General features: G+C 43.7%; 4 protein-coding genes and 1 non-coding gene across 5 annotated transcripts; 1 reads left to right on the top strand and 4 right to left on the bottom strand.

Moving 5' to 3' along the window:
* Window positions 1-1761: 1761 nt before the first annotated feature.
* On the bottom strand, window positions 1762-8648 carry Opalin (oligodendrocytic myelin paranodal and inner loop protein). Its single transcript, XM_090346919.1, has 5 exons — window positions 8592-8648; window positions 6303-6338; window positions 5061-5177; window positions 3615-3671; window positions 1762-2031 (listed from the first exon to the last, which is right to left on the bottom strand). The coding sequence occupies exons 1-5, from the start codon at window positions 8646-8648 to the stop codon at window positions 1855-1857; spliced, it is 444 nt and encodes a 147-aa protein (XP_090203045.1). The 3' UTR covers window positions 1762-1854.
* A 6755-nt stretch (window positions 8649-15403) lies between these two features.
* Window positions 15404-114632, bottom strand: Tll2 (tolloid like 2). The gene is made up of 21 exons (XM_090346918.1): window positions 114443-114632; window positions 95609-95719; window positions 68269-68352; window positions 59916-60071; window positions 58313-58430; window positions 54502-54680; window positions 52474-52579; window positions 45727-45851; window positions 42816-42931; window positions 38624-38726; window positions 32402-32518; window positions 31413-31558; window positions 30783-30978; window positions 29384-29509; window positions 28282-28442; window positions 26940-27120; window positions 25789-25914; window positions 24157-24284; window positions 21396-21609; window positions 19329-19579; window positions 15404-18530 (listed from the first exon to the last, which is right to left on the bottom strand). Exons 1-21 carry the CDS (start codon window positions 114630-114632, stop codon window positions 18399-18401), a joined length of 3066 nt encoding a protein of 1021 aa, XP_090203044.1. The 3' UTR covers window positions 15404-18398.
* Window positions 114633-122810: 8178 nt separating this feature from the next.
* Window positions 122811-171209, bottom strand: Tm9sf3 (transmembrane 9 superfamily member 3). The gene is made up of 15 exons (XM_090346160.1): window positions 170943-171209; window positions 162140-162335; window positions 155702-155824; window positions 150222-150382; window positions 148745-148822; window positions 146206-146337; window positions 145007-145173; window positions 142495-142589; window positions 139956-140086; window positions 135501-135640; window positions 133349-133417; window positions 129149-129295; window positions 128382-128465; window positions 128207-128283; window positions 122811-124190 (listed from the first exon to the last, which is right to left on the bottom strand). Exons 1-15 carry the CDS (start codon window positions 171036-171038, stop codon window positions 124123-124125), a joined length of 1764 nt encoding a protein of 587 aa, XP_090202286.1. The 5' UTR covers window positions 171039-171209; the 3' UTR covers window positions 122811-124122.
* LOC150054010 (U6 spliceosomal RNA) lies at window positions 154545-154646 on the top strand. The gene has a single exon (XR_016537972.1). It is a non-coding gene; the product is annotated as a U6 spliceosomal RNA (small nuclear RNA).
* Window positions 171210-175237: 4028 nt separating the features above from the next.
* Pik3ap1 (phosphoinositide-3-kinase adaptor protein 1) lies at window positions 175238-280442 on the bottom strand. The gene is made up of 16 exons (XM_090346159.1): window positions 280025-280442; window positions 231112-231248; window positions 226284-226428; window positions 225254-225396; window positions 224989-225121; window positions 221080-221276; window positions 218355-218544; window positions 206379-206474; window positions 201017-201214; window positions 199161-199226; window positions 196949-197154; window positions 195081-195153; window positions 186575-186730; window positions 184179-184249; window positions 182986-183104; window positions 175238-177519 (listed from the first exon to the last, which is right to left on the bottom strand). The coding sequence occupies exons 1-16, from the start codon at window positions 280440-280442 to the stop codon at window positions 177462-177464; spliced, it is 2406 nt and encodes an 801-aa protein (XP_090202285.1). The 3' UTR covers window positions 175238-177461.
* Window positions 280443-280703: the final 261 nt, after the last annotated feature.

Raw genomic sequence — 280703 nt, 5'->3', positions numbered from 1 at the left:
CTGCTGGGGTTGGCTTCAAACCACACCCTCAGATCTCAGCCTTCTGAATAGCTAGGATTATAGGTGTGAGCCACCAGTGTCCTGCATATTTATTTATTTATTTATTTTTGAGACAGGGCTTTCCTGTGGAGCACAACCTGGCCTGCAGCTCCCTACATAGCCTAGGCTGGCATCGAACTTGTGACTTTCCCACCGTGCCGGGATCACAGGCATGCACATTTCCCTCGAGTCTCACAGACAGCAGAGTGGGGTGACCAGGACAAGGATAGTATCTGGGGCGGAGGGGCGGGGATCTGAGTGGACTTCCCGGGTGAGGATGCCACGTTTCCCGGGATGTGGAGCTGGCTCGGGGTGGACGTCCCCTCGGACGCCCCTGGACACAGGCTTTGCATGGGAAGAGGAGAGGGAGAGGCGGGCAGGGACCCCATGTGCATGCAGGGAGGGTGGAGGCCAAGGCCACGACCCCTGGCCCTGCACCGTCCCCGGGCTCCACTCAAAAACAGAGGCAGAGGTTGATCTTCTAAAAGGCCTTCTGGGGGGAGGTCTGCTCTGCAGTCCGGGGGCTCCGGGCATGGGCTCGGGGGTCACGGGCGCTCGTGGTCCTGGGCTCTCGACGTCCTGGGCTCCCGGGGTCTGGGCTCTGGTGGTCCTGGGCTCTCGGGGCCCTAGGCTCTCGTGGTCCTGGGATCTGGGGGTCCTGGGCTCCCGGGGTCCTGGGCTCAAGTGGTCGTGGGCCCTCGGGTTCCTGGGATCTCAGGGACCTGGGGCTCTCCGGGCCATGAGCTCTCGGGATCCTGGGATCTTGGGTCCTGGGCTGTTTGGTCCTGGGCTCTCAGGGTCCTGGGCCCTCGGGGTCCTGGGCTCTCGGGGTTCTGGGCTCTCGGGGTTCTGGGCTCTCGGGCAGCATATCCCCGCGTGGGTATCACCCGTTCCCCGCACACCTCTTTCACGCCCTACCCGGCCTGGTGCCGGGCGCACCTGAACCAACTCTTCCACCCAAGGCAGGCCCGACAGATGGTTTTGTTTTTATTTTTTATTTAGGGGGGAGACGGACATTCAAAATAAATATAAACAGCACCCCACAGTTGGGAAGGCAAGTCACTCCGAGGCAGACCCACATCCCTAGCCCTCGGGGGCGAGCCCACCGAGGATGGGATGGGGCCCGGGCGGCGTGCAGCAGTCACCTGCTCGGCTGGGCTCGGCTGGGCTCGGCTCGGCTGGGCTGTACTCGGCTCGGCTCGGCTCGGTTCGGCTCGACTCGGCTCGGCTCCGCTCGGCTCCGCCCGGCTGGGCACGGCTCCGCCCGGCTCGGCTCGGCTCCGCTCGGCTCCGCTCGGCTCGGCGCGGCTCGTCTCGGCTCGGCTCCGCCCGGCTCGGCTCCGCCCTGCTCGGCTCGGCTCGGCTCCGCCCGGCTCGGCTCGGCTCCGCCCGGCTCGGCTCCGCTCGGCTCCGCCCGGCTCGGCTAGGCTCGGCTCCGCTCGGCTCCGCTCGGCTCCGCTCGGCTCGGCTCCGCTCGGCTCCGCCCGGCTCGGCTAGGCTCGGCTCCGCTCGGCTCCGCTCGGCTCCGCTCGGCTCCGCTCGGCTCCGCTCGGCTCGGCTCGGCTCGGCTCCGCTCGGCTCCGCTCGGCTCCGCTCGGCTCGGCTCCGCTCGGCTCCGCCCGGCTCCGCTCGGCTCGGCTCCGCTCGGCTCCGCTCGGCTCGGCTCGGCTCGGCTCCGCTAGGCTCGGCTCGGCTCGGCTCCGCTCGGCTCCGCTCGGCTCCGCTCGGCTCGGCTCCGCTAGGCACGTCTCCTCCCAGACACCGGCCCACAGGTTCCGCCCTCGCCGCCCCGGGCCAGCCCCTTGACCGAGCCCGTCACTCGAAGCTCAGCCTGGGCACGAGCCACCACAGCCTGCCCCTGCGCTCGGGCTCTTCGGGAGGGCGGAAGGGGTCCGGCAGGGGCTCCTGGCTTCCCGGCCCGGTGCTCAGGAGGAAGTGGGCGGCGGGCGCCCCGGCGGGGCCCCCCTCGAGCGGGGGAGCCCTCCCAGCACTCTGCGGAGAGAGGCGCTCCCTTGAGAAGGGAGCCCAGGCCCGGACATCATCTCGCCCATACCCCAGCCCCAACCGGACCAGTCGGAGGAAACCCGGGCACCGCGCTCTCCGGACGCCGGGCGTGGGGCGGGGGGCGCGGCGGGGCGGGCCGGGCGGCGGAGCCCCGCGGGCCTGCGCCTGGGCGCCGGGCGCCGTCGAGGCGTCGGACGCCCCGTCCTCTTTGGCTTACTGTCGGCATACTCTCTCTTTTTTCCATCCTTTCAAGTTTGGGGTGTTTAAACTGGGGCTTTGCAGGCATCAGATAGTTGGATTTTCTTTTGTAGCGCATCTGCGCGTCTCCTGCCTTTTAATTGGAGATGTGCAGATCATTCCCGTATAGTGAGCTACTGATTCGGTTGCGCTTCAGTATGGTGCCTTGCTCGGTTTGCTATTCTTTTTATTATTATTATTATTATTATTATTATTATTATTATTATTATTATTATTGTTATTGGTTTGGCCAGTCCTGGTGCTTGAACGCAGTTCTTGGCTTTCTCAAGGCTAGTGCTCTACCCCTTGAGCCACAGCGCCATCTCTGACTTTTTCTGTGTATGTGGTACGGGGGAATCGAACCCAGGGCAAACACTCTAGCACTCCGTCGTGTGTCCCAGCCCTGTTTTCGTTTAAAATCCTTTCTGCCTCATTCCAGGGAGATTTTAGAAGAGCTTGGCTTACTATGTTTTACGAGAAACTTTTTTTTTTTTTTTTTGGTCAGTTGTGGGGCTTGAACTCTGGGCCTGAGCGCTGTCCCTGAGCTCTTCAGCGCAAGGCTACCACCCTACCCCTTGAGCCACAGCGCCACTTCTGGTTTTCTAGTGGTTAATTGGAGATAAGAGTCTCATGGACTTGGGGCTGGGAGTCTGGCCTAGTGGTAGAGAGCTTGCCTAACATGCACGAAGACCTGGGTTTGATTCCTCCGTACCACATACATAGAAAAAAAAAAAAAAAACCAGAAATGGTGCTGTGGGGTTCAAGTGGTAGAGTGCTAGCCTTGAAAAAGCTCAAGGATAGTGCTCAGGCCTTGAGTTCTGTCCCCACGACGGGCGAGTCTCATGATCTTTAGTGCCTGGGCTTTTTTTTAAATTTTTATTTATTTATTTTTTGCACACTCCGAGCCCTATTTCTATGTTTTTTGGATTGCTTTCAACTTTTACCCTTAGGTATTATGTTTGACTTATTTTTTAAGTATGTCATCTTTTAAGTCTAGTTTGCAAAAAAGTCCAACTCACATGTGACTACCCATAGTGTCAGACAAGCAGTATAGGAAGAAGTCACCCATGACTGCTTTGAACTTCTCTTAGCTGGTTGATGTGGCCACACAACTTATCTCTTTTGTTTGTTAGTAAAACAAGGAAATTAAATTGATTTTCTAACATATTAACCCTGAATTCCTATCTGCCCAATACGGAGCAGTTTAAACTTTGAACTTAAACTTCACTTGCTCCATACATTTCTACATGAGATCCTAACAGAGGCTTTTACATACAGCCTTAGTTTGGTTACCGTGTGAATCAGCTGTAGATACTAAAATAAAAGGTTCTTACCTCTGCGATCTTGGGATTGTCACCAATTTCAGAAATTTCACATGGTCTGTCACTTTCCTAAAGTAGAAAAAAAATAAAAAAAGAAAGGTATGTGGCCTAACCATGACTAAAATCAGTGGATTTTCAACTTAAATGCATATTAGAATCCCCAAAACTTTAAAAACAAAGCAACACACACACACACACACACACACACACACACACACACACTAACACACATGAATCCCTCCCCAAACAAAACAACCTCAAGAAACATCATTGTGAACTACTTCCAGAACAGAAAACAATTCCAGGTTGCCTCTGTGGAGAGTGAGTGCACTGGAGCAGAGATAAAATGAGAGTGGCTATGCTTTGATAATCAGGTCCACCGTATGATTCTTTCTATTGTTCATTTCTTTCTATTTCTATTCTTTGATCCTTTCTATTGTATTGTATATGTTTCAGTTACAATAGCCTTTACAAAGGTTTTGTTTTCCCTGCTTTCAGTGTTCTTGTGGACATGAAATGATCATGGGAAAATCCCAGAAGCAAACAGTTCTGAAGTCTTAAGCTGTTATGTTGAGCAACGTGAGGAAATTCATCCCACCTGGAATGTGATCTTTCCTCTGTCCAGAGTATCCCCACTGCATGTTACCTACGTTGTATTTCAGAGAAAGGGCGAGTAAGTCTCCTTTTCTTGTAGATGGTGCATGTTTCAGGGAAGGGGAAAGCCAGAGTATGGCATTGCTCTACTATGGATATTCAGGCCTCTTTGCCTTCTTTCTTTCCAGCCCTACTTTGTGAACTTGTGCCCACACAGACATCCCAGGCCACTATAACATCGCATTGTTTTGGGGGGAATGACAGGGTCTCATTACAGTGGCCTCAACTCCGGATCCTCCAGCCTCAGCTGCCTGCACGATGAATTATACATGTGTGTTACCATGCTCTGCACCACTGCCACTTTCGCTACTCCAAATGCCATCACAGAGATTTCCCTGAGTGACAAATCAGTTCCAAGTAGAACACATTGTCAAATCTAAGGTGAAAATCATGGCACAAAAACGTTTTATCAGGGAGCCCAGAGTTTGGCCTAGTGGTAGGGTGCTTGTCTAGAATGCATGAAGACCTGGGTTCAATTCTTCGGTATCACTATACATAGAAAAAAAAGCCAGAAGTGGTGCTGAGGCTCAAGTGGTACAGCCCTAGCCTTGAGAAAAACCCAAGGACAGTGCTCAGACCCTGAGCTCAAACCTAGGACTGGCAAAAAAAAAAGTTTTATCGGGGATGATACTGGTCAAGATGTCTTATACTCACAAACTGGTATGCTGAACTGAAAGCCCTACGTCTAACGACAAGATAATTAAAAAAATACAACGTCCCCCACCTTGTCCTTGTCCCAACCCCCAAACGAATTCACTGAAGCACTAATTCCTGGCACACAGCCACACATAGCCTGGTCCTCACCTCGGCGGGCTCCCTGTGCCTTCGTCGGTGGATCACAGTAAACACCAAGGCCGCTAGCAGGGCGGTGGCCACCAGAGAGGGAATGCCTGCTGCCACTCCCAGAGAAGGCCCACAGTCCTGACACAGAGGAGAAGACGGAAGGGAGAATTCAGTGCCTAAACATGACACACGAAACCTAGAGCCCCAGTGTCACATGGAAAATCCAAAGGGGAATGAAGTAATGGGGAAAAAACGTAGGTAACATGTATGACAAGTAACTTAGGACTTTGCTTTTGTTTACAGAGCGTAGCACGATTGGAAAGAGTGATCATTCTGAGGAGCAGAAATGCAAAGGCCCACTGGAAAAGCCAGGAATGGTTCAGAGTGGCAGACACATCCATATTCCTCTACGGGTATGGCAGCAAATAAAAATGTTATCATCACATGTTACAGCCCACGTCATCTGATGTGTTTGGTTTTTTTTTTTTAAAGTTTACTTGTGCTAAATACATGAAACAATTTTTGAATGTCCATTTCATTTGTATATGAATAGGAAGTAGTCATGGCTAAGTTGTCAGATTTCTAGATTTTGCCAGCATATTTATTTTTTAATTAATTAATTTATTTAGCCAGTCCTGGGGCTTGAACTCAGGTCCTGAGCACTGTCCTTGGGCTTTCTGAAGGCTAGAGCTCTACCGCCTGAGCCTCAGCACCACTTCCGGCTTTTTCTGCATATGTAGAGGAACTGAACCTGGCTCCTCGTGCATGCTGGGAAGCATCTACCATTAGCCAAACCCCTAGTCCTTTCCTAGCATATTTGTGACCATCTGCAGTCACTGTACAATTCTATGGAATGCTGCTTTCTTCTTCACTTTGGGGGGCTGATTTTTATCAAAGTATAATAAAAGCAAAGTCTAATAATCCACGTATGGAAAGTCATCAAGTTGATGAACATGGTGTATAGCCACACTGTGGGGACCCCGGGTGTCCCACGTGCCTCCTCTTGCTGTACGGGGCCAGTACCCCGAGCTCTGCACTGCGTGTTTTTCAAGTGTAATACAGATGGCTTGTCATGGCTGAACACATGACGCCATGTCCTTCCTCACTTTCAAGCTGAATAATTAATGCACCAAGTTCTGGGCTTGGTGATGGTGCTGTACATTAAACCCTAATCGTTCAGACATGCCACAGATTGGTTGAGCATCCCTACCCCCTTCTAACAAACAACCAAAGGGAGACTTGGGCATTTCCAGGGGCACTTACCACTTCTTTCCCACCTGTGACAACCGGAGAGGAAGTCTATGAAAAAATGAGAAAGAATATGTCTTGTAAGGAGACAAAACGCACAGATTCCGCATCTGACTTTCCAAGGACTAGACGCAGGAAGGGGAAACCGAGCGTGACGCTCACTCTGCTTCTGTGCCTTTCTTCACGTGTGCCCCGCATCTCGCCCAGGGGCTTTCTCCTGCTCTCCCTAGCATCTGCTAACTGCATCTGTGAGCACTTATGAACCACTTACTGTGTACAAGACACTTTAGCACTTTCCTACACTGCCTGGTGTATTCTTAGCAGTCAGTGACTCTAATGGCGCCCGTTCTCCAAGCTCAGAGGAGAAGGACACAGAGAAATGGTGGAACTGGTGTGAGGTTACACAGCCATGCATGGCAGACTACAAAAGTCTGACTCTAGGGCTTGGATCATGGCCTAGTGGTAGAGTACTCTCCTAGCATTCACGAAGCCCGAATTTTAATTCCTTGGTATGACATACGCAGAAAAAGCTGGAAGTGGTGCTGTAGCTCAAGTGGTAGAACACTAGCCTTAAGAAAGCCCAAGGCTTGGGCCGGGAGTTTGGCCTAGTGGTTAAAGTGCTTGCCTAGCATGCACGAAGACCTGGGTTCGATTCCTTGGTACCACATACTTAGAAAAAGCCAGAAGTGGTGCTGAGGCTCAAGTGGTAGAGCTCTAGCCTTGAGAAAAGTCCAAGGACAGTGCTCAGGCCCTGAGCTTAAGCCCAGGACTGGCAAAAAAAAAAAAAAAAAGAAAGCCCAAGGCCAGTGTCAGGTCCTGAGTTCAAGCCCCAGGGCTGACAAAGAAGAGTGGGGCTCTGGGATCCATGCACTTATCCCCTGTACCAGACACAGCACCCAGCCTAGGTTTCCACACTTGGGAGTTCAGTATGACCCGACAGGGTCATACTTGCCTGTGTAGCTTTGGTGCAGACTCCCTGCAGAGGCTCTGGCGCAGGGAATGGGACGTGGTGGAAACCTGACTGACTGCCCTGAGAGAGAGGATGCCCAGGATGCAGGCTAGCACAGACCAGCTTAGACAAGCAAATGGTTGACCCTAACTGGGTTCAAAGCAAAGCAGGAAAAGTTCTCAGAGAAATGAGCTATGCAAGGAGATACTCTAGAAGGTGGCAGCTGACCTCCTAACACCCTTCCATGCCACCTCCTTCCATGCCCCAAGCCATTGCTTCTCTGCATTGCCTTAATAGAGTGCGTCAAACCATGAGGACAAAGCCTGTGGTGACCTCTCCACAGCCAAGGAGAAAGTTCCAGCAGTAACCAAAAGAAAAGGTGTTGACAGGTGATGAAAGGACCTAGGAAACTCGTCTGTCATCAACAAGACTGAAGCAGAGTGATAGAGCGAATGGAGAGGTTCAAAAGACAGAACCCCCACAAGAATAGAGTAGATGCCAGGAGAGTGGGCAGGACATGGGTGGACAGTTAGTGGCACCAGAAGTTTAGTAATAAGTTGTAAGGGCCTAACAATCTACTCCTTTCTAGAACACACTCCTGAGTTCTAGCCTAGGAGTCCTCTAATAGCCATAGAACGTACTAGAACAATCTGGACAGTGGAATCCAGTAAGACACTGAACCAGGACAGTTCCTCATTTATTCAAGCACACATGTGATGTGAGCATCACCATGGCTGTTAGTCTGAGCTAGGAGAGCAACTGTGAATGGAGCTGGGAGCCCAGGGATGGGCCTCTCTCTCCAAATGTGGTCACCAAGAACCTTCAGACGTTCATTCCCCAGCAAGAATATATTCCAGCAGGTTGCAAGTGGCTCACATCTGTAAGCCTAGTTACTTAGGAGGCTAAGATCTGAAGAGTGCAGTTGTTCAAAGCCAGCCCAGAAAATCAGTGCTTAGGCCCTGAGTTCAAGCCCCAGGGCTGGCACAAAATGGAGGGGAAAAAGGACTTAAAGACACAACATTTTCAGTAGACTAAGAAAACAATAATGCAAAGACAACAAAAATAATACTGGACGTTAAGAAAAATTGAACAAGAAAGGATTGTATCAGTGATTTCTATTCATGGGAACTTAGGGTTTTTTTTTCCTGTTTTTCTTTTCAAACATGTTCATTCATTAGTTTTAGAATTGTAAACTACCCCTCACGACCCCTCAACCTTCACCAGTTTCTCTGGCGGGCTGTGTTCCTCTCTCACTGAAGGCGAGGCTTGTGGGGTAGAGTTCCAGAACTCCTATTATAACAAATTCCACCTTGACCTTCACTGACCTGGCTGGTGAACTTGCCTGTTGGACTTACCATGTCAGTGGGCAGTGTGAAGTTTAGTGAAAAATTCTGCAAAAGAAGAGGAAGCATTAACACTGTCAGGAATGGTTAGTGAGACCTTGACTCCTCACTCAAACCCAACAGCCCTCATGTATTTCAAAGGGATGTCTGGTCCCACAGGGCGACTCCATCTCCACTTTGGGTGCTGACCCAGGAGAAAAATCCCAGCCACAGCTACATAGGGGGTGCAGTCAGGAAGTTCTGACATGAGGGCTGCTCATGCATAAGGACAGTAGAAACTTCACCAAAAGTTTCAATAAGAGACTAAAAAGTGTTTTGTTTTCTCCAGAAGTACAGTTAGGGGGGAATTGTACAGTTCTGAAATAGTTTGTATTTTCAACTCAGAGCAGAAAGCAAGTCCTCCATCTCCCGAGGTGGTGCACTTCTCCACATGAGTTAGCTTGGCAAGACAGGCCGCCATTTCAGGACTATGGAGCTGAACTGGCCAGTGTAGAGGAGAGAGGCAAGCCCACCCCAATCCTACCTTCCCTCTGCATCTGGACTGCCTTTCCTCAACTTGGGAACCAGAGTTTAAAGACAGCCGACTCCACAGAGATCCCAGCACCCTACCCATGTGTCTACTTTCCTGTTTTAAACCCTAACTAAGAGAGGTGGCTCCTTTCTCCTTCCTGTCCTGACCCTGCCACTCTAGTGTGTACTCATTGAGACATCTGTCCAGGCTGCTCCTTTCCTGCCCGGATAGGACCAGTGGATGGACCCTGCTCTAACTTGGCCAACAATAGTCTCTGACCCCAAAATCCCAGACAGAAGTGGTATTGTTTCCACCTTCCAGGCTCTCAACAAGTGGGACTCAGCCATCTTGATTAATGGCTCCTGGCTCATCCCTCAGTGACACTCAAGCCCCCTGAGAGTGCAGAACTTGCCCTGCCCTCCAGCTCTTGATCTCCTTCCCTTTGCCTGAGACTAGATTCTTTCATTCTAGAAACAATATATTTGCACATTGCTAACATCAAATGTTGACAATAGGAGTCTTGTGAAGAATGCACAACTATCCAAGATTGGCTAGGCAGCAGTGGGCTCACGCCTGTGATCCTTGCTCTTTGGGAAGCTAAAATCAGTGATCATGGTTCAAGGCCAGTGGAGAGAGTAGAAAACTTCAAGAAACCCCTTTTAAACCAGTGGCTGTGTCTTGTGTCAAGCCTGTGATCCCAGGCTGTGCAGGAGGCTGAGATAGAGAGGATCTGAGTGCCAAGCCAGTCGAGGTAGAAAAATCCATGAGACTCCATCTTGGCGGAACAAGTTAGGCATGGTGGCATTTCTGTCAACCCAGCTATAATGCAATGCCTAAAGTAGCTGTGTCGTAATCCAGGCACATGGCTGAGCAGGAAGAAAAAAGGCAGTGCAACAATGGACTGGAGATGTGACTGTAATGGAGTGCCTGCTTAGCAAGCATGACACACTTCAGTTCAAACCCCCTACTGCCATTAAAGAAATGCTGTAGATGGTATGATTTCAAGCCTGAAAGATCTCACAAGTAAATTTAAACCTCAAAACTTTATTTCACCGGATAGGAGACTGAGACCCAAGACTCATCAGAAATGAACTCATGGACAAATGAGAAGAGTTAGTGTCTGTCTCTCAAGTGGGCAAACGAGCTTTGTCCATGGGACCCCATTTCAGGCTGAGAAATGGTTCAGAGCAGGTAGACTCAATTTGTGCAAAGGCCCTGGCACACATCTTTCCGCTGACTGACTGATGGGTTGGAGTCTGGATGCAGTACTGAATGAGAAAACCTGTGTTTTAAGCCTTTCCACCATATACTTCTCTCCAGCTCTGCCCTAAGATTATGTCTTCCAATTAAGATGGCCCCATCCAACTTGCATGCTTCAACGGTGACTTGGCCACACCTCTGCCACTTAGAAACGGGGCGTCTTGCTGGGCGCTGGTGACTCATACCTGTAATCCTAGCTACTCAGGAGGCTGAGATGTAAAGATCGTGGTTTGAAGCCAGCCCCCCAAAAAGAATAAAACCAGAAGCGGTGCTGTAGCTAAAGTGGTAGGGTGTTAGCGGTGAGCAAAAGGAGCTCAGAGACAGCATTCAGGGCCAGAGTTCAAGCCCCAGGACTGGCAAAAAAGAAAGCAAGAAAGAGATAGAGCATCTTCACGTCACAAAGAAGGAAACCAAGTCTCCAGAATTTCCGTGGGTGATCAGGTCCCTATAACTGCTCAGCAGCCACCGTGTCCCGGTTCTGGTAACAGCCTCTTTCTACCACTCACCAAGGAGGCTTCAAGGCTTCCATACAACCCCTGCAGTATCTGCATATGCATCAGAGGCCAGATCCACCTCACCATCCTTATTACCCTGTTAGCGTCAGGGCTCATCCTGGCCTCCTAGGTCAGACTCCTGTTGCTCGAGGGCCTCACCACCGCCCTGCACACTGAACCAACCACGCAGAGAGGTGCCACTTGGTGAGGACACTTGGTGAGTGATGCTCTGAATGCAGCTGCCCAGCACTTATGTCATCAGTGAATGCTGGGCACAGATGTCACTAGGCTCCAGACAAAGCTTCCTTTACAGGGAGATGGCAGAAAAGAAGCAGAAGCAACAAGCAGGCTATTGCATGCATTGTTTATCAACATTTGGATGACAAAGATCCTGGCCAATTTCAGCATGTGAAGACATTCATATGTTGTAGAAACACAGTACAGCGTTCTCATGGAGAGAAAAACTGAGCACAGTGCCCTTTACAACTGGGTAGGGTGAAGCAACCCTGGGCATAGAGCCGGCTGAGCTGGGTTTGAGTCCAGACACAGCTCCATCACTTAAGAGCTTAGATAAGTTACTCAACTTCTCTGCTTTCCATTTACAAGTCTATTCTTCTAGACTCCATTTTCCCATCTTCAAAATGGGATGCTATTGCTATTAACTTGTCCTGTCGACCCTCCAGGATAAGCCCAAGTGATGTAATGTCTATGGTAGTTTCTTCCAGATTACCACATTCTCCAGGATGCGAGGAGTTTTGTGTTCTTTAAGGCTCGGATGACCCTGAATCGGCATGCAAAGCCACTTGGGAAATTCTTGTAAGATAATGCTCAAAGAATCAGAATTGGTACAGTACACTTGTTAGTTGTTTCTACTAATCCGAGCAGTGCATTTTAAAGAATGACTACAAAGCCACTGCCGTCTTGGTGGTGAGCATCCTAAAGAGCTTGCTGCTGGGGAGGGAGGGGAAAGAGGGCAGTGACTCAGTTATTGAGTGTCTGCTGGTATCAGGCAGCTCTCTCCATCTCCCCATCTCCCCACGAAGAAACAGTGTTACCCCCATGTACTGGGCCTGGAAATAGGTTTCTAGCTTATCTTCCTAACTCCAAAATTCAATGTCTTCGCCACCTTCCTCCTTGTTTTTATATTTCACATGTAAGTGACATACACAATATTTTTCTTGTTGTGTCTGGCTAGCATAATGTCCTCCAGATCCATCCAGGCAAGTGGCTGTATTGCTTCCCCTTTTTGCCTGGTGGTATTGGGGATTGAACTCAGCTTTGTACTTGATAGGTAAGCATTTTACCACTTGAACTGGGCCCCAGCCCTTTTCTTTTTTTGCCCTTTTGTTTTCAAGACAAGGTCTCACTAATTTTTCCCAGGCTAGAAATAAATTTTTTCACCCTCTTAAATCTGCCTTCAGAATGGCTAAGGTTACAGGTATGAACACCACATCTAATGGATTCCCTCCTTTTAAAATTTTGAGAAATATTCATATAGGAGCTAAATATGTGTGTCCACATGCACACATATATATGTGATATGTAACATATACAGATGTGATATGTATAAGATATATAATATATCTACATGTATATGCATACATGATATATAATACACACGTCTATACATCACAATATACATATAACGTATATATACATATATACATGCACATAATAGGACATATAGACACAATAGAACATGTCATTCGTATGTGTTGTGTATGTATGGGTATGTATACACATAGTTTCTTTACATTACATTCATCCATTAACAAACACCCAAACTGTTTCCAGGATCCTTTAATAAAGAAAACACAGAACTCTCCTGTTTTCCTTCCTCATTTAACAAATTTCACTCGGTTGAGTCACAAATACACACCACAAATCAGTGTGAATGCCAGGGAGTTTATGATCGTTCTGCCGAGAATACAGCAGGAAGCAGACTGCATAAGAAAGAAGACATGATTGACCCAAGTAGGAAACGAATACAGCGGAAGCATCGACTCTCAAGATAAAAGGTGAGATCAGCAAAATAAAGAAGGTAAATAAAGGCCAATCTCCTTGACTGCAATGTACCAGTTATAATTGATTGAACTTGGAGACCTGAGCTTTGAAAGTCTGCAAATTAGGTTCACAGAGAAACGTCTGGCGGGGAGAGGATGGTAGTGCACACTCACCATTTCCCACAGCTTCCCAAGAAGCTCTGCAAGCCCGGCCTTTCGCAAGCTCCTCTCGCTCTGGCGTTACTGGCTTGTGTCTCCCATTGTAGGGACACCCAGCTGGAACCGCTGGGGAGGCAGGGTGAGATGTGGCTCTGGGAGAGCCTTGATCAAGCCATTTATGGTTAGGGGAGTAGCCAGGCTCTCAGCCCGTCCCTCAGGAAAGCCGGGCTCAGTCCCCTGAACACTGCACGTGGCTCAGGTCCTCTGTCCTCTTTGTCTTTGTTTTCTGGTCTTCTTACTTTTCTGGCAGCTTCCTTGGTCTCCTCAAAGAAGCTCCCAGCTGGCTCAAGAGCTTGGAATCTCCCACAATGGCCAGCTCTTTGGAAACAATGGGTCACCCAGGCTGAGGCTGACCACTCTGTCCCCAGCTGGCAGGCATACCATGATCCTGGTTGTGAGGAAAGCAACATGCCACCCTCTCAAGGCACCGATGGCTGTGGGACAGGTGCTGAGCTCACTGCATGTGAGGCAGGGGCAGGGCTGCCACAGTGAGCAACTCTGTGGTCAGTCAGTGGCCAATGCCCAAGTCCTCATATCTCAGTGGGAATCTCCAAAAGCTCAGGCTGCTGCACAGTTTGTTTTGTCATGAACTGCTCCTTTAAGATGGCAAGTTGCCAACAAAACCAGATTATAACCAATAATGTTGGTCATTTAAATAAAACCATCAAGAGAGGACCAGAGAGTTGTAATAAGAAGAGCAACTGAAATTATGAGGGAGGTAGCTGCTTCAGATGGCTCCAGGAGAGGACATGGAAGCTGCATGTGGACGACGTGAAGAGGGCAGATGTGTGAAGGGCTGAGGGAGGAGAGACCCAGTCGCAAGGTCCTGCAGGCTTGGTGTGCTCACAGAACCAGAAGGAGGATGCTACAACTGTAACAAAACCAAGGAGCGACCCAGAAGAACTTAAGGACAGAGTGGACCTGAGGCCTGATGATGCAGGCACAGCAGAGGAGAGTGAGACTTGTTTTTTAACCCTCAGAGCAAGGGAAAGCCCTTCGAGGGTTTTAAGGGATGAGGAAACATGATCAAAACCGACTTCAAATTTTAGAAGGTGAAGCATGTTTTCTACTGGATGTGTGTCACTTTTACACCATTGTAGTGCTTATTCTTTTAAAGGCCATTACGTCCAACCATTGTAAATTGAAGACCATCTATATTGAGCCTCATTTCCTCAGAAAGGGTAGAAGGCATTCTTCTGGGGGGCAAGCAGTTGAGGATACCCATGGTTCTCTGGTCACTTATATCTCCCCCAAATTTAAACTGGTACATGTCCAGTCATACCAATGAGATGCGAGACCCCCAACTCCGCCAGCTTAAAAAACCGGAATGTTCTCAGTGATCACTGCTACAGTGGTCTTTCTGGGCTGCTACAGACCATTGTGTGGATGTCTTAAAACTAGATACCTTCTAAACACAGCTCTGGAGTCCAAGTTCAAGGCTCCAGCAGCCGTGTGAAGACCAGCTTCCTGGCTCACTTGCAAGCATGCTTTTGCTGGGTCCACACAGGGGAGAAAGGTTGGAGGGATCTCTGGAGTCTCTTTTATGAGGGCATAAATATCTCATGACCTAATCACATCTGAAGGCTCATTTCCTAATACTGCGGCATTGGGTTCGAGGACTTGAGTATACAAGTGAACTATGTAACTCAGGTGGGTCTCAAACTCATGATTCTCCTTTCTTTAGCCTTCCAAGGGCTGAAATTACTGGTGTATACCACCTTACTAGGTTGCTTATGTCTTTCTAAGTCCATTAGGAACTCTGTTCTGGAGCCAGCCATTTGGCTTCTCATCAGAAAGCAGAAGGCCCTTTAATATCTGAAGCTACTATGGTTGCAGAGAAAATTATCACCAGGAGAACACAACTGGTCCAAAGTAGTAACAAAGACCCAGGACACATCAATAAATCACATTCTTTAATGAAACCACCCTTTCTAGACAGTCATGTAAGCTCTTCTCAATGTTCTCTTTGAAATTGACATTTTTATGGAATGAATCAAAATAAAGATTATTTTATATTTATAGATAACACTTTAAACAATTTTTTAAAAGAAATCTTTAGGCATTTTGACATTATTATCCAGAAGTTCAGTCTATAAAGTAAACTTTTAAAATATCTGTTGGAGGCCAAAGGAACACTCGTTCCTGAAATAAATACAAATGCTACCATAGCTGAGGTTTCCCAAATCGCCCAGACGGATGGGAAAACTCCCATGTGGATTTGCTACTTAACTGCATTGAACTAATTAATTTAATCAGTCAGCAGAATTTTTGACTATCATGAAACTTTAGAAAAAAAATAATGAAATAGAAAGAAGTAGAAGGAAACTTTCAGAGGAAAAGAGATTATAAATGAATCAATGCACACACAGCCTTGCTTCATCTGTTTTGGATAAATTCTACTGGCTCACGGGAATTCCAGATCCCTCTTTAGCCTGGGATGCTGGCTCTAGCTTGTGCTAGCTCACAGTACACTAGAATTTGACCAGGAAGGAGACCCAGACCCCAGATACTTCATTAGGTCCTATGTGTGAACACAATTGTCTCATCCTCAGGTTCTATCACCCAGTGACACAAAGCAAGTGGAAGGAATGCCTCCGACCCCTTCATCCACTTCTGGGGATGTTGCTATGCAGTCCGTGGAGCAACTGAAGAGCGAAGGTCTGGGTCTTTCTGCTCAATGGATTCTCCCTTGTGAAGCCAGTTCTGGGGCCCTTTGCAGGACTTGTGTGGTGCATGGATCCCCATGGGATTACAGCTCTGAGACTACATCACCCATAGGCCTAGACAAAAGTCTTCCAGGTCCCATTGTCACAGGTCAGCCACGTGGTGATAACTGCTGGAAACTGTGGGTTTCTTAAAATGCCTCCTACCATGTGGAACGCTGAAACTGTCTCTCCCTCCTGCCTGCCTCCGTGTCCATCTTATTTAGACTTCTAGGGTTAAATGTACAGAATTTTCATCTCTTGGGAAAGAGACCCTAGCAGCCACTTAATATATCCTGTTTTCAGTTTCAACTTGAACCAACAAAATGCAATCTTTGAAGACACCATGATCTGAGACACGGAATCCACTGTTAACAGGCAGGTGGATCTGAACCAGGGGATCGGTTGCTCAACTTGCCACATCAAAGTTCACCCTTGAGTAGGGTGGGCCATCTATCAAGACATGAGGATGGAGGGCGAGCCACAGTCCAGGGTGGGAAAGGCTAGAGAGAGCTTAGAGGGAGGGGGCCACAACGTGCGGAGCTGGCGCTGGAGGCTGGAGCCATAAGGCTACGACCAGCGGGTGGCATTTTCCACACTGCTACGATTAAGGCTTTGACAACTGGTCCTTTACATCCATACATATGCACACACATATATTATTGTTATTAATAATAAAACTTTCATTTTTTGTTTTGAGAAAAACATTCCCACATATTTCTTTCTTTCTTTTTTATTATTCCTTGTTTTATTCCCAGTAATCAATTTCAATTTGAAACAGTCTGATCTTTAAAAAAACTATAACCCTTAGCCTTTCACAAACATCTTGTTTAAAATGATCACTTACCCCAAAGGGATTCAGAGGTTCGGGAGCTGGTTGGAAATGCCATCCTGTGTTCAACAACAACTCAACAGGACTTCTGGTTATGTAAACATTATTGTAAAATTATTCCAATATAAATATCCTTTAAAAAAAACTAACATACCACAGAGCTTTTTTGTTTGTTTGTTTTTTTGGCCAGTCCTGGGTTTAAGCTCAGGGCCTGAGCACTGTCCTTGGGCTTTCTCAAGACTAGAGCTCTACCACTTGAGCCACAGCACCATTTCTGGCTTTTTTCTCTATGTAAGTGGTACCGAGGAATTGAACCCAGGTCTTCGTGGATGCCAGGCAAGCACTCTACCACTAGGCCAAACTCCTGGCCCCACCACACAGCTTTGAGCCCATAATGCCCATAGATGCCTTAATGAAATGCTATTCAAAACAACCTCCTTGCTTAAGTTATACCTTGAGGTGCTAAAATGATACAACTATCACCTATATACCACTAGAACAAGTGCCAAGGCTTGTGGACTCAGACTGCCAATTGGTGGCTGAAGCTTCATCAATGGAAGTCATGGAATCACTGCTTAATCTGCTGGATTTCAGGAAGTTAGTCAAGATGGACTTGCCCCACCAGTGAGGATTCTTTTTCTTTTTTTGGCTGGTTGTAGGGCTTCAACTCTGGTCCTGCGCACTGAGCTCTTCAGCTCAAGGTAATGCTCTACTACTTGAGCCACAGTGCCACTTCTGGTTTTCTGGTGGCTAACTAGAGATAAGCCTGGGCTTTAGTGCCCAGGCTGGCTTTGAACTTCCATCTTCAGATCTTAGCCTTCAGGGTAGCTAGGATTACAGGCATGAGCCACCGCGCCCGGCAGTGATGGTTCTCAGATAACAAAATGAACAGTGTTCTCCCTCTAGGGGCTATCCTTATCCCTCCTGAGATATCTCTGCACACCTTGCAGATGCACTTTGACCTGGCAATCTGGGGCTGGAGGATCCCCCAGTTGGAGCTGCCATGGCTGGAGGTGGTGTGGCAGTCAATGGGAGCTCATGCATAGATGGCATCTTCTCACAGTCAGGGAGGGGAGAAATATCAGGAGTCCGGACATTTTCCTTCAAGAAAACGAGGTTATCACCAGCAAATATCCTGCTGGGATTTCTAGTGGAGGCCTCGTCCCTCAGTGCCATTGGGGATAAGGGAACCCAAAGGGCCAGAGAGGCAGAGGGAAGGTGGTCTTCCAAGGTCAGGAAGATGGCCTCATGCTTGCCCCATGTGCAGTGAGGCCTCTGCCACTCCTGGCCTCCATGTTCCTGGCTTGACATGTCCCCAGCAGAGAGAAAGCAAACCTTCCTAGCCAATACTGGGAAAACCAATGAGCCACAGCCACATTTTTATCTTCATTGCCCAGCGTAGATAGAAGACAACAGGTGTCTCCAGGATGCGGTCACACGGCAGGCGTCTATGGACTCATATCCAGAACAGAGGAATGACCAGCCCTTGGCTGGCCCGTTGCCCCACAGAAGCAGGGAATGGAGAATGAATGAACAAGCATAGCTTGCATAGTCAGTGACTTCAAACCTTCACCTTTTGAGGCCCACAAGTGCTAATGCTGCAGCTGGCACCAAGGGAACATCATCTCTTTCCTTTTTGTGGGCCAGATCCTTACGTAACTTTTGTCTAACTACACACCTTCCAGTTTGGATGTTAAGTTTTTGCGTGAGAAAAATACTGTACATTGTTTTGGGCTAGCCTTCAAGGTGCTCTTACAAAGCCCTCCTCAGTTTCTGTTTGTCCAGAACTTGGGCATTCCTATTTCATGTGCAGGGCATCCTGGAACTTGGTACTGGTGTATCGGGCGTGGAAACCTTTCTTGTTGATGGTGTCATCCGTGTGGAATCGAATCATCAAGGAGTCACCTGCAGAGTAGATTTCTTCTAGTGGCTGAGGAGAGAAGAAAGAAAACCAGAGGACATGAGGCCAACTGGCTGTGTTTGGAGTTTAAATGAGGACAGGACAGGGCTCAATCCAAGGCCCAAGATGGACAATGCTATGATGAAGCATCTCTAACAGCAGAGGCTCTGAGGGGCATCTAGACAGTGCAATGCTTTCAAAGAAAAGTATTGCAAGCTCTTGCTCCCTAGGGCTCTTTGGGCCTTTCTTCTTCATAGAAGACCTAAGATACATATCACACATGATTAAGTGCAAGGGCCAGCCAGGCACTTGCCAAGCCCTCCCAGACCTAATAATCTCAAGGAAGCTTGAGGAACTTGAGACTGAGCTTCACAGAGAGAAGTGAGAGCTGGGCTTGGATCTTTCTGACCATAAAGTATGCACCAGGACTCAGTGGCATTTCGTTTTTTACCACTGGGATGTGTCTCCCAGGAGAGCAGGGGCATTGCTTGGGTCTCCATCCTGAGGTCAGGAAGATGGTTGGAGCAGCTCCATTTGTAGGGAAGACTATGCCAGGTGCCACAGGAGTGGGAAGCATGCCCCCATGGCTGTCCGCTGGGACCTGGCAGAGATAAGAATCTTCCCACTCAGGACTCCCAAGGGACCTTGTCCTTGGAGCACACAGCTTCAAAACCTTCATCCAACCCCCCCCCCTCCTTCTGAGGAGTCTCCTGCTCCCCACTCTTCTCTGGTCCCAGTGCCAGCCAGTGGCAGGAGCAGCCAGGGCTCATGCCCATGTGTGAATCTGGCTACTTGGCTGCTGGCCCCACACCCCTGGGTGGGACTCACCCCCGAGCCACAGAAGCGGCCAAGCCTGGGTGCCGAGCTGTCGTAGCCATCGTAGGCCTCCATGTAGTCATAGCCACAGTCGGCCTCCTCCTCAACCTCGAAGGTCCGGAAGATCAACTCCACACCGTAGCCATCCTCTGCCACTATCACCCAGTCACAGTGAGCCTGGCTCGGGTAGTTGTTGTCCCCAAACTGGGCGTGGGAATAGAGCTCTTTAGTCTGCACTTCCGCCTTCAGCCTGCCCCCGCACTCTGGAGCAGAGAGAGGAGGGAGGTGTACCCTCAGTCCTCAGAGTCCTGGGGCCACCCCACCCGCTTCCTGTCAGCTGCTCTGTAGAGCCCCCTTAAAGGAGAGCCCGGGCAGTCCTGTCCCCCCCACTTCACAGAGGAATAAACAGAGGCAGGAAGTCTAGGGCCTGGGCTCCCCGGCCAGGCTGAGAGTCGAACTGTCCATGACAAGTCTCGTATTCCCAATGGGGCCACACAAGGCCTCCCAGAATCCCTGAGCATGCCACTGAAAATGGCTGGCTGCTTTTTTCTCTCCCCACTTAAGGGAGAATGGGGTTGATGAGTGGCTTGCCTGGCCACTTGCTGGATCTGACCACTGCAAGTCAGGCCAATGCAGGAAGCAGAAGGGCTCATTCCTGTGGGCACTGACTTGGTGTAATGTGACATTTCTGTCACCAGAGGGCACCTCTGCACTGCAGGAGTGCCCACAAGAGAAACCTCAGCACCATCTAAACGTCTTACACTTGCATTTGAGAAAAATGATTATAGGGTGAGGTCCCTGTGGGTGTCACGGGGGCCGGGGGTGCACCTCAGAATTCTGGATTGCTTCTGCAGCCACAGCTTCTGGAGTGTGTTATTTTTTGAATTTGTATACATTTATAATGTAAGAGCATCTATGGTGATGTGTCTTCCACACATGTGCACACGGTACTCTGAACAAATCTACTCCACCCTCCATGTTCCTATTCTTGCTCTCCTCCACCTTTTTGCTGTGTGTGTGTGTGTGTGTGTGTGTGTGTGTGTGTGACATCAGGGCCCATGATCATGATCTCAGACTCAGGATTGGAGAAGCTGTGAGCACGCTGTCACTCCAGGATGGAAGAGCCCACGGGGCCTGAACCTCTGCCACTGAAGCTAGTCCAGTAGCCTTGTAAAGCTTAACTAGCCTTGTAAAGCCACGAGAGCAGCTCCTTTCCCTTCTGATTTTCTACTTAGCAAAGTAAAGAATGTAAGTGATAAGCATATACCTCCTCCCCAAGGGGTTACAGAGCTACTGATGTTTTGAATGTAGGAAAAAGCAACAGGGAGCAAAAGGGGTTTTCATTTTCCCAAGCTGGTCCTCAGAGAGTAGAAAGGGCCGCTTGCTTCTGCTGACTCCCAGACTGTGGATGTCACAGGCTAGTGAAATTACAAGGACATTTAGGAGAGGAACTGATGAAGGTTTGTCTACATCAAATTTTGCCATTTAAAGACATCCAAAGGGGCTGGCAGACTGGCTCAAGTGAGAGAACATCTGCCATCAAGTGAGAGCCCCTAGTTCCAACCCTTGTAGCAAAAACTGGAAAAAATGAAACAAAACTAAGGAATGACTTTAGCAATAATAACCAGAAACCCATTAGCTTTTCATCCTATAGTGACTAATCTTTCCTCTCCTTTCCTTCCATGTATGCCAGTATTGGGGCTTGAGCTCAGGGCTTTACATTCTCACTTGGTATTTCTTTCTTCCTTCCTTCCTTCTTTCTTTCTTTGTCTCAAGGCTGGTGTTCTACTATTTGAACCACAGCTCCACTTCTAGCAATTGGTTAGCTAATTGAAGGTAAAAGTCTTGCAACTCTTTGTGTCAAGGCTGGCTTTGAACCTTGATTCTCAGATCTCAGCTTCCTGGATAGCCAGGATTACAGGTGTAAGCCACCAGTGCACAGCCCACTGTTTCATTTAAACAGGAACATTTTATTCCAGTGTGGCCCCATGCCCTTCCCGCAGCAGTGACGGGAGGCTTCATCTCTGCCTTTACCATACCCAACTCCATCTCTCCCAGGGTCTCCCCACCACCCTGTACCTGTGCTGTGCGTTGCCTGAAAGCCTTTTCTCTGCACTGAGGCGTCTGAATAAAACCTGAGGAACAGGCTGCTGCCCGATGCCACCACGGGCTCTGGTTTCTTGCTGCCACAGAACCGCCCGAGGATGGGGGCCAAGCTGTCGGGCCCGTCATACATCTCCAGGTGGTCATAGGCGCATTCCTGGTGCTGCTCCATCTCAAACTCATTGAACGTCTGGGGACAGAAGAGCAGAAAGTAAAGCAGGGACCTGGCATGAAGCAGGGGTGGGGAGAGGAAAGCGAGCTGCCAGTGATGATGGCATCTGTCCAGCCTGCTATGCAAGGGGGTTCCTAACCATGAAGAAGCTCAGAGCACTGGAGAGGGAGGATCCACTCAGCCTCCTTTGGTCTCCAAAAACAACCCTGGAGACACATGAGCTACTGCTACCATGCACTCCCAGGTCTGTCCCCCTTCCTACCTTCCCTGAACCCTAAGAGCCAGCAAGGGCTGAGCGCTTCCCTCAGGCTGGCAGCTTTGTAAATGCTTTACAAGTATTACCTCATTTAACACTCGAAAGTCCACCATACCCCGACTCCACAGGTGACTTTCCCAAGCTCACACTTTTTCTCTTTCCTTTTTTTTTTTTTTTTTTTAAATTACCAGTACTGGGGCTTTAACTCAGGGCCCGGGTACTATGCTTGACTTGATTTGATCATTACATCTCAGCCTTTTCTTTTTCTTTTTCTTTTTTTTTGCCAGTCCTGGGCTTCAGCTCGGGGCCTGAGCACTGTTCCTGAACTCTGTCAAGGCTAGAGCTCTACCACTTGAGCCTCAGCACTACTTCTGGCTTTTTTTTCTATGTATGTGGTACCAAGGAATCAAACTTGGGTCTTAGTGCATGCTAGGCAAGCACTCTACCACTAGGTCAATCTCAGCCTTCTTTTTTTTTTTTTTTTTGCATTTTTTTTATTGTAATTAGTAAAAGGGTTACATGATATTTGCCAGATAGAAGGTGCATTAATTCACGTACATTGATACCCTTTCACATGTCTTGGTCAATCTCAGCCTTCTTATAGCTAGAATATAGGCACACACCACTGGCAGTCTGTGAGACTCTGAGCTCAACTTCTCCATCTGCTGTAGAGACAAAACGGGCTTGACTGTCCCAGGCATGGGGCTCTATGCTGTCTTCCCTCAGGGTCATCCCAGATGAATTCTGTTATTGCAAACACATTCCGGCAGATGGCAGTCTTGGGAAGGCGAGCCTTTCTCAATCCACTCTCACCCAGATTTGAGGCTATTCTCAATGACCCAGGCAGCTCCTGGGAGCAACCAACGAAAGCAGTTCCCACATGTGGTAGCATGTACTGGATGTGTGGGCTGAAAGCCCCATGTCCCTTCTGCATGCCTCCATGCCCCAGGAGCATTCACCTGTCTAACCTTCACTCAAGGAGATTCACCTAGCTACATCTCACTCGGAGCTCCCAGCACTAAGTAACTGCACAGTCCCTGTGCCTCTAGCCACTGCTGGCTAGGCTTACATCTCTAATGTCTTGCATTCACCCTGAGTTATTGTTCTGTCATCCACAGGACAAATCCTGTGAATAACAAATAACAACAACAAACAACTTTGGCAGCCCTTCTGGCTGCCATGTATTCCAGAATCTGGAAGTCCCTGAGAGTTAAGAAATAAGACTCAGAGTGAAGTGTTTCTCCTTTGCAATAACCAAGCTTGTGGTGTAAAACCACACATCAGATACATGGACGAGACTTTAAATAAAGACTTGCAAGGATTTTTCTTTTTAATTCAAGAAAGAATAAACATATTATTCCAATTACTGATTGAATAAATACACTTTTTCTTCCAGTCCTGGGGCTTGAACTCGAGGCCTGGGCACTGTCCTTGGACACTTTCTGTTCAAGGTTAGCAGCCTATCACTTGATCCTCAGCACCACTTCCAGCTTTTTCTGATTATGTGGTACTGAGGAGAGTATGTGGGCTAGGCGAGTAATCTACCACTACACTACGTCCCCAGCCTGAATAATATACTTTGTAAGAGACCATGAATAACTGGATCTCATTTGAATGGCCTAAGTAAGAAAACAAATCAATCTATATTTTTCCATGGCTAGGACATTTCTGGATGGATTCAGAAGAAAATGTGGAGGGCACCCATTTCCCTTCACAACCTTTAGTGCTTACTGAAATGATTTTTCAAACCTTGAGAATGTTTTGTTATTTTAAAAAGTCAACACTGAGGGGCCAGGAGTTTGGCATACTGGTAGAGTGCTTGCCTAACATGCAAAAAGACCCAGGTTCGATTCTTTGGTACCATATACATAGAAAAAAAACAGGAATGCTGTGTCTCAAGCGATAGAGCTCTAGCCTTGAGAAAGTCTAAGGACAGCGTTCAGGCCCAGGACTGGCAAAAAAAAAAATCAACACTGAAACAACTGAATGTCAGCCCTACAGATCTGTGGGGGTATACACATACACACACACACACACACACACACACACACACACACACACACAGCCATCCACGTTGTTACAGCCAAGGTTGTTACAGAGCTGTTGTGTGTGGCCTCTTTTCCTTCTGTACCCCAGCCCCATGAAGCAGGCCTCATTAGCGTCCCCACTTTTTATACAGTGAATCTAAGCTCTGGAAATTCTGGGTAGATCCCCCAGTGACAGAGATGGCAAGTGGCAGAGAAGATACTCAAACCGGGGCCTGCCCAACATGGAAATTCAAGGTCTTAACCAATTACAAAATGACTCACGAGTTTCACCCTGTGGCCTGCTGTGGAAGAGATGTTCCAGGTACACTCCCTCCGGCTGGGGTACTTGTCAGGCCAGTTGGGGGTTGTCAGGGTCCCCTCTGCACTGCTGATCTTGTGTGCACAGCCGGCTGGGGTCACGGGGTAGGAGGTGGTGAGGGGGGGAGAGGGAGGGAGGGAGGGAAGGAGGGAGAGAGAGAGACAGACAGACAGAGACAGAGAGAGAGAGAGAGAGAGAGAGAGAGAGAGAGAGAGAGAGAGAGAGAGAGAGAGAGAGAGAGAGAGAGACAGTTATTCATTTGTAAACAGCACCAAAGGTATTTGTTCTGGAGGTTTCTTCCCTCGTCTTTCTTTGTCTTGGGGTCCTCAAGGGTGAGGAAGGACAGCCTGAATCCGGAGCCCTTTGGTGCAGAGATTTGCTGATATGTTTGAATTGCTTCCTTGCCTTCCCAGTTGCGGCTCAGGGGCCAGGATATTTCTATTAACTGTCCACATGGATGCTGTCATTACAAATAGTTCGTCCTGGCTTAGAAGCACAGGCCTTGGGGTCAGGTAGAGATCTGTTCAGATCCTGAGTCCACTACCTGGAAGGCCTTGAGCACTTACGTCTTTATCAAAGGGGAATCACCCTTGCACCATGAGAGGCTGGCTGAGCTTCAGCCCAGGGAGAGCAGCAGAGATCTTCGGGTCACTAGGCCCTGTGCCTCTTTCAAAAAGGCTTTTCAGCATATGGAGCACACTTCCTGCTTTGTCCTGGTCACTGCTCTGTTCTCAGCGAGCACCCTGAGGACGTGCACACTGGTAGCCTTCTGGGCAGTGGTTAGACTGTGTCTTCCTCTGTGCTGAGCACTCATCCAGTCATTTTAATCCTTCCCATTTCCAGGTAAGAAAGCCGGAGTGGGAGTGGGGGCGGGGGGGGGGGGGGGGGGGGGGGGTAGAGAACCTGTGGTCTTCACAAATTCCCACACCCAGCAAACTCTTTGCTAGGTTTTGTGGCTGGATTAAGGCCTGATGTCTGTGTTTACCACAGGTGTCCAAACTGGCTTCAAGGGGCAGAAGAGGGGAAGAATGGAGGGTAGGCTTCTAGAATGATTGGGTAATCAGGGCATGTGGCCTTGAACTCCCATGAATGAATGGAGCAGGGAGCCAAGTTCTCCCCAAATTCTTGGTCTCTATTAGGCCTGGATTATGGCATATACCGTGATTGATATTTGAGTGTGTGAATATGCATCAGGTTGGAATACTTGCTAGGCATTCTTTTAATGTCTGCAAAACTGTAAGCGGGTGGTACAATGAGCCTCTGGCTCGGGGACTAAGGCGCTCAAGGTCACAGGGCCAATGAGTGGCCAGCGCAGAGGCAGAGGTGTAGACCTAGGCAGCCTGATTCTGGGACTAAGATTTAACCCTTTACCATAACTCTGCATGGGGCACTTGAACCACTCCCAGAAAACCAGAGCAAGGAACCCAAGAGTTTGAGGCCCAATTCTGGCCTCTTCCGAAGCCCCGCCCACTCCACTGCAGACCCACCCACATCCACCAAAGCCCCTCCCATCCCTCCTCCCTCCCCCACCCTCCCTCCCCGCGCATGCGCACTTGGGGGAAGGGCATGCAGCTGGACCCAGAGATTGCCCTCACCCTCTTTGCAGTCGTGCTCGTTCTCATGTAGCCGGAACCCGTTCCGACACCTACACAGGTAGCTCCCAAATGTGTTGACACACTCGTGCTGGCAGCCACCATTGTCCTTGGCACATTCGTCTTTGTCTGGGAAGATCAATGGGACCTCCTAAGAAGTACTGGCTCGGAATGTCCCTCATGTTCCACAGTGGCCTCCTCCAGGGAGCGTCCCTGAATGCTCCCCATTGCCCTCTTAAAGTGTGTGTGTGTGTGTGTGTGTGTGTGTGTGCAATGTGGGGAACAGCTTTGCTTCCCACGTGCTAGAATGGCTTGGCAGTTATATTTTGATTCCCTGTACTCCCAAAACCGTTTTCCACAAGGCATGCATGTGTTCTCTACTCCTGCAGGAACTAGGAACAGAGGAGCCGGGCCTGCCCCAAGCATTTCCTATATATTATCTAAGTTCATTCTCACCCAACCTCAGGAGGGAGGGTCTGTACCCACATTACAGGTAAGCAAACATAGCGAGGATCATGGTTCAAAGCCCACCAGGAAGTTAAGTTGAAAGATTGGTATCTCTAATTAGCCAGCAAAAAGCAAGAAAGTGGAGCTGTGGCTCAAGTGGTAGAGTGCTACCCTTGAGAGAAAAAGCTATAGGACAGCAGGCTCTAAGTCCTAGCAAAAACCAAACAAACAAACAAGCCAAACCCCAAACAAACAAAAAACTACCCCCCAAAAACCTTGTCAATGAGAGGCTGCCACGTCTAACTTTCCCTTCCCGCAGTAGGAACTGCAGGTATGTTCCAGACATAGAAGCCTATGCAGGATTGGCTTGCTGCTCAGGTGTAAGCAATCAGAACATAAAAGAATCTAACTACAGTCCTCACACAGTCCACACTCCAATGTAATTTGACAAGCAGCCCCTGTTATATGGTTTGGGTGAACGGTGATTTCAGATTTCTGGCCACTAGAATCGAAAGAGAATATGATTGTATCTTAAGCTGCTCAGCAAGTTGCAATTTGTGATGGAAGCCTCAGGTCGGGAATAAAACCCTTGGATCCAGGCCTCCATATGGGAAGGATACAGGAGTGAGCTAAGAAAGGGCAGGGACTCAGAGGAAGAGCCTGAAAAGCCACCTGACCCTGTTGGCCTCACCTCCTCATCCACCTACCGGAAAAGAAGTGGGCCCGGAAGCCACGTTTGGAGACTGTGTTGTCGGACTTGAACTCCACACGCATGTTGTTGCCCTGCGACGTGATGACCTCAGGGGTCTCCGACCCACAGAACTTGCCATGCAGCGTGGCATCAGGGGACAGGCCGCTGCGCACTTCCACGAAGTCGTATTTACAGAGCTTACAAAGGAGAAAGCAGCATTACCCCCTCTCCCAGCCCAGAGGCCCTCCCTAGGTCTTCACCCTGCCACGTGGTGGATGGGCTCAAGCTAGCTCCGACATGGTAGCTGGTGGAGGGGAGTGGGCTCCCTCTGTTTTTCTATGCTGATCATTAGACAGTTCCAGAGGCTGCCAGGGACCAATCCTGTCTTTCCTGCCTTCCCCACAGCAGAGCCCCAGCAAGCGCCACCCTACTTGCTTCTATCATTTTATATAGTGGGCTGCCATATGAGATTATCTTGAAGAATCCCCCCGCCATCCCCACTGGAGAAGGGAAGGAGCAGGAGAAAGGTGCAAGGGAAGGAGGCAACATTTTCAAACCACTGCCTCAATCCAAACCCCCCATGTCCTCATGCAGAAAAACTAAAGCTCCAATAGGCACAGACCCTTGTCTGAAGTGCCAGACCTCAGCAGTGGCAGAGCCAGGCTGGCTACCTGCTGCAGTAATGGTTTTCTCCAAAGGAACTTAACTGCCCAATGAGCATTTGGCAAATGTGCATGGGATTTGTCTGGGCAATATTCACTGTAGGTGGGTTACCCGGACCCTCTGTGAACCAGCTTATTGCCAGTGGGATCTTCTCAGGCTACAGGCCTGACTGGCAGGGAGCACCAGGCCAGTGGTGTTCTTAAAGGGAGTAAGGTAAAAGGCCGATGTGACCCCCGGAGCAGAGGGGGCCCTCCTCTAGCTCCAGGTGAGCAAAGCATATACCTGGCAAGCACTCTGGCTATAGCACCCTAACTTGGTCACCCCTAGCTACTCCCAAGAGAGAGCACAGGCTGTCTGTAGCAACAGCTGAACCTCAGTCATTCTGTTCCCCTCTGCTGGACAACCCCATCCCCCTGATTCATAGCCTGGGGCTCAGAGCTGTTGTCCCTGCCTCCTTCACTTGTGTCCGTATTCTGCTTGGACTTAACAGTGACAAAAGGGTGTGGGGTACTCTATGTGCAGCTGAAGAAATTGAGTAACCTCTCCCCCGATTCTGCCAGACTTAGATCCTGTAACTCTTTCAAAATGGCAGCTTCCACAGGAGCCAGCACCCTGCCTGCCTATCCCATTCTTGGTCCTCCTTTCGAGTCACTGGGTTAACGTGGCTCCCCATCGGGGACAGCACAGATACATACGTCATTGCCTTCCAGTTCAAACACATCAAACTGCAGGGAGATGCGGTACTGCGCAGGGGCCACCACCTGCCAGACACAGTGTTTGTTTGTGGGGTATTCCTTGGGCCATCCAGGGCTGGTGATGCTTCCGTTCAGCTTGGTAAGGAAACCGCCACAGGCCACTGTGTGGGGGACACAGACACAGCATTCATTTAGTGGTTGTTCCGAGTAACTGTAATCCCTGCTGGCCCGTCCTGACGACGGGAAACAGTCAGAACCGATTCACTCAGTGTCCTTTTTACTAGCTTCTGCTTCAAACTGGGGGACAAGTCTTTTTTGTTTTGAAAATTGTAATGCTTGGAGGTGGTGCTAGACTGCTAGCCTTTGGAGAGAGGGAAGTCAAATGGGAACACAAGCTCCAGTACAGGTACAAAAATAATAGTAAATAAAGGGAAGTAAGGATGCTGCATTGACTTGTCACCTAGTGGCATAGTTGTAACATCATATGACCTGGACCAAGGAAGAATTAAAAAGGTCTGTACCTCCAGGCACTGGAGGCTCATGCCTGTAAATCCCAACTTCTCAGGAGGTGAAGATCTAAGGATCTCAGATTAAAGCCAGCCTAGGCAGGAAAGTCTGTGAGACTCTTATCTCTGATTAGCCAGCAAAAAACTGAAGTGGAGCTGTGGCTCAAATGGCAGAGTGCTAGCCTTGAGGGAAAAAGCTAAAGGACAGTGCCCAGGCTTTGAGTTTTAAACCCTAGTACTGGCTGCACATATCCAAGGGGGAAAAAATGTCAGCACCAAGCTGTTCACTGTACCTGGCTTGTATGAAAAGTACAGTCCCAAGGTAGAAAGGGGGTGGTACAAAGAGTCACACCAAAGGGCTCATAGATCTTTGCCTTTACTTTCTGCCTTATTATGACGTAAATCTTACAAGGCTACAGAAGAAAATGAGTGGTGGCTTGTCTCACCATTTCACTTAATTTCATGTAGTTTTGGTAATTGCCACTTGTCACGGTGACCAACTTGTTCCTCTCAGGTGAAGGGGAGGAGGGATCTCTCACTATGTCTGTTTCTTGCCAGCTATTCCATCACATTGGTTTGGCAGGCTTAATACCAACCTTCACATGACTTCTTGTCAGTAGCCAGCTCGTAGCCGGGGTCACAGGCACACATGTAGCTGCCAAGTGTGTTCACACATCGTTGCTCACACCCGCCGTGGTCTGGCCAGGAACATTCATCTACCTCTGCAGGGAGGAAAGGTGACCTAGCTAAATCCTCACCAACCTTCCCGGCCCACTGACCACTCTTCCACCTCCCACGGCCTCCAGCTGGGGTGGAGGATAAGAAAAAAGGCAGGGACCAGGTCTCAGCTCTGACTTCTTTCTACCTTCCATCTGAGAGAGTGAAAGGACGAGGCTTCTATGCCTCCTTAATAAGACCCAAGAATTGTTTCAGAGAGCATTAAGGAAAGACTGGGCCTATCCCTAGGTGTATGAAGAAATGCCATGAAGGATGCTAGTTCCCTCCACCACTGAGGCCCAGAGAGCAGGGACGAAGGGGAATTTCACATTCCTTATGAGGAAGCTGTGGACCAAAATGGTCTAGCCAAGCCTTGAATGCTGCCATCATTCCAAATCACCAGAAATGAAAGGTGCTCTACTGACTGCCAGCCAATAGATTCTGAGAGGACTGCTATCTGGCATCAGGAGAGGGCTGCAGAGGCCAACTGGCATCCTGGCCAGTGTCATAGGCCAGCTGGGCCCTGAACAGAGCCTGCTACTCACAGGCGCCAAGGCACGAGCATCTTTGGCTTGTTCCTACTCTGGCAGACCTGTGGTTATGCTTCCAGCTTCTCTTGCTGGCATTTGTGTCTCACTCCAAAGAAGCTGGGCTAAGGAAGCTGGCATTACTGACTCTCACTCTGCTCCCTATTCTTTCCTGAAGCTCCCACATTTCACTGGGCCTTGTCAGCTTAGAAAGTACCATTGTTTCATTGGGCTGATTCCTTTTTCACTATTCTGCAAAGGGGAAACAGGGATCTCTGGCTGCCTATCATGGTGGTATAGCTTGAAGCGGGTTCTTCAGGCCCCTGTTGCTTCATGGAGAATATAGGAGAAGTATCTAAAAAGGAGACAGAAGGGAGGTGAGGCCAGGTGCCAGTCACACCTGGAATCCTAGCTCCTCAGGAGACAAGATGTAAGGATCAGCTGCTGTTACAATCATAGTTATCAATGCTCAGCTTCATTCTACTCTAGTTTGACCTTGTAAGTTTACTACATCTCATTCTCAGTGCAGAACAATCTGCACTGTAGAGGCCAAGTGTGAGCCTGCTCCTGAAAGCTGTAAACTGTGCAACTGCAGGCGGGTGTGTTCAGTACAGCTCTGAAATGGATGACTGCCTCCTCACTGCAAGGAACCATGCCTGGGGTTAAGTCTCCACATGGGTTTTGTGGTTCTTCCACTAGAAGAAATACTTCTTCCTGTGATTGAAAGTGGAAACAAATTTCTAATTCATACCCTTGAAAAAACTAGCCGCAAAGCCTGCTTTGTTAATGGAGCTGTCGGATACAAACTTCATCCATAATCTGTTGGAGCTCGATTTCACATCATCTGGCTTCTCGTAGCCACAGAAGTGGCCAATCAGGGCACTGTCTTGTGTGGGGCCATCTCGGATTTCCAGGTAATCATAGGCACAGCTGTCATGTCTTTCAATCTAAAGAGAGACAGAGGGGGCAAGATGATTCCAGGTGACTTGCCTTCAAGGTTTTGATGCACGAGTAGGGTATGATTTAGGAATGCTGAGTATGCATTGGGCTTCTCCGAGAGGCTAGTGACAGAAGTCATGGGTGAATCAAATTGAGAAGGGGCTAAGAAAAGCGAGGAAAGACAGTTTTACAGAACTTCCTTGGACTGACTCCATCTTACCTGTCCATTTTGGTTATCCTTGTTGGCCTCACTCACAAAGGAGGGGAAGCAAATTTCACAAAGACTTGTGACACAACTCACTCAAAGATTTGTGATCTTGAAATGGCCTCTTAAGTTCCTCTGTCTAACTAAACTTTGGAGGTCATCATCATAGGGTGAAGGGTGTGGAGCAAAAGCTGTCACTTGTTTCAATGCTCATGAAGATATCCAAGCCCCACTCACCTCAAAGGCTTGGAAAGTAAGTCCTACGTGAAACCCATCGGACACCGTGATCCTCCAGACACATTCCTTGGAAGGCCTGTAATCATCGGGGTAGTTGGGAGATTGAATCTGACCCGCGTCTTTGGTAATGTCTCCTCCACACATAGCTTTAGAAAGACAAGCACAAGGAGGAACCGGGTCCCTGGTCACACATTTTAGAAAGAAAGGTACGTGACCATTTGTCACCACTAGGTGGCTCCACTTGCTAACGTTTCCGCTAGTGTCAACAAAGACTGATCTGAAATCCCTCACTTAAGGAAAACAACCTTGTAACACCTGCATTGTCTATGAAACTCACATAGCTTTTCTGCCAGTGTCAGAGTCCTATTCCCAGGTGGGTCAGGAGGACAGTGAACAACAAAGCTCAGTGTCCCCAGTGGTTCAAAGGGCAGAAGTTTGGTGCTTCCAGCAGATAGACACATGCAGCAAGCGCATGCACAGATGTGCACACTGTTAGATCTTTCACAAAAACAAAATTTGGACCTCTCCAAAATTACAATGGCTTGGGCCAAAAAAGACGCTTAGTAATTTTCTAGCAGTGTCCCTTTTATTTAGGGGTCAGAGGCTGGTCAGAAAGGAATTTTCTTTCATTAATGAAACAAACAGCGGCCCAGAGAAATCAAGGCCTCTTAGGCTCACACAGCTCTTCAGAGGTCACTGGCAGTTGCCTGGGCTTTATGCCTGCTCCCCAGCTGAACCAGGAAGGTTCAGCAGGCTGGTGACAGGTAGAGAGCAGTTCCAGGTGGGCACTGCTGGCCTAAACCATCTAAGTGTAATGGAATGACCTGCGATGCCAAGCCCCGCCCACCAGCCTCCTGCAGTGGGGGCCTGACTCTTGAGGCTCTGGCAAGCTGCACTCATGCATGGGGAAGAAGAAAGACAGATGGAGGGCTACACAGCAAGGACAGATTTCAGCTGCCAGTGGCACAAGTGCTTCATCATAAACAAACCTTCATATACCGCAAAGAAGCCTTTGCCCAAGATGCTGCTGCTGCTGCGAAATTCCACCCAGAGCCGGCTGTCTGAGGAGATGAGGGGCTCCGGGACCTTATCACCGCAAAACCTCCCTGGAAAGGGGAAAAACACGGTCAGGATGCCTGTGGACAGAAAGAGGTGCTCGCTGCCACCTGAGCACAAGGCCTGGTTCTTCCCACGTGCTTGGCAGACCCTCCCTGGGGCCGCAGATCCTAAGAAGGGGAGGGAGAGTCACACACTCCTTTAACACATTCAGACAAACTCCACATTCCAGTCCATCAAAACACCTGGGTATAGCCTGGGGGGAGGGGGGAGGGCTCCTCCTCATGGGGAACCCTCCTCTTCAGGGAAGCTCCCAAAGACAGCAGGATGATGCCCTGAGCCAGCAGCTCTTATGGCATATATACCCTTCCTTTCGGAGCACTGAGCACTCTGCTTTCCTTGTCTCGGGGCAGTGGGGAATAAGAGGATGCATCTCCCCATCCTTGTGATCTACAAAAGGGTCCCAGGCCACAGGAGGGAGAGAGGCCTGGAGAAGACACCATGGGCCCCTTTAAGGACTGTACTCTGCCCACTTTGAGTTGAGACCATGGATGGAAAAGGGTGAAGGATAGAAAAGGGACGTTTCAGCCCCTGGGAGAAGCATAAAGCCTTCCCCAGTCCCTAGGTTGATCCTGGAAGGGCAAAGAGATTCTCAATCTCCCAGCCCTTCCTGAGGAAAGGTCTGAACAGATATGTCTACATAATTTGTCAAGACACTCAGCCATGAAACAGACATAAAGAGTCCATGACTCAAGCAATGAGATAGCAGCAACATGACACAGGCTCTGGCATGAAGGCACTTTGTCATAGCCCTGATACTTCACGGATACTTTTATTTTCAGTGTCCTATAAGGTACTGGATAAAAAGTCACTTGCAGCTATAAATCTGGCTTTATCCTTCTGAGAAAAATGGGTAGTGGGAAGATTGAGAGATGTAACTGCCACAATGTGCCTTTCCTAATGGCCTGCTTGGGAGAATATTCCTTGGGGAGAAGGGGAAGAGGGGACTACAGCCTCCTTGGCATCCTCCTGATTTTGGCCACCTGTGGCCATGTGGATTTGGTGATTTAATATTCAGTGAGATCAGATGAAATCGTTGTCAAGACTTGGGCAAGGAAGGACTCCCTAGAGGCCATACATTGTCAGTAATTGTTTCCTGGTGTAGCTAATTAGCGTTCATTAGATTCTGGAGCCTGACTGTGAAGAATCATTGCTTACCAGCATGGAGAAAGAGTGTGCAAGCTCAGGAGAGGAGAAAAAGAGAGGGGAGGGGGGGAGAAGAAGGGAAGGGGAGAGAGAGGATGGATAAGAGGGATTTTCCTTACATCCACTATGGGGACCAGTTTGAGGAAGTAAATCCCTGAGGTATACTGTTGAAGAGTTTCTTGTCCCTGGTCCCTCTCCCTCTGCTTCCTGGCCATCATCGGGTGAGCAGCTTTTCTTTACCACAATGTACCAGAATCTTGCCACGTACCTAAGAGAAAATCAGGCCAAGTGACCATGGACTGAAACCTCAGACACTGAGAGGTTAAAGCAAACCTTTACTTCCTTTAAGCTAATTTCTCTCAAGTATTTTGTCACAATGGCAGGAGTCTAACATACCACTAGATTAGGTACTATTATTAATCACGATTCACAGATGAGAAAAGTGAGGATGAGGGAATTTATCTCAGGGCTGGAGGTGGAAGCAGATGTGAGCCATGGCAATTGAGATCTAGATTTCCACTTTCTTCATCATCATCATCACCACCACCACCACCACCACCACATTGCTGCCACCACCAGGAGGAATTTCAGTGTAGTCCTGAACACCATCCATAATGGGATGCACCTAATTTTTCCCCCTGGTAATATGAGCGTGGTGTCCATTTCCCACTTTGGAAACAGACAAGTAAGAATGAAGATCACAGTTTCAAACCATGAAACCAGTTTGTATAACCCCAAGCTTGGCTGTGTGATGCCAAGTTTAGCTACTGGCCTCTCTCTCTCTCTTATGTATGTATGTATGTATGTATGTATGTATGTATGTATGTATGTATGTATGTCAGTGATGGGGCTTGAACTCTGGGCCTGAGCCCTGTCCCTAAGCAATTCAGCTTCAGGCTAGTGCTCTACCATGTTGAGTCATTGCACCACTTCCAGTTTTCTGATGGTTAATTGGAGATAAGAGTCTCATAGACTTGCTCAGATCTCAGCCTCCTGAGTAGTTAGGATTATATGTGTGAGCCACACTCTCTCACTTTTGTTAGTTTTGCACTGGGGCCATGCAATACAGTGACATGATGGGCTGGCCTGGCCTGAGCTTCTTCCCTCATCTGAAGGGAAGGGGAAAAAGGGCTTTTGTGCACATTGTGGTGCAGAACTCTGAAGACAGTTCTGCATACAAAGAGTAGATTGTTTCGAGTAATTCCTCTAACAGAAATGGAGGGGTGTCAATTTCCAGGAAAGTATTTAAGAGTACTACACAGGTTCTCTATGTACCCACTGACTTCCTGATAAAGGCACAATATCCTAAGTGGTCCCTGACAATAAAAAACTGACTTGAGATCTTTAAACAGCTGTAAAACACTTCTTGATCTACTTAATTTTCCCTGGAAATCACTCTGTGAAAACCTAGTCCTCAGAGGCCTCCTTCCAGGGAAACCAAACAGGTTGGAGAGACACTGCAGCAGAGACAAGACATCCATTCCTAAACTGAATCCTGGTTCTTGGGCTTAGAGGAGGAGGAGGAGGAGGAGGAGGAGGAGGAGGAGGAGGAGGAGGAAGAGTTTAATAAGGATATCAAGAAGAGGAAATGCAGATGAGGGCACTACAAGTGGCTCCATGGGGAATCATAAAGGCTTCATTCATAAAAAGTTATACGCGCATTATGCCTGGATTTTCACACACTGCCCTGGGAAAAAAAAATTTGAAGCATGGTTTTTCAGAGCAAGATGCATGCTTTCACAATCCACTCTAATCCGCTCTGCCTCCTGCCAAAGGGGCATTGACCTGCCTCCTCCCAGCAGATTTCATGGCACTGACCCCTCCCAGGGACCAGCTCAGCTGACACAATGCACTTGTTCCAAACACAAAAGTTCACTAACAACTGCATTTGGAAACATCAGAGCAGGCCAAATAGTTGGCAAAGGAGAGAGAGTGAGCGAGAGCTCTTGTAAATGAAGAATGGCGGTTGTGGGCACTGAGCCATGTCTTGCCTACAACACCAAACACACACACACACACACACACACACACACACACACACACACACACACACACACACACACACACACACACTGCAGCAGTGGATAAAATATGAGCCTGCCAACTCTCCCCAAAACAAACAAACAAAATTCTCAAACTATCATGGCTATAAAGTCCTGTACCATTAATGCACATACCAGGATCTACGATGAGAAAATCCCTGCTTCAAGATCAAGCAGAGAAGACCTAGAAAGCTGCCTCTGCCCACTCTCAGAAATGTGCCTGAGCCCTTTCTAGAGAACTTCTAGAACAGAGGCTTTCACCTGCTGAGGTTTTGAGTCTATCCCCTTCCTGAGGTGCAAGGGACTGGCCCGGTTTAGCAAACAAAAATACAGGAATCCCAGTTAACAACACCGTGTGTCATTTATCTGACAGTCCTAAAAGAAAACCCTGCTCAGAGCCAGCATTACCAGGACATCTGAATTCTGGTCTGATCTCAGCCACTAGTGGGTTGTACAATCTTAGAAGTTTAATGCCCACCTGGGCCCCTTTCTTGTGAAAAGGTATGGGATTCCATGACTGGAAAAGTGGTGGTCAGGCTGAGGGGACTGCGATCCTATGTTCTCATGAAAGCTCCTCCTACACAGCTCTTGTGAACAATGAACTAGTGAAAGATCCCAACGTTGCGTATCCATACAGAGTGAAACATAAAGCTGTTTACCTCCATGCTTCCTTTCTTAAGCAACCACAGCGGCAGCATCCTGGCAGTCCCCTCGGTGTATCATATTGCTTTTGGACATGGGCACATGCACAAACAAATGCACTTGTGGGGGTTGCAGTTCAGTAATCTTCTAGGAATCTTCCCAGGTTATGTTGACACTCATAGTTTGGGAATCTCTGATCCAGTCCTGTCATTTTGCCATACCCCATTCCTGCTATACTCTGGTATTATGCACACCTCTGCACAACAGGCCTACCCTTGTAAGACATGCCTATCTCTGTAACTGTGCCTTCCTCTGATAGCTGCACCCTGATAGCTGCTCACATTAGGCAGGAAATACAGACACCCTCTGTCCTGTGTAAAACCCACAATTCCTTCAGTGCACACATTCCTGTATGTGCCTGGCCCATGGCCTCTTTCTTGGCTTGTCTACCCAGACTGCTAATTATTGGACAGATCCTATGCTGGCAACCTGGCACCCACACTCAGACAGAGCCTGCTCTGACCTCTCCCCATGCACGGGGGCTCCTGTGGATGCAGATTCCGGTTGGTACCTCTTGGCACAGGTGTGTGCTATTCCCTATGGCAGCTGACCCAGTGCAGATCCCTTAGCCATGAAGATGCTTCGTATCCTCCAGTCACTGCTCACCCCAGCCAGACCTTCCGTTCCAGTCTCTTCCTACCAACCTCATGCTTGGTTGCCAGGATCCAATGTGATGCCAGGGCTCTATCTAGCAGTGAACTCTACAAGTTGGCACTCTCTTTTCTTTTTCTTTTTTTTTTGTTCAGTCATGAGGTTTGAACACAGGGCCTGGACACTGTCTCTGAGCTCTTTTGCTCTAGGCTAGCACTCTACCACTTCAAGCCACTTCTGGTTTTCTAGTAGTTATTTGAAGATAAAAGTCTCACAGGCTTTCCTGCCATCTGGCTTGGAACTATGATCCTCAGATCTCAGCCTCCTGAGTAGCTGGAGCTACCAATGCCTGGCTTCCCTCTTTGCTTTGCTGTCGCCATCTTCTGTAAGTGCCCCAGTGACAGCTCACTCAGGCCAGCCATCCACAGCGCACGAAGTGAGGCTTTTCTGCTCATGTGAGGCTACACCCGAGATCAAGAGCCCACCACACCTCAGAATCGTCCAGCTGGGAGCCTACCCTATAGGAGCTTCAACAGTGAGGACAATCTGTCCTCAGCCAAAGAACCATCCATCTGGCTCCTTGTCAGTCTGCTTTTCTCTCCTGTTGCACCATGACTGACATTACTGGATGAATGAGACTCTGTTTTCAAGACATGAAGCCATTGGTCTGGTAGACTGTGCTCCTCCCCTCTGGCCACCAAGAGAGATAGATCTCTCTTGTCATGAACCTTTTCTATTTATGCTATCTTCTCACTCCCCCATACTCAAAGGTCTAAGCTATTTCTTCAGAACTGTGTTCATGCTTTGTTCATCTCAGATCAACCATGCTCATCATAGAAAAACATTAAAAAAAAAACAGAATAAATAAACCAAACACCATCCTAAAATAACTATTGATACTCATAATTTTACTTGAGAGTCATAGATTGCAAAATGGTTTCTCCCATTTGATTCAACCTACACACGCCTTAAGTAATTTTGATTCGAATGATTCTTGATAGGACATTTCATATTCAGTTTGGTATACTCCGTGCCACTTCTTATTTTATCAGCCCAATCCCTTGTCATTCATTTATACCTCCTAGAGCACCTCAGTTTGTAATTTTTGAACTATGTATATATACTTACAAGCATATTCATGTTTTAAATAATGCCACTGCTTATTGTATTGGGCAACATGCTTTACTATGTGTCACAATGCACTATAAACACCTTTCTGAATCAGCATGTAGTCCCCCAAAACTTCCTTGTTAATAGCTGGCAAGTTTTCCATTAGAAAGATGTATCATCATTTATACAGCTAACTCCTACTGTTGAACATTTAAATTGCTTTCAATTTTCCCTGCTTCAGTGCACATCCCTGTAGCTAGAGCTTTGCCCACATCCTTAATTAGTTTCCTAGGACAAATTCCAAGCAGTGGAATTGCTGGGTCAAAGGGTATTCACAGTTTTAAAAGCTTTTAACATGTGTGGCCAAATGGAATGTACAGAGTTTTACAATGACAAGGGCGCTGGGGGGCTTCCTGTGACGGCTGTCAGGATAGGCCCTTCCAGACAGAGCACCCAGAGAACAGACCGCTTATCCTCTCTGAAGTCTGTCTCAAGTCCACTCACCCAACAGGGGAGCTTTTCTCCAGTAACCATCCCGGACTTCCACGTAATCATACCAGCACAGGCGGCTCTTGAACAAATCCATGGATGTGAAGTTTAGGATAATCTGTGAAAAAAATTAAAAGCTGGTCATCAGATGACTTTGGGCAGCAAAGCCTGAGGAGCTGTGAAAACTTCATCTTGCCTATGGCATTCTCACATTACCCCTTAGCCACAGAGCCCTCAGCCACCCAGTAGGAGTGTCTTCTCAAGATACACACACAGGAAACCTCATGACATTGAATAATAAACCTTGGGCAGGAGAAGGAGTAAACAGAAGGAGGGGTCCTCTGGTTCTGTCTAGGGAAATCATTCAAGTTTTTGAAGTCACAAGGCAGTTTACAGAAAGCAAGATGCATTAAAAAAGACAGGCCAAGGCGTGTTGAGACTGGGGATTTGGAAGGAGGGAAAGGGTCAACGAGGTTCAGAGATATGAAAAGATCTTATAACATCATCAATCATTCCAGAGGGTCTGGGGTTAGCCTAAGTGCATCAATGTCCCCTCAGCCATGACCACTCTTCCGAGGTGTATGCCTAACAGCCTTGCTACAGCTATCCAGTTAACTAGTTCCTCCCTCCTCCCTCTCTTCGGTCTCTCTTTGCCTCCCCTCCTTTCTTCCTTCTTTCCTTCTGCATTGCTTGTGAGCACCTACTGTGTGCTGTTCTATTTGGAGCAATCTAGAGAGATCAGAGTCCTTATTTTAAGAAAAGTCAGCAAAGGTTAGGCGCAGTGGCTCACGCCTGCAATCCTAGGTACTCAGGAGGCTGAGATCTGAGGATCTCGGTTCAAAGCCACAGAAGTCTGTGAGACTCTTATCTATAATTAACCACCAGAAAATCTGAAATGGATCTGTGGGTCAAGGGGTAGGGTAGTAATCTTGAGCTGAAGAGCTCAGGGACAATGGCCAGGCCCAGAGTTGAAGTCCCACGACTGACAAAAAAAAAAAAAAAGGTCAGCAAAGAAGGAAAATGCAAATGAGAAAAACCAGAGAGGAAACCAGAGTAAAAGCTAAAAGGAAGAGGGGAGGACACTGGAAGAGCCTCTTGGTAGTCCTGAGAAGGGAGGGAGAAATTCTGCCTGACAATCTTGTGTAAATAAACTTCTAAGAAGAGGTAACATTTAACCTAGGGAATTAGGAATTCCATGGCCTAGAAGTAGGGCTAGAAACTGACATGAGCTGTAGGAGGAGTTAGGCTGTGCACCGTGCAAGCCACTGTGTGTGCCTAAATGAAGGTCAGAAGGACCAAAGAGATGGAGCAAAGGCTGGGAAGACAGGAGTTCCACTGCCTGGGACATCCCCAGCGTGGGTTCCTCTATGGCCAAATAGGTATGCATCAATAGAAGAGGCTTCATGGCATACAAATACCGTCTTCTTCCACAAAACCCTGTGATCTCCTAGGAATGCACAGTGAGTACTGGAGACCAGGGGACGGCTCCCACTACAGCAGTAGGAGTAGTTGTGATATCATGCCCTGTCAAGCTGGACTAACATGTTCAAATGTACTTATAAAAGAATCACCTTAGAAGTTTTAGGACAAAAGCCGTACCAAACAAATGCCTATCCTTCCATTAACTCAGACTCCAGGGGAGTGAAGGAAGTCTCTTTTTGTTGCTTTTGACTTTTGAGATAGGGTCTTGCTATGTAGCTCAGGCTGGCCTCGAACTCATGATCCTCCTAACCTCAGTTTCCCTAGTGCTGAGATCATAGGTGCATAGCTTATAGTAAGCCTCTTAAAGACAGGGCTGTATCTCAGGTTTTTCTACAATCCCCCATGGTGCCTATAATCCAGTGACCAAGCTTAGTGATATTTTTAAGTTGGTTACATGATAATTCTTTTTTTACATATAAGTTTATTGTTATTATTAAGGTGTTGTATAGAGGGGTTACCATTTTTAAAGTCAGATAATGAGTACATTTCTTTATTTTTTGACAATGTCACCCCTTTCTTCGAATCTCCCCAGATGGTAATACTTTAGTCTTTGCTTTTTTAAATTACGGAAAGGAAATGTTAATATAGCTTCCTTAGTAACACATTCATGATCTGAATGAGAGGGATAATTATTTAGGCTAATTAATTTAAGTGTGTTCATGAACCACAAAGACCATAGACGTGTGATGAATGAGAGGTGATACTCAAATCAATCAAGTTTGCTAATTACTAACAGCTTGGGGGAAGGCTGGGTAGCAGAAATTGGAATAACTGATGCAGAAATCTCGATAAATATACATTCTCCCTGCCCCCAGTGAGCACTTACCATTTAAACTTGGTGATGCTTACATGGTTCAAACCTATCACCTAGTCAATCAGACCCTTTGCTCCTCTTTCTCCTCCTCCTTCCCTCCCTCCCTCCCATTAGAACCTTCATCAGGAACAAGGACATCATATCCACCCAAGGCAAAAGGTCTGATCTCTTGAATCCACACAGTCTTAAATGTTTAGAGCCAAAGAAATGGTGTAAGAAAGAAAGTGTGTGTGTGTGTGTGTGTGTGTGTGTGAAAATAATACTCAAACATCTATCGACTAGTGGGTCTCCTCTGTGGAGTACTGTAATATGATCTATTCAGACCATTAGGCTCTCAGTTGCCTGGGTTCAAGCCCCAACTCTGCAATGAACTACTAGTAGCCCCTGGCAAGTCCATTTCCTTGCTATTAAATGAGGATAGCAGTGGTGGAGGTCAGTGTGAGTATTAAATCCAATGATCTGTGCTTCCACACTAAGGATAGAGCCCAGCCCTCAGAAAAAGCTCACTAAGCCATTTTCCTGTAGTTAACCACACTGCTTAATGGCACTTATCAGCTAGGAATACCTGATGGTGACTTCTGCACCTGCTGTGTATCATTTGATCTTCTTACAATCACATCTCCATTGAGCAATGCTCACTGGGTGGCTTTGCTGTGCCACAGGCCATGTGGGGTACTGAGGCTGAGGGATTACAACCTCTGTCCTAGTGAGTTTAAGCATTAAACCCAGTAGACACCGAGATATGCTGCAAAGGTGCGATTGTGAAGAGCTCTGGTTTGCCTAGACCCAAGCAAAGGAGAGTTTCTCAAAGATAGCTGCACCTCGTCTGAAACAGCTGGAGAACACTTGGAGCTGCTGATGCACACAGAAAAAAGACCAGTGTTGGAGTACAAAGCTCAGGTTCCCCATTCTAAGTTCTCTAACCTGCTATACATTTGGGAAATTTTCTCAATGTCAATGCCTAATGCACAGAATGGATAGAAGAGCATACATCCTGAAGTGGGGTTGAGAATGTGCCACTCCTGTACCAGAGCTAAGAAACCTGGCCCAAGCTGTTCTAGAGCATCACTGAACCTTCAAAGCCAAAGGAACATGCTGATACAGAGCTTGCCTGGTCCCCGAACTTTACTCCAGGGGCGAATAACTTGAGCACACTTGAGCACACACAGGTCTCTACCGTGGATCTGATCTCCAAAGGGTAGATGCTTACCTGGCCAGCCTACCTCTGCTGCAGGACAGCCAAGCAAAATCTGCCTGTAAGATAGGAGTGAATGCTCAGGAGTGTAGCCTTCCTTAAGTCTCAGATAGGGGGCTGGGAGTTTGGCCTAGTGGTAGAGTGCTTGCCTAGCATGCACAAAGACCCAGGTTCGATTCCTCGGTACCACATACATGGAAAAAAGCCAGAAGTGGTGCTGAGGCTCAAGTGGTATAGCTCTAGCCTTGAGAAAGTCCAAGGACAGTGCTCAGGGCCTGAGCTCAAGCCCAGGACTGGCAAAAAAAAAGAAAGAAAAAGAAAAAGAAAGTCTCAGATGGGGAGAGAGAGGCTAAGGAAAGAGGGCCATCTTCAAGAGCAGCACTCTCAAGATGTCAAGAAATTCTAAGTCGGACCTGTCCTCCAGGGCCTGGTATGCGTATCAAAGCAGGTGAGTAGTGTCTATCTTACAAATGTTTTGCGTAATTCAAAACTTACATGCTCATTTAGTGCATGCCTGGCCTCCATTTATATGGGTGAGACTTCTGGAGAGACACAGAAATTATGAATTTCCCAGAGGGTTTCCCATTTACCTTTTTTTTTTTAAATCATCATTATTGTTATTTAATTTTGTATCTTCACGGGGCGGGGGAAAGTAGCATCTGTCTGTGCATACCCTAAACAAGGGTCAAGTCTGATTAGTTAATTCATTCACCTACCTTCTCTCCAGGAGTGACTGAGATCCTCCAGACACAGTGAGAGTAAGAAGGGTAGCCATTGGGGAAACCAGGTGCTGAAAAGTTTCCTGTTGTGTCCTGCAGGGTCTCTCCACACGCTGCATAAGCAAAAGAACAACCATGATATCAGCATGTGTACTTGCTCCCTGCTCAGCTGCCCCTGCCCCTGCCCCTGTCCTGGGGATACTGGGTCAACATGGCAACCAAAACCCTCAGAGTGGCTGACAAGAAGTGAGGCAGGTAGGTGGATGCTTTTCTGGCTAGCACATGTAAAAGTAGTATCAACTCTCCCAGGTTCTGCAGAAGCCTGGGATCTCAGAGCCTGGGCTGGGTTTGGAGCTCAGTTCATGGCTGGCTCTGTCTGCCTGATATGTGCTAGGTCTTAGTCCGCTTCTCTGGAAGAGCCAATTCAGGGCCCAGAGGGATAGCAGAGTCACCTGCATTGGACAAAGCACCTGTGCTCAGTGCTCAGGAGCCAATGTGCCTCATTGCAACCTTTATGATTACTAATAACAACAGTGACTGATCATAGTAAGAACACTGAGGGCAGGTCAGTGAGAAAAAGCCAAACCACTTGAAATTCCTTCATTCCTTTCTTCCTCCCTTCTTCCCTCCCCATCCTCTCTCTCCTCCAATCCCCTCCCTTCTCTTACTTCTTTAGGCCAGTATTAGAACTTGAACACAGGGCCTGGCCACTGTCTGGAATCAGGCATTGTCTTTTAACTTTTGTATTCAAAACCAGCTGGCACTCTACAATTTAAACCATATCACCACTTCTGGCTTTTTAGTGGTTAGTTAAAGGTAAGAGTCTCATAGACCTTCTTGCCTGAAGTGGCTTTGAATCATGATCCTCAGATCTCAGCCTACTGTGTAGCTAGGATTACAGGCCTGAGCCACCAGCAACCATTTCAGCTGTTGATTTGAATCTTTATTTGCCCCCACCCTCCACAGGGGAAAAATGCTCTGAAAGAGCTACCAGTCAAGAAAATAAACAAAAAGGCAGAAGCCAGGAAGCAAGAATATTTCATAGTATGATAGTCTTCCTTTGTATGTTTGAAGGTTACCTATGATAGGCCTAGAACATAGATAACAGATGGTAATATCATCTCTTAATTTATCTTAAAAAAAAAACACAACACAATAATGATAACTGGGGGCCCCTTTTTAGACAACCCTCTCCTGATGGAGAGTTTCTGCTACTTTCTTTCTTGGCTTTCCTTTCACTTTCATATCAACTTAACTCTGTTTCCTAAAAAAAAAAATTAAAAAAAAAGATAGCTGAATGTTGGAAGGGTGACAATAATCCAGATACATTGTACTTATAACCAACTTATGAAATTAAATCCCTTTGTACAACCACTTAACTTTGAAAGGGAGAGGTGGGGAATACCTGTGCCTTTGAGATTCACAAGTTTCATGTTTCCTTGAGCCCAAGGAATTCAGATTACAAGACAAAGACAATGAGAGAGTGCTACCCCTGCTCTCATGGGGCCATCCCCAAGTATGGGGAACAAACATCCTAAACATCTCCTCCTATGTGGGCTTTTACCTCTGAGCACTGAGAGCCTGACAGCCTTCAGTTCCTACTTGAGACTACTTGCAACTTGGCAGTTTTTGGAGCTGAATGAGGGGGTATGTGGAGAGCTGCCCATTAGTGGCCTCAGGAAATCCTGGATCTTCAGGCTTTAGTATCACATTACCCAACAACTGCCAGGCTTCACGAGGATTATTCCCGCAGTCGACACCCCCGAGGGCTCCATGGAAATTATTTTAGAATAATCATCAACATTCTACAAGAACAGATACATTACTGTGTGGCTCCCTGGTATTTACCAGCTGCCTAAAACCCTTCTGGGAAATAAGCAGCGTATACATTAAAACTAAATAAATACTATGGCATTTCCTAGGGAATGCTATAAGGTTTCCCTTTAAATTCAGCAAGGTTACGTGATATGTGTGTCCTGTATTTCAGCCCTAATGTCCTCTTGATGACTAATAGCTGGGTGGACATATTTCCTACGTTCATGAGGATGCAAGCTCCACAGAGCTCTTTGTAAGCTCCAGGCTTTCTGCTAGCAGTCTGAGGGTCTTCATTTCAAAATATTCCATCCCATGGTCAAGCTCTGGGTCTGGTTTGTACATTTGGAAAAGGCTAGTCGAGCTATTGTTAATGGAACTTTCTTCTGTCCTTCCCAAACCCTGGAAGTGCTTTCTGACTGTTCAGTGGTAAAAACTCAGTGGCTCTCACCAGCATTTGACAGCAGACTGGGAGCATTCACCCCAGACAGTGGGGCCTCCAAGATGGTGGGGAAGACATAGAAACCAAAGGCAAAGAAGGCCAATTTGAGGGAAAGGGACTGCCAAACTGGCTGAGAGACAGCCCACAATACTGTCCAGCCTGAAATGGCAGACTGCTAGTCACTGACTCTGAAACTATAGAGAACAATTCATTCAAAGTACGAGGACTTCCTTGATCTGTAGCATCTGGGAACCTGAACCCCAAGTATTCCCCCTTTTTCTTTGTCTTCCTGCCAGGTCTCTCTTGGTTCTTCTCTTGCCAAACCCACATCCCTCTAGTCCCACAGAAAGGAGAGGAACTCGTACTGTGATGGATCACGTTGCTCTGAATGCCCAGGTTCGCCCTGCCTCCTCCCCACGTGCCCAGAGCTTTTCCAGACAAGTATGGAGCCTTCCCCATGTCCAGCTACAGGCTCTGAGAACTATTATTCTCCTAATCATTTTAGCTTTTGGGGACACCTCCCAATGGGACACAAAACATCACAGCTTCCAAGGTAGTCCCTTAGGTCCCCCAAGTTATTTTCCCAGCCAAGGGAACTGTTTGCATACAGTTCATGAGATGCTAGTGCATTGAGACTCTCAGGGCCCACGTTACCTGGGCATTTGTACAGCTTCCTTGCTTGCGCTATGTCTCCCTGGCTGAGTCGAACTCTCTGGCCAATGGTTGGCCTGACGCCATTGTCATCTCGACGGGGGAGGATGGTGTCTAAGAAAACTCCCCTATAGGAAAAAGAGAAAGACAGAGAGAGAGAAAGACAGAGAGAGAGAGAGAGAGAGAGAGAGAGAGAGAGAGAGAGAGAGAGAGAGAGAGAGAGAGAGAGGAGGGAGAAAAGTCAAAGTTGCTGTGTGTGCTTGGAATTCGTCTTCCTTTCCTTGCCTCTAACCTATCAGCATTCTTGCCTCAAACGTAATGGGGGGGAGCGGTTCCTTCACCCTATAGCATCCCATTTCCTCAGCTGCCTACTCACTTCCCAATGGAAAATGCCCCAGCCAGTAGCGTGGAACCTGCCTTATTAATACGCACTAAGCTCTTCCATAAAGCCTCTGGCAAGCACCAACCAGCTCCTGCCACCAAGCTGCCCAGTGCAGAGAGTGAGATCACCATGTGAGGGCGCTCCATGGAGTTGTGCTTTGGGCAGTGCCTCAGCAGGCACCTAGGGACTGGGCCAGTACAAGGCCCTAAGAAGCAGGGTCCTTGTGGATGGGTGGTGAATCAGAGTTTGAGGGCTCTTGTTGTCCAGTGGGGGTAAGCAGGTGGATAGTGAAATAAATGTAGAGAAGAGGTTACTGAAAAGGTCTGGAGCTCTAAAGGTCTGTATCAGGCCTAGCCTCTGCCACCTAGGGGAGCTTGGCAAACACTTTCCCTTCATTGAGTCTTTCTGAGCCTCAGTTGACTTCCCTGTACAATAAGAGGTGGTTTTGGATGTTGTGGTGGCTACTCTTAGTCTTAATAACTTTATTTCTAAAACACAAATGGACAGTGGGATACCTGGCTGACTCCTGGTCCTATCCACACCTCCCTGTGTGGTGTGCTTTCTCCTGACCTGCTCTGCCTGCCCACTATCTGGGCCTAACCTAGAAGATAGGCCTTCCCACAAAGGCAGGTTGCTTCTCCATGAGTCACTCAGTTTCTTTCTTTCCCAACCAACTAATTTCTGGAAAGAACTGTGTCTGCCACTGTTGGATGCTCTCCTCTCATTTGCTCCTTATCCCAACTGCAATCTGACCATGTCACTAATGTCACTTCTTGCCTACCAATGAGCACTTCTCAACCTTGGTGTGTCCTCTTACCGCTCTGGACCATTACCCCATCTTCTCCTTACTCTCTGCTCCTAGTTTTTAGGGCACTGCCCTGTTTCTCTGAGCTAAGGGATAAGAACCACTTCTGCTTAGATGATGATTCTTGGGTTTCTGCCCTTCCTTCTGTTTCTCTCCATGCTCCACCCATCGCTATGTTGTTTGTTTGTTTTGTTTTGTTTTGTTTTGTTTGTCAGTCATAGTACTTGAACTCTGGGCCTGGACGCTGTCCCTGAGCTCTTCAGCTCAAGGCTACTGCCCTATCCCTTGAGCCACAGTGCCACTTCCAGTTTTCTGGTGGTTAATTGGAGATAAGAGTGTCATGGACTTTAGTGCCCAGGCTGGCTTTGAACCAAGATCCTTAGATCTCAGCTTCCCGAGTAGCTAGGGTTATAGGTGTGAGCCACCAGGCCTGGCTCACTGTGGGTTTTAATCATCACCCATGGGCCCATAGCAAATTCTGCTTCCAATCCAGAAACCTCTACTATACCTCCTAATGCCCAAAGAATCCTAGAGGTTTGCAACAAAATTTCTTTCATTTTTCTGCTCACCCCTTGTCTCATGTGGCTGAATCTAAACCTTGAAGGGCCTTCTAGCTCCTTTCTCTTCCTCATAGTTCTTCTTGGATCCAGTGGCCGGGTCCTGACTACTGAATCTTCTGGGTGTTCCATATGTACGTGTGTGAGCATGCACGCATGTGTGTGTGTGTGTGTGTGTGTGTGTGTGTGTGTGTGTGTGTGTGTGTACTGGAACATGAACCCAGAGAGCACTCTACCATTTCACCACTTGAGCCACAGTTCTACTTCCACTTTTTGTCTCGGGCTTTCCTACCTGGGCTGGCTTCAAACCACAGTCATCAGGTTTTTGCCTCTTGGGTTGCTAGGATTATAAGCATGAGCCAGCAGAGCCACGTTATGCTAGGCTTGTAATTATTTCCTTGAAAAGGAATTTTATACACTTATGGATCACCATATCTAAGCAACCCAGACTAACAGCAGGCTTAGGGTGAGGCAACCATGCTGCCTGTACCAGCTTCAGGACCTTCCTGTGTGCCAGGCCCATGGCTGGCCACTTTAGGCACACTATTTAACATCCTGGGAGACAGGTCCATTATAGCTGCTGCAAGCATTGTTTTATATAAGTGAGAAAACCAAGCCCGCAGGCCTGAAGTGACTGACTTAGATGACAGAGCAGTAATGCAGCACCAGCCCTGGAATCCAGGTAGGCCTGAAGCCATCTTGCTCCTTCCAACCAGTTTCCCACTGCCTTGATATGCATTAAAGGATATCATCAAGAACACTGAAGACATCGAGGCCAAAGCAGTGGACAGACACAGCACTACTCACACTCAGTCTTCAGATCTAGGGCATCCCAGCTCATTCCTGAGCTGCTAGCAAGGAGTTGGGTTCTAAATGATGCCCTCAAGAACCACTCCCAGGTAAGCACTGATTCTAGCATGGACAGCTCCTGGCACTGGTATTCTGCTAAACTGAGAGGAGGCTAGCAGATGCCTGAGGAAATAAAACAGTCAGCTCTGAGTTCCCCAAACAAAGACATCCCTGTACTAGGGAACTGTCTCCTCACTGCCTGGATCTGTGCCCAACAAAACTTCCAAAGATGCCATTCTCCTCAGCCTGGGTCTGACAGGGGAAAGAGTGAGGAGCTGCAATCCACCAGAGGGAACACAGCTGGACAGAGATAGCTAAGTTGTAAAGGTTTATGGAGACAGGATGCCCAGCCACAGGAAAAGCTTAGTCCACAGATGAACCTATGTTCTGTGGGCTACTGGCTGTGCTTTCAGAGAAGCAAAGACACAGGCAAGCCCAGCCCAGAAGATACGCAACCAGGAGTAAACACCTGGAGTCAGGGGACAGAAAAACTTTTCACAAAGTGTCAGAAAAAAAAAAAAGAAAATGAATAAGAATCTGCTGTTTGAAGGCACCAAGTTTGGCAGGAAGCAATAACAAAAAGACATCTGCCTCTGGGGAAAGTTCTCTGTTCCTTCTGTTTCCCATCACACCCAGGTGCCGGCCCCTGTCCAACCTCTTCCTAGAGATTCTAGGTTCTTGGGACAAGGAATGATTATTTCATGGCTTTGGCCCAAGGACTTCCTCTGCTCTGTGCTGATAAAATAATTCACATTGACAATAGTGTTAGGAATGGTTATCTCCTGGGGGCAAAAGTGATGGGATTATAAGATAGAGATCTTGGAGCAAAATAGACTTTTTTTTTTTAAGAAAGATAAAGACAAGAAAGGAAAATGCTGGCTTCTGGCTCAGAGTTCTAGGGAGTAGTTGGCACACAGTAGACAAGAGGAGGCAGTGCTGTCCCTCTAGCTCCAATCTAGGAGAGACAAAAGAGTCGTCCCAGTGAAGTGACCACCACGTTTGTGGGTGAGCAGAAAGACTAGCAATGTAATGAAAATTTCTTCTCTAGTCAGCACCACAGTGCTCCTAGGCCCCTCTGACCTCACTAATTTACAAATGTAACAAATATGTATTGAATACCTACTACGTGCCAGGCACCCTGATGGGTACTGAGGAATACAGACAATGAGATAGTCACTGTACCCTAGGGTCTCAGTCTGCAGAAGGAAAGAGCAATGCAGGAGATAAAAAAAATTAATAGACTAGCTGAGACACTGGTGGCTCACATCTGTAATCCTAACTACTCAGGAGGCTGGGATCTGAGGATCCTGGCCCAAAGCCAGCCTAGGCAGGAAAATCTGCAAGACTTATCTCCAATTAACCACCAAAAAACCAGCCATGGAGCTGTTCGAGTGGAAGCAAAAAATGCTTAAGGACAGGCCCTGAGTCCAAGCCCCAGGACTTGCACACATGCCCCCCCCCAACAAATTAACAATAATGAATAAATTATAAAGCAATCTGAAGAGTTATGACAGCTACAGATAAGACCCAAGCTACATAAATGGGCCAATCTGACTTTCATTCTCTAACAAAAATAATACTTGGCTTCTATGTACCATCCTGAAGCTACTAAGAAGGGGTAACATTGGCTATTCCCATAGTATATCTTGAACTGGAGTAAGAGTAGGGGGCGGTCAGCCGAGTCCTGACACATTTATTTCTGACATTTGTCGGGGTGGAGGGGGGAATCTCTTATCCTTCTTACTCTATTGCTTTTCTGCGTCTTCCCCTACAACATCTCAGAGTCTGGAAGAGGACACACTGCCAGCTTTGGATTCCCGTGCAGTGATGAATGAGACTATATCTGTCATCCCCCACCCACTGAAACATGAAGGTTAGAGCTGAAAGGAGCGCAGCCTTCAGATGGGGAGACAGAGGCTCGTGAGTGTCAGGGGAGATACTGTAGCCAACCTCACAGCTGTCTGCACTTCCATCTCTAGCCAAGCTCATGGAGAACTAGGGCTGCAGCCCAGTCATTCTACTCTGGCATCAGTGCTCTCCATTATTTCACCAAGATGCCCCTTCACATATTTCAGAAAGATCTAGGAGAAAATGAAAGAATACAGAGTGAGTGTGGCTGGGTTGACAATACCTACTTGGACAAAACTCTTCTTCTTTTTTTTTTTTTTTCTAGTCCCAGGGCCTAAGCCCTGTCCTTGGACTTTTTTCACAAGGCTAGAGCTCTACCACTTGAGCCACTTCTGGCTTTTCTATATATGTGGTACTGAGGAATCGAACCCAGGCCTTCATGCATGCTAGGCAAGCACTCTATCACTAGGTCAAACTCCCAGCCTGGACAAAACTCTTCTGTTAAGAGTCCTGGGAGCTGGGTACCGGTGTCTCACGCCTGTACTCCTACCTACTCAGGAGGCTGAGATCTGAGGATCGTGGTTCAAAGCCAGCCCAGGCACAAAAGTCTGTGAATCTCTCATCTCTAATTAACCACCAGAAAACTGGAAGTGGTGCTGTGGCTCAAATGGTAGAGTGTTAACCTTGAGCTGAAGAACCCAGAGACACCACCCAGGCCTAGATTTCAAGCCTCATGACCAACAAAAAAATAAAAAGAGTCCTGAAAATGGCCACTTGGCACCAACCAAGGCCAGCACTGAACCAACCTGTGGGTAGAGAACCTGGGATGCTGAGATTTAACCATCTTACCACCCCATCAGCAGGAAGCCTCCAGCAGCCCTCTGCTCCAGGAAAGGACCTTTGGAGACTAGCATCCCTTTGGGTTCTGGGAGCTGATGCCTGAGCCAGTGGTTCATTTTAATCATTATGTACACAGAGACTTGAGCAATGGGATATTTCCTTCTTTGCTGGGACTGAAGGAAGCACTGGGCAGGATTTGCTGCCAACCTCAAGAAAGCACATATGTCCAATGGCATGTATCTGAGTACTAATTTATCATAGACTTACACAAAGCTTTCTGTTCTTATTTTTCTCCCTTTCTCCCTAGTGTTTTCACCTGGTTGTTGTTGTTTTGTTTTGTTTTGTTTTCCTCCTTGCTGTACTGGGTATGTTCTGGAACTCACCTTAAACCTCTCTAGGGAAATGATGAAAGAAGCAAACAGCTAGTTTGTTGTTGTTGTTGTTTGATTTGTTTTGGTTGTTGCTGTTGTTGTTTTGATACTGGGGCTTGAGCTCAGGGCATTGTGCTCTTTCTTGGCTTTTTCACTCACAGCTAGTGCTCTACCAAGTTGTGACACACCTCCATTTCCAGCTTTTTTGCTGGTTAGCTGAAAACAAGAGTTTCATAGATTTTACTACCTAGACTGGCTTTGAACTGGGATCCTCAGATCTCAGTGTCCTGAGTAGTTAAGTTTACCAGCATCTGACACAGTTACTTTTAAGAGAAGACTGGAAAGTCAAGAGAGGAAAAATATTTGCACTGTGTGCTTCAAGTAAGGGTGAGAAAACCTGAAAAATAGGCAGTAGTTAGGAAATATTTCTGCACAGAGAACATGCATGTGATCATGCATGGGGCAAAATGGGAAATACTAAATACCCCTTCAGCTCACCAGAGCAGATTCTGTCAGTGCCAGCCATAAACAGCTGGTTCTGACTATCTGGATAGGAAGTATTATCACCTGTAACTTGCAGGTATACCCAGGTCCTCTCTCTCACTCTGATCTCAGCTACCTGTGCTCCCTCAAGCTAGCTGAAATCTCTTTTTCCTTTCCTTTTGAAATGAGTCAGTGATTTATATCCCTCTTATCTCCAACAAAGCTTCTAATAAACCAACCACCTTTGAGGGGAATGGGAGGCCTTCCTGTGATACCAGGATATGCTTTGAAGATGTCCCCACTCACTAGAAATGTTACACAAGCCTCAGGGCTATTGTCCCAGCTGACCTCTCCACAGTCTCCCCTTTCCAGTTTGCTGCTTGTGACATTAGGATATGATGGAATGCCAGCTTCACATTGGGATTCAATCTTATTAGCAGGAACCTGATTAGATTATATTTCACTGCAGCCCAGAGGCCACTGTATTTCAAGGACAGACAGGCCAGTCGCGCTAGGAGCATGCAGAGACCAGCTAGCTCTCGGCACACCTCAGGAATCCAACCTAAGCCTACACAGGCGCGATAAAACACAGATGGCCCAAGGGAAGGTTCCGACCTTGAGAAGGTGTTCCGGGCGTAGTGCATGATGCTGTCGAAGTCATACGTCTCACCCAGAGAGCTCACTTCCCCGGCTTCCATTTTTAAGAAATTATACTCCTGACCTGTGACACAAGACTCGGTTAAGGCCTTTGAAAACCCAAGGCAGAACCTAAAATGAGGCAGAGGAGGGAGAAAGCGGGACCAGAACAAGTTGCCACAGCTCCTGTAGCCAAAATCCTCAGATACCAGGGTTTGAGGGGCTTCTAGTATTTAGGTTTTTTTCAAAACCTAGGGGGTAAGTTCTCTCAGCCCTAGCATATAGCATCTTTTCCCCAAATACCACCCCAAACCCTCACCTCTGTTGGCACTGGTCAGCATTCTGCTTGTCTACATATAAAACAATTCATTAAAAAAAAAAACAGAACTAAAGGCAGCATAGAATTCCATTGTGTATAAATACCACATCTTCTTGATCTTTTCATCTACTGAGGGTCATCTGGGTTGGTTCCATTTCTTAGCTATGGCAAATAATGCAGCAATGAACATCGTTGTGCTAGTGGCTTTAGTATGTCTTTGTTTCTGGACATTTGGGTAAATGCCAAGGAGTGGAATTGCTATGCTGCCATCAGAAAGAATGACAGTGCCCCATTTGTAAGGAAATGGAATGTCTTGGAAAAAAATTATATTAAGGGCCCGGAGTTTGGCCTAGTGGTAGAGTGCTTGCCTAGCATGCATGAAGATCCAGGTCCAATTCCACAGTACATACATAGAAAAAAGTCAGAAGTGGTGCTGAGGCTCAAGTGGTAGAGCTCTAGCCTTGAGAAAGTCCAAGGACAGTGCTCAGGCTCTGAGCTCAAGCCCAGGACTGGCAAAAAATAAAAATCATATTAAGTGAAGTAAGCCAGACCCAAAAGAACATAGGCTCAATGTTTTCCCTTATTTGTAATAATTAGTACACATCTAGGACTCTCCTAGCAGAGAATTACAATAGCTCAAAATCTATGTACATAAAGTCATATAGGATGAGACTAAATGAAAGGATCTTGAGGATATGGAAACAAGAGCTTTATCTTCTGTGATTGCTGTTCTTACTGCACTATGTTATTTCTCTTCTCTTTTTTTTGCCTTTATGGTTAATTTCATGTTGTTACTATATCTGACTTTGTTACCTTGTATATTGGTATATTATTTGTTTATTTGAAATAGGGAAGGGAAGGGGGGAAACGATGATTGGGAGGGGGTGGAGGGAGGGAAAAAGGGACAAAAACTTGAGAAGGGGTATCAATGTGCAAGAAATAATGCACCTACTACCTGACAAATATAACTGTAACCCCTCTGTACATTATCCTGACAATAAAATAAAATAAAAAACCAGGACTAGGGGCCCAAGGGAGCAGTACTAAAAAGATAAAATCTGATTGTGCAATTTAGAGAAAGAAATGAAAATGAATCAGAGCTAAATTCAATGGCAAATATTCCCCAATTTAGATCCTCTAAAAGCAATCATATATCGAGTAGCTATTTTCATGTTCAATGTTTTATACCAAGTGATCTAATATAAGGAGATTTTATTTTACATCTGGACATGCTATCCACCTTGGGGAAGAATACTGCCAGGCAAAAATGCTGCATTTATAAGCATTCATATCTTAACTACACTGCTGTGTTGCCAGAGTCAGCAAAAACACCTCGTGAGAGCTGCCAGGAGAATTCCTTTCTTGGGGGGCACTGATCAGTTCCAATGCTGTCCCTGCCTTCTGGCCAGTTCTTGCTCCATCCAGGGAATGGGATTGGGTTTCCTTATCCTCCTCAACTCAGGAAATCATTATTCTGCTCTGCTCTAACCTACAAGCTTTAGCTGGAACAGAGTCTTCCCAGGAAGGCCATAGGGAGATGGTGACCCTATGGGGACACATGCCTGCAAAGTCAAGTTGCTGCTTCCACTATTTAACAAGCAGACTGGTCAGCTCGGGGCAGGCCTTCTCCTTCACTCGTTTCCGTCCCTGGGGCTGCTGGCTTTCAGACTCCACCCAGTCCTCCTTACCTGGCTGGATGTTTTCTCTCATGATGGTGACGTGTTGGTCTCTGTCGGGCCGAGTATGTTCATGCCAGAACCCAACCACGTGGCCCAGCTCGTGAGCAACAATGCCAAACTTGTCACAGTTTTTCCCAATGGATATGGCCTGTGGACCCCCTCCTCGACGCCCAACATAAGAGCAACAGCTGGAAAATATAGAATACTCAGGTCAGCAGGAGGATATCTAGAGTGGGAGGCAAGCCACTCTGCTCACCTTGCCCTCTGCGTAAACTGTGTCCAAAAAACACAGCTCATACAGTGGTAGACGTGATCTCAGCTTGCAACCTTCCACCCAGTGCAGAAATTCCCTACAAATACGCACTGCCTTCTTTCTGGTGGTCACAGATGCTCTCAAGAATCAGAAGAAAGAAACGGCTGGGCACTGGCGGCTCATACCAGGATTGCAATCATAACTATTCAGGAGGTTGAGACCTAAGCCAGCTCTGGCAGACAAATACAAGAGACTCAGCTCCAACTACCTGTGAAAAGCTGGAATTGGAGTCTTGGCTCAAGTGGTAGAGCACCAGCCTTGAGTGAAAAAGCCAAGTGAGTGTGAGGCTGTGGGTTCATGCCCCAGTACTATTACGAAAGGAAAAGAAAGGAGGAAAAGGAGGAGAAAGAGGAGAAGGAGGAGGAGAGAGGGAGAAAAGGAGGGAAGGAAGGAGGGAGGGAGGGAAGGTAGGGTAGGGGAGGGAAAGAGGGGAGGGAAGGGAGGAAAGGGAGGGTAGGGAGGGAAGGGAGGAAAGGAAGAAAGAAATAGTCTCCCTCTCTAGAATAACACCATACCCAGCCCTTCACCTCAAAGCACTGTCTCTACTGTGCCATCTCTAAGGACAAGAGACATTTGGAATTTCTTTCTTCAGCAATGGAATAAATGCATAAAAAGATATTTGCTTTGAAATTTGGTCAAGATAAAAAACTATCTTTTTCCCATCATAAAAGAAATATATCCACATGCCAGGCACTGGTGGCTCATACTTCTAATCCTACTCAAGAGGATGAGATCTGAGGATCATAGTTAAAAACCAACCTAGAACCAGGTGTGGTGGTTGACGCCTGGAACCCTAGCTACTGAGGAGGCTGATATCTAAGGATCCAGGTTCAAAGCCAGCCTGGGCACTAAAGACCGTGGGACTCATCTCAAATTAACCACTAGAAAAGGGGAAGTGGGGCTGTGGCTCAGGGGTAGGGTGGTATCCTTGAGCTGAAAAGCTCAGAGACAATGCTCAGGCCCAGAGTTCAAACCCCATGATCCACCAAAGAAAAAAAAAAATAAACCTAGGCAGAAAAGCCTGTGAGAACTTCATCTCCAATTAACCGACAAACAAGCCAGAAGTGGAGGTGTTGTTCAACTGGTGGAGTGCCAGACTTGAGCAAAAAAATTCAAGTGAGGGTGTGAGGCCATAAGTTTAAGCCCTGTTACTCGTTCCTTCCCTCCCCCGAAAGTAACCTATATCATGTCTAAAGAACATCAATATTTTTGCTTATCTATTTTGTGATCAGCTATCTTAGTAGAGTCTCTGAGTTTTTAATTATTTTTCAATTGATTTTTGAGGCTTCCTGGGTACACAGTCACATTAATTTTCAATAATGAAAACATTGCCTCATTCCTGCCAATATTAATGTGTTTATTTCATTCTTCTGTCTAATTATTTAGTGTTTCCAAAACATTAAATAACTACGGTGACCATAAACATCTTTAACTTCTTTCTGATTCTAACCAGAATTAGCATCAACAAAGACGACATTGACTTTTGGTTTGAATATATATAGGTATATATATGAAAATACATTTATTTTTAAAAATAATTTACATCTATTCCTGTGCTAACTTAGTGATTTTTTTCATAACAGAAAATACTCGTCGAAGCACCTAGATCCCTCCCCTTTTTGTGTGCCTGTACTTGAACTCAGGTCTTTGAGCTCTCAATGTTTTTTTGCTCAAGGTTAGCACACTACCCTTTGATTCACAGCCCCACTTTCAGATTTTGGGATGTTCTTAATGTTTAATAGATGGACAAAGTCTATCAGCTTTTGTAGGTAATTAAAAACTTATCAATCTGATAGACCTACAAAATTAAACTATAATAATCACAGTCCAAATCCTCTGAAAGTCTCTACTTTTTTTTTCTTAGCCAGCTTGATGCTAACCTTCTTGGACTGACAGAAATGAAACAAATACCTCCTTGCCAATGTTTCTGTCTGCTTCCCCTTGAAATCCTTAGGCTTGTTGTATGATTCTTGATGCCATGCTATTTGGTGCAAAAATACTTATGACAGTTACATTCTCACGACAGCCTGTACCCTTTCTCATTATAAACTGCCCTGCCCTTTTCTGACCTTTAAAACAAAAGTAGGGCCAGCTGTATAGCAGTGATCAAGCACTTGTTTGGAACATTCAAGGCCTTAGGTTCTGTTCCTAGCATTGCAAAATTACTTTTCATTTACAAAATAAGCAAAAAATGGAAACAAAAGTGGGTTTTTTTTGCTGTTTATCTTTTATTTTCTTTTGGTCCTGTTTGTTCATTTATCTGTCTTTGAGAGTGTAGGGGGAGGCACAGAAATGGAGACACAAAGGGTGAACAAATGTTGTAATGATAATGACCTTTACTTCTTGTAGATGGGGACAGGAGGAAAAAACCAAGAGAGGGCAAGAAAAGGGGTGACACTATCCAAAAGGAAATGTACTCTTTAACTGACTTATCTAACTATGACCCCTCTGTACACCACCTCTGTAATAACAAGAAGAAATTAAAAAATAAAAGCCTCATTTATAACTAAAATTATAACTTAGCATTGTTAATACTTGCTTGTTTGCAGGTATGTGTATGTGTGTGTGTGTGTGTGTGTGTGTGTGTGTGTGTGGCCTTTTTGGGAGCAATACTGAGTATGAAAATAAGGTCTTCATGCTTGTTAGACAGGCACTCCGTTGCTTGAGTTATGCCTCCCTCTCTTTTCCACTGGTTGTTTTCAAAGTAGAATCTCATTTTACGGCCCTGGCAGGTGTGGGATGCCATCTTCCTACCATGCCCCCCACCCCTGCCCCTGCCCCACCTTGCTGGGGTTGATAGATGTGTCCTACCACACCTACACACATAGCCATTGTCCTTTCTCTGTAGCTGAGATAACATGCTACCATACCCAGCCATTCCCTGAAATGAAGACTCCAGAACTTTTTTTTTGCTCTGAACTAGCCTTGAACCACAATAACTCATCTCTGTCTAGAACTACAGGCTTGAGCTATTGCATACAGGTTTCTGTACATCGTTCTAGAGGGAGAAATGATCCTATCAGATTCTCAAGATAGTCACTGCCCTTAATCTTTCTCTGTATAAAGCACTGTCTTCTGCTGTCCTGGTGACAGAAATCTCTAGGAACAAATCTTTCTGGAGTCATGCTCTGACCTACCCGGACTCCTACAGATCACTGGAAATACATAGTGTTAAAGAGCCAATTCAGCTGGGGGCGGTAGCTCACACCTATAATCCTAGCTACTCAGGAGGCTGAGATCTGAGGATTAAGGTTCGAAGCCAGCCCAGGCACAAAAGGACCTGAGACTCTTATCTCCAATTAACCTCTAGAAAATGGGAAGTGGGGCTTGGCTCAAGGGTAGGGTGGTAGCCTTGAGCTGAAGATCTCAGGGACAGCATCCAGGCCAAGTCCAAGCCCCACAATATCCCCCCCCCCAAAAAAAGAGAGAGAGACAATTCATGACTCACTTGACCTCTGATCTGTTGCCTGGGACTCTGCTCAGGTGGCCTTACTTATGTGAACTTACCCACAGGTCCTGTAGCTGAACACAATAAAGCTTTCCTCATCTGTCCTCTCGATGAAGGTCACACAGGTATGCTTCTCCCAGTGTCTCATGGCCTGCTTGAAAATGGCCCTTTGGCTGCCTGAAAGACAGAAAAAGTGCTGGGGCCATATTGTCCTTCCGGGCTAGGTTATGGCAACGAAGACAAAGCTTGCTCCAATGGCTTTTGAAAACTTGTTAATAAGAGTGCACTATTTGGGGGGCCAGGAGTTAGGCCTAGTGGTAGAATGCTTGCCTAGCATGCACAAAGGCCTGGGTTCGATTCCTCGGTGCTGAGGCTCAAGTGGTAGAGCACTAGACTTGAGAAAGTCCAAGGACAGTGCTCAGGCCCTGACCTCAAGCCCAGGGCTGCATTTAGAGTATTAAAAGTAGATAGAGCCGGGTGCAGTGGCTCATGCCTGTAATCCTAGCTACTCAGGAGGCTGAGATCTGAGGATCACGGTTCAAAGCCAGCCCGGGCACTAAGGACCCTGAGACTCTTATTTCCAATTAACTACTAGAAAACCATAAGTGGCCCTGAGGCGCAAGGAGGTAGGGCAATAGCCTTGGGGTGAAGAGCTCAGGGACAGTGCCCATGCCCTGATTTCAAGCCCCATGACCTCCCCACACACAAAAAGTAGATAAATTCTTAGAAAACAAAAGGCCACTTGGAGGAAATTCTCACAATGGTGCAGAAGATAGGGGGGTAATGTCACATTGTCCCCCCAAAATGTACACAGAATAACTTAGCTGTCTACTTTATTTTAGATACCTTAACACTTCCAGGCAGATGATGGCAAGAGGGGAGTCAGCCAGGGTGCCATCTTGGCAGAGGATGGCAAGCCACCCCATGCAGCAGTTCCTGCTCACAGTTGTCATGTACTCATTGTGTAAAGATCTAGTTTATAAATATACAACTAAACACATATGAGGTCATATGCAAATGCACACAAATAGTAACCAAAATATGGTATGTGCAGGAGAGAATTCAAAGGATGTAACTCCTTAGAAAAATGAACTCACAATCCAACAAAATGAGTACCAGGAAGCTGGTACCTGAAATGTGAGGGTGGGGGACATGAAGGGGAATAGGGTAGATGAATGAAGAGAGGAAAGGGTGCAATGCAATCATAATATTCAATGTATATCCAATGAAACCAGGAAAACTGAAGGAGGAAGTTAGACTAGGAGGGCAAGGGGTAACTGATCTGTTGAATGGCAACCACCTTGTAAAGCTACTTAAAGATGATATATATTATATATAACATATTTACACATATATTATATATTTACACACATATATTATTTATGTATGTATGTATTTGCCAGTCCTGGGACTTGAATTCTGGGCCTGGGCCTGAGCTTCTTTTGCTCATAGCTAGCACTCTACCACTTGAATCCCAACTCCAGTTTTGGCTTTTTCTGTAGTTAACAAGAGATAAGAGTCTTACAGACTTTCCTTCCCAGGCTGGTTTGGAACCATGATCCTCAGTTCTCAACCTCCTGAGTAACTAGGATTACAGGTATGAGCCACTGGAGCCTGGCTTACACTCAGGAGTCCAAATATGCCTTGTCTTAGGTTACTGACCTGTGAAGTTCCCTCCAATGACATACGGAATGACTCCTCCAGGCCATATCCTTTCTGTCCTAGAGGTTGTGGCTCTGCGGACCCGGGCAGAGAAGGTCCTTGCTGTGGTTTCCGAGGTGTCAGAGCTATGTAGAAGTATGGTTCCTTCCTTGCCATCTGCAAAACATTCAGGCACAGTTACTCTTTTCTCTGAGAGTGCACTTAGCACCTTGTTTATGATTGCATCTACCATGAACGAACAGAAGGGGGTGCTAAAACCTGAATCCTAAAGAGGCATTACCCATCCAGGGCTTTGAGTCACTACTGGATGGTAGTTTCCAGATAGCAATGAGAAAATGTAACAAGTACACCTGCCTCTGATGGGTCTGGCTTGTGTGAGACCTTGAAATATTCCTCTTTGTGTCACAGAATCAAGTGGGTTCAGATAATTTTAAGCTATGGGGTGCAAGTGGATGGGTAAAGGTTGGGGTGAACTTTCTTCTCAGAGCCAAGAGCATCTGGAGGAGCGAGCTGAGCTGAGATTGCCAATTTTGTCAGTTCTGAAATAATGTAGTCAGGAGGACATATTTATGATACTGGAAAAAAATAAAATCTTTGAAAGATAAACCGTGGGGAAAACAGAGACTCATAAAATCTCCCAGCTCTTCACAGGCTCTTGAAACATCTGGTCCTTTAAGAGTGGAATGGAGATGGCTGTGTAGTTCATAACTCTGTAATTGTAATCCCAGCACTTGAGAGGGTGAGGCAGGAGAATCTTGAGTTCAAGACCAGCCTGGGCAATACAGCTACCACTGAGTCACAGTCCTTAACCCTTATTGATACTTTTTACCATCTATATATCACCAGCTTGGAGGTGGTCAGAACTAAAGAGAGTAATCTGGAATCTAGGTGTGGTGAAACCACACAGAGGTTTAAAGATTTGAGTCCAAGCAGTAGGCCTCTGAAAAATAGCACTTCAATTTATTTTCATGCTTTTACTTCATTATCTTTATTTATCTGGTTATGTCTTTCTCTTTTTATTCTTATAATTTCTTTATGACTTCTTTTCCTTTTATTGAAAAAACTAAAGTATGATTCATAATCATGATATTTATCCTTTCATGTTCAACATACTATTTCTCTGATTTCAGTTTCAATGAACCTAGTTATCAGTTATTGAAATTCACTTAGTACTTTTCACACATTGCTTTTTTATGGGGGGAGGGGTCACAGGGTGAACTCTGGGCCTGGGCGCTATCCCTGAGCTCTTCAGCTCAAGGCTACCACCCCATTCCTTGAGCCATGGCCCCACTTTCCATTTTCTAATGGTTAATTGGAGGTAAGTCTCATGTTCTTTAGTGCACTGATCTTTAGTGCCCGGGCTGGATTTGAACAGTGATCTTCAGATCTCAGCCTCCCGAATAGCTAGGATTACAGGCATGAGTCACTGTGCCCAACTTCACATATCATTTCTTTTCCCCCACTATAATTCCAACTTCTTTGTTTGGCTCAAGACTCATTTCAGCCATATTTATTGTAATTGCATGGTCATCCCATTTTTATTATGTCTGCCAGTTTTCCTCTAGGGACTAACTTTTTGGGGTCCTAAGTTCATTTTTAGGCAAGTGCTGTGTGCTTTGGCTCATGGATACAATTGTGTTTTACATGTTTTTAGGGATTGTGGAATTCTATGATGCCAGATCAATTTTTATATTACGTTCTCAATTTGGAGTTTCCACATACAGAAAGTATGATTTCACAATTCACATCTGCATGTGAAACAAGATTAGGGATTGAGTCTATGATTGAGGAGAGCTTGCCCTTAAGCCTGGAACAGATAGCCCCTAACCTCTTAAGTCACAATCCAACTTCAATACCTGTCTGGATGCTCTAATCATCACCTGCCAGTTATTTCTATGAGCTAACATTTCTTGTTCATTCCTAATCCTGGCCCTTTAGCTCTCTTTCCATTGACCTCAACTGTGTTTATAATTTAGAGTAGGGAAAGGCTATTTCTTTATCCCCCCAGTCCCTTCCCAGCATTTGTATGCTTGCAGAAAGGGTTCCTAACAGTTCAGTTGGTTGGTGGATCTAGAACGTTGGAATGTAATACATTTGGTGGGGAGGAGGAGTTGGTTGTGGGCTTGAATCTGGGCCTGGGTGCTGTCTCTGAGCTCTTCAGCTCAAGGCTATTGTCCTACCCCTTGAGCCCAGCACCACTTCCAGTTTACTAGCGGTTAATTGGAGATAAAAGCCTTCTGGACTTTAGTGCTTAGGCTGGCTTTGAACCACAATCCCCACAGATCTCAGCCTCTTGAGTAGCTAGGATGACAGGTTGAGCCACTGCGCCCGGTGGAATATAATACATTTTAAAACCTGAAATTAATTGTTTTACTGCTGGAATTTCTAGAACAGAAGTCATACACTTGCAGTCACAGATGTGTTTTGTTTGGCTTGGATACTTTTGGCTCACAGTATATATTCTTTTTTTTAAATCTCACTTTAGAAGCCAACTTTTAAAAGAGATTTCACATAGTAATTCAAATTTTCTTTATAAATGGAAAGCCTAGGTGAACGTGAGCCCATCTCCCACCCAGGTACAACCCACCAAAGTGACAGGGTACCTACTCCGCACGGTCCCATCACCTGCTCTGCCACTGTCGCTCCCAGTTCTCCATCCAGCTCATCCAGCTCACTCTGCTCATTTACATGTCCTGTGAGGCCCTTATGAATAGTCTAATTTGCGCTCCCAGACCTAGAATCCATTGCATTGGGATTGCAAATGTTCGAGCAGACTGAAACCTCCATGGGGGCAGGAACCACAGCCAGCTTGTCTAGCACTGTGCTCCATACACGGCACAGTGCCTGACTGGTGGTGCCTGTTCAATATTTTTGTTACTTGAATGAATGAATTAGAGAATGGACAAGCTATTCTAAAAATAAACAGCCCAACAGTCCAAACAATTCTGTGGCAGAAACCTCTCTAAAATGTTGGCAGCAAAGAAACCCTTAATGTTTACATCCTGAGAATCATGTCTTAAGTAATCACAGGCAGTGATGTAGCAAGTGGAAGTTTGTTATTCATTTCCCATATGGTTTTCAACAAGTCTCTTAATTTTCCTCTGCTGCCAATTCTCCTTTGGAGAATGGGCAAAAAATACTTCTCTATTGGAGGGAATAACACAAGACATCGTATGTTGCTCCCACTAGCTGTGCTATATATACTTGTGACCTAGCATTGTAAGGGCTGCTTTTATGCAGCCCAGCCAGCATGGGAAAATCTTAAGTGCACCTGGAAAGAGACTGGGGTGTAATTTCCAGAGATGGATTATTGAATGACAGCTTCCCCTTCGGTCCAGTGAGAAATTTAATTTGCCGAGGACTCAACACAGGAAGCATTTGCCGATTAAAAATATGTCTAAACAGATGTTCTGCTTAGCCTGGAAGAAGGATCTTAATGCAACTGTCATTATTGGATTTTCTTGGATTACTACTATCTGGAATGGGAGTCCAAATAGAAGGATGTAATTATTTATTATGGCCAAGAATCTTGCATTTGAAGAGGAGCTCAGGGGCGTCTGAAAGGATTTACCACGCTAGGGGTGGAGGTGGGGGGAGAGAGCACATTTAAATTCCCTGGCTGTAAGGGTGGACCTCGTCTTCCATGAGGGAGCAGAGCAGCCATTGCTATTCAATGTTTCATTTCCAGCTGAAGGCACAGCCGTGTCATAAACAGAACCAGGCCTGACCCATCCCTCTCAAGCGAGGAACTGCAATTTTTAGATTAGGCAACGGTTCATTCCCACACCGGAAGGGAATACTGTGACTGTTCAGCTATCTATAAAAGCCTCACCCCCACGGGTGATGGAAAAGTAGGCACCTAGCCTGCCATGATTCTGCAGGACTGAAGAACAGCCCCTTGGTGAAAGGGCAAACTATAGACTATTTTCCACAATGGCTTGTCATCTGCCTGCATATTAAAATGAAAGTGGGGACTGGGAGCCAGTGGTTCACACCTCTCATCCTAGCTACTAGGAAGCTGAGAGCTAAGGATCACAGTTCAAAGCCAGTCTGGGCAAGAAAGTCCATGAGACTTTATCTCTAAGTAGTCACCAAAAAAGCCATTACTGAAGCTGTGGCCCAAGCAGCAGAGGGCCAGCCTTGAGCAAAAAGCTAAGGAATATTTTTTTTTAATGTCCTTGTCACTGGTGGCTTTTACCTGTAATCCTAGCTACTCAGGAGCCTGAGATCTGAGTATCACAATTAGAAGCCAGCCTAGTTAGGAAAGTCTGTGCTATGGTACCACACCCAGTGGTGGAGCACTAACCTTAAGCACAAAGGCGCTCAGGGGCAGCACCCAATCCCAGAGTTTTAGCCCTAGACCTGGCAAAAAAAGAAAAGGAAAGAAAACAAAGAATCAAGTGCTTACCCCTTGTCCGGAGATTATGACAACTGGGATAGAATGGTTTGGGCAGCTACCATTTGTTGTTGTTGTTGTTTTTGCCAGTCTTGGGGCTTGAACTCAGGGCTAGAGCTCTACCACTTGAGCTAAAGCACCACTTCTGGCTTTTTCTGTTTGTGGTACCCAGGAAATCGAACTCAGGTCTTCATGCATGCTAGGGAAGCACTCTACCACTAGGCCAAACTCCTGGCTCAAGACAACTACAGTTTTTTTTTAATTAAAGAATTTATTAACATTGATTTTTACATCATATTTCAAATGACATGTTTGACAAACAAGTGTTCAAGAAGGGAATCTCAACAACTATAGTTTTTAAAGCTCACCATCAATGACAAGGCTTGGTGATATTGGGGGTCAAATCATACAGCCTAAAGGTTAAAATGAAGGGCTTAGGGACAAAGGGATTTAAGCTTAAGATGAAAGCCACCATTTGCTACCTGAGTAGCTTTGGGAAAATCACAGTGGTCCTCAGAGTCTGACTTCCTGCTGCATAGTTGTGAGATGAATGCTCAGGGTAGGGAAAGGCTGCAGGGAGCAGCGGTCAGCATCATGAAGATCTGCTCTCAAGAAAGATTAAAACAAGGGGCCCAGCTGACTGGTTATGCCCCAGTAGACTGCCATAAGTAACATTGGAGGGTGACAGGCATTTTGTGCTCAGGTTAGTTCTCTGGCATAATCAGATTCCATTATTCTTTGTTTCTGCCCCAAAGCCTTAGGGTATCTAAAAGTGGAAAGCCCATTCTCTTTTGTGAATATGCTTCTGAAATTCAGGCTTGCTACAAACAATCACGGCTTCATCCATGGAGCAGTTACACACACCGTTTCATTAACCCCATTACAACCCCAAATGTGTACTGAAGGCCCAGGTCCAAGGAAGGGGCTTCTCTCACCAAACCCTCTGCCAGGATTACTGAGGAAGCAATTCTGAAGCTCACCCCTCCCCAAAGCTGCAAACACAAATCCCACTGTCAGGGCTGAAGGGAGTCACATAATGCCAGGATATAAATCTCAGCTGAAATGAGCAGGCCTGGAGCTTCCCCCACCCCCCAAACACACATTTAGATCCTTTTTCCTGCTTGGGCGGTCTCTTGTTCTGATGTGGCGGAAGAAGGGCAGGTTGCAATTAAAGAGGAATCTGAGATCCACACAAATTATCTTTAATTCAAATCAAAACAAGAGGCATCCCAACCTGGTGTCCAAGAGTGTCCCAAAGGTACAGGATGGAAAGGACAGAAAGGACGGAGGACCAAGCTTGAAAAGTCTGTGCTCGCCTCACCTCTGGGGTCTCCTTCTTCCCCTTGCTTGCATTGGATGCTCAATGACCTGCTGTTATGCTGCTAAATAATACAGAGTGGAGGGATGGGCATAGAGTTGACATTCACTATCCCATTCAAACAAATAGGCCCATCAGGGGTGATTGCACACACAGATCGTGCCAGCCTCAGAGGTATGTGGGTATATGGGGAGAGTGTTATCATCTGTCTTGAAAAGTCTAAGGCCTTTTGCTGCCAATGCGCATCCTGTACACAACCCAGCCAAGAGGCTGAACTTTAATGGGCTGCAGCCTCATTCCTTCCGGTCCTTCATGATTGTTTCTGTGCAGCTGCTGAACAGCTGTGGAATTCCAGTCCAGAGGTGGATGATGTGCTCTCAGATCTGAGGAGTGTCAGTCTCGGAGGTGGGGGGGGAGGACAGAAAGAACTACGTTCACTAAGCACCTTTAAAATCTCGGTATGGCTTCATGTAAATATTATTTTTAGTAAGAACTTATAATAATAACTTATCCAGTGAGAGCTATCAAAAGACTGAGCTGGGTTCAATTTCAAGTGGGTGTGACTCTCTCTGTTTAGGTGGTTGGATTATCTGATATATATTCTTTTTTTTTTTTCTTTTGAGGATCATGGGGCTTGAACTCAGCTGGGGTGCTGTCCCTGAGCTCTTCAGCTCAAAGCTACCACCTTACCCCTGGGCCTGAGCATTGTCCTTGAGCTCTTCTGCTTAAGGCTACCACCCTACCCTTGAGCCAAGCCCCACTTCCCATTTTTAGAGGTTCATTGGAGTCTCAGGTCCTTTTGTGCCCAGGATGACTTTGAACTTTGATCCTCAGATCTCAGCCTCCTGAGTAACTAGGATGACAGGCGTGAGCCACCGCCTGGACTCTGATATATATTCTTAAACTCAGATAACAGCAATTGCTGGTGAGGAGGTAAGATGGAATACTAGTTTCCAAATACAGCTACCTGTCTATGAGTTCATGTTGAGTCTTCTGATAGTGCATGTACTTCCTTCTCTTTGAGCTTGGGATGGTCATTTGGCTTGTTTTGATGGTGGCAGAAGTAACTGTTTGGGTTTTGGTCTAGGACTAGCACATTCTGCTTCTTCCTTCTGGGGAACAGTCACCACCTGGAGCAAATCTCCAGCTGGACAGTAATGGAGGGATCAGGGCCAGGTGAAGGCAGACTGGTCACCAGGGCTCAGTCATGCTGCTCTGGGACCCTTCAGTCCAATGAAGTGAAATGACCAACCCCTCTGGCTTCGCCCCCACACCCTGGAGACCATTTTTACCACCAAGTACTACCCGTTTGTAGCCATATGTGACCAAAGGATTTGGATATTTAAACCTTATTTAAACATCCTATTGAGTGCCAGTAGCTCACACCTATAATTCTAACTACTCAGGAGCCTGAGATCTGACGATCACAATTGGAAGCCAAACGAGGCAGAAAAGTTCATGAGATTCTTATTCCAATTAACCAGCAAAAACTAAAAGTAGAGGTGTGGTCCATGTAATAGAGTACCAGCCTTGAGTTAAAAAGCTAAGGGAGTGTACCCAGTCCCTGAGTTTAAGCCTCAGAGCTGGCTGGCATACACACACACACACACACACACACACACACACACACACACACACACACACACTATTCTTTTGCTCTCCAGTTAATCTTACATAGAAGGAACATCACTGTCATATGCCAGCCTTCATTCCTGCAGCCAGAAGTGAGACCCTGTGGCCATAAATCACCCTGAAAGGGAAAGACTTCTCCAAAAATGAGACACTTCTGGTGATTGCCAGGGTAGAAGCTCTTTGGGCTAGTGGACAGCACACACTTATGTCTGAGCCTTTATGGCCCAGGGTCTTTCTGGACAGGTTCCAAATAACAGGTAGTCCTTGACTGCAAACAACAGCCACCATCCCTGCCCCCTCCCTTGGCAGCTTACAGGTCTTTAGTTCACATCTAGAGACAGCTCCTGCCCAGCTGTTTTCCTTTCCTGAGCCACCTTGTTCTCTAGTTTTATCATCTCTCCTCTCAGGCCTTCAATGGCTTCAACTCACAAGCGAAACTCCTGGGAGATAACTCAAACCAGAAAAACAGAATTGACCTAGAATTTGTAAAGCTGGTTTTACCAGAGTTTACCTGAATCCCTAAGCAGAAAATGCCACTCCCCACTTCAATCCCTCTGTCTTTTTTTTTGGCAACAAGCTGCTCCATTCCACCAAAGGAAACACTTTTCCTGTGCCCACTTAAATAAGAGGCTCACAAAGAGTTGCTGAAGAATATGAGTAGGGGACAGGAAATAACTAATAGGTATGGAGGTCTCTCTGGAGGGAACAGAAAATTCTGGCAATAGATAGTGAGGATGGCCACACAGCATTATCAATGTACTGAAGGCCACTAACTGACACAGTACACACTTTAAAATGCTTGTGATAGATGCATGAGTATAGTGGTGCACGCCTATAATCCCAGAACTTGAAGGCTGAGGCTGAGTTTGAGACCACTGTGGGCTACAAAGTGAGGTGCTACCTCACAAACAAACAAACAGAAAAGGTTAAAATGGTAAACTTTGGCTTGTCTGTATTTTGCCATGATGAACAAATAAATAAAAAGGTACTCAGAGACTCATACATACCCTTTCCAGCTGCCTGGCTGCTGGTGATCAAAGTTGAAGCTGTTGTGTTTAGCCAGCTCTCAGACAGACGTTCATCCAGTCCACCTAGAAGAAGAGGAGAAAACAGGGGTGAGGACACAACTTCATAGCAGCATCAAAAACAAGGGGGACAAGCCTGCCACAAGCAGAGTCACCATGGACCAGCAGAATTAGTCTAGCGGCTGTTTACTGGCACCTGTGGTGTCTGGGCCCTGGTTTAGATGCCAGGGGGAAAACAACTTGGTTTCTTAATAATCACATACACCATTCACAAATTAACAAAAATATTATTCTGGGGGCTGGGAGTTTGGCCTAGTGGTAGAGTGCTTGCCTAGCATGCACGAAGACCTAGGTTCAATTCCTCAGTACCACATACATAGCAAAAAGCCGGAAGTGGTGCTGAGGCTCAAGTGGTAGAGTGCTAGCCTTGAGAAAATCCAAGGACAGTGCTCAAGCCCTGAGCCCAAGCCCAGGACTGGCAAAAAAAAAAATAAATATATATATATATATTTATATATTATATATTATTCCACAATTGGTCAAGGGCACTCTGAATGAACTTTCCAAGTCAACAAACAGGCCCAAAGCCAGCTTCTTCACACATTCCTACAAGAGGCAACTGCTGGCCTGGGGCCCACGAGGGTGTGAGACTGTGTGGCTGCAGCTGGATCCCTGATGTTCTGGGCACTGGTGAGGCACAGGGTGTCCTCTAGGGGGAGAGTCTCCTTTAGGCAACTGCTGGGCTTCATTCATAAACTGGACTCTGCAGACAGCACGCCCTCTGAGAACAGCAAGGCTCATATGGGTTGGCGGTGGCCTCCATCTCTCTGTGTTCAAGTTCATCTCTACCAGGAGAATGCTAACCAGAAAGCCTTTGTTAGTCCTGCCGTGTATGATGCAGCTGCAGACATTATGGATCCAGCTGTGAGCACGACACTGCTCGTGCTGTGCCTGCCCAGAATGTGTATGTTCTAAACAGGGAGCCAGATTGGAAATAGCAGGTGAGAAAGCAAGTAAACAAGAGGATTACAGGCTCAGAAAATGTTCTGAAGTATCCCCAAATACCCACAACGACCACGGCACTGTGCACAATGACCAGCTGTGGGGCCAGCCCGTTGTCCATCAGAGGCTAGATGGATAAAGAAGTGTGGTAAGATAATGCAATAGAATGCTATGCAGTCTGGGGCCGGGGGTTTGGCCTAGTGGTAGAGTGCTTGCCTAGCACTCGGTACCACATATGTAGCAAAAAGCCAGAAGTGGTGCTGTGGCTCAAGTGGTAGAGCCCTAGCCTTGAGAAAATCCAGGGACAGTGCTCAGGCCCTGAGCTCAAGCCCAGGACTGGCAAAAAAAAAAAAAAAAAGAATACTATGCAGTCATAATGAAGAAAACTATGCCATCTGCAGAAAAAAAAGTCAGTGAAATGAGATGATCACGTCCAGTAATATATGATACACTGAGAAAGTCAAATGTCACATGTTTCCTTTTATAGTGCAATCTAGAGCTATTCAACAAGAAAGACACAAAAGTAAGAGGCTAGTGAGGGGCAGGAAGTGAGAAAGGGAAAAGACAGAGTAACAGGGGAGAATGTGATCAAAGGATGCTGTATGCATACATGAAAATGTCATAATAAAATCCACTTAAGAGCCAGGTGTGGTGGCTCACACCTGCAATCCTAGGTACTCAGGAAGCTGAGATCTGAGGATCAAGGTTCGAAGACAGCTAGGGCATTAAATACTGTGAGATTCTTATTTCCACCTTACCACTAGAAAATCAGAAGTGGCACTGTGGCTCAAGGGGTAACACAGTAGCCTTGAGCTGAAGAGCTCAGGAACAACACCCAGACCCAGAGTTCAAGCCCCACGACTGACCCCCCTACCAAAAACAAAAGATTTTAAAAAAGAAAATGCTCTGATGATCACAGTGTGGGAGGAATGCGACTGGAAGAGCCACGCGGATGGTGGCTGGGGACAGCCCTCTAAGGAGGAAACTCTGGGATTAAAACAAGGCAAGAGGGCTTGCTGGGTGCTGGTGGCTCACCCCTGTAATCTTAGCTACTCAGGAGGCCGAGATCTGAAGGTGGTGGTTCGAATCCATCCCAGGCAGGAAAGTCTGTGAGACTCTTATCTCTAATTAACTAGCAAAAAGTCAGAAATAGATTTGTGGGTCAAGAGGTAAAGCACCAGCCTTGAGAAAAAAACAAAAGAGCTTAGGGACAGCACTCAGGCTGAGTCAAGTCCCATATATGAGTTGGGCAGGCACAGCATGAGTTGAAGTCCCCCCACCCCCCCTGACAAAACCACCATAATTTCTCCAAATCCACAATGACTCTCAGAGCTCCATATGGAAAATGATTTTACAAAATGATTTTATGAATTTTACAAAAGAGAAGGCAAAGGTGATAGATTAGTCCAGGGCTGCTGGGCCCTTAAGGGGAAACTGAGTGCTTAAGACGTGGTCTCCTAGTCAGAACCCCTGCACAGAACCCAATGTGGCTCTAACATGACTGGTGACAGCAAATGGCCCCTGTACCAATTCCTTAGGGTGCCTTCTTCCTTCTGGTGACTCTGCAGAAGCTGCAGCTGCTATGCCTCCTGTAGAGACAGGTCCCCCTCCTAACACCAGGTGGGGATAGGAGGCTCCCCACTGCATCCTGCTCCTTCTATTGCCTTTCTGGCCAACTCGGAATCCACTCACACACTCCCTGCAGCTGCCGGGACCAGGGCTGCCAGCTCCTGGCCCTCGGGTATTCGTCCAGTTGCGATATCATTTCCTCTCAGGCTAAAGGTCGGGGGAAATCCTGATGGTGTGACATGCTTCGGCAGCAGAGGAATGTGCCATCTGTGAGTTTCAGGAGGCTCCTCTCCTCTGCACAGGGATGGCTGAGAACTTGGGCATTAGCATCTTCCATCTGTTAAATGGGCTGCTGTGAGGACCAGATGAGGTAATGGGTTTGTTTAGACATGTGTTCACTTAACAAATATTTATCCAACACCTGCTACAGGCCAGACACTGTTTCTGCTCTCAGGATAGGACACAGAAGAAACTCTACTCTGACCTCATAGAAATTATATTCTGATGGAAGGAAGAGGAAGACATCAAAAACAAAGAGGCAGCAAACTTAAGTCAGTTGTTCCTAAGTGTTATGAGGGAAATAAGTGAGGGTAAAGAGGCCAACGAATGCTAGGGGTGAGGGGCTGCCATTTCATGTAAGGTAGAAGTCTGAAAAGAGCGGGGGAACATTTGCCATTTCTAGAGAGGAACATTCAAACGAACGGCATAGCAAGCGCAAAGGGCCCAGGATGGGAATGGTCCTGACAGAGTATAGGATGGGGTATACAGGAGTGGATTGAACAATGGAGAAAATGGTAAGCACTGAGGTTATGGGCAGGTGGCTACAGAGATAGCTCATCAGGTGTCTTGCTACCACTTTAGGACTCTGGCATTCACTCCAAGTGATCTAGATAGGATCTGAAAAAAGTGTGTATGTGCACAGCTTTGTATGTGACAGGGATTATTAACAGTGAGCCGGAGGGGACAGAGGGGCTAAGATCTGAAATAAGATTCCATAGAAATTGTGGTAAGTTAAGTCTTATTTAATTCCTGCAAAAGTGGAGCGTGGGAGAGTTCTCTGGGCTCTACCCTGGCTCCAGGTGAGCTGGAAGGCACACAGCTGTGCTGGAGGAAGTCAGGCTGCAGCAGGCAAGTGTGAGAGTCGGGGATGGGGAAGGGATTTCTAGTTCTCTTGGCTTTTGAATAGTTGCAAAGTTCTGGAGGTGGGGAAGACCAGACGATCCCGCAAATCATGAATATGACTGAAAGAACCAGCGTTGGCCAAAGGCCAATCAAGAGCCTAGAACACAAGGACCATGAATACCTGAACACCGTCATTTTAGGGAACAAGTGTGCAGTGGGATTAGTTAGAAAACAGCTGGAGGGGACGCTGTACGGAACCTACCATCTTTCTCAGTAGCCTTGGGAGAGAAGTAAACAAGGGCAAGTGAGGAGCAGAGGGACATTTTCCAGGTCTGTGAGAGAACACAAGAACACAGTCTCACCTCTGCCTTCATCATCAAGACAGGGAGACTCGTTTTACCTGGAAGGGCTGCGAAGCTCATAGCTTTAGACCCATTTGACTTGGAGCTGGTGTTCTTCAGCGGCTCCCCTGATGAAAACCCTTCCTGGTCTCCATGGCTCTTGGGGTTGAATTCCAACTCCTAAGGTAACTGATGAGCCCTCGGTAGTATGGCCCAGCTAAGATCCTCTTCTAGGGATCTTGGGGTGGTGGGTCTCTTCTGATCCTTCCAGATCCAGACTCCTCAGGAAGGATCCATTCCACAGTGCTCAGGGTTGTTTTTTTTTTTTTTTTTTTCCCTTTTCCTTTCCTGGATGCAGACTTCCCCAGCCACACCCACTTCTTTACTTGGCCCAATCTGATTGGTCTTGTAATTATCCAATTAGCTACCGCTTCCTCCTAGGAGCCTCTCCACCTCTTTGGTTATAAATCCTTCTCCATTGCATTCCCTCAGTCTATACCTCTTCAGAGCCATGATCACTAGGTATGGGCATCTCCTTTATGTTCAGCAGATTCCCCACAGTCTAGTTTTTATATTTACTCAGTATGAAAGAAGAGAATGTGAATCTCAGCACCCAGGCTCTGTATATGGCAGATGCCCAATAACATATTTGATGGGTAGCAAATGAATGGATGATCCAGATCGACCATGCTTTAAAAAACAAAAAACAAAAACTCAGTCACTTCTAGCCCAGCTTAACTGTTGGAAAAAAATGTCTTCATTGGCTTTTCTGGAGAGAGAGGCAGCTATTCTTGGAAAACTGGCTTTAAACTTTGGCTGCAATTTTGGACTATCTGGGAAGTCTTTTTAAAAGTAGTAAGGCCTGAACTTCAGTACTCAGAAGTTGGATTGACTTGGTCTTGGGCACACCCAGGGGCATAGGGACGTTTTATTCAAAAAGTAATCCAAGTTGAGCTTGGAAGCCTTGAGAAGTGGCACACATCTATAATCTCAGAACTTGGAGGATAAGAGTTCAAAGCCAGCCTGGGTTATGTAGAAAGACCCTGTCACAAGAACAAAACATAAAAGAGAAAGGTTAATCATAGCTTCTCAGAAACCTAGGAGTGGAAGCCTCATCGCCCAAGCTCCCAGGAGCTATAGAGATGTATGTAGAACTGGAGACAGATCTGTCCAACTCTAGGAAAAGCCACACCACACCTATAAATGAGATGCAAAACTATTCCTGTTTCCTTAAAAACCAGTGAGACAGGAGAGGTTCAGGCTGTAACCATAATCATGGGTCCTAGAATAAGGAAGAGGGAGAATAGCCTGATTCAGACAAAGACTGGAGAAGAGGGGATACATTCCGAGTATGGGGTGTCTTTTTCCTGAGTAATGATTGCAATACAAATTATCTATCTATCCATCCATCCATCTAGCTACAGATAGATAGATGAAAGGATAAGCAAAGATCTTGTAGATTTCATTAGTCACATGGGTCCATTCAAACATCTCCTTTGCATAAGAACTCCAGGCTTACAGCTGGTCTCTGAGAAAGAAAGCCCTCCAAGCCTTGAAAGAGCTCCGGCTGTCTAAGCTCTCAGTGATACACAGGGGGCCAGGCCAGGCCAGTGATTCAGGGAGCCTGCTGAAATGTTTCTACCCAGCATTTGCAATTCAATCCCACAGTTTCCTTTATGGAACAATTCACTAAATTCAGAGTTGTTCTTTTTTCTAATTCACCATATAATTCACCTCCCAAGTTCAATTAAGAAGCAATCTGTTAGCAACTTTGAAAGCAAGCTGCTTTTCTTTGGGAAAGCTCAAATTTCTTCCGCTTCCAACAAAAAGTACCTTAATGATATGCATCATAGGAGACACTGGTGTACACACAACGCCCACTCCACCTAATCAATGAAATATTAACAGTCCACATCTGAGATAACTAGGCAGGAAGAGATGGAATTTTCCAAAGCCCCAGGGGACAGGGTCTTATGCCATACATCAATTTGCCATTTGAACAAGTCTTTTGAATACTCATAGATATGGACATAAACTTTATCTTAATTATTCCTTCCTTTTTTTTCCCTTTTGTGCCAATATCGAGGCTTAAACTCAGAGCCACATGCTCATGCTTGGCTTTTTTGGCTCAAGAGTGGAGCTTTATCACTTGAGCTACACTTCCCCTTGTGGATTTTTGCTAGCTAGTTGTAGATAAAGAGTGCCATGAGGGCTGGGAGTTTGGCCTAGTGGTAGAGTGAGTGCTTGCCTAGCATGCATGAAGGCCTGGGTTCAATTCCTCGGTACCACATACATAGAAAAAAACTGGAAGTGGTGCTGAGGCTCAAGTGGTAGAGCTCTGGCCTTGAGAAAGTCCAAGGACAGTGCTCAGGCCCTGAGCTCAAGCCCAGGACTGGCAAAAAAAAAAAAAAAAAAAAAAAGTGTTGTGGACTTTCCAGCTTGGGCTGGCTTTGAACTGTGATTTTTCCATCTCAGCCTCCTGAGTAGCTAGGATTACAGGTGTTAGCCACCAGCATCTGGCTTCCTTCATTCATTCGTGTGTGTGTGTGTGTGTGTGTGTGTGTGTGTGTGTGTGTGTGTGTGTGTGTGTGGTGGTCCTGGGTTTGAACTCAGGTCCTGGGTGTAGTCCCTGAGCTTTTTCACTCAAGGTCACTACTTTGAGACACAGCCCTACTTCTAGTTTTCTGGTGGTTAATTAGAGATATAATATCATAGATTTTCCTGCTGGAGTTGGCTTTAAACCATGATCCTCAGGTCTCAGCTTCCTGAGTAGCTAGGATTACAGGCACTCAGTCTCTTCATTCATTCTTAAAGCCTAACATTATTTGATCTCTGGTTTACTTATATGCAATAGCTATCATTCTTTATCTGCAGATTGTTTGAAAGTATGTCCCATGTCACCTGTTCAATCCTCAAGTTGACCCCTGTAAATGGGATTGGTCCCATTTTACATTCACAGAAACACAGTGAATGGAGAAGTGGGAATTCTCTCCAGATGAGTGAAGCAACCCTGTTTGATCACACAGCAAAGTAACTTCATGAAGTCATGATTGGCTCACATCTGTAATCCTAACTCCTCAGAAGGCTGAGATCTGGAGGATGGCAGTGCACAGCCAGCCCAGACAGAAAATTCTTCTAGATTCCATCGCCAAAATAACCAGCAAGAAAGGCTAGAGGCAAGTCCCAGCCTAGCAAGCACAAAGCTCTGAGTTCAAGCCCTGCCACCTACTCCTCCCCCACAAATCTAGCATAAAATACTTTCTTTTACTCTAAAAAAATAAATAGAATTATTTCCAGCACATGATTCTAAAAACCATTTACATTCATCCACTCACTTGATTTAGCATTTGCCCCAGCAGAACACTGCTGGGGTCCTCAGTGTATATAGCCACTGCCTCCTGATGGCAAACCAATCGAAACTGCAAGTCAGATTTCTTTCCTGAGGAAGAAAAATGGAGGCTGGTGTGCCTCCATTAGGGCCTAATGAAAGCTTGATTGATAGGGGTGGTATTGCTTGAGTCTTACCCTAAGGATTTTATTTTAGTTCGTAGGGTTCCATGTAATACACACAATAACCCTATGAATAACCAAAATTATATTCTCTCTCTGTGTCTCTCTGTCTCTGTCTCTCGTAGCTTTCATTAGATTTACAGAGCAGGATTTCATTAATGTTATTCTTTTTTTATATATATAGAAAAGAAAATTGAGGTCCACAAATAAATGAATAAGCTGTGTAGGTCCCCTGATCGTCAGGGATTGATTCTGCATTCCCAGGTGGACCCATCTGACTCGTGAAGCCAGGCCTTACCCAGTACTCTTTCTCACACCTGGACAGGTACATATGTGCAGCTGTCCAGGAAAGTCCAACAATGAATCACCTGTGCACCACTGTTTGAAAAACTACCTATGAAACAGAACTATGTGACTGAGGTTTTAATTATTCTTTAGGAAAAAGAAATCCAAAAGGAGAGGGCAAAGCCCCTTTAAAAGGTTGACTCAGGACCAAACAAGGCAATTACTGTGGTGATCAATGTGTAATCGTAAGTGGTTCCGTGCCAAGGGACTTTCACATCTATGCCAAATCTCAAAATGCTACAGAAGAGAAAAGGAAAATGAGTTAAATGATCACTGCCAGATTTGTTAATGAAATGATTTAAGATTGGCAAGTGCGCAATAAGATAGGAATTCTTACACACTTGTGGTGGGGGAATATTTTAAGTTGGTAACATTTTATTTAGCAATTTTGCAAGATATAGCAAAATCTTTTAAGCAGGCAATATATGACTTCTAGGCATTTGTACTGAGTTCATCGGCAACAAAGACAAAAATAGTCATCTATCTATCTATCTATCTATCTATCTATCTATCTATCTATCATCTATCTGATAAAAGAAGACTGTTGTGCCAGGCCGTGTGGCACATGTCTGTAAATTCCAGCACTTAGGAAACTAAACTAGGAAGATTGAGACTTCAAGGTCAAGGTGACATATCAAGTTACGACCCATCTCAAAACACCAAAATATATACATATGTGAATACATAGATACATAAATGAATACATAAAACAACTACATCCCTAACAGGGGAATGTGATGTAATAGAATACAATGTGACCTTTTGAGCAGTTTTGGGTATTTCCTAACTGGAAAAATGATACTGTGAGGCAAAAATCAGGCTAGGTGGGCTGGGAGTTTAGCCTAGTGGTAGAGTGCTTGCCTAGCATGCATGAAGACCCAGGTTTGATTTCTCGGTACTACATACATAGAAAAAAGCCAGAAATGGTGCTGTGGCACAAGTGGCAGAGTTCTAGGTTTGAGAAAGCCCAAGGACAGTGCCCAGGCCCTGAGTTCAAGGCTCAGCACTGGCAAAAAAAACAGGCTAGGAAACAGTACCCAATATCATGTCAATAGATATCAGTGTGATTCTGCATTCTCGTGAAATACATGTTGAAAACTCACAGGAAAATATTGATAGAAATACCCAGGCTAATGGCTAGACGTTTTGAGATGTGTTTCTCTTTCTTATATACTTTGGATAGTTCTCAAATTTTGTTCAGTATATTCCTTTTTACTCAAGAAATACAAGGATTTTTTATTTAAGAAGAATGAGAATACAACATACATTTTGCCTGAGAGCATGTGTTTTACACTTGATGGTGTACACATACATGAGTGTATGTGCACACATGCATACATACATCACACACACACACATACACACACACTCACATGCTCACAGAGTTGCCAGGGAAACCTCTTTCTGATGGGAGAGAAACACAGTTGTATTTATGCAGATGGAAAAGCTGCAGTCCAGCCATTTCTTCTGTTTTCCTGCTCTGGCTACAGAGATTAAAAAAAACAACAACAAGAAAAAACAATGAGTCCACACCTTGGCAAGATGGAAGCAATAAGGAGGGTCACTGGTGAGAGCTGGAGGGGGCCTGTCGGCACCTTCTCTCAGCCTGTGACTGGTGGCTCTTCTGAGACCTAACCTTCCTTCTCCTTGAGCCCTAGAATTTTGCTCCTGCTATAGGCAAAGGCTCATGGGAAAGTCAAACTCTCCTTCAAACCTTCAGTTCTTTCTTAATCCTGGACTCTAGAAACCTCTTTTAGCTTTACTGATTTTTCTTCTTGTCAACTTAGGAGGTTTCAACCTCTTACATCCTTTTACTTGTCTGTTTATATTATGGATGTTTTCGTTCAGTGCTGGGAGTTGAACCAAGGGCCTTATGAATGCTAGTCAAGTACTCTATCACTGAGTTACATCCTCAGCTACTGGTTCCTTGAAACGAGGTCTCACTATATAGTTCAAGCTTCCCTTGAACCCGTTGTGTAGCCCAGGCTAGCCTAGGACTCCTACCTCAGCCACTTGAATGCTAGGCTACCACACCTGGCCCCAAGCTCTTGTACCCTCTTCTGTCTCCTCCAATGGAGTTATCCTCAGACCCCAACCTGCTGCACCCTAACCTTTCCCAGCCCAGGGAACTCACAGAATAATAGCTTGTCTCTGTCCTACCCCATAGCCAACATGTTACTGTAGCGTATGAACACATCTTGGTTCCACTGACGAGAGCAAAGGAGAGTGGGGAAGGCCAACAGAGAGCAGTGGCCGCTCTCTTCCCTCATAGAAACAACGGTCGCCTGAGCAACCACACCCCAAAACAAGGGTTTGGTTCTTCTGGGTTCTGGGAAACTGAAGGGAAACAACTAGTCTTTAGACTCCCTCAGGGAATTCTTCTTTACATGGACTTCTAGAAGCTTCTAGAATACTGATTTCTGAAGTGGTCAGGGTGGGAGCCCCTGGGGAGATCAAACCCAAGGTCTTCATGGCTTGGGGAAGGGTTTGGCAGGAGAGAGCAGTGAGGACCACAGCACAATGGAGCACTGGGAAAATACTTCCCTGAAATGCTACAGGCAAAAATGCTGGACCAAAAGTAGCAAGTCTAGGAGGGAGATTCTTTCTTCTCAGCCCCTATTGATTTCCTTTGAGGCTCACTGAGCCTGACCAGCAGTGATCTCATTTCCTTGCTTATGAGGTTATGGCCTGCCTGTCCCACACCATCTAAAATGTAAGCGCCCTTGTCTTCATGGATGTGTCCCTAGACGGGAACAGCTCCCAGCCTTGCAGAGGTATAGGAACGTGTGCCTCATTTCAAGAGGGAGGACGGGAAGGAAGAGGATGGAGGATGTGAAGCTGTAGGACTCTTGATACTGACAAGAAGAGATGACATTCTGAGGGGTGGCAGGGCATTGGGAGGGAGAACATTGTTCAGGTGACAGTGGGCATGAGACAGAGATGGAGAAAGAGCCCCGGTCAGTTCTCAGAGACTTGGTCAGGAAGGCAGCCATTTCATTTGCCCTAATGCCATGCCCCTCCCACTGCCCTTCCAGGACCTATTCCATGAAACCCTTCACTGGGCTTCCTTTATAGCTCTTTCATGGCCTTGTACTTACTCAGATCTCCATTTTTCTCTCTCCCATTCAACAAGCTTCTACAGGTCACCTCTCTGAACCAGGTACTGCATCAGTGGTGCCATGGAGAGAAAAACTGACCAGACCCTCAGGGAGCCTGAGCCACCTTGTGCCTGTGTACAATTCTTTGTAAGCCAGTGCAGATCTATTTGTTCCTCAAGGACCATGACAACATCCTTCGTATATCCAAATAGGTGCTTATAGCAGATGCTTTACAATGATGACCGAATGAGGTGACCTAAGATGCACCAATACTCGCCTATATGATCTCAATTCAAATCCACTGCCTCTGTGTGGGTTACGGCATTCTCCTTGCTGATGTTTTCAACAGATGAGGACAAGTGGGACGTGGGGAGGTAAAGTACTTAGTCTGTGGTCACTATCTGATCCATGGCTATGCTGAGAGAGCTACACTCCCAGCCCTATCCCCTGCCTCACACTGCTCCCTTCTACTGTCCTGAGGAGGGAGAAGTGGGACAAAATGAAACCCTCAGGTGCTGTGTGTCCTATAGAGAGAAGAGCTAGTCGATTCTCATCCTCCACAGACATTATGTTCTAGAAAGTTGCTGTGAACACTAAGTTAACAAATACTGAGTCTTTGCTCCTAGGGAAGAAAAGTACAGCCTTGTGTATGGCAAAGTTCTGTCTTCAGCAGGCTGCACATGGTGTTGGGTATGGTACTACTCCTATGCCCATCAAACAACTGGCAGAGATCTTTGTTTTATGTGTGTGTGTGCTTAAAGATACCTGATTATGTATCTATTAATTCCTTCCCAAGGAAGTCCCAGCAACAGCACTATAAAACCAATGAAAACCACAAAGCCGCCAAAAAAACAAACAAACCACCTCCTTATCACTAAGTAGATCTACGTAATCTGGGAGTTGAAACACAGCCTAGACTGGGAACACATGAATAAGGTGACTATGGGGTTTTGTTTTGGTTTTTTGCTGCTTTCACATGTTCTGACCAAGGACAATACTTCAGAAGTGCTGAGAGTAGTGACTTTCCCATTACAAATAAAAGTTCAGATGTAGGAGAATTCACAGATATGAAGTCTGTAAATTGTGTCATCGACTAAAGGAGAAAGAGGGGAGGAAATTGATTTAGGAAGTCCTAGGACCCTGGGTAGTTCCTCAGTCCCGTTGCTGACCTGTCATCTGAAGCATTTGGCCACAAGTCTCCCACTGTGGCAAAGACAAAGGAGAGAAGCCAATGAGCTAGCTCCCAAGGTCAGATGTGAGTTCTGAAGTAGTAGAGTTCTTGAGAAAGATGGCCATGCCAGCCAGTCAGCAGGAGGCAGACAAAGGGGGCAGGAAGGGCCAGGTTCTCCCAGTATACAGTGGGATGGACTAAGGTGTCTTAGGCAAGCTGTTGGTCCTCAACTGTGAAAGGGCAGGGGGGTCTAGTGATCCATAGAGCTGTAGCAATGTGGAACCGATTGCGATTTCCAATAATGAATGTGAAGGGGTTTTGAGCACCAACCAAATGTCACATGCCTCTGCCATCTGCCTGGGCTGGATGCTGAGTGTGGTTCCAACTGGCTGTGATAAATGCACACCCTGTTACCAGGGTACCAGCTCCCTCAAGACCTTGGTCTGAACTTAAAAGAAGAGTCATCTGGGAAGGCAGAACAGCTCAAGGGTCCATGCAGGAAGGAGCTGAAGGCTCACCAGCTGGGCACTGGTGGCTCACAACTGTAATCTTAGCTACTCAGAAGGCTGGGGATTGAGGTTTGAAGCCAGCCAAGATATGAAAGTCTGTGAGACTGTTATCTCCAATTAAATAGCAAAAGCCAAAAATAAAAGTGTGGCTGAAGTGGTAGAGTGCCAACCTTGTGTGAAAAAAACCAGCAAGAGTATGAGGTCCTGAATTTAAGCCCCGGGAGGGAGGGAGGGAGAGAGGGGGAAGGGAGGGGGAGAGGAAAAGAGAGAGAGAGAGAGAGAGAGAGAGAGAGAGAGAGAGAGAGAGAGAGAGAGAGAGAGAGAGAGAGAAAGAGAGAGGGAGAGAGACAAGAGACAGAAAGAGAAGCATAAACCCTTTCCAGGAGTTAGTGGAAGGAAGCAGGTCACGAACACACGAAGTGTTCTGCATGAGAATGCTATGATTCTGCACATGTGCACCACCACACACACACACACACAATCCCAGTGCCACCCAGAGCTAGAGCATGGCATGCTGTGACACAAGTGGGTGCTGCAGGCTGTGTGTTAAAGTGAAAAGTAATGCATAGAGTGACAGAGGATGCGTGTGAGAGGTGTTTGGGGAATGGTGGGGACTGTGGCAAGCCACAGAGCACCTGCCTCTGCAGAGTTCAGCCATTATGCAACCCCACTGATTGTTGCCATGTGGGATTGCTGGACCAGTGTGGTCAGATCTTCCAACTTTCTAAGAGAAGCCAGAGTTCTGGGTTTTTATGAGAAATCTGATTTTTAAATGTTGGCAGTAAATCGAAAAAAAAAATGTAAGCACTACAAAACAAACAAAACACATCTGCAGACCAGATTTGGCTGGTGGACTGATGCCTTAGGATGTCTGGACTGGAGGATGGATGGGAAAGTCATGCCTATGGGCAACAGGAATGGCAGAGGGGGATGCAATTTTTGGCCAGTGACAGGCAAGGTCTGGGGACAAAGGTGTTGGACAAGCAGAAAGCAAGGGGTAGTAGGAGCTTCCAAAGACCACAGGCTCAGCACTAGGTCAGCCAGAGCTTTTTCTTCAGGGTCTGTGGGCAAGCAAGGGTCATTGGAGAGGACCAAAGAGAAGTGAGATGACCAGACCACAGGATGAGATTCCCTGGCAACTCTATCACATCTTCACTTTCTCTCCCTAGATCTCCATGGAAACCTCCAGGCTTCAGTGTAAATAACCCAAGAAGGAATATAGCTTTGTCCAGGCCCTGTTACCTCCCCATGAATGTCAGCTACGTGCAAACAAGAAAGGAGCCTCACCCCAGGCTCACACCGGCAGGGCCACCTGTAACCCCAAACTGTGTGTCTTCATGTATTGCAGTCCAGCCTGCTTGTCTCTCTGTTCCCACTCCTCTGCTATGAGAGGCAAATCTGGACTTTATGATTGTAGGTTTGCCCATTATTAATCTGTTGCAACTTTCAAATGTAGCTGCATTATCCCTGGGAGCCTAGAGGATCTGTGGAGAGGCCCAGGTGGGGTGAATTTAAGCTGACTCTTCTGAATTTCCATGAAGGAACAGAACCAAAGACATTGCAGTCATCTAACTAGTACCACGAGAGCCAGACTCTAAGACTCCAGTCCCCAAGACTCCAGTCCCTATCACATGCATAGAGCTTCTCAAGAGAACAAACACTCCTTGGCTCTCAGAAAGCCTAGCCCTTCTTTTCATAGCTAAGGAAGACATAGTACCCCAGAGTGAAGTAACAGTTCCTGACATCTATTCAAGCATAGACAATGCTAAGGGTGGGAACTTGTTTTGTCAAAAGCCCATTTCTTTCATGATCATGTTCAAACAGTAAGACGATCCTTGAGTAACTGGTTCTTATTCAGCACGAATCAGTTCTCAGCAGTAACAAAGAATACTCATTGAAGAAAGACGACAAAATACCAGGCCAAAGGGACAAGCCAATAGAAAAAGTAAAATGAGCCAGGCACGGTGACTCACGCTGGTAATCCTAGCTAGTCAGGAGGCTGAGATCTGAGGATCGAGGTTCAAAGCTAGCCTGGGCACTAAAGTCCATGAGACTATTATCTCCAATTAGCCACTAGAAAACCAGAAGTGGTGCTGTGGCTCTGGTGGTAGAGCAGTAGCCTTGAACTGAAGAGCTCAGGGACAGCATTCAGCCCTAGAGTTCAAGCCCCACAACTGACACCACACACAAAAGAAAAAGTAAAATGACAAGTTAAAAGTATTGGGGATGCTAGATCTGGTGATGCATACCTATAATCCTATGCTCAGGAGGCTGTAACAGTAGGATTCTAAGTTCAAGGCCAGCCTAAACTACATGTAAAATTCAGTCTAAACAATAAATAAAGAAAATTAGAGGGTGATCGCAAGAAACATTTTCTTTATTTAGACCACTGGACACATTTACTGGAGGATTACCTTTTAAGGAAAAAACAAGGCTATTAGTCTTTTAGGGTTTATTTTACTTTATTCTATTTTGAATACCAACTACTAATTAAATTTAAATCAGGATGGAAGCCCATTCAATCAATGAAATAAAAGCAGGAGAGGAAAAGCAGAACCCGATTAAGAAAAACCAAAAGAAGGATGCTTAGCTTACATTGATGCTCACATTTGTAATTCTAGCTGTGGAGGCTGAGATCTGAGGATCAAGGTTTGAAGCAACCTGGGCAAAAAAGTTCTCTAGATTCTTATCTCAAGTTAACCAGCAAAAGGCCAGACTAGAGATGTGACTCTTCTGGAACAAGTGAGAACACAGGCCCAAGTCCAAGCCCTCGTACCTGTATAACACATAACAAGAACAATGCTTGAAAGGATGAGGCGCAATCTTTCTGCCGGTCACAACCAAGCCAAGACTGAACCCTTGGTAGACTGAGTCACACTAGCTGTCATGAGGCTAGGATCCTAAATCCCATGCACTAACAGAAACTCAAAAACAGTTCCCCACGAAGTGACATTATAAATGGCAAAGCGGCATAGGATTACCAGGCTTGACCCTAAAAGCCAGGTTAATCCCAAAGTAAGCCAGACCACCTCAGGGGTCAATTCACCACCTTCCCTTCCCCCCAAGTCTTATTTTTACCCTTCTGCTTGACTCACTTTAGAAGTCCCTTCTCTTTCACTCTCAGATCTTCTGTGGCCCCAGTACAGGTATAAGAACCACAGGCAACACTTTACTATCATGACAGAGATTCAGGTGCGGTGCCCACATTAGGGTAGATGCAGGGAGAAAGGACAAAGAAAAAAGAAAGACATCTGTGTCCCTAAGAGGAAAAATCAATCTTATTCTTTCCTGAGTCCTCACCCAATGGCCAAGTGGCCAGCTCTCCTTTATTTTGTCCTCAGATGGCCATGAGCATAGAGTCTTAGGATAAATTCTTCTACATGAGCCATCTAGTGTGGGTTCTACACCTCACCACTGAGATAACCTGAGCTATGTCAAGCACTAATCACTCACTAGTCTCAGCTTCTCAAGCTCAATTTCCAATTGGGATTAAGCCAATTTCCAATTGGCTGCTTGAGAAAAGCTGCTCCCCCTCCATCTGCACCCACCATGGCTGAAGTATTGGTTCTACTCCTCCAAATTTGGTCAGACATGGTCATAATAAAGATAACTCCAAGGTGAATATGTTTTTCCCCACACTTCAAGTTCTCAGTGAACTCTGGCTTCAATCCAAGGTGTAAGTCAGGCCTGAATGGGGCCCCAGAGAATGAGATGATAGAATCCTTATGTTTCCTTCTTCCTTCCTTCCCAAAGAGCAGATGTGTGTTTATCAGATGCCTCTTTATCATCTCAAATCATCTTGCTAAATTAAAAACATTACGGATGGAGTGACTGCCAGGCCTTGCTGGTTCCGGTGCTACAGTCCCTTCCCTGCAGCACCTGCTGACCGCTGTCCACAGGCTCAGCCCCATACTGGCTCAGGGGATTGAAAGACTTTGGACAACACACATACAGAGCTCACCCTTGCCTCTGGTCTGGCTCTGGCCTGGCCCCCGGCTTTCATCTGTGGACTTCTGCTTTATTTCTGAAACTTGTCTCCATATTATCATCCCAGGTCAACTTTCTGCCTGTGTCCCCTCTAATCCCTACTTCCCTCAAGAACAAGGGACCCCTTGCCCTGTCTTCTGCACTACCAGCTTAGAACTGGAAGCCTGCTAAATGTTGCTGGTACTATTTGCCTGTGTCTCTGGACCACCCTTCAGGCCAGTCTCCACTGCCAACTCCCTGCCTGGATGACAGTGGTGGTTCCTGAGGCCTTCCTTCCAGGCCTAAGTTCTGTCTGCTTTGGGGAGGTCCCAGGAAGCTGCCCCATACCATCCAAGGCTTCTGACTCCAGGCCCTGACCTTCCAGCCCATCCCCATTCTTCCAGTGTTCTCCAAGCACAATGATCACTTCTGTCACTGTAAGGCAGTCTTCTATTGGGCACCTTCTATTGGTTACTCCTGTAACCCTAGCTACTCAAGAGGCTGAGATCTGAGGATTGTGATTCCAAGCCAGTCAAGGCAGAAAAGTCCATGAGACTCTTATCTCTAACTAATCACCAAAAAAACAGAAGTAGAGCTGTGGCTCTAGTGGTAGAGCACTGGCCTTGAGCAAAAAAAGCCTAGGTTCCCTGACCTTAAGCCCCAGGACCAAACAAACAACAAATAGGCGGATAAAGCTTTAGCCTTGGTGCTGGACATAGAAGGGTCCCTTGTCAGCATTTGTTACACAAATGAAGAAAGAGGGAGATGCAGTAGAACTATGGAGTACACATGGGTAGACAGTGTAGAAGACAGGCAAGGAGTCCAACACTTGAAGACTGAGTCCTTCACTGGGGGGCCCAGGAGAAGTCTCGTGAGGGGAACAGGATGAGGGTGGACAGTCAGCAGGACTGCCTGGGGTCTAAAGCCCTGAAGGAGTGAGTAGGAACTCAGCCTGTTCTCTCTGGCTCAGAGACATTCTGAGGATCATGATTTCCATGAGGGAATCTGCAGTAAGAACTGAGCAGGAGAAGCTATTTGCCACATGGCTAAATGATGCCCTTTTCGGAAAGCCCTGTGTACTGCAGTGGGCTCAGTCAAGCCCCAGAGCTCCACCCTGAGCCTCAGAGTTTTCTCTGAGCTAGTGCCCATTTCTGGTGGGGGTCTGAGGCATCACACATTCAAGCAAACAGGCCTAATATTGCTTGGAGACACAGGGAGCAAAGGAGGCCACCAAAGAATTCTGAGTCCTACATTAGATTCAGTCAGCACCTGGGATCCGCAGCTCACCAATACTTGGCATTGTCTGTATGCCCAGTCTAAGAAGCAGGGCCAAGACCAAACCGATTCAATCGCCACTGTTAATGGAGAAAGGCAGGTGCTGAACATAAGGTGAGGATGATTAAGAGCAGGACAGGGCATCTCCTATAGGCCTGAGGTCCTCAGCCTTCCTTCACCATCACCCTTGAGGATCAAGTCTTCAGCAGCTCAAGGTAACAAGATTAGTAATGATGCTAGTGACTGCTTCTAGAAGTAATATACACACTTGACATACAATAGAGCAAAGTCTTAATGTTAGCTCCTCCAATAACTTAGCTGTGTGATCACAAACAGGCTTCTTATCCCTCTCACACCTCTAGCTTTTAACGGTTCCTACCTTATGAACAGTTCCTATCTTACTTGTACAGATTAAATAAGATCAAGTCTACAAAATAATTTATAGTTAATACATATATATTGTGATTATGCTTTATATTAAAAGAGGAATCAATTTTCAGATCTCTTTCTGGAAAACTTTATGACCTTAGAATTTGATCTAGACAAGAGGAAAAAAATTTGAGGGGGGGGGACTAATACAGAGATTTCTTCTGTGTTGGCTGGGACTAAATCCAAGGATATGACCAGAGCATGTTGCTACAGGCCTAGCTCAGTGTTCCCCGAAAGTTCTAGTAGGGTAATGGGAGGAATTCCAAGAGACCCAGGCATCTGGAAAATACAGGGTCTAGGACATAGAAGGGGACCAGAAAGAAAAGACAAGGCAGCCATCAAAGGAACTACCATGGCTGACACAGTATTATGGAATTCCACAGCGGACCCTGCAATAATGTGTTACTATCAGACTTTTTGATCCCACCTATAAGGGCAGTATTATATTCATCTTACAGGTAAGGAATGAATTAACCTGAGTTCCACAGCTAATCAATGCAGAGACACAGTAGCAGACCCTGCTACTCTAACATCCCTGTCTCTCCACATGGCCTTTCTCCAGGGTCCCTGCTGCCCAAGTGAACATTTCCAACAACATGGAAACACATAAAAAAGAGAAGCCACAGGTTAGAATTTCATAACATGTGATCTATAAAGTAGCTATGCCTCTTAAATTATGAACAAAAATGTATACGTTATATGCTTATGAACATGCAGACATGTACACAGTCCTTCTCAAATAACACTTGTAATGTTCATTAGTCACTTAAAGAAGTTGAAATGTTAAATGTCACATAATCAAGAGAAAAGAAGCCATCGAGACCTTTATTTTCCAGACCTCTCCTCATTCAAATCTTGGGATGACAGAGCACACGAGAGGGATAAGAAGAGCTCCCTAGCAGACTCTTGTCTCTCTTCAGCTTCCCAAACCAGAGGTCCCAGCAGCAGAGGCCCTCAAATGGCTCAGACATGGCACTTGGCAGTCTGGTATGGAAGAAGACAGACCTGAATCCAATGAATTCCACCTGGGATGCATTCACACACTTGGGACACAGTTCCTTCCATAGTGTGTCCCAGGGAGCCACCCAGTGACCTATATCCTGTGTTAGCAGCACTCTCACCACAACAAAGAAAATTCATGAAATTGTAAAGTCATGTCTATGTAATGTGGGGACTGTCCCTGGGATCAGAGGCTGAGAAATCACAGTCTGGCCAATAGGGTTGCTGGAAACATCTCATCTACAAGTTCTCTCAAAAATTTCAAAGTAAAGCCATGGTGAGGAACGTAATGGGTCTCTGTCTTTAAACCCTCAAGTCTTGGAAAACAGAGCCCTGGAATGAGAGATTCCTGATTTGGAGCATTTGTATGCGTATGTCTTGGACTTGGATGTCTTAATAGACTTTTTGGTCTCTTTTTTTGTAGTCTGAAACATCGGGGTCAAACTGGTTTGAAAATAAGAATTACATTTCTAAGCCGGGCACGGTGCCTCACGCCTGTAATCCTAGCTACTCAGGAGGCTCAGATCTGAGGATCGCTGTTCAAAGCCAGCCCAGGCACTAAAGACCACGAGACTTATCTCCAAATAACCACTAGAAAACTAGAAGTGGTGCTGTGGCTCAAGGGATAGGGCAGTAGCCTTGAGCTGAAGAGCTCAGGGACAGTGCCCAAGCCCAGAGTTCAAGCACCATGACTAACAAAAAAAAAAAGAATAAGATTTCTAAAGCCCTTCTATTTGAACAGGAACATGGAGACCAGGTAATGTTATCCTGTGCAGTTCAAAGCTATCATGAGAACAGGAAAGAGGGAATCTAGTAGCAAACAAGGCTCATGACCCAGGGATAGTGCCCTAAGAGAGGACACAGTAATCCAAAGTTTTGCCGTGGACTCCATCCTGCTCATTTATTATTGTGAACCCATATGCCAAACTATTGGTGTTATGCAGATCTGTGCAGAGGCACAGATGGCGGGAGTTGAAGAAGCAAAGATTTAGAGCAAGGTTGGCTTCTTAAATAGAGATGGACATGGCCCAGTAGCTTAGAATAGAAGAGGTGGGAAGCGTCAGCTTCTACCAGAGCCAATAAGTAATTAAAACTGTTTCCCCTTTCAGAGTCCTCATTATGGAGATCAAGAGATCAGATCCATTATCCAGAGATAACGGCAAGACAAGATTTCCTTTCTTGGTACATTTTCAAAGATGAGAATGTGAAGTATTGGTTCTTTTAGGGAAGAAATAAAACAAAATCCAAAGCATTGGCCCCAGGGGCTCTACACAGCTTGGTTGTTTAAAAGAGGTGTTTAAGGAGCCGGAAACAGGGTGCCAGGCTCTCCCAACCACACGGGAGAGGATCCCAGAGGGCTGGAAAGTGTGTGTGCTCGCCCGCCCGTGTGCGTGTCCCGCTAAGTACTTCCTTCACTACACAGCTAATCCGATTAGCAGCTTTAGGAAACTCTGCAATGTTCATTCAAGGGCCCCATTCACAGAGCAGCTTGGCCCATGCCTGCCCAGAGCCCCCATTCTTCTCTTAGTAAGGCAAGCAAAGTGCATAGAGAAAGATTTTCCCTCTCTTGAAGAGCATGCACTTTGCTGCCTTACCCCACACACATCCAGTGCTGCCCCCTCATCAAGCCCCTGGCAGCTCCAAAAGTAGAGAAATGGACTCACAAGAAAATGGGGGAAGTTGAGCGCAGGCTGCTAATACTAGGAATCTTAGCTACTCTGGAGGCTGAAAGCTGAGGATCACAGTTTGAAGCCAGCCTGGGCAGGAAAGTGAGGTTCTTATCTCCCATTAATCACCAAAAAGCAGGAAGTAGAGCTGTGAGTCAAGTGATAGAACACCAACCTTGAACACAAAAGCTCAGGGACAGCGTTCAGGCTCTGAGTTCAAGCCCCAATACCTGTAGTGGAAGGGGGAAGAGAGGAGGGGAGAGAGGAGAGAAGGAAAGGAGAGGGCAAGAAGAGAGGGAGGAAAGGAGAGAGAGAGAGAGAGAGAGAGAGAGAGAGAGAGACAGAGACAGAGACAGAGACACAGAGAGAGACACAGAGAGAGACACAGAGAGAGACACAGAGAGAGAGACACAGAGAGAGAGACAGAGAGAGAGGAGGAAATAGACTGGGGAAATGAGGGCTATCTCCATCCCAAGTCCCAAATGAGGCTACTTTCCCCAGCCCAGTCAACCACAGCTGGCAGCTGGCTGAGGAAAGAGGTGTCACTAATACACCCTGTTGCAGAGCTGTGGATGAATCATCGGCTTCCTCTGGCCTTCATTACTTTGTCTGTAGAATGGGGACTTTGAGCAGAGGGAGCAGCTGGAACAAAAGGCTGGAAGAAAGGAAACAAAGGGTGTGGACAGACACGACATCATCCACTTTGGCTAGAGAGCAGAAGAGGGAAGGGAGCCTGTGGGCTTTGGACTGAGCAGGCTGGACTTTGGGAGCCAGACTGGGGGATCTTCCTGATAAGCAATGGGAGCTACTGAAGGGGGTTAAAGAGGAGAGTTGCTATTAAGATTCCCAGGACAGCCACACACATTACCACAAACTGGTTGGCTTGAAACAACAAATCCCTTTATTTTGGAGGCTAAAGTCTAAAATAAAGGTGGTGGACAGGCCATGGACTCTGAATGACCTAAGGAAGAATCCTCCTTTGCTTCGTCCTAGCTTTGGTGGCTCCTAACATCCTTGGTGTCCTTGGCTTACAGTTGCATCCCTCCAATCTTCTTCCATCTTTACAGTTATCCCCTTTGGTGTCTCTCTGTCCTCTCTCCACTAGTCACTGGATTTTCCTAAGCCCAGGATAATTTCACTTCTAGATCCTTAAGTATTGAGACTGGTAAAGACCAGGTCTTCAAAGGTTATAGTCTGAGGCTCTAGTCAACATGAATTTGGTAGGAATGCCAATCTACCTATTAAAATGGTTGTAAATTATCAGGAAGATAATCTGGAAGTAGGATTGGAGAGATTAGAGGTAGGACATGTATTGGAACCAACCCAACTGAAGCCCTGACCTCTACGTGAAGAGTGGCAGACAACTCTCCTGGGAGTACAAACTCTCAGAAGCTTCTTTTGTGGCCAGTGCAGAAAGTTAAGTAGACTCTTGAACCGGGCTTTGTCATTACTTATTCCAGCCTGATTTTCAAGCTGTTCTCCATTCCTTCCAGCAGGCAATGTGGCCGGCAGTGTGGTCAGGTGGGGGCACAGCATCAGGTGAGTTGGGAAACTTGGCTCTGGTCCTGATTCTGCAATTGAGTGAATTTGGAAAATGGATAACTCTAGGAAATGAGGGTGGCTGGGCCCCCTCTACATCCAATGACATTTCATTTCATAGCCAGGGAAGTACCTTTTGGTTTATAAATGGACAGGAAAAGAGGCTTTTGGGGAGACTCTACAGCAGATTAGATCCCTCTCTCACATACCCTGTGCAGGAACTTCAACCCTCTCCCCCAGATCTCCCTTTCAGCCTCCAAGAAAAGGATACAGAAGTGCTTACCAAAGCTTGAGAATGAGATGATCCACATCTAAGAATGCCTCGTGCACACATTCAGATATAGAAAGAGAAGGTAAAGTATGCTTCCCTTTATATTTTTAAACAATTAAGAAAATGATCCACCTGTGCACAAAGCTCATTCCAGAAGGATCAGCTCTTTTCATTGTTTGCGTTTTCTGGTGGTACTGAGATTTGAGCTCAGGGCCTCACCCTTGCCAGGCAAGCACTCAACCCCAGCAGCATCATATCTAACAGGATAAATGATCCAGAAGAAACACATTTCATGTCCACATGCAAGGACTTAGTTACGTTACGTGTGGCAGTTGCATATGGATTACTACTGTTATTAAGATAATAAGCGATCATGATATTGTTAAGGGGAGCAAAGACTGGTGCCATCCTGAACACACGAATAGCTCCCCGCCCTATTGTGGAAGGTCAATAATAGTAAAGCAGCCCAGCCATCTTTGCCCTTCTAGGGAGGGGCAACCTTATCCCCACTCCCCATGAGGAGGGATATTCACTTTGGGGGGTTGGGAGGAGGGGCTGCTTTGTGTGGAGACTGGGTAAATTTGCCCAACTAAGGGATAAGTTAATTCAAACACTAGTCTGTAACCCTATTGACTACCTGCGTGTGGCTGGAGCTGAGTACATGGTCCCTCTGTGTACGTAACCATCCCATTGGCCACCTATATCCAGCCAGGCTTGACCGCATGGTTTTTGCCCTTAAGTGAGAGCTGTTCGGGGTCACAGTGTCAGCTCCCGAGTCTGCACTGTGTCCCTGGCCGGTCAATTCACCATCTACTTCCCCAATAAATTCACCTTTTTCTATGAGACTGTCTCTGTGTGGTGGACTCTGGTGGGATGTGGAATCCCCTCCTGCTGACCCTATAATATTTTAATGCATGTAAAAAAAGTCCAGCAAAAGGATTACATGAAATTAAGAAGTTTCTGTGCAGAAAAGGACATATTTACTAAACTAGAAAGGCAGGCAACAGACTGGACTTAATATCCAAAATATACAATGAACACAAGAAACTAATTCCCTTCAAATTAATAAATCATCAATAAATAGGCAAAGGAGCGAAATAGAGACTTCTAAGAAGAGGCAAGGATGGCCAACAAACACATGAGGAAATGTTCACGACCTGACTTAGAGAATTACAATCCTTTTGTACAACTCCTTAATAGTAACAGTAAATTTTATAAAAGAGGTTGTTAAAAGATATCCAGGATGAAATAGGCAAAATATTAAGCAAAATATGCAGATCATACAGGAACATGTCCAGTAAAATCTTTCAAATTGATAGATGACAGGCGGAGATCTGTCTGTCTGTCTGGAATTGCACATACAGCCTAAACACATTAAGACAGGAAGGAATCCAGTATACAGATAATGTTAGGGATCCCTAGGGCTGAGTAATGGGGGATTTTTCTCTTTCCACTTTCTACAATTATGAGCCTTTAGCTTTTTCTGTGTTTTTTTTTAAACAAGCAGCATTAGTTTAATCATCAAAAGCAATAAAAGTTTCCCATTCTGAAAATAAAGTAACAGTCTAGCTGGATGCAAAGTACTACTGACTTTCAGAGAGGAGCAATCAGGATAAAAATCATCTTACTCTAAAAACACATTGGGTAAAAAAAGCATCCGGAATCTGGGAAGGAGGAAACACTGGGTATGTCACAATCTCTTCTTAGGTCTTGGGAGAAGGCTGGTCCAAGGTGTGCAATCTCTGTCTACTTCCATCTTCTCTCTCTACTAATGTTACCAGTGTCTTCTAGGTTCAAGTTACTACCTATGGTGAGACCCAAGCTGAGTGGGATATAGACTTCCCTGCATTGATCCACTGGTAAAGAGGACAGAGAGACAAGTGGCAAGTTCCACAATCATGATGAGCAGAGCTTACTCTTGCTTTCTAAGTGAGTAGGATCCCACTTGAAATATACGTTGGTATAACCACTTTGGAAAGTGGTTGGACAATATCCACTAAAACTAAGCCTGTATTTATCAGAGGGTCCTGCCATTTGGCCTGTGAGCATATGCCCACTGGAAACAAGTATTCACCAAGAATATGATCAAGAATGTCAGAAGCTGCCAGGGGCAGTGGCTCATACCTGTAATCCTAGCTACCCAGGAGGCTGAGATCTGAGGATCAAGGTTCAAAGCAAGCCCAGGCACTAAAAACTTGGAGACTCTTACCCCCAATTAACCACTAGAAAACTGGAAGTGGCACTGTTGCTCAAAAGGAAGGGTGGTAGCCTTGAGCTGAAGAGCTTGGGGATAGTGCCCAGGCCCAGAGTCTGAGCCCCGTGACTAATAAAAAAAAAGTTAGAAGCTATATTTATCACAGCCAAAGATTGTACACATTTTGCTCAAATGCCTTCCAACAGAAGAATGAGTAAGCTGAGGTCCATTCATAGCACAGAATACTGCAAGGAGAGAAGGGAATTCTGCCCCATACAGCACCATGGGTAAATTTTGTAGTCAGGGAGCCAAAGGAACAGACAAACAAACATAGAAGAACATTCCTCAGGATGCTGTTCCCGTGGAGATGGAGGTCAGATTGTGGCTACTCTGAGATAAGCACTGATTGCGAGGGTCAACAGAGATATCTACGGCATAAGGGAATCTGGAATGTTCCATACCTTGGGTCAGGTGATGGTTACAAGGGTATGTATGCATATAAACACCTGTCATGCGGCACCTTTAAGAATGTAAAGTTCACTATGTTTGAGAAATATTGCTTCAAAAATGTCTAAAACTATTGTAAGCAGTTACAGTGAGGTGAACTTATCTAGGCCTCTGGGAAAACCTGAGAAAGATCATGGTAAGCTAGCACAGAGGATTCATGAAGAGATACCTCCTTACATTGGGGTTGAATTAAGGCTGTGGTAACTATTAAAAAAAAAAAAACCTCAAGGCTCCATTTACAACCCAAGTGTACTTTTCAAACCACACATAAGAGGCCTCAAAATTCTATGAAATGCTAGTCATAAGTCTAAATGCCACAGGGGAAAAGATCAGGTGTGCCTAGTGGCTTCTAAACCTTCCCGCTAGGCACCCGACATTGGCAAATGTCCTCCTGACCCATAGTCTTTTATCTACCAACCCCCATAGGGATCTTTGATGCCTGACCTCTCTAACTGCTCCCATTCCTCATAATATGCTATTCTGGGCACCTTTCTGTCTCCCATCTTCACATTCCTGGATGTGGGACAGAGGGTGTCTGAGACACCCTACGCCACCCTGCCTCCCACCTCCCGCCTGCTATCAACAAGCAGAAACCAGGAAGCCAGTATCACATGCCCAATCATGGCCTACCTCAAAGGGCCACCTTCTAGGGCCCACATCATACCTCTGCTTCCTCACGTGTACACTGCCTTTGCACCCATTTCACCTCCTGATGATGCCTTCGCCCCCACTCTGAACTCCTACTCATCCTTCATGACACAGTGTGGGAATGCCCATTCACGCAGTGCCAGCAGGCTTCACCACTTATTACTCTCCTCCCACCCACTCTGGATTCATTACACATTTGCTGTAGGAGCGTCTCATTTCAATAAGTGCCATTTCCTGAGCTGTTACGTGCCAGGCACAGGGCCAGCCTGCTTCTTTTGCAGTAATCCTTGGAACCTCGATGGAGTGAGTGTTGGTTTCATCCCCATTTTGCAAACAGGAAATGGAAACTTGGAGAAGTCCGGGTTTGAACAGATCAAAGCAGGCTGCTGGTGTGAAGTCCTCCTAGGAAACAGGGCCACCCTCTTTCCTCCTTCTCTCAGTTGACCCATGAAGTGTTCAACATGGCTTCAAGAGAAAGGAAGGGAGAGTGCAAAGAGGTTTGTAGGTACATGTGAGCCTTAGTCACCAAAAGAACTGCTTCTGAGGATAACCACGAGGCCAGTGAGCCCAGGGGACAGGGAGGAGGCCTCTTCATCTCAGACATTCCTGGTCATTGCAAGCAAGAGGTAAGGAGTCTCTCTGCGTGTGGACCAAATAAATATACAACAACCCAAGAGACAAATGCCTCGCCATAGGCTAGTCATTATAATTATTACCAGCTCACTCAGAAATTCTCTCCAGTCTGCCATGAGCCTGACCCTCAGTCAAAGACCAAAAATCCCATCACCTGGCTCCAAACAAGACCCTGCAGAGAGATAAGTGGAGACATTTTGTGGTACAGGGGGTCAGTGATGGGGTTTGAACTCAGGGCCTGAGCACGGTTCCTGAGCTAGTGCTCTACCACTTTGAACCACAGAGCCCCTTCTGGTTTTCTGGTGGTTAAATGGAGTCTGGTGTTAATAAGAGTTTTATGGACTTTCCTGCTCAGCCTGGCTTTGAACCAAGATCCTCAGATTTCAGCCTCCTGAATACAATTATAGGTATGTGCCACTAGTGCCTGGCTGGCTGGAGATTTTCTTTGAAGGATGGACTGATGTGGACATCTCTTACTGGAGCCCCTCATGGCTCCATGCAGGTCATGAAAAGGAACCAGTACTTGCCAGTGTTATGTCCCACGTCTTCCTCTGATGGCTTAGTCCAGTCTTGGGCCTTGTCAATGTGAAATAACTTCAGATCATCTTCATCTAAAGCAATGTCTCCCCAAAAGACAGCTAGGAAGAAAAAAACATAAATAGGTCAATTATAGCTGGAGGTCCAGAAAAATGGAAATTGGGGAACAAGCTTTAGAAAAGGTAGTTTCTCTGATCAAATTTCTTCCTGAGTCTATGTGATAGGGCTGACAGAAGGAGAAGAATGATATTCTGGGCATCAAAGCCCGGGGGGTGAGGGATGCAGCACGGTGCACTGGGCCTTGGCTGAGTTAGGCAGGGAGGTGGGGAAGGAGATAAGATTTTCTATGCTTACAATTAACAGTAGATTTCACCTCTGTATCACCTCCTTTTACATACACCAAACACTGAGATCCTTGGCAATGGCCCAAGTGAGCAGTGATATTTGGCAAGACCAAGCATTATGTCCTCACAACTGTGGCCTATAAGAACACTGACTTAATATAATGAATGACTGTTATTCTTAATGTACTATGTTATCTCTCATCTCTTTTGCCATCCCTTGGTTATCTCATATTGTTACAATATTTCACCTTGTTATCTGATATATTTTATATGTGCTTAATTGGTTATTTGAAATTGGATAGGGAAAGGGGGGAAATCAAGATAAGCGGGGGGAGGGTGAGAGGGAAATGGGGACCATGTCATGAGAAAGAGTATCAATGTTTGTGAAGTTATGCACCTTCTATGTGGTGAATATAATGTAACCTTCTATTAATCACAATAAAAAAAATCATTATGACTAAGTACAGGATATGAAAAAAAAAAAGAACACCGACTTATACTACTGCCCATTCAGAGAGGACTTTACCCACAGCAGCCACAAGGGGGTGTAGTCGTGGCTCTGAGGGAGCACACGGGAGGGGGCAGGGAGTAGATCTTGTGAACCACTGGATTCTGTTACAGACAGCCTGGCTTCCCTCCTTATGGGTCCTCTCAAATACCTCTGACTGAGTCTAGGACCCAAATTCTAGAGCTTCTGTCTTAAAGATCCCATGTCAGGAACCCAGAAGGCTCCTGGTTTATATTCTTCCCAAGACAAGACATGGCCCAAGAGGTCAGAGTTGGCACTGTTCAGGCCCTGGAAAATGTGGCTGGCACCCTAGGATAGAGGTCCAGCATCAGAATATCTTCTAGAGGTCCTGCTCCACCTACCTGGACACGGCCCACCAGTCTATTAGAGGGTCGGAGCAATACATTCCAGTTGGCACAGCAGGACCCTGCCTCAGCCAAGACTCAAGTCCAGAGAAATCCCCACTGCATGGAGAGTGACTAATGTCCCTCGTGTCATGCAGTGCCTCATGTGTCTGGGAGCTAGGGAGAAAGTTCCTCCACTGAAGAGGGAGGGGCTGGACCCTTCACATTCTCAGTAAGACCAAGATGGCTGTGGGAAACCAGAATCCCAGATGCCTCTCCCAATGTTCTTCTTCCTATGGCTTCTTCAAAGTATTGGGCCTCTCTCCACAGCTCATTATAGTTGATGCTTGATCTTCCAAGAGAAGAGCAGGATAGTGAAGAGGGGCATTTTAAAGACTGCCAATTCTCAGGAAAGAGCAGAAGTGTGGACCAATTAGTGATGACTAGTCCAGGCAGGGGAAGATGCAGAACTCTCCTGGTATAGATTTTCATCCCTGTTTTCATCTTTAGGAAGAGAACTAGGGTAATAAGGCAGCAGGGGAAAAAATCCGAAGTCTAATATAAAAGCAACTGCTTGGAAATGGAACTGTGGCTCAAAGTGGTTGAGTTACTAGGCTTGAGTGAAAAATATCAGGGCCAGCACTTAGGCTCTGAGTTCAAGCCCCAGTACCGGCTTTATTAAAAAGAAAACAAAAATCTAGTGAAATGTAGTAACTGGTCCCAAATTACTCAGATAAAATAGCACATTTATTGTTACTTTAAAATAATGTGTAACACACTACATTTGTGTGCAACAGAAACTTTCCTCATCTTTCTCAGGGGTTTTCCATCTAGGGTCTTCTATAGGGTCTGCATTATTGGGAATTGGAAATGTGGTTAGTGTGAAGAAGCTAAAGTTTACATTTTTTTTGTCTGTCATGGGGCTTGAACTCTGGGCCTGGGTGTTGTCCCTGAGCTCTTCAGCTCAAGGATAGCACTTTACCACTTGAGCCACAGCATCACTTCTGGCTTTCTGGTGGTTAATTGGAGATAAGAGTCTCAGGGACTTTAGTGCCCAGGCTGGCTTTGAATCGTGATTGAAGATAAGTAATAGAATCCAAACTGTTATGTACAGTATACAAATTGCATTTCATGAAGAAAAATCATATATCTAGAGGTCTTCTCTCAGAAGCAAAGCTCTAAAGGGCCAAGAAGCCACCAGCTCCAGCAGCACACAGGCTCCTATCCTCTTCTAAGCCACTCAGTGCCTCCACGATGCATCACTAGTCCCACTAAGAAAACATCACAATTCTACTCTTTACTTTGCCTCCCTGGGTAAGAAACAGGGACTTAATGAGAAGGAGGGATGCATTCAGCCATGAAGCTGGAACCAGGGATGACTTCAACAGGTGATACACTAGAGTAGGAGAATGACAAATGAGCAGAAGCTTGACAGATGGCTAACAGGAGGAAAGGGCATGTTGGCCGAGGGAAGAGTATATGCAAAGGCCCTGAGGTGAAAAATAGTAGGCAGGAGCAAAAAGGGTCTGGTGTATGTGTGGTAGGGGCAGGTGAAGTGGAGAGGCCCTGCCATGTTGGCTGCCAAAGATGGGCAGCCAGACCTTGAGGCCTCAGGAACGTAGAAGCTGGACAGGAGACATAGCAAGAGGCTCAGACACAAAGAACAGAGTTTCTGGGCTGTTCAAACACCCAGCACGGAGGTCCCAGGAGTCCCTCACAATTGGCCACCCCTTCCATGTGCATATCCCCCATCCCCCATCATTTCCCTGCCCCAACTCTTGGCAGGGGCCTGGGGCTGACCTCCAAAGCAATTTGTAAATGAGGGAGGAGAGAATGGATGCTCCTTGTAGAGGTCCTAGGGTAAGCAAGACACAAAGCAAAGCATGGAGAGGCTAACCACCAGCCCTAGTGGGAAGCCTATAAGAAAAGGGCAGAACTTGAACTCAGGACTTTTTTTTTTTTTTTGCCAGTCCTGGGCTTGAGTTCAGGGCCTGAGCACTGTCCTTGGACTTTCTCAAGGCTAGAGCTGTACCACTTGAGCCTCAGCACCACTTCTGGCTTTTTTTTTTCTACATATGTGATACCGAAGAATCGAACCTGGGTCTTCGTGCATGCTAGCCAAGCACTCTACCACTAGGCCAAACTCCCAGCCTGAACCCAAGACTTTTGGATCCAAACTCCAAACCTGGAGCTCAGCCCAGCTTCTAGAATTGGGATTATGGGTAGGAGCTGCAGAAGTGCTCTTTTTCTAGAACTACTAGCTTGGTAAAGACTGGGCAGCCCAGCAGGCTGAGATGGGATGGACTGCAGGAGTGCTGGTTAGCTGCCACTGTGGTCTGCAAGGCAGGTTCCACCTTTCCAACGTTGTTCTCCAGCTTCTGGGCTCCACGCCTAGGATGGCCCCCAGCCTTCCCAGCACATCCTGGCCACACACCCCACCCTAAGATGCCTTCCAGAACCCACATGGAATTGATAACCTGTGGCAGGCACAGCACCACACCTTACCTCACGTCCACCAACCATTTCCTGATTCTCACGACTGCACTTCCAGCCTGGGGCTTCACTGAGGGCCGGTGGACCCTTTCTTCATTCAACTTCCTACTTAAGCATCCTGCTTCTAAATGTCCCTCAGTGAGGCTGCATCTGGGGATGGTCTACCCTGGGGAAGGGAGAGTCACACTCCATGGTCTACACTGGAGCTGGATGTGGGACTAGTGAAGGGGAAGTTCCCCACTTCACTAGTCCCATGAGGCAGTTGAGCTCATTGTGGCTGGAGGTGTGGCCCACAGACTACTTGCTTTAAAGTGTGGAAATCGGTGATCTCAGTTAGATCTGCAGGTCCTGCCCACCCCCACTCCCACCCCCTTGCTGCCACCCTGCTCCAGTGATGAAGCCAGGATGCCTGGGCTACGCACTTGAATTCACATCCGTGTCACCCCACTTCAGTGTAGTAGCACACTGAAACATTGAAATTTAGAAACCAATGGAGTTGATGGTCTCTTCAGTCCCTAATTTCCTTTAAAGAAGCACTTGCCATCTGCCTGGTCCTGCCATTTGTCCAGCCACAAAACAAGCCACTCTGAAAGCGAGGCAGGACCTCACTAATGTGCCATCAGATAGGCACCTAGGGACAAGCTTAGGTGATGGCAGGAACTAAATATGGAGCATTCAAACAGTTGGAATTCCTCTCAGGAAACGGGCAGAGGTGGTAGGGTGGAGGGGCCAGGGTGGGAAGAATTACAGGGCAATCCTACCCAGAGATGTATCTTAGTTCCTTTCAAGTTCCAGCAGACGGATTTCACAGGTTTAAGGCAGTTTCTGTGAATCTTTGTCAAGGGAGTGTATGTACAAACAAACAGGTTTTTTGTTTTTTTTTGTAGAAAGTTAATCGGCTTAAGTGTGCAACTAAATAAGCAAAGCTTACATTAAAGTGACCCACAGAGAAAGGACCCCATGGAAGGAAAGTTCTAGGAAATACAATATGGCCTCTATGTTCTTTTGTAGTTCTATGCTATAAATATTCATGGGACGGTGTTAATGGGGTCCGCGCTCTATGCAACCACAATAGTTTTTTTGTTTATTCTCAGGACCATGAACTTTGAAACCATGACCCTAAATTTCAGGAGTCTGCATTCAGGAGAGTTTGTGGAGCAGGGAGAGGTTGGCTTTGGGAGGAGAGAGGAGAGGAAACAGGCGAGTGTGAATCACACCTACGGGATCTCTGGGTGGAGATTTTGTATGGGAAGGATCTGTTTAGTATGGGAAATCTCTGGTCTCCAGGGACCCCAGCGGCTCTTGGGGAAGTGGCCATCTTGAGGGACCGATGGCTTAGTTACTCGAGCATATGGCAGAGAGGAGTGGGAAGTTGTAAATATTTTAATTGGATCGAACAGATTTGCTGAGAGTTTTATATTGAAGACTTACAAAAACAAGTTCAAATCAAGGAATTCTTAAGATGATAGAAATTCAAGTCACCAAAGCAATAGCCTTGTTCTCCAGATGAAGAAACTGGGGTCTAGGAAAGTTAAATGATTTGCTCCAAGTGTCAAATAAAGTCAGTCCCTGGAGTGTGCCAGCTCTCCATGTTCTTTCTGACCTGACAGGTGGCAAATGCTAGATCCACGTGTGCCTCCTCTGAACCCTCACCCCAGGATGAACATTTCTAATGAGTCCCAGCCCTCCTGTCCAGTCAGCTCAATCTGAACACTGCCTCTGACAGCACAGTACCTACCAACCAGGGCCAGCACAAGTTGAGACCTATGTGCCATCCATACTCTACATTACACTGACAATGTTCACAGCCCATGACTCAGTTGTTTCTGCTAATGTTGATCTAGTTAAAACCACTTAAAAGTCTGAACTCATGGGTCTGGGAATGCTCATTTAGAAACACCACACACAGGCCCTGACTCTATAGGATTCTGGTGCTAAAGGTCAATCAGGACCAAGGAGAGCACCCTACATAGCCAGGTCCTACAGAGCCTTCAGAAAATACTGCTTTGGTTGTGGATATGCTAGGAGGTTCTGGCTGGTGGCTACCTTGCTCAAGACAGATATGATCTCCTGCCTCTCATCTTCATCTATAGATTACCAATACTTTCAGGGTGATACCATAGCTTGGTTTTCCAAACAGAATATAGTTGGCTTGACAAACTTACCAGAAAAAAGGGGGGAGGGGGCATGATACTGATGTGGTTAGGCCACTGGTGGGGATAGGGCAACTGCTTATGTCCATACACCTGCCATTCACAAATTATTAGAAAGAAAACAAAATACTTTATACTCTATATAAATGAGTAGCTGGAGCCAAGCTTGAGCTATAATCCCAGTTATTCTTTGTATACTTATTCACCACTCTTTGTGCTATGCCCAAGGAGCTGCTCCTAGCTGCTCTGACTTCTGGTTATCTTCAATAGGCAGAGATGCAGGCAGACCTTGGGGAAGAAGAGAGTGAGGTCCTGATGTTGCTTCCCTGCTCTAGGGCTACAGGCCTGGCACTGGGGCCTCCCTCCCAGTGGGCTTCCCTTCTGAAGGCCTTTCTCTAACTCAGTTCTAGCAGTAGTCCTGCTTTGTCCCAACGCTAGTTTGGGGTGGGGTGGGATGGGGAAGAGGTCTTCTCACGCTTGCTTATTTCATTGTACATTTCTAGTTTCATACTTAATGTCTCTTCATCTGAAACATGTGGGGAAAGTTCTGCTGGGCTCTTACATATATAACTGTTCTAAGAAACCCTATCCACTATTTCCACCAACAAATAAAATGGGAAAGGGGATGACTACTTTGGCCTAAAATGGTAATTTTGGCAACTTGGTTTTAGAATATGCTTTTCTTCTCTCTCACACCCACTGTGTCCCCACAGCAAGCTCCTGGGAGCTCTACTCATTCATGGAGATGAGACAGTGCACATCCTGAAAGCCAAAAAGCTTCCTAGATTCTAATTTTACATCTTATATATCTGATTCCAGAACCTGGCACATCTCATAAGCCCTAATATCTCCACTGTGTAATGAGCTTTCACAGAGTCATAAATTACAAGTGCAATTGAGCATGACTCACGCTGAAGACGAGACCACTAGAGACCCGAAATTGTGCACAGAGTGGAAAGACAGACTAGGTGGAGAGCAGGAGAAGGTCTGGGGTGTGCTGTGAGCCAGCTCCACTGCTCTTTATCTGACCTGAGATCAGTTATGGTCCCTCTGGGCTTTGAGGTCTCATCAGAAACTTGAAAAACAGAATGGCTATTCCTTCCAGCTCCAACTTTTCAACCACTTATATTCTGTAGCTGATTAACTTCCAAGAAGATGGTGGCTTGTTTTCATCACCTCAATTTTCTGCTTAAAGGTCAAACAGATAGTAGCCTGATGTGGCAGAGATTGCCAGCTTCCCAGAAGTACCCTCATTCTCTAAGAAGACCACAAGAAATCTCTGTTTAGCTCTAGGTCCTCCAGAAGTAAGATCCTGCCGATCCATGCCCATGTGACTAAGTTCTTCCCAACGAGATTATGTATGTATACGGGACAAATGGAAGCTCCAGGAAAGTCTCCTACATGTTTTTTGTTTCTTCTCCTCACCTTCACTAGATCCTTGAGAAAGGGTCTTATGAAAGCTCATATTGCCTCTAACTCCCCATCCATCAGCCTCAGTCTCGTGGGTGCTGGGATTACAGATATGCTTCACCACACTCAGCTGTCCTCTTCCCATACTGATCATGTGTGTTCTAGATACCATCTTGGACCTAGGGAGAATGAGTGACAAGCCAGAAGGAGTCTGACCCCAGAGGCTACCCTGGGATAGAACCGCCACACTGGCCCTGGATTGCAGACCTCTAGACTGATGTGAGAAAAACAGACCTTTAGCTCACCTAAGCCAACTCCTCAGCGACTGATATAAATGGCCTTTCAGCCTCCGACTCTCTCTGTATTCCCCTTTACAGCTGACATGGTGTTAAGTTTTTGGGTACAGAGCACTGAGGGGCAATGCAAAAGGAAGGACCACCTCTTGCTGCTCCAGTGGCCTCCTCTTTCTTGCTCCAACACGAGTGTCTGCCATCAGCTTTCAGAAGAGCCACGGGTGCCTTGGTCCATTTAGAGCTTTGCCAGTCTCACTGCACATTTTGCTGCTGGCCAGCCTTTCCCCACAATATAGTAGCACTCCTCCTTCTCCTCTCTCTCTCTCTCTCTCTCTCTCTCTCTCTCTCTCTCTCTCTCTCTCTCTCTCTCTCTCTCTCTCTCTCTCTCTCTCTCTCTCTCTCTCCCTCTCTCTCTCTTTCTTTCTTTCTTTCTTTTGTGGGTCATGGGGTTTGATCTTGGCCTGGGCAACTGTCCCTGAGCTTTTCAGCTCAAGGTTCTGCCCTACCCTTGAGCCGAGCCCCACTTCCCATTTTCTAGAGGTTAATTGGAGATAAGAGTCTCAGGTTCTTCTGTACCGGGCCTAGCTTTGAACCTTGATCCTCAGATCTTAGCCTCCTGAGTAGCTAGGATTACAGACATGAGCCACCGCACCTGGTTTCCTCTTTTTCTTTCGACATGGTCTCACTAACCTTTGTTTCAGTTCCCACAGTCAGCTGTAGTCTGAAAATATTTACTGGAAAATTCCAGAAAGAGACAATTCACAAATTTTCACTTGTGTACTGCTCTGAATACCACAATAAATCTTGCATAAGCACACCCTGACTGACCCGGGATGAACTCTTCGCAAATGTCCACGTTATCCACATTACCTGTGTGTTAGTCACTTATCAGCCTTGGTCTACAGATCAGCTGTGGGTCACAGTGTCTGTGTGGCATAACTCCTATTTTACAAAACAATGATGCCAAAGTAGGAGGACTAGAGCATAAAGCAAAGAAGGAATTCTGGGTGCCTGGGGCTTATAATTGAAATTCTAGCTACTCAGGAGACTGGGATCTGAGGACTGCAGTTCAAAGCCAGCCCTGACAGAAAAGTCTGTAAGAGTCTTATCTCCAATTAACCACCTAAAAGCCAGAAACAGAGCTGTGGCTCAAGTGGTAGAATGCCAACCTTGAGTGAAAAAGGAGGTAAGGGACAGCACCCTAACCCTGAGTTCAAGCCCCATTACTGGCAAAGGCACATACACACAACACAACACACACAGAAGAACTTGACTGTGGTGGGGATCAAGTGGTAGAGCACCTGTCTGACAAGCAAAGCTCTAAGTTCAAATACCAGTATTTCCCCAAACAGAAAGCCAACAAAACCTTTAAGACAGGGCCAGGAGTTTGGCCTAGTGGTTGAGTGCTTGCCTAGCATGCACGAAGACCCGGGTTCGATTCCTCAGTACCACATACATAGAAAAAAGCCGGAAGTGGTGCTGAGGCTCAAGTGGTAGAGCTCTAGCCTTGAGAAAGTCCAAGGACAGTGCTCAGGCCCTGAGCTTAAGCCCAGGACTGGCAAAAAAAAAAAGAAGAAATAGCTACACATAGTACATTAAAAACAACAATTACAATTTAAAAAAAAAAAAAAACCTTTAAGACAGATCAGCTGTGCTACTATGTAACCGTGGTGCTGGGTTTAGTACTAACAGGGCTGGGTCCTGTATGATTTCAGCAACCACTAGGGTGTCTTAGAACATCTCTCCTGCAAGTGGAGACCAGTGCACCTCTGTGAACTTCTAGGACCTCCAGCAGCTGCCTCCACTCCACCTCGAGCTGTGCACTGTAGAGCCCCTCCTTTCCTAGCAGCGCTCCTTACCTGCATTCCTGCTTTCTGTACAGTTCTCTTTAGCACTTTTACTAGTCAATCCCCTTTGACTAGCAGACAAAAATTATTCAATTTGGTATATCTAGAAAAAATAATCTGTTACATAGAAAGACTGGGGGTGGAGATCTCGGGATCTCTACGTCTAGCAAAGGACAACTGGTCAAGTAAACGATGGTGCATATATGCAGCAGGGTATAGAACAGCTTGAACCAATGCTTTACAAGCACCTTTATTATATGTGCATCTTTGCCATAACACACAGCTTCATGGTTTTAAGAGAAAATGAACTGGAAGAGGATGCAAAGCAGTTAGGTCTGATATATTCAAGGGGTGGGGAAAAAAACTGTTACAAATGTATACAGAGGGCCGGGAGTTTGGCCTACTGGTAGAGTGCTTGCCTAGCATGCATGAAGACCCAGGTTCAATTCCGCGGTACCACATACATAGAAAAAAGCCAGAAGTGGTGCTGAAGCTCAAGTGGTAGAGCTCTAGCCTTGAGAAAGTCCAAGGACAGTGCTCGGACCCTGAGCTCAAACCCAAAACTGGCAAAAAAATAATAAAATAAAAAAGCAAATGTATACAGAAAAAGTCTGGAAGAATATTAACAGCAGCTACTTTCAGTCCTTTATGCATTTTTATAGATAGACATAGACACAGACAGATTGAGCTTTCATACATATATACATACATAAATATTTTTGGTAGTACTGAGGATTGAACTCAGAGTCTCCCATTTGATGCTAGGCAGACACTCTATCAGATGAGTAATACCCTAGCCCTTCTTTGATCAGGAAAGTATCAGATTAAAATAAACTCTCCCTTCCTGTCTACCTTCTGGGTACCCCAAAGCATGCTGAACATGTCTATCTCCGTCCCAGGCACCCCGATGCTTGCTGACCACGTCAGGATGACCCTGAGGCACAGTGCAGCTCTTCATAGAAAGCCACCACCTCTGCCCCCTTCTCGCCCTTTTTGGTCCTCATGTTCCCAGGGCTGGATGCGTTGTTGGCAACTGCTTCCTGCTTTCAAAGATTCTAAGAATTGGATGCTCTCATAACAGTTCTCTGCTCAAAAGTTAGCAACAACTCCCTGTTTCCTTAGGGATACGTTTCAAATGCATCACTTTGACATCCACTGTTCCATGTTGCTTTCAGATTTGTCTACACCATTGTCCAGACTAAACCAAAGAAAGACCTGGCTCCAAACAAATTCCAAGCACCCCTTCACCTCACCTCACCCACTATTCCTGAAGTGACTTCCCCTGCACCCCAGCTTCTTCAAATCCCATCCTTCTCGGGCCCACCTGGGGCTTACCACTCTTCCACCAGGAAGCCTTTCTTGGGTGTCCTATGGTGGTTTCTATCTCTTCTGAATGCTTATAGTTTCTGAATCTCATTTAGTCAAATTTTTATTTGACAAGTATTAGCTAAGCACCCACCAGGCTCTGGCTCGGTGCTGGTGACAAGAAATCAGAGTCCTGTTCCTAAACCTGGAAGTTCATTATTCCTCTGGAGTAAAGTCTCTGAGCAAGCTGTCCCACCAACTACCCAGTTCTAGGAGTTAAAAAGCTTCATAGAGAAAAATGAAGGTGCTGAGTAATACTAAGAGAAGAGACTGGATTGACATGGTGGCTGGGAAACGATATACAAGATATACAAGTTATTGAAAGTCCCAAGGCTTTCCCAGGCAGGAGAAAGAAGCTAATTAGGTGGTAGGTGAGGAAAGGAGCTATGTAACAGCATGGGGTGACCAGAGCTCACATCAGAGGGAGGGTATGGAGGGATTTATGTGTGGTCCTAATCAGGTCTTCCTGTTTAAATTGTTCACATATGAGTTCAGATCTCTGGTTGCTCATCACATGCAAAACAGATCTGGGAGGCAAAAGCAGCCTGGGGACAGTCAGCTCACGCACCCGTGTACGAGTCTACCTGGAAACCAGCAAGGCCTTAGACCAACCTGCAGTGATAAGGTTGGAGAGAAGTTGATGGATTCAATTATGGAAGCAGAATTGGCAGGATTGGGGTTTGGGCCGCCTGGCAGGAGTGAGGGAGACTCAGAAGCAAGTTGAGGAAGAAAATTCTGGTTTAAGTACTGAGTGAACTGCTATTCATCTGGCACCTGTGACCAAGGACCTAATACTTCAAGGACAGAATGGGCAATGGGAACTAGCTCAACAGGCAGGTCCCCTGCCTCAGTGTGAAGAGGCAGGTAGCTGGAGGTTGTTCCTGTAGGGGACCAGCTCCATGGACTCCAGCTAGTAACCCAGGTGGGTGGAAGGAAAGAACTCATGTAAATTGCAGGATAAGGCTGAAGATAAGTAGCGTGGCTGGTGGAGCAGGCAAAGACTCAGGGCTGAACACTAATAATCAACTGCTCATGCAGGCAAGCCTGAGAATATTTATTGGTAATTGGATTGGCAGGAACAGTTAGAAGGTGGTGTGATCACAGATAGGTCTGTAACCAATCAGCAGAAAAGCTGGGTTCCTGTTGCTATGTTTGCATCCAGGCAGAACTGGATTATGAGCAGGCTGAGTGGATACCAGAGAAACCTCTAATACTAAGCCTGCGTTTATCTAACATCCTCTCCCTGTTTCTCAAGTGAGAGCCAGCAAGAAGTGGAACCAAAAATTATCACTTGCTATGGATTATGGATCCCCAGAGAACGCTCTGCACCCCTAAGAGGCAAAGATAAATATACAATATGAGGCCACTGAGATTGTCACTTAAAGGGGAACATAACAGGAACCATCGTAATAGCAAGAAGAAGAGCTAATAATTACAGTATGTAAAATATTTCATACTACCTGCCATATTTAATCTTCAAGCAAACCTATATAATGTGGATTTTATTGTTGTTGTGCCTGTCCTGAGCTTGAACTCAGGGCCTGGGCACGGTCCCTGTGCTTTTGTGCTTTAGGTTAATGCACTACTGCTCCATTTCTGGTTTTTGGGTGCTTGAATAGAGATAAGAGTCTCACAGACTTTCTGGCCTAGGCTAGCTTTGAACCTCGATCTGCAGATCTCAGCCTCCTAAGTCACTAGGATATCAGGCATAAGCCATCATAGCCAGCTTGGATGATAGTTTTTAATATCATCCTCATTCTCCAAGTAAGCCAAGTGAGTCTTAAGAGAGGTAAGAAAACTTCATTGAAGCCACACAGGTTATACAAGAAGAGATGGGCTTACTTTATGCTATGGGCTTGAACAGGATATTTCACTGTTGCTGCTCTTTTTGAACAAGATCCTCTTTAGGAAACTAGACCTTGTAGGCTCTCTCCCACTGGGTGCCCTGCACTGACCTCACGCCCATGAGCTTCCTTGGCCTTCTGGAGGAAGAGGGATGCATTTCAACACCCTGTGGTATTCGTTGGGCTCTGGGATGGAGAGCACTGTGAAGGTCAGGATTCTCTCATCCTTGTCAGGTTCTTAGATACAGTACAGAGAAAGTAGGTGGGGAATACAGATACATATAAGACCTTTAGTCTAAGCACAATAGAAATGCTTGCTGCCTGTGGGTGGAGAGAGCTGAGAAAAGCTGCAGGCTCTTCCTGTGCAAGCATCCAGATCATGACCTGTAAAGCTATGAGATCACACAAGCCCAAGGCTTGTCCTGAGAGCATCCACATACTCTGCTGGCCTATCTTGGAGACCAACAGATAAACAGAAGGAAAGGAGCTTTGTAAAGCATTAGGCAGGGTCAGAAGCTTGATGGGAGTGCTGTTGGAGAGATCGTATCTTGGTGAAAGCTGAGAAGGCAGAGGATTGGGGACCCGTGGCTTGACTGACAGTCTCCATGGGAGGGGATGAGGGCACCATCAATGTGATGTAATGGATCCCAGTCTCACTGGTATCTCTGTTCTCTGGAAGCCTGATGAACACCACTTAGCAAAGAGGAGTGGTGGGGAAGAGCCAGCAGCCCAGCAATCCTCCCACATCTCTTCAAGGTCTCCTCACATAGAGAAGTTATCTGTAATGTTAGAAAACCCAGAACTCTTGCCAAGTATGGGTGGCTCATGCCTTGAATCCTAACTATTCAGCAGGATGAGATCTGGGTTGGGGGGGGAGGTAGATAGCCAGAATCATGATCCATCTATTTACACTTCCCATGGATCTGGGATGGCAAACATATGCCCAAGTGTCCAGATATTGGTTGAGCTGAAGTCTTTATTAAATTTTTTTCTAAGGTGGCTTCCAAACCTCCCAATCTTCTTCTCTTGAATAGCTGGGATTACGGACATGAGCCATTATGCCCAGCCTTCTTTTATTGTTTAAATATCTCTATTGAGACATATCTCAGAATCTATAAAATTCCATCTTTACTTTTTTTTAGTTCAAAGGATTAAACTCAGGGCCTCAGATTTGTAGAGCAGGTACTCTACCACTTGAGCCATGCCTCCAGCTCCTTTTCTTGTTGTTTATTTTTTATATAGGGTCTGGCTTTATGACCAAGCCAAGCCTTAGCTATGATCCTACGATGCTTTCCAAGTCGCTGGGGATTACAGGTGCAGGCCACTGTACCCAGCCATGCCATTTCCCAGCAGCTAGGATGACAGGCTTGTGCAACCACACCCAAGCACTGCTTGAGATAGAGTCTTGCAAACATTTTCTTTTTCAGTACTGAGGACTGAACTCATCACTTGTCCACCGAGTGAAATTCCCAACCCTAGGTGAGAGACCAGTTTGCAAACCAAACTTTTATAGCCTCAAACCATGATCTGTGCCCTTCACCTCTACCTCTCAAGTTGTTAGGATGACAGGCGGGAGGCACCATATCTGGCTTTTCACTTACTTTGAGACCCTGTTCAACCATAATGATCAGGCTTGAACATAAAAATTCCTAAGTCAAATTATGCTAGATGAAACCATTTATTGCAAAAATTCAAAATTCTCTTTGCATTTCAAAAGATGAGTTGAGGAAGTGTTAGGGACCACCTGCTGTCTTGACTCTCATGGCGCAAATGTCAATCACTTAGGACTAGCCCACTGCTCAGAAGTGGGTAAGCGTGTACCCTTTGGAAAACTGGATTTGAGTAATTCTTTTTCATGTGAGGAAACCAAGGCTCACAGAGATTAATTAACTTGCCCAAGATCACAAAACCTTGCAAAGAAATAGTTTGAACCCAGGTCTGGCACTGTGCTCTTAGCCAGCTCACACCCATGCCCAGTGCACTCCAGGTAGTGAACTATGGGAGAGCAGAGGTGGATTAATGGCTGCTCCTTCCTAGAGACTGCGAAGGACATCTCATTGCGTGATGAGATATATTGTAACTCCATTAAATCAGCACCTGAGTATCAGCAAGGGCACCTGGGGATGAAAACAAAGATGTAAAAATGCCACCTACCCTGCCTGACCAGGTGTGGAAGCCCCATGGGGGTCAGGTGAGGGACAGCAGGGAAACAAGCTCCCAGGAGATACCATATGAGCCTCCACTCTGCTTAGGACACTGAGGTTCCTGGTCCTGTTGTAAAAGCTGGAAATACTGGAAGAGCTCCGTTTGGAAAGTCCTCCTCCCCCAAAGTCTCCCTAACTCTGCTCAGGGCATTCCCAAGGTCTGCAGGCTTCTGGCCAGGGCTTGGAGCAGGCAGACAGCTCTGTGGACCCAATCCCTGTAAGGCCAACATCACTTACAACACCTCATTCAACACACACTGACAAGGACCTGTCATGTTCTAGGGGCTAATTTAGGCCCTGGACACAAATGACAAAAGTCATTTGTTCATGAAGTTGGATATTTTCTTCACGACATTAAGATGAGGGCCCTGGCAAGAGCTGCCCCAGAAGGGGTAACTCAAAAAAAAAATCTTGGATGAGGCTGGGAATGTAGCTTAGTGCTAGAGTGCTTGCCTAGCATGCATGAAGTCCTGGGTTCAAGTCCTTAGTACCACATAAATAGAAAAAGCAGGAAGTGGTGCTATGGTTCAAGAGTGCTAGCCTAAAAAAAATTAAAAAAGAGTGCTAACCTTGAGCAAAAGATGCTCAGGGACAGTGCCCAAGCCCTGAGTTCAAGCCCCAGGACTGAAAAAACAAATCCTGATTGGTAAGATATAATATAGAGAATGGCCAGGTGGAGTGAGGCCCTGAATTCCAGACAGAAGTAAGAGCCACAAGTGTAGAGGGGAACTGAGCTTCCACACAAGGAAAGGGCAGTTTCCCACACGCTCTACTTACCATATCAGAACCAGGGGGAAGCCCCTGTTACCGTAAAGTAAGCTGGGTGGCTCACAACTAAAATCCCTAGCTACATAGGAGGATGACATATGAGGATTGCAGCTCAGTCAGTCTCAAGCAGACATATCCTCTTGATCATCAGCCTTGAGCAACAACAACAACAACAATAACAAAAAGACAAGCAAGAGTGTGAGGACCCAAGCTCAAGCCCAAGAACCAGCACCAAAAAAGAAAGCTACATAGCAGTATTAAAACCCAATATGTGCTATGCAGACAAGCACTTTCGTGTCATCTGAGCCTTATGTGGCAAATTTTGTTGATCTGACTCACATACCCTCAACTCAACTCTAAACAGCTCTGCTGCACTACTCCTAGTAAGAGATGGTGTGTGTGTGTGTGTGTGTGTGTGTGTGTGTGTGTGTGTGTGTGCGTGTTTAGAACAATGAGGGGGAGGAGAGAAAAAAAGTGACAGGGTGAAGGTTTTACAAATATGTAATAAGTACGTCATATATCTGTATGGAAAATTGTTAAGAAAGAGGGGCAGGAATGAGAGGTTTAGAAAAATTAATAAAGATGGAAGGAACTTATAGTGAATATCACAATGAAACCCCTTTGTACAACTAAGGCATGCTAACAAGGTTTTAGAATGATGTAGGCAGGCAGGTCCTTCTGCACTGAAGTGGTGAGATGGTGATGATGGGAGCAACAAGATTAACAGGATAATGTGTCTGTGCTAGTTTGCTTAGACTCAACAAGGTGGCTGGCAGGTGACTCCCAGAACCAGAGAACATTTCCAGGAAAGAGGACCAGTGCTCAAATACAAATGGCCACAGGCATAAAGTAGATCCAAGGCTCGAAAGCCAATGTGGATCAAGATCCATATTTGCAACCTAACAAATCCTTTTCAGGAAAGAAAGAAATCCAAGGTATCCACAGTAAGCTAGGATGGATGCCCACATCTGAGAAGGGATAGAAGCCAATGTGGATCAAGATCCATATTTGCAACCTAACAAATCCTTTTCAGGAAAGAAAGAAATCCAAGGTATCCACAGTAAGCAGAATGGATGCCCACATCTGAGAAGGGATAGATTATTAGAAGTTTGGGATTTGAAGCCCAGAGTCTAGGATCATACAGTGTGTGTGTGTGTGTGTGTGTGTGTGTGTGTGTGTGTGTGTGTGTGTGTGTGTGTGTGTAAAGATGTGATTTAAATATGCAACCAGGAAGGACAATGCCCAGCTGAGAGCTGTTTTTCATTGAGACTTTAGTGTAGTATAAACAGCTTGTGGGCCTTCCAGATGGATGGATGCATAGTTGTTTCCTTGGTCAGAGAAGTACCAGGAGGATAGGAGGGTTGTGACACTTTCTTCCCAGGGGTTCCATGGCCATTACCCTTTTTGGAAATGCACCCTCCCTCCCCACAAGCTTTTATTTTAGCTCAAGGAGAGCCTGGTGGGTTGGGAGGATCCAAAGATGGCTGTGAAGGATACACAGAGGTGGCTGAAACCACATTTCCAGAATCCTCTACCGTACAAGGTTGTCCCAGACTACAAAGAGTAACAGAACTGACAAGACTAAGTATCCAAAGCCTCAACCAAACTTGCCTCAGGTTTTAGCCCCAGAGACTGGGATCAGCCTGCGATTCCAATCTTTTATCTTTGAGTTTGCAGCCACCAGGTCAGCACCCAACAACCTATTAAGAGTTTTCATTCTGGAGCAAACTGCTCCAGCTCCTGGCCCCAACTCCCACCTGGCGGGGTCCCCTTCCATCTCATTTTCCCAGCTTCAGTGCCCTCTGGTCAAGACCATCCTAACAATGTCTTAGAGACCTTCTCCCTAGCCATATCCCAGTCAGGATGTGCTATCTGCTGATAGGATCTCGAATTACCCTGAAACCAATTCTTCTGCCCTCTCTCCCAGCTCAGAGGCTCCACAGGTACAGAAATAGGTGGATACTCTGCAGGAGTCTTCCTTGTGGTAAATGAGGCCACTCACACTTGGTTTGATCTTTAACCTTCATAAAATCCTCACAGATTCCCTAAGTCCACCAGCCTCACATCCCCCCTAAACTCTCCCCCAGTTCTGATATATCCGATCCCGACCTGCACCAAAGCCACCACCCTAACAATAACAATAAATAAATAAATAACAACTACAACGCCCACATCACTCCACTGGCAGAGATTTTCCCCATAAATCTGGGTCCTCACCCTGTAGAGTTGAGGGAACTGAGGGTGGTAGAGGTCTCTTGGCAGTGAGAAAATGAGGTACTGGCCCAGACCTGGTAGATGTTGCGCCTGGAAGAAGTTCCGCGAATGTGCGAGCGTGAAGCCAAGCTCATTCCCTGCCAGAGGCCAAATGAAAGCGACCGGACAGAGCTCAGAGGTAAACACCACTGCCTGCCGAGCCCAGACCACCAGCCTGGAGCAGTTCGTGGTCTGAGCCCGGTGTCATTCGGGGAGCCCCAGTGGGAAACGGCCCCGTCGCTTCTCTTCGGAGCCTGTCATTGGGCCCACCTGGGCCTGACACCTCAAGGATTCCTGCTCCGAAGCCCACCCCGCTAGGGATCCCGGAGCGGCAGTGCCCCGGCCCGCCGCGCGTCCTGGGGCGCCGCTTCCTGGTGGGATTAGAGCACCTGCTGGCTTCCATCTCCGCCCACCCTGGGCGACCTCCGAGCCCGGGCCGCGCGGAGGGGACTGCGGGGAAGTGAGCGGCAATCCGAGCCCGGCGCGTTCTCCAGGGGCAACCCTTTCATCCTGCTCGCTCTGATACTTTTCTGTCTTTCTTCTTAAAAGCTCTTCCCAAGCGTCAACTACGGAGCTTGGGAAACTTTGCGCAAAACTTCCAAATGCTATGAAATCGGAGCCAGCCACTCCATCGGAGCCCCGAGAGCGCTGCGCCCAGCCGGCAGTCTCCGCTCCAGCCCTGGGAGCTCCGTGGTGGGGACCCCACCGGCTGACAGGCGGCCCGGGAGCCCGCCGCCTCCACGAGCGCTCCCGGGTCCTGGGACGCCCGCCCCGACTGGCCTAGGAGCCGTTCCCGGCCGCTGCCCGGTGCGCGCCCGCGAGCCTGGGACCCGCGGGTATTTAGGCAGTTTCTGTGGGGGCATTGTTTTCCCGGGGAGCTGGGGCATCTCCAGGGAGGGGAGACCCGCCCCACAGACGGCGGCGCAGGCTCGCCCACCGCTCATTTGCATTTCAAAGGCAAACTTCAGCCGGACTTCCCCCAAGGCGGCGGCACCTACCGGCTTTGCACGGGTCGTGGTAGCGCTCCAGCTGCGGCTCCGCGCCCGCCTCGCCTTCCGGAGCCCAGTAGTCCAGGGCGGCCTCCGAGTGCCCCCCGAACCCCACGGCGCCGCGGGGCAGCGGCAGCAGCAGCAGCAGGGGCGGCAGCAGCAGCGGCACCAGATCCCGGAGCGCAGTTGCAGGGGACATGGTGGCGCGGGGCTGGCGGGGGCCGAGGGACTCGCGTGCGCGGAAAGCTCGGCTTAGGGGAGGTGGTGCACTGGGTCGGACGTCGGCGGCCGGCGCTCGGCGGCTACGAGCGGATGCGGGGCATGGCGTCCTCGCGGAGAGCCGAGCGCGGCGCCCACTGTCCGCGATGGGGCACCCGGGAAGCAACCGTTCGGAACGACTTGCCTGGCGGCCGAGGCTGCGGAGATTGCGACTGTGGCGGTGGTGGCGGTGGTGGAGCAGTGGCCGCTCCGCCCCCTCTCCAGCAGGGCTGGACCACACAGCCCTCGCCAAGGCCTCCGGACAGCCAATCACTCGGGTGCCCGAGGCGAGGCCCCTCCTCTTCCCGGCACCTCCGCAACTTCGGAGGAAGGGGAGCGAAGTGAGGATGCTGAGGGCAGGGGCTGAGGGCCGGTCGCGCGCGCTCCCCGCCGAAGGCGCCCTCCTTCGGGCGTCACCCGGCCCGGCCCCGGGCTCCCCGGAACGACGCGCCTTCCCACCGCGGCCGGGCTTCCCGCAGCGTTCCGTTTCAGTGACTCACTTTACAACTCCCCGGAGCACACGTGGACGCCGGCAGGCGCCGGGCCGGCCGCGCGCGAGAGCGCTCGGGCCGCTAACAGCTCGCGGTGCGCTGTAAGGTGCTGGCGATCTAGTGAATGTTTCTCAGGCGGGGGAGAAAAACGGAAGAAGAAGAAAAAAAAAAACTTACAGCCTTACCGTGCGTCCTAAAATCAGATGTTTCATTAAAGCCCCTCCATTGCTAACCTGACAATAAAAGGACCTACTGCTGACATCTGATTACTCTTTACCAACGACAAATATATGCCCAACTGATCTGGAGGAACAATAAAAAGCTACTTGAAACTCACTTCTAGGATGATGTGTAAAAATCGTCAGAATTGAGCCATTTTGATTTAAACACGTATTATGACTATAAGGCTTTCAAAGACTTATTTTTTGTGTGTGAAAGCAAATTCCCCTAATCATAGAAGCCTAATGCCAATGGCGTGTCCCTAAAAGGAACACTTAAAATAAGTCTAAAATAAATTAAGTTTAAAATAAATCCTCGTAGGCTTATGTCCATATGGTTTTATAACTATTAAAAAGAAAAGAGTGAACAGGATCCCCACAGCTGGTCTTTGTGTTGGCCATGACATTATGGTCACCTGTCGTTATTAACTAGGAAAAGAATGCCTTCAAACCAGGAAAGGGTGCTACTGAGTACTTAGTCCTGGTTCTTACAAAGAAATGCAGTGCTGACCCTGCCTCCTGCTATCCAAGTTATCTCCTAATGGACATATATAGGACAAAACCAAGATTGGGCAAGACCTGGCTGGGCGCTGGCAGGCAGGAGGAGGGGACTAGGGTGAGTGGATCCCACCAAATGGCAGGGAAGGCCAAGTGGCCACTAAACAGGCAATAGGTATGGAAGGAGGTTAAATGGCATTTCTGCCTGAAAGCTAGAAGGAGTCAAACCCAACGCCATAGTTCCCTGTGTTTACCCCTGTGAAGGTCACAACCTGTCAGTAGACAAGTCCACAAAGTCAACATCTAAACAGCCTAACAAACTACTGTGACACTTTTGGGTGTCCAGATGGTGGTACGCAAACAGCCAACTGGCTTCACTATCGAGGAATTCCTCTGAAAAACAGCCATTAGAAGCCACTTTGTGCATGCACTGAGGTTGTGAGCTTTATTACCTTCCAATCCCCACCTGGTGGGTAGCTGCCAGGCTATTTCATCTATACTGTTTGTCCAAAATTTGAAGATTGGTGCCTCTGGGTGAGCAAGCAGCTTTGTCAAGGGGCTGTTTAGATGCTGCTTTGGCAATCAATAGGCAGCAACAAAGCATTTGGATTGTTATGATGATTAGGAATACTAACAGAGATGTTCAGTATTTTTCTCATCAGCTACAGCTCCTAATTTAACTCCTCATTTTTAGATTCTAACCTGGAATCAAATAGTTTTGTTGAAAAAAAAAACAAAACAGTACAAGAGCGAGGACTCAATATTTGCGTACCCAATGATATGGACATGGTATTGGAAATATAAACACAACTACATACGCATAAAAATCTATGACTCTCTAGGCATAATGCGTTATTACATAGATTAATATATATCTGCATACAAATCCTCAGCCTAATTTTAATTATGTTCTAAAATCTAAGTGCCAGTGATTGTATCGATTCCCTTCTTGAATACTTGTTAAATACATCCAAATGTAAATCAATGTTAATAAATTAATAAAAATTAAAAAACGAAAAAAAAAAGATTTTAAATCCCATGGGGGGGAAAACTGGAGGTACATTTAGAATAACAGGCTAAAGACCAAAGCTGTTCAACAATTACACCTTCTTAATTCGGATGGTTTTTTTTCCCCAAGAACTCTAGTCCTCTGGAAATCTTGCAAGTCAATTCTCAGTCTTGAGTCAGTGCTTGTACCCTGTCTCGGGTGCTTCTCCACTCAAGTCAACAGGTTTTTCTGCAGCAGCTTTTAGACCCCTTCAGGGCTAGCAAGTTTTTATTCTCCTTTACCCTATCCTGGCCACTTTCTCTTCCCACCAACTACCATAAAAATCTCCAGGAGTGGGAACATAACCTTCAGAAGACAGTGCATTCTCTACCAACTCATTCTTTTCTTCCATTGTTGACTAGTGAAACTATACTTCAAGATGTTACAATTTTCAGCAGCTGCCTCACACCTTTTGAATCTGCAACACACTTCTCTTAGCTCTTCTAGGTGGAGTACCAGGACCCCACTACCATCAAGTCTGCCTTTTTCCTATACCACTCTTGCTTTAAGCACTGGCACCTATCCTTTAGCTCTGCTGCCTCACACCTCCATGTCTCTGCCTGGCACACTAACAGGTACAGACCTACATCCTCATACAGCATCTAGTTGTAAGAACTGCTATACTACCAGTTCAGGTCTGCCCTGACTCAGCTACTTCAGTAGCCCTACAATCCCTCAACTTGGAATCACTTGTTTCTAGTCAGACCTACCCTTTCCCTTTCTTGGTCACTTAACACTAAGCTGACAAGGCACCAGTGGCTCATGACTGTAATCCTAGCTACTCAGAAGTCTGAGATAAGAGGATCACAGTTTGACAACAGACCAGGCAGGAAAGTCCAAGAAATATGTATCTTCAATTATCCATTGAAAACCTGGAACTGGAACTGTAGCTTAAGTGGTAGAGTACTAGCCTTGAGCATAAAAGCTCAAGGACAGCACTCAGGCTCTGAATTCAAGCCCCAGGATTGGCACAAAAATAAGACTGAGCTACTATGACAAATTGACACTAGCCACTTATCTCCCTACAACTGTCTCCATTTTTTAAAATTTGAGATTCATAACACTAAATTTTGCAAATGAAAACGAAACTGATTCTAAATACTCACGTACACTTAAGATTGACTTCATATGTACAAGCGTAGCCTATTTCATTATTTAAAAAAATAATTTTGTGTGTGGATCATGGGACTTGAACTTAGCCTCGGCACTGTCCCTGAGCTCTTCAGCTCAAGGCCTACCCTAGAGCCAAGCCCCACTTCCCGTGTTCTAGAAGTTAATTGGAGATGAGTCTGAGGTTCTTTTGTGCCCCGGCTGGCTCGGAACCTTGATCCTCAGATCTCAGCCTCCTGAGTAGCTAGGATTATAGGCATGAGCCACCGTACCCAGCCCTATTTCATTCTTTACTGTCATATTGCAGATTTAGTTTAATAATTCTCACTTCAAAATGAATAAGCTGCTGCGTGGACTTCCTTCTATCCTTACTTTTCTAATCAAAGTGTTCATCAGAGATCAGAAGTAATCCTAATTCACACTAATTTAAAACCAGCAGGCAAATACTAATTGCCAAATATAGACGCTGGGTAACTAGCTAAAATGTCAGGGGGAGAAAAGAACCAAGGAAGCTGGTAAAGGTCTTAAAAAACCATTAAGAATGAACATGAAAATCAAAGTGAAACTAACCACTGCTTCAAGTGGAGTATTCTAAGTCCATCCATCTGTATACTGATCTTTACATCGACAGTGTGACTTCCCATATAACACCTGCTCTCTGGGCTAGAGGTGATACCTCCAAGTTCCAGTTATACCCAACAAGAGAACTGGCCCTAAATCATGATTACTTCTGGGATAAAAACATAAGCCTACTAGTTGGGCACGGTGGCTCACGCCTCTAATTCTAGCTACTCCGGAGGCTGAGCTCTGAGGATAAAGGTTCAAAGCCAACCTAGCTACAAAAGGACTTGAGACTCATCCCCAATTAACCCCTAGAAAATGGGAAGTGGGGCTTGGCTCAAGGGTAGGGCAGAAGTTTTGAGCTGAAGAGCTCAGGGGCTCAGGGACAGCGCTCAGACGCTGTTCAAGTCCCATGACTCCCTCCCCCACCCCCCAAAAGCCTAGTTTCTTATCTGTTACTAACTACAAAGGAGGGCTATGAGGGCACATGTATGAAACAACTCTGAAAACAGTAGTAAGTACTAAACAAATGCATGTATGCTTTAAAAGAAAAAAACTTTTTTTTTTTTTTGGCCAGTCGTGGGGCTTGAACTCAGCGTCTGAGCACCGTGTCCTTGGGCTTTCCTCAAGGTTAGCCCCTCCTGCATCATTTCCAGTTTTTTTCTATGTATGTGGTACCAAGGAATCGGACCTGGGTCTTTGTGCATGCTAGGCAAGCACTCTACCACTAGGCCAAATTCCCAGCACCTAATGCATGTATTCTTAATGAGAATCCCGGGCACAAGGGTGGTGGGATCTGTGTGTAGAATTTGAAGATTTGTGTATGATGAAGAGGCAAAAGAATGGTAATTTAAAACATTTAAAAGACAAACCTTATTCACTGTACATTTTAGCAACTGTAACTTATTTTTTTCCCTTCAAAATATAAACTTGGGGGAGAGAATTTAAGTTCATTTGTGGCTGTTTCTGTATAGTTTTCCTATTATATACTATGGCTACTTTGTATTTGCTCCCATCATGCAATACCTAAATTACTATGTGGCCCTTGGTGACACTGACACCCCCTTCACCCCCACATTTTATTTACTATAGAGTGCTATTAGGATAGGTTATCCCTTATATTTGCTTCTCTTGAAGGTAAAGAAAGAAAGCATTCAAGGGAAATACATTTAACTTTTTATTATTTTTAAAAATCCAGCTTCAGATAAATTAACAGACTAGATTAGAACCTCAATTGTATTTGATACATTATCACTAAATTTCTAGCCAGGTGGAATACGCCTACACAAACCAAGGATGTATACAAAATGGAAGTGATCACTGGGCAATCATTGTTTCCTTCCAACTCTGTTCAGACTGTCCATGTTCTGTGGGGTTTATAGGTTCAAGTTTAACAAGGTGGAAAGCCCATGTTGGACTGCTTTCCTAAAGATGTTCTGCTGTCCTTCAAATAGAACTGTTTTTTCTTCCTTGCCTTAAGCTATTACAACATTTATAACTATAAACATATACCACTTTGCTGGTCAAAACAGCTAGTCCACCAATATTTCATTATAAGCAGCTCTCACACCATTTGTCTCCACTTCATAACAATGAAAGAAGAAACTTGATTTTGTCTTTACATATTAGTATCTATAGTGCTGGTAAGACTGTCCAATGAGATACCTTTTAGAAAACGCTCAGAAGAAAACTAGTCATTCCTTGTAGCGAAATAAAACTTTTTGAAGTTTCTGCATTGACATAAAAATATCCTTCTGTTATACCTTGGCAAACTATGCTATTTCTTTACTCAGTCACGAACATTTTCTAGAACTCTCAAGATTTCAACACTGTGATTACTAACATAAAGCTTCATTAACTAGAATTTTTAAAGATAGTTGTATGTTTATAAAACACTGTTCCTATTTATTAATGTTCCAATAAATCAACAGAATGATGCAGTAAAACACCCTTGAGATCTAAACTTAAAACCCAGATGAACTACAGTATATAGGTTTTTACAGATAGGCTTTTCTCCCTAGAATTCATATACAGAAGCCCTTCAGTCTGTAGCTTATCCTGAACAAATTACATTAATACATCTTCTCCTTTTTACATTTGTAAAAATTCAGGAAGTTGAAAAATAACATTTATTTGCAAGACATTTGGCATAGGTGGTTAGTAAACATTTGAGAAACAAAAGCTGTTATCAAAATGAGTACAATTTGTGGATAAACCCTAAATAAAGTGGCTTTTGGAAGAACTAGAGTTTGCAGCAACCATCTTTATAAAGAGTCTGCCCACTATCAGTGGAAAATACCCAAGCAAATAGTTCACTAGGTTCAGATATCACCACAAGATAATAAATTCTAAAGAGTATTAGGCTTGATGTATGGGCAAACCCAGTATAATCTAGGAGCCCAATACTATATACTATATTTTTCTTTCCTCTAGCCATTACCTTCCTACTTTATCTTACTCTTGATATCAGAAGATATGTATAATGTCAATTTCTAATCTGTTAAATTTTACAAAATGCAGTAAGAACAGAGAAAGTTTCCCCTAAAGGTTTTATCTTTGGGTACTAGTCCTGGGGTTTGAACTCAGGGCCTGGGCATTGTCCTTGGGCTTTTGTGCTCAAGGCTAGTGGAGGCACATCTCCACTTCTGGCTTTTTACTGGCTAATTGAAGGTAAGGAAGAGCCTCACAAACTTTCTGTCTGTGCTAGCTTTGAACCAAAATTCTCAGTTCTCAGTTTCCGGAGAAACTATGATACAGCATGAGCCCACCAGTTTTGGTTTACCCTTTGTTTTGGATACTGTTCAAAATGTCAAATGATGAGTTGAGCAAATGTTAGCAAGTGAAAGACATACAGAATTACAGCATCTTCAATAATATTCTGCTTTACTAATTCTATTGAGAGCTAGCTAGGAAGCTAAATCATTTGTGAATTCTATTTCTTCAAAACACATTTATCTAGTCTATGAAGCCACAACGAGGTGGGTATCAAAGCTTGAACTCAGGGCTTGCACCTGGCCTGGCATAATCTTAGACATTTCTTTTTTTTTGCGTTATAGGGTTTTATGTTTCTGCAATCTTTCCTATGTGTCCTAAGTAGCTAGGACTACAAGTGTGTATACCATATATGGATCATTCTGAAGAGTTAGAATCTTTCTCATTTTCTTGTTCAGGCTGGCTTCAAATCATGATTGTCCTATCTCTACTTCCCACATAGCCAGAATTACAGGTGTGACAACGATGACTTTTGCAAAGGACTTTTCAAGGTGACTTATATTAATTGTAACACCCTTAATGTATTTAAGTATTAAAAAATTATTTTTCACCAGATTCCAAAGACCGTCAAAGAAGAGCTCAACTTAATAGAAAGGATTGGTTCACCTGAAAAGAAGTAAGATATTCTTTAAAAATCCTTTATCTTACCTGCAGGATCCATAGCATGAAAAACTACCATTTTGGTAAAACAAAACAAAAAAACTCCGGCAGTTCCAATTTATATTCCATCAAACAGACTAATGTGTTTTCCTGTTAAAAAGTCCTTTACATGTTAAAAAGTTACATGATAAGCAACTAAGATAGTTTTAGTTGTAAATGTAGGTAAGAAAACAGAAGAACCATTTAAGTAACATTCTGACTTGACGTATATATCTACAGTTTCTGATCAAATTTCTGTTTGCTCATTCTAGCCATATCGAAGTGGTCTGAAATCAAATTTCACCCTTCATAAGGCTTAAATGCACACACTAAGGTTCAGTAATGGTGATGTTTTTCTAAAAACACCAATGTATAGTATTCGTTTAAGTGGTCATTTGCAGAGCAAACTATTAAACCAGAAACACAATGGTTTTAAGAGAAATCTCACATTATGGCCAGTTCCAGAAAAATACAAAGTGAAAATTATTTTTTTAGAGAACAGCAGCCTCTATTTATTCACCAAATAAAAGAGCTAACCACCTGTGCCTGCACCAGTCACACAGCACACCAGCCTGTTCAGACTTGGTGCCACAATTTTCTCCAGGGCTTCTCACTATCACAGTCTGGATAATTTGGATGTAGGCAAGCTAGGGGACAATAGTATATGGGTCCTTGGTGTTCAAAAGCACATTTTATAGTCTTAAAAAAAAAGTGAGATTCTGTAACAGTGCCTTTTGGACAGTTATCTTCAAATTGGAAACACATCTATTTTCACAAAACAATTTGGTCAGGAAATTTTATTTGAACATCCTAAAGCAGTAATGCTTTAGATGTTGCTTAAATGTCCTAGACAGGATTAACAAAATTAAATGTTTCTAAATTACAAATTTAGCTCCTGTATGAGTCTCAGAAAAGAAACAGAATATAACACCCCCACCCAAAATAAGTATGACACACACATTTTGAAGAAACCCCAATGTTTCATGCAATGGTAGGCAAGATGTAAAAAGCCACCCAAATTCACACATTTCTACACCAATCATCATCAGAAAAAAAAAGTACTCCCTAGTCAGTCTGTACATCCAAATGCTGTTGGGAATCTACACCTACATTACATTATTTAATGTTATATACATTTATTACCCACCCCCCTTGTTTTTAATAATTTCTCATGTAAAGCCTTCATTCAACCCTCCCCCCCAAATAATATGAGACTAACTGGGGGGATGAGGGGATAATCACTTTAGATACTCAGTTAAAATGTAGTTTATCTAAATCTCAAAATGTTTAATAAAAACAAGTACCTTCTCCATTTAACACTTTGCTTTCTAACTGTACAGTAAATTGCATATAGAGAATACACATCTATCTTCAGACTGTATCTTTGGATGGAATTATGATGTAATTGGATAATTTTAAGATAAATAAATGGAAAGTTGGTCTAAGATGACAGCAGATATATTACATGCAGAATTTAACTTGGCTAAATTCTTTTTTTTTTCTCCTTTTTTAAAAAAAAGGATGGAGTTATGTTGGGGTACAGGGCGTAGGGCATGGACAACCAATAACAGATCAAAAAAGAACCCAGATTCAATATATAAAAATGTCCCATTATTATGTCAACAATGGCAGTAAAAATAAAAGAAAAGGTAATCTTTCTGGAACATCATTTTTCAAGAACATAGAAACACTAAGTGCCAGGAAGATTTCTATTCATGTACTTTTAGCATCCAAGTTTCCCTCTTGTTTATTTATATTAGAACAAATGCCTTAAATAAACTATTTGTCCTCTTCATTGAAGAGAGCTGGTCTATTTCATCTTTAATGAGCTAGTTTTTGGGAGGATTAGCCATGTACTGTAGTAATGCCTACTGCATAAAATCCAAGCATTTGCTGTGAACAGTTGGAGAAAGCAGTCAGTAAGAACCTAGGATCAATGGAAATAGATGTTACTTTTAGCCATCCATGAAAGAGAGACCCACAGTGTACCCAGTGTTAAGCCCAAATTTCTTCTTGCGCTTTCTTTTTTTGTTGTGCAAGTTCCACCACTATGAAAAAGAAATTGATCCAAAGTTCCAGGGTTTTTTTGTATCTCTAGTCAATTTTCACATTAGTATAGATTTTTCGGACAAAGGCACTTGTTCCCATGTAACCAATTGCTCCTGCAAAGATAAAATAAAATGTATTGATAAGAAATTAATGTAACCCCTCTGTATACCGCCTTAAAATAAAATTTAAATTTTAATACAAATACATATGGAACAGTAGTCAAGATTTATAATGTCCTCTGCTTTGGAAAGTTACCCCCCTACCCTGCCCACAGGATAATATTAGATTAGTATTTGCTGTGAATAAATTAAAATTCTATCATTTGCTTTCACAAAGCATCTGTTACAGTCATATACCAAGAATGCCTAAGATATTGTAAAGAATTAAATCACAATAGTCAATAACTTAAAATACACCTTTTATAAAAGAATAACTTGATCATGACAAAATATTGTTAAATGAAAAAAAAAACTTACCTTATTTATTTATTTTAATTTTTTTTTGCCAGTCCTGGGCTTAAGCTCAGGGCCTGAGCACGGTCCTTGGATTTTTCTCAAGGCTAGAACTCTACCACTTGAGCCTCAGCACCACTTCTGGCTTTTTCTAAGTATGTGGTACCAATGAATCGAACCCGGGTCTTTGTGCATGCTAGGCAAGCACCCGGCCCAAAACTTACCTTATTTGACCTGAGAATGTACTATTTGAGGTCACTTATGTACTACTAGTATGTTTCTGCAACACCAAGGGTAGGCGAAAGTGAGCAGTGCTTCTGAGAAGAACAAATAAGCATGGCCAATGGCCTCTGCAGCTCTCTAGAAGAGCCACCTTCTTGTGTCTTTTTATTCTACAGAGAAAAAAAGCTGTATACTTAGCAGAAAGGATGACATTTTAGAAGGGATGGACTAAGAGGTAAACAGTGAAAAGAAATACTAGTTTTGAATGAATCTCAAATGGAGCTCAAAACTCCTAAAAGTGAGGACAGTTATCTATTCTGTTAACTATTTACCTTCCATGTTTAAAAGAGCACCTGACACAAGAAAAGGTACTCAATAAATGTGTTGCACAAATGACGCAACTGGATCATTCTTTATAATGAATATGAGGGCTTTTTAGAAAAAGACAGTCACTAAATTGTCAGAAAGTTCTCTACTTTGGGGCCTGGAGTTTGGCCTAGTGGTAGAGTGCTTGCGCCTAGCATGCATGAAAACCTAGGTTCGATTCCTCAGTATCACATACATAGAAAAGAGCTGGAAAGGGTGCTTGAGGCTCAAGTGGTAGAGCTCTAATCTTGAGAAAACCCAAGGACAGCTCTCAGGCCCTGAGGTCAAACCCCAGGACTGCCCCCCGCCCCAAAAAAAAGTTCTCCACTTAGGAATTTGCCACCTAGGCCAATATTTGTAAAACCTTAAAAGTAAGTTAAGAGTCAGTTAATGGGGGGACAGGACCTTTTTGCCTGTACTGGTCAAAAAACCCAAAATTCTGCCAGGTGTGACAGCTACTCAGGAGACTGAGATCTGAGGATGGTGGTTCAAAGCCAGCTGGACAGTGGCCAGGCCCAGAGTTCAAGTCCCACAATCAACAAAAGCAAAATCAAAACAAAACATCTCAAAAGTCTCCTGCATAGTCAGTCACTGACTGGAGGATGGCAAAATAAAGGTCCCAGATAGGTAAAGAATCCACTGAGCAACATTCTGAAGAATGGACAAAACCATTAAAGAATCATCAAACGGCCTGAAGATAAGACACTTCAACATGATACAGCTAGTTCCAACTTTCAGTCTTCCTCTTCTCCTCAAAGTTAAGTGATGTAATTAATCCAGAGAGCAATTGGGTATGAGTAAAATATAGAGAAATCTTTCCCTTTACTTTGTGTGGCCACTTTTGCGCCAACCTCATTTTGTTTGTGCATGTGTTCAGGATCACTCACATGCACTGTTCTTCCTTCAATGGAGAAACAAAGTAATCCTGGTAGCACAATTATCAAACAAGAGCCCAGCTTTGAATCTATCCTATTTTCCCTACTCTGTTGCCCATCCTTTATATCTACAGATGGAAGTACAGAGATGAGAAAGAAAAAAAAAAAGCCAATGGCAAATAACCAAAAAACAGAAAAGCTTCTGAATTCACCATTCTTCAGCAATGTTTCCACAGTGATCAGACTGTAAGCTTTCATCATTCCTATGAGGTTAACTTAGTCTCATAGATGAAACAGTGAACGAGAAAAATAATAAGTTACTTCTGTGTTTTGCTTATAAGACCTCTGCCTTTCATGGGCTTCAAAGTCATGAAAATGCTGTGCAGCTTTAACTCAGAGCATAGCAAGGCTGAAATTGCAGAAACAGACATACCATAGCGCAGAGGAAGCCCTGTCATGCCAGCGACCCTAGTGTTTTCTGAGCCCTTTGCCAACTTCGAGTCCTCTGCTGACCCTGTAAGGCTGGCTGTACACCAATTTTGCCCATGAGAAAATGTGTGAAAAAGGATTTCGTTTAGTGATTATTTAATGTGGGGTTAAGAGGATTCACACCCAGGACTTGATTCTTTCTGTGCCCTATATAGTCTCTCATGTAACTGGCTCCGTCTTCCCACTTAAGAGCTGTCTAAGCACAACATCTGATGCCTTACATGGCAATCACTCTGGATGACATGCCTACTTCACGATGAGAATGAGACTTGGAGAGGCTAGGCTGACATCTACAACTAAACATCACCACAAGTGATAGGCCACACATGGTCTCTCAAGTCCATGTGCCCTTTCTATTTACCATGCTGCTTCCAAAACTTCTTTATTATCTAGCTATTCCACATGTGCTAAGGACTCTGCCAGATAGTATCAACTCTTACCTCTTCGTTTTGATGAAAGACTGTGAAAAGCCTATCTAATAGCAACACTATGTTCATCTCACAGTGCTCAGGACAGAGCATGCAAATGGTTGGTAGAAATTAAAAGTCAGTGTTCGGATGCCCAAGTGCACACTCACACAATGAACTGTTCTGCTCTCCAGACACTAAGTTTTCATCAACAGTCTTAGATTCCAAATAGCAATCATTTAGGCAATACCTTAAACTGCCTGCAAGACACTCTTTTCCAATAAACGCAAGCTTTAAAAATACCAATTCTGGGGCCAGGAGTTTGGCCTAGTGGGTAGAGTGCTTGCCTAGCGTGCGCAAAGACCTGGGTTTGATTCCTCAGCACCACATACATAGAAAAAAGCTGAAAGTGGTGCTGTGGCTCAAGTGGTAGAGCTCTAGCCTTGAGAAAGTCCAAGGACAGTGCTCAGGCCCTGAGCTCAAACCCAGGTCTGGCCAAAACAAAAAAACAAAAAACCAATTCTCAGACACACATCTTTGAAGCACAGATTCTTGGGAGCTAAAGCAGAAGATTCACTTGAGACTAGGAGCTTAAAACCAGCCTGAGCAATGTAGTGAGACCTCATCACAAAACCAAACAGTAAAATCAAAATTCTAATGCTCAAAATGAGGAAATGTGGTATGGGATCCTGTGTTACACAGAATTAGTAGAATTAATGAATGACCAGGGGGGCCAGGATTTTAGCCTAGTGGTAGAGTGCTTTGCCTAGCATGCATGAAGACCCAGGTTCAATTCCTCAGTACCACATATATAGAAAAAAACCAGAAGTGGTGCTGAGGCTCAAATGGTAGAGCTCTAGCCTTGAGAAAATTCAAGGACAGTGCTCAGGCACTGAGCTCAAGCCCCAGGATTGGCAAAAAAAAAAAAAAAAAAAGAATAACCAGGGGCCAGGAGTTTGGCCTAGTGGTAGAGTGCTTGCCTAGCATGCACCAAGATCTGGATTCAATTCCTTGGTGCCAGAAGTGCTGCTGTGGCTCAAGTTGTAGGCTGTAGCTTGAGAAAGCCCAAGGACAGTACTCCAGCCCTAAGTTCAAACCCCAGGACTCACAAAAAAAAAAAAAAAAAAAAGAGTAATCAATAAAGAGATAAATCAGGTTTTATGAGAAAGTCATAAGGTCAAAAAGCAGACTCTTCACTTACTTTGTTATTCTTGATAAAGGAAACTACAGAATTTTTAAATTTCTAGTTACTGTATTTTAATGATTCTGAGACACTCAAATGATTTACTCATGGTGCTATAAGAATTTCAGAACTTACCACACATTATCCCCAAGGCTGTGCTAAATACGGCCATATATCCAAAGTAAAATGATGTCTGAAATAAGCCATACATCCTGCAATGAAATAAAAAGGTACGTAGTATATATTTAAATTTTACAAAAGGACAGATTTAATTTCTTAAATAAGGTGATGAGAAAATGTCTCCACTTACTTTGTTTTGAAAAAATAGTAGTAAAAGGAATACATGTAAACATAGATCGCAGTTGATGCAGCAGAGAGAAAACTTGTCCATTGCCTGGGAGGAAGGGGTAATAAATGAATGGCATTAAAAGTTGTAGAACAGAAATTTACAAAAACATTCTTTAAAATTCTATGTATTAGCCAGGCGTGGTGGCTCACACCTATAACCCTTCCTACTTAGGAAGCTGAGATCTGAGGATCATGGTTCAAAGCTAGCCTGGGCACAAAAGTTCATGAGACTCTTATCTCCAATTAACCACCAGAAAATTGGAAGTGGCACTGTGGCTCTGGTGGTAGAGTGCTAGCCTTCAGCTGAAGGGCTCAGGTACAGAGCCCAGGTCCATAGTTCAAGCCTTATAGCCAACCAAAAAAAGGGGGGAGGGCGGGGAAGGAGAGGGGTGTTCCTGTTTCCCTATCATGGAGTTCATTTCTTTATGTATACTATTTTATAAAACCATGAAGAGGCACTTAGGCATTGTGCACTTTGTGTTTCTCACCTAAGAGTACTGCTTTTTCGTTTTGCTGTATCTAGAATCCTGTATAATTTATCATATCCCAGTGCCCTGTAGATTAATATCTACATATCAGAAAGACACGCACTGTTTCTCTGAGCTTGTCTTACCTCACTTAAACTTGATTTGTTCCAGTCTCATACAATTCCTTAAGTAGTAAAATTTTTATTCAGATGTTTTTCTCTGCTTGTGGAACTTCCTACACAGTCTTAACATAGGTACTTACCACCTGTAGTCCTCTGCATTTAGCAAGAAGTACGTGCAAACGATGGTCACGCAGACAGTCACAATGCACAGGATGACCAGCACCAACATCATAAAGCCATAGACATAGTAGATCTTGTATGCCCAGAAAGAGGTGAAGATGAAATACCTAACATGTGATAAAGATATGGCCTTAATCTTCATCTCAAACATCACTCCATTCTTGCTGAGACTCACTTCACCTCATCTCTTACATTTATCTCACTGAAGTGATTGTTTCCCTAACCCTTATCTCATATGCTAAATCCTCAAAGTATTTTCTTAGCCAGGTGGCTCATGCCTATAATCCTAGCTACTCAGGAGGCTGAGATCTGAGGATGAAGGTTCAAAGCCAGTCCAGGCACAAAAGGACCTGAGACTCTTATCTCTAATTAATCTCTAGAAAATGGGAAGTGGGGCTTGGTTCAAGGGTAGTGTGGTAGCCTTGAGCTGAAGGGCTCAGGGACAGCACCCAGGTGAGTTCAAGTCCCATGACCCACCCCCCCAAAAAAAAAAAATTCAGGAAGACATTCAGATCTAAGAAAACTAAAAATACTCAATTGTGAAAGAAAAACTAGTGAAAGTAGTTGAAAACCTCCATTTGCAAAAGTCAATTCCTTCATGTCTATACACTATTTGATCAATGTATTATTTTATATTTAGTAAATTGTTCTGTTATATAGAAAAGCGTAAGTAGACAGAGTAATATATAAGAAAATTAGAAAGCAAAGCCTAAGAATGATTTACACTGTCTTCAGAGGACAGCAAGGGAAGGTGGTAATAGAATTCTCTATTCAGCATTAAGTCAGAACAAGACCTTCAATCTCTTCTTTCCAATGTTTGCTACCTCACTTATTTATCATTCATATATTTGGCAAGCATTTATAGCGCCTGTCTGCCTACCCCAACTCCCACCCCAAACCAGCCTTCCTGCCAGAGAGGACAGTAGTAAACTAAAGACCTACTCTGTACCCTCAAGGAGATTTCTGACCAGTGGGTAAATTCTATTAAGAGGATAATCACGACACACTGCTACAGGTGCTATCACAGGTACAGAAGAGGTACATCCCCTGACTTTGACTGGGCAGGGTAGTGGGGGAAGACAGTGAGAAAACCAGAGAAGGCATGAACTAAGCCTATCTTATAAAGGTCACTCTTGGACATATTATGGACCCGAGGATCTCATCTTGTTAAAAATGAGAAGACTGGGCCGGGAGTTTGCCCTAGTGGTTAAAGTGCTTGCCTAGCATGCATGAAGACCCGGGTTCGATTCCTCGGTACCACATACATAGAAAAAAGCCAGAAGTGGTGCTGAGGCTCAAGTGGTAGAGCTCTAGCCTTGAGAAAGTCCAAGGACAGTGCTCAGGCCCTGAGCTCAAGCCCAGGACTGGCAAAATAAATAAATAAATAAATAAATAAATAAATAAATAAATAAATAAATAAATAAATAAATAAAATAAAAAAATAAAAATAAAAATGAGAAGACTTGCCGGGTGCCAGTGCCTCCCAGCTACTCAGGAGATTGAGATCTGAGGATTATGGTTCAAAGCCAGGGAAGGCACAAAAGTCTGTGAGACTCTTATCTCCAATTAACCACCAGAAAACTAGAAGTGGTACTATGCTTTAAGTAGTAGAGTGCTAGCCTTGAGCTGAAGAGCTCAGGGACAGTGCCCGGGGTGGGGAGGGGGGAGACTTTACAGCAAAAAAGTGCCAGGAGCAAATGACAGACTAAAAGGATCACTTACAGCCTGTTACCAGTGGCTCACACCTGAAATTCTAACTACTCAAGAGACTAAGCCAGCCTGGGTAGAAAAGTCCATGAGACTTTAATCTCCAATTAACCACCAAAACCCCAGAAGTGGAGCTGAGGCTCAAGTGGTAGAATGCTAAACACTGAACACTAAAGCACAAGCACTGTGCCCAGGCCTCGAGTTCAAGCTCCAGAATCAGTGCATGCACACGCATGTGTGAATGCACACATAAATGCACATGCACGCATGCATGCACATGCACACATGCACATACACACACACACACTCACACACACATACCCTTAGGACAAAAAATATCATGGAAATTGGTGAAATGGTACACAGCTGAGGCAGAGGCTAGAAGATTTCAAGTGTGAGGGCACCCAGAAGTATACCACAGAACCCTCTCAACAAAAGAAAATCGCTGGTACGATGGTGACACATGCCTATAAACCCAGCACTCCATACAGACAGAATCAGAAAGATTTCAGGTTCAAGACCAACTTGAGCTGTTTAACAACAACCTGTCTCAAAAATCCAAAGCCTGGCCAGGCATCAGCAGCTCAGAACTGTAATCCTGATTAACTGAGATCTAAAGGATAATGGTGGGAGACCAAGCCAGGCAGGCAAGGAAAGTTCAAACTACATCCTTGTAATAACTAATAAAAAGGATAAGGGATATGGCTCAAGTACTAGAGCACTAGCCTAGCAAGAGAGAAGCTGTGATTTTAAACCCCAATGCTACCAAAGGTGGGAGAAAACAAAACAGCAAACAAAGACCAGAATATGGAGTGCTTGCCTAGAACACACAAGACCCTGGGTTTGGTTACCAGTATCACTCCAGGGGGGAAAGAAAAAAAATTAAGGGCCTGGGAGTTTGGCCTACTGGTAAAGTGCTTGCCTAGCATGCATGAAGACTCGGGTTTGATTCCTCGGTACCACATACGTAGCAAAAAGCCAGAAGTGGTGCTGTGGCTCAAGTGGTAGAGCCCTAGCCTTGAGAAAATCCAGGGACAGTGTCCAAGCCCTGAGCCCAAGCCCAGGACTGGAAAAAAAAAAAAAGACAGATTTATCTTATTAAAGGGAGCAAAGACTGGCACCATCTTGAATGCGCTAAGAGCTCCCTTTCCCACTGTGGAAGGTCAACAATGGTAAAGCAGCCCAGCCATCTTTGTCCTTCTAGGGAGGGGCAACCTTATCCCCACCCCCCATGAGGTGGGATATCCGCTTGGTGGTGGGGGGGGGCTGCTTTGTGTGGAGACTTGCCCAATTCACCAGCCAACACCAACTAAAGAATAGGTAAATTCAAACACTAGGCTGTAACCCTATTGACTACCTGCATGTGGCTGGAGCTGAGTACATGGTCCCTCTGGGTATTTAATAATCACATCAGCCACCTATATCTGGCCAGGCTTGACTGCATGGTTTTTGCCCTTAAGTGAGAGCTGTTCGGGGTCACAGTGTCAGCTCCCAAGTCTGCACTGTGTCCTTGGCTGGTCAATTCACCATCTACTTCCCGAATAAACATTTTTATATGAGACTGTCTCTGTGTGGTGGACTCTGGTGGGATGTGGAATCCCCTCCCCTTGACCCCATAACAATCTTCTTCCTAGGATCTCAGATAAATTCAAAATATACAATAAAAATAGTTTAAGTTATACATGTGGATCAGAGGCTAGTCTACCATTCTGTAATGTGCATGCTTTGATTTCTTGGATCTGTAAGGTGAAAGAAGTTTAAAATCTAACTTAAAAGTATCCAGACCCTTGGCTGGGAGTTTGGCCTAGTGGTAGAGTGCTTGCCCAGCATGCACAAAGGCCTAGGTTCGATTCCTCAGTGCCACATACATACAAAAAAGCCGGAGTGGTGCTGAGGCTCAAGTGGTAGAGCTCTAGCCTTGAGAAAGTCCAAGGACAGTGCTCAGGCCCTGAGCTCAGGCCCAGGACTGACAAAAAAAAAAAAAAAAAAAAGTATACAGACCCTTTTCTGGAAGGGATTAACTGTTAGATGCTGCTGTGGTTTCAAGGTTATATGAATATCTCTTGAGGATGTTCTGTAGACTAAGAATCCAAGGATAGCATGGCTGGGAAGTGGGGGAACCATGAGGAGGCAGAGCCATGTAAGAGGTTCTTAGGATATTGTGGAATGCCTTTGGAAGGAATTGTGAGATGCTCACCCTTCTTTCTGACTTCTTTACCATTCCCACCCTCAGATGTTTCCATTATGATTTATCATCCTTACCAGGGACCAAACAAATACAACTGCCTAATCTTGGGCTTTAAACCTATAAAAATTATCACTCCATAAAGTCAGCTGCCTGAAGAAATTTGTTATAGTAATGTATGTTACCTTAATAATTCCATGTCTACAATAACAACTTTTCTTAATTATAATCAAATACCTCAAAATATAAATATACTATAGAAACTTACATTTCAATAAAGATTGAGCCAAAAGGTAAAATTCCTCCCAGGCAAACAATAACTGCAGGCTCCATAAACCTGGAAAATATTAAAATTAACAGTAAGCTTCCAATATGATTTTTATATTATATGTAAGTCCTAAGGACAAAAATCAACTGAAGGAACTTCTGTATGGTCTGCAACTATATCTACACACACACACACACACACACACACACACACACACACACACACACACACACACACACACACACACACACACAGAGCTTCTGGATGGAGACCTCAGTCCTGGCTGGTCAAGCAGAACAGTGGGAGCTCACACCCAGCCTGCAGGGAGACCCTGGATTCAGCACAGAGGAACCCGGCACTGTCCCTTCCAAAGGCAATAATAGAATTGACTCTCATAACTAGATCTGTGCACAATAACATTCTGAACACTAGTGAAGCTTGTTGCGTTGAAATAATTCTGATTCTGGATATGTTTCTGTTTTATAGCTATTTACAGTTTTTGTTCATTTGTTTGGATTCAAGCTTTGTTTGTTAATATGTATAATTTAGTATCATTGCACTCATGTAAATATGGAGTAAATATTGTAAACTAATTACTGGGATTGTGGGTGTTATAGGTATTTAGGACTGCGATTTTTTTAGTACTTTTTGTACTGTAAAATAACAGCTAATTTAAGCAGGAACAAGAGAATTAAGGGAGGCCTGTGCATTTTAAACACAAATGTGAAGCACTTGTACATAAGTACAAGTAAATACAAACTCCTTCTGAAATAAAATAGATCAGGTAAAATGTGAAAAAAAATCCATTTATTTTTACTGTGACACTTCTCTATAATGTCAATGAACTCCATAAGCATTTACTTTCAGAAAGCCAAAGAGAAGAAATTAAGAGTCTGAAGTAACTTTTCATAAACTGTGGGTTTTCCCTATTTCTTTGTTCACAATGTACTTCCTTTTCCAGTGAATTAAATAGTTAAGGTAGCATTATGATTTATAATAAAACCAAAGAAAGAATAAGAAATAAAATTCAGGGCCCAGACATGTGGCCTAGTGGTAGTGCTTGCCTGGCATGTACAAAACCGTGGGTTCGATTCCTTGTACCATATACACAAAAACCAGAAGTGGTGCTGTGGCTCAAGTGGTAGAGTGCTAACCTTAAGAAAGTTCACGGAGGGGCCGGGAGTTTGGCCTAGTTGTTAAAGTGCTTGCCCAGCATGCATGAAGACCCGGGTTCGAGTCCTCGGTACCACATACATAGAAAAAAGCCGGAAATGGTGCTGAGGCTCAAGTGGTAGAGCTCTAGCCTTGAGAAAATTCCAAGGACAGTGCTCAGGCCCTGAGCTCAAGCCCAGGACTGGCAAAAAAAAAAAAAAAAAGAAAGTTCACGGACAGTGAGTGCCTGGACCCTGAATTCAAGCCTCAGGACTGGCAAAAAACAACAACAAAAAAACCCAAAATTCAAACTTCACTCATTTACTCAACAGTTATTGATAACAGTAATTCCCCACTTGTACTGCCTTCTGAAAAATACCCTTTTCCCAGAAATACTGGCTGATATGTTCTTTAAAGCCTCCTGAGTCTCCACGGGAGAGATGGCCCCACTGCCTAGTGAACACCCTTTGCAGCACTTAGTACACAATGCAGTACTTTCTAGGTACCTATAGAATACTTTACTAGACACTAAAATGTCAGCAAGCACAAGCTAAAAATCTATGCATTCCCACTGCCAAGCACAGGAAAATAGCAAAGTATCTTTCAGATGAGTTAAGTGGAAAACTAAGAAGACAATCTAAGGAATTCAAAGCTATGAAAAAAAAAAAAAAGGAACTCTGGTCTAGTTCCCTTCTATAGTTAGCCAAGACCTACAGAAACTGAAAGTGATCTGTGTGAGATAGCATATTCAATGAAAGCCAGATCTGATATATAATTAAAAGTTTGATTCTCATGTAATTAAAAAAACAACAAGCCTAGGTGTTAGATGTGGTGGCTCATGCTTATTGTAATCCTAGCTACTTGGATGGTACAGACCCATGAGGATCATGGTTTGTGGCCAGCCCAGTCTCATAAATACATGCAAATTCTAAAGCTATATATGCTTTAAAAATTTCTTTATTGTGAGAAGCAATCATGTAAGATGTAGTATTCTCCTTACCATTTTTTCTCTGGTATAGGACGAGGCACAGCATTGACTCGACAAGGGAAGTTGGGCTGGCCTGACAGATTTCGGCCAAGAATTGTACCAACAAGATTTAAAGGAAGAATAACAAAAAAGCAAATGCAACAAACAGCCACCTGTAAATTGAAAATGTGTATGATTATCCACAGAACAGTAATATTAAAAAAAAAAGACGCCTAAAATGCCAACACAATTTGATCACAAAAGAAAATGCTTAAAAATTGTGTAAAACACTAGAGCCAGATGTGGTGGCTCACACCTGCAATCCTAGCTACTCAGGAGGTTGAGCTCTGAGGATCAAGGTTCAAAGCCAGCCTGGGCACTGGACCTGAGACTCTTATCTCCAATTAACCTCTAGAAAATGGGAAGTGGAGCTTGGCTCAAGGGTGGGGTGGTAGCTGAAGAGCCCAGGGACAGCACCCAGGCGAGTTCAAGCCCCATGACTCCCCCCCCCAAAAAAAACAAGAATATTAAGGGCTGGGAGCGTAGCCTAGTGATAAGAGAGCTAGGCTAACTCTCGGTACCACATACTAAGAAAAAGTTGGAAGTGGTGCTGTGGCTCAAGTGGCAGAGTAAAAAGCCTTGAGTAAAAAGTATCCAAGGATGGTGCCAAGACTCTGAGTTCAAGCTCCAGGACTGGCAAAAAAAAAAAAAAAAAGGGGGCCAGGAGTTTGGCCTAGTGGTTAAAGTGCTTGCCTAGCATGCACAAAGACCTGGGTTCGATTCCTCAGTACCACATACATAGCAAAAAGCCGGAAGTGGTGCTGAGGCTCAAGTGGTAGAGCTCTAGCCTTAAGAAAGTCCAAGGACAGTGCTCAGGCCCTGAGCTCAAGCCCAGGACTGGAAAAAAAAAAAAAGACAGATTTATCTTATTAAAGGGAGCAAAGACTGGCACCATCTTTGCAGCCCAGGACTGCAAAAAAAAAAAAAAAAAAAAAAAATACAAAGAATATTAAGAAAAAGCAAAAACAGTTTTGAAAAGAACTGATTTCAGTAAAACTTTTTTGAAAAAAAGAAAATGAAAAATGTAAATAATACAACAAAAAGCACCTATGATCAAAAACCTGCTCTTTACCCACAACCAGCACCACCAAAATAAACAAAATGTAATTCTGAGGACTGGGAGTTAGGCCTAGGAATAGAGTGCTTGCTTAGCATGCAGGAAGACCAGGGTTCAATTCCTCAGTACCACATTCATAAAGCTGGAAATGGTGCTGTGGCTCAAGTGATAGAGCACGAGCCTTGAGAAAACCTAAAACCCAAGGACAGTGCTCAGGCCCTGAGTTCATGCCCCAGGACTGGCAAAATAACTAAATAAATAAAATTTTTAAAAAGTAATTTTGAGTCAATTATTATGCAAAAGTCTTAAGAGTTTTACTCTAAGAAATCCTGACCCACAACACTGGTTCTGCTTCCCTTTGAATTCTTCTAAAATAGATGAGATAATGGGAATGTAAATGTTCTGTAAACTACAAAGCATGCTGCAAAAAATGTATCATCATCTACCCTTATAATTAATCTTTTTAGATCTCGCACATAATTTCAGCCAGATGAGACCTTTTTTTTTTTTTGATGTACAGTCTTCTGTCTTCCACAACTAATTTGCTCCCTGGTCTCATATCCTTTTGTCAACTTAATTAGAAAATCAGTATGTCTCTGAATTATTAATAATCATTTCAATAGGTTAGAGATAAGAATATCTACCATATGTCCCTAAAAAGCACAAATGTTATATAATACAGGTAATGTCCAAATACTTTAACTTTGTATTTAGTTAATATGTATCTGCTGAACTACTAGTTCAACCACATTTCCTTAAATTTGCTACTTTATTTATACCCTTTTGTTCTTCTAGTCTATTAAAACTTACCAAAAAGGGAAATGAAACAATTTCCCTTTAATGAATCCATACTGGCCCCAGATAGTCAATACTCTTGTCATTCATTTTGTGCTTTATCAATATCTAATTCTTGTCTTCGTGCATGCTAGGCAAGCACTCTACCACTAGGCCAAACTTCCGGCCCCCTTAGCACTATTTTTATATACCTTTACTGTTGGTTTAAGTTACATAACTTTGAGTATTCTGTATCCTTCCAGCCACCTTTTACACACTACTTTGTAATTTTGAGGTTTCGGGGTGGGGGGTTGTTGTTGTTGACCTCAGGGATTTGCACCTGCTATGAAACTACTGCACTACATAAGCCATGCCTCTAGTCCGTTTTAGTATACTTTGGGGGGTAGGGTCTTGATATTTTTTTTAAATTGTAATGTATAGAGGGTTACAGTTATATTCTTCAAATAGAAGGTGCATTACTTTTCACACACTGATACTCCCTCTCATGTTTTTGTCCCCATTTTCTACCCTCGAGTCTTGGTATTTTTGCCCAGGCTGACCTCAGATGATGATCCTCAAACCTATACCTGCTACATATCTAGAAGTACAGATATGTACCCCGACACCTGACTTGTTGAAACAGGGCCTAACTTCTACTCTAGGTTGACCTCAAACTGTGATCCTCTTGATCTGCCTACAGAGTAACTGAGATTACCTAAGTCATACTGCCTGACCCTGCTTTATAGTCTCTATCACCAACAAGTATCTATACAGTAAACCCGGTCTCTAATTGTTCCTCATTATTGTAATTTGTGATTACATGAATTTCATTTCTGAGAATCTCCAATTTTCAAGTTACTTTTCCAGTTATGGCCCAAGATGTGAGTCATGATAAAACATCTCCCTGAACATTTGTGAAATCTGATTTCAAAAGCCTATGGTGGGGCCAGGAACTTGGCCTAGTGGTTAAAGTGCTTGCCTAGCATGCACGAAGACCCGGGTTCGATTCCTTGCTACCACATATATAGAAAAAGTTGGAAGTGGTGCTGAGGCTCAAGTGGTAGAGCTCTAGCCTTGAGAAAGTCCAAGGACAGTGCTCAGGCCCTAAGCTCAAGCCCAGGACTGGCCAAAAAAAAAAAAAAAAAGCCTATGGTATATATCTAATTATGGTCAAGATCCCTTTCCAAACAAATACAGTAGTGATACTCAGTACACATTATGCTGAAAATGAACTATACAACTCATGGGTAGGAATGGGAGGGAAAAACTGGGAGAAAGCAAGGGAAGGGGTGATATTGAAGAGGTAACAGAAAGAAATGTAACTAACTTATGTAACTTCTCTGCATCACCTTGATAACAACAATAAAAAAATTAATTTTTTTGAAAAAAGGTATATTTCAGGCTGGGAGCATAGCCTAGTGGTAGAGGGATTGCCTAGCATGTATGAAGCCCTGGGTTTGATTCCTTGGTACCACATTAACAGAAAAAGCTGGAAGTGGTGCTATGGTTCAAGTGATAAAGTGCTAGCTTGAGAAAGCCCAAGGATAGTGCTCAGGCCCTGAGTTCAAGCCCTAGGATTTGCCCAAAACCCCCCCTAAAAAAAAGAAAAGATACCTCTCCAAATCTAAAACTGGCCTTAAGATACAGCATAGCTATTTAACATACTTCAAAAGGTTCCTAATTCCTAAACTAAAAAGTACTGACAATTCAGTGAAAGTCTATTCAATATATCCAAAAAATTGGAATTGCAAACCAATTAGATACCTGAAAATTCTCTGAAACCATTTTACACTCCTGTGTAAAAGAGACTAAGTAAGACTAAGACTCAGAAAAAGACGTACACTGTAGTTGCAATTCTATCACTTACTGCCTACATGACCTTGCTCAAGCTATTCAGTGTCTTACATGCAACTTGGATGTACTTGTATATGTATACATAAGTACACAACAGTGCACAGTGCACTTCAAGACTAAAGGCTAGTTTGGATCTAAAATTCTGTTTCTGGCAAAAAAATAAATGAAGAGTTGGGAGTTTGTGAGTTAACAATGTAAAGTTCTACTATATCTCTGTTCTACTTTTAATATATTTAAATATATTTCAAAGTCTGTGAACATTTCTAAAATTTAAAAGGATTTTTAATACTTGTACCAATATGTATTATTAATATAATGCTTAATGAAGTTCTACAATGCCTGAAATTCTAAAAATAGCATGCTAATAAAAAAAATGGAGACAGCTTCTTCCTACCACTGCATTCACTTCACTTCAAAACACGTTTCTTACTACACCATTATTCTCTCTACAGTATATTCACCAGTTTCTGCCATTTCTGATAAAAAGCTATAGTGTGCTTTCTTTTGCCTTACATATAGTCAGCTTCTCATTATCCACTCACAGATTTAGGCAAAAAGGGAGTTCAATGCCTTTAAATTTTAGCCAAAATTTCATGTATCCCAACAATAATATTTTTCTCATCATCTAACTTTCTAGGATTAAGGACTGGCTAAAACTATCAGAAGGCTTAAAAAAAAAAGTATTCTGGAGAGGCAGCAGACCTCATATTAAAATGTCTATAAGGAATATTCAAGCAACCTACCATTGTTCCAAAAGGAATGGCTCTTGAGGCGTGGTAATAAATGGCTATAAAGTTGATGAAGAAGGCAGTGCCACACACCATAGCCGGGATAAGAAATGCCCCAATAAACATCTGCTTTATCCATCTCCTTCCTGAAAAACAAAGGAAATTATAATAACCAGAGACAGACAAACATCATCAATGTCCAAATATAATTATCTAGTTTCAAATTATTTATTTATAAGTTTAATATAAAGATTGTGAAATCTAGTAACTGTCAAATCAATAGCTAATAAAGACTAGTCCAGTTCTTCAAGTTCCAGAGTATCTATCCTTAGCTTCAAGGCTATATCCTAGCTTCCAAGTGAGTACAAGGAGGATAGGTGAACACCTTCAGCTCCATACAGATCCAAGTCTGAGAAGTGAAACATTCTTGATTCAATGAGCTGGCCTCTCCATTAACCCCTACATTTTAACTCTACACTTTAGTGACCATCGCAACAAAATTACCAGGATACAATCAGATCTCCTTAGGGCACTATCAGTCAGAAGATGTTCTTAATAATGTGAAAATTTCATACTACAGACCTGAGATTAAATGCTTTCTCCTCCCCCCCCGCCCCCCGTGTGTGTGTGTGTGTGTGTGTGTGTGTGTGTGTGTGTGTGTGTGTGTGTGTGTGTGTGTGTGTGTGAATTCAAGGCCTAGGTACTGTCTTTGAGCTTTCTGGCTTATGGCTAGTGTTCTACTACTTGAACTACAGTTACAGACTTTGAGTAGATAATCAGAAATAAGAGTTTTACAGGAATTCCTGTACATGCTAGTTATACAACAATCCTCAAATCTCAGCTCCTGAGTAGCTAGGATGACAGGTGTGAGCCAAGCTGCTTTCAATTTTTTTTTTTTTTTGCCTGTCCTGGGCTTGGCCTCAGGGCTTGAACACTGTTCTTGGACTTTCTCAAGGCTAGCACTCAGCACCACTTCCAGCTTTTTGCTATGTATGTGGTACCGAGGAATCGAACCTGGGTCTTTGTGCATGCTAGGCAAGCACTCTACCACTAGGCCAAACTCCCAGCCCCTGCTTTCAATTTTTAAAAGTGAAGAAAAGAAATATAAAGCTGACTATTCTTAACTGTTAATCAAGAAAAAAAAAAGCAAATTTATGTCCAAACTTGAATAATTTCCTGTGTAAATGTTTTCGTTGTGAAGACACTTTTGAGAGTCACAGACAAAATTTTAGCCTAGTTACTTTAGACATCCATGTTTCTTTAGGATATAGTCCTACATGATAGGACAGAGGAGAATCTACAGACTGAACACCTAAGTAAAACTGTTAGGAATCCAGAATGATAGGCCTGTAGACAATCCAAAGAATTCCCTAAACTAAAGGTACTGACCCAGAAAAGCAATGGCAACCAGGATATCCTTATGGAATTTTAAGTGATCATATGCTCTCATTTCTTATAACCTATACATCTGTACAGTCTACCAAAAAAAAGCAAGATTCCCTAATGCTCACAATGCTTGCACAAGGCTAGAAAAATCATACTACAAACTCTCTGTCCTTGGGAATACAAAGTCTTTCAACAACCCTGTATTCATAAACTTTGAGCATTTTTCTGACCCAAATTATTAATATAGGAAAAACAAAGATCCCTCAATGCTAGCACAGAAAGATATATCAAAGGGAAGCAGCCTTTATCATCTGTGTTCTCCCCATCACATTTAGGTTATAGTAGAGAAGAGCAAGAGGTATTTAAAATAAAATGCTCTCTACAAAGAGGTTTTTTTTTTTTTTGGCCAGTCCTGGGCTTGAGCTCAGGGCCTGAGCACTGTCCTTGGACTTTCTCAAGGCTAGAGCTCAACCACTTGAGCCTCAGCACCACTTTCGGCTTTTTTCTATATGTGGTACCGAGGAATCGAACCCGGGTCTTCATGCATGCTAGGCAAGCACTTTTAACCATTAGGCCAAACTCCCAGCCCTCTACAAAGAGATTTTGATACTGATTTGATTTTTTAAATCTCACAGCTTACTTTCCTATTCTCTTCTCACTGTCCAGAAGCTTTACCTATAAGTCATTTAGCATGCCTTTAAATTCATCTATAAAGCTATACTCTTTGTAAAGGCCTCACATAGTACACACCTAGGGAGCCAGGCATCTCAAAGCAACATAATATCAATAATTTAAATGTGTTCTTCTAGATGTTCCTTGGGGTTAATTTCACAATGAAGACAATCTGCCAATTATTAAGTGTGTGTGTGTGTGTGTGTGTGTGCACGCGTGCTGGTCCTAGGACTTGAATTCAGGGCCTAGATGCTGTCCCTGAGCTTTTGTGCTCATGGCTAGTGTTCTACTACTTGAACCACAGTTCCATTACAGGATATAAAATGCAAAGGTTCTATAAAGACAAGCTAGAGCATGTAATAGGTTTGATGGAGGTTACAGAAATGGCTTTAATAAAGAACTTTATAATGCTAGTTTACCCATTTTAAATTCCAAATGCTTCACAGTTAAAAAAAAATATCTTTAATTAAAATGATTATGATAACTCCTGAGTTACCTCCTTGTCTAGCATACAGACTTCCTCCAAAATAACCATTCACTGGAGATGTAGCAGCATAGACAAATATGGCTGTACTGAGCATTGACCCCCTCCTAAAATGGCAAAAGAAACACATGAAAAATTAAAAGACAATGTAAATAAAGAAAAACATCATATAGCCTGTTCCCTTAGCTATTAATTTCAAAGATATATCTAACATACAAAAAATATACCCAGGACTACAAAAGACCTCCAACATTTTTTCCTGTATCTTCAGTCAAAACAAGAGTAATAGTTTTTGGCAACAATATTAGAAGCTAGAAGCAAAATCGTTCTGTAATCTGTGCACCAATCCCATCATATGCAACAAACTTTTCTTAACCTGATTCAATGTTTAATATTCTTGCCTGCCACCAGAAATAAAAGAGGAATGGGATAATGATATTAAACATTTCTATTAGAGGGATGGAGGGAGAAGGCAAGTCTCAAGTTATAGAGTGCTTGCCTAGCAAACACTAACGTTCTGAGCTCAAACTCCAGAACTCTCCCAGCCCCCCCAACAAATCCAAACATATAAAAGGGCAACCTCTCTGTACAATACCTTAAGTATAATAAAAATTGTTTAAAAACTACTATTATTTTAAATGGTTTAACACTGAAAGTTTCCTTACCTTGATTCCTTTATTTTGTTAAAGAACATTTAAAAATATATATATAGGGTGGCCAGCAGCATAGCCTAGCATGCATGAAGCCCTGGGCTCCATTCCTTGGTACCACATACTCAGAGAAGGCCAGAAGTAGTGCTGTGGTTCAAGTGGCAGAGCACTAGCCTTGAGCAAAAAGTCCAAGGATAGTGCCTAGGCCCTGAGTTCAAGCCCCCTATGGACCCACCAAAAAAAAAAAAAAAGAAAGCTCCCAACCCCATTTTTGCTTATATGTAAAAACTAGCCCTAAAATAATGATGATGATGACAATATTAACAGGACATGAATGTAAAAGGGAGGACCTGACAGAGGAAATTATTGGGAGGGGAGACAGAGAAAGGACAGAGTGATGAAGGGGGAACATAAAGTAATATATAACGTATACATATATACATTTATGAAGCTAGAATAATGAAGTCTAGTAAGTCTGTATAAAAAAGGTGGCGAGAAGAAAGAGGAGTTAAGACTATAATACAATGGGGACCATGTCATGAGAAAGGGTATCAATGTTTGTGACGTAATGCACCTTCTATCTGGTGAATATAATGTAACCCTTCTATTAATTACAATAAAAAAATGTTAAAAAAATATAATACAGAAGGTAAAATTGATCAAAGTCCATTGTGTGTACCTATAGAATTATCAGAGAAACCCTTTAATGCAATTACTTTTCTCAAATAAAAAAGAAAATAAAAAAGCTGCTTTCAGTGTAGGTTCACTCTAACACCACAAGTTCCTAGTATCAGCACCAAGCCTGATACCAAAAAGCTGCCCACTTCTGAGTGCTGGTGGCTCAGCCTATAATCCTAGCTACTCAGGAAGCTAAGATCTGAGGACTGTGGTTCCAAGCCAGTCCAGCACAAAATTCCTCATGAGACTCTTGTCCCCAATAAACAAAAACAAGCCAGAAATGTCGCTGTGGCTCAAATAATAGAGAGCTAGCCTTGAGCACAAAGAAGTTCAGAAATGGTACCTGGGCTGAGTTCAAGTCTTAAGACTGGGGAAAAAAAGAAAGAAAGAAAGAAAGAAAAGAAAGGCTACCCATGTGTCTAAGAGTACAAAATGATTGTCAAGTATATGTTTGATGGTGCCAGAGACATTCCAGTAAATGAAGTTACATCATCTGTCACAGTTCGAAAAATCACATATATTCCTTATTATTCATAAATACTCTATAGGTATCTTACTCCCAGGCCCTAAATGAGCCATTTTCATCTACACTGAAGACAGCACTGAGGCAGCCTCCAAGCCCTGAGACTAAAGGGGAATCCACTAAGCAACTGCTTTGCCTTGCTGCTGCTGCACTACTCTCCACAAAAATCTCTCCAAATGCTCCAGAGTTAATATCTCACACAAACAGGCATCTGTGATCTGTCTACCCTTTATCATCATGTACAGTATTTTTTGTTTGTTCCTATCCTGTATATAATTAGCAGTTTTGATGTAAATGAGAAGTACTAATTTAGTTACTGTGAAATTCTGATGTTTCTTATAAAGATCTCATTGAGTTATCAACTTTCCCCCCAAAAAATGCCTGTTTGATTTTTAACCATTCTGGATTGAAAGGAACCTCTGCTTATCTCTTTATTCAAACACAGCTATTATATTCAACCATAAGTTCAGTAAAGTTTTAACATGTACAGTGAAATACACTTCTACTTATAGCTGATAGCTACTGCTCCCTATTTATCTGTAATGACATTTATGGTATTGAGATTCTAAATAAATAAGCAAACATTTAATTAGAATCAATTTGTAACATATTAGTAATAAAGAAACTAAAAAAAGAAAAACCAAAAAGGTAGTAGTTAAATACAAGCACTTACTCTGTATATAAATCTTCTATCATTGCAACAATAATAACAATGAGAGACACTGCAAATATCTGACACCCAGAACCAATGAGAGAGGAAAATATCAGTGGGTGACTTGATGGTCTAAATACATCTCCATGCACCTGCTTCCATCCATATTCATCTCCTAGGTCTCTATCCTGTATTTAAGTATATGCAACACATACAGAGAAAAGAAAACCAGTCAGAAACAAATCAAAACAGAAAAATAAAGTTTCTCTTTCTCCAAATGTATACCTTTTTAAGAACACTCTAAACACTCCAAAAAGACATTTCAAAGTTAAAATAATGTCTGCTTTGATAACTTAGAACATTATCTTACTTGGACATTATCTCACTTGGGTGAACATTTTCATATTTTGCTGAAAAAATATTAATATAGTTGATGCTATCTACTTTTCATGACCCCTTCCTTCCCCCTCTCTTCTTTTCCTTTCTTCTAATTTATTATATCAAGTTTATATCATAGAAATTGCATTTAAAAGCTTTGTGCATACTAAGCAAATATTCTATCACTGAGCCACACCCCGAACAAAGTTTCATTTTTTAAGAAATGAGTTTTACTGAGTGACGACGGCTATGCCTGTAATCCTAACCACTCAGGAGGCTAAGACCTGAGGATCATGGTTTGAAGCAAGCCCAGGCAAGAAAGTCCATGAGATTCCTATTTCCAATTAACTACCAAAAAGGAGGGTTTGGGGGAAGGGATTAAAGCTGTGGCTCAAGTGGCAGAGTGCTGGCCTTGAGCAGAAAATGGTCAAAACCAATGTCCTGAGTTCAAGCTCTAGGATAGACACAAAAAGAAAGGGAGAGGGAGAGGGAGAGAAGGAAGAGGGAGGGAGGGTTAGAGGGACGAGGAGGAGGAAGAGGGAGGGAGGTTAGATGGAGGGAGGGGGGAGAGAGAAAAACAGACAAGCGAGACAGAAAGAAACAGAAATGAATCTCACTAGCATGTCATATAGTATTTGAATTTCTGAACTCAAGTAATCTTCCTATCTTCCTGCCTCATTTTCTTGAGTAGCTGGAACTAGAGACCTGAATCACTGCACATCACTTTAGACCTTTTTTAAATATTCTAAAATCTAACCTGGTCTCATGGACTTTTAATATAAAAACTGTGATTTACATTTCACCACTGTTTTTACTAAATGTAGTGCAAAATGTGTTCTCACCATGTCATCCATCTCTTCTTCTTTACTGTACCGGGCATAATCTTTTCTTAAAGTTCTCATTAAAATCATTGAAACTAAGCCCACTAAGAAGATCACCATCATGAAGGAGTTAAAAATTGAAAACCAATGGATCTAAAATAACAGAAAATAATGTTACATGAAATATCAGTTACAAAATTTACAGGCTTGACAATTTAATACTACTAAGGAAGAAAGTCTTTTACAAACTCTTACATAAATATCTAAACTTATGACACCCTGGAAATGGTCTTCTTTACAATAAACTTCTATATATTCAAACTGACCATAATTTAGCCATATGACATATGCTATTCAACGTCACAAGAGAAAAGCATAGGAGTAAAAAGCAAACAGGCCTGTATGTTTTAAGCCCAGTGCTGTCAATTTCTATGTGGCTTTGTTATCTGAAAAATGAGAAAAAATGGTACATAAACTATAGCATTGTGAATGGTAAAAAAAAAAAAAAACCAGTATAAAATAAATGTTAATTCTCTTTCTCTAACTGAGCAACAATCTTAAAACCTTCAAAAACACTAAACTAAAACCAACACAAGCTATCAGACTAAAGATACCTTCGTGACCCTACTGGCTGCTATACTCTAGCACCCTCTAGTGGCATTAATCCTAATGCTGCACTTAGAATTGCTTCTGAGCTCTAGACTACATTTAGAGCTGAACAAGGAATGGCATCAACAATGCTGTCTTGTACAAAAGGTCACCTATTGTGTTCCAAACACTGACTAGATGCTTCAGGAACACTATCAAAGTGAAACTGCCCCATGACTCCACGAGGAATCGTGATCCTTGCTCTAATACTAAGGAAAGAAAGCTGAAGAACTCAGTCATTTGATAAGCAGCAGAGCCTGAGCTAGATTCATCTTTTAGCCACTGAATTAAAAGATCACTACTACACTTATGCAGACCTCCTCCCATTCCCTCCCGCCTACTTCTGGAAAGCACTATATTCTCTCCTGTTTCTCTACACTGCACTCCTCACTGACCTAATCAATGCATGAATGCAATGCTTTTGCCAGATCTTAAAAGCGGCTGGCTCAAGTAGCAGAGAACCTGCCCAGTGAACATAAAGCAACAGGATATTGGATCAAGCCAGACATAGTAGTCCACAATGACCTATAATCCTACCTCCTCGGGCCAAGATTGGAGTGTTTAAGGTTCGATCCAGGTTGGCCAAAATGTTCACTAAACATCATTTCATGCAATAAAAAGCTGAACAAAGTGGCAAGGACCTATCATCCTCCCAGCAACATGGGAAGCATAAATAGAAGGATTATAGGCCAGGCTAGGCTAGACCAAAAGGGAGACCCTATCTCAAAAACAGCTAAAGCAAAAAGAATTGAAGGTGTAGATCAAATGGTGGACAGCCTGCCTAGCAAGCAAGCCATCAATACCTCCAAAACAAACAAAAGAGATCAAAAAAGAGGGAATTCAGGAAGAAACTCTAAAAAATGATATATTCCATTGTCTTGTGGTCTTTTTATCTCTATACTTCAAAAACTAACCAAGATAAAAACCTATCTTTTGCTATAAGAAAGCAAAACCAGCTAGGAGCTAGTGGCTTATACACTTGTAATCCTATCTACTCAGGAGGCTGAGATTTGAGGACTGCCAGACTGGGCAGGAAAGTATGAGATGAAACTGGCTTGGAGCAGTAAAGAGCTCAGGGGCAGCTCCCAGGCCCCACTACTGACAAAAAGAAAAAGAAAAGCCGGGCACTGATGGCTCACACCTGTAATTCTAGCTACTCAGGAGGCTGAGATGTGAGGATCGAGATTCAAAGCCAGCCCAGGCACTAAAGACCTGGAGACTCTTATCTCCAATTAACCACTAGAAAACCAGAAGTAGCGCTGTGGCTTACGTGGTAGAGCACCAGCCTTGGGCTGAAGAGCTCAGAGACAGTGCCCAGGCCCAAAGTTGAAGCCCCACAACTGACCCCCTGCCCAAAAAATCTAATATTACCTAGTCTTTCATATATCTTGGCGGGGATAAGGATTGTCAAAGTATTTCTCCACATTCTGATGTTTCTATGTAAGGATTTCTCTAGCCAAAACTGTTTTTACTCATTCAGTCATTTATTCCTATTCAAGTAAAAGCTTCATGAAAGTAAGGCCTACATAGTGAAACCTGTAGTAGTAGCTCAGCATGGAGTATGTCAGAGCTGAGTGTCAGTAGTAAAAAGCCTATTTAATGCTGAATATAAGCCATATATTCCAATATGAGCACCAGTAGTAATTAAATGGACATGCTGGCTTCCTACACATTATATTCCTTCATGTGTATTTCTTAACTGGTTTAAACCACAGGATGAAGAAAAGGCTTTTGGTTGATCCTCTAAAACAACCTATCAACTTTCACTCTATGACTCCCAAGTTCACACCTGAAATCACCATTAATAAAATCATAAATTCTTACTACAATGTCTTACAGAGAGCAAATACTCAATGTTTATGAAGTGGATTTGCATGCATATACAACGTCTTAAAATATACAATTTACCTACCCTATGTTGAAAAAAAGACGGATCAAGATATTTGTCAAATCGATCTTCAAATTTCACATCTGACTTTTTCCATTTGACCTAAAAGAAATAAATTTCACTTGAAACTCAAGACTAGTAAACAAATTAGTAAGCTGGTGTCAAAACTCAAAGTAAGCAAAAGCAGCTCAGGGACAGCATCTGGGCCTCAATTTTAAGCCCCAAGACCAGCATCCAAAAAAAAAAAAAATCCTTAAGCAAAATGGTGAAACATTACTGACAATATGAACAATTTAAACAAGTATTGAAAAAAAAACTAAGCAACTTTCTTAAATTTCTTCTTTGCGTAGAAGTAAAAGTTATACCTTCCCTTAGAGGAATCGTTGTTTTTGAAGATTATTTACTGTTGTGGCCTTGCATTCTCTTAATAAATATGCCGAGAATTAAATTAACACAAATGTTAAACCACAAGTGTTTAAACCAACTAAAGAATTTAGACATCTTTATCTCAGCACCTGGATGCTGTCCCTGAGCTAATTTTGCTCAAGGCTAGAACTCTACCATTAGAGCCATAGCTCAGGCATTTTGGTGGTTAATTGCAGGCAAGAGTCTCGTGAACTTTCCTGCCAGGCTGACTTTAATTCACAACCCCTAGATCTCAGCCACTTGAGTAGCTATAATTGCAGGCATGAGCCAACAGTGCCCAAAATTTTTACCTTTAAATTGCATTACTTTTATTACAACTATAAAATTTTTATGTAAGCATAAAAATTATGTTTATCATGCACACAAAGCATTAAAAACTCTCAAAACTAACTCACTCCATTGAGACCTGGAAAGTAACCAGCCAAGTGAGAAGCTACCAATATAGGATTTTTCTCTCCTTTCCACTTGACAGATGCTAAAGAGTTCTAGAGTTCTTACTCTACAGGAATAATGATTCCAGTAGATAAACTATAGCTATCCAGCAACTTTTTCTATAGTTCTATTTCTATGATAAATTATAAAATGAGAGAAACAACATGAACTACTACAACCTAAAAATATAACCATAAAAATACCTGGCTGAGGTGGGGAGTTTGGCTTAGCATGCATGAAGACGTGGGTTCTATTCCTCGGTACCACATACATAGAAAAGGCTGAAGTGGTGCTGTGGCTCAAGTGGTAGAGCTCTAGCTTTGAGAAAGCCCAAGGACAGTACTTAGGCCTTGAGCTCAAGCCCAAGACTGTCTCTCTCCCCCACCCCCCCAAAAAATACCTGGCTGGGTTAGAAGTAACTTTGCTAGAACAAATGGCAAATAGTATATGCTCAACAAATACACAACTGGTATCTCACACTATGTAGACTTGAAGTGTATCTTTCCCATTTTGAGGATGCTTATATTGAGAAAGTAGTTTTAATATTATGCTATGGAATCCAATTTTAAGCTACATTTTCATTTACTAAAGCTCAAAAACACAATCACAAATACGTCCTACATACAGGTATTCTAACACTTACTGAATATGACATCTGTATTTTTGTATTTGGAACCAGTTTCACCTTCCCTTCACTAGTTAGGTTAACATCAACAATTCTATTTCCATTAAAACCAATTTCAAGTTTTTTGTAGGTCCAAAGATAATAATCTTCTCCATTTTCATCTGCTTCACCAACAATACCTACAAAAGAAAAAATACTTTATAATATTTAGTATCTAAACATCCTAGAAGACAAAAGCTTGCTGAATTTCTTTTCCATAAATAAAAGTAACAATAACTTACTATCTTTGTTGTTAGAACAAAGCAAATATGTTTCTATTTAGTAACACACACCAGATACCATGACTACTTGAGTAGTTAGTTCAGCTAAACTATACACTAACTTGATCCCAAGTTCATGTTTTGTCATTACTATCACTTTCTTTGCAATAATTACCACCTGTATGCACAGATTCCCTAACATCTCAAATTTCAGGGAAGCGCTTTGTCAACATCTGTCAAAGTTCCTGAACTATCAGTGATCAAACTAAACTAAAACTAAGTTTTCTCAAGGCCTAGAAAGGTTATTAATTCTCTAACAACCTACATTCTAGCCAATCTTAAAAAGACCATTACATGTAAATACAAACATACACTCTGTGTGCATGCATGTGTGTGCGTGTGTGTATGAAAAATTCACTAAAACCTAAAATGCTTCCTCTTTTTATCTTAAGTACTGTATCAGTCTCTGGAAGTCATCAAAATGAAGGATCAAAACGGTAATGAGTCAATATTTTTAGATGATCATTTTGACACTAGATTTGGTATCAAAAAGGCAAGATGTGGGCTGGGAGTTTGGCCTAGTGGTAGAGTGCTTGCCTAGCATGCATGAAGACCTGGGTTCGATTCCTCGGTACCACATATATAGAAAAAAGCTGGAAATGGTGCTGAGGCTCAAGTGGTAGAATTCTAGCCTTGAGAAAGTCCAAGGACAGTGCTCAGGCCCTGAGCCCAAGCCCAGGACTGGCAAAAAAAAAAAAAAAAAGGCAAGATGTGAACAATGTGAGACAACAGCTGGTAGCAGATGATTCATATTTTATGTCCTCAAATGGTCAGCTATTTGTCAAATGTTCCCTATCCAAATCTATACACTTCCCAAAGCTTTAAACTCTCTAGAAATCATCAGGACATCCCTCTTTGGTCAATGCATCTGCATCCCAGTGAAGTATTAGGGAGAAAAATATGATTTTTTTTAATTTGCCAGTCATGGGGCTTGAACTCTGGGCCTGAACGCTATCCCTGATCTCTTCAGCTCATGGCTATCCCCCCACCCCTTAAGCCACAGAACCACTTCTGGTTTTCTAGTGGTTAATTGGAGGTTAAGAGTCTCACAGTCTTTAGTGCCCGGGCTGACTTGATCCTTGATCCTCAGAACTCAGCCTCCTGAGTAGCTAGGATTTACAGGCATGAGCTACCATGCCCGGCAGAAAATATAATTTCTAATAAAGGATTATTTGCTTATTAACCAAGGGGATTATTGCTAATTGGTACAAACTGAGATAGTTTTATTTCATTTGGAAATAAAGATAATGAAACTTCTAATAATTAGTTTCACAAAGTAAAAGATACAATTATACCAAATGAGAAGCTTTTCTCCAAGAGGCTTTACCCCAAGGAACGTCAGATTGGAATTTCTTTCTGATAAGATTCTTTGAGGCTCAGACATTCTGTAATACTCAAAAGTATCTCTTAAATATGGTAGATCATGAAATCCCAAGGCTAAAAGAAGGTATATTTTAAGATAAGATGACCAGTATCAACGCTACTAAAGAGGAACACAGTAATGACTAGGAGAACACAAAGCAAAACAAAAACAAACACAAATCACCCAACTATGCATCTAGGTAAGAAACCCATAGCAATAGAAAAAAGGAGGGAAGAACCTATTGTCTAACTAAAAAATGCAATTTATGTCAAGGGCTAGTTATCTCTCACCTGTAATCCTAGCTACTCAGGAGGATAAGAACTAAGGATCAGGGTGTAAAGCCAGCCCAGCGAGGAAAGTTTGGGACTCTTATCTCTAATAAACTAACCCCTCAAAAAAGCCAGAAGTAGAGCTGTGGCTCAAGCGGTAGCGCACCAGTCATAAGCAAAAGAAGCTTAGGGACAGCACCCAGGCCCATGGACATGTGCAGAAAATGAAGCTTAGCCTAATGGGTTCTCTTGAACCACAAGCTGAACTGTAAGCTCAGCAATCTCTAGTGAATACTTAGCACATCCTTCTGATACCAGAGGCCTACATTGCTATAACACTAATTACAATCAAATTGGAGAGTGAGGAGGATTAAATCAGACTCAACTATGAAAAATCATAGCTTACTCACCAATTGCCCACATAGGTTGAATAATAGCAGCAATAATCTATAACCCATCAGCTACAATTTGTAGAAATATGACCGATAACATAGTAATAGTGATGCATAAAATCTCTTTAAATTAACTTTCTTAGCTGGGCACAGCAGCTCACTCCTGTAATCCTAGCTACTAAGGAGGCTGAGATCAGAGGATCGAAGTTCAAAGCCAGCCCCGGGCACTAAGGACCATGAGACTCTTACTTATCTCCAATTAACTACTAGAAAGCCAGAAGTGGTGCTGAGGCTCAAAGGTGTAGGGCAGTAGCCTTCAGTTGAGGAGCTCAGGGACAATGCCCAGGCCCTGAGGTCAGGAGGTGGCCATGAGCTGAAGAGCTCAGGAACAACACCTAGGCCCTAAGTTCAAGCTCCACCATCCACCAAAAAAAGAAAAAAAAAGCTTTCTTGTAAATTTTATCTTAGTGTAGTGATAAACTGATGTATTATGTTCAGCTCATAATTTGGGGCTCCTGAATATATAGTATAGTCATCTAACAATTTTAAGAATAGTAAAAAGAAATAGAAATGCATCCAGAGGCTATATATATATGTATAAACATGAGTGTGATAGTTGCTTATGTTTTGCATTTTAAATAATTTAATCAAGTCCAATACAACTGATTTTTGGATTATGCATAAGTCTTTATTAATTGTGCATTTATCGTCTCCATTAGTATAGGTAAATAAGAGCGAAAGTACTTTTTGGGTGTGTGCTGGTACTAGTACTTAAACTCAGGGTTTAGTCATATTGCTCAGCTTTTTCAATTTTTTGCTAACAGGTGGTACTACACCACTACATGAACTGCACTTCTAGTTACATAAAAATATTTAAATATTTCCAGACACCAGTGGCTTTTGCCTGGAATCCTACCTATAAAGGAGACTGAGATCTGAGGATCATGGTTCAAGCCTGTGAAATCTGATTTCCAAATAACTAAGTACCTGAAATCTGATTTCCAATTAACTAAGTACCAATAAAGCCAGAAATGGAGCTAGCACTCAAATGGTAGAGTGCTAGTCTAGAAGACAAAAGCTCAGGGACCTTGCCCTGGTCCTCAGTTCAAGCACTATGACTGGCATTTGAAATAAAAAAAAAAAAAAAAAATCGGCTGGGCACCAGTGGTTCACATCTATAATCTGAGCTACTCAGGAGGGTAAGACCTGAGAATCTTGGTTCAAAGCCAGCCCAAGCATGAAAGTCTGTGAGACTCTTATCTCCAACCACCAGAAAAAAACAGAAGTGGCACTGTGGCTCAAAGTGGTAGAGTGCTAATGTTGAGCTGAAGAGCTCAGGGACAGCTCCCAGGCCCAGAATTCAAGCCCCAGGACACACGGACACACAGACACAGACACAGACACACACTGGGCCGGGAGCATAGCCTAGTGGTAGAGTGCTCACCTAGCATGCATGAAGCCCTGGGTGTCATTCCTGGGTACCACATACATAGAAAAAGCCAGAAGTGGTGTTGTGGCTCAGATAGCAGAGTGCTAGCTTTGAACAAAAAATGTCCAAGGACAGTGCCCAGGCCCCGAGTTCAAGCCCCAGGACTGGAAAAAAATTTAAATTTAAATATTAGAAGTTTCAGAAAGTAACACAAGCACTAGAACAACAAGTTATTCAAGAAATCACCAAGCCAGTTACTGAGGGCTCATACCTATAATCCCAAACTACTGATGAAGTTGAGAATAGAGGATCATGGTTTCAATTAACCAGCAAAAAGCTGGAGGTGTGGCTCATGTGGTAGAATGCCAGGTTTGAGCAAAACAATGGAGTAACAAGCCTCAGCACCAGAACCAAAAAAAAAAAAAAAAAAAAAAAGCAAGGAAAAAAACAACCCCATCACACCCAAAACCATATACTACCACATGTGAAAACTTTGGAGGTGGCACTGTGGCTCAAGGACAGCATCCAGGTCCTGAGTTCAAATCCCACAACTAACCAAAAAGAAAAGATGCTGACTTAGGCAGCACATATACTAAAACTGAAACAATCCAGAAGAGCATGGTCCCTGCCCAAGGACATCACGCAAATTCATGAAATGTTCCATATTTTTAAACTCCAAGAAATGGAAATGAGAGATTGCTTTTTGTTGTAGCTGTTCTCACTGTCCTTTCCTTTTCTCTTGTCTGTTAATTTGTCTTTGGGAGGGGGGAGCACAGAAAAGATAGGACAAAGGGTAAACAAATACAGTGATACTCACTAGACACTATGTAGAAAATGAACTATACAACGTGTGGGTTAGAGGTGGAAGGGAAAAACTGGGAGTGAAGGAAGGGGTGACATGGTTCAAAAGAAATGTACTCATTATCTGACTTACATAACTGTAACCGCTTTGTATATCACTTCTACAATAACTATACACAAACACACATTTTTTTGGGGGGGGAAGGAGGGGTGATCATAGGGCTTGAACTCTGGGCCTAGGTGCTGTCCTTGAGCTCTTCAACTCAAGGCTAGTGCGCTACCACTTGAACCACAGCACCATTTCTGGTTTTTCTGGTGGTTAATTGGTAATAAGAGTTTCATGGACTTTTGTGCCGAAGTGTGCTTTGAACTGTCATCTTAGCTACTTAGGAGGCTGAAATCTGAGGATCACTGTTCAAAGCCAGCCCAGGCAGGAAAGGGAAAGTCCATGAGACTTATCACCAATTAGCCACCAGAAAACTGGGAGTAGAACTGTGGCTTAAAGTGGTAGAACACTAACCTTGAGCAAAAAAGTTCAGGGACAGAGATCAGACCCTGAGTTCAAACCCTATGATTGACAAGAAAAAAAAAAAGTTAAAATTTCAAAATGCTACATTTTAAACAAGTTAACATGAGAAAAACATGGGTAGAAATATACTTCACATCTTTTGAAGGACCTATTAATTCATTGAATCTAAAAAGCTACACTATATATAAAAGTTCTACTTTGAAGGAGATTCATGCAAAGTTTAGCAATATGAAAAATGCTTTAAGAACCAGGAAGCCATAAAAAATGGTTTTAAAATCATACTGTGGAAAATAGTGAAAACATAGTAACATCACGATCTGGTATACAATCACTATAACAAACTCATGTTTATTATTCAAATATTCCCAAGCCTTACATATATAATATTCACTTACCCCATATTGGTAAGTCATCTATGTACATTTGGTACCAGTAGTGATTTTTGATAGCATAAACAAATGCATCTTTCTTTTCTTTATCTAAATCAATTTCACAGTAAGTAGCTGGCATCATATCATCTGTATAAAATAAAAATTGCAGTTTAGCTCAATGGTTTGCAAAACAGTTACAAGAAACAAGAAAAAAAGCCAACATTTTCTGAATTTAAAATTTCTATTCATAACAATTAAGTCTAGCCAGGCAATAGCAGCTCATACTTGCAAGTCTAGGCATCTCTGAGACTCTTATGTCCAATTAGCCACAAAAAAAGCCAACTGTGTGATACAGCACTAGCCTTGAGCAAAAAAAGCTCAAGGTCAGCACCTACACTCTGAATTCAAACCCTAGAACCAGCACTGCTATTTCCACTCCCAGAAAGAAAGCCAAGCCAATGTACATCATGTAAAAACGGAACTATGTGACTTCAGGGTAGGGAGAAGATGGGGTAAATAGGGGAGACTGCTGGAAGGGATAACTTTGATCAAGAAGCATTGTACTTTCAAACTGGGTGCTGGTATACCTGTAATAGTAGCTACTCAGGAGGCTGAGATCCAAGGACTGTGGTTCAAAACCAGACTGGGCACAACAGACCATGAGACTCATCTCCAATTAACCTCCAGAAAACTGGAAGTGGCTCTGAGGCTCAAGTGGTAGAGTACTATCCTTGAGCTGAAGAGCTCAGGCCCACAGTTCAAGCACCACTACCAACCAAAAAAAAGCAGCATTGTACTCATAACCTAACTTATGGAACTGTAACCACTTTGCACAACTACTTAATAAGTAAAACATAATGATTTTTTAAAAAAATTAATGAATAACCTAAAAGTTCCGTGAGATGAGTCATGTTCACCCAACTGCTTTCAAAAATTGGTATAACTGTTGAAATGGGCCTAAATTTAAACATCTAATGCTTCAAATACATGCTTATTTCTAAACAAAAGACTATCCAAACAACGTGCAAATACTCTAGATATTAATCAAAAGAATTATAAACTTAAGCAACTAGGAAACAAATCAATGATAACCAAAAAGCAGAGGCTTTTGTTTTCTTACATGCTGGTTATTTAGAATCTAAAATGTAATTTTCCCAAAGAAATAGTAAGCTTTTTAAATACTAATTCAAATTTCTTAAATATAAACTATAGTTAAATCATAAATTTAATAGCTACTTAACGGTTTTGTGTGTGTGTGTGCCGGTACTAGGTTTGATATACTTGTTGTCTCATTTGTCTATGTTGCTCAATATTGGTGCTCCACCACTGTGCCGCACCTCTACTTCCAGCTTTTTGGTAACTAATTAAAGATAAGAATTTCTGGAACTTTTCTGCCTGGGATTGGCTTTGGATCTCCAGATCTCAGTCCCCTGAGTAATAGCCACAGCATTACTTCCTTAAAAGATCAAAATCTGTGTTATAACTCCACATTCTACAACCACCACCCCATCCCCTGGGAGAAGAAAAACAGATTCCTTATAAGTCAGCAAAGAGTGCATACCACAAGGTGCACTCAAGTGCATATTACCAAAAGGACAGTGAACAACCAAGTCTTGCGTAAGGAAGGCAAGGAAATACTCATCTTACACTCAAACTAGAAGAAAATAGCATGGTCTACCAACAGTGACTCTCAAGCACTTTTTCTTTCAGTCCTCTAGGGAATTTAGGACTTTCTTAATGGGGAAAAAGTGAGGCTGAACAGTGAAGCAAGAGTTAGGAAATGAGATTGCTAATAAGCATTCCTATATCAAGAGCTATAGAAGAACTGTCAATAAGAGGTCCCCCCAAAAGACCTCTGTCCAGTAATAATGCACCAATAGCAACAGCAGCCTCAAGTGGGGAGTCTCAGAGAGCAACAGGAACACCTCACAGCTACCTCTGGACTGCTTGCTATTAATAAGAAGGCGTGCTGATAATCGTCATTAACAACATTATAATTTTTAAATATAACAACATGACATTTACATGTATAAAGCTTTTAAAAGATGCTGCATAGTGTGAACTCTAGTTCAACTGTTTCTGAATAGATCCAACATCTTCAGTCCATTCATTCTAGTCCAACTCAACTTAGTTACCTGAATGAAACTCCACACATCCTGTCTGTGCACACTCCTTGGCCTCTGAACATTTTTACTCAGGCTATTAATTCTACCTGAAAGTTCTTTACGTTTTTCCCATCTCCAGGCCCTCTCTTCCATATAGCAGTCCCTCATTCACCACCTACCTCAGTGTTGCCACTTTCTTTGAAGTCCCATGGCTTTCTCTCCATGACTTCCTATTGTAGGCCTAAACCACTCTACCTCAGACCAGAATCTGAGCTCCTATGAAAACACCATATGGCCTTGCAAATTATATTCTTTTTGTCACCAGCTATGCTTATTCAGTACCCTACACTACAGTATCCTGTACTACAAATTTAAGAGTACAATTTCCCACTTATTTGGCAAAGAAAAATCACTGTTTATTATATGCACATATACGTACATCTATGTAGCAATGTGTGCATGCGTGCACATGTGCATATAAAGAAATGTCAAGATAAACAAATTAAGTTTTTGAGCAGAATCTCCCAGAAGAAATGACAAAAAAAAAAAAAGGGCTTGAAGGCTATCTTTCTCTGGTATGAAATCTAAAAATAAAATGTAACAAAAGGGAGAAACATCATGACAGGCTGTACAAAGGACACTGGTTGGTTGTATTTTAATGAGATTCCTTTCAGGCATATGAGCAAATGCAAACATTACAAATAACTGAAAAGCCTGAGTGCCCAACCGAAATATTACTTCTCTCAGGAGGTAACTGCTTTGAAGATAACTAGTACAATGTATATTAATATGTCAAATCATTATCAGCATCCCATGTATCAGGAAAACAATTTGTAAATCACAAGAAATCACTGCTTCAAAATTATAATGGGTGTATCTTTCTCAAATAAAAGATACACCTATGAACTCAGGAGATGCAATTACCATTTTATCAGTGTAAACAGCTTTAAAGCAAAATGGTGAAGTGGTAAATGTTAATACATATTTTTTCAAACAGAAGGAAAGACTGGTATATTGGAGAAAGTAAGCACCAATACATCTGTCATTTATTTAAATGATAGGCACTGAAAGCGCTGAGAAAAAGATGTGGTAATAATTAGGAGTTGTCTAAGAATTTATCAAGTCATCATGCTTTGTTTACCTTCCTTTTGATAATATCACTAAATCAGACAATCAGAATGTCTCTACCTCAAAGTCAATAGTATATGACTGATACAAAATCACTATAGTCACATTTATAAAGAAATGGACACAAATGAATTTTAATTTGGGCTAGGCTACTTGCTAACTAAGCAATTAAATACGAATCATTTAATTTCTGTGAACTACAGTTTCCTCAAGTGTGAAACAAAAAACAACTGTGCTAACTGTTTCAAGTGCCAATGTTTTTAAGTGTTCCTTGTCTGGGTAGACCTTCGAAAATCTGATGAAAGTCCCATTTCCCTTGCTCTCAAGTGCACATTCATATAAAATTAAATGTACAATTTCAGAATCACCCCCCACCCCTGCAAAGTCACAGCTCCTGGCTGAATTCTGAATGCCTAGAGTTTACCACAGTGCTGGAATGAAATTAGGATTCAATAACTACCAAATGAATTCAAGGAAAACATAAGACAAGAAAATTGGACCAGAGTTAACTTAAAAACTATATAAAAGAGCACTGATTACTAACCAATGACATAAGCTATGCAACTTTTTTTAGATTATTTGGTAAGATGTATTAAGAACAATCTTAACGTGCTACTTCCTTTGTTTTTAGTTTGTGCCAAACACAATTTGAATTTGACTTAGTAGTTCTCGGAATTTATCTGAAAGATTCAGATGTATATTAAAATACTAGGTACAAGTGTAGCCAAATCTTTTTTTTTTTTTGGTGGGAGAAGAAGGTGCTGGACTGGGACTTGACCCTGTCAGGGGCTGGGAGCTGTCCTTGAGCTATTGTAATTTCTAATAGCAAAATAAGAAAAAGGAAAAGAGGAAGGAAGAATCAAGCAAAAATGGGTTTGTGAAGAGAAGAATGATAGTATGCAAGTTAAAAAATACCATGTACATTTTAATATGGAACAATCTAAGGAGAAAGTCGTAAAATGTTGAGAAAAAATTGGGACAAAAACTGGGCTTGAACTCAAGGCCTGGGCTCTGTCACTGAGCTCTTTTATACTGAAGGCTAGCACTCTATTACTTTAAGTCATAGCTCCATTTCCAATTTTCTGGTGCCTGAGCTGGCTCTGAATTGCAGCCCTCAGAACTTAGCCTCCTAAGTAGTTAGGATTACAGGCATAAGCCACCAGCATCCAGTACAAGTCCCACTTTCTTGAACTACCATCCTCTAGATTCAACAATCTCTTCATCTCAGCCTCAAGAAACTAGCAAGAATAAAGGTAAAAAATTCTCATTGGACACAAGTGGTTCACACCTATAAACCTAGCTACTCAGGAGTCTGAGATTTGAGGATCTCAGTTCAAAGCCAGCCTAGGCAGGAAAGGCCCTGAGACTCTTATCTCCAATAAACTACTCAGAAAAAAGCCAGAAGTGGTGCTGTGGCTCAAGTGGTAGTACACTAACCTTGAGCAAAAACAAGCTCAACAACAGCACCCAGGCCCTGAGTTCAAGTCCCAGGACCAGCAAAATAAATAAAAATTCTGAATATGTACTCTTCTTTAGAAAACAGCAGTCAGGATTTCAAAATGTGATGTAGTCTTAAATACCAAAGCAGAACTTGGGGTTTTCTGCTTACTCTCTCAGTGATTATTCTTTAATAAACTATAAATATAAATGAAATACAAAGGAATAAATGTAAAGGTGAGGTTCTCAAAGATCACATATCCTAGTTTAAGTTACCTCTTTGTGATTAAATATTTCAATTACCTTATTAAAGTCCAAGCTTCAGGGCATTTTTACAGTGATTAATAAAAGTGCAGGTTACATACTTGTGATTTAAATTTACAACTCAACTTCATAATTAAGTCTTAAGGGACATTAGAGAGAATACATGTGTATATACTTATGTATACTCATTTTCAGAAACAATAGCAAAAAATAGCAACATAGCAAAAAAATTAAACAATACAATTAAAATGTTAATTATATCTCATTTTGTCTCCAAAATATACACTTTTTTTTTTTTTGCCAGTCCTGGGGCTTGAACTCAGGATCTGAGCTCCAAAATATACTTAAAAAAAAAAATCAGAAGACAATTACTAATTCGTATTACAAAACGAAATAAACAACTTTACTAAAAACTATACAATAAAGATTGAAGGGGCTAGGAGTTTGGCCTAGTGGTAAAGTGCTTGCCTAGCAAACATGAAACCCTGGGTGTGATTCCTTGGTACCACATACAGAGAAAAAGCTGGAAGTGGTGCTGTGGCTCAAGTGGTAGAGCACTAGCACTAGCCACAAGAAACTTCAAGAAAAGTACCCAGGCCCTGAGTTCAAGCCCAGGACTGGCAAAAACAAGAATAATAAATAAATAAATGGATTGAAATTCAGAATTTGACTAAAAAAATCCATGCCCCTTTTAAAAAGCAACACATTTAATCAAACACATCTAAACTAATCCTGTAAAAACTCATTTTTTTTCTATGAGAATAAAATAATGAAACTTGTTAAAACCATTTTGAGAAGGAAGAACGGAAGGGGAAGAGTAATAGACAGGGTAAGTTTACTTAGAATACATAAATGTATGAAAATGTAAGTTTACTTAGAATACATAAGTGTATGAAAATATAATAGTGAAATCCACCTCTATAACTAATATAAGAATTTAAAATTTTTTAAATATTCAAGCTTTAGCTAGAAGTACATACTAAAAATATCTATACAAGAAATACACACTGACACATTTCCTTAAGGAATATAAAAAGTATAAAAACTGACAGTGATTCAATTATAAATAAATAAGGAGAATTTCCCTTTCAAATTTTACAAGATACTTAAATATCCTACAGGTGTTGACAGGGTAAGTTAATATAGTATTGATAAATACATGCTGAACCAATGGTATAAGTCTGAATTTGATTTACATAGTTTTTTTTTTTTTTCAAAAAACAGCCATCCTAGACCTTATCTCATCCAACAAACAGGTAATAATGGGATTCATCTATTCCCAGTCTTGTGGGAGGAATGAATAGGAGAATTAAGATTTTAGACCAAAGCAGGCTAAGGAGATGTGATATCTGTCTGCAAAAACTAGAAAAGCCAGATGCATGGCTCTAAGTGCTTGCCTAGAAAGCACAAAGAAAAACCAAACAAACAGAAAAACCCTTTCCAGACCTCAATGTCAATAATTCCAAGTTATGAAAACCTTGCTTATAATCTATTACTTACTCTAGAGACTATTTAAAGACTAACTTACCTTTAAATTTAATATCCAGACCACTAAATTCCAATTCAACTCCTTGAAGTGCTTCTCCCAGAGTTTCATGGTAATGGCTGATACTTTTTTTTGAACCAACACAGAATGGAAGTGAAAAGTACTTATATGTTTCTTGGCGATTGTGGTAAGGCCCAACAGTATTCATCCATAAGACAACTTCCTCTTTATCTCGATACTGAAAACAAGAAAAGCAAATAATATCTACTTTAAAAAATCTAATTAACTCAAATTAAGGGAATATTTATTATCTATTCAAAATAAAGATGTACTTTCTGTGCTCAAGAAATAAATGTAAGATAGCTGCAGGCTGGTGGCTCACACCAGTAATCCTTAGTATTCAGGAGGCTAAGATCTGAGAACTGGGGTTCGAAGTCAGCCCAGGTAGGAAAACCCCTGAGACTCATCTCCAATTAACCATTAAAAAGCCAAGTGCAGCTGTGGCTTAGGTGGTAGAGTACTAGCCTTGAGCAAAGTAACTCAGGGACAGCACTCAGGCCCTCAGTTCAAGCTCCAGCACTGGCGCTCCTACATATACATATACATATACATATTCATATACATATACATACACACACACGCTCACGCACACTCTGATGATCTATAGCCACACTTTAAAAATCAAAGTTTGTGAACTTTTAAATTATATCCTAATTCTGGCCTCAGGACTCACTTTTTCTTTTTGGTTAATCATGGGGCTTGAACTCAGAGCCTGGGCACTGTCCCTGAGCTCTTTCCCTCAAGGTTAGCATTCTACCTCCTGAGCCACAGCAGCACTTCTGGCTTGGTGGTAAACTGGAGATAAATAACAGTCTCAGACTTAGCCAGGTGTGGCTCACGCCTGTAATCCTAGCTACTCAGAAGGCTGAGATCTGAGGATCACAATTCAAAGCCAGCCAGGGCACTAAAAAAATCTGTGAGACTCTTATCTCCAATTAACCATTAGAAAATGGCAAGTGGTGCTGTAGTTCAAGGAGTAAAGCGGTAGCCTTGAGCTGAAGAGCTCAGGGACAGTGCCCAGGCCGAGTTCAAGCTTCATGACCCACAGAGGAAAAAAAAAGGCTCATAGCTCATATGTTCATAATATTTATACTTTTCCAATTATAAGTACAGAAAAACAAGTGGTAAAAATACAAAATCAACAAAATTCAACAGACTAACATAGACAAGAAAAAAAAATAAAAGCAACAACTTATCCAGCTGGTATTGTATACCTTCCATCCTAAGAAACTAATGTTGTCAGCACACATAAATAAAACCCCCTCTACCTTCAAGTTAATGCATAGCCACTGGTCAAAGTACTAAATATGAAAAAAATAACTAAAAGGAGAAAGAGAAATCATATACTATGAAATTACCACAAGCCATTCAGGCCAAAATTCCATGTGTTATCAGACAGTATGTACTGTATACATTTTTTAAAATAATTTATGGCTCCACCCATCAGAGAATACCATACAGATAAATATGAACTGTGTGGTTCAATGACTTAAATAACTAACTTGACATTTTCAGGGTCCAACTGAAGAATCTGTCAAATATTTCTAAGATCTTCACAAGTTCAAAATCCTAAATGATTCTATGAAAACCAATTACCTGGGTTAATTTTAAAACTAGAAATTCTCCTTAGTTATATATTAACTGAAGAACCCCAAGGATATATGTAAGCCAAGTAATAGTGCTAAAGTTAATCCACTGAACCATTATTTACCAACAACTACTTTTTGCTTTAAACAAGATGTACTAGAGTCGGCACCAGTAGTTCATGCCTGTAATCCTAGCTACTCAGGAGACTGAGATTTGAGGGTGGCAATTCAAAGTGAGCCCAGGCAGGAAAGTCAGACTCCAATTAAACTATTTTAAAAAATAAAAAGTCTGAAGTGGAGCTGTGGCTCAAGTGGTTGGGTGCTAGCCTTAGACAATATCCAGACTTGGACCAGCACAAAATACATAGTTTTTAAAAAAGATGTACTGGTTTTTCAAGGGAAGATGTACACTGAATACATTAAGGCAGGCTGCTACAAAGCATAAAACAGGAAGCTATCAACTAGTCTACATAAATCCTTGACTCTAGTCTTCCAACTGAAACTAATCATAGGCTGGGAGTTTGGCCTAGAGTGCTTGCCTTGCGTGCACAAAGATTGGGGTTCAATTCCCCAGTACCACACACATAGAAAAAGCCGGAAATGGTGCTGTGACAGCTCAAATAGTAGAGCTCTAAGCCTTGAGAAAGCTCAAGGACAACACTCGGGCCTTGAGTTCAAGATCCAGGACTGGCAAAACAACAACAACAACATCAAAAACCTAATTGCACATTTCCAACCAAAACCTATCAAGCACCAAAACTTAGATGTTACTTTATCTTCAAACATAATGTCTCATTGTTCATATAGCCGAATGTGGTGGCTCATACCTGTAATCCTAGCTACTCAGGAGGCTGAGATCTGAGGATTGAGGGTCAAAGCCAGCCTGGGTAATAAAGTCTCTGAGACTCTATCTCCAAGTAACCACTAGAAAATGAGAAGTAGGGCTGTGGCTCAAGTAGGTTGGTAGCATTGAGCTGTAGAGCTCAGGGACAGCACCCAGGCCCAGAGGTTAAGCCCCACTACAAAAGGGGGGGGGCATTATATATTATATAGATGCATGCATGTGCACATGCATAGAATTTTCCATTCATTAATTAGTATCAAATTTACAAATATAAGCTAAGCCCTGGTGGCTCATGCCTGTGATCCTAGCGACTCAGGAGGTTGATATCTGAGAATTGCAGTCCAAACACAACTTGTGCAGGAAAGTCTATTAGACTCATTATCTCCAATTAACTGCCAGAAAACTAGAAGTGGAGCTGTGACTCAAAGTGGCAGAGCCAGGAATCGTGAGCAAAAGAGCCCAGGGACAGTGCCCATGCCCTGAGTTCAAGACTGACAAAAATTTTTTTTAACTAAAAATAAAAACTTTACAAATATAGGACTATTTTCTCTGACTCCCAATCAGCTTCATTAACCAATGAGCCCAACTAAGTCAACGACACAGGAAAAAGCAGTTATACAAAGCAATTAGAGATGATATTAAATAATGAGCAACTTTCCTAACTGGGTCTAAACTGACTTAAAGGAAAAACTCTTTCCTAAGGAGCTGTTTAATGTATTCTAATACTCACAGGCCTGGTTTTTCTCAAGATGTCACCAAAGCCGGACCACTCTTATTAAATATTCTATGTGTTTGCAAGAAAGTAGGGGAGGGATACTCTGTAAAATTTGAATAAAGAAATCAAAAATTATACTGAGCAAAATCTCAAAGTACCCAAATGCTATTCTTCATTTTAATGGAAATGACCACTAAAATACATTAGGAGAGAAAACAAAATTCAGAAAGTATAGTTTCAAAGCCTTGGAATTATTTAAAACACACTGGAATCCTAACACAAATAAATTAGAACTGTTTTTTTGAATAGTCTTTTGAGACAACTGTTTTCTCTTAAAATAGCTTTGTACCTAAATAAACTTTTAGTCTACCACTGAGTGTGACCAAAAATAGGACAACAAATAATGGCTAATTCCGCTAAGACGGTATCAGGAAGCAAGTAGCAGAGGGTATAATTAAGGTACATCTCAGGTAATTCTAGAAAGTAGCAAAGGATGTGAGTAATTAAGACAACCTACCCTCTTCAAAATAGCCTATCACGAACAGATTGTGAAGCTGAGCTCAACCAATCTGAACACAGGGGAAGGGCTTGTTGTATTGGGAATAAAAAGGGAGCAGACAACCTGCTTTGTATGTGCTTAATTTTTGGTTAACACTTTTCCTACATGACACTCAAAGTTCTTGAATCATTTCTAATACCTAAACAGTCTAGTTTTAAAATTCTATGCTTCTCAACATGAAATACTTTAGTGTAAGTGTGCCTGTCCTGGAGCTTGAACTCAGGGTCTGGGTGCTGTCATTGAGCATTTTTGCTGAAAGCTAGCAATCCACTCCTTGAACCACAATTCCACTTCTGGCCTTTTGGTGGTTAACTGGAGATGAGTTTCAAACTTTCCTGCCTGGGCTAGCTTTGAACTACAATCTGAGGATCTCAACCTCCAGAATAGCTACGATTACAGATGTGAGCCATCAGGACCCTGCTGAAGGACTTTTGAATTAAGTCTTAGTTGGAATTTTAGAAGGCATAATAATTTAACTGTAGATATCTCCTTGTGATTTGATCAAACAAGCACAAATCACACACTAGAAACTTTTTAATTGCTCAAACAGACCTTTTAATGAACATTCTATTTCTTTAAAACTTTCATGAAAATATTCTCTAGTTTCAGAAGCCATACATCCTATAATTCAGGATTCAAATTGTTTGTTTTGCTTTTTGTTTGTGTGTATGTGCGCGCGCATGTCTGTGTGTTTGTGTGTGGTTTTTTGTTGCTATTGTTGGTTGTAGGGCTTGAACTCTGGGCCTGTGCGCTGTCCCTGAGCTCTTCAGCTTAAAGCTAATGCTCTACCACTTTGAGCCACAGTGCCACTCCTGGTTTTCTGGTGGTTAATTGGAAATAAGAGTCTCATGGACTTTCCTGCCCAGACTAGCTTTGAACTATGATCCTCAGATCTCAGTCTCCTGAGTAGCTAGGACTTACAGGCGAGAGCCATTTGTGCCTGGCTCATGATTCAATTTTATAAATTAAAAGCACACACACACACACACACACACACACACACACACACATATATATTTATTAGATGTGTATATTATTCTCTAGATGGCCACTCTACTGAGAATCATACCAGGCTAAGCATATGCAGAGAATACTATATGGGTTATATCACTGATGTCTAATTCAATGTCTAATACAACAGGTGAAGTAAAAAGGGAGAAAAGGTAGTTTTGTGGTTTTGGGGGGGGGGGTTGTAGAATGGCAGATAATAGCTACACATTCTTAGGACCAAATAATTTGTGGAGCCCAGTACAAAATAAAAACTATAGCACACGCTAGTAGCATGCACTTATAGTACTAGCTATGCAGAACTCAGTCAAGAATTTGAAACTAGGATTGAAGATGTGACTTAAGAGGTAAGACCCTGAGTAACTCGAATAATGTACAAAAACAAAACAAAACAAAACAAACTGCAGCCAGCCTGGAAAACATGGAGACCCCACCAACTTTAAAAAAAAAAGGGGGGGGGGGAAAAACGCCTTGTTCAAAATTAAGATACCTGCACAATAAATTGCATGGTATTTTTTTTTTCTGGCCAGTTGTGGGGCTTGAACTCAGAGCCTGAGCACTGTCCTTGGACATTTCTCAAGGCTAGAGCTCTACCACTTGAGCCACAGACCACTTCCAGCTTTTTTTCTATGTATGTGGTACCAAGGAATTGAACACGGGTCTTCGTGCATGCTAGGTAAGCACTCTACCACTAGGCCAAATTCCCAGCCCTGCATGGTATTTTTTATTTGAAGATAATCTTTCAATATTTTTTAAAAATTAAGCATTAAGATTGTAGCAGCAGAGCATTAAAACATCAAATACCTTTTGTGACCCACCCATGAGGGCCTATCCAGCTTTAATGTTAACCCACACCCTGCACTGAGCTTGTTTGGAGCATCTGGCAGAGGAGTCCAGTTGCTTACATACCCTGAACCCAATAATGGCCCTTCCTCCACTATTGATACAGAGCCTCATCCTTTATGAAGTGCACAGTTTCTCCAAAGGGGAACACACACAAATAGTGCTGAGTGAGTAAGGGGATACCTACACACTGACCTGGCCAGCCAGATCAAAGGATTCAACCATTTCTTTAAGCACTTAAAAAGTCTTATCAATGAATAATCACTTGCTCTGAGTGTTAAATACCTCTATTTTTAAGAAAGAGGACATGTCAGCTGAGTTAGATTGAAGATTATTAACTCTGTCAAAGGCCACATCTACACCTACTTCTATATCTACAGCCTCATGCAAGTGACAACCCCTTTGGCCAGTTTCCCATATACAAAAAAAATATATCTATATCACAGTATTAATTGATTGATCTTACTGCAATGCTGGGGATCAAACTGAGTCTTATATATGCTAGGAAAGTGCTCTACCACTAAACTATACCCCAGCCCCTCATAAGGTCATTAATATATGCTTAGTGTGAGTTAAGATGTAAAAAGCACTTACCAACTGTGCCCTGTATATATTGCTTTAAACCATTTTACTTATTATTTCTATGTGGAAATGGTCTTCACAGAAAGTGAGTCCAAAGGGCAAACTTTAGCTTCTGAAAGCTGTTCTTTAATTAATAATTCAATCCACAAGTATTTATTAAACACCACCCAGGAACATTCCCTTGGCAATTTTTCTCCCTTCACTAGGTACTTCTGCCTTGTTGATATTAAAAAAAAAAAAAGAAGAAGAAAAACTCACCTCAACATTCACTACTCTTCTAGTAGTTACTTAGCAAAAAGGTGAATGTCTGGTTTTAAAGGAATATTTTCAGGAAAACTTAGAAAAAGTAAGATTGTGAATAATAGCAAAAACAATACAAATAAAACTCATTTGAACTTCATATATATCAATGCTATTCTTTCTAAAAGTCTTAATTAGTAAAGGGTAATCACAGGAAGCAGATCAACAAACATGCAATGAAATTATATGGATTCTAATTTTTTTGTCCAGAAATCCCCACATATGTGCCACAATTTCTTTTGTGACAGTCAACAGTATCTTTTGGAGCTGGGTGTGGTGGCTCATGCCTGTAATCCTAGCTGCTACTTGGGAGGCTGGCAGCTGAGGACCACGGTTCAAAGCCAGACCAGGTATGCAAAGCCACAAGACTCTGATCTCGAATTAGTGACCCCAAAACTGGAAATGCAACTATGGCACCTTGAGCAAAAGAGTTCAGGAACAGCACCCAGACCCTGAGTTAAAGTCCCATAATGAGGCTAGCAGTTTGGTCTAGTGGTAGAGTGCTTACCTAGCATGCAGGAAGACCTGGGTTCAATTCTTTGGTACCACATACACAGAAAAAACCCAAAGTAGTGCTGTGGCTCAAGTGGCAGAGCATTAGCCTTGATAAATTTCAGGGACAGTGCTCAGGCTCTGAGTTCAAGCTCAAGGACTGGCAAAAAAAAAAAAAAAAAATAGCCCCACAACATACAAATAATATCTTTGAGGGACAGAGTTTACAGTGTTTATCCAGTTTTTGAAGACCTGAGTCGCATCCCCCAGATGATATAAAATAAAATAACTCTTGTAACAATAAAGTTTCAGTAAGGATGGTAATATATTTAAAATTTGTTAAAATTACAAGTAAACAGTCTCCTCTATTTGAAACAGTATAAAACACAAGATAATAAAGAATACTGCTCCTAAGTTTGTAGGTCTATGTGATGGAACTATAGCTAAAAGAAAGATTAGAATTTTACATAGCAAAATTCTCCTAAGTGCTTAAAAAATCAGAAAAAATATTAGTAATAATACCACTGACTGAGAGGACACCCACTGGAAACTGAAAAGTAATGTGACCCCAATACACACATCTTCCTGTATACCAGGAAGGGCCATTCTTAGAGACAGGAAACAAAAACAGCAGCAAATATAGTTTTAACTATTTGACCTCTGAACAAAATTATCTTAAGATTGAAAACACAAGTGTAATACAAGAACATGCTATCAATTCACTATTTGTGTCTTTAAAAAAAACATTACAGCTTTACAGCCAAGAAAATTCTGGAAGTGACTGAAAGTAAAACTGGTCAAAAGTTAAAGAGTTATTAGCCAAAGTGCCCAACTAACCCAGGGAAAAGCATCAAGTTGTATTAATTAAAAATAGAATGTAAAACGAGGCCCACTAAGTAGATCTAGGATTCCCTCACTTCTTAAAGACACAGACCTCACCAAGTTACTAGACAAAAACCCTAGTGATAGGTAAAGGCATACAAAATAAACACTAAGATCACCCCCCCCCCAAGCACCCTTCTTAATTTGCTTGACTTTCCAGGCTTCCTCGAGTCTAACACGGTGAAATCATAGAGTTACAGTTCCAAGAGGAAAAACACTCCAGAGAGTCATTCTCATCCACGCTTTGATGTGAAAATGCAATTAAATAAACCGCCAATCAACTTCAGACCAAGGCATAAAGAGGATTCCGAGGCCTGGCGTGACACTCCTCCTCCCGCCTCCTTCTGTAGGGTTCTAAACTGCACGAGCTAGTGACACCCCCTATCCAAGTGGAAGATCACCTGGGAGTCCCGGAGGGGCGAGGACAAAGTCACACGGAGGACCTCTCCAAGAGGTGCGTGCAGCCTCGCAACCTGTACACGTGTAACCGCTCTCCCCGGGGTCATGGGCACCGTCCCCACCCAGGGTTTCCATCCGGTTTGAGCAGCGAGGGAAATAAAAAGCCCGGTGAGGACCATAAAGTAGCGGGTAATTTCCTGGTTGGCGAGGGACGGATGACCGCGATGCATCCATCTTCAGCGGTGTCGTTCGCCCCAGAAACCCGACAGCGACTGCTTCCCCCGGGGACACGGGCCCCGGGCCCGGAGCGATCCGGCCCGAGTCTCCTCACAACCCCCAGCCCGCCTCCGACTCCCAGCCCCCGGGGCGTGGTGGTGGCGGAGACCCGGGCGCGGAGGGCCGCGGGGCCGTCCGCGGAGGGAGGCCTGTCCCGGAGCGCACGGAAATGCCGCCTCCCAGCTCCCGCGGTTCCTGCTCCACCAGGCCCGACCGGAAGGAGCCCACAGGCAGGCCTCCGGTCTGCAGCGAGCCGACCGCGGCGGCGGCGGCCACACAACGGGCCAGGGACGCCTCACCGTGTGTTCGTGCTCGTCCGCTCGGGCCCGGGGCAGCAACAGCAGCAACAGCGCGGCGGCCGCCGCCACGCCAGGAGCACCCGGCAGCGGCCTCATCCTCCGCGCTCCCACAGGCCCGGCGTCGGCCCACCGACTCCTCCTCCGCCTCCTCCTCTACCGCGGCCGATTCGCATCCACGGGACGCGGACAAACGCACGGGGCTCGGGCCCAGCCGCTGCCTCCTTCTTCGCCTCCGCCGCCGCCTCCGCCGCCGTCACCGCCCGCCCCGAGCCTCCCCCGCCCCCCCGGCTTCACAGCCTCTTCCTCTGACTCGGCCACGTCATCCGGTCGCCCCGACGCACGCCGGAAGTGCCTCGTGACGCGGTCCGCAACCGCCGGCGGGGTCGTGCGCGCCGCTCGCCGCGCCGGCTGCACCTCGGGGGCCTGTGGGCGGCTGGGCCTCGAGCTCCTCGCGGTGGCTAAGCCGGGAGGGACCTCGGGGTCGCAGCTGCCTCCGGGTGTTCCGGATTGGGCGACTGTGGCTCAGGCGCGTCGCTCTTCCCTGCTCCCAGGTGCCGAATGGGGCCGATCCGACCCGCCGCTTCTCCAGCCTCCCGCCCTGCGCCGCACGGCTCCGGATGGATCGCGGCCTCCGTCACCATCCTCGGGGTGGCGGGGGGCGGGGTTCAGTAAGCTCGTGCCGGGTTAGATAAGTGTAGTTAAGTCACTGAGTATTCCACCCTCTAACCAGAAATGTGCAGTGTGTCGAGATTGTCTTCTCAGCCGCTAGCGACACACCCAATTTTTAGCATTTGGTCTCAAAAAAAAAAAAAGTTCTAGAACCTGGGCTGGGTGCCCTCAAGCCTTTGCTTGAGCCTAATGCTAGCCACTTAGGGAGGTGGAGATATGATATGGAGTGGTTTGAAGCCAGCCTCTGCAAAAAAAAATACCTAAAGACTGTGCCTGGGCGTCCCCAGAGACTGTGGAAAGCAAACTAGAATAGTAGCCTTAAACCCACCTGAGTGTAAAGTTAGACTCTACCCTGAAAATAACGAATGCAATGCAAAGAAAGGCTGCAGGTATGGCTCACATGGTACAGTGCTACAAGAGACTCTTGAGTTCAACCCTCAGTGCCACTAAGAAAATACAGCTTTTTTTTTCCTTTGCCCTGCCAGTAACACGAAATCTCACCATACATCGCAGCAGTCCCCCAACGAGGTCCCCAATATCAATCTTTCCTGTTTTCATCATTCCCAAAAGGTGCCAGAGTGCTTTCTAAAACGAAAACAGATACAACTCTTAGTTAAAACAGTCTTGAATGATAAGCAAATAGAATCACCACTCAGGTTTTCCTGTGCCAGGCATTATTCTGAACTATTTCACATGCATTGACTGTCTTGTTACTCACAAAATCCCCAAGCAACAGTCTTTTGTGAGTTCATGTTACAGAGGAGGTAACTAGAGTATAGGTTAAGTGGCTTGCTGGAAGACCAGACCCAAGAAGCCTGATTCCATAATCGGTCTTTTTACTGTTAATGGACTACCAACTATGCAGCCATTTTGAAAAGTGAAATAGATCTACATGCACTGACATGAAATGATACCCAAGAGATCCTTACACATGAAAAATATAGAGAGTATGTGTCCCTTTTGAATGGCAATGCTAGCGTGCCTGTAGATATTCTCAGGATTACTATGCAGGCTATTACCAGTGTAGTTAACAATCTACTTTCTATAAACATATCAATGTTTGGATGTCTTTTACAGTATAAGCATGTATGTGAGTGAGCACATATAATCGGGAGAGGAGGAGTTCCTTCTTAAAGGATAAAGGCCAACTTCTTTAGCCTGCTAATGTGTACCTTACACAGACCTCAGTTTCTCTTCCCAACTTTACCTCCCATTAGTCTCTGTGTTCTACCCTCATATATTTTCCAAATATACCATGCTCTTTACATCTCCTACCCTTTTGAATACTTTTCTTCACTTTATCTACTGGATTCTTATCTTCTCAGCAAAATGCCCTTACTTATCCAAGCAGCCCTTCTTTGGAATTCCAGTAGCATTGACATGTTATGTCACAATTAATCTTGTTCCTATTTCCTATTCTGTACCACAGTCTGACCTTGATAGCGGGAACTTGTCATATCTTTATACCCATGCCAGCTACTAGGCTAATGCTTGTCATATCATAACCATTTACTGGATGAATGAAGACGTTAAAAAGAGTCAAACAGCATAGCAGAATTTAAAAGATGCATTCTAGATAGTGTAAGTGACAACCTAAGGCAGTGTATGATTAATTACTGTATGAATTGTACATCATTGCATAGAAATCAGAGGAAGCATTCATCTTTGTGTATCTTCTAGAGCACCTAACAGTGATTTGCTCATAGTGGAAACTCAGTAACTGTCTGTGAATGAATAATCATTGCCTTTGAATGAGGAGATGATGGGCAATTGAAGTGTAAGTGCTGCATTAAGATGGATGAGTAGTTTCTTAAACATTCATCACCAGCCTCCACAGATCTGAGGCATAAGGTTTTGCTAGGTTCTGTGAGGAGCACTGAGCTGGCAAATGCTTGAGGATACATGAAAAGTATAAAGTGTTTGTGGGCAAAAGGTTGACTTAAAACTAGGAATCTTTACAAAGAAGTGCACAAAATGTGGACAACTATGCAAATGTTACCAGGGAATAAGAGTAATGGCCAGTGAGAAAAACAAAAACTCAGCAGAGTATTTGGGAAAGTTTAATCGAAAGGAGACCATAATTCAGTACCTACAATGTGTCAGGAACTTGGATAGATATTAGAGAAACAATGCTGATAAATAGCATTCAGGTTCTGGTAATAGCTGGTATGAAAAAGACACAAGGGAATTGCTTGGAGGAAATAGAGCTTCAATGACCCTTGAAACCTGATGACTCCAAAGCCACAAAACATGGTCCAGAGAGGTCATCAAAATAAGTGTGGTTGCAGAGCTGGGGAGCAAAGTACCTTATAGACCTCATTTTACTTCTTCTAGATAAATGACCTCATTTCCTGAAAAGGAAAAGAGAGGATGCTAGTGAAAAAGGATCCCTTTTTTCACAATGGCTATATAGCCTCTCATGATAGTTTGAATTAGACTATCATCCATCTTTTGTTTTTTTGGGGTTTTTTTTGGCCAGTCCTGAGCTTGGGCTCAGGGCTTGAGCACTGTCCTTGGGCTTTCTCAAGGCTAATGCTCTACCACTTAAGCCACAGCTCCACGTCTGGCTTTTTCTATGTATGTGGTACTGAGGAATAGACCCGGGTCTTCCTGCATGCTAGCCAAACACTCTACCACTAGGCCAAACTCCCCGCCCTCAGCCATCTTTTGTTCTCATTCTGAATAATCCTATCACAGAATCTTGAGTTGTGGATATCAATGTATCTTCTAGTTTCTATCATCAACTACCCTTTATTTGAAATTCTATTTCTTCTTTTTACCTTGTGTTGCTTTAAGGAGGATTGAGGGGCTGTTGTTTCTTGCTACTGACTTTCCACCACTTGAGCCACAACACTACTTCTGGCCTTTTCTGGGTAGTTCATTGGAGATAAAAGTCTCACAGACTTTTCTGCCCTTGGCTGGCTTCAAACTGCAATCCTCTGATCTCAGCCTTCTGAGTAGTTAGGATTACAGTTGTGAGCCACTGGCACCTGGAGAAGTGGGAGAATCTGGGAGAAGAAAGGTGATAAAAGAGTTGTCACCCAAAGTTTCATAGAGAAGACTTTGTAACCTTTTTAGATGCCTATTTAGTTTCTGGTTCTTATTCTATTGAAAATCCATGGTTTGTTATATGATGTATCCATAAAAATGTGTTCAAGGAGCCAGGAGTTTGGCCTACTGGTAGAGTGCTTGCCTAGCATGCACAAAGACCAGGGTTCAATTACTTGGTATCACATACGTAGAAAAGCCAGAAGTGGTGCTGTGGCCCAAGTGGCAAAGCCCAAGGCTTGAGGAAAAAGCCCAAGAACAGTGCTTAGGCCCTAAGTTCAAGCCCCAGGACTGGCAAAAAAAAAAAAATGTGTTGGATATGTAGAAATTGAATAAATAGATGTATTGTGTGTGTGCTTTCTTTCTATGGAACAAAATGGAAATTATCTAACAGCATTGAAAAAGTGTTTCATTCATATTCCTTTTTTGCTTCTTTTGTTCATAACTAACCAACTGAGATGTTCAGTGAACCCCCTCGTGGAACACAAGGCTTGCCACCTTTGACTTGGCACTCCTGACCAGTTGCAACCATGTCTCAAGCGACATATTCAGGACACCCACATGCCTCATAAGCACTTTCAATTTTATTTTTCTACTTCTTTTAGTATAAGAATACGTGCAATGAAATATTCAAATATTACAGAGTGATGTGCATACAAGGGTGCTAACACCATTGGCGAGTATTGGTCTTACCATGTTTATTGATCATGTTTGGTCACCAGAGAATGTACAAAACACCTCAGTTTGGCATACAAAGAGGGGTTTAGAGGTGTTGAATAGAAGTATCATTTGTATCAAAATGAAATATCCTTAAGATGGAGACAATATATAAATAACAAGGAGAACATCCACACCAATGTAATTTCATATTCTCACATCCTTCAAGTTCTCCCAGATAAGTGACAAAGAGAGTAAAGGAACTATTAAATGCACATTTGAAGAACAATTACCACATGACCAGCCTTGAATGAGATAATTTGTGACAGCATTCGCAGATGATAGAGATGGCCAACAGGCTAATTTGCATTAGAAAAAGACCCATGACTCCTTTAGGAGCTGTTAACTTTAGTAAGAATCCTTGCTGGACTGAAAAATGAGATTTTTTTTTTAAAAAGGCTTTGATCATCAGAACCCAATAAAACTATACCTAAAGGTATCATGTATAACATGGCTTTTATATATCTGTATGAGGCCAAAGGATGATTTCATGGGGACAACCATATTTCTGCTCTTTTATTTTTGGTTGGTCGTGGGGCTTGAACTCTGTGCCTAAGCGCTGTCCCTGAGTTCTTCAGCTCAAGGCTATCGCTCTACCACTTGAGCCATAGTGCCACTTTCTAATGGTTAATTGGGGATGAGAGTTTCATGGGCTTTAGTGCCTGAGCTGGCTTTGAACTGTGATCCTAAGATTGCAGGCATGAGCCACCGGGCCTGGCCAATTTCTGCTTTTTTGTTTTTTTTTTTTTTTTTGCCAGTCCTGGGCTTGAGGTCAGGGCTTGAGCACTATCCTTGGACTTTCTCAAGGTTAGAGCTCTACCACTTGAGCCTCAGCACCACTTTCGGGTTTTTTCTATGTATGTGGTACCGAGGAATTGAACCCAGATCTTCGTGCATGCTAGGCAAAACTCCCAGCCCGATTTTTCTGCTATTTTTAAAAGAAAGTGTCTGATACTAATTTTATGGTGTGTTTCAGTATCGTTAAGGAGCTGTAGTTTGAAACATGTAATAGGAGCTCAAAATTCAAGACATCTTTTAAGATTCTACATTCTCTGTACAAACAGATTTACCAAGTCTGTTGGTAATAAGACTCTAAGAAAACAGATACTAATTTCTATTTTATGTTCTTTCTTCCTCTGCAGAACTTTCAGCAGAGGGGAAAAATCAAGGATCCTCCTCCTTCCTATCTAAGACCTTAAAGGAAAGAGAGAGCAAGAAATGGGTTCCTAGCACCCTAAGAATCTGGTTCTAACCATATCCAGCATTTCTCTGGCAACATCACTCATTTGAAAACACTAGAATATAAATGTCCAAATTGAAAATAAGTAGTTGGTAGTCTCATGTCCCAGAGATAAAGATAAGGATAAGATCTACAAGGCCCATAGCCGGCTACTAATAATTTTTACACTGGAACATTTCTTGAGGGAAAGAAGGATTGGTTCTTGAAGAGGGAAAGGATGATGACATGGAATCAACAGGCTCAGATTCTAGACCTACCTCTTCTTCCTCTAACCAAGTATTCTTGGTTCTACATATCTATAAGACTCCAGGTTTACCTTCCATATAAGAGGAGTTAAGTCTGTCTGAAGTTCTTTTCCGTTTACAGTTTTTAACCACAAAATTTACAAAAAATGTAGCATTATTTTAAAATTAGGTCACTTATGGTCTTGAGTCTGACAACCTTATAGTCACTTTTAGAAATTAGGATGGATTATCAAATACAGAATGGCGAAAATAAGTATGCTGCAGTATAGTCACTTGTAAAGTACATTTCTCATCCATCTTGTTAGGCTTCTGATAAGAGAAATTAGAGGTATCCTGATTAAGTCTTCATCCTTTTGGCAATGAACATGTGATGCAGACCAATATTTTTGGCAATGGTGAACACAGTCCTTAGTTTTATACTTCCTGCTCTAATAATGTCTTTTTCAAGAAATCACCCAAACCAGCAGGGCTGCAATATTAGCGATGAGAGTAGATCTCCAGGTCAATGTTTATGCAGAGGATTTAACATGAAGACAATAGTACCAGTCTGAGAATCTCCAGCCTCAAAGTTCTGAAGTTGGAAGAGTCTAGGAAGTAAACTCAGCGGCCTCTGGGTGGAACAGGTGGAGGAGGATGGAAGGTATCTCTGACTGGAGGCCTGCAATGAAAGATAAAGTGATTTTATTAAATAGTTCAGTGTGGGGGCAAACTTGGAATACTATGTAAAAGACACATCCCTCAGTTCATGAAACAATGCACCGTGATTACGTGAGTGACATATGCTGGCTGTGCCTCACAATCCTGGCTACACATAATTACCAATGTAGTTTTCAAAAAGTCTAATTCTCATCACAGATAGGTTCCATCATAATACTAGAAGATACTGCTCAAATGTCAAGACTTTTTAAGCTGGGCACTATAGCTCATGCCTGTAATCCTAACTAGAGATCTGAGGATCATGGTTTGAAGCCTCCTCGGACAAGCAAGTCCACAGTACTCTTTATCTCCAATTCAATTAACCAGTAAAAAGCTGGTCGTAGTGATGAGTTCAAGTAGCGAACCTATCAGCCTTGAGCAAAACAGCTAGGAACAAAGTGCAGGACTGAGTTTGAGCCCTAGCAATAGCACATAAATAACTCTTTTTAATAATGTTTCTTCCCAACCACTTGTATTAATTATTCCTTTTATTTCTAATGCCTAGGCCTTGGATGACCCTAAAGGGATGGCCCACCTACTTTGGGGGGCCAAAGGTCAGGTACCAGACAGGGACAGGGACAGCCCCAATGCCTCAGAGCTCACTGAAATTATTCAGGATCAGCCAATCCTAACTTCTTCCCCTGTGTCATTCATTGCCCCCCCCCCACACACACACAGAAGCCACACATAATCTCTAGCCCACAATTTCCTTTGCTCTCTCTGCCTCCTCCAGTTTCCTACTGTGAACACCCATAGTGTGGCTTGCCTCTGCTATCAGGTACCATGAATGTAACAAACTCTCTCTTCAAAGGTATTTACCCTCTAATCTTTTGGTTATGAATAATAATCATAATAAAACCTAAGATGTTAAAACATCAGCAATTCTAACAGGCAGCCAGGGAGGAGATCCACTGTGGTATAGGGAGAGATATTGGAAGGGGAATTGAGAATTTCCAAAACCTTCTTCTTAGGATTGCCTCCTTATGGGATCACTATGTGTTATCCCAACTCTGTGTTTGTTTTCTTAGAAGCCCCTCTCCATGTTTTTTTTAAAGCCCTAAAGGACACTAGGCAGACTGGAGCGAGTCTAATTACCAATAGGTTACACAGTTACAGATGGCATCGCACATGTGTGCTGTAAAACCAATATTTAATTCTCTTAGAAGCAAGTCAATAAGTCCAGAAAGAAAGCTTTGTCAGGTGTTGTAATTGATATGTGCTGTCCTGGAGTTGTATAATGGAGGATTGAATAAATCAGCAAGTAAATATTTACTAAATGTCTTCTGAATACTAGCTTTGCATAGGTCAAGGAACTACAGCACAGCTGGGAAAAAAGGGGACATCTCAGAACAAAAGAAGGCAGACATAACCAAGGGCCACTTACATCTTCAGGAGGGCCTACTCTATCCTGAAGAGTAGACAGCTTTGTGTATTTGTCACTGAGCAACTAGGCTTTATTCTGCAAAAAGATTGTGGCTTTCCCCCCTATCTCCTCAGTCTTCCCTATAGCCTATGGGGTTATAGGAGAAACCTACAGGACAGCTGGATGGTACTACTCATTGCCTGACCCAGTCAGTCAACAGAACATCCTTTGCCATTCCTCCTTCCCCTCTACAAACATTTGCTGCTATGCATCTATACCTACAGTGGATATAACAGCAAGTATGTGGCATCAAAATGTTGTCAATAAGACAAAAGGCTCAAACCAGGAAACTATCCCAAATGTTTTGATAAAAGTCCAGAAGGTTCTGGGTATACCTAGCAGAGATTTCTTCCCCAAGTATCCTGCTTGCTAGGCAAAATCTCTACCACCTGAGCTATGACCCCAGCCTTTTTGCTTTTATTTTGTTTTCTGAGAGAAAATCTCACTAACTTTACCTGGGAAAAGCCTTGAACTCTCAATTCTGGTCTATGAGTGACATTTATGCACACATGTTGCTTTGCAATTCTCTAAAACTGTTTTTTTCAGCTGCCAGATGAAGGTGATTGGGAAGAAGATAACATACTTTCTGGTTTAGAGTAGGCACTCAAGAAGTAGAGCCAAAAATCACATTATGAGGATTCCTGAACCTTATTGTTAATCTTCTTCTCTAGGACAGTAGTGATTCTGTCCTAGCCCCCTTCACCTTGCTTCTGCATCCTGATACTGGGGTACTCTTGTAGGGAGTAGCTGCAGCAAGGGACTAGCAGTCCCATTTTAGGGAGATGGGTGTATGATTATAGATGCATCAGAACCAGAGAGGTTAAAAAGACATTAAATCTGAATTGAGGAATAAACCATTTTCTGCTTTCTAAAGCAGAAAACAATTATACAGAGATACCTAGGCCCTGGCTGCTTTCTCCTCCTGTTCAGGATGCGGCCTCATATGGTGTGTTTGGTTCAGGAATCCAGTAATTCTGATGTTAGTTAACATTCTTCTTTTTATAATGGGGCTTTAGCTGGCATGCCTTTGTGTGGGCATACATATTGCTTAATCTGGTTTGAACTTCCCTATTTGTTCGTCAATAGCTCTGCCCCAAGTTCACTCACTCCTTGAGCACTCCAGCTCCAACTAGGGACTCCACCTTTCTAAGTCACTAAGGACTAGCTCTCTACACTTCAGGAAGCCTCTGGAAGCAAACATGGTTTCCTGTTGAGCACAGTTGCCTGGCACAGGAGTCCTCAAATGAGGATCAATCCCAAGGAAATGAAAAATAAGTTCAAAACAAATGGGCAATGACTCTGCAAAAACTTGGCTTTTTCTTCTTAGCTGTGAAAAGACATTACCTATGCAGAGCCATCTGCCCATGGGGTCTAAGGAGCAAAGCTCCTGCAGTCTGTTCCTGTTCTCATCACCATCTTCTTCCCTTCGCTTTGTTTCTTCTGCTCAGTATGTTGGAAACTTACAGCAGGTGGGAGTGCCAAGTCTCACTATCTATAAGCCAGCTGCACTATGGGATATGGCAAGTCATTAAGAGCTTAGGAAGCCCAACCCAGTCAGTACCAATCCGTTCTTCATCCATCCATTTACCTGACAAATATTTATTACATCCCTAATATGCTCCGGTTCCTGTGCCAGGCACTGTGAGAGGGGGAAAAAAAACATTAAATTAAAAGTAATTTCTGGGGCCGTGAATTTGGCCTAGTGGTAGGGTGCTTGCCTAGCATGCACAAAGACCCGGGTTCGATTCCTTGGTACCATATACATAGAAAAAAGCTGGAAGTGGTGCTGAGGCTCAAGTGGTAGAGCTCTATCTAGCCATGACAAATTCCAAGGACAGTGCTCAGGCCCTGAGCTCAAGCCCAGGACGGCACACACACACTCATGAGGTTCAGTATCCACTTGAGGAGATAGATCTGTAAGCAAGGTTTGCAACATGGAATGTACTAGAATAGAGCTAGTTGGGGGACAAAAATAGAGAAGATTCACTCTCTAGAGAAAATCAGGAAAGTCTTACCAAAAGAAATGGTGTTGGGACTGAACCTAAAGCTGTCTACAGGGGCCGGGAGTTTGGCCTAGTAGTAGAGTGCTTGCCTAGCATGCACGAAGACCTGGGTTTAATTCCCCGGTACCACATACATAGAGAAACAAAAACAAAAACAAAAAGAGAAGTGGTGCTGAGGCTCAAGTGGTAGAGTTCTGGCCTTGAGAAAGTCCAAGGACAGTGCTCAGACCCTGAGCTCAAGCCCAGAAATGGCAAAAAAAAAACAAAACAAAACTGCCTACAAGTAGTCTGAAAGTAAAAAGACAGCATTCCAAACAAAAGGAATAGATAAAGAAATAGTACAAGTAGCCCAGTCCATCTAAGGTGTGGTACATAGATGAATACAGGATTGAGGCTGGGCAGGGCCAGAAGCATGCTAGAATACACAGAATACACAGAATTAAACTTGATGGCTCTGTGCAGGAAAATAATGTCATCCATGGACTCCGGTGCACGTGGAAGAGGGACTGCTGAAGACGGAGAATCAAGTGTGAGACTTCAAAGGTGAATTGAGGCACTGGCAGATGGGAAGGAGGAGGTGGATCTGAGAGCTGAAAGGGCAGCAGAATGGACAGAGCCTGGAGATGTACTAGAGATGGGAGGTGTGAGACAGTAGATTCCTGGGTTTGAGGAAGAGTGGGCTGGAAACTCATGAGAAGGAAGTGGTGTAGGGAAGAGAATGGTGATAGCCCAGTGAGCTCAGTCTTGCAAAAGCTATGTCTGAGATACCAGTGGGACATCTGCATGAAAATCTCCAGTCAACAGCAGAAGTAGGAGGCAGAGGTGGTGATGAGGTAGCTATCTGCTGGTGACAATTTTGGCTCTGAGGACAGCATGTAGAGTGAGAATAATGGATCAGACCTGGGATCTTGTGGTGAGTGTGACCAAGGCTGTACCCACCCCACAGTACTGCTAGACAGTGCAGAGAGCTTCCTCCTATCAGCAGATCACCTAACCATTCAAGCCATTCGAGAGAAGGTCTCACTTCATTATAACACAATGATATGCTTGTAAGTCTTGTCACACTAAAAATGCATGCAGACCTCAAGTTCTGTCTTCCTCTACAAGCCTTGCTTCTAGAGGAAAAAAATGTGTTTTATTCCTTTTCTCGCCTCATCTTTATCACAACATGCTACTAGACACCCCCAATACTTCATCTGCCATATCTCTAACACACTTCAATGTATTCTAGTTTCTCTCCTTTAATTCTGGAACCTATTTTTCTAAGCCTTCTCCTTCTCTTCCATTAACAAAAGCCCAACAAATTTTTTACTTTTTTTTTTTTTTGCCAGTCCTGAGGCATGAACTCAGGGCCTGGGCTCTGTCCTTGGACACTTTTTGCTCATGGCTAGAGCTCTGCCACTTGAGCCATAACACTACTTCTGGCTTTTTCTGTGTATGTGATACTGAAGAACCAAACCAGGGCTTTGTGCATGTTAGGCGAGCACTTTACCATTAGGCCACACTCCCAGCCCCTAAATGAATTTTTGTGACTATAGCTTCAAACATGATAATTCTTATCTTATCTTTTGCAGAATGTTCTACCTAGGCTGGCTTTGAATTGCAATTATCTAGGTCTTAGCTTTCGGAATACTGCAGCACGAGTTATTACCAGTGCCCAACTTTTAATTCCTTCTTCTCTCCTGCTCTTGAAAAGTCTTATCCTTATCCCAAAGAATTCAGTATTAGGGAGCTGATCCTAGCCACACAGAGAAAAAGTATTTAAAAGCTGATATTTACTCATGAATCCTAAGTATGAAACAAATGGACTTGTCATTTAAAGGGTTTACAGCTGATTAACACATTACTTAAGTTAATGAAGAGCTCAGACTGAAAATATGTCAAATGTAGGCATTGTCATTAGCTCTGCCCTCCTTCTTCCTATCTGAGATGTCTCTGAATCTTGCTCTGCCTGGGGAATTCTGAGAGTGAGATGAAAATGTCACATCAGCTTCAATGTTACCTCTGTGAGGCAGCTCGAGGAGGCACTCTGGGGGGCCTCTCCGGGGGTGCAATGGGGGGCCGATCCATATGTGAGGGACCTGGACTCCGACTTCTGGTAAGTTCTGGGACTTCATTATCCTACAGCAAACAAGATGACAAGAATGGAGAAAACTACTATGCTGAACCAGCACCATGAGGCATGCACATCCCCAGACGTCTTCCCACTCCCAAGGCTTTCGTTGTGGGATGTTTGCAGCTATGTCCCCCTGGGCTTGTTGAGAAAGACAAGTTGGTGCAAATGATCACAAATTGCCTGAACCCTCAATCCTAGCTGCTCCAAGTGTGATCTCTGATGCTTCAGCACCCCATTCCCTGTGAGCTTGCTACAAATGCTGTCCTTAAGGCCTCTGCTCAGCAGTCTTTGGGGTTTAAAGTGAGCTCTATGGCCTTCTCTGCTCATTCTAGCCACTAGTCACCAGATTGGGGTAGATGTTGACCCAAATTGGGCCAACTTGGAGCAAAGTCCCATTCCCAAATAACTTCTTCTCTACTCAGTGGTCTTGTGGCTCTCTGGAGACAGTGCCATTAGCCATGTGGAGAAGCAGAAAAGTGCAGAGTGCAGAGGTGGAGGATAAAAAAAAAATGTGCACTAAGAAACAAAGGAGCACTTGACCATGGCACTCAAGGAACAATGACCTCAACTCCCTCTGGTACATGTTATAGCTCTACTGTAGACCCCAGCGGGATCCCACAATCCAGCCCCAAGAGTCCCTGAGACACATAGCTCCTTTCCCCAGATGGGCTTTTCTGGCTTAAGTAATATGAATGGGCCCCTCCTGCCCTCCCTTCCTTCTTTCCTCCCTTCCCTTCTCCTTCCTCCCTCCTCTCCTTTCTATTCCTCTCCTCTCTGCTATCCTCCTTTCATTCTTTCTTTGACATTGAGCAAATTCACATCCCATAAAATTAACCATTCCAAAGTGCACTAACTCTGTACCAATTCTGCGGCATTGACTTCCCAACCTTGTGCCACAATCAACTTATCTGTTCTCAAAATATTTTCATCACCCAGTACTCACTAAGCAACCACCCACCTGCATTCTGCCTCTCTGGATTTGTCTACCTAGGTACTCCATATAAATGGACTTCTTTCCCCTAGATTTCTAGCTCTTACAAGGAAATGATGCTGGGACCAGACAGAAGGGGGACTCTCACCTCATTGTCACCCTCCATCCCGCTGCTCACGCTGAGGATGCTCCGTGTGCTTGACCGGTTACTTGTGCTGCCTAAGGGGTGAAAATAATATCAATTGGACTATAGATTCTCTCAGGAGACAATGAAACACAGAGCTTTAGCTCTTACATATTTTTTTTATTGATTCAACAGTATATAAACTGAATAGAAAATGTTTTTATCTTAAGCCATTTTATTAGAGTTCAGTTTTTTCTTTCCAGTATGACGTGAAATGCTTCATTTTGTGATAATCACTTTGGCTTAATAGCTACCATTTACCAAGGGCTTAAATGCGTCAAAAACACCATTGCCATTTAATCCTTTTGAAAATCCTACTTGATACTAATGCTTTGATTTGACCATCAGAGAAGCAGAGGTGTTTGGAGTCTCAGTTGTGCAGTAGTTTCTCTGAAATCTACAGGCTAATTTTGTTGCTACAATTTTTTGCTTCTTTAGGAAAAACAGGAAATATGCATGCATCCCACATTCAGACACTTTCCCCCTCTACCCTCTCCAACCCACACCCTTTGAGACACAGCATCATGCTATGTTGCTTAGATTGGCATAGCAATAAAGATCCTTTGCCTCAGTATTCTGAGTGCTGGAGTACAGGTCTGCACTACCATATTGGACTTAGATATACTAAGTAAAGGGTGAGACAGTGTATAAGACCAAATGCAAGGTTCTGGGCAGACCTAACCCAGTTGTAGAGCATTTGCCTGGAACATGCAAGGCTCTGGGTACTGCATAAACAAAAGGCAAAGCACCGATTCAAAAGGATATATCAGCCAGGCATCAGTGGATCATGTCTATCATCCCAGCTACTCAGGAGGCCCACATCTGAGGATCATACTTCAAAGCCACCCTAGGCAACAAAGTCCCTGAGACTCTGATCTTCAGCTAAGCCACCAAAAAGCCACAAAAACCACTAGCCTACCACTTGAGCCACAGTTCAACTCAATTCAGAGTGAGCAAGAGAGAGAGAGAGAGGGGGAGAGAGAGGGGAAGAGAGAGAGAGAGAAAGAGAGAGAAAGAGGGAGAGGAAGAAGGAGAGAAAGAAAGGGAGAGAGGAAGAGAGAGAGAGGGAGAGGGAGAACTGAATTCTAGTCCCAATTTTGCCAATGTCTGTGTGACCTTTAGCAAAATTAATTCTCTTTTGTTGTTACAAATAATCCATTTGTAGTACAAGGAAAATAATAGTTCAGAGGGTCTTGTCCAAGAATGGGCCGAATTATGCACAAGCAAACTCATATACAAGCACATGAATGCACAGATATGCACTTTTCTGGGAAAGAGGCACAGACATTGATCATTTATTGCATTCTTGAGGAAGTTGTACTGCAGAAAAGGTTAAGAAGCCAGAGCTGGATAAATGATCTTCCTGCTCCAACATTGACTGGAGGGGCTCTGTCTGACTTTTATGGAGACTTGAGTCCTGATCCTCAGCTTTTCTCTGTCTCTTTCACATCATTTTTCCAGTTGCCTGGATAATGCTGAACTGTCTGAAAGAAAAGAAAGTCAGTCTACTGGACTTGGGAAGCCAGTGTATGTGGAGTCAGCTAACATAGTCTTGGGTATGAAAACAAAGCCGCCCACAGCAGACCGCACATCTGCAGCACTGTCTGCCTCAATCAGACTCCTATTCAAGCTTTCAAGTAGAAAGGAAGACATTTCCTAATTAGATCTTGAACTGCCTGCAAAGTTACAATGCTCAAATTTGAACCCATTGTTTTCTAATGTTTCTGACTTCATGCCCTTGCCTTCCCCTTAGCACAGCTGAAGTAACAGCAAGAATGGAGCGAGGAGTCCTGGCTCTAGAGCCAGACGGAGTTCACATCCCCACTCAACTACATCAGCTCCTCAATCCAGACAGGACATTAAGCCTCCAAGCTTCCTCCTCAACAAACAGAGGTCAAAGAATCCACCTTGTAGAGGTTTTGTGGGAATGAGGTAATCTATGAAGACACTTTACAGCTAGTAAATGTCTTAATACAAATTAGCTTTTATTATTTGGGTTTGCTATGGATAAAGAGGATACTGTAGTAATTAGCCTGCAACTAGGGAATAAAAACAGCCACAATGCTGGGTGCCGGTGGCTCACCCCTGTAATCCTAGCTACTTAGGAGCCTGAGATCTGAGGATTGAGATTCAAAGCCAGGCTAGGCGGGAAAGTCTGTGAGACTCTTAGCTCCAATTAACCATCAGAAGACCAGAAGTGGAGTTGAGCCTTAAAGTGGTAGAGTACTAGCCTTGAGCAACGCCCTGAGTTCACACAAAACAAAAAACAAAAGGAAAGCAAAACAAAGTGAGGCTTCAATTGAGATCTTTTGGTTCATAACAGAAAGTTTCTCTTGGTAAGCCTCTGGCCCGCTGCTTACTGGCTGTACTGGAGGTGCTGTCTGTTTTCCAGTCACCACGTCTCAGCTCCATCCTTGCAGGAAAGACACTTTTCCTGGGGCCACTCTCATAGACGCCAAACTCCACTTTCCCAGGCAGATGCTGGGAGTGCCGGATCGGGACTGTAATCTCCAAGTCTGCAATCAGAAGACAGAGGAATAAGCTTCAAGATAGTGGACTGTTCATTTGTCAGATTGCTCAGGCGTTCCATCTCACCCACCTCTCCACACCTGTGCCTGGAAGGCACTTGAAAGAGAGGGAAGAACCTGAGTTGTCCTACTAGAGCACTAAAAAGCCGCAAATCGGTATGGCCACACTGGAAGACAGAAGGGAATAATGGCAAATGTAAGAAAAGGGAAGAGCTGGGCGCTGGTGGCTCATGCCCATAATACTACCTACTCAGGAGACTAAGATCTGAGGATCACTGTTGGAAGACCTGGGCCAGAAGTGGCACTATGGTTCAAGTGATAGAGCACCAGCCTTGCATAGAAGAAAAGCTTAAGCAAGAGCATGAAACCTAGAGCTCAAGCCTCACTTACCAGTGCATTAAAAAAGAAAAAGAAGGGGCCAGGCATTTGGCCTAGTGGTAAAGTGCTTGCCTAGCATGCATGAATACCTGGGTTCGATTCCTTGGTACCACATACATAGAAAAAAAAGCTGGAAGTGGTGCTGAGGCTCAAGTGGTAGAGTGCTAGCCTTGAGAAAGTCTAAGGACAGTGCTCAGGCCCTGAGTCCAAGCCCAGGACTGGCAAAAAAAAAGAAAAAAAAAAAGGCAGCCAGGTAATTGGTTCTTGTTCAGCAAGGGTCAGTTCTCGGCAGTAACAATATATATATTTGTCTTCAATGAGTATATACATATATATAGAGAGGGGGGGGGAGAACAGGCCAAAGGGACAAGCCAATAGAAAAAGAAAAATGAGCAATCAGAGGGTCTTGAGTTTTCCCGCCCTGCCACCTGTTTGCAGGTAGCTACAATCAATCTCTCTGAAATAATTCTATCCAAAGAGGGAGTTATTTATGCACTTGGAGATGGATAATAGTGGGCCATCCTGTGCACCTGGCCCATCCTACGACCTTTCATATTTTCAGGTATTGAATTTCCATCCATAACACGCAAGAAGGTGATGCTATTATCATTTCCACAGTGACTATGACAAAGAGAAGTCAAGTCACATCCCTATCATACAGCAGTGACTGAGCTAGGATCTAAACCCTGGTTTAAGAATCTAAGCTTTTACCGAGCGTAGTAGCTCATGCCTGTAATTCTAGCTACCGAGGCTGAGATCTGAGGATCAAGGTTCAAAGCCAGCCTGGGCACAAAAGGACCTGAGACTCTTTTTTTTTTATTGTAATTAGTAAAAGGGTTACATGATATTTGCCAGATAGAAGGTGCATTAATTCACATACATTGATACCCTTTCACATGTCTTGGTACCCATTTCCCTCCCCCCTCCACACCACCTGACCTGAGACTCTTATCTCCAATTAACCTCTAGAAAATGGGGATTGGCTCAAGGGTAGGATGGTAGCCTTGAGCTGAAGAGTTCTGGGACAGCACACAGGCCCAGAGTTCAAGCCCCATGACCCACAAAAAAAAAAAAAAAGAATCTAAACTTTCCAGGCTACGTGTGTGGCCTAGAGATAGAGTGCTTGCCAAGCATGCACAAAGCTTGATTCCCTGGTACCACATACACAGAAAAAGCTAGAAGTGGTGCTATGGCTCAAGTAGCAGAGCACTACCTTTGAGAAAGTACAAGGACAGTGCCCAGGCCCTGAGTTCAAGCCCCAAGACTGGCAAAAGAGGGAAAGACAGATGAAAGAAAGAAAAGAAAGAAAGAAAGAAAGAAAGAAAGAAAGAAAGAAAGAAAGAAAGAAAGAAAGAAAGGAAAGAAAGAGAAAGAAAGAAAGAAAGAAAGAAAGAAAGAAAGAAAGAAAGAAAAGAAAGAAAGAAAGAAAGAAAGAAAGAAAGAAAGAAAGAAAGAAAGAAAGATCCACGGCAGAAGATCTCTGGGATGACACAGGGTGGGGAGCCCACATTGACAGCTGTAACCAAGGAGTTCATGAAAGAGGCCCTTCAAGCCTGGGAAGACATAGTGACTTCTGAGACTGATTAGTGGTGACTATAGGCTACTCCTCCACCCAGGAAATTACTGACTGGCTAAGCCTTGCCAGTGGTTTGTATTTAGTTCTCAAAGCAGAAACAATGGGCTATTGGACAGTGTGACATGCCTGGTTCGTCACCAACTGCCTCACACCTCACTGGCAGGCAGGCAAGCTGCCCTGAGCCACAGCAGGGCCTCTGGAAGCTATGAGAGCAAGAGTGGAAGAGGAGAAAGTGTTGGGACTGTGAGTTTATCTTCTCAGGACCACTTCTCCCTCCGTATCACTTCCTCCTCTGACTCTTTTCATTCAGGGACTGTGCCCTGTGTACAGGTGTATGTGAGGCAGGAAGTTCAGAAGGCCCAAGGTGGAGGTGGCTCTGATTGCCAAAGCCAGAGGTCTGCCAAGAACGAATAAGAACAATAGAAAGAGCAGGATAGGGAAGACTGAGCCACTTGAGAACTACATTACATAGAAGACTGAAAGGGTGGGTCGTTACTTTGTTAGTCACAAGTCTTCCACATTCTGGTGATTGGTATTGGAGTGTATCAGAGGGTTCCTCCCACCCCTTTTTTTACTGTATCATCTTTTGTACACCTCTGCTCTTGAGGTTACATGGTACAATGCAAGCATCTCCCAAGCCCTGAGGCTCCTGGACATAGATCACTGGGCCAAGCCTTAGGATCTCAGAGGCTACATTATTTCATTCTTTCTTTTCCCCCTCTCAGCTTTAATTTACTTAAAAAAAATACTTTTTATTGGCAGGATATAGTGGCCCATGCCAGTAATCCTAGAACTTAGGCAAGAAAATTTCTCCAATTAACCACCAAAAGGTAGGAAGTGGTGCTGCAACTTAAGTGGTAAAGTGCCAGCCTTGAGCACAAAAGCTAAGGGATAGTGCCCAGGCCCTCAGTTCAAGCCCCAGTACTGGTAATAATAATAATAATAATAACAAATACAAATTACGTTTGTGTGAGGGAGATTCCCGTTTGGCTAACTTCAAGGTGACAATGCCAACCCTCATCCAGTTCTCTAATTTTCTTATAGAAGACAAAGGAAAAAGTAAGGGTAGGAAGAGTATAAAAAATCCAGTAGAGCCAGTCTAATTTTTTTTAATGAAGCTGCAACTGTAAGAATGACTTCCATGATCATACTGATTAGTATTTTCCTAAAATGCATTCATCTGCATTATTTCTCCCCTTTGAAGTGTCACATTTTTTCCAGTCAATAGTAAGTCAGGTATCATCCAGTAAGGAAACCAAAGCACTCAGGGGTTAAAGGTATGGCCTTAACTCTCTGCACAGGACACACCCAGAACACAAATATTGATTGTCTTTTCTACAGGGCCCTTGTGCTCTACCAACCACAAGTGCCCCGGCTCTTCCCTCATTTCTTGTGCCATTGTTGCCCTGCACTAGCCCAGGAAAGCTAAGGCCCTGCCAGGGTTTGCTAAAGACAATCTGGAAAGTTATAACCAAAGGTTCAATGTTCAATGGGTGCTCTAACCTATTTTTTTTCCAGTGGTAGGGCTTGAACTCTGGACCTAGGCGCTGTCCCTTGAGCTCTTCATCTCAAGGCTACTGTACTAGTGAGCCATGGTGCCACTTCTGGTTTTCTGGTGGTTAACTGGAGGTAAGAGTCTCACAGACTTTAATGCCCAGACAGGCTTTGAACCTTGATCTTCAGATCTTACCCTCCTGAGTAGCTAGGATCACAGGTGTGAGCCTACGTGCTCGGCTCTAACCTGTCTTTAAAAATGCTTATTTTTCTTTTCTAAAGCAAATGAAATTTCCAAATTAAGGCTCAGGCCTTGTGTTTACAGTGGGTTACATTCTTAAAAAAAGTCTTGCAGGAAGAAATGCCAATCATCAATCTTAAAGTTCCTCTAGATCAAGGTAACATTTTTTATTGTTTTTTTCTAACATTTTTTGGGTCTACTAGAGCAGAATTCCTTCCTCTAGTGACCACAGAAGTTCAACATAGAAAACAGATTTTTTTTTTAAGAAGCTGCAGTGGTCACAGCTGAGTGGCCCCCACCCTGTGACTTTTTTAAAAAAGTGTTATAATAAAGGTGATAACAGAAAGGTTACAGTTACATAAGTCAGGTAAAAAGTACATTTCATTTTGGGTAATGTAACCCTTTCCCTTGCTCTCTCCTAATTTTCCCCTCTCACCCTATGACTTCTAATCCATCCACTGACCCCCACCCCAGTTCCTACCCCTACCCCGCAAGACCCTTTAAGGCATTTGTGTAAAAACCAACAGAGCAGGTCATTACAAGCATCTAAGTAAAAACATAATCAAGGCTCCCAGAATTACTAAGTAATATCTTCTCCACCATAATTGATGCCTTCTCTTTTGCAGATGCTCTGATGCCTCTGGGCCTCAGCCTATAGGCCAGGGTGCAATTTCTAAACCTGTTGTTTTCCTTGGAAGCCAACTTTCAAGTGCCCCAGGTCCATAAGCCAGTGACTGATGGCAGCTGGTGTCTAAATGTTAGCTCTCCTGCCCCTCCTGTGGAATAACTCTGAACTGGTACTCTCCACTGACTCCTTCCTTTTGTCATTTCTCCACCCCCTACTCCATCCTCTAGGATAAATTTCCAGACTAGCTACTTTCCAGACCAGCTGTTAGCTGCCTTCTGTCCTTATGGCTTTTTTTTTTTTTTTTGCCAGTCCTGGGGTGACCTCGGCATTTGACTGCTGTCCCTGAGCCTCTTTTTGCTCAAGGCTAGCACTCCATCATTTGAGCCACAGAGCCACTTGCAGTTTTTTCCAAGTAGTTTATTGGAGATAAGAGTCTAATGGACTTTTCTGCCCAGGATGGCTTTGAACTACAATCCTCAAATCTCAGTCTCCTGCATAGTTATGATTAGAGGTATGAGCCACCGGCACCCAGCTCAAATGCAAATTCTATATTTTGTATATTTTATCACAAAATGTCAAATGAGGATGCTCTCAGGGATGAGAGGTAGGACATTCCCTCCATGTGGACTGTTTGCCATCCTGAGTCATTCTTGTTCAGTGACTGTTCTAACTTGAATCTGGAGTATTCTCCAAAGGCCCAAATGTGATAGGCCTGGTCCCCAGGATAGTGTTACTGGAGAATGGTGGACCCTTTACATGGGGACTGGTGGTCCTTCCTATTGCACTTCCCAGCAGTGCTCCTGCTATGATGTGCTGCCTTGTCACAGGCCCAAAAGAACCATAGTCAATCAACTGTAAACTGAAACCTCCAAAACTGGGAGCCAAATTTAAACCTTTTTTCCCCTCTTATATCAGGTCTTTGTTATAGTGATGGAAAGCTGACTAAACTGGGGTCCAATTAAATATAGTTTAATCTTTTAATAATTGTGATACTGGGGGCCAGGAGTTTGGCCTAGTGATAGAGTGCTTGCCTAGCATGCACGAAAACCCAGGTTTGATTCCTCGGTACCACATACATAGAAAAAAAAAAAGCCAGTAGTGGTGCTCAAGTGGTAGAGCTCTAGCCTTGAGAAAGTCCAAGGACAATGCTCAGGCCCTGAGCTCAAGCCCAGGACTGGCAAAAAAAAAAATAATAATAATTGTGATACTGGACCTGGAATGTGGCCTAGTGATAGAGCTCTTGCCTCATATGCATGAAGCCCTGGGTTTGATTCCTTGGTACCACATATATAGAAAAAGCTGGAAGTGGTGCTGTGGCTCAAGTAGCAGAGCTCTAGCCTTGAGAAAGCTCAAGGACAGTGCCCAGGCCCTGAGTTCAAGTCCCAGAACTGGTAAAAAAAATAAATAATAGAGATATGAATTAAAGCCTCTAATATAAAAAGCAAAAATAATACTCACACCTAACATTCCTTGTCAAGGGGTCAGCTTCATGGAGAGTGGAAACTAACCCACTTAACCTAATCTTTGTGGAGGACCAACTCATGTTCCTCTGAAAAATGTCAGACACTAACCATTTGAGTTTAGAGTTAAGCACACCTTATGCATTACTTCACTCTGTCCTTGCAACAACCCTCGTAAAGTAATTATATTATCATCTGCCATTTTGCAGATGAAGATTAAAGCTCAAGAAGGTGAAGTATTTTACCCTCAGCTCCCAGCTAGCAGTAGCAGAATCTGAACCCAACCCCATTGGCTCCAGTGTCCATGTCTGCAAGCCTTCTATTCTTCTGCATGCAAGCATATCTCCAATGACACCACGTGAAGCCCAGGGTAGAAAAGGTGTGTGACACCCAGGAGGCTCAGTTCCTTTTTTCTTTTTGTCAGTTATGGGGCTTGAACTCAGAGTCTGGATGCTATCCCTGAGCTTTTTCTGCTCAAAGCTATCATTCTACCACTTTGAGCCATTTCCAGTTTTCTGGTGTTAATTGCAGGCAAGAGTCTCATGGACTTTCATGCATGGGCTGGCTTTGAACCATGATCTTCAGAGCTCAGCCTTCTGAGTAGTTAGGATTACAGGTGTGAGCCACCAGTGGTCTGGCAGAAGGCACAGTTCTTGATCCCAGGCCACTGAGCTAACACTGCAACTCCTGGGTCTGCAGACATCAAAGCACTAGAAAATCACAGGCTTCATGTTGCTGAGGTGTTTCATTTAACCAAGGCTTCTATCTTTGGGTTCATGGGCTCAAGTTATTTTTCTTAAAGCACCTCAGCTCTTTACCACCTAGAACCCTGTTATCTGTCCCCAGCAAGACTGCAGACCTGGAGCCAGACTTTCTGCCTTTCTCTTCCTATCCACCCGGAAGCAGACATGTGTGAGCTTGTGGCATGGTGGCATAAATTTAAAATCTAGAAAATCAGCAGTCTTAGGATGAGCTCTTGGCCCCACTTTCCTACAATAGTCAACATCACTAGCATTCACTGGAATATCACTTTCTATGAAACACTGCGGCATCACGGAACAGGCCTTAGTAGGGAAAACCAGGTCCCACAAGATAACTCAGAAGCTACCACATGGGAAAGGCAGTGACTCACAGGCCTCTGTATCTTGCCAGGTGCCTGACACCTGGTGAGTATTTTTAGAATGAATAAATTCTATCTCCAGATATTTAACTTTGAGACCAATGAGTCCAGTAAAGTCTCAGTGAGTTCTTAATACTGTATATAATACAGAGAATAATACAGAAAAATTCTTGCTCTTATTGTAGAAGGGAGGCCTGGCTCTGGCCCCTAACCATAGGAAAAGAAGAGTAAGCACTGGTCTGTGCCATGTGAGAAGGAAAACAGAAAGTAAGCTGTGGAGGGCTCCTAAGAGAGAATGGCAGGACAGTCCTTTCTGAGGAAGAAGCAGAACCAGTGGGTGGAGATGTGAGGGAAAGACAGGAGAACACCAAATGCAAGGGTCTGAGGAAAAGAGAGGGAGACAGAAATGTTCCTGCTTATTAGATCAGTATGAAGGAGTCACTGGGGCTGGAGCCCATGGTCAAGAGCAAAAGAAGAAGCCCGTGAAGCCTGGGGGACTATGGAGATGAGTTTGCTTTTCTTTTAAGTAGGACAGAAATCCCTGGAGAGTTTAAAACAGGAAGTGGCATTGTTTAATTTTTAAATTCCAAGAATGGCATTGACTGTCATTTGAAGGAAAAACTGTGGAGGAGCAAGAGCGAACATGAGGGTGGGCAGAGGGACATACATATGTCCCCACAAGAGATATGGTGGTGATTGGGCTGCAGCTGTTGCACAGAAAATGCTCAGAAATGACAAAATTCAGGATATGTTCTGGAGACAGAGCCCATGGGATGAAGGAACAGGTTGACAGAAATCAGAGCAGTGGAAAAGAAGTGCCAGGTGTATAGAAACCATAATGAGTTCTGTAGATATCTGAAAGAGGACAGAATGTACTGGCATGCAATGGCCTAGGAAGGTTTCTGAGGAGGGGCTGCTGAGTGGGGTCTTGCAGCCTCCTTGTATAATGCAGGTATGAAGAAAAAGGCCCAAATGGGGGATGGTCTGTGTGGAGACCAGTGTATTACCAGCTTGACATGGTTTGTGAAAATCAGCTATTGCAGGCAGCTAGAGGCACACTATGGAACTTGTGTGCAAGCAGGGCTAGAGTTTAACTTGGTCATTTTGCAGTAGGGTCTTACTGAGGATCTAGGGACCTCATAAAGCATTTTTTTTACCAGCCCCTCTTGCTAGAAGGCTGGCCAAGGTAGAGTACTGAGACTACCACACCAGAGGTTCTCAGCAGGGACATACAGTGAGAACGAATGAACATACTTCCTGTGTGCCATGTACTAGAGTGTTTATAGAATCAACAAGAGAAAACTGGGTCTGAAAGGCCTTCATAATGTGAGGGTGATAAAGGGCCTGGCTTTCTGAACAGGTGCTATGCAAGCAGTCTGTCCATTTAGACTATAGTCGAAAGGTGAGTCAAGGACAATAGCCACTGGGAGAAGCCACCTACCTGTCTGCTTTCCTGATTTTTGCTTCTCTCTCTGTCTTCGAGTGATGCTATCCCTTAGTCGTTTAAGATTTTCCTGGAAAAAATATTTTTTTAGTGTACAATATAAACATGCCTTTGAGCAGTTAAAAAATCTCTCAAAAGAGAAATGTATGCATGATCTATCACATGGCAGGAAAGAATTTTTTTTTAAGATATAAATGAGAATCGATGCAGTTGGACCCCAGAGAAATTCAAGTCCTCTTGGAATTTTTCCTGAAGAGACAACATCTCTTCCACAAATAGGGAGTCTTCCCTGCCCTCACATTTCCAGTGTCATTCTCAGTCTTATAATCCATTGTCCTCCACATTCACCAAGGAGCCAAACCCTTCTCTGACCCTCTCACAAACTCTGCATATAGTCCTTCCTCTGAGACTGCTCTTTCCTCACTCCCCTAACCTTGAGGGATGCTGCTTCCTTTCTATGATTCTATTCCAGCCTGTCAGGGCTGCTTTCTCCAGACCTTAACGCTGTGCACGTGTCACACATTGGTGCACATATGTACCTTTAGTGGCCCTGTGGGATTTCCTAAAAGACAAGAGACCAGGTTATATGCCTTTCTATAATGCTGCCATTTGGGACACTGTAGTAATTCAATAAATGTTGAATAGACATATGAAGGTCAAGATCTGTTTCTATTTCAGTCCACCTACACCAGTGTCACAGCATTCTAGGGATGTTAAGCACCTCAGCATTCATTTCTCTGCAGGAACAAGTCTACATAGCTGAGGAGGGATCCTATGAGAAGTCCCAGGAGGCTGGCCTGGAAGGCCTGCTTGGCTTACACCTTCAGGCTGAGGAAACAGAGATTCATTCAGAAAGCAGTAGGGAAATAGAGAAAGTTGTGGGGTGGGTAAGGTATTAATGTTGTGGTGAACTGGATGGGGAAGAGGTGGAGGTGGAGACCAGGAGCCCTCATCTGGAGGAGTGGGGGCAGGCCAGATGCAGGTGATAGGGCCAACAGTGGATGAGGGGGCTGCTGGAAAGACACAAGAGAAAGAAAAAAAGTACAGAGCAGAAATGAGCAAGACTTGCTATATTTGCAACATGCCTTCTTCATTTAATCATATTTCTTGGGACCTTTCCAAGACAGTGATTGATAATGGTCTGTGAGACATCTGGAACTACTAGGAGTAGAGAGAGAAACTCTCAAGGGAAAAGCTGTCCAGGTGCTGGCAGCTCATGCTACTTGAGAAGTTGAGATCTAAGGACTGTAGTTCAAAGCCAGCCTAGGCAGATCAGTGAGACTCTTAGCGCTAATTAACCAGCAGAAAGTCAAAACTGAAGGCTTGGCTCAAGTGGCAAAGTGCTGACAGTGTTTGGAAAATGCCAACCATGATCAATAGTCTCAAAGCGCAAAGCTCCAGTACCAGCACAATAGGAAGGAAGGAAGGAAAGAAGGAAGGAAGGAAGGAAGGAAGGAAGGAAGGAAGGAAGGAAGGAAGGAAGGAAGGAAGGAAGGAAGGAAGGAAAGGGAAGGGAAGGGAAGGGAAGGGAAGGGAAGGGAAGGGAAGGGAAGGGAAGGGAAGGGAAGGGAAGGGAAGGGAAGGGAAGGGAAGGGAAGGGAAGGGAAGGGAAGAACAGACCAGAAAAGCTGGCAAGCCAGAGTAGAGGGCCAAATGCAAAGTATACAGCAGAACCCAGCTGAGTGTGGAGTTGCAGGCAAGAGGACATAATGCACACTCACTGACTCATAAGGACACCCAAGCATGTTCACAGGCACAGCCATTGGCTTAGTCATGGAACTATATAAGAGAGCCCAGGCCTGCTTCCTCCACTATTCAGTAGAAAAGTGACATGAAGCAGATTCCACAGCAATAGAGCTGACTACCTGCTGAAAGCGGAAAGACTCAGATCGCCTCTTCTGGTTGAGCTGCCACTCTTTGAAGTGCAGTACGGCCTCATCCACATTGACGATGCCCAGCTTCACTTGCTCCTGCAGGGTAATAAGCTGCCGCTGGCCCGGTGTCTTCATCCCTGCAAACGGGTCATATATGCTGGACTGGGGCCTGTCCCTCCATGGTCTCACAGGTGGCTCTGGAAAGAAAAGCAGAACTCAGCTTGACAGCACCCCACTGGGGAGAGTAGAACCAAGAAGAAGGGATAATGAGGTTGGTCACAGTTACCAGAGCATGAAGCCTGAAGGAAAAATTACATATGTAAGTGAGAGGAGGAAATGGGACATAAAATCAGGGGAGAGGGAAGTAGCTAAGGATTTTAAAGCCTATCAGTGAAAATAGAGAAGGCTGCAACATTTAAGGGAGGTATGACGTCTGTTGAAATCTCTAAGACTTGACTACTGAGGTACCTTTGAACTAATAATTCTCAACTTTAATACTATTGAATTTTGGGGCCAGATGATTCTTTGTTGTGGGTTGTCCTGTGCACTGTAGAATGCTCAGGAGCATCCCTGGCCTAGCCCCACTTTGTGACAACCAAAAGTGTCCCCAGATGTTGCCCAATGTCTTCAGGGAATGGAGGGGCAAAATCTCCCCCCATTTAAGAACCACTGCTTTAAGTCTAGTATCCATGGCTCACACCTATAGTCCTAGCTATTCAGAAGTCTGAGAATAAAGGTTCAAAGCCAGTGTGGGCAGAAACGTTCATGAGATTTGTGTTTGCAATTAGCCACTGAAATGTCAGAAGTGGAGCTGTGGCTCAACTGGTAGAATGCCAACCTTGAAAAACAAAGCCAAGTAACAGAGAGGCCCTGAGTTCAACCCTCAGTACACACACACACACACACACACACACACACACACACACACACACACTCCACTGCTTTAGACTTCAATCCTCTCCCAGAAGAGAATATACTAGAAAATCTATCCAAGATGCTTCTCCTAGCCTACTTTCAGCCCTGTTTATGCAATGATTGTAGATCTGTGGGCATGAAATATCAGAGAAGACTGAAATACCAATGCAGTCATGACTCAAGTGCAATAACAGGAGCACAAATCAGGTGCTAGGTTCCAGCTGGCCATCTTTGGGTTATTTCGTGCCAGCCTCTCCTTCACATTCCCTGTAATGTTCTCTGCTTTGGAGATTTGGGGGAAGAAGGAAATCAACCACCCCTCTGCAGTTTCTGAGTTCAGTTCTTTGGAGAATGCAATGGCAGAGATAATGGAGGCATTGGAATATGTGAGGACAACTTGACATTTTACTGCTCGATTCATATCAGGTCACGTGATTCTTAATGTCTCCAGAGATTCTATTGGATATTGGGATTCAGGGACGTGATAAGTAGGAAAAACAGAAATGACTTCTCTAGTGAGCACAGAAAAAGACTTAAAGAAGTTTATCCATTATCCTGCCCAACCATTTAGTCATCTGTCTATGTCATTTGCATACCTTTCGGCAAGGTCCGCCTTTTCAAAGCTATCTTTAGTGGTATCAGAGAAGAGGTGAGTGAGAATTTCCTGCTACCATCATCCTTCAGGATGCCTTCAAATGCTTTGACGGTGTCATGGCTATTTTTCCAAAGACTCTTTAGTGAATTAATACTGAATGTCTCTATTTAGCATAAGGAAATTAATCAAGAAAATAAAGAGAGCATTTATCCCCTGAAACTTCCTTTAAGTTTCTTTAGAAAAATGGAAGGGCCAACTTGTTATCCAATGATGAGAAAAAGGCCTCTTAAAGTTGAGTCAAAGCATAGTGGAGCTAGTATGGGATAGAATGAGTTAAAAGCCATGAAGAGTTACATCATAGGTAAAGACTGGAGGTGAGGCTGTTCCCTGGGACCTAGGATCAGCCTCAATGCTTGTATTGTCTTTTTATGTGCTGTATGGACACATTTGAATACAGTAGTGTCTTGGTAATGATTTCTGTATCATGTACTTGGGTGCCTCAACCCCCTCCTATCTCGCTTTACCATCACTAAGAGATCCTCAGGTAGCTCAGTGCTAAGTAACTCTGAGGCCTCTCTATTGTGTATGTCAAGGAGCTGTTGTTCTGTTTGGAAATCCCTGTGAGGCAAACATCTCTACCCCCCTAGAAGCCTACTTCATGTAAAAGGAGGCTTCAAACAAAACCTGGCTTACCTTTTCTGATGCTCTCTGAGGAAACATAGAAATTCCCAGGCCATTCTTGACTTCTTTCTGCAAAAACTGAGAGAAAGAATATGTTGAGTAAATGTCAAGGCTTTTTTTCTTAAGAGCTCTATAGTATTTTACATATTTTAGGAAAATCAAAATATGTCCAGTATTTTATACATATCTTATCAAAATCCTATGTTAAAAGTAGTGGATGTGGGGCTGGGAATTTGGCCTAGTGGTTAAAGTGCTTGCCTAGCATGCACAAAGACCCGGGTTCAATTCCTTGGTACCACATACATACAAAAAAGCCGGAAGTGGTGCTGAGGCTCAAGTGGTAAAGCTCTAGCCTTGAGAAAGTCCAAGGACAGTGCTCAGGCCCTGAGCTCAAGCCCAGGATTGGCAAAAAAAAAAAAAAAAAAAGTAGTGGATGTATGCCTATGGCCATGGCATGCAGTTCTGTAAATGAAAAGTCTAGAAACAGTAGTGAGAGGAAGCCAAGATTTCCAAATAGACAGGCCAAACAGACAGGCTCTGAAACTTAGAAAAACAAAGCCAACTATAGCACAGGATCACTGAAGAAAAGAGTAAAGGGAGAAAGGATGTGTGTTCAGATCTAGGAACAGTTGAGGCAGCCCAGGATGAGTCTGAAGCTTGAGAATAAAAGGAAGTACTTACCAGGCCTACCAGCAAGACAGAACTCCAAGCGGAACAGATAAAATGTGTGCATGGCTCCAGAGAGACTAATACAAATGAAGTCATCCATGAGGGACAGAGCCATAAAAAGGATAATGAACTGGGAAATGACAAATATTGTCTTAATGGTAGGGTGACATAGCCAATATGGCTCCCTGCGCTCTGAATGAGACTCACTGGATTCAAATCCTGGCTTTACCACTTATGAGAGCCATTTCATCTTGACCACTCCCTGATTCTATTATAGAGAGGGATGATAATAGTACCTCATTGGATTGTCAAGAGGATTAAATGAGTCAAAATCTCGAAAGTGCAAAGGCTTATGAAAGCACCCAATATTAGTTTTAGTATCATTAGTCATATCCAAATTTTAAAACTGCATAATAAGATAGAAATACCAGCCAAGTGCTGATAACTCACACCCGTAATCCTAGCGACTCAGAAGGCTGAGATCTGACAAAACCAGCACTTGGTTTCATGAGACTCTTATCTTCGATTAACCACCAAATAACAGCTGGAAGTGGAGCTGTAGCTCAAGTGGTAGAACACAATTCTTGAGTGAAAAAAACTAAGAGACAGTGCCTAAGTTCAAGTCCCAGTACTGGCTGGCACACACACACACACACACTCCAAGAAATGTTAGCCAGGCATCAGTGTCTCATTCTTGTAACCCTAGCTACTCAGGAGACTGGGATCTGAGGATCACAGTTTGAAGCCAGACCAGGAAGGAAAGTACTTGGGACTATTATCTCTAATTAACTACCAAAAAAAAAAGCTCAAAGACAGTGTCTAGGCCCTGAGTTCAAGCCCCAGGATTGGCATCAAAAGAAAAAAAAATCCAAGATAGAGTATTCTTGGTAGATTTTAACAACTGCTAGCTATTCAATTATTAATAGTAATAAGAAGAGATAAAATTTTATCAAGGTTCTTGTTTACCTTCTGCCTTTGCAGCTTTGTACAAAGAGCTCCAGGGAGGCCAGCAATGAATCTGATCATTGCCCCTGGCCTAGATGCAGAATCACAGGATCACACTATCTCCTAGGGCTGGCTGGAGAGACCACCCAGGAGGTCTCTGAGTAACAGATCAGAAATCCAGAGGACTCAAGAAATTTATGCTAAGGCACTGTGAAAACCCTGCTGAGGCATCATTCATTTTTGGCCATATTTACCTTTAGAAATATAAGGCTCATTGTCAGGTAGCTGGTGAGAGCCAATAGCACTGGCCTCTGGCCTAGGCACAGGGACAGGGGGCCTGCTGGCCAGATCCACAGAAAAGGCCTCCTCATCATCCACGATGTGATACACATCTTCTTCCCCATCAAGACGGTGCTGCTCTCTTCCCAAACTGGCTGTCTCCACACTTCTGCCTAGAAACACAGAGAAGACTGATTGAGGGCAGCGGCCAAGCAAACTGGATGACTGTCAGTCATGACAGCAGAGGGAGTGACCATTCCTTATTGGTACAGTACTGGCCTCTGACAAAGGGCTTTGCCCACATCATTTCTTAAATTGTCTGCTCAAAACTCACTGCAAGCAGAGAACATCAACAATTCACAGACATCATTTGCTATTCTGCTGTACAGCCCGGGACATGATTCCTAGGTAATATTGCTTCCATTTTACTGCTAAGATTCTAATACTCATCCTGTTAGAACTAAAGGAAAGAAGACACACCCCCTAAAAAGCCCGAGGACACTTGGAACCACCCCCTAGGGTCTGTTCTCTAGGGTGAGTCCTCAGCAAAGATGGCTCCAGCATCTTCTTCATGCTCCACAAAATGGCCACAGGAAATCATTCCTGAGGACTCACTTTATGCCAAACACTAATCTGGGTATATTATCCATGTGACTGATTTAGTAGTTACAATCATTAATCTTTTTTTTGCAGAGGAAGAAACCGGAGCCTTGAGGATTTAAATAACTTGCCTAAACCCCCTGCGAGCCAGCTTGGCACCCAGGAAAACTGGCTCTGCAGCTTTGCTCTTAACTCCCATGATCCTGCTGCTTTTGAAATCCCTGCTTCCTCTCTGCTCTCCACTGATGGAAAGAACTAAGGACAAAATTACCTCCCAAATTCTCTCTACCAGTATCCCATAACTCAAAATCTCTTTGCAGTGTTCTATTTCTTCTCCTTAGCACCATTCAGTCAACAAATCCTTTTAAATACATATTTAAAGGATAGAAACAAATGAATTTAGGCCTTCTTCTTATAGAATTTGATTGAAAATGATTTTTTTGCATCTTTTCTTTTGCTGCAAAAAGACTATCCTAGTTCATCAGAAAACTCTAGGTCTGGGGCAGGGAGTTTGGCCTAATGGTAGAGTGCATGAAGATCAGGGTTCGATTCCTTGGTATCATATACATAGAAAAAAAGCTGGAAGTTGTACTGTGGCTCAAGTGGTATAGCTTTAGTTTTAAGAAAGCCAAAAGACAGTGCAGGCCTTGAGTTCAAGCCCCAGGACTGGCCAAACAAACAAACAAACAATAAGAAAACTCTAGTTCTACCTGTCACCACTGGCTCACACCCAAAGTCCTAGCTACTCAAGAAATGACACCTGAAAGATCCTGTAAGATTCTATCTCCAATCAACCTACAGAAAAAAATTTGCTGGAGGCATGGTTCAAATCATAGAGCACCAGCTGTGAGCAAGAAAGCCAAGAAGGAGCATAAAGCCCTAAGTTCAAGTCCCATCACTAGTAAAAAGAAGGAAGGATTCACAGAAAGGCCTCATCATCATCCACAATGTGGGAAAGAAGGAAGGAAGGAAGGAAGGAAGGAAGGAAGGAAGGAAGGAAGGAAGGAAGGAAAGAAGGAAGGAAGGAAAGAAGGAAGGAAATATGGTTTGAAATTCTGGGGAGGGTTGTCATGGTAACAAAGGGAAATGCCCTGGAAAAGCCAGCACCACCTGCAGGAGAAGAGGGACTTTCATGGCACCGCTTCTAGACTTGCTGTCTCCAAACACAATGGATTAGTTCCAGTCTCTTCATCTGGTTAAATTCCTGCTTTGGAATATTGTTCCTCATCTTAGAACCTTCATTCTTCCACATTGCACCACGCTGAGCCAGCACGCCCACAAGCACACCCATTCTGTCACCTCAGAGAAGTTGTCTCACTGACCACTCAGTCTGAAGTGGGCCCATCCTGTGCCTCGTTCTTTGCTCCACAACCCTGCTACCACATTCGCTAAGATGTAAGATATTTATTAGTGTAAGAGCCACTTCCTGTCTCTCTCTTTCCCTAGCTGCAGAAAGACAGGCCTTATCCCATATTCCTTCAAAGCCAGATGCAGAGTCATTCATATAGCTTGTGCCCAATAACATTTAAAAAAAAAAAAAAAGAGCGGAAATGTAGCTCAGTGGCAAAATGTTTACCTAGCAAGTGCAACATCCTGGGTTCAATCCATAGTACCAAAAAAAAAAAAAAAAGAAAGACAAAGGAAAAAAAGAAATTCTGGGCGAAGCAAAGACTTGCTTTGAGTATATATACAGCATGTTGAAAGATGATCAGATAGTTAAAAACTGATCTTGAAGGCAAGGTCTCAGGAATTAGAGTTTTCTAGTGAACTAGGACCAACCTAGTCAATACTCTAGACCCATAACATTGGAAAGCCAAGAACAGTCTTCCTGCAGCTCAGAAAAAAATTTAATACAAGCTAAAACTAATGATAAATCATTGGATTGACAATTCCATAGGGAGAAGTCCCAACCTCTCTTTATTCTCATATCTCAATGCATCTCCATTCCCATATCTCAATACATCTGCAGAGGATGCCTGACTAATATCTTCCCTTTCTGATCTAGGTTGGGTAGGCCTTGGGCACCCTCGGGCCAACCTCAGGCTGCTACATATCAGCTACGTGGAAGCCTCTTCCAAGCAAGAGAAAGCTTTATGGCTTCAGAAACAGAATATCAAGTGTGTACACTTGGGTATAAGCAGTATCTATTCGTTAGCAATATCTATCTATAGCAAAGGCATTTATTGGAAGCCCTAGGTACGGAGCATCTCTTTTATTGGAAGGCTGTGCATGTGCCATTTCCTACCCCTATTGTACACCATCAGCAGCTACATACAGATAATCACTTCAACTACTTGCTTCATCTTTGCTGGCCAAACCAAAGAAATTTGCAGGGGAAAAATTTTTTTCTAGCTTCATCCCAGCTGCTAGGCTCCCTGAAATCAACAAATACTAGAAAAGCAAAAAACAAACAACAAAAAACATTACAGGAAATATGCTACCCAATGTTTAAGGTCACCTCAAAAGAATTCAATGCTGTGCTACTGAGTTCCTGGCACATTGAGCCTGTTGCTCAATCATGCCATTTAAAATAATCACCTAATGAATGAAACAACAGACACTGGTTGATATGTTCCAAGTACTGCTTTGTGCTAGCCCCTGAATTTTATTGGAAACAGAAAGTTAATCCCTGCCTAGAACTCTATGTAACTCTCTGGAGCTGACTGACTGGAGGCCACAGGAATGGAGTGGGAAGCCAAGCCCTCCCAGCCCAGCCCCAGGCACCAGTTCAGCTACATAGCCTTACTTCCCTCCTGGCCATTTATGGGCATCCAATGTATGGGTTTCAAACTGATTCTTCAGGGCTCTAGGAATCATATTGGGTAGAATGAGTGAAATGTCTGAGAGTAGTTCTTGTTTTATTTGTGTAGTACACTAAGCTTCCACTTAAGATTTTATATGAAAAATTGTGTGCTAAACCTTTCATATGCTCCAGGTGAGAATGTGAGACTGGAAGAACATTAGAAAAGAGTGATCTGAGATTATCAAGATCACAACTACAAACTTTCTAAGACCCAGCAATTCTTCTAGTAATTTATAATACACATAGACTCAAAGGTGTGAAAAGACAGCCATAAAGAAAATATTCACTGTGCCAAAGGGAAAAAAAAATCTGAAGATAACCTAAATAGTCTTAATAGGAGACAGGCTAAATATATTAGATGGTATTTCATGCCAAAAGAAAACCGGGTAGATGTAAAAAAAAATCAATGTATATTGATAGCAATTGTTCTTGTTTTATTGTGTTTGCCTATCTTTGGTCCTGGTATAGGATTTAAACTCAAGACTGTATTTCCTAGGCAGGTGCTCTACCGCTTCAGCCACATCTTCCTCAACACGTGTGGATCTGGTTATTTTTGAGGTCAGGATAATATAGGCCATGATTCTTGTATTTTATGACTCCTGCTATAGCTGGGATGACAAGTGTGAACCACTACATGCAACTTTTCCTGTTGGGATGGGGTCTCATGAACTGCCCTTGAACTTCGATCCTTCTAGTCTCAGTTTACTTGAGACACTGCTTCCCTTTTTGTGTCGCTTGAATTGTAACTTGCATGCATTGCTTTATAGTAGCAAGCAGCAGCAGCAACAGTTCTGCATTCTGCTTTCTTACAGCCTTTTGATTGACAGAAACACTGCCAGTCTGAAATGATTGGTCAGGATTAAAGAATCAGTACCTTCTACCTCTGACCCCTCTAATAATAATAACAACAACAGTGGCAGCAATCATAGCTTTGTTAATGTTTATATTAATAATGCACAGTGACTCATTTAATTCTGGTGCCAGTCTTCTCATTTTACAGCTGAGCACACTGACACACAGAGGAGTTGAATAATTTGTCTAAGGCCTTCCAACTAAGCCAAGAGAGAAGTATACACAGATTAGAGCCGATGCCCAATCCACAAGGCGAACACAACCTCCAGCTCCTGAAGCACGTCATACTCTTCTTCCAAAAAACGGAGTCTCTGGAAAACACTGACCCTATATTCTTATTCTTTCTGTCCCCAACCCCAATATTCAGAACAGCACTTGGCACGTAGCATGTACTCAGTCCATTTTGGCTGGCTAAAACTAGAAATGTTGGTGGGAGCAAGGTGAAGCAATATAGCAGGGGTTCTCACTAGACACTATGTTGAAAATACAACCTGTGGATGGGGATTGCAGGGAAAACCTAAGAAAGAATGAGGGAAGGGGTGACGCTGTCCAAAAAGAAACATACTCATTACCAGACACATAACTGTAACTCCTCTGAACATCAACTTCCTAATAACAACAAAAAAACTTAAAATAGAAATGTGCTTTGTGAAGAGGGCATGCTGCAGATAACTGGTATAGCCAAGTGAGTGGCAGCAAAGGTGGCACTGTTGGCCTATCTTTGACAGTTGGTAGGAAGGGTCAGGGCAGGTACAGAGGAAGAAGAGCAGCTTCCTCTACGCCATATGGGTGGCAGCCTGCTCCTCAAGGGGCATCAGGCAATGCATTTCACTTGTTTGTAATGCCTTCCCTATTTTTTTTTTTTGCCAGTTCTGGGGCTTGAACTTAGGTTCTGAGCATTGGCCTTGGACTTTCTCAAAGGTAAAGCTCTACCACTTGAGCCACAGCATCATTTTCAACTTCTTCTATGTCCGTGGGACCGAGGAATCGAACCTAGGTCTTCGTGCATGCTACACAAGCACTCTTCTCCTAGGCCAACTCCTGGTTCGCCCCCCATTTTTAATTTTGCTTTTACAACTTACCTTCTAGAAACTTGCGGATCATAGAGTCCTTAGTGGGCCGAGAGAAACCCTCTCCAGGGACTGGGTTAGATGCACTGGCCTGAAGCATTTCAACATCTAGAAACAAAGAAGACTAATTGTTGATCTGCTGTCTTCCACAGGGACAGGGAGATTTCACAGGTGGATTTAACAAGGCATGGTAACTTCCTTCAGAGCCTCATGTTACAAATGGACAAACTCGGCACTGCTAAATATGAACTCCTGCCCTAGCTAGAGTTAGGAAGCCTACTTAGGCTTGGGGGAAAGAGGTGGGGGTGGAGACCTAGCATAATTTCTAGCTTGTGATTACCTCCAATGCCTGGGGACCAGCTCTCAGTTTCCGCCTCTTCTAGTCCTAGGCCTTTAACTCAGAGCCTAGCAATTTTTTTTCTCTCTCAAAGCTAGTGTTTTACCACTTGAGCCACAGTTCCATTCCTGGGTTTTGGGAGTTAGAGTCTCATTAACTTTCTTGCCTGGGCTGGCTTTGAACTGTGATCTTCAGATTTGTCTCCTGAGTAGCTAGGATTACAGGCTTGGAATACCAGCACCTAGCAATCAGCTAGTTTTTTAAGGTCAAACCCACAAGTTAAAATCCACAAGTTAACCATGCTTGGCACTAGTCCACTCAGAAGAACACAGAACTTAGGCCAGAATCGCCATATCAAAAAGCATTCTTCATTTAGGACAGTCCTAGTGCCATAACAGAAGCTTAAGTGCAAGGAGGTGAGACTCACAGAAGGTAATGCAGGAGCCAATCTGAGGAAAAAAAACCCACTGAGCGCCATTTCTTTTCTTTTTCCTCTCTCTCTCTCTCTCTCTCTCTCTCTCTCTCTCTCTCTCTCTCTCTCTCGCTCGCTCGCTCGCTCTCGCTCTCCCTCTCTCTCTTTCTTTCTCTCTGTTAGTCATGGGGCTTGAACTTTGGGCTGGGACACTTATCCCTGGGCTGTTTTGGTCAAGACTAGTGCAGTATCACTTTAAGCAGCAATTCCACTTCTGGTTTTCTGGGAGTTCATTTGAGATAAAAGCCTCACTGACTTTCTCACCTGGGCTGGCTCTGAACTGTAATCCTTAGATCTTAGCCTCCTGAGTTGTTAGGATTAGCTAGTGCAGGGCAGAAGTGCCATTTCTTAACACACACCCCCCACCCCCCGCCCCGAGGCATAGCTTCTACATCCAAGACACGAGCCAAAATCATGGCCCTCAGAGAAACCCCAAGCATAGGTCCTTTCAAGTGTTATTAGTTTATGTACAGCTTCTCTCATATCCACATAGAATGGGATCCATCCGGGGTCTTTTTTTTTTTTAATCATAGGTAATGTTGCCTAGAAACACACTTGACATTTGGTTCTTATCAAGTTACCTGGGTAACAGAGCTAGGAAGTTAACCAAAGGTCAAATTCTCTTGCAGAAAGGAAATGATAGCTGTTAAATTAAATCTTTGTCCATAATTATCTTGGGTCAAGTTGTTTCAATTCTCTGAACTTCCCTTTTCCCCCCCCCACCCCGTCTATAAAATGGTGATAGCACAAAGTATTGCACAGTTTAGTCATGAATACTGAATAAAAAGATTTCCAAGAGTGTAAAATAGTACTTAACATATGTGAAGTTTTAGATGAATACTATATTATAATTATAATAATTAGGAGGAGGAGGGGATGGAGGAGGAGGAGGAGGAGGAGGAGAAGAGGATTTCGAAAAGAGTCGTGGAGTTTTTAACTCAGGACCTTATAATTAGCTAGACAAGCACTTTCCTTATTTCTGAGACAGTTTCTTGAATTTTTGCTCAGGGCCATCTTCAGACAATCATCTTCCTCCCACATAGCTGGGAGTACAGGCACATTCTACCATTGCCAGCTTATTTGGTAAGATGAGTTCTCACTAACTTTTTTACTCAAGCTAGCTTCAAACTGTTTCCTCCTGATCTTTGCCTCCCAAGTAAATAAGATTTCAGGCATGTGTCACCATGCTCCTTTTTTATCACTGTTTTTATTTTTAAATCCTATATCTAACCTATATCCCAAGCAGAGAACAATTCAAAATGAATGCTCAATTGACACATTAAAATTTCATGGCTAAGGATGTAATTCAATATTATACTTGCGTAGCATGTGCAAAGTTCTGGGTTTTATCAGCAGCACCATAAAATTTTTAGCTGGCACATAACAACTATGTGTATTAGGCACTGGTAACTCAGGCCTGTCATCCTAACTACTCAGGAGACTAAGATCTGAAGATCACAATTCAAAGCTAGTTCATGAGATTTATCTCTAGTTAACCACCAAAAAGCCAGAGTAGAACTGTGGCTCAAGTGGTAGAGTGCTAGCCTTGAGGAAAAAAAAAAGCTTAGGAACAGTGTGTAGACCCTAAGTTCAAGCCCTAAGATTAACACACACACACACACACACACACACACACACACACACACACACAAATATTATGTATGGAAAATAGTGTCATAATTTAATATACATATACACTGTGTAATGATCAAATAAAGTTACTTGGCATTTCTATCTCTGTGTTGGGAACCTTTCTTTTTTTTTTTTTTTTTTTGCCAGTACTGGGGTTTGAACTCTGGGAACTTTTGAACTCTTTATTTACTTCTTAACAGAATATATACAAACTATATATTACAAACTATGGCCACTCTACTAACTAGAGCCAGAGTTCATTTTCCCCATGTAACTATATTTTGGTACCCATTATCTAATCTCCCTCTGTCTCATCTCCCCACTTCCTTTCTACCCTCTAGTGGCCACCATTTTGCACTCTATTCTAGGACATTAACTTATACATGGTAGTGACAACATGAAGGATTTTTCATTTTGTACCTAGATTATTTCATTCAGTATGATTTTTTTTCCATTTCCACCCTTGTTGCCACAATGACAGGATTTTGTTTTTTTCATGGATTAGTAGTTTTTCATTGTGCATTTATGACACTTTCTCTTTCTTCATTCATCCACAGATAAAACACTTCAGTTGATTCTATGGCCTTAGAGACAGAGCCTAGAGCTGGAGGATATAACAGAGGGCTAGACAGCCATGATTGGGCAAGGGTGCAGGAAGGAAGATAAAGGGGGTACACAAATACAAGAGAGGACAAGTAAGGCACTGATGAGGACTGTAGCCAGTGGAATAGTCAACATTCAGGGCAAATATAAGTAAGTCAGAGAAGCTGAACCCACACAATAGAAGTCCAGAGCACTAGTTATTGAGTAACTGTGCAGACTGACATCCTAGCCAGAGATATGGACTTTGATATTCTAGAGATCCAGCTTCACATCCCAGCTCCAACTCTTAACTAGTTTTGTTTCCTTAGGCAAGTCAATTGATAAGCTTCTATAACCTCCTCTGTAAAGCAGAGATAAACCACAACCCTCCTTGCTTACAGGATTAGTACATAGACCAGTTGAGACAGGCTTGGAATTGCTTAGCAACAGAACCAGGCACCAAGAACTCATGGTCATCATTACATATTACTATGTTGAGGCAATTTTGTGGGCATGTTACTTTTCTATGGCTGCTCTAACCAATTACCACTTACTACAGCATAACTTTCTCATCTAACAGTTTTGTAGTTCAGCAGTCTGAAGTGGCTCTCACTGGGTGAAGATCAAAGGTTCTCAGGGGGTACATTCCTTTTAGGAAGTGTCTAGAAGTATCTGTCTCTTTGCAGCTTTGAGAGGCCACCAGCATGCTTCTTCATCTTCAAAGCCAGCAGTGTCTAGCCAGAAAGTGTAGCTGAACAGAATTCCCTCTTCCTCTTTCAAGGACCCTCACATAGACCACATCAGCAAATCTAGGGTATTTTCCTTGTCTTAAGGTTGTCTGATTAGCAACCTTAACTCACTTCCCTTTTGCTACTAACCTAGCATGTTTACACCCTTGGCCTATTATTCTGCTTTGCCCCAGAAGGAACCACATACTAGACACTGTCAGTGATCTGAATCTCTCCCCATAAGGGGATAAGGAGACAGGGAACAGGAAACTACATTCACACAGCCTGGGCAGCCTATCTGAAGCAGATACTGACTGGTCTCTGTGGGGTTTCTGGATATGTGTGCCACCTCAGGGAAATTGACCTACAAAGGATTTTCTGCCCTTGTACATTACAAAGAAAGTGATCCTTAGTATACTTAACAACACATATGAATTTCTGAATTATGCCTGTGAACAGCAGCTAGATACATGGGTGGGGGGGGGGGGCTCCTCACCTCTCTCTATCTGTATTCACAGAAAGCATCCTTAACTAAGTGCAGCATTCTTTCCGGCTTCAAGATCTTTCTCAATACGCAGTCACTCCAAACTGGCCAAATGGCAGTGGCACATAAAATTACTTACAAACCATTGTATCCACTGGATCCACTGGGCACAGTGACTCACAATTGTAATCCTCGCTACTCAGGAGGCTGAGATCTGAGGATCGAGGTTCAAAGCCAGCCCAGACACTAATGTCCTTTAGACTCTTATCTCCAATTAACCACTAGAAAACCAGAAGTGGTGCTGCGGCTCCAGGGTAGGGCAGTAGCCTTGAGCTGAAGAGCTCAGGGACAGTGCCCAGACCCAGAGTTCAAGCCCCACAACCAACAACAACAAAACATTGTCTCCATAATATGCTTTGTTGAATGGCAACTTCTTTGTACAACTACTTAAATATAACAAAATATACTTTACAAACATTATTTTCCAATTTATCATACCTGTATTAGGCAATCCTAACACATATATTACGTGTGTGTGTGTGTGTGTGTGTGTGTGTGTGTGTGCGCGCGCGCGTGCGCTAATGCTGGGGATTGAATTCAGGGCCTAGCTTGGCTTTTTATGCTTCAAGGCTGGTGCTATATCACTTGGGTCACAGCTTCATTCCTGGCTTTTTGGTGGTTAACTGGAAATGAAGAGCTCATGGAGTTTCCTGCCTGGGCTAGTTTTGAACAGTGAACCTCTGATCTCAGCTTCCTGAGTAGGTAGGGTTACAGGCGTGACCCATCAGCACCCAGCTCAGATATTACTTTTTTAATAATAAATTTAAACTTTTCTAGTTGTTTTGGGTCAGTAAGTAATAGGAACTATTGACAACTCTTTGTAAGGACTTGATAACTCTTTGTGAATATACAACCTAAAAGGACAATGAATTGCACAGGAGTGATGGAATATTTAAAAAATCTGCAGGTCAAGGAAGTCTGTTTCCAGACAAAGAGTATTTTGTGAAGGAAGCAGAACAACAAATCCTTGCAGTTCTGGATGCTCATGGCTTGCACTTCAGATTTCAAGCACTTACCCTTCAATACTTGTAAGTTAAAAATAAACTGGAAGGTAGATAAACCTATTGGCCTAAGAAGAAAGTACAAGGTTCTTTCATTTCAGTAGAGGAAAACAATAACAATGAGGAGCCTCTAGGTCACAGCTCCCTTTTGGAAGAGCAGCTGCAGACCTTGAGTTGGTCAAATAATCCATTTCCACAATGCAAGATGAGAGAACACATCAGAGGGCAAGAACAGCTTGAATTAGACTATGAACAGCTTGCAGAATGAGAAAACTCCTCAGAGGGCATGTGATTTAGAGATAATGAATTCCCAAAGATCCCCTACAGTATTCTCCTCATGAGACATAAATCTAGAGCATTTAGCCACAGTGAACACTCCATCAAGATCATATGTGATTAATTTAATACAAAATAGTTTGTGCATGTATGTAATACAATCAAATGACAGCTATTGAAAGACAGTTCTTCGAGAAAGGCCAACAGGCTAGTATGTATCTTTTGTAGCTAAAAAGAAAGAGCTGAAGAGCAAGGAGCAGCAAGACAAACACATCTGAAGATAACCTACAACTTCGTTGGTTCCATTTACATCCAGATATAATGGAGTGGTTTAACTAACAAAGTCAATAAAAACTAACTTTATAATGCCCAGATGGAGAATAGGAAAGACAGATAGATGTGTGTGTGTGTGTGTGTGTGTGTGTGTGTGTGTGTGTGTATTCACACACATAGAATGGCAGTCTGAAATCAGAGGGGCTAAGAAGTAATAGTTGACATTGGCAATAAAAAAGCGGGCATCTGGGAACTGGTGGCTCATTCCTATGTCCTATAGGATCCTATATATATATATATGTATATATATATACATATATATATATTCCTATAATCCTAGCTACTAAGCAGGCTGAGATCTGAGGATCATGGTTCAAAGCCATCCCAGGCATGAAAGTCCATGAGATTCTTATCTCCAATTAAATGGCCAGAAAACTGGAAGTGGTGCTGTGGCACAAGTGGTAGAACTCTAACCTTGAGCTGAAGAGCTCAGGGACAACACCCAGGCTGAGCTCAAGCCCCATGTCCTTCAAAAAAAAAAAGGCTATTAATAGAAACATTAGGAGAAACAAGTCTGCTTCATGGCTTTCTTACTGAAGAAACACAGGAGCCATGCTCCATGAAGGATTATGAACATATTTAGAATGGGGTTAGAAGACTGCAACCTGCTAAGCCACACAATCCTTGTCTGCATTCTCAAAGTAGAGCATCCCTTTCTTCCAGTGCAAGGCACTGCCACGGTGTGTGGATATATATTTAGCTACCAGGCATTTTTGTTCAATGCTAAGAGCTCCCAGCAGAATATAAACCCCAGAACACTGGGGATCATGCCAGTTGCTCACTAACTGCTCACCACCAAGCACATGTGACTTAGATACAGGAAAGGTGTGGTAAGTATATGTATTGAATGGATGAATGAGTGAATGAACTAATGAGGATATAAGAAAATGAATGCGTGCATATGGTGGTATTTGGACTGTGTGAGGGAATCTGGCATTACTTAAGCAGAGAAAAAAGAAGAACAATATAGGCAGAAGGACTAGAGAATGCTTGAGGACATGACAGAAAAGGCAGCCTGGAGTAGCCAAAAGAGTTTACAGTCCTTCTGACACATTCTACATGAATCAATGGCTCACAATTACCTGTCAGTGAAATGAATAGTTGGTATCAGAATTTCCATAAACTACCATACTTAGACTTCCACAAAAATCTAGGGATGTATCTCTTTTCCCCCTAGTATCTCGAATTCAAGAACTAGGTGAGTAAACAACACTGTACTGGGCACTGGAGATGATACAAAGGCATTAGACATACTTCCTAAGCAGGAATTGAACCAGAGAAAAGTATGTAACCAGAGTCCAAGCTGACCCATGTGCATTAATTCCAGGAAAGCATGAGCTAGAAGATGTGTGGGTCTGGAGGCAGGCGGGGCTGTTTCTAGTGAATATTTTCATTTTACTGACTTAAAACATTCAATCCAGGGGCAGGGAGATTGGCCTAGTGGTAGAGTGCTTACCTAGCATGCATGAAAACCTGGGTTCAATTCCTTGGGACCACATATACATAGAAAAAAGCCAGAAATGGTGCTGTGACGCAAGCAGAGCTCTAGCCTTGAGAAAGCCCAAGAACAGTGGCCAGGCCCTGAGTTCAGGCCCCAGGACTGGCAAAAACAAAAACAAACAAACAAACAAAATTCAATCCAGTGTCTTTAATGTCTATGTCCCTCGCACAGTGCTACACTTCCAGAAGAGTGAAAAGCATTAGGAAATAAACCTCTTTGAGTCACAGTTCTGCCTTTGTGGGGGCTCTCTCCTAGCTGATACACCACCAGCCCTGACCCAGTGCTACCAGAACCTTCCCCAAAGGAATAGCCAGAGGAGGACAGAGCCTCTACAGCCTGAGGAAGGGAGGCTCCTGAAAGAAAAGTTGCAGACAGGATAAGCAGCATGTTGCAGAAACAAACCAATCACTTAGTAATTCTGTGTAGATTGAGATCTATAGGGCTAGGCTGTGGGGTTACTACTCGTACCTAACTGGGCCCCCGGCGTAGAAGGGATCTGCTCCTAGGAGGGCTATGATCAGAACACTCTAGAAAAGAAGCCATGAACTCCTGGAGATAATCTGTAACAAGATCCTAGTTACTAAGGAGATTGCAGAGGAAGCCAGCCAGTTAGCTATGGGCAAGGCAGCTCTTTGCCACATGCAAAACTGAGCTGCTGCAGAATCATGAGGGCGAGGCGGCGGGTTTGAAGGAAAATTGCCTTCTGGGGTTCATTAGAGAGACCCTGAGCAGTTGCAGTTTCTTGTAACAGGATCATATTCCTCTGGTTCCCTTCTCATATGGAAGAAAGCTAAGCCTCTGAGATATGTAAGCAAAGCTACAAACCGTCAATGGATCTCCTTGGAAACTGCCTGAATAAGGGCTCCCCTGCACTAGCTCCCCAGCCTCCTTACCAGAGCCTCAGACAAGTGGCTAGTTACTGGGTAAAGCTTTCAAACAAAACAAATCATCAGGGTCAAAGGACTACCAGGACCTGCACCTGATTCTCAAAGGAAAAGGTAGAGACAAAAGAACTAACCAAGGAAACACTCCAAAAGAAGTTTGCCTTGATTTTTATTCAGTTTGCAAAAACATCTCCTTAACAGAGACCTTTTCTTCCCCTACATACAGTAAGAAAGCTGATTATTTAAATTTGTAGGGCCTGAATTAAAAAAAAAAAATTCTCAAGAGAACTGGGAGCAAAGGTGAAGGTCTGACTAAAAAAAAAAAAAAAAGACACATAGTTACCACCTGGTGGCAGCATATCTAAACTAAAGACTGTGAGTGTGTGTGTATGTGTGTGTGTGTGTGTGTACTCACACAAGTTCAAGTGGAGACTAAATTGGATCAAAAATAAAATCTCAGGGTTAGAACCCCACATCTCCCATCTCCTCTATATTCAACACTATAACCTCCCTCTTCAGTGGTTGCTTGGGTTTTCCTTTGGAGGTGGGCACTAAAACTCAAGCCAAAAAAGAGGCAGATTTGCCTCAAGACCAGTTACTAGAAAGTAACTGGTCAAAAGCTTTGCACTCTCTAATGCTAGCCCCGTAAGTTAAGTGAATGAGTGACAGTGAAGATAGCCCCCGGTCCTTCATAGATTGACTTCCAGCTTTAAGAGTTGTCATCATGTAGGGTAACTGTAGGGCAACTGTAAATAACCTCATCTTCTTCGACTTTAGAAATAGTTTCTGTAATGTGTCCATCCCAGGGAGGGCAAATACAAACCCTAGCAGGGTGGCCAGAAAAGCTTTTCTACCCCAGCGGGCAGCAGACAGACTTGCTGCTTGCAAAAACAAAGATGCCAATTCCTGACCCAGTCCTCCCTTGATGGAACTTAAGAATGTTATTAAATCTTGGAGGCTTCACTATCTCCCCTGTAAAATAATTTTAGATAATTCTATCCACCAGGCCCAAGGACAGTCCAATAAGACAGCAGAGATAAAGGCAGTCAGTGGACTTCAAAGGGCTGCCAGAAACTCTGAGTTATCACTGCTCTGGGTGAAATTGTAATACACATCTTGTGTATCAGTTTGTTTTCTAGCCTTCTGATCTGTGCTGTCTCCTCACACAGACGGGCTGTTAACAAAATGAATGATTCCTCCCCATGCTCAAGTTGCTGCATCGGTGGGGCAATGACTGTCAAAATAGCAACAAACACATCAACTAGGGCCTGGAGTTTGGCCTAGTGGTAGAGTGCTTGCCAGCATGCACAAAGACCTGGATTCGATTCTTCAGTACAACATACATAGAAAAGCCGGAAGTGGTGCTGTGGCTCAAGTGGTAGGGTACTAGCTTTGAGGAACGTCCAAAGACAGTGTTCAGGCCCTGAGTTCATGCCCTAGAACTGGAAAAATAAATAAATAAGCAAAATCCTATCTATAGTCAGAAAATTCAGATTTATACCATCTGACAAATTTTTAAAAATGTGCTGGGTTTCATTCTCCAACCAAACACCAGCCACATTCTATAACATGCCTCCCCATAGGCCCATGGGACGTTACCTGCTGCCATTGGACAGCTGTTTAGCCTTGCCCTATAGTGCTCTGCTGCTGTTTATTCCCTGCTGAATTCCCTGCTGGATTCCAGCCATGTGATGGAGAATCCCCGAGTTGAAGCACTCAGGGGATAACAAGTATGAAGACTTGTCAACTCTCCCTGCTAGTGAAGTGGGCACTTCTTTGATTGTCCAACATTTCTAAGCTATTTCTATAATTACAGGACAGGGCAGGAAGAATGCATACTCTCTGGATTCCCAGTGGGTCTTGATAGTTTTCCAAGTATTCTTTTTCTGAATGAATCCTTGTTGCACAATAGAAAAGGACTGGTGTTAGTTGGCCATGTATCTCCAGGAAAGAGCCATCCACTCAGAAAAGGCAAGCAGATGCTCTAGAAATGCAAGCTGGGTATGAGGATGAATGCCAGGGCAGGGAGCTCCTGAAAGTGTGGGTCTTTTTTTGTATGGGTGAATTCTTGGTAGAGCTTTGGAATGCTGAATATCTGACAGTGAGTGTCTATAAACACTGGTAAGAGAGCCCATTGTGTGGTTCTCATCCTTCACCACCAGCCTGTGCACTGAAACCCAACATCATTTATAATAGCAGCTTTCAAGGGTAGCACACTGCCCCTAGCGGATATTCTGAAGATCTATAAGACAGTTCTTTCTGTTGGTTTTATGTTTTTGTTTTTTGGCCAGTCCTGGGGCTTAAACTCAGGGCCCGGGCACTGTACCTGAGCTTTTTCTGCTCAAGGCTAGCCCTCGACCACTTGAGCCACAGCGCCACTTCTGGCAGATAGGAGTCTCATGGACTTTCCTGCCCATGGTGGCTTTGAACGGCAAACCTCAGATCTCAGCCTCCTGAGTAGCTAGGATTACAGGTGTGAACCACCAGTGTCAGGCTTATAACACTCTTATAGAGTGTTTTTGATGGTCATCATTATACATTTATCAGGAGGACAATGACAGATAGATAATCCAGCAAAGTGTGGGACAGCCTCAACCCTGCACAAGAAAGACATGTTGTTTCCACAGTGACTTTCAATAACCCTCTAGACAAAGATGTTAGAAAAAAATGGTTCATGGTACATATGCACATATTTGTACACTTCTGCATAAACATATATGTGGTTTTAAATCTAATGTCAGCAGAGAAAAAGAGAAAAGATGGAAAATATACGCCTACCAAACTAATATCACGCTATAATGGTTGAGAGTCATAGAAATTTGTGTCAACTCAATTCCCACTATAAGTCTTTTTTCTTTATCCATCCTTATTCAAAGTTTTATGAACATATATCATTTTTTAAATTAGAAAATAAGATAACCAAAAATGGGCACCACCTGTTAAACCATTTATAAGAAAATCATGGTGTGGTGCCTACTTTCAAAGTGCATTTACTATATACTGAATGAATTTAGTTGGCCTCCATGCTTCTAGAAAACCTACTTATAATTTTCTCAGCCTAGAACTTACACCATTTCATATATTAACACATTTTATTTTTGCATACATTGGATTTTTCAGGAATTCAGTTACTATGAAATTGTGGAGAGCTGCTCAACATTCAGGAAAACCTGAGCACTGATGCCAGCACGTTGTGCAGCATTCGAGTCATCGAAACAATAGACATGTCAGTGAGCAGCTGAAGTAAGACAGTGATTGTGTGTGGCATCTGCCCACGATGATTTCATATGCCGTCATGGGCAGGTGTGCCAAAACATGTCTCCTCCCCTTCTCTTCTGTATCTTGGTGAGGGCAGTGTATTTGATTTCTAAGAGTGAGTTGTATGATACGCTGATCTCATGATGGATAGTAAAGGGGACTTTAAAACCAGTCATAAAACAGGCCTACTGGGGTTGACAGGGCTTTGAGCCCTGTTTGCACTTTCCTGTCCCGAGGCCCTGCCTTCAGACTCGTGACTTCCAGGCAAACCCTCATAGTGGTCACAGCAGAGGAAGCTGGAGAAGGATTCTGCTTGCCACAGCAAATGACTACAAACCTGACACTGTATGACAGAGGTTCTTCATCTTTCTGGATGAAAGGGGACTTCCCTCTTATGAACCAGCAGAAAAATGGAAGCAGACATGGCTGGGGTTACTTACAGAGGTCTTCAGTGGCTGCTGGGGCGAAGGCTGCCATGGACTCGTACAGCTCGTCATCACAGCCTGGGTTGAGGGAGCATTTCATGAACAGGTCTGTGGACAGGTGGGCCATGGACTCATACACAGCATTGTCCTCCTCCCCCTGCATCAGCTCCTCTTTTATGTGGCTCTTCAACATGTCCACAGTCTCCTGCAAGAGAAGATAGATCCATGGCATGCTGGGGTACCTGACTGACTGAGTGGAGTCAAGGCCCTAGTTGTCTCCTGCCAGGCCCAGGAAGCCAGGCACAGTTGATGATTGTGTATGTTTGTGCTCCCCTTCTGACTGAGAACTCTTTGAAGTCAGCCTTGTACCTCTTTTTCTTCTCTTGCCTTATTGCTACTTTTCTAATCTTCCTATCTTTTCCCAATACTTGTCTCATAACATTCAAAAATACTGGATAAAGTAGTTCAGTGACTAGAAGATAGAAATTAAAAAATTCCTGTCTCATGAGTGTTTATTAGGAGTCAAGTTCAATGCTAAGTACAGACTCACAAGTTATCTCACTCCATCCTTTTCACACTGCTTGAGAAAGGAAAAAGGAAAGTTTAGAAAACCCTAGGGCTTTGACTACACAGCTTTTATGTAATCTTGGTTTTGGACCTTTTTACTACATCCTATTACATCATCAAAAGGGAACAAATACCACAAATACTACTTCCTGAACAGCCATACTGAAATACAGTAGGCTGGATAGGGCTGCATAAAAATATTCCTGCAAATGTGTAGCTACAAGTCTCTAGGGAACACCTTCAGGGCAAACCCTAACCCTTTGGCAGGCTCTTCCAAGTGCCTGTCAGTTTCTAGGACTTTCTTCAGTTTCTAGATGTCCAAGAAGAGCATCAGCAGTCAGAAAGGTCACACTGCTATCATTCTGCTTCTGAGAAGCAGAATTGGAGAGATGACTTCTCCAGAACCAGTGTACAACTTTTCCCCAGAAAAGACACACAATTCTGACTTCAGCCTTAACCCACAGAAATCCTCCTCCTTATCACCCCCCCCCAAGAATGTTACCCTAAGATCATCACTCTGTGTTGCTTTCCTGATGAGACTCAAGTGGACCAGGTAACAGATGAGCAGTGTTAGAAACTTGGGCATTTGGAAAAAAGAATATGAGATAATTCTTAAGAGGCTATAAGCAGCATGCAGGGACCAATGTGCATCAGTGGAAGGGGCCTGTAGTTGGAGGATACAATAGGATACAAGAAATGTGAGCCAGGTGAAATTCATTACACCCAAAAGTACATTGTTAAACTTCTCTATTATAGACAGTAGGATGATAAATCTTTTAGCATCAAACTGGGTTCAAATACCCTTCCCTTTTACCAGTGAATGGCTCTAAGCATAATCACTTTGCCTTTCCAATTCCTTTTCCTGATTCATAGAGCAGGATCAGAATATTGTCAACTTAAAAGGAATGTGGGAGGATTAAATGAGATGATGAATTTGTCAATCAAATGAATCCAATAAACATTGGTTACTACTATGAACACAAATATGGCAATAAAAACCAATTGTCATGAAAATGAAATGCTAAAAGTTGTACACTTGTGACTTCAAAATAAAGCTTCATAAATACTCCAGGATGATGAGAGCCTTTCACACCTATTATGCCAATGAGGCCCAAAACAAAGAGAATTTCATTTGTTTGACATACTTAACACACCCTCCAAATATGGGCAAACCCCTTCTACATGCCTTAATGGGTCACTGCCTTGTAGATTTCCTAGCACAGAGGTGAGTTTGGAGGAGGTGCCCCGCTAAGTCCCATCTGGAACTAGAGAATAAGACCAGATTATGTCCACTGCTCCTTTAAGGAGTCACAGCACCAAATGACTGCTTGAGCTATTCTCAGGTACCCTTTGTGTGTCTGCTAAGGAAGATGAAAACCAGAAAGGAGTGGCATCAGTAAGAATGGCTGTTCCCCAGAGTGCAGAGGGAATAGAAGGGATAAATCACAGGTATAGGTTAAGGTCTGACTCAGAGAAGAACCCAGAAGTCAATGGTTAAGGATGACCTAGACACCAAGACCAGATGAACAGAAGAGCTGAGTATGTCTACCTGTCTTGAGGTCAGATGCAGGCAGAAGGTCAGAACAAGAGCTCAAGGTTATCAGGTCTTGTGGCTGGCATTCCTGATGTTCCATCAGTGCCAAAGCCTTACTATGGTTCTCCCTAAGGAAGAACCAATCCTAACACCATTCACCTGGACCTAAAGGTAATTGAGTTAGCTGGGAACGTGTCACCAAGAACCTTGGAGTGGGGGTAGAGTGGGAGATGGGGAAGTGGGTTGGGAGGTGGTGATAAAGAGGGGTGAGCATCAACCTTCAACTGACTCATTGTATGAATGGCCTTGTCAATTCTTGTTCAGGTCAATTCTTTGACTTCAATGCTTCACATACTCTGAGTAGAACTATTAGGATCTTCTTTCTACATTTGAGGAAACAGAGGTGTTTTGCCCAAAGTCACCTGGTTACCAAGTATAGACAAGAATTAGGCCCCAAGACCATGTGACTTCAGGGCTTATTTCCACCTCTAGGCCCTTCCACACACACACCATACACTGCCAGGAGGAGGTAGATGAGAACATTCTAGATAGTAAACCTTCTAGATCTTTGATGAAAAGGCAGTCCTAGACCCACACAGTTCATCTCCCGTGGTGAGGCCCCTCTCTCCTTGACCTTACCACATACTCATCGATGAATTGGCGGAGGTCCTTGAAGCCATGCTTCTCGGCGAGGGTGTTGGGGTAGTGGCCATGCTTGTTGGCCACACTGTATGCCTGGAGAGCTCCTGGGCAGGTGAGCAACAAGGCAGTGAGGTTTTTCAGCCCATATTTTGCAGCAAAATGCAACAAGGTAGGTAGCTCTTCATCCCTCTGATCTGAAAAAGTGTAGAGGAGAATTTAAATGGCAGGTAGGAATGACGACATGCTTCTTCACCCAGAGCTGAAGCTGTCAGGCTGAGCAAAGCATCCAGTAGGCACTCAGTCATTAGTTATTAGTTGGTTAGCCAACATCTGACAGCTTCCTCAGCGGCTCCACTAAGGATCATTTACTCACATGACAAAGGGAATCATTTTAATTAATTAGCAGATGTAGTAACTGGTAGCCTACTTTCTGTCTCTAAAAGGATTAGGAAAATCCTTAGACATAGTAATCATTCAAAAGATGCTGACTGGGACTGGGTGCATAGCCTCCGGCTCTCGCCTAGCATGCATGAAGCCCTGGGTTCGATTCCTCAGTACCATATACTCAGAAAAAAACCAGAAATGGTACTGTGGCTCAAGTGGCAGAGCACTAACCTTGAGCAAAAAGTGTCCAACAACAGTGCTCAAGCCCTGAGTTCAGGCCTCAGGACTGGCAAAAAAAAAAAAAAAAGTTGATTTGTGTGTGTGTGTGTGTGTGTGTGTGTGTGTGTGTGTGTGTGTGTACCAGGGATCAAACCAGGGCCTTAAACTTGCCAGATAAGTGTACTACCACTGAGCTATACCCCTGAGCTCCAAAATGTGCTTATTGCTTACATAGCACACAAAACACAGAAGGAGTCATGTTTTGTTTTTCTCTTCAAAGCCTAGAATGCTTTAAAATTTTTATGCTGATTGGGGGTGGGGGAAGACAGAGACAGAGACACAGACACAGACACAGACAGAGATACAGAGAGAATGACTCTATCCTCTACCGTTTGTATTTTCAATTGCATAATAAGTATGCTAAGGAAATAGGGATGTTTGTGTTGAAGTACTGAGAGTACAAATTTTTCTTTTTCCATAAAAGTTGATTTTTAGGCCCTGAGTATATCTTTTAATATGACAAATTCAGTTTTCTCTTCACCAGGACGTGATCCTTGTGAAAAAGAGTTTGAAGTCGAACCACTGTTAAGCCATGAAATGCTCTCCTCTGAGCATTAAGACTGTAAAGAGAAAGCAGCTATGTGAAGTGTTGCAAGCACTCTACATGGGGAGAGGCAACAAGAAAGAGAGGCCAAAAGAAGGCCTTGAAGGTAATGTAGCTTCATTCTTTCCAGGCATCAAAAGGAGGAAGGACAGAGGGCCTGTTTAGGCAGTGTCTCCATGATGAGTAGGGGAATGGTGGCCCACAGGAACATGCCAACAGAGCAGCCGGCACCTTCCTCATGCAAGTGATGTGGTTCTCCCAGCTCCTGTCATGCCCCATGTACACAGGACCTGCTGAGCTCAACTGGAACAAATATTTGTCTAGGGCATGCAAGGAGTCAGCTCCTTGGGAAGAGAGCCACCCCCTACCCATACTGACAATCTAGCAAAGATGACACACAGCTCTGGTAGTCACAGGTTCCAATATACCAGGGGAAGCCAGAGCAGGTGGTAGAACAAACAAGAGGTTTGGAGAAAGACCTCCAGAGACAGTCCTACCTAAGTTGCTACAAGGGGGTGAAGAGAAGGGAGTCAGGAAAATGGCAACCAAGACAGGGACAATAAACATGCTTTGCTGTGAGTAGAGCAGCAAGACAGAGGTGAGAATTCAGACCTGCTACAGAGCACAGAAGCCAAGAGAAGTACCAAGAGAACTGCAGGCAGCAATACATGGGGTTTTAACTCTATCTAGAAGACAAGTGGGGGCTGGGAATGCGGCTTAGGGGTAGAGTGCTTGCCTAGCATGCATGAAGCCCTGGGTTCTGTTCCTCAATACCACATAAACAGAAAAAGCTGGAAGTGGCACTGTGGCTCAAGTGGTAGAGTGCTAGCTTTGACCAACAGTAGCTCAGGAACAGTGCCCAAGGCCCTGAATTCAAGACCCAGGATTGGCAAAAAAAAAAAAGACAAGTGGGCAAGTGACATGTGATTTGAAAACATGTATTATCTAATAACAACTTCTGTTATTAGAAGTCCTGTGAGATTAAAATGAAGCTACATGTTTCCTAACCCCTAGTAAAGTTGTAGTCATTGTAACATCACAGCACAACACATTCTTCTGGTGCTGTGATGATGCTGTTGTGAACAACCAACCTCATTGCCAGTCCTATAAAAACACAGAATTACAACTATGTGTAGTATACAATACTTAAGGATAGAAAATGAAGCTCAGTGTTGGTGGCTCACACCTGCAATCTTAGCTACTTAGGAGGCTGGGATCTGAGGATCACAGGCTGAAGCCAGCCTGGGCAGAAAATACTTTGAGACAAATTAAAAAAAAAAAAAAGCTGGAAATGGAACAGTGGCTCAAGTTGTACAGTGCTAATTTTGAGCAAACAAAGTTCAAAGACAACACCTAGGCCCTGAATTCAAGCCTCAGAACTGGCATCAAAAAAAAAAAAAAAAAGTAAAGCTGGGCATGGTGGTTCACACCTATAATCCTAGCTACTCAGGAGCTGAGATCTGAGGATTACAATTCAAAGCCAGCCCAGAGCACCTAAGTCCATGAAACTCTTATCTCCAATTAACACCAGAAAACCAAAAGTGTTGCCATGGCTCAAGGGGTAGGGCGGTAAGCCTTGGGCTGAAGAGCTCAAGGACAATGCCCAGGCCCAGAGTTCAAGTCCCACAACTGACAAAAGGAGGGCTGGGAGTGTGGCTTAGTGGTTGAGTGCTTGCCTAACGTGCATGAAGCCCTAGGTTGGATTCCTTGGTACCACATACACAGAAAAAAACAAAAATGGTGCTATGGCTCAAGTGGTAGAGTGCTAAACTTGAGAAATCTCAGGGACAGTGCTCAGGCCTGAGTTCAAGCCCCAGGATTGGCAAAAAAAAAAAAAAGTAAATGATTACTGGTTTATGAATTTACTAAACTACAAATTTTTTCTTGGTAGTACTGAGATTTTGAACTTTGGGCTTTGCACCTGCTATGCCGGTGCTCTATCATTTGATCCATGCTTCCAGCTCCAGACTATGTTTTTTAACATTGTTAGACTTTTCTACTACTCATTTTTTTTTTTTGCTGGTGCGGGGCTTGAGCTTAGGGCCTGAGCACTGTCCTTGGACTTTCTCAAGGCTAGAGCTCTTCCACTTGAGCTTCAGCACCACTTCTGGCTTTTTTTTTCTATGTATGTGGTGCCAAGGAATCGAACCCAGGTCTTCGTGCATGCTAGGCAAGCACTCTACCACTAGGCCAAACTCCCAGCCCTCTACTACTCATTTTTTTAAAATATTTTTTATTGTAATTAATAGAAGGGTTACATGATATTTGTCTACTTTGTGTTCACTGGATCACCTGATTGCATCATGATCTCTTGTGCTTGATTTAATCTCCTGCCATTTTGTTCACTTTGGCCCTAAAGCCAATAGGTTACACCATACCTATGTTTCTAATAGCCTCACCGTGTGGCAAGTTATACCATCTGGGTTTGTGTAAGTACACCCTATGAGGCGCACACAAAGATGAATTGCCTAAACGCATTTTTCAGAAGGCATCCACATTGTTAAACAATAATGGCTATAATCATAGTTGCAACTGGGAGGAATCCCTAGCTACTCCGTACAGCATGGATCTTTCTCAAAGGATAGACTGTAGAGCAGGTACTAGCCTGAAGGTACATGTATGGCTTGACTGGATCCTGGTACTAGCAGTTTGAAATTGGCCCACTGCTGGCTAGTCCTCACATTAGATTGTTGACCTACTTGTCATCATATCTTCTTCTTCCAGCTGGTTGATTCCAAAGAGGTGCAGTCCACTTGCAGGGATGTTGTTTTTCAGGGATTCTGTTAGCAGTTTGTCCAGAGTTTCTGTGTTGTATGGCACAATTTTAAAGGCCTAAATTAAATTTTAAAAAAAGGTGAGGATAGTCTTAAATCTAGTTGTCTTCTGCCCAGCAGATTGAAGGCTGAAAATCTATGAGCAAAACATATGTTCCTAAAAGCTCAGATCTCTGTTTAGTATCCTTACCTGACACATGAACTCCACAGGATTTGCAGCATTAGACAATAAATTCCCAATTTCTTCCATGTCAGTATAATAGCTGATAAAGGTTTCACACACCACTAAGTCACCAGAATATATCTTCAGACAAACATTCCCAGATGAAAGATCTGAACAGAAGAAAAGATACTATATAATTTCCAGGAAGGGAGCCGGGAGTATGGCCTAGTGGTAGAGTACTTGCCTAGCATGCACAAAGCCCCATGTTTGATTCCTCAGTACCACATACACAGAAAAGGCAGAAAGTGGTGCTATGGCTCGAGTGGTAGAGCTCTACAGTTGAGAAAGCCCAAGCACAGTGCCAGGCCCTGAGTTCAAGTCCCAGGACTGTCAGAAAAAATGCCCAGGAAGATTAAAGATCCTGAGATAGATATGATCCATCTGGTAGAAAAAACAAACTGGTTCTGGAAGAAAGTCCTTGGAGGTGAACTGGGATGGGAGATGAAAGGAAGGGTACAAGGACGTGAATAAACCAGCACATTGCAGAACAGTTCTTTTCACTCCGTCTATAATTTACGTTTTGAGGGATTTGCATTTGTTTTCTGTTGGTCTAATACTTCAAGTGACTTTAAGGCACTTTCTACAAAGGCCAGTGGCTGCAGAAGGTAAGAGGTCCCCTAAGGTGACACTGTTTCTGCCTCATGGGGCCAGGGGAATTGCTCCCTTGCGCTGCTCTGTCAATACTACTTGTCGAGTCTATACCACCGGAAGGGGTTTTGAGGGGGAAAGAAAAAAGTTAAAAATACACCGACCACAAAGATTTGATTCACAAAAGAGGAAATGCAACAAGTAGAGAACATGGAAAAACATTCAACCTTCCTCGTAATCAAGGAAATACAATTAAAATAATGAGCTCAAAACTAAACCACATTTGGCAAAATTAAAGCGCCAAGGCCTAGTGCTGGTGGTGGTATAGCTTATTAATAAACAATAGCTCAACATAATTTCAGAAAGCAATTAAGCATCTGGTTATCTTGTTACCACCAGGGCTCCTTACCAGGAGCCTTCACGGAAATGGTGTATTCATTCTCCAGTACAGCCTCCACTCTGATCGATGGAGAATCCTCAGGACAAAACTCGGCTTCCGTCGACACCTTGTCATCCAGCTTACATCTCACGATGACATACACAGTGGTTTGGGCCTGGAACAGGATACAGATAATGGTCTCTTTCCCTCTCCTTAGGTGGCTGAGCCAGAGTATGTTCCCAAACCCTGGATCTCTACAGTGAGGATGGCCAGGTCAATAGGCCAGGACTGGACAAAATAAACATTTATAAACCCTTAGAGCAATTTGATGCAGTGCTTTTAGCTACTGGATTCAGTAATTTGTTTAAGAAATGAGGCTTGTATTTTATATATCTTTTGGCTTCATTTTATATTTTAGTTTTTGTTGTTGGTGGTGGTGGTGGTGATGGTGGTAGTTATGGGGCTTGAACTCAGCGCCTAGGAGCGATCCCTGAGCCTTTTCACTCAAGACTGGTGAGAAGAGTTTCCATGGACTTTCCTGCCTTAGTTGGCTTCCAACTGTAGTCCTCATATCTCAGCTTCCTGGGTCACTAGAATTATAGACAAGAGCCACCAGCACCCTGCTTTTAAATTTTATTTTGTTTTTGTCGGTTGTGGGGCTTGAACTCTGGGCCTGGGTGCTGTCCCTGAACTCTTCAGTTCAAGGATACTGCCCTACCCCTGGAGCCACAGCCTCACTCCAGTTTTCTAGTGGTTAATTGGAAAAAAAGAGTCTCACAGTCTGTAGTGTCTAGAGTGGCTTTGAGCCCTCCTCAGATCTCAGCCTCCTCAGTAGCTAGGATTACAGTCATGAGCCACTGCGCCTGGCTTAAATTTCATTTTTGAATCATTATACCATCAAAGAATTTGGTGATTTTTTTTAAAAGTCTTTCCTTACAGAAGCACTGTTCTACACCAGTCCTGCTTCTTCAAGTGTGACCAGGGAACCAGCAACATTGTCCTCCCTAACTCTCTGAAGCCTGTTAGAAATGCTGGCTGAGCTGGGTGTGATGACTCAAGCCTGTAATCCTAGCTACTCAGGATGCTGAGATCGGGGATCATGTTTCAAAGCCAGCCGGGGCACTAAAGAACATGAGACTCTTATCTGCAATTAACCACTAGAAAATGGGAAATGAGGTGTGGCTCAAGGGATAGGTAGGTAACCTTGAACTGAAGAGTGAAGGGACAGTGCCCAGGCCCAGAGTTCAAGCCCCATGATCCACAAAAAAAGGAAAGAAAGAAAGAAAAGAAAAATGCTGGCTGTTGGCTGGGAGCATGGCCTAGTAGTAGAGTGCTCGCCTAGCATGCACAAAGACGGGTTTGATTCCTCAGTACCACATACACAGAAAAAGCCAGAGTGGCACTGTGGCTCAAGTAGCAGAGTGCTAGTCTTGAACAAAAAGTGTTCAAGGACAGTGCCCAGATCCTGAGTTCAAGCTCCAGGACTGGCAAACAAGCACAAAAAAGAAATACTGCCTACAGGTCCATCCTGGACCACTGACTAGGATCTGTATTTTAGCGAGATACACGGGCCTCTGCACCATAGAGAATGAGAAGCTCTCGCCTCAAGAAGCCCTCTCAGGCTGCACTCCTGGAGCTGCTGCTAGAGGAGCAAAAGTGAAGGTGGGGGGAGAAAGCTGGGATGCATTAAGCAACAAGCACCTTGGATACATATTACACCTTGCTGCAGGATCTCATGTTGAACAAGCCAAATGACATTACAGGTGAGTATCCTTAATCCTCAAATCCAAAATCTGAAATCTTCTACCCACAAGGGAAAATTCCACACCTGATTCATGTGACAGGTCAAAGTAAAAGTGGATAAGCATTAAAATATGGTTTAAAAAAATTGTGTTTGGGGCCAGGAGTTTGGCCTAGTGGTAGAGTGCTCGCCTAGCATGCACGAAGGCCTGGGTTTGATTCCTCAGTACCATATACATAGAAGAAGAAGGAAAAAAAAGCTAGAAGTGGTGCTGTGGCTCAAGTGGTAGAGCTCTGGCAAAAAAAAAAATTGTGTTCGTATTCTTTACCTGATTTATGTAACTGTAACACCTATGTATATCACCTTCATAATAACAACAATAAAAAGTTATTTAAATTACTTTCAGGCTATATGTATAATGTATATATGAAATAAATGAATTTTGTTTTTAGATTTGAGTTCCATCTCCCACATATCTCACTATGTCTATGAGAATAATACAAAAGCCAAGATACTTCAGCATTTCAGATCAGAGACATATAGCTTACCTTGATATCATTGATCCAGTTAAGACTGAACTGGCAAGGATAGGCCCTCTAAAAAATGGGGGTATGGGGAGATGTCTAGCCAGAGATAATATCCAAACTTTTATTCTGCTATCAGGTCATCATTTTAACTCTCAGTGACATAAGCTGAGAGTTGGTGGGCTGGGGCTTTTGGAGGCTGCTAAAGGTAGATGCATATTCTGTGATTTGTTGGCACACTTGTTACAGGCCCAGCCCTCTCCTTCCTGCATGTTGGCTCAGGGAAACGGGATCAAAAAGAATGTGTATCTGACCTGTGTCAGTCAAAACCTAGCACCTGCCAAACCACTCTTGGAACCAGAGATCTAGAGTAGGTAATGAGAATCCTGGGTTAATGGAAAGCCAAGAAAGGAAAAGGAAAGGGAAGTTGAAAAATCAGGCAGGTGCTAGGCACTGGTGGCTGACATTTGTAATCGTAGCTATTCAGCAGACTAAGATCTGAGGATCACAGTGAGAAGCTAGACTGGGCAGAAGAGTTTATGAGATTCATCTCAACTTAATCACCAAAAAAGTGGAAGTAGAAGCATGGCTCAAGTGTAGAGCATCAGCCTTAAATGGAAAGCCAAGAAGTAAGAGCATGAGGCCTACTGGAAAGAGAAAGAGAGAGAGAAAGAGAGAGAGAGAGAGAGAGAGAGAGAGAGAGAGAGAGAGAGAGAGAGAGAGAGAGAGAGAGAGAGAGAGAGAGACAGAGACAGAGACAGACAGAGACAGAGACAGAGAGACAGAGAGAAGGAGAGAGAGAGAGAGAGAGAGAGAGAGAGAGAGAGAGACTAGTGAAATATGTTTTGGTTCTGAACACAGGTACCCTGTTACCTCATCAGAAGGTGATTGGGGGAGGCAAGATTCAGTCATAGGAAAGTGAAAGTGAAATGTCCACACAGGCCAGGCCAGGAAGGGAGAATAGGAAAGAACAGCGAGTCTGCCTCTATGGCTCTTGATTGTAATCCTAGCTACTCAGGAGGCTGAGATCAAAGCCAGACTGCGCAAGAAAGTCTGTGACACTATTATCTCAAATTAACCACCAAAAACTAGAAGTAGCTCTGTAGCTCAAAGTGGTAGAGTTCTAGCCTTAAGTGAAAAAGCTCAGGGACAGTGCGTAGGCCCTATGTTCAAGCCCCATGCTAGGAGGAACACAGTTATGGAGACCAGACTGAAGGAAGAGCATCCCAACCAAAGGGCACTAATTAGTGACTCAGACTCAGACCTACTAATACCAGATTCCAGTTCTGGAAACTGGAAAGACAGATTTGATGTCTAATATTTAAAACACTGTTAAGTCCAAACCAAACATGTCTGTGAGTCAAATGGAGTTCAAAGAAGCAACTGGAATCTCCCACACAGGAAGCCTTTGTCCCAAGTCTAATGGCCTTAGCATCCAGAAAACCATTCTTGGTGTGCCAGTTGCCACACTCTCCATGGCCCAGGCTCTCATGTCTGATGTACCCACCAGGAGCCTACAGTAGCAAGCTTAGCAAGGAACATGTATCAACAAAGAAGGCCTTTTTTTTTTTGGTAGGTCACAGAGCTGTCCCTGAGCTCGTCAGCTCAAGGCTAGTACTCTACCATTTGAACATAGTACCACTTCTGGTTTTCTGATGGTTAATTGGCGATAAGAGTTTCATGGACTTGGGCCAGGAGTTTGGTCTAGTGGTAGTGTGCTTGCCTAGCATAAACGAAGACCAGAGTTCGACTCCTTGTTACCTCATAGACAAAAGCTGGAAGTGATACTGTGGCTTAAGTGGTAGAGCTCTAGCCTTGAGAGAACCCAAGGACAGTGCTCAGGCCCTGAGTTCAAGCCCAAGGACTGACAAAAAAAAAGTTTCATAGATTTTTATGCCCAGTGTTGGCTTTGAACCACAATCCTCAGATCTCAGCCTCCTGAGTAACTAGGATTACAGGCGTGAGCCACCTGTACCTGGCTTAAAGAAAGCATTTTAATGCTCCAGACTAACATATATACTACATATTTCTTACCAGGAAAGGAAAGAAAGTGGAAATGTCAATAGCTCACTAAGTCATCACATTCAAGTCACCTGTTACTATATGCCCCACTTTAAAAGTGTTAGCCACAGGGGCATTTATCCATAGTTTTAGCAAGCAATATTGGCCAATGAGTTGCAGTTATCAAGCTTTAAAGCACTCCCTTGGGCCAGGCTAGTGGTCAACCAACATAGAAGCAAGCTCCCAGCATGCCCTTCTTCCTTCAAGTCTCACTGGAAGTGTTGGTGTAAGTATCTGGTAATGTTCATGTCTGCTGGCCTCTCACATGTTCAATATTATTAATCAATGAAACAGAAGTCTGAGATCAATGGCATGTTATACCCCTGGCTCATTTCCTTTTGGCTTAAAAGAGCTAAGTATGTTCAAAGCCCAGATAATGGGATCCCCCCAGGAAACCCTGACTATTAACTGCAGTGAGGTACAAGGTAAGAACCTCCTTCTTTACTGAAGCTGAAGTGTCCATTTGAAAAGCCCCTGTTCTGGACATATATCTAGAGGACCTCCCCTCCGCCCCCCCCACCAGGATACCTACCCCACAGCGAATTCGATCGGGTTGCACCACCATCAGGTTCCCAGGCGTGGGCTCCGATGGCAGGACTGGTTGCTTGGAGTGAGGAAGGACCTTCTCGTCCTCAGGCTCAGTGTCAGTAACTGAGTCACAGCCAGAATCTACAGAATAGAAGACACAACTGAATGGAAATGGAAGGAAGAAGAAATGGTGGGCATGTTCTTCTGCACCAGAGCTCCAACCAGCACACACAGGAAATATCTGTAGATGTCACACAAGCTCAAGCTGAAGAAAGTAACTCAGGAAGTTACAGAAGAGGATTCAGTGGAGAAAAATCAATCACCATGTAGTCCTCAGAGTAGGGTGAATGCAAAAGAACAATGTGGAGAGGAAGGGTGAAAAGTTTGAGGCCAATGAATCTGTATTCAACCAAATGACTTCTGGAAGCTTCACATCAGAACTCCCTGCTGGGATTAAGGATAACTAAGGAAAGAGAGGTCAAGAAGGGGTTATTGAATAACAGTAAGTGAGAAACTCTCCAGAAAGCCATAAGGTGTCAGGGACATGTCTGGACATGATTCCACCTCTGCTAGCAACAGTGAGAAACAATTATTTTCAACAAGACTTAGATCACTTTCCAAATCAATACCACAGCCAATACCACTAAAAAGATGGCAGCTCGCAGATTTGGAATAGAGAGCAGGAATGTGCAGACACGTGGGGCATGGCCCTGACAATTTGATATTGCAATATCACCGACATGGTACTACAGGGCTCTTCTATAGTGCACTAATGGCAGCCCTCCTGGCAAAACTACTTGCAAAATTGTGTGTGTGTGTGTGTGTGTGTGTGTGTGTAACTATATACAGATGGCAAGTAGCATATGAAACCTGTTGCATATCATATGTCGTTAGGGAAATGCAAATTAGAACAATGATATAACTGCATATCTACTAGAATGGCCAAGATGCTTTCAAGGATATAGAACTCTCATCCATTGCTGAATGAGAATGTGAAAACACTCAGGAGTCTAAGACCAGATGATTGTGGTTTGAAGCCAACCTAGAGGGGAAAGTTTGTGAGACTCTACTGGAAATAGAGCTGTGGCTCAAGTGGTAAGGCACTAGCTTTGAGCAAAAAAGTTCAGGGACAGTACCAAGGTCTCAAGTTCAAGCTCTGATAGATAAATAGATAGATAGATAGATAGATAGATAGATAGATAGATAGATAGATAGATAGCATAGGTAGGTACATATATACATACATACATACATACATACATACATACATACATACATACATAAAAAGAGGACAAAAACAGTTTGGAAGACAATTTAGAGCAACATTAAATAGACTTTTATCATTCAATTATGCAGTCATGTGCCTTAATATTTACCAAGGAACACCAAGAAAATGCACCCACCCATCAGTGGCTCATGCCTGCCATCCTAGACACTAAGGAGGAAGCTGAGACCTATGGAATCAGGGTTCAAAGCTAGTCCAGGAGATTCTGGTTCAAAGCTAGTCTATGAGATTCTGTTTTCAGCTCTCATAGACGTTGGACTGGAGGTGTGGTTCAAATGATAGAGTGCCAGCTGTAAACAAGAAAACCAAGCAAAAGCAAAAAGCCCTGAGGTTCAAGTCCTAGTAGAGGCACACACTTACACACACGTGCGCACACACACGCACACACATAAAGCATGTACACAGATATTTATAAGAGTTTTATTCCTATCAGCCAGGCACAGTGGTTCATGCCTATAATCCTAGCTACTTAGGAGGCAGAGCACAAAAGAATCTGAAACTCTTATCTCCAATTAACCTCTAGAAAACAGGAACAGCACTTGGCTCAAGGGCAGGTCAATGATAGGGTGGTACTTGAGCTGAAGACCACAGGAACAGTGCCCAGGCCAAGTTCAAGCCCCATGACCCACACAAAAAAGTTTTATTTCTATCTGCATAACTTCATAAATTTTGAAGCAACTAAGATATCCATCCATAGTTAAAGGGGTAAGTACACTTCAGCATAATCAAACAATACACTGAACACAATGCTAAAAACAAATGAGCTAACAAGCTACGAAAAGACATAGAGGAAACTTCCATGTATAATGATAAATAAAAGAAATATTTGGAGGCTATAAATTGTATGATTTCAACTATATCGCAGTCAGTAAAAGGGGAAACTATGAAAAGGATCAGTGGATAGCAGGGTTAGAGAGGAGAAGGGATGAACAAGTAGAGCACAGAAGATTTTTAAGCCATGATATTTCAGCAGTGAATGCACATAACCATACAGTGGTCCAAGTCCATGAAATATGCAATACCAAGTTTGAACCCTAAAGCAGGGTGCTGGTGGCTCACATTTGTAATCCTAGTTACTTGGGGAGGCTAAAGAACAGGAGGATCAAGCTTCAAGGCCAGTCTATGCAGAAAAATTTACAAACCCCCTTCTCAACCCTGATGGGCAAAGTGACGCACAGCTAACAAACCAAGAGGAAACTGAGATTGAGTTGGTCATGATTTGAGATCAGCTCAGGCAGGATATTCTTCAAGTAGATTGATCACAGTCTAGGCACACGTACCCAGAAAGGAAATGAGACCCTATCCTAAAGATAACCAGTGGAAAACAATGGTAGAGGCATGACTCAGTAGTAGAGTACCTGTCTAAAAAAAGTGAGGCCCTGAGTTTAAACCTCAACACCACCAGAAAAAAAAAATTAATGTAAATAGCAGGCAGTGAAAAGTCATTACAGGCTAGTCAGTGGTGACCAATGTTACAGCATCTGGTGCCAGACTCCAATAGAATTGGAGGCTGTGCATATATGAGGATGGGGAGGGTATTGAAAATCTCTCCGTCATCCACTTGATTTTTGGTGTAATCCTGAAATTTCTCAGAAAAACTATCCTTTAAAAAGATGAATCAAGTTGGGGGCTGGTGGCTCATACCTGTATAATCCTAGCTACTCAGGAGGCTGAGATATGAGGACCATTGTTTGAAGCCAGCCAAAGTAGCAAAGTCTGTGAGACTCTATATCTAATTAATCACAGAAAAAGAGGGAAGTGGTGCCATAGCTCAAGTGGTATAGTGTAGCCTTGAGCAAAAGGAGCTTAGAGACAGTGCCCAGGCCCAGGCATGGCAAAAATAAAACAAACAAAACCTGTTAAATCAGCAGGACACTGCTGGTTCCTCACATCTATAATCTATCTACTGAGGAGGCTGAAATCTGAGAATAATGGTTGGAAACTGGCCCCTGGCAAGAAAGTCCATGAGACTCTAATCTCCAATTAAGAACCAAAAAGCTAGAAAGGGAAGCTGTGGCTCAACTGGTAGAGTGCTAGCCTAGGGCAGAAAAAAGCTAAGGGACAATGCCCAGGCCCTGAATTCAAGCCCCAAGACAGGAACAAAGAATCAAGCAAAAAAAAAAAGTTAAATCAGCAGAAAATAAAGGAAACAGTTGCTGAGAAAATGACTTAGCAATTTCTGTTGGCAAATATTAGCTACTATGGAGTGGGGCTAAAATACTATTTAAATTCTTCCTAATTCTCATAACTCCAAAATGATGTTCAGATGCATTATAGATAAAATTATTTGTGTGTGTGTCTGCTGGTCCAGGAGCTTGAACCTAGGGCCTGGCACTGTCCTTGAGCTTTTCTGCTCAGGGCTAATGCTCTAGCAGAGTGAACCACAGCTCCACTTCTAGCATTTTTTTTTTTTGTAGTTAATTGGAGATAAGAGTCTCAACAGACTTTCCTGCCCAAACTGGCTTCAAATTTCAATCTTCAGCTCTTAGCATCCCGAGTAGCTAGGATTATAGGCATGAAACACCAGTGCCCAGACTGATTATTCTTTTGATAGAAACAAAAATATTCTAAAAATGATACTGGTGAGAGGGGCAAAATCTGTGAACATTCCAGAATCCATTGAATGATACTCTTTATGTGAGTGCATAATACATAAATTATATCTTAATAAAATGCTTATCAAAAAATCTGGTTGTAGCTAGGTGAGGTGGCTCACGCCAGCTAGGTGAGGTGGCTCACGCCTGTAATCCAAGCTACTCAAGAAGGTGAGATCTGAGTATGTTGGTTCAAAGCCAGCCCAGGCACTACAAAGCCATGAGACTCTTATCTCAAATTAATGATTAGAAAATGGGAAATGGGACTGTGGCTCAAGGGGTATGGCAGTAGCCTTGAGCTGAAGAGCTCAGGGACAATGCCCATGACCCACAAAAAAAAATCTGGTTGTAAATCATAAATTAGTGAACAGTTTGCAATAGATATAACAAGGAGTTAATGTCTTTAATATATGAGGGGTTCGCAGAAATTTCTTTAAAATCACCCAAATCCAAGTGAGCAGGTAATTCCCAAAGAAGACATATAAATGCCATCCCCACTCAAAAAAATGAAACATTATTCACTCTTCCTAGTCATCACAGAAATGCAAATAAAAATATGTCATTGTTATTATACCTTTTCTGAATTAAAAGCAATTTCAGGTTTACTTGGTGTGCTGTTTGAAGGTTTCTGCAGGATAAACACCACAGCTTGATGCTAAGGGATGAATGAACCTTCTAGAAAGCCATGTTCCCAAATTCAAGGAAGGAGAAAAATAGCCCTGAAAATGATCACACCTTTTGTCAATAATTCTACTTCTGTACGTCTCTTAAGGAGAAGAAAATAAGTTTTATTCTATCCAAAATAGAAAAATGAGCCAAGCTGTCTTTGTATCAGTAGGGGGGAAAAAAACTAAACTAAAAGCAATCTATCTGAAAGAATATTATACACGTTCTTCTCTGAGTTGCAAGTGACACAGATGAAGTAAAAAAGCAGAATATCAAATTATAGAGCTTACACAGCAGGATTTCAATTATATTAAAAAAAAACCCACATTTTTAAAGGTCAGAAGAAACTGTATGTCTGGAATTTGCCTGAGTTCTTTCCTCCCTCCCTTCCTCCTTTCTTTTTTTCCCCTTCCTTCTACCTTTATATGTCTTTTCATATTTCCCACAGTGAGAAAGCATTACTTTCCTCTTGGAGTTTGAGCAATGAGAAAAATAGCAATGAAACTATTGTTAATCATTTTGCCAGTGAGCGCAGCTTGACATAAACGAGATTGATCCTCAAAGCTTGGCACTTAGCGGCTATTCCCCAGCTCTCAGTGGGCCCACATAAACACTTCCCATCTCCAAAGCTACCAGCAGCTCACTCACTCATTTCAGGAAACCAGGCAGGATGTCATTCACGCTGCAAAGTGATGCTGGTGATGGTGACTGACAAGCCACAGCAACCTCCTTTCCAGCACATTGCAGAGAAGCTGGCATCTAACAGGGGTAATGTCTAAGCACTTCAGCAGTTTCTTCGGCAGGGCGCTGTTGGGTCAAGCCTGTAATCCTAGTTACTCAGAAGGCTGAGAGCTGAGGATCAGGGTTAGAAGCCAGCCATAGATAGGGATGTAGCTCAGTGGCAAAGCGCTTGCCAGTACCAAAAAACAAACAAACAAACAAACAAACAAAATTCCAGCAGTCCATCAGAAAACTGAAAGTGGTACTGAGGCTGAAAGTGATAGAGTGCTAGCCTTGAGCAAAAGAGCTTAGAGACAGCGTCCAGGCCCTGAGATGAGAACCTATAACAACTACAAAAAAAAAGCTTCCTGTGAAGGAAAAGCCTACTCAAACATTAAATACCACTGGGACATTCTTGATAGAAAGATGAGCACAAACTTTCCCACTTGGTCACAGAGCTTCCTCCTCATTCCCTACCCTACCCACTACCCTGAAGATATTATTATCTTGTTGCCCAAGATTCAAATAGCAAATGTTTGAGTGCAGATCCTCTGAAAACCCCAAGATTCTTCCCAAGTACAGAGCATTATTATCCCCACTCCTTTAAAACTTAGCACTGAAATTTTTGCTTATCCACTCAGCTTTTATGAAGTCCAGAGAACTTCTGGAGAAACCATAGAAAGACTTTCTTTGGGAATTCTGTTTTCCCCAAGTCTCACTCACAGAGAACTCACTTGGCAAATGCTCAAATCCAGTGACAGCTAATTTGCCTTCTTTCTCTTATTGCACAAGAACAAGCTAACATGGTATTTTGCTTTTTGCCCTGCTACTAGACAGCCTGTGACAAACTTGGGCCCTGGCTGGCCTCTCAAGCCTACAATCTTCCTGCTAGATCCTCTCCAAAATGCTGGATTGCCACTAGTCCCAATTAAATCTTTTAAACTCTTGAAGTAATTGATTCTGTGTGTGTGTGTCTGTCTCTCTGTCCCTCTCTCTCATGCACATTTTAAGGTTTGAACTCATCACACTGTCCCTGAACTTCTTTCACAAGACCCCACAGTTTCTCTTTTTTAATGCTCTATTGAGTTTGGAGGTTGCCTCAAACACTCAGGACCATCAGCAGTTTCAAACTGGTATCTGACCAAGTCCTCAGATACAGTTCTCATGAGAATGTGCATTTGAACTCTTCTTTTAGATAAGCCTTTCAAACAGAATGCAAGGGTGCTTCAGATTACCTGGATGATGGATGGTGTACAGTCATATCCAGATGCGGGATGTTGATTCCACATTTGTATTTTGTGTTTGTGTTTATTTTGTGATTAGGTTATGCTGTGCTAAAAGCTGGAGACTGATAAGGAAAGAAGGTGGTATGTGATTGAGGCATTTGTGCACAAAAATTTCCCTGTACACTACTGTAAATACAGAAACATGGTAGAAGAGTCAATTACTTTTTTAAAATACCATGGGTGAGATTCAATAGTCGTCCCTCCCCAACAGACTCAGCAAGAGTCATGCCTTACTGGGCATGGTGGCTCACGCCTGTAATCCTAGCTACCCCAGAGGCTGACATCTGAGGATTGAGAATCACGGTTCAAAAGCTAGCCCAAGCACTAAAGTCCTCTGTAAGACTGTGATCTCCAATTAACCACCAAAATTGGAAGTGGAGCTGTGGCTCAAGGGGTAGAGTAATAACCTTGAGCTTCAGAGCTCAAGAACAGCGCCCAGCCCAGAGTTCAAGTCCCATGACGGAGAAAAAAAAAAAAAAAAGAAGTCACACCTCATGCCACTTCCTGACAGCTCAAAGAAGCATTGTCTTTGAGTAAGTGAATGTAACCCATTTGCCTTTTGTTTATTTCACTCACATATGTGTGTTTCTTCATGTGTTTTGCTTTTGAAGTTGGAAGATTGCAATGAATGTAAGAAGTTAAATGTGTCTACACAGATCTCAACAACATCAAAATGCTAGTGGCCCATGCCTATAATCCTAGCTCCTCAGGAGGCTGAGATCAGAGGATCCCATTTGAAACCAGCCTGTGCAGAAAAGTCCATGAGTCACTTAGATGTAGTTACCCAATCCAAAGCTGGAAGTGGAGGTGTGGCCCAAATGGTAGCATGCCAGCCTTGGGCAACAAAGCCAAAAGAGAGTATAAGGACATGAGTTCAAGCCCCAGTATTGGCATCGAAACAAAACAAGCAAAATAGAAAAATACCACATAGGTGATTCAAGTTACAAAATGTTGGGAAGAACTACATCATGTTATCTGACTCCTATTTTGTGAAAGTAAATTTATTGCGTTGTTTAGATAAGGTCTCATGATGCTGCCTTGGAGCTTGTGAGCCTCCTGCCTGGGCATCCTGAGTGCTAGGATCGCATAACCACCCCTGACTATTTTTAATTTTTTTTTCAATAAGGTGATCAGCAGCTGGGAAAGCAGGAAGCATCATGTTTACAACAACTTTGGATAAGAAGAAGAAAAAAGAGGAAAACTAAGGAGAAAACTTTCCACTGAGAATTAAGAGCTTTCTTTCCATCAGTCTAGTCAAAACAGGAATGAAACAGAGAGTCCAGATGTGTTTCTTTGTGGTGGGAGAAGTGGGAGAGGTCACCAGTACATGGCCAAGCTTTGCGTGTGCCTGAGAAAAGGAGTGAAGGAGAGTCAAAAGGTATCTTGGGGGGCTGGGAATGTGGCTTAGTGGTAGAGTGCTTGCTTAGCATGCGTAAAGCCCTGGGTTCGCTTTCTTGGTATCCCATAAACAGAAAAAGCCTCACGTGGCACTGTGGCTAAAGTGGCAGAGCGCTAGCCTTGAGAAAAAAAAAAGAAGCTCAGGGACAGTGCCCAGGTCCTGCGTTCAAGTCCCAGGACCGGCAAAAAGAAAAAAAGAAAAAAAGATATCTTGGCAGAATGGCGGAGCGACCAAGCAACTCCAACTATTGGAGTCCATGAATGAAAGAGCTGTCTCTTCTGCGTTGACATCCCAAACCCAAGATTCAGATTTAGTCATCACACCCTGCATATAACTATGGGGCAGGAATACAGTCTCTTGAGAAGCACGTAGGGACTTTTCCACTCAAGATAAAATCTGTCAGCTGGTATGATGCTCATCCATCCTACTCAAGCCATAGTGACAAAAACCTGAAACAGCTCTTTCTCAAAGTTATGAAGAAAATGTTCCGAAACCTGAAGTTTCCTAATCACATCCATGAAACATGTACCCTGCCATTTCACACCAGCCTAGACTCCATGTGGGAACCCCAAAGATGAGGCCTTCACTATCTTAGCCCTTAAGGAGTTTAACTGGGTTAAGGAGACGAGGCTCCATGTAAGAAATGGACAGAACTGTGTGATACTTTACCATCAGGGGATAATGAGTGTTGAGAAATGTGTATGTGACAAACAGCAGAAGATTAAAGAAGTTGAGGAGAGCCCAGCAAGGGTAGCTCAAGCCTGTAACCCTGGCCACTCCAGAGGCCAAGATGGACAAGGAGGATATACCAAAATTCATTTGGATACCAAATTGATCCTTCTGAGAAATGTAAGATATTCTCCACTTAAATTAATAACTCATAATTTATTCTTCCATTTTCTAATAATATTCATTGCCCATCAGTGAAAAAATGTCCACAGCTTAGCCCCTGCCACTCCAAGAAATATAAGAATGAAAAATGTGCAGTCCTCACTGATACTGTCATGACCTAGAAGGATTTTCCTCGCAGAGGTACAGTTAAAGGCAAGCAATATACATTGGGGCTACAGAAACAATGTAGGGATACTTCCTATATGTGAAAGAAGAAAAAAGCCTAGCTGTCTGAAAGCTCATGCAAAGGGGTGGGGTCTGAGTATGGAAGAGCTAAAGGCAGTCTCTGAACTAAATATGGAAAATGCATTTGATCTTTCTAAAGGCTCAAAGAATTGTCTTTTCTTACTTAATAGGGCCTCAGAATAGGGCCACTTTTTTCTAACTTCTGGTCACAACTAAGAAGAGGTGTGGCTGGCCACTCTGTCCCACATGGGAAGCTCTGCCTTCAAAACGTACCAAGAGCCGTGAAATGGTGGTGTGCAATGTGGCCAAGCTAACATCCTGCTCTATCTACTTTCAGGAACAAATATGATGCTGGCATCAACTGATGTCTGCAAAGTGTTCCACAAGCATGGTGCATAAAATGCTTAGCAAATGATTCTTAATAAGGCTATAAACATTTGTAATATTTACACTACACTTGTCTTATTTATATTTGGTAATAGCTTAGAGACTCAGTGTCCTGTCCTGGCTATTGTTGTGTCCTTAGAAAGCACAAACACCTGGCCTTCATCCTAAATATATACCCAAACGAAGGAGCCTTTGGCTCTACTGCAAATAAACAGAGTTCACAGGGCAGAGGAGAATGATTTACCATGGTGGGACTCAAAGCTTGAGTTTCGGTAACCTCCCCCCCCAGCTTCCTGGCAAACATTGACACTGTTTTTTCAGTTTCATCATCACCACAGGCCTTTCTTTGCCCTTGTTCACCCACTTTGGCTAATGGGTATCAAATTTTCCATCCAACTAACCCCCTTTCACTTATAATACCCCCCAAAGAGATGAACAAGCACCCAGCCTGCCAAATCATTGGCTGTTACCACATCACACAGTCATCACACTGATGGTAGAGAGGGTCAGTGGAATACCAGGCAAGGGTCTGGCATTAACGTTGAGGGAGGCAGGGCTGGGATGTAGCTCAGTGGCAAAGCACTTGCCTAGCAAGTGCAATATCCTGGGTTCAATCCCCAGTACCAAAAAATGAGTTAATTACAGAGATCAATGATTGACCTTGTCATCTGTGTGTCTATGTGGGGGGACGGTGTATGTATGTATATGTTGGGGTTCTTGGGTTTAAACTCAGGGCCTGGGTACTTTTAGCTTTTTTGCTCAAAGATGGCACTCTTGAGCTACCTTACTTGCAACTTTTTGCTGGTTAATTGGAGTCTCACTAACTTCCTTGCTCAGACTGGCTTTGAATCTCGATGTGATCTCAGGCACTTGAGTGGCAAGGATTACAGGCATGAACCATCAGCGCTTAGCTTGACCTTGTCATCTCTATCTTCTTCACGGTAACAAAAACTGTCAGATGGAGTCCTAAGAACACATTTCCAACTCAGACTTCAAATAAACTCAGGATGCCATTCTGCCTCCCTGAGAACAAGGAGAGTGAGGAGGAGAAAGGTGGAGGAAGGAGGAGGAAGGAGGAAAAGGACGAAGGAGGAGAAGGAGGAAGGAGGAGGAGGAGGAAGGAGGAGGAGGAGGAAGGAGGAGGAGGAGGAGAGAGGAAAGAAAGAAAGAAAGAGAAAAGAAAAGAGAGGAAAGAAGGGAGGGAGGGAAGAAATCCATTCCTCCCACAATCGCACACTGATTTTTTTAAAACTCAAGTGGACTCACATGTCCCATGCCACCTGGTTTGCCCTCCAAATTTTCTGTGGCCTGCTGCAGATTCCCAGGGCTGCCTAGTTTCACACACATGTGTGTTCTTGCATGCTGGGCAGAAAGTCCCACAGTATACCAACCCAACTCTTTTTCGGCTCACATAGACAAGTGACAGCTTTTTGAGCATTCACCAAGAATCAGGCAAGATAGAAGGGACCTCAAGCTTCTGTGACCTATATTCAGCTCCCACCTAGACAGTCAAAATAAACTACTCAAAGAGTTGAGGATTTTTCTTCTCTTCTCTCTTGAATCCACAATACCTGCTCTTGAGCTTGGACAAAAATAGCACCCCAGCTATGGCTCCCATGACAACCACAGAATGCATGTTCACCCTGTCTATGAAGGATAAGTCTGATTGTGGCTCTACCAACCCTCTAACTTTCTAAGTTCAACCTTTAGAAAGCTTTCCTCAGTAGCAGAATTGAGTAGGAATTGAGTTGCTCCCTCCTCATCCAAAAGCTGGGGCATATGGAGTTCTCGTTACTAAGTTCTTCTGAATTTTTTTTTATCATTCCTGGGGCTTGAACTCAGTGCCTGAGCACTGTCCTTGGGCTTTCTCAAGGCTAGGGCTCTACAACTTGAGCCACAGCACCATTCTTCTGAATATTCAATGTGTTCTCACTTGTTCCTTTCAGTGGCCTCAAGCATGTGTGACAGAAGTGCCCATTCTACTTCTCAGAGGGAGGCTGGGGCACACAGACTGCCCGGGCCAGGGTTAATACCTGTAATGGCAGAACTACACTCAAGGGTAAAGAACATGAGAGGCCAGCGGGCACAGTGGCTCATGTCTGTAATCCTAGCTACTCAAGAGGCTGAGATCTGAGGAACAAGGTTCAAAGCCAGCCCCACCATGGACACAAAAGGACCTGAGACTTATCTCCAATTAACCTCTAGAAAACTGAAAATGGGGCTTAGCTCAAGGGTAGGGGACCTTAATAACAACAATCACTCAAGATAAAGCTCTTGTTTCCATATCCAGGAGACATTCTATCATTTAGCCTCATAAGGGTAGGGTGGTAGTCTTAGTCTGAAGAGCTCAGGGATGGCGCCAAGGCCAAGTTCAAGCCCTATGACCCACAAAACAAAACAACAACAAAAACAAAAAAAAACAAAAAAAAACAAAAAAAAAAACACCATGAGAGGCAGGGGACCAGAAGATGGCTTAGTAGTAGAGTGTTCATTTATCTAACATGCATGAAGCCCTAGGTTCGATTCCTCGGTACCACACACACAGAAAATGTCAAAAGTTGCGCTGTGGCTCAAAGGGTAGAGTGCTAGCCTTGAGGAAAGCCCAAGGACAGTGCTCAAGCAGCTGTCAAGCAACACGTACTAAGAGGGGAAATGATTCTACTGGGTAGGTGACTTCTTAGTCACAGATCAAAATGCTCCCAATGTCTCTAGGATATAAAACCTGAGAAGGGTGGAAAAATCAATTTACCATGGGTTTCACAAGAGTCCACCTCTGATCCTGACTCATTTCTAGGGCTCTTCTGATCAGCCACAGGTAACCTAAAAAACTCAGCAAAGCTTCCTTGGATGACTTCAGCAAGATCCTTAGGCAGCACTATCCTAATGCCCCCGGCCCCAAGGAGGAAGCCCGCCATCAAGAGGCCCAGTCTGGAGGCCCGCAAACCCCTGTTTCATCTGCCAGGAAACCCCAGTGTTGCTAGCAAAGCAAGAGATGCCCACAGCCCCACGAACTTCCCCAGGCTTTCTCTTTCTTCATCTGTTTCCGACACTTACAAATATGCTTCCTCTCCTTTTATGTAAATTTGGTTCAAATGGCACAAGGAAGGCTTGTAATGAGGCCATTAATAACTGGTCTTTTAATAGGCTCCCCTTAGTTTCCTGGTTCAGGAATCAATTTCAATCTAAACAGACATTGATGTCTGGACTTACTGGCTTAAGAACAGACAAATGGGCTTTGTTTGGGGCAAGCCAGGCAAAGGTAGTTTCCATTCATGCAGCCAAGAAGTGAGAGGCTATTCCTTCTGAATGAGTCACCCCAGTCCTCAAACTTCCAGGTAGGCTTGATAGTGTTTACTTTTCCCCAGATCTTCTGACTCCTCAGCATTCTGACCAGCTGATGCCAGGAAATTGACTGGTCAGTTTCGCTTTGCTTTTTTTCTTTTTTCCTTAGTATAGAGGGGCTTTCTAGTTCTTACTCTTCACTGAAAATACTACGAGGGCTTCATGGTTAAGGTGAAGTAGGGTGACACTTTCTTGTAAAGAACTTAAGGAAACATGAGACAAATAAGATGGCACTCCAAATTCTGCCTTAAAATTGTAACTCCTCTAACCTAAAAGTTGCTGACTATCTCAACAATAACACCTGAACTATGAAGGGCAAGGCTCCAAACACATGCTATAATATTTCCTAACATTCTTGCAGATACTCAGAGATTCTGGAGAGGCACATCCTCCTGAGTCACAGAAAACTGGTTTTGAGTTCCATTTCTGCCCTTTACTGAGAACTGAGATTTTCCTTAGCTTCTCTTTCTACTCCTTTAAAACAAGAAGCTATTCACCTGCCTGGCTTATTGTACCAGCTTATCCAGACTTAGTGATAAACATGCAGAAACCCTTGGAAATTTGAAAAGTGCTAGACAAAGTTAAAGCAATTAATATTGTTTATCTGCTGGCCAAATTGTTCTTCCACTAGACTATGATTTCTAGAGAGTAGATTCCCTGATATTTATTCATCTTTGTACCTCCTGAGCCTATACTATAGTTTAAAAAAAATCAATAAGTGCTTCTTGCGTGAATGGATGAATCGATGAATAAGACCAATCACATATGTTACTAGCAAGGAAAATAATACCCTCACCTCAAAGCAAGCAAGGCCTTGGGCCTAGAGGCTAATAGTGTGGAATCTAAGGAGAGAAAATGGAAACATTGAGCTCCTATTTTATGCTACCAGGCTGAGCCAAACTCTCTCCCGAATTCTGCATAAAACCCTGTTAGTCCAGGTCTACTGAGAAATATAGGATTAAATGCAATAAAGCATATAAGAATTTCTCTAGGCAAAGTGCCTGAGACAGAAAATGGGGAAGGAAGACTGAGAGAACCTTGAAACTATGAGCTGGAATAAACAAGATGGGGGGAGGGAGTTTGGCCCAGTGGTAGAGTGCTTGCCAAGCATGCACAGAGCCCTGGGTTTGATTCCTTGGTACCACATACACAGAAACAGTCAGAAATGGTGCTGTGGCTCAAGTGGTAGAGTGCTAGCCTTGAGAAATCTCAGGGACAGTGCTAAGGATCTGAGTTCAAGCCCCGGGACTGACAGAGGAGAAGGAGAAAGAGGAAGAGGAGGAGGGGGAGGGGGAGGAGGGAGGTGGGATTGAGTGGAAGCATCAGATCTATTGAGCAACATAAGAAAGGTTTTGCAAACCTGTCAGGGAGCCTTCAAATTAGCATTGGTCTCTTCGAGTCCTGTGTCTTCTAGGAAATGGCCTGCTGTAGTATTCTTGTCACACTCATACTGACTAAAAGCAGCCTATGAAAAACTGTCCTTTGGTGAAATGCTACAGGAGTGGTGCCATGACAGAGTATAGAATTGCTCTTGGGCAATTACCCTCTGGTAGCTAGTAGTCTGCGAGGGATATTCTCGGGCCACCACATGGATGGCAGAACTGAGGAGTACCAGAAATCTAGATTGAATCCTGGCTCTCACCAGCTGGTTACCTTAAGTTACTCACCTCCTTAGAACCTCATTTTTCTTATTTATAAAATAGAGAATATGCTGGTGCTGGTGGCTCATGCCTATAATCCTAGCGACTCATGAGGCTGGGATCTAAGGAACTTGGTTCAAAGCTAGCTCAAGCAGAAACAACAGCGAGACTCCAATTAGCCACAGGAGGAGCAGCAAAAGGAGAAGGAGGAGGACTCAAGTGGCAGAATACCAGACCTGAGCAAGAGTCAAGTGAGAGTATGAAGTACTGAGTTCAAATCCCAGTTCTAGCACTAAAAAAATAAATTGATTTAATTAAATGGAAGCTACGACTTCTTTCTCTCCGGATTGTTATCATGGAACAGAATATCACTCATATCACAAGTGTCAGAACATGTGCTCCATAAAAGGTATCTGGCAATTTTTGATGATGATGTTGGCTGTAATTATTACCAACAAAGAGTTTCTGTTAACCATTAGTAGCTGAGAACAGCTCTTATTAGTACAGCTCCTATTATTGGAGTTTTAAGAGACTCCAAAACAAGGGGACAGGGAACATTAGCCTCAAAAGTCATAGCTTGGCAGGGTCACAAACAACCAAACCAGTCTGTCTACAATTGAAAGGTCAGAGGGACTTTCCCAGTTTGGATATTTCCTGGAAGGCCTCCAGGATAGGTTATATTGTGCCAAAACCAACCTAGAACTTCAGCCATCTCTCTTCTGCTTGCCAGAGCTTATCTGCAGTGTCTTCAGTCTGTTCCCTGCCAGGAGCCAGACTACTGGTCTGACTTTGGAAGAAACCCCAGTCAAGCCAGCTTCCTCCAGAAGGGAGTCATCCTTACACTTTTCTATGCTGCCCATTCAGGAACAGCTACCTGAGGACTCCAGTTGGCCTGCATCACTGTGATCTTCAGTGGTTATTTTTGGTTTTGCTCCTTCTTTTTTCAGTGTAGCCATCTTACTACATCTTACTGCAGTCACAGAGTGTCGCCTCATTGGGCTGGCTGAGACACGAAAGAATTACAGATTTCATAGTCCCAGCTGAGTAAGGTGAGCCCTCTTTCAACATGGAATGGAACCCCCAAACTGAAGGCCACTGCTTCGGAAGCTCTTTGTCTTGCCTCCCATTTCCCAGAGGTCACACACACACACACACACACACACACACACACACACACACTGATCTTTTCCCAAATAATAATCTTCATATTAGAGACTTTTCTAGAGTTGTAAATTCTCACGTTGGGGCTTAAAGCTAACACTTGAGAAGCCTAGTTTCGTTATGAGGTTAAACAGCAGAAGGCACAAGGCAAAGGACCGGCTGTCATCTGCTCTAAGCTGAGCTGGGCCTCCGATCTGAGGAACGCGGAGGCCACGCTGAAGCGAAAGGAAAGCTGCTGAGCGGTAGAGAATGCTGACCACTCCGACCACTTGTGCATGCCTCCAGTGTGAACACTGAGCCCAGCTCTGCACCTGACATCTCCACAGGTCCTTCAAGCCAGAGCTGGGCAAGTGCTGGACCAACTGCACACCAGACATGTCTCCTGTCTGAGACAGACTTGCCATCACCAGAGAGACACTGCTGGTTGTCACCTTCTGAGCCTATAACACAGAACAATAGTGATAAGCTTCACCACTAGCCTTGTCATACCACTGCTCTGTGGCCTGTGTATGTTTCTCTTTCTCGCACTCATCACACTGGTAGAAAAACCAGTTTTGTTTGGTTTCTTCCCAAGTTCAAATTCATTATAAAATGACCCCCTGAGGGAAACCTGGGCTTTTTCACATTCCTATGAGAATGTTAACTATTCATGAACAACCATTAACCAACCTGTCTTGGTGGATCACTTCTCCTCTCAGAGGCCAACTGCCCTGGGTGTTAAGATAGAGTGAACAATGTAATTTGGTTTCTGAGACCCTGCCCATTGCTGAAACACCCATGAGTCCACTGACCTTGCAACTACCTTTTCACTAAGCACAAAAAAATGCGGCCTTTGACCCTAAAAATATTTTTTACAACATTTCCCCAAAAGGCCCAGTTGAGTCAGGTGCAGTTTGGGATACAAAGTGAGAGAACACATGTTCCCATGCAAGATCACACTCATGAAGACAAAATGGAAGTTCCACCGTCATTCTATACACAGTTAAAGAACCACTAGAAGCCTAGTTGACCCTGGGATCGGAATCAAGGACGATCTCTCTCCATGCTGCTTATCTCTCAGTGTGCTTATCAGGCAGCACAGATTTGAGGATCATGGTTCAAGGCTAGCCTGGGCCAAAACCTCTGTGAAACTTTAACTACCAAAAGCCAGAAGTAGAGCTGTGGTTCAAGTAGTAGAGTGCTAACCTTGAGCGAGGAAAAGCCAAATCTGAATTGGTTTGCTAGCCTATCATAATAAAATACCCACACTGAGCGACAATGACAGAAATGTACTATATCACAAGCCTGGAGGTACAAATTTAAGATCAAGGACTCAGCATAGTCAGTACCTTCTCAGGCATCTCCATGGCTTGCCTGGGGTCTGTTTTATACTGTGGCCTTGAATGTTCTTTATTTGTGTGTGCATATCTATATCTGAACTGTTCTTTAAAAAAAAAAGTCAAGGGGCCGGGAGTTTGGCGTAGTGGTTAAGAGTGCTTGCCTAGCATGCACGAAGACCTGGGTTCAATTCTTCGGTACCACATACATAGAAAAAGCTGGAAGTGGTGCTGTGGCTCAAGTGGCAGAGTGCTAGCCTTGAGTAAAGCCCATGAACAGTGCTCAGGCCCTGAGTTCAAGCCCCACAACTAGCAAAAAAAAAAAAAAAAAGAAAAAAGAAAAAAAAATGTCGAGCCAGGAGTTTGGCCTTCTGAGTAAGTCTTAACATTGGATTCTGGACACAAAGACTAAGGCCAGGGCATTGGGCCTTTCCTATAAGGACAACCAAAATCGAATTATTTCTAAGGTGATTGATTCTGAGATGAGTTTCTTTGAAAGAAGACTTTGATTTGGGGAAAGTATTAAAGAGAAAAAGCATTCTGAACCAAGCATGATAGTGCAACCTGTAATCCCAGATACTTGGGAGGAAGAGGCAGCAGGATACAAAGCCTGAGACCAACTTAAACAAAGGTTAACAAATCCAATCTCAAAGCAAACTAAAGGGGCCAGGAGTGTAGTCTAGTGGTAGAGTGCTTACCTAGCATCCATGAAGTCCTGGATTTGATTCCTCAGTACCACATACACAGAAAAAGCTGGAAGTGGTGTTGTAGAACTCTAGTCTTGAGAAACTCCAAGGAAAGTGCCCAGACCCTGAGTTCAAGCCCCAGAACTGGCAATCAATCAATGAATCTGAAGAACAGGGCTCAAGTAGGGAGTGCTTGCCTAGCAAAGCCCCTGGATTCAATTCCCAGTGCCATAAAGAAAAAATAAATTCCAAAAACTTGGATACCATTTCTACATAACCAAAATAGAGATGTTTTCACAATCTAGGCTTGAAGGAGTTCTTGCATGAATAATTTGTAATGGAGAGGTTAAAGAAAGAGTTAGATAGTACCTAGGAGATGAATTCATTGCTTTCCAATCTCGCGTAGGATATAAGCATTAACAATTGCACCTAGGGCACTGAAAGGTAACCTGAGTGCCCATGTCATAGAGGGACCATATATGTTTCCACAACCTTGTCTGGGGTTAGACTTGGGCAGTGATGGCTTAGCATTTTCCCTCATGGACTTGGACTCAAGTTTCTACAGCTATGGTTAATGGAAAGCATTTGGTGTACTGCCTTTAAGAAATATACGTGCCGGGCACGGTGGCTCACACCTGCAATCCTTGCTACTCAGGAGGCTGAGATCTGAGGATCAAGGTTCAAAGCCAGCCCTGGCACAAAAGGACTTAAGACTCTTATCTCCATCTAACCTACAGAAAATGGGAAGCGGGGCTTGGCTCAAGAATAGGGTGGAAATGGGCCAGGAGTTTGGCCTAGTGGTAGAGTGCTTGCCTAGCATGCACGAAGACCCAGGTTCAATTCCTTAGTACCACATACATAGAAAAAAGCCAGAAGTGGTGCTGTGGCTCAAGTAGTAGAGCCCTATCCTTGAAAAAATCCAGGGACAATGCTCAGGCCCTGAGCCCAAGCCCAGGACTGGCAAAAAAAAAAAAAAAAAAGAATAGGGTGGAAGCCTAGAACTGAAGAGCTCAGGGATAATGCCCAGGTCCAGGGGTAGGATGGTAGCCTTGCGCTGAGAGCTCATGGACAGCACCCAGGCCAAGCTCAAGCCCCATGACCCACAAAAGGAAGGAAGGAAGGAAGGAAGAAAGAAAGGAAGGAAGGAAGGAAGGAAGGAAGGAAGGAAGGAAGGAAGGAAGGATGGAAGGAGAGAGAGAGAGAGAGAGAGAGAGAGAGAGAGAGAGAGAGAGAGAGAGAGAGAGAGAGAGAGAGAGAGAGAAAGAAAGGAAGGAAGGAGAAAGAAATACACATGCCAGAAGTCGAGGTATGGTATAAGAGGTAGAGCATGAGTAATAAGCAAAAAAGGCACATGAGAGTATGAGGCCGTGAATTCAAGCCCAAGTACCAGCACACACACACACACACACACACACACACACACACACACACGAAGCAAATCTATATGTAAGGAATAACTATACACCAACTTCACATAAATGCAAAAGGATTAACTAGATGGCACTAAAGGCTGAGATTTAGATAACCAAGCACTAGTTAGGGGCTGGGAGTTTGGCCTAGTGGTAGATAATTAAATACTTGTTCATGATTAAATTTGTTTTAATTGATCCTTAACTTTAATCTTAGACGAAATCACTTGAGGCAAAAGTCTTTCTCTGGGTGGATTTACAATTCTGTATGTGTGTATCTGTGTCTCTGTCTGAGTGCGTCTGTGTGTCTGTGTATATGCTCATCAGTACTAAGGATTCAATTCAAAGCTTAGGCACTGTCTCTTAGCTTTTTCCATCAAGTCTGGCACTCTACCACTTGAGCCACAGGTCCACATGCAGCTTTTTGGTGGTTAATTACAGATAAGAGTCTCACAGACTTTCTTGCCTGGGGTAGCTTCAAACCACAGTCCTCAGACCTTAGCGTACTGGGTATCTAGGCTTGTACTACTGGCACCTCCTTGGGTGGATGTACAATTCTTTTTTTTTTTTTTTTGTGGTTGGTCATGGGTCTTAAACTCTGGGCCTGGGCACTATCCCTTAGCTTTTCAGCTTAAGGCTACCACCCTACCTCTTGAGCCACAACACCACTTCTGGTTTTCTGGTAGTGGTAAGAGTCTTGTGGACTTTAGTGCCTAGGCTAGCTTTGAACTGGGGTCCTTAGATCTCAGCCTCCTGAGTAGCTAGGATTACAGGTGTGAGCCACCAAGCCGGGCTGGATGTATGTACAATTCTAATTGTTGATGTTACTACCCCTCTCCCTAGCTTTTATCCTTCTTGCTGGTAAGAATAAGGGCATAAAGACTGAAAGATGTATGAAGCCCTTTCAGCCCAGCTCCTGCATTCAACATTTGAATTTCTTTTCCACAATTCAAATGCCTACCCAATGCCAGTGAAAGCTAGCACATGGGAGTTCATCTTTACAAGAGCTGCCTTCCCTTTAATTCTCTCTTCTTCAGTGTCCTCAGAGAAGATACTGAAGGGACAAGGGAAGCACCTTTCATGTTCCCTGAACTACTTTATAACAGGCTCACCCAGTGGGTGAGTCTGTGTCAGTATGATACCCAGGAGAGAGGGAACTCTGTGACCCTTGGCTCCTTTTTATTTATTTTACCAATAATAGATTCTTTTTAGTGGCTTCTCCAGCCGACACCAAGCCTCCCTCACCTCTGGTCTCTAATCAAATCCATAGCATGGTTTTATATAAACTGAAATTTACATTCAATCATACCATAGCAACCATCACACAGAATTAGATACAATTTTCCCCCTCTAGTATAATCCACTTCTCTTTTTTAAAGTACTGCTTTCCTCTTCAATTTGCAAATCCAAACTACTCAGAAGAAACTCATTACAAATCTGTATAAAAAATACATTAAAAAAAACTGTAACAAGGTTCTAAAAACAGACAATTAGAAGTGGTTTCTAGATACTCTGCACTATTCCTTCAGCTGATAAAGGGACATAGTTGAAGTTTCCAGAACTCAGCCTAGCAGTAAGAACTATTGAGATCATGAAAGGTGTGGCTCATATGTGTGACAAGCAATCATCTTCTAAGGAACATCAAGATAATGACTAGGAGGAAGGGCAGAAAGTTCTGCTAATTCCAAAATGGTAACTTTATCCTGTAAAAATAAATGAAGGTTTATGAACCATGAGTGTATAATCAGCAGATCCCTTGAAATGACTAGAATTCTAGAATTTACCTATCTGATGAAAAAAGACTAATCAGGTGGTAATGGTACGTAAGGTTACATGGAACTAATAGCTAAGGAAGAGTAAGCCAGGGATAAACAGCTAGAGACCCATCCAGGAAGCCTTTTTCTCTCCCATAACAACAAACAAGTCCCAGGATTGGAGTATGGTGGCTCAAATCTGTAATCCTAGCAACTCAAAAGCTGAGCTCTGAGGACTGCAATTCAAGGCCAGCGCAGGTAAGAAGTCCATGAGACTCTAATCACCAATTAACTTCCAAAAAAATTTTAAAAGGAAGAAAAAAGCTGGAAGTGGAACTATGGCACAAGTGGCAGAATGCAAATAAGAATGTGCTGGGAATTCGGCCTAGTGGTAGAGTGCTTACCTAGCATGCCCAAAGATCTGGGTTCGATTCCTCGGTACCACATACATTAAAAAAAAAAAAAGCCAGAAGTGGTGCTGTGGCTCAAGTGGTAGAGCTCTAGCCTTGAGAAAGCCCTGAGTTCAAGGCCCAGGACTGGCAAAAAAAAAATGTACTTACAAATAAGAATGAGTACTAACTGCTAACAAGCTAATGAGCAGTCCCTACATCCTCTATCCTGCACATCTCATTCTCTTGCTATTCTCACCCAGGGACCGGGCAATTCAATTGTACTGAAAACTGAAATAATGAAATATAGTCCTCCTCCCTGAAATTAGATAATTCTTATCATGTTTATATATAAGTCAAACGACTACTCATTTGCTCATTCATTAAATATGTATTGTGATGAGTGAAACTATCCAAAAAGAAATGTATTCATTATCTGACTGATACCACTGTAACCCTTCTGTACATCACTTTTATAATAACGATTAAAAACTTAAAATTTTATTGAGCCAGCTGGGCACAATAGGTACTGGTCCCAATTCAAATTTTCCACTTAGAGGAGAAATAGCAAAACATTGGGTTCTGTCATTTGGGGTGCCCAATAACTACAACAAACCAGGCATTTCAAAAACCAAGCAAAGTAACTCTTGAACCTTCTTGTCCTTTTCGTTACATTCAAGACTGTTAACCAGTTAGCCAAGGTGAGCAAGGAGTTTCCCAAATACTTAAGATGCCCAGAAGTGAGGAATCTTGCTTATGAAGCAACAGCATATGTGTAAGCAATGAGAGGCCAGTTTCCTCTCAGGGCCCACTCCAGTGCAATGGTGGTAGAGGTCCAGTGCCAGCTCAATGAGAACAGTTGCTGTGATTCATGAAGGAAGTCTGATCTGAGACCAGGCAGGTTGCATAGAACAATGTGGCCCACTGTACAAGACAGAAAGGAAGTTCTGATATATTCAAATATCAATAAATCTATGTCAGTTATCTTGAGGAAGGTTTCAAAGCACAATTGGCAGGGCTCAAGATAGAATGGCTACCTTCCAAATCACTGGGAAGATAAGAGCCAAATAAACATGTTCCATATTGGGGGGAAGGGAGAGGGAATGCACCAATTAGCATAAAAATGGAACATCTGAATATGATCATAGGATTGGAGATGAGAGCATTGGAGGAGATACTTTGCCAGATATACCACATGGCCAATTAATAAGTAACAAAACAAGCTATGGCTAAAGCTGCAATCCTTTTGTGAGAGCTGAAGAGCCAAGCCAACATAGGCATTGCAACAAATGTGAAATCCTTGGGGTTGTTGAGGTGCATTTTTTTTTGCCCAGTCCTGGGCCTTGAACTCAGGGCCTGAGCACTATCCTTGGGCTTTCTCAAGGCTAGAGCTCTACCACTTGAGCCACAGCACCACTTCCAGCTTTTCCCTATGTATATGGTACCAAGGAATTGAGCCCAGGTCTTCGTGCATGCTAGGCAAGCACTCTACCACTAGGCCAAACTCCCGGCCCATGAGGTGCATTTTTTTCTTTTCTTTTTTAAGGATCAGTAGGAATAGTAGGAATATCACAGTCTCTCCGTCACAGTCTCCTGGCAATGATGCAGACATGGTTTTTGTGGTCAAAAGTAGCAACGTTTTGATTATCTTTCAATTATAGACTTGCTGCTTTTGAAAATATAAATAAATATATCCCCAAACACTGCACTATTCAGCTTATAAGCGATTTCTATACCTTGATTGATTTGTCTCTTAGGTGACGTGTTAAATCTAAAATGCTCCTGTGTGATGTGTGTGCAGGGATTTCAGTGCTCACGTAGTTTAAGATGCATTGGTTTAATTGTGACTTATCACTGGTAAAAAGAGAAAGTGAACTTTCTGAGACTTTGTGGCTCAGCAATCCATGACCAGGGGGACCAGAGGCAACTGCATGATCCAGCAAGAGAGGCTGGCAGCCATCGCTATCTGTCCATAACCGCTGGAACTTCCTGGCTCCTGATGTCACTCCCATAACTAAATTAGTACCAAAAGATGGACCTCATGTCACCACACTGGACACAACAAAACCTTTTCCTGTCCCTATCATACAGAGAATTCACAGCTGCCATGCATTGCAGGGATGACAAGGTTATTGATTATTTAACTGTTTCAGGCACTGAGCTCTATTGGCAGGATTCAGCTAGATACATTTTGTTTGTAGTTTGACTTTTAGTGTGTGTTGGGGGTGGATAACAAAATGAATTAAAAGATAATTTTTCAGATTTAGGATGTGGCTCAAGTGGCAGAGTACACGCCTAGCAAGCAAAAATCTGAGTTCACACCTCAGTACCAGTAAAAGAAATTTTTTGTTGTCCAAGCGCTAAGATAGAAACAGATTGCAAAACACAATGTAAACAGTAATATTTATTTAAAAACTTGTGTATGAGGGAATAAAAGAGACAGACAGAGGGGCCAGGAGTTTGGCCTAGTGGTAGAGTATTTGCCTAGCATGCACAAAGACCTGGGTTCAATTTTTTGGTCCCACATACATGGAAAAAGTCAGAAATGGTGCTGTGGTTCAAGTGGTAGAGCTCTAGCCTTGAGAAAGCCCAAGGACAGTACTCAGGCCCTAAGTTCAAGCCCCAGGACTGGCCAAAAGAAAGAGGGGGGAGGGAGAAGAAGAGGGAGAGGGAGGAAGAAAGAGAGGAAGAGAGGGGGGAGGGGCAGCAAATACTGGTGCTTCAACTCAGCTTTTTCAGTCAAGCCTGGCACTTTATCACTTGAGTCATACCTCCACTTCTAGCTTTTTTCTGGCTAACTGGAGACAAGTGTCTTACAGATTTGTCTGCCTAGGCTGGCTTTGAACTATGGTCCTCAGGTCTCAACCCTGTAACTAGCTAGGATTCTAGGTGTGAGCCACCGGCAGTATGATTGCTTTTGATCTTCTTAGCTCATAGGAAGCTGCCCTCTAATCATCGTCTTGCTTCAACCCTTGAGGATCTCACAGGCTTTGGATTCCCATGTATCAACACAGAGTAACTTCAATGCACTGGTCACTCTGATATTACTGAGGTTTGTCATGAGCATCAAAAGGTTCTGAAATTAACAACCGTAGAATGATATGTACAGGATGTTCTATTTATTTTTTAAAATGCCATAGTTTTACGTAACTATATTTCATAAATTCATTCAAATGGGCTGGAAAGATGCACAGCAAATGGTGTTCATTCTCCATAAAGGAGAGGATAAGGTATTAGATGAAGCTGATAAGTTTCTACTTTTAAGGTATTAGGTGAAGTTGATAAAATTACCATTTTTCCTTTTATAGGCTACAGATTGTAGGAAAAGATAATTTATAACAAGCATATATTTAATTTGTCTTGAAACTATTTCTGAAACTTAAAAAACAATAACAGTACCACAAAATTAAGGATATTATCTCTCTCTCTCTCTCTCTCTCTCTCTCTCTCTCTCTCTCTCTCTCTCTCTCTCTCTTGCCAATCCTGACTTGAACTCAGGGCCTGAGCACTGTCCTTAGGCTTTCTCAAGGCTAGAGCTCTACCAGTTGAGCCACAACACCACCTCCATTTTTTCTATGTATGTGGTACCAAGGAATTGAACCCAGGTCTTTGTGCATGCTAGGTAAACACTCTACCTCTAGGCCAAACTCCCAGCCAAGGATATTATTTCTAAGGTGGAGAGCACAGTTCAGTAGTAAAGCAATTATGCATGTGTACAAGGTCTTGGGTTCAATCCCCAGCACAACATCCTCTCTCCCAAAAAGGTGATCGTTTCTGTGATAAGAAATGATCAGGACCAGGGGCCAGGAGTTTGGCCTAGTGGTAGAGTGCTTGCCTCGCATGCATGAAGACCCGGGTTCAATTCCTCGGTACCACATACATAGAAAAAAAAAAGCCGGAAGTGGTGCTGAGGCTCCAGTGGTAGAGCTCTAGCCTTGAGAAAGTCCAAGGACAGTGCTCAGGCCCTGAGCTCAAGCCCAGGACTGGCAAAAAAAAAAAAAAAAAAAAAAGGAAAGAAATGATCAGGACCGGATTGGGAGCATAGACTAGTAATAGAGTGTTTGCCTAGCATGCATGAAGAAGCTCTGGGTTCACTTCATCAGTACCACATTCTCAGAAAAAGCCTGAAGTGGTGCTGTGGCTCAAGTGGTAGAGTGCTATCCTTGAGCAAAAAGTGTCTAAGGACAGTGCACAGGTCCTCAGTTCAAGCCTCAGGACAGAAGGAGGAGGAGGAGGAGGAGGAGGAGGAGGAGGAGGAGGAGGAGGAGAAAGGGGAGAGAAGGGGGAGAGAAGGGGGAGAGAAGGGGGAGAGAAGGGGGAGGGGGACCATTTCAGTTATATTTCCTATGCCCTGTGGGAAGTGGGGCATTTTCACCCAGTTGCACAGATACCTGGGAGCCTTCCCCAGTAACTAGAGCTGCTTACTTGAACCAGGCTGAGAGCCCTGACCTGCCCTGTCTCAGTATTAAACCAGATCCTGGATCCTAAAATCTCCTTCCATCCTGAGTCCTCTCACTTCCTTTCTTGTGCCCATGTCCTGGTCTGAGGCAGTAGCAGGGAACCAGGCACTAATGGTGACCGCTGATGGGATATGAGCAGGGAGTCGATGTGTGCCTATCCCTGCTAAGAATAGTCTAGGTACAGACAATGGCTGTTAACACACAAATGCATGCTAGTTCGGCTCCCGGGGGATCTTGATGGCAGGGCCTGTGTTTGCTAAAGAATCTGCACTCTCCTTACTATACCAAATATAGCACCAAGTCCTCAGCAAGTTCTCTGAGTGGGTGTTTAATAAATATGTATTAATGACAGGGCAGCAGGGTCACCTGAAGCAAATAGAAAGCTGTCTTTGGTTCTTTATTTAGATCCTAAGTGTTCTGAGAGCATTTTTCCCCCTTAGCGATTCAGGATATAGGCAGTCAGTCAATCCACATTTGTGACAGATAATGACTGTGACCCTAAGGAGAGAGTAATTTAATCACTCTATTCTAAAGCTGCTTCAGCTGAAAAGTAATTCTAAGATCTGTGTTCCAGGACTTTATCAAATAACCAACTAACCATATAGCACTTTGTAAGACTTCCAAGTACCCACACTGGGCTAGGCCCAAGAGAGAACCCCATGGAAAGATAACACAGCACTCCAAGTTCTAGGCTAAAGAGGGCACAGTGGAGCAGAGAGACCAAAGAGGCATCCAGTAAATAAGAAGATAATTGAGGGCTCCTGGTGATATGAAAGGAGCAATGAAAGGAGACACTGTATCCACTAGAATTTAACTTAGAGGGCAGCTAAGGATGAGCCCTTGCCTAGCACACCCAAGGCCGGAGATTCCATCCCCAGAACAAAACTAGAGGAGCTTCAACTGTGTGTTAAAGGATAGAGTCAGAAAAGATACCAATAACCCCAACCTCTTCCTAACCTAATGGTATTTGACCAATCTGTAAGAGTACCCATAATTCCCATGTTATTCATGTGGCTAGCATGGCATAGCAGCTTGCCCAGGATTACTAGATGGCCTGACACCTGTCTCTTAAGTGCCAAAGCCAACCTTCTCCAGGATCTGGTGAACTAAGCATAACCATTGCTTCTCCTACCTCTTCCCTAAGTCATTAGAACACAAACTGAAGTCATCTCAACCTATTAACATAGATCCCACTAGCCACCCACATCAAAGATGAGGCCACATGCCAACATTCTGAGGCATAGTACATAAACAATGATAGTGGGGAGGAGAGGGGAGGAGACAGGTGATAAGAATCAAAGGGCAAAAAGAGCATGTCAGAGGAACTTAGCATCTGAAACTATCACAATGAAATACTTGTGTGCTTATGCAAAAGTACTACAACACTCTATCAGAGACTCTGATATGGAATCCATTTCTTTTTAAATTAATTATTAATTTTTAAGTGACAAATACAGACTGCATATACAACACAATATTTAGAAAGACATATACAGTGTAGAAAGACATATACGAGCTAATTAACATAGCCTCTGTCTTCTAAGTTAAGACTGAATGGGACACACAGTGTTTCCACAATGAAACACACAGTGCTTAGCACAACTACCATTGCTGTCAGGAATGAAGCTAAAGAAAAGCAGTGAAAAGCAGGACAAGCCACCTTTTAAATTTACAGGAACTCTGGCTGGGAAGGACTTTAGAGGTTCCTTCTTCAGCATCTTTGACAGATGTTAACCTAGCTATAGCAGTTAGCTTCCAAGAATACAACCCTAGACATCACACCTTGAGGTACCTGGTCCATTGTTAGGCCAGTCCAGGTGTTAACAGACCCCCTTAAATCTCCCTGAATTCTGGTACTACCTGGGACTATGAATTCTACACTGTCCTTGTGAGCATCATCAAACAGCGCCATGCTTGTTCCCACATTGCAGTCCTTCGTGTGCTTGAAAGAAATTATTATCTTTGTGGGTGACTTTTTTCTTATCTAAGATGATAGGAAAATACAGTGGATGTTCAATAAGGGAGTCAAGAGCTTCTAACCAGTCATGTCCTTGGACCAACGCGAAGGCCTAGGATTCTTTGATAAACACCCCCAGTTCATCCCTTTATCCTCAGGCCCAGAAGTGATTCCAGATTCCTCAGAGAGGAAGTCTTTTTTGCATTGCTTGATAAGAATAGTGATCTGTCCTTTGGGAAAATTGCTATTCCCAACATATTTACCAAATTATGTGGAAGGAAGCTGCCAAGTTTTTAGAAATCTCAAACTTCAGGTTCCTAAAATGGTTGAGTCATGGTTTTCTAATCCCCTGGCCACTGATAACTGGTTTAAAAACCTTGACCAAAGTTCAGCCTATTAGGTCCAACTCTGCAATCATTGAATTTGAAACCAGAAAGAATGAATATCAGTTCTTAGGATTGGAACTGGGACAGCTGAGGTGGGCTAAGGGGTGATATACCAGAAATAATGCCAATATTCAGAGACATAGAAATGAAAGGTGAAGGGGCCGAGAGTTTGGCCTAGTGGTAGAGTGCTTTGCCTAGCATGCACGAAGACCCGGGTTCGATTCCTCAGTACCACATACATAGAAAAAAGCCAAAAGTGGTGCTGAGGCTCAAGTGGTAGAGCTCTAGCTTTGAGAAAGTCCAAGGACAGTGCTCAGGCCCTGAGCTCAAGCCCAGAACTGGCACAAAAAAAAAAAAGAAAGGTGGAAGGAAATCAGAACTTAAGTCCCTTTGTGAATACCTGTCTTGCCCACACTTTGTTTAATTTCTTCCAAGTACAATTTTCTCCATATAAGCAAGGAAGTAGAGAATAACACATTCCCTTTTCTAGGCAGGACTGCCATGGATATAGCTGTGGTGCCCCCAAAGGCCTCTAACCTAACTCCCCTCCACACTCCCTATCTTCCCACCCACCAACAACTGCTCCAGATGGGTAACAACTACAGTCTGTGTACAGTTCCAGCAAGGCAATTGCTTCTTTCTGTCTGCTTGTTGTTCTGCAGGGCAGCTCAAGACTGCATGTCAGTACAGTGTACCACCTTGCTGACCCATGCTGAGTCAATAGTCACCTGAGACTTCCGGATTTACTTTAGCCAACCATGGAAGCCAGCCCTTTCCCTTTGCCACATTATAGTTGTCTAGTTGGGCTGGACTGGTGTTTAGGGGTTGGAAGATGAGACTTGAGACCATAGTTGTTGGATTGGGGCCTGCATGTTCCAGCCTGTGGAGATTATGTTGACTCTGGATTCCTCCAGCAATGGTATAATTTTCCAATTGAGTTTTCAAATGGAATAGAATGCTGGGAGAGTCACCTCTCCCCCTCCATTCTGTGCTTGGTGAAGTGCAGGCTGGTGCTCCCGATCCACGCCAACAGGAACCCAAGTCCAGCACCCTCATCATTTCAAGTTCCCACAATGGGAGGCTACCTTTATAACACAAAAGTACTTACTAACAGCAGAAAAAGCTCATTACAAAGTTGATCTCCGCTTCAGTAACTCTGCTTGCTTAATCATGGTGTATATTTCCCATCTATCAATTCACTGCTTTATTGCTTTGACTTTCCCAGACGCAGAGAATCAGGATATTCCCACAATAATGCATAAAAGTGATGTAATTTGCTTTTATTGAGTAATTCTACATTTTATGAAAGATGAAGTTTTTTGTTTGTCTGTTTTTGCCAGTCCTGGGGTTTGAACTCAAGGCCTGAGCGATGTCTTTGGGCTTTCTCAAGGTTACAGCTCTACCACTTGAGCCACAGCACCATTTCTGGCTTGTTCTATGTATGTGGTACTGAGGAATCGAACCCGGGTCTCTGTGCATGCTAGGCAAGCACTCTACCATTAGGCCAAATTCCCAGACCCAAAAGACGATGTTTTTATAAAAGAGGGGGATTTTGTAAAAGATGAAGTTGATAAAAATTATGTCAAAAAAAAAAAGAGAGAGAACAAAACAAAACCTGTCAGAGACACAAGAAAGCTGCTGTCCATTGGACTGCTTAGTAAAGGATGTAGTTTAATAATCAAAAACTAATTATAGGGCCCGGGAGTTTGGCCTAGCGGTTAAAGTGCTTGACTAGCATGCACAAAGACCCGGGTTCGATTCCTCGGTATCCCACATACACAACCAAGCCGGAAGTGGCAGAGACGAGACACAACCAAACCGGAAAAGTGGCAGAGACAAGACTGCGACGGCGACAGAGAGCGAAAGAAGCGAGCTGAGCTGAAGTGAACAGAGCCCAACCGAGTGGTGGCCGGAGCGAGCGGGGCCGGAGCGAGCAGGACCGGAGCGTGCGGGAGCGAGCCGAGCCAGAGCCAGCGAGGCCGGAGCGAGCGGGGCCAGAGCGAGAAGGGGCCGGAGCGAGCAGAGCCAGGAGCAAGCGAGAGCTGGCCGGGCCGGAGCGAGCGGGGCCTGAGCTAGAAAGAGGGGCCTAGCCGGGCCGGAGCGAGCGGGGCCGGAGCGAGCGGGGCCTGAGCTAGAAAGAGGGGCCTAGCCGGGCGGGAGCAAGCGGGGCCGGAGCGAGCGGGGCCGGAGCGAGCGGGGCCTGAGCTAGAAAGAGGGCCTAGCAGGGCCGGAGCGAGCGGGGCCAGAAAGAGAAAGGGGCCAAAAAAAAAAAAAAAAAAACTAATTATAGGGGCCGGGAGTTTGGCCTAGTGGTAGAGTGCTTGCCTAGCATGCACAAAGACCCGGGTTCGATTCCTCGGTACCACATACATAGAAAAGAAAAGAAAAGCTGGAAGTGGTGCTGAGGCTCAAATGGTAGAGCTCTAGCCTTGAGAAAGTTCAAGAATAGTGCTCAGGCCCTGAGATCAAGCCCAGGACTGGCAAAAAAAGAACAACAAAAAAAAAGTAATTATAGGAGCCAAGCTTGATAAGACGTACCTGTAGTTCCAGCATTTGGGAGGCTAAGGCTAAGTTCTTATGCATTTGATCAGAAGATTAAGTTCAGCTTAGACTACATAGGAAGATCCTTAAAAGAAACAAAGAGAAAGGAAAGAGAAACAAAGAGAGGTGAGAAGAAGAAAGGAGAGAAAGAAAAAAAGAAAGGAAGGAAGAAAGAAAAGAAGGAAAGAAGAAAGGAAGGAAGGAAGAAAAAAGGAAAGAAGGAAGGAAGGAAAGAGGGAAGGAAGGAAGGAAAAGAAAAGAAAAAGGCTAATGAGAAAGAGACCTTTTCTATTTTAGGCCTGAGACTGAAGAGATCTTTTCTACTTTAGGTCTGAGACTGGGACTCATTCAGTATTTGACACTTCCATTGGCTAGTGCTCTACCAACTGAGCTATGCCTCCACCCCTAAAAAGGGCTTGAGAAATGACGAAAGTCAGTACAGCTGTTAAAAGAAATGTGAACAAGCTGGGCACAGTGGCTCACACCTGTAATTCTAGCTAATTGGGAGGCTGAGATCTGAGGATTGAGGTTCAAAGCCAGCCTGGGCACTGAAGTCCGTGAGACTCTTATCTCCAATTAACCACTAGAAAATGGGAAGTGGCACTGTGGCTTCAGGGGTAGGGCGGTAGCCTTGAGCTGAAGAGCTCAGGGATAGTGTCTAGGCCCAGAGTTCAAGCCCCACAACTAACAGAACAAAGAAAAAAGAAAAAGAAACGTGAAAAAAAGGAAAATCATATTACCCTAGCATAAAATTGAGCCAGAAAAATGTATGTGAGCCTGTCTACATAAAACTAGTCAGTTAAGTCTTTGTGAGATTTAAAATTAGCATATAGCAGAAATTACAATCTAAATTGTATTGATGTAGTAGAATAAATTTATGTTCTTAATTTATAGTTTTCCTTTAAAAAATAAAGATCCCAGCCCATTGTCGGTAGCTCATGCCTATAATCCTAGCTACTCAGGAGGCTGAGATCTGAGGGTTGAGGTTCAAAGCCCATCCAGGCAAAGGTATGTGAGATTCTTACCTCCAATTAACCACCAAAAAACCAGAAGTAGCACTGTGGCTCAAAGAGTAGAGTGCTAGCCTTGAGCTGAAGAACTCAGGGACAGTACCCAGGCCTAGAGTTCAAGCCCCATGATGGACAAAACATACGTACATACATACATACATACATACATACATACATACATACATACATATATATTCCAGTCAGAAGTTGTTTTGGTAGAGGAGTGGATATGAGTGATGAAATCAAGATGTATGGTATTCATAAACTGCTTTTGTTAAATGGCAACTCCTCTGTATATTTAAAGATAATATACATATATATGAAAAAGTTGTTTTAGAATTTACTATAAATTTTTGATCTCTCTATTTGTATATTCGTGTAAGGTGGCCTTTTCCCAGGAAATGCTGTCTTCTCATCATACGGGTCTCCTACATTGTCATTGTCGCTCAGCGTTCATCAGTGGCTCCCAGCCCTGCCTCTGATAGAAACACAGCAAAGATCCTGTCTCTCTTTCCATGTGACAGGTCTTCAAAACTCTGAAGACAGTTTTCTTGGTTCCTATACAATTTCTTTGATCTATAATAAACTCATTTTCTTTGATCATTTCTCATCTGACATAATTTGAAATACTCTATTCATTGCATTCTGTCATTGAACAATCTATAGAGTATCTGTAATGTGTCAAACACTATAGAAGGTCCTGAAGGTATGGCAATGAGCAAAGCCATGACTCCCAAGACTTATGTTCTATTAAAGAGATAATAAATAAATGAGTAAATATATGAACTTATGGATGAATACATAGATGGACTGTTGGATGGATGGATGATTAGATGGATTAACTAGATGGATAGATGAATGGATTAAATCAGTGAGGGGTGAAGGGGGGTGGGTAGATGGATAGATGCTTAGAAGTCAGGCCTCTAGGTTACCTTTTCATGGTCATGTGCAAAGCAAAATATCTACCATAACTACCAGCCAGCCTTCTCTTCTCCCCTCCAAGGATTGAACCAAACATTTAAAGATTTCTATAACCTAAAGAGACTCTCAGTTCAAAATAAAATACTTTTGGGAACAAAAGGCACATGGTATCCTTAAGATGTGGCTATTAGATCCAAACAGTACAAGAGAGAGGACTCAATATTTGCATACCCAATGCTATGGACATGGTATTGGAAATATATAAACATAACTACATAGACATAAAAACCTATGGCTCTATAGACATAATGTTTTATTTCATAAATTAATATGTATCTATGATATACAAACCCTTAGCCTAATTTTGATTATATTCTAAAAACTAAGTCCCAGTGATTATATACAGAGATTCCCTTCTTGAACACTTGCTTGTTAAACATGTCATTTGAAATATTATGTAAAAATCAATGTTAATAAATTCTTTAATAAAAAAGTGAAAAAAATACTTTTGAAAAAAGAGGGAGAAAGTGAGGGAAGGGATGATATTGTCCCCCAAAAAATGTACTTATTACCTGCTTTACGTAACTCTCACCCCTCTATATATATCACCTCTATAGTAACAATTTTAAAAAGAAAAAAAAATATATTTTGGGCTTTCAAGTTGTAGTGGGCTTGTTTATTTTAGCATTACATTCTTCCTGGGGGAAAAATCCCTATCACAAAAATACTTTCAAATTACATTTGGAGAGCTAGCCCTAGCTACTCAGGAGGCTGAGATCTGAGAATCATAGTTCAAAATTGAGGAAGACAAATTCATAAGACTCTTATCTCCAATTCACCAGCCAAAAGTGAGAAGTGGAGCCACAGCACAAGTGGTACAGCACCAGTTTTGAGCAAAAAAGCCAAGCAAGAGTGTGAGGCCCTGAATCAAAGCCTCAGTCTGATGCACACGCACATGCATGCATATACACACACAGACGCACATGTACACTAAGAATCCTAATGCTACAACACCAATGTTTTCCCACATTTTAAATGCTCAAAGTCAAGCCAGCCAGGTGTCGTAAGTTCATGCCTATAATCTTAGCTACTCAAGAGGTTAAGATCTGAGAACTGCAGTTTAAAGCCAGACAAATGTGAGACTTTTTTTGGGGGGAGGGGTCATGGGGCTTGAATTTTGGGCCTAGGCACTGTCCCTGAGCTCTTCAGCTCAAGGCTACCTTGAGCCACAGCCTCACTTCCTGTTTTCTAGTGATTAATTGGAGATTACAAGCAAGAGCTACCAAGCTACCACACCTAGCAAAGCTTTTTTTTAATCTCAAATTAACCACCAAAAAGCCAAAAATGGAGCTGTAGTTAAACACAAAAGCTTAAGAACAGCACCCAAGGCCCTGAGTTCAAGTCCTAGGAGATACACACACATACACACACACACACACACACACACACACACACACACCAGCTTATATAAATCTTCTGTCTGCTGGTTTTAATGAATGCCCTATTTTATTCAAACTTCAACTACACACAGCCTCAAACATTAACAATTTCATGTAAAAGGAAAGTTATTTTTGTCTGATTTAAAAGTAGAGCATTTTCATTTCGTCATTGGCCTCCTCCTCTATTTCCTGTCTTATCGGATGTTAGAGAAAGAGCCAGAAGGCCAACCATCAAGTAACAACTTGATAGGATATGCATTATTTTAGTAAGAACCTAGTAGGAGTCTAATCTTATAAAGGTCCCTGAAAACACACACGTCAACAGGCATAATCTCAGTAACAACAAAGAATTCCTAAAGGGATTAAGTGTCTTCTAGAGGTTTCCCCCCAAACAATAGATTTCTTCATTTTCATGACCTCCTTCAAAAAGTTACATCCAATTTAATCTCTACTACAAACCTAAACACACACCTAAAACGCCAACAATTGGCATACTCAATTCTCTTATAGAACAGCTTGTCCTATGTAGTACATTTTTAAGTACAGAAAATGGGAGAAAATATATTCTACAGACAGACCTGTCGTGATTTAACAACAGCAACAACAAAAACTTATGCAAAGGAGGGCTTTTGCATACAGAAAACAAAACAAAAACAAAAAACAAACAAAACAAAAAAACACAAAACCAGCTGGGCACTGGTGGTTTACATCTAGAGTCCTAGCTATTCAGGAAGCTGAGATCTGAGGATCATGGTTCAAAGCCAGACCAGCTAGGAAAGTCCTGTAAGTCTCTTATCTCCAATTAACCACCAGAAAAGCATAAGTGGTGCTGTGGCTCAAGGGGTACAGGGCTAGCCTTGAGCTGAAGAGCTCAGGGACAGCACCCAGGCCCAGAGTTCAAGCCCCACGAACCAAAAAAAAAAAGAAAAAGAAAAAAAGTATCAGGGGAGACTATGAAAATTATAAACAAAGAAAGTCTCCAAATGTTCCCCATCTATTTCAGATGTCGTTCATTTTTCTGTACTTTGGAAAAATCACCCATCCTCTGTTTAAATCTGCATTTCACCAAAGTGCCAAAAATAGGAAAATCTCTACCCAGAAGTCTATACCATGGTTTCAATTATTTCACCAATAAGCAGATCAAGAATTATTTCCAGTATGAAACTATCCTATTTTCCGGACCATCTCAGCCATACTCTCGATCATATGAATAGCTAGTGGAAAGTAAATTGAAATTTTGAAAACACTTTGTAACGAGAGAGAAACTAAGAGACCTATTCTGCCATGCTTATTTGATCTGCATTCCCCTGTCCTGCTTATAATCCTATGACCTTCATACAGAAATCTTCATGCAGACCACAATAAAAAGTACCTTTATCATATACAAAATAATGGAATTGATTGTGTTCTGCTATTTCCACAAAGATAAAAGTATAATGCTATATTCTCCCAAGACTAACCCTGGGCTAATGAACATGATCAGCAATTATTAATATGTTATTTAAGTCTGCTTAAAATTCTGTTGTGAAGAATACCTTGTTACTGAAGAAAGGTGGGAGGAGTGCACAGAATCAGCAGCAAGTGGGTGAAACAGTACAGCAGCGGGCTCTGTCACTGCACTAGACATTGATGAACGTGAACTAAGCAACTCAAGGGTAGTAAGGGGAGTTGAGGGATGGGCAAGAAAGAAGGAACAGTTGATACTAAGCAAAATAAAAGACAAATGCATATCATCTGATCAGGAAGACATAATTTCATCATTAACGTTAGAAGAGTTAAACTTTTGTCTGATGTAAAACTTGAGGTCTTCATATTGTTCATTATTCATAAGCTTTGTAGATCAAAATGATGATCCTTATCAGTGTGAATGTAAAAATGACCATGTAATGGTACCTAAGTATAACTACACCTCAGGACTGTGAAATATAAATTAATCTCAAAAATGAATTTTTTTTCAATAAAGAAATTTAAAAACAAAAGAATACCTTGTGGAAGTGGTGCTGTGGCTCCAGGGGTAGGGTGGTAGCCTTGAGCTGAACAGCTCAGGAATAACACCCAGGCTCCGAGTTCAAGCCCCACGACAGACCAAAAAAAGAATACCTTGTTAGCCGAAATACACATACTACAAATGCATTTCCTGTCATTTAGAACATTATCAAATTGAAGGCCTGGAGCATGGCCTATTGAGTGCTTGCCTACCATGCACTAAGTCCCTGGTTCGATTCATCAGTACCACATACACAGAAAAAGCCAGAAATGGTGCTGTGGCTCAAGTGGTAGAGAGCTAGTCTTGAGAAAGCCCAAGGACAGTGCTCAGGCCCTGAGTTCAAGCCCCAGGACTGGAAAAAAATGATAATAATAAAAAATAAAAAAATTTAAAACATCATTATCAGATTGAGTCCAGTGATAAAATACAAGATACATAAATTCACTCCTAGTTGGATTCATGGGATTTCATGGCTTTAAATGTCCCATCCTGTATCCTCCCTTTCTCCTCAGCATTCTGAAGAGGATGAGAACCAATCCAGCCCAGCCAAGTGAGTTGCCTAGTGTAACACGAGCAGTTAGTGTCCATCGGGGAAATGTCCACATTCTCCTAATGGACCTCACAAAGAGTGGAGTAAATAGGAAGACGTCATTCCAAATCTGACCAGAGTAGAAAGAAACTATTAGACCCTGATACATAACTGCTCCCAAGCCAGGTGCTGGTGGCTCATGCCTGTTATCCTAGTTACTCAGGAGTCTAAGTTCTGAGGATCTAGGTTCAAAGCTAGTCCAGACCATGGACTAGCTCTTTTTTTTTTGGGGGGGGGGGTCATCGGGGCTTGAACTCTGGACCTGGGCACTGTCCCTGAGCTCTGCAGATCAAGGCTATTGCCCTATCCCTTGAGCCACAGTCCCACTTCCCCTTTTCTAGAGATTAATTGGAGATAAGAGTCTCAGTTCCTGGGCTGGCTTTGAACTGCCATCCTCAGATCTCAGACTTCTGAGTAACTAGGATTACAGGTGTGAGCCACTGCACCCAGACTGAGAAACTCTTATCTCCAGTTAATCACAGAAAAAGCTGGAAGTGGTGTTGTAGCTCAAGTGGTAGAGTGCTAGCTTTGAGCAAAAAGAGCTTAGAGACAGCACCCAGGCCCAGAGTTCAAGGCCCAAGAATGGCAAAAAAAAAAAAAAAAAAAAGACTGATTCTTCTGGGCTGGCATTGGTCCCCACCCAAAGTGTGTGCAGACACTGGCAAGTACACATACCTATCATGTCACCTCTACTTCTGAGAGGCCAAAGAGAAAAGCCAAGGAGTTGTACAAGGAAGTTGACTAGAAGCTCAACTACTCTGAATGACACAAGCCCAACATCTACCTTTAAATATGTAAAATCCCCTTGACTCCACTGTTTTTCCCTTATCAACATTCTTAACCAAAAAGAAAATAAGAACATAGAAAAATTATAACAGTGGAGAAATGTCTGAAACAAAAAGTTCAAACTGCCTTCCATTCTCACAAAGTAACCACTAACCACAGAGTATCCTCTTAAGAAGAAAGTTAGTATAACCAACAGATGCATTAATTCTAAAAATATACCTAAATAACATTATACTACATGCACTTTTCTTTTTCCCATAATAAATCTTGGCAAACTTTCTACATCAGCACAAAGCCAGTCACCTGACTCTTTCTGAAGTCTGCATGTTATTATAATCTAATTAGCTAAGCTTTGACCCAAATACAATTTGTGGAAGAACAAGTACCCCACTTTCATTCTATTCTTACAAAGGCTGTGGCAGCTCATCTCCCTAGTTCAGATGGCCATTCCAAGGACAGACACCCTGTTCTTACTCAAAGCTAATTTATCTTCACTGATGTTGAACTTGTAGAACTAAGCAGGTAACAAAATATAGGAAGGGCAGAAATTTTTTTTAAAAGATCCATGAGAGAGGAAAAGAAAAAGAGGAAAGGGAGCTACATAGCATGCCAGAAACCACCAGCTGCTCACCCAGCACTTTTTTTTCTTTTTTTTTGGCCAGTTGTGGGGCTTAAACTCTGGGGCTGGGCACTGTCCCTGGTCTTCTTTTGCTCTAGGCTAGCACTCTACCACAGGACCACTTATGGCTTTTTTTCTGTGGTTAATTGTAAACAAAAGTCTCACAGACTTCCCTACCTAGGTAGACTTCCCTCCTCAGGTGATCCTCAGATCTCAGCCTCCTGAGTAGCTAGGATTATAGGCATAAGCTATGGCACCTGGAACCCCTGCCCTCTCCCTCATCAAGCACTTTTTGAATAATTAACTGAAGAAATCAAGAAACTAGGAAAGGAAGATTTTTCAACACATATGATATGTAACATGTTAACAGACTAGCATTGTTGACACATAGCTCTGACTGAAAAGGAAGAATCCTTACTGAACGTAACCATCTAATACATTGCCACTGAATATTATGGCTATGAACATTTGAAATGTATGCTGTGTGAAAAATGTGCGTTATATTTAAAATATTTTGAAAAGGAGGTAACAGATCTCACCAGTTTTTATACTGATTATATGTTGAAATGAGAATGTATATATTGAGTTAAAGAAACCCTACTTTGAAATTAATTTTGCTATTGATTTTCACTTTTTAAACTTTTTTTTTTTTTTGCCAGTCCTGGGCTTGAGCTCAGGGCGTGAGCACTGTCCTTGGACTTTTTCAAGGTTAGAGCTCTACCACTTGAGCCTCAGCACCACTTCTGGCTTTTTTCTATGTATGTGGTACCGAGGAATCCAACCCAGGTCTTCGTGCATGCTAGGCAAGCACTTTAACCACTAGGCCAAACTCCCGGCCCCACTTTTTTCATTTTTAACTACTAGAAAATTGTAAATTTCATACACAACATGTATTATACATATTTTAAAAAGTACTAAAATAGCCAGGTACTGGCAATTCACGCCTGCAATCCTAGCTACTCAGGAGGCTGAGATCTAAGGATTGAGCTTCAAAGCCAGCCCTGGCAAGAAAGTCTGTGAGACTCTTATCTCCAATTGAATCACAGAAAAAGCTGGAAGTGGTGCTGTAGCTCAAATGGTAGTGTGCTAGCCTTGAGCAAAAGAATCTTAGAGACAGTTCTTCAGTCCAGAGTTCAAGCCTCAGGACCGCCAAACAAACAAACACACAAACAAACAAAAAAAAGGGAAGCACTAAAATAGCAGAGCACAGGTGGTTCCTGCCTGTAATTCCACTTACTCATGATCTGAGGATTATGGTTCAAAGTCAGCCATGTGAGAAAGTCTGTAATACTCTTATCTCTAGAATTAGAGCTGTGGCTCTATGTGGTAGAACACTAACCTTGAGCAAACAAGCTCAAGGACAGCCCCCAAGGCTTGAAAACACACACACACACACACACACACACACACACACACACACACACACACAAAGAAGCACTAAAAGCAGTGGCTGTGGCCATGCCTGTTTCTGTTTTCCTGCTCTGGCCCAGCCCCCAACATAAGGCCTAAGAATAGCAGGTGCCTGAGAAATACCCATCAGATGAGTGGCTGGCTCTGGCCCCTAACTAAGGCAAAAACTAGGCCTTAGCCTAGGAGTGAAGAGGTCCTCCATCTGATCTCAGTTCTAATGAAAAAGCTGTGTGTAACCCTGGGCAAGTCATTCAATCTGGCTGGGACTTGTTTTTGTCATCTTTAAAACAGAGATGCGTTTAACATCTGTCTTACAAGGAAACTTCACAAATCAATTGGAATTATGTCTAGTAGAAAAAGTTCGAAGGAGGAAAACAGGTCTCTTGAGTCTTTTTTTTTTTTTCTTTTGCCTGCCAGGGCCTTGAACTCAGGGCCTAGGCACTGTCCTTGTGCTTTCTCGAGGCTACAACTTGAGCCACAGCACCACTTCCAGCTTTTTCTATGTATATGGTACAGAAGAATTGAACCCGTCTTTGTATATGCTAGGCAGGCACTCTACCACTAGGCAAAACTTCCAGCCCTTGAGTTCTACTATTCTATTCTCTTTTCTTTCTTTTTTTTTTTTTCACCTGAGACTGGGGCTCACACCCAGTACTTGGAGCTTTTGCTCATTGGCTATCACTCTATCAATTGAGCCATAGTTCCAGCCCGTTCTAGTATTCTAGCATTCACTTCTTTCTAATAGTCTCAGGAAAAGCTACACACACACACACACACACACACACACACACACACACACACACACACACACACGCATGCACAAAGAAGCAAGAAAAAGAAAAGGAAATACAAAGAGAAAGGAAAAAGAGAAGAAAAACAAACATGGTAAGGTCTTAACTGATAAAATTCCTACATGTGATGTTTTCATTGTGGCACATTAGAAAATGGAGACAGGTACGAACTTGATATTCTCCCACATGTAGAAACTTCGGGGTATATTTCTCACTCTTCACTGAAGCCCTCCAGGAATGGGCAGCCAGAGGACTTGCAGACTAGTATAATAAACTAGGAAGCTGTTCCTGAGCAGTGGTAAACCAGTAGAGGACTCAGACTCAACGCCCCGGGAGCTCATGGTTTGTTTGGAAATTCGTAATCTTGATGGACTCTGAGTCCTCAATGGGAAAAGTCCCATGAGGACAAAAATCTCTCCTGAGCTTTAGTCCTCACTTAGTAGTCCCATGTACAGCTGGCAGTGAGTGAGTGGCACAATCAGGCAACAGCCTTCTTGGTTCCACATGGTGGTCAGGGGACAGGGCAGGGGAAACCCAAATGACTCTTGGGCGGGCTGTAGTTTTTCAGTGACACCAAGAAGATTTCACCATCCCAGCCGGCCACTTTCTTCCCCAAACCTCAGACCATTTCAAAAGAGGAGATAGGAAGCAAGCAGCTTGCAGCATAGGCATTTAAGGAGCCGCTACAGAGAGATGAACCCACAGTAACCTCTGACACAAGGCAGGAGGACAGCAACAAAAATCAATCCCAACAAGTCTGAAGCCAGCACCTCCCCTCACCCTCCACCCCCACCCGTCTCTGGAAAGCTCCCTCCCCACCAAGCCCCAGAAGCCATCTATAACTCACGATCCACGAAGCCAGCTCACTGAGCAGAGCACAACGACTTCCCCTTTGCTGAGAATCTAACTGCCACCCCTCTGCGAAGGCTGCTGCCTATGACGTGCCGACGTGCCAAGGCCGACTCTGAGCCCCAGGACTCACTACCCCGTGACCTGCCTATAATAGGCCTCAGGGCTTGAGCTGCTTCAGGCTCCTCTGAGCTGAAAATCAAAAGACTCCAGGACACCAGGCTCAGACCCAAGCCTGACTGTAAAACCAATGGCAGAAGCTTTCTGAAATTCATATTCCCACATCCAGCACCCAGAGATTCCCATTTAGTAGGCCCAGACACTGCAGGAAACTAAATCAAAGAGCAATGCCAACTCTCAGCCTGGCTCTGGAATCCAAGGCCCTGGCTCTGGAACTCAGTGAAACCTCATTCTTCTCTGATCCTGTCTCTCCCATGAGTTTGATTATTCCTTGTCTGAAGTTGAAGAGAAGGGTGAGTATGGAAGATAGAAAAAAACACATGAGGCAAAGGAGAAGGTAATCTGGAACCAGAAAGCCCTGAATTCCAAAGTGAGCTACCCTAGTTCATAAACAAGATATTTAATCTCTGGAACCACAAGGGCTTTTGTTGTTGTTGTTGTTTGGAGTTCTTTGTTGTTATTTTGTGCTGGTACTGTGCTATCCCTTAGAATTTTCGCTCAAGGCTCCCATTCTACACAGTTTGAATCACAATTCCACTTCCATCTCTTTCCACTTCACCTCTTGTGAGATAAAAGTCTCACAGACTTTCCTACCCGGGTTGACTTCAAACCATGATCCTCAGCTCTCAGCCTCCTGAGTAACTAGAATTGCAGAGGTGAGCTACAAGTCCCTGGCAAAACCTATGTTCCAGATAATGGTAGTAAAATCACCCTTGCCACAATTATTAGTAATTTCCATAAGAGGAAGAAGGGTGCAGAGTAGTTCTCCATTTGAGATTCTTTTTTTCAATCATGGGGCTTGAACTTGGGGAGTGGGTTCTGTTCCTGAGCTTTTTTGCTCAAGGCTAGTGTTCTACCTCTTTGCACAGTTCTACTTCTGGCTTCCTGGCGGTTCACTAGAGGTAAGAGTCTCATAGACATTCTTGTCCGTGCTGGCTTTTAACCATGATCCTCATATCTCAGCCTCCTGCAATCCTAGGATGACAGGTGTGAGCCATGGACATCTGGCTCCATTGGATAATTTTTGCAAGAGAAGTTGCAAATGGAATGCATGGAATGAACCAGGCGTAAAAGGAAGAAACTATCAGAAACTATCACACAGCTATCAGAAAGGAAGGGGATGGTCCATTTCACGGGCAAGGAACTGCTCAGTGGTAACTTGCCACCCGGAAGATTTATTTTACTAGGATTCATTTTAAAAAGAGGGGCTGGGAGTTTGGCCTCGTGGTAGAGTGCTTGCCTAGCATGCACAAAGACCCGGGTTCAATTCCTCAGTACCACATACATAGAAAAAAGCTGAAAGTGGTACTGAGGCTCAAGTGGTAGAGCTCTAGCCTTGAGAAAGTCCAAGGACAGTGCTCAAGCCCTGAGTTAAAGCCCCGAGCTCAAGCCCCCCACTCAAAAATAAGAAACTGCAGACATTTGTGTTGATGTTTTTAACATTGTGGTAAAAAAAAAAAAAAAAAACAACACTGCTATTTTTTGAAGTTCCTTCTTAGATTTGACAAGTAGTATAAGAGAATATTGTCCAGAAGCCGGGAGTTTAGCCTAATGGTAGAGCATTTGCCTAGCATTCACGAAGACCCGAGTTCGATTCCTCAATACCACATACATAGAAAAAAGTCAGAAATGGTGCTGTGGCTCAAGTGATAGAGCTCTAGCCTTGAGAAAGCCCAAGGACAGTGTCCAGGCACTAAGTTCAAGGCCCAGGACTGGCAAAAAAAATAAGTGAGGATATTGTCCAGTCATAAAACAATAGGAAATCCTGCCACTTACAAATGGATAAACACAGAGGGCTTATGCTAAGTGCCCTAACCCGAAAAACAAATACTGTATTTTTATATGATTTCACTTAAATATGAAAATTACATGATAAACTTTAGGGCCAGCACACTAACTATACTTGTAATCCCAGCTGCTCAGGAGGCTAGGATTCAGGGCACAATGGCCAAGGACACCTACACAGAACGCTCTCAAGACCCTCACTCTTGCTTAGCAATCCAGGTGTGGCGGCTCATATCTGTAATCTTAGCTACATGGGAGGCCCAGGTTAGGAGCATAGTGGTCTGAGGCCAGCAAAAACTGAGATCAAATATGAAAAAAAAAAAAAGCCAACAAAGAGCTGAGGCAAAGCTCAGCCATATAGAACCTGTCAGGTTAGCACCAAGCCCTCATGTGCATACACAAACTTACAGAAACAGAGTAGAATAGTTGTTTTCGGGGCTAGAGCAGAGGAGGGAAGAGTAACAGAGGAAAGAGAAGAGGGAGGAGATGTCCATCAAATGGCTTCAACTTTCAGTTGTAAAATGAATAAACTCTGGGGGTCTAATTGTAGCATAGTGACTATAGTTAATAATACCATATTTTTTTGAAATTTGCTTAAAAGTTCTCACTATACATGCTCACATACACATAGGCATATACAGACGCATACACACAGAGTGGTACTATGGATGGCAACAGAAACATCAACTGGATTGTGATCATCATTTCACAAGTCCTATTTTAGGTCTTGAATAGATGCAACTTCTATTTGTTAATTATACTTCAATAAGACTATAAACATAGGAGTTGGAGGCATGACTCAGTTGGTAGAGTGCCAGCCATTGAGCCAAAGTGTCAGGTACAGAGTTGAGGTCCCAGTCTTGGCCTCCTCCCTCCTCTCTATCCATGCCCTCTCCTTCCCCACCCCTCCCCCCTCAACAAAAATGACAAAAGACTAGAAACAGGGGCTGGGAGTATGGCCTAGTAGTAGAGTACTCGCCTACCATGCATGAAGACCCAGATTTGATTCGTCAACACCACATACATAGAAAAAGCCAGAAGTGGTAGAGCTCTAGCCTTGAGAAATCCCAAGGACAATGCTCAGGCCATAAGTTCAAGCCCCAGGACTGGGGGGGGGGGGGGGAACTAGAAACATGAAACTAAATAAATTCAGGAAAAGAGTTTGGAAGACAATCTATCTGACTAGCTAGAAACTTTTTTTTTTGTCATTTGTGGGACTTGAACTCTGGGCCTGGGCACTGTCCCTGAGCTCTTCCACTCAAGGCTACCACTCTACCCCTTGAGCCACAGCACCACTTCTGGTTTTCTACTGGTTAATTGGAGATAAGAGTCTAACAGACTTTAGTGCTCAGGCTGGCTTTGAACCTTGATCCTCAGATCACAGCCTCCTGAGTAGGTAGGATTACAGGCCACCACATCTGGGCTTATTTTTAAATATCTTAGTTGTTTGGCTTTTAAGTTCCAGATATGGTCATATTTCTCTAAATTTTTTCCTGTGAGGGCCAAGGGGAGAGAAATGATCATTTTAAGTACCTTCAGAGCTCCAAAAACAAAGGGCATGTCAAGAGATGGGCCAGGCCAGCAGAAAGCAATGCATATACAGAAGCAAATAATGGCTGGGAATATGCCTTAGCAGTAGAGTGTCTGCCTAGCATGCACAAAGCCCTGGGTTCAATTCCTCAGCACCACATAAACAGAAAAGGCTGAAAGTGCTACTGTGGCTCAAATGATAGAATACTAACCTTGAGGAAAAAGAAGCTCAGGGATAGTGCACAGGCCCAGAATTCAAGCCCCAGGATTGGCATCATAAACAAACAAACAAAAAAACAAAAACAAAAAAAGAAGCAAATAAGCGCTTCACCACTATACTACATGAAAACAAAAGTTGGTTTCGTGTTTCCCTCCACATGCATATGTGTGCACGTGTGCTCATGCACGTGAGAATGCTTGAAATAAAGTTCCATATCACCCACTGAGTCCTTTCCCACACAGTCTCACAGATCTAAGTTTATATTCCAGTGAGATCTGCAACAAGAATAAAGCCCAAGTAAAAAGAGGAAATAATTGCTATGCTGCTCTTGGGGTTTTCTTACTTCCTTATTTGAAAATAATCATCCCACAAGTCCAGAAACTTCAGAACAATAGTATCATCATCTCCACATGAATGTCCATCCATGCAGATACTTGGGAAATGGACCAACTTAGTGGGAAAGTTCTGAGTAACTTCTTAGCAAATTTGTAATGTGAGAAACTCTCCAAGTCATCTGGTCTAGCCCCATCATTGTTTTACCAATGAACTGAAGACTCTAATGAAACCATGTGCTGCTGAATTTGGAAGGGGAGGGCAGGAACTAAAATAAAACCTCTGCGGGGCGGGGAGTTGGCCTAGTGGTAGATTGCTTGCCTAGCATGCACGAATACCCGGGTTCGATTCCTCGGTACCACATACATAGAAAAAAGCTGGAAGTGGTAGTGAGGCTCAAGTAGTAGAGCTCTAGCCTTGAGAAAGTCCAAGGACAGTGCTCAGGCCCTGAGCCCAAGCCCAAGACTGGCAAAATAAATAAATAAATAAATAAATCCTCCAAAACATTAGTAGTGGGAAAGTAACATTAATCAAAAAGCCTACAGATTTAGCAAGAGGAAGGACTGAGGTAGCAGGAGTACCCCTATCCCATGGGCAAACCCACTTCAATCAGGAAAGCTGTGATGTAGAAAGCTGTCCTTGTGCACACGATTCTGGGAGCAAAGACACAGAGCTCAGGGTCACTACCTTTTAGTTAGATGGCCTAACTACCACACACTGGCTCAATCTTCCAGCTAAACAGACAAGTGTACCACAGCTGACCTAATATGACTCTGCCTCCCCTCCTACAACAGTAGAGAATTTTTTTTTTTAACATGGTTCATGAACAGCAGAGATGTTAGACCCCTGGAATGACAAGAAGGGGGAGGGTAGCAGGCTTAGCCTCATTCTGGAACCACAGCAGTGGCAGCAGCACATGAGAGCTGATTAGAAACATGGAGTCTTGTGCTCCCCTCAAACTTTCAGAGTCAGAATATGTACATGCCCCAGATTCACAAGTCCTTCCATGTGTAGCCCACACAAAGAATGTCTGACTACCTGCAACCAGTCTTTAATCTCAGTTTCATCTTCTTCTTTCTATAATTCTAATTATCTCTCTATCCATTGACTTGGAACTAATCTCCACATCAAAATAATCTTTTTCTGAGATGTTGTTTTTAGATCAGAAACATTACTGTAAAGTGTTTCGTTCTTGCTGAAACACTGGAAGCTAAAGGCTCACATCATACTAAGCCAGTCTGTACTAACAAGCAAAACACAGAGAAAAGCAATTTGTCCAGTAAATCCAATCAATATATACATCCAGACAATACTAAAAGAAACATGTGTTAGCACTGGGAGCTGGTGGCTCACACCTATAATCCTACCTACCCAGAAGGCTGAAATCTGAGGATCACAGATCAAAGGTAGCCCAGGCAGGAAAGTCCAAGTCACTGACTCTTATCTCCAATGAACTATGAAAAAGAAAAAAAAAAGCTGGAAATGGAGCTGTGGCTCAAGTGTTAGAACACTAGCATTGAGCACAACAGTTCAAGGACAGTGCTCAGGCTCTGAGTTCAAGCCCCAGAATTGATACAAAAACAAAAACAAAACAAAACACAAAAGAAGGTAAGAAAATGCTAGCCTTTGAACTACAGCCTGACGAGCTCACAAATGCCAACTAAGCAAGCAGTCTACCAGGGAGCACACCTTTAGTATGTATTTTTTTTAATACTATCATGATGATATTTTAAAGAACAGCCTATTAGGTGTGTATATTGTGAGGTACCGTGACAATAAATCCATGAAGCTCTGACTGGTCAATGCAAAATAGTGGTCTACTTACTAGGTCATAATGGACTCCAACATGACACACCTAATCATACCAACAGTTCTTCATAAGTTCAGACAGCACAAAGCAACAAAATGCATCACGTGCATTTGAATTACAAATGCATTTTCTTGCAAAGCAAAAATAAGCAACCTCAAGAACAATTACAGAGCCAGATTCTAGGCATTTGGGGGACAATCTTTTGCTTTCCCACTAGTCATTTCTAGCACAGGACTATACTATGTTAAGAAACCTGGTCATATTTGTTGACTTAGAGCAGCCTATCCCTGTGATAAAAGCACTTTCTAAAGACACTCAGGGGATTGGAGGTGTGGTTCAGGTGGTAGAGCATCAACCAGTATGTGAAAGAGTGAGAACAAGAGTTCAAATCCCAACCTCAGACAAAAATAAGTAAATTAATCAGTAATAAAGTCACTCAGAAGCTGGGCCAGTGGCTCATGCCTGTAATCCTAACTACTCAGGCGGCTGAGATCTGAGGATCTCAGTTCAAAGCCAACCCAAGCACTAAAGTCCATGAGGCTCTTATCTCCAATTAACTACCCAAAAAACGGAAGTGGTGCTCAAGGGGTAGGGCAGTAGTCTTGAGCTGAAGAGCTCAGGGACAGTGCCCAGGCCCAGGCCCAGAGTTCAAGCCCCACAACCAGAAAATAAAAAGTCACTCAGAATTAGCAAATCTTTGGATCCTTAATTCAGTTCATCAAATGAGACAGGAGTGGACGAACTGACCAATGGCCGAGTCACATTAAGAATCATGGAGGCAAGCACAACTAACTCAGGCACAAATCATTCAGACTTCTTGGCTGGAGTCAGAGATGCAGATCTCAGATGGTCAGAGAACAGAAGATAAACACACAGCCCACTCATACCCCTTAGAGAAGCAAAAATAGAAAAGCAAAAGAGGAAGAGAAGCTGTGACAGCATTCATCCCAGAGCACCTCTTCCGCTATAGTAATCAGAGCGTGTGTGTCACACTTCCTGGGGCCACAGAAGTCACCAGCCCTGGCAGAAAGATTGGAATTTTCCCACTCCAAAAAGAGAAGCAAGATAAAAGAAACTAGGGCTGGGAGTTTGGCCTAGTGGTAGAGTGCTTGCCTAGCATGCACAAAGACCTGGGCTCTATTCCACAGTACCACATACATAGAAAAAAGCCAGAAGTGGTGGGAAGGCTCAAGTGGTAGAGTGAAAGTCCAAGGACAGTGCTCAGGCCCTGAGCTCAAACCCAGGACTGGCAAAAAAAAAAAAAAAAAAAAAAAATTAGAAAACTAGGCTGGCGGGAAATAAAGAAAATGGGCTATTTCATCTAAAAGTGATACCTTTTCAACAAAAATGTCAATCAGTTGGTTGGGAGTGTGGCCTAGTGGTAGAGTGTTTGCTTATCATGCGTGAAGCCCTGGGTTCAATTCCTCAGTACCACATACACAGAAAAAGCCAGAAGTGGTGCTCCAGCTCAAGTGGTAAAGCACTAGCCTTGAGAAAGCCCAAGGGCAGTGTCCAAGCCCTGAGTTCAAGTCCCTGGACTGAAAAATAAGAAAGAAAAAAAATATATCAATGGGTGACCATGGCTTCAGCCTGTAATCCTAGATACTCAGAGCTGAGGATCGAGTTGAAAGCCATATAGGCACTAAATCTGTGAGCCTCTTATCTCCAATTAACCACTAGAAAACCAGAAGTGGTGCTGTGGCTCAAGGGGTAGGGTGGTAGCCTTGATCTGAAGAGCCCAAGGACAGTGCCCTGACCCAGTGTTCAAGCCCCACAACAGACAAAAAACAGCCAGAAGTACAGGCACACACTTACCAAAAAAAAAAAAAAAAAAAGCTATGCAGTCATGTGATGACAAACCCATACCCACACTTGACCCCACTCCAGCTGCTGTTTAGGTAGAAACCTGTATCTTCCAAGGCATAGAAAAATCCAATCCAAGCTGGGAGCCAATGACTCACACCTGTAATCCTCGCTACTCACCTGAGACTAAGAAAAAGTATCCTCTTTGTTCTCTACCATCCAAAAGACCCATCCCACTCCAGGAGCTGGCTGTTCTAAACCAAGACATCAAACCAGTCTCAGCATAGCCAGCTTTCCTACTAAATAGAAATTGCCAGTGTTGACATAAAAGATGTCTAGGCTGAACATCTAGCACCTCACTCCAATTCTTTCTGCTTTTGGTATCAGAAGCCATGCTTACCTTCACAAATGGCCTTCCTCACCGCTGCCAGGTATGTCTCAGGCTCATCATCACATGTGAGCTCCTGCCAGTGGGCCCAGTCAGGAAAGAGAGGTTGGAACTGCTCCTGGTGGCCTTGCACCCCGCAGAGCAGCCTCAACACGCGGCGAGGCGGGTGGAAGGCCCTCTGCAGCAGGGGCAGCAGGGCAGGCTGGTAGAAGAGCTGCACCAGCTCCGAGGACAGCAGCACCAACACGCAGCGTGCACTGAGGAACATGCGCAGGTCCTCAGCCGAGAACGACACATCCAGGCTCAGCCGGTGGGTCAGCATCTTGTGGCTGCGCACCTGCCGGCTGGACAGGAAAAGTTCCTGCAGGTACTGGCACCACTCCTCTGCATCCTGGCTGTAGACAATGAGTATGTCACATCCGCGGGGCATTCCTGAGCAAAGAGGAAGAATGAGACACTTGTTGACATATACTGAGAGACACGACAGCCATTCCCAGTCTATCTCTGCACACCTGTCTAACCTCTGTCTCCACTTACCGTTTGTCTAACTACCATGTCAGAGTCTGGCTTTGCCCAAACATATCTGGCTGGTCTTTGCAGAGCTATTGTTTTATCTGTCCTGCTCTCTAGCTCCTGTGCCCCTAAAGCTAGTACAGTCTAAGGTATGTTCAAACAAGAATATCCCCCCAAA

This window comes from Megascapheus bottae, chromosome 15 (assembly GCF_031878675.1).
Source record: "Megascapheus bottae isolate mThoBot1 chromosome 15, mThoBot2.hap1, whole genome shotgun sequence".
NCBI classification, from domain to species: domain Eukaryota; kingdom Metazoa; phylum Chordata; class Mammalia; order Rodentia; family Geomyidae; genus Megascapheus; species Megascapheus bottae.
The sequence above is the reverse complement of the archived record's forward strand: the minus strand, read 5'-3'. Positions and strand labels throughout refer to the sequence as shown.

Excerpts from the sequence above, each read along its gene's own strand:
- Tm9sf3 (XM_090346160.1), bottom strand. The coding sequence starts at position 171,038 with ATGAGGCCGCTGCCGGGTGCTCCTGGCGTGGCGGCGGCCGCCGCGCTG. Across the intron at positions 155,825-162,139 it reads TCTGGATATTAAATTTAAAG|ATGATATGATGCCAGCTACT; the intron begins GTAAGTTAGTCT and ends TATTTTATACAG. Across the intron at positions 142,590-145,006 it reads ATAGAAGATTTATATACAGA|GAGGGGGTCAATGCTCAGTA; the intron begins GTAAGTGCTTGT and ends TTGCCATTTTAG.
- Opalin (XM_090346919.1), bottom strand. The coding sequence starts at position 8,648 with ATGCTTCCTCTTCTTTTGCAGAATTTTTCACTAAACTTCACACTGCCC. Across the intron at positions 5,178-6,302 it reads TCACAGGTGGGAAAGAAGTG|GACTGTGGGCCTTCTCTGGG; the intron begins GTAAGTGCCCCT and ends CCTCTGTGTCAG. Across the intron at positions 2,032-3,614 it reads ACAATCCCAAGATCGCAGAG|AGTGCTGGGAGGGCTCCCCC; the intron begins GTAAGAACCTTT and ends CTCTCTCCGCAG.
- Tll2 (XM_090346918.1), bottom strand. The coding sequence starts at position 114,632 with ATGTCCCCTGCAACTGCGCTCCGGGATCTGGTGCCGCTGCTGCTGCCG. Across the intron at positions 95,720-114,442 it reads CCACGACCCGTGCAAAGCCG|CTGTCTTTTGGGGAGACATT; the intron begins GTAGGTGCCGCC and ends TTTTCTTCCTAG. Across the intron at positions 24,285-25,788 it reads CGAGCACGACTGCAAAGAGG|CCGGCTGTGCACACAAGATC; the intron begins GTGAGGGCAATC and ends CCGTGACCCCAG.
- Pik3ap1 (XM_090346159.1), bottom strand. The coding sequence starts at position 280,442 with ATGCCCCGCGGATGTGACATACTCATTGTCTACAGCCAGGATGCAGAG. Across the intron at positions 206,475-218,354 it reads AGCAGCCACTGAAGACCTCT|ATGTTGAAATGCTTCAGGCC; the intron begins GTAAGTAACCCC and ends CTTTGTTTCTAG. Across the intron at positions 197,155-199,160 it reads CTCAGAGAGCATCAGAAAAG|AGCCACCTGTGAGACCATGG; the intron begins GTAAGCCAGGTT and ends TTTTCTTTCCAG.